At 50.1% G+C, this 236,075-nt stretch overlaps 75 protein-coding genes and 1 pseudogene across 76 annotated transcripts, besides 1 other annotated feature; 36 read left to right on the forward strand and 40 right to left on the reverse strand.

The window, feature by feature from the left end:
- Positions 1 to 14,411: 14,411 nt before the first annotated feature.
- NCS54_01107700 (Chitinase) lies at positions 14,412 to 17,246 on the forward strand (the record flags this gene model as incomplete). The annotated part of the gene is made up of 3 exons (XM_053156362.1): positions 14,412 to 15,048; positions 15,179 to 16,672; positions 16,723 to 17,246. 3 exons carry the CDS (start codon positions 14,412 to 14,414, stop codon positions 17,244 to 17,246), a joined length of 2,655 nt encoding a protein of 884 aa, XP_053012337.1.
- A 672-nt stretch (positions 17,247 to 17,918) lies between these two features.
- On the reverse strand, positions 17,919 to 18,414 carry NCS54_01107800 (Hypothetical protein; the record flags this gene model as incomplete). Its single annotated transcript, XM_053156363.1, has 2 exons — positions 17,919 to 17,933; positions 17,998 to 18,414. The coding sequence occupies 2 exons, from the start codon at positions 18,412 to 18,414 to the stop codon at positions 17,919 to 17,921; spliced, it is 432 nt and encodes a 143-aa protein (XP_053012338.1).
- A 1,073-nt stretch (positions 18,415 to 19,487) lies between these two features.
- Positions 19,488 to 21,514, forward strand: NCS54_01107900 (HET domain-containing protein; the record flags this gene model as incomplete). Its single annotated transcript, XM_053156364.1, has 3 exons — positions 19,488 to 19,841; positions 19,899 to 20,089; positions 20,143 to 21,514. 3 exons carry the CDS (start codon positions 19,488 to 19,490, stop codon positions 21,512 to 21,514), a joined length of 1,917 nt encoding a protein of 638 aa, XP_053012339.1.
- Positions 21,515 to 22,151: 637 nt separating this feature from the next.
- On the forward strand, positions 22,152 to 24,785 carry NCS54_01108000 (NB-ARC domain-containing protein; the record flags this gene model as incomplete). The annotated part of the gene is made up of 3 exons (XM_053156365.1): positions 22,152 to 22,582; positions 22,638 to 22,838; positions 22,892 to 24,785. The coding sequence occupies 3 exons, from the start codon at positions 22,152 to 22,154 to the stop codon at positions 24,783 to 24,785; spliced, it is 2,526 nt and encodes an 841-aa protein (XP_053012340.1).
- Positions 24,786 to 29,543: 4,758 nt separating this feature from the next.
- NCS54_01108100 (Hypothetical protein) lies at positions 29,544 to 30,330 on the reverse strand (the record flags this gene model as incomplete). Its single annotated transcript, XM_053156366.1, has 3 exons — positions 29,544 to 29,968; positions 30,018 to 30,089; positions 30,135 to 30,330. 3 exons carry the CDS (start codon positions 30,328 to 30,330, stop codon positions 29,544 to 29,546), a joined length of 693 nt encoding a protein of 230 aa, XP_053012341.1.
- Positions 30,331 to 31,563: 1,233 nt separating this feature from the next.
- Positions 31,564 to 32,265, reverse strand: NCS54_01108200 (Fe2OG dioxygenase domain-containing protein; the record flags this gene model as incomplete). Its single annotated transcript, XM_053156367.1, has 1 exon — positions 31,564 to 32,265. The coding sequence occupies one exon, from the start codon at positions 32,263 to 32,265 to the stop codon at positions 31,564 to 31,566; it is 702 nt and encodes a 233-aa protein (XP_053012342.1).
- A 655-nt stretch (positions 32,266 to 32,920) lies between these two features.
- On the reverse strand, positions 32,921 to 33,589 carry NCS54_01108300 (2EXR domain-containing protein; the record flags this gene model as incomplete). Its single annotated transcript, XM_053156368.1, has 1 exon — positions 32,921 to 33,589. One exon carries the CDS (start codon positions 33,587 to 33,589, stop codon positions 32,921 to 32,923), a length of 669 nt encoding a protein of 222 aa, XP_053012343.1.
- Positions 33,590 to 34,232: 643 nt separating this feature from the next.
- NCS54_01108400 (Hypothetical protein) lies at positions 34,233 to 34,613 on the reverse strand (the record flags this gene model as incomplete). The annotated part of the gene is made up of 1 exon (XM_053156369.1): positions 34,233 to 34,613. The coding sequence occupies one exon, from the start codon at positions 34,611 to 34,613 to the stop codon at positions 34,233 to 34,235; it is 381 nt and encodes a 126-aa protein (XP_053012344.1).
- Positions 34,614 to 35,247: 634 nt separating this feature from the next.
- NCS54_01108500 (Hypothetical protein) lies at positions 35,248 to 36,012 on the reverse strand (the record flags this gene model as incomplete). Its single annotated transcript, XM_053156370.1, has 1 exon — positions 35,248 to 36,012. The coding sequence occupies one exon, from the start codon at positions 36,010 to 36,012 to the stop codon at positions 35,248 to 35,250; it is 765 nt and encodes a 254-aa protein (XP_053012345.1).
- Positions 36,013 to 36,448: 436 nt separating this feature from the next.
- NCS54_01108600 (N-acetyltransferase domain-containing protein) lies at positions 36,449 to 37,009 on the reverse strand (the record flags this gene model as incomplete). The annotated part of the gene is made up of 1 exon (XM_053156371.1): positions 36,449 to 37,009. The coding sequence occupies one exon, from the start codon at positions 37,007 to 37,009 to the stop codon at positions 36,449 to 36,451; it is 561 nt and encodes a 186-aa protein (XP_053012346.1).
- Positions 37,010 to 37,443: 434 nt separating this feature from the next.
- Positions 37,444 to 39,498, reverse strand: NCS54_01108700 (Zn(2)-C6 fungal-type domain-containing protein; the record flags this gene model as incomplete). The annotated part of the gene is made up of 4 exons (XM_053156372.1): positions 37,444 to 37,636; positions 37,690 to 38,229; positions 38,280 to 38,366; positions 38,417 to 39,498. The coding sequence occupies 4 exons, from the start codon at positions 39,496 to 39,498 to the stop codon at positions 37,444 to 37,446; spliced, it is 1,902 nt and encodes a 633-aa protein (XP_053012347.1).
- Positions 39,499 to 41,703: 2,205 nt separating this feature from the next.
- On the reverse strand, positions 41,704 to 43,504 carry NCS54_01108800 (HET domain-containing protein; the record flags this gene model as incomplete). The annotated part of the gene is made up of 2 exons (XM_053156373.1): positions 41,704 to 41,706; positions 41,759 to 43,504. The coding sequence occupies 2 exons, from the start codon at positions 43,502 to 43,504 to the stop codon at positions 41,704 to 41,706; spliced, it is 1,749 nt and encodes a 582-aa protein (XP_053012348.1).
- Positions 43,505 to 44,424: 920 nt separating this feature from the next.
- On the reverse strand, positions 44,425 to 45,720 carry NCS54_01108900 (Hypothetical protein; the record flags this gene model as incomplete). Its single annotated transcript, XM_053156374.1, has 1 exon — positions 44,425 to 45,720. The coding sequence occupies one exon, from the start codon at positions 45,718 to 45,720 to the stop codon at positions 44,425 to 44,427; it is 1,296 nt and encodes a 431-aa protein (XP_053012349.1).
- Positions 45,721 to 46,440: 720 nt separating this feature from the next.
- NCS54_01109000 (Hypothetical protein) lies at positions 46,441 to 48,182 on the forward strand (the record flags this gene model as incomplete). Its single annotated transcript, XM_053156375.1, has 4 exons — positions 46,441 to 46,771; positions 46,828 to 47,339; positions 47,389 to 47,550; positions 47,607 to 48,182. The coding sequence occupies 4 exons, from the start codon at positions 46,441 to 46,443 to the stop codon at positions 48,180 to 48,182; spliced, it is 1,581 nt and encodes a 526-aa protein (XP_053012350.1).
- An 871-nt stretch (positions 48,183 to 49,053) lies between these two features.
- Positions 49,054 to 50,442, forward strand: NCS54_01109100 (Hypothetical protein; the record flags this gene model as incomplete). The annotated part of the gene is made up of 2 exons (XM_053156376.1): positions 49,054 to 49,204; positions 49,250 to 50,442. 2 exons carry the CDS (start codon positions 49,054 to 49,056, stop codon positions 50,440 to 50,442), a joined length of 1,344 nt encoding a protein of 447 aa, XP_053012351.1.
- A 545-nt stretch (positions 50,443 to 50,987) lies between these two features.
- On the forward strand, positions 50,988 to 52,313 carry NCS54_01109200 (Hypothetical protein; the record flags this gene model as incomplete). The annotated part of the gene is made up of 1 exon (XM_053156377.1): positions 50,988 to 52,313. The coding sequence occupies one exon, from the start codon at positions 50,988 to 50,990 to the stop codon at positions 52,311 to 52,313; it is 1,326 nt and encodes a 441-aa protein (XP_053012352.1).
- A 42-nt stretch (positions 52,314 to 52,355) lies between these two features.
- NCS54_01109300 (Zn(2)-C6 fungal-type domain-containing protein) lies at positions 52,356 to 54,697 on the reverse strand (the record flags this gene model as incomplete). The annotated part of the gene is made up of 4 exons (XM_053156378.1): positions 52,356 to 52,727; positions 52,775 to 53,037; positions 53,085 to 53,512; positions 53,568 to 54,697. The coding sequence occupies 4 exons, from the start codon at positions 54,695 to 54,697 to the stop codon at positions 52,356 to 52,358; spliced, it is 2,193 nt and encodes a 730-aa protein (XP_053012353.1).
- Positions 54,698 to 55,122: 425 nt separating this feature from the next.
- On the reverse strand, positions 55,123 to 57,034 carry NCS54_01109400 (FAD-binding PCMH-type domain-containing protein; the record flags this gene model as incomplete). Its single annotated transcript, XM_053156379.1, has 6 exons — positions 55,123 to 55,159; positions 55,208 to 55,281; positions 55,330 to 55,541; positions 55,588 to 55,817; positions 55,865 to 56,691; positions 56,777 to 57,034. The coding sequence occupies 6 exons, from the start codon at positions 57,032 to 57,034 to the stop codon at positions 55,123 to 55,125; spliced, it is 1,638 nt and encodes a 545-aa protein (XP_053012354.1).
- Positions 57,035 to 57,438: 404 nt separating this feature from the next.
- NCS54_01109500 (Hypothetical protein) lies at positions 57,439 to 60,923 on the forward strand (the record flags this gene model as incomplete). The annotated part of the gene is made up of 8 exons (XM_053156380.1): positions 57,439 to 57,609; positions 57,658 to 58,580; positions 58,628 to 58,825; positions 58,873 to 58,933; positions 59,183 to 59,213; positions 59,524 to 59,823; positions 59,874 to 59,927; positions 60,016 to 60,923. 8 exons carry the CDS (start codon positions 57,439 to 57,441, stop codon positions 60,921 to 60,923), a joined length of 2,646 nt encoding a protein of 881 aa, XP_053012355.1.
- A 318-nt stretch (positions 60,924 to 61,241) lies between these two features.
- NCS54_01109600 (Hypothetical protein) lies at positions 61,242 to 62,872 on the reverse strand (the record flags this gene model as incomplete). Its single annotated transcript, XM_053156381.1, has 4 exons — positions 62,231 to 62,872; positions 62,167 to 62,175; positions 61,890 to 62,096; positions 61,242 to 61,838 (listed from the first exon to the last, which is right to left on the reverse strand). The coding sequence occupies exons 1-4, from the start codon at positions 62,864 to 62,866 to the stop codon at positions 61,242 to 61,244; spliced, it is 1,449 nt and encodes a 482-aa protein (XP_053012356.1). The 5' UTR covers positions 62,867 to 62,872.
- Positions 62,873 to 63,060: 188 nt separating this feature from the next.
- On the reverse strand, positions 63,061 to 64,051 carry NCS54_01109700 (NAD(P)-bd-dom domain-containing protein; the record flags this gene model as incomplete). Its single annotated transcript, XM_053156382.1, has 2 exons — positions 63,647 to 64,051; positions 63,061 to 63,600 (listed from the first exon to the last, which is right to left on the reverse strand). The coding sequence occupies exons 1-2, from the start codon at positions 64,010 to 64,012 to the stop codon at positions 63,061 to 63,063; spliced, it is 906 nt and encodes a 301-aa protein (XP_053012357.1). The 5' UTR covers positions 64,013 to 64,051.
- A 640-nt stretch (positions 64,052 to 64,691) lies between these two features.
- Positions 64,692 to 66,646, reverse strand: NCS54_01109800 (MFS domain-containing protein; the record flags this gene model as incomplete). Its single annotated transcript, XM_053156383.1, has 4 exons — positions 64,692 to 64,849; positions 64,900 to 65,208; positions 65,255 to 65,901; positions 65,949 to 66,646. 4 exons carry the CDS (start codon positions 66,644 to 66,646, stop codon positions 64,692 to 64,694), a joined length of 1,812 nt encoding a protein of 603 aa, XP_053012358.1.
- A 1,965-nt stretch (positions 66,647 to 68,611) lies between these two features.
- On the forward strand, positions 68,612 to 69,816 carry NCS54_01109900 (GFO-IDH-MocA domain-containing protein; the record flags this gene model as incomplete). The annotated part of the gene is made up of 2 exons (XM_053156384.1): positions 68,612 to 69,206; positions 69,257 to 69,816. The coding sequence occupies 2 exons, from the start codon at positions 68,612 to 68,614 to the stop codon at positions 69,814 to 69,816; spliced, it is 1,155 nt and encodes a 384-aa protein (XP_053012359.1).
- A 280-nt stretch (positions 69,817 to 70,096) lies between these two features.
- On the reverse strand, positions 70,097 to 72,065 carry NCS54_01110000 (Fungal-trans domain-containing protein; the record flags this gene model as incomplete). Its single annotated transcript, XM_053156385.1, has 5 exons — positions 72,015 to 72,065; positions 71,849 to 71,958; positions 71,230 to 71,797; positions 70,388 to 71,181; positions 70,097 to 70,325 (listed from the first exon to the last, which is right to left on the reverse strand). Exons 1-5 carry the CDS (start codon positions 72,054 to 72,056, stop codon positions 70,097 to 70,099), a joined length of 1,743 nt encoding a protein of 580 aa, XP_053012360.1. The 5' UTR covers positions 72,057 to 72,065.
- Positions 72,066 to 72,971: 906 nt separating this feature from the next.
- NCS54_01110100 (Pyr-redox-2 domain-containing protein) lies at positions 72,972 to 74,315 on the reverse strand (the record flags this gene model as incomplete). Its single annotated transcript, XM_053156386.1, has 3 exons — positions 74,024 to 74,315; positions 73,162 to 73,977; positions 72,972 to 73,114 (listed from the first exon to the last, which is right to left on the reverse strand). Exons 1-3 carry the CDS (start codon positions 74,268 to 74,270, stop codon positions 72,972 to 72,974), a joined length of 1,206 nt encoding a protein of 401 aa, XP_053012361.1. The 5' UTR covers positions 74,271 to 74,315.
- A 2,611-nt stretch (positions 74,316 to 76,926) lies between these two features.
- Positions 76,927 to 78,592, reverse strand: NCS54_01110200 (Hypothetical protein; the record flags this gene model as incomplete). The annotated part of the gene is made up of 2 exons (XM_053156387.1): positions 76,927 to 77,527; positions 77,580 to 78,592. 2 exons carry the CDS (start codon positions 78,590 to 78,592, stop codon positions 76,927 to 76,929), a joined length of 1,614 nt encoding a protein of 537 aa, XP_053012362.1.
- Positions 78,593 to 79,640: 1,048 nt separating this feature from the next.
- NCS54_01110300 (Hypothetical protein) lies at positions 79,641 to 80,678 on the reverse strand (the record flags this gene model as incomplete). Its single annotated transcript, XM_053156388.1, has 1 exon — positions 79,641 to 80,678. One exon carries the CDS (start codon positions 80,676 to 80,678, stop codon positions 79,641 to 79,643), a length of 1,038 nt encoding a protein of 345 aa, XP_053012363.1.
- A 1,025-nt stretch (positions 80,679 to 81,703) lies between these two features.
- On the reverse strand, positions 81,704 to 84,186 carry NCS54_01110400 (Fungal-trans domain-containing protein; the record flags this gene model as incomplete). The annotated part of the gene is made up of 8 exons (XM_053156389.1): positions 81,704 to 82,203; positions 82,256 to 82,335; positions 82,402 to 82,433; positions 82,480 to 82,655; positions 82,708 to 82,981; positions 83,041 to 83,579; positions 83,631 to 83,935; positions 84,161 to 84,186. 8 exons carry the CDS (start codon positions 84,184 to 84,186, stop codon positions 81,704 to 81,706), a joined length of 1,932 nt encoding a protein of 643 aa, XP_053012364.1.
- A 1,183-nt stretch (positions 84,187 to 85,369) lies between these two features.
- On the reverse strand, positions 85,370 to 86,360 carry NCS54_01110500 (Opsin-1; the record flags this gene model as incomplete). The annotated part of the gene is made up of 3 exons (XM_053156390.1): positions 85,370 to 85,589; positions 85,635 to 86,244; positions 86,300 to 86,360. 3 exons carry the CDS (start codon positions 86,358 to 86,360, stop codon positions 85,370 to 85,372), a joined length of 891 nt encoding a protein of 296 aa, XP_053012365.1.
- Positions 86,361 to 88,716: 2,356 nt separating this feature from the next.
- NCS54_01110600 (Patatin-like phospholipase domain-containing protein) lies at positions 88,717 to 91,176 on the forward strand (the record flags this gene model as incomplete). The annotated part of the gene is made up of 2 exons (XM_053156391.1): positions 88,717 to 88,974; positions 89,023 to 91,176. The coding sequence occupies 2 exons, from the start codon at positions 88,717 to 88,719 to the stop codon at positions 91,174 to 91,176; spliced, it is 2,412 nt and encodes an 803-aa protein (XP_053012366.1).
- Positions 91,177 to 91,700: 524 nt separating this feature from the next.
- NCS54_01110700 (MFS domain-containing protein) lies at positions 91,701 to 93,040 on the reverse strand (the record flags this gene model as incomplete). Its single annotated transcript, XM_053156392.1, has 2 exons — positions 91,701 to 92,614; positions 92,662 to 93,040. The coding sequence occupies 2 exons, from the start codon at positions 93,038 to 93,040 to the stop codon at positions 91,701 to 91,703; spliced, it is 1,293 nt and encodes a 430-aa protein (XP_053012367.1).
- A 588-nt stretch (positions 93,041 to 93,628) lies between these two features.
- On the forward strand, positions 93,629 to 97,567 carry NCS54_01110800 (NACHT domain-containing protein; the record flags this gene model as incomplete). Its single annotated transcript, XM_053156393.1, has 5 exons — positions 93,629 to 93,738; positions 93,786 to 94,085; positions 94,134 to 94,952; positions 94,998 to 96,211; positions 96,264 to 97,567. The coding sequence occupies 5 exons, from the start codon at positions 93,629 to 93,631 to the stop codon at positions 97,565 to 97,567; spliced, it is 3,747 nt and encodes a 1,248-aa protein (XP_053012368.1).
- A 322-nt stretch (positions 97,568 to 97,889) lies between these two features.
- On the reverse strand, positions 97,890 to 99,388 carry NCS54_01110900 (annotated as a pseudogene). Its single transcript has 2 exons — positions 99,141 to 99,388; positions 97,890 to 99,042 (listed from the first exon to the last, which is right to left on the reverse strand).
- Positions 97,890 to 99,388: a sequence feature.
- A 2,436-nt stretch (positions 99,389 to 101,824) lies between these two features.
- NCS54_01111000 (Thioredoxin domain-containing protein) lies at positions 101,825 to 102,554 on the forward strand (the record flags this gene model as incomplete). The annotated part of the gene is made up of 2 exons (XM_053156394.1): positions 101,825 to 102,165; positions 102,215 to 102,554. 2 exons carry the CDS (start codon positions 101,825 to 101,827, stop codon positions 102,552 to 102,554), a joined length of 681 nt encoding a protein of 226 aa, XP_053012369.1.
- An 817-nt stretch (positions 102,555 to 103,371) lies between these two features.
- Positions 103,372 to 104,976, reverse strand: NCS54_01111100 (Hypothetical protein; the record flags this gene model as incomplete). The annotated part of the gene is made up of 1 exon (XM_053156395.1): positions 103,372 to 104,976. The coding sequence occupies one exon, from the start codon at positions 104,974 to 104,976 to the stop codon at positions 103,372 to 103,374; it is 1,605 nt and encodes a 534-aa protein (XP_053012370.1).
- Positions 104,977 to 105,395: 419 nt separating this feature from the next.
- Positions 105,396 to 107,148, forward strand: NCS54_01111200 (Hypothetical protein; the record flags this gene model as incomplete). Its single annotated transcript, XM_053156396.1, has 3 exons — positions 105,396 to 106,101; positions 106,150 to 106,367; positions 106,444 to 107,148. The coding sequence occupies 3 exons, from the start codon at positions 105,396 to 105,398 to the stop codon at positions 107,146 to 107,148; spliced, it is 1,629 nt and encodes a 542-aa protein (XP_053012371.1).
- A 2,751-nt stretch (positions 107,149 to 109,899) lies between these two features.
- On the forward strand, positions 109,900 to 113,085 carry NCS54_01111300 (Hypothetical protein; the record flags this gene model as incomplete). Its single annotated transcript, XM_053156397.1, has 1 exon — positions 109,900 to 113,085. The coding sequence occupies one exon, from the start codon at positions 109,900 to 109,902 to the stop codon at positions 113,083 to 113,085; it is 3,186 nt and encodes a 1,061-aa protein (XP_053012372.1).
- A 447-nt stretch (positions 113,086 to 113,532) lies between these two features.
- NCS54_01111400 (Hypothetical protein) lies at positions 113,533 to 115,525 on the reverse strand (the record flags this gene model as incomplete). Its single annotated transcript, XM_053156398.1, has 3 exons — positions 113,533 to 114,666; positions 114,718 to 115,472; positions 115,519 to 115,525. 3 exons carry the CDS (start codon positions 115,523 to 115,525, stop codon positions 113,533 to 113,535), a joined length of 1,896 nt encoding a protein of 631 aa, XP_053012373.1.
- An 842-nt stretch (positions 115,526 to 116,367) lies between these two features.
- On the forward strand, positions 116,368 to 118,050 carry NCS54_01111500 (Hypothetical protein; the record flags this gene model as incomplete). The annotated part of the gene is made up of 2 exons (XM_053156399.1): positions 116,368 to 116,631; positions 116,680 to 118,050. The coding sequence occupies exons 1-2, from the start codon at positions 116,413 to 116,415 to the stop codon at positions 118,048 to 118,050; spliced, it is 1,590 nt and encodes a 529-aa protein (XP_053012374.1). The 5' UTR covers positions 116,368 to 116,412.
- Positions 118,051 to 118,211: 161 nt separating this feature from the next.
- Positions 118,212 to 119,589, forward strand: NCS54_01111600 (Hypothetical protein; the record flags this gene model as incomplete). Its single annotated transcript, XM_053156400.1, has 2 exons — positions 118,212 to 118,540; positions 118,587 to 119,589. The coding sequence occupies exons 1-2, from the start codon at positions 118,296 to 118,298 to the stop codon at positions 119,587 to 119,589; spliced, it is 1,248 nt and encodes a 415-aa protein (XP_053012375.1). The 5' UTR covers positions 118,212 to 118,295.
- Positions 119,590 to 120,557: 968 nt separating this feature from the next.
- Positions 120,558 to 121,475, forward strand: NCS54_01111700 (Peptidase-S15 domain-containing protein; the record flags this gene model as incomplete). Its single annotated transcript, XM_053156401.1, has 1 exon — positions 120,558 to 121,475. One exon carries the CDS (start codon positions 120,558 to 120,560, stop codon positions 121,473 to 121,475), a length of 918 nt encoding a protein of 305 aa, XP_053012376.1.
- A 506-nt stretch (positions 121,476 to 121,981) lies between these two features.
- NCS54_01111800 (Hypothetical protein) lies at positions 121,982 to 123,689 on the reverse strand (the record flags this gene model as incomplete). The annotated part of the gene is made up of 5 exons (XM_053156402.1): positions 121,982 to 122,185; positions 122,235 to 123,073; positions 123,122 to 123,255; positions 123,302 to 123,493; positions 123,541 to 123,689. The coding sequence occupies 5 exons, from the start codon at positions 123,687 to 123,689 to the stop codon at positions 121,982 to 121,984; spliced, it is 1,518 nt and encodes a 505-aa protein (XP_053012377.1).
- Positions 123,690 to 124,676: 987 nt separating this feature from the next.
- On the forward strand, positions 124,677 to 126,546 carry NCS54_01111900 (Non-reducing end alpha-L-arabinofuranosidase; the record flags this gene model as incomplete). Its single annotated transcript, XM_053156403.1, has 8 exons — positions 124,677 to 124,783; positions 124,845 to 125,039; positions 125,092 to 125,204; positions 125,253 to 125,267; positions 125,316 to 125,404; positions 125,453 to 125,750; positions 125,797 to 125,962; positions 126,009 to 126,546. 8 exons carry the CDS (start codon positions 124,677 to 124,679, stop codon positions 126,544 to 126,546), a joined length of 1,521 nt encoding a protein of 506 aa, XP_053012378.1.
- Positions 126,547 to 126,965: 419 nt separating this feature from the next.
- On the reverse strand, positions 126,966 to 128,546 carry NCS54_01112000 (Hypothetical protein; the record flags this gene model as incomplete). Its single annotated transcript, XM_053156404.1, has 1 exon — positions 126,966 to 128,546. The coding sequence occupies exon 1, from the start codon at positions 128,532 to 128,534 to the stop codon at positions 126,966 to 126,968; it is 1,569 nt and encodes a 522-aa protein (XP_053012379.1). The 5' UTR covers positions 128,535 to 128,546.
- Positions 128,547 to 132,967: 4,421 nt separating this feature from the next.
- Positions 132,968 to 134,029, forward strand: NCS54_01112100 (Myb-like domain-containing protein; the record flags this gene model as incomplete). Its single annotated transcript, XM_053156405.1, has 2 exons — positions 132,968 to 133,489; positions 133,538 to 134,029. 2 exons carry the CDS (start codon positions 132,968 to 132,970, stop codon positions 134,027 to 134,029), a joined length of 1,014 nt encoding a protein of 337 aa, XP_053012380.1.
- Positions 134,030 to 134,818: 789 nt separating this feature from the next.
- On the reverse strand, positions 134,819 to 136,351 carry NCS54_01112200 (Protoheme IX farnesyltransferase, mitochondrial; the record flags this gene model as incomplete). Its single annotated transcript, XM_053156406.1, has 1 exon — positions 134,819 to 136,351. The coding sequence occupies one exon, from the start codon at positions 136,349 to 136,351 to the stop codon at positions 134,819 to 134,821; it is 1,533 nt and encodes a 510-aa protein (XP_053012381.1).
- An 898-nt stretch (positions 136,352 to 137,249) lies between these two features.
- On the forward strand, positions 137,250 to 138,512 carry NCS54_01112300 (Transaldolase; the record flags this gene model as incomplete). The annotated part of the gene is made up of 6 exons (XM_053156407.1): positions 137,250 to 137,316; positions 137,378 to 137,421; positions 137,467 to 137,619; positions 137,664 to 137,772; positions 137,825 to 138,056; positions 138,101 to 138,512. The coding sequence occupies 6 exons, from the start codon at positions 137,250 to 137,252 to the stop codon at positions 138,510 to 138,512; spliced, it is 1,017 nt and encodes a 338-aa protein (XP_053012382.1).
- Positions 138,513 to 139,614: 1,102 nt separating this feature from the next.
- NCS54_01112400 (Hypothetical protein) lies at positions 139,615 to 146,204 on the forward strand (the record flags this gene model as incomplete). Its single annotated transcript, XM_053156408.1, has 3 exons — positions 139,615 to 140,113; positions 140,164 to 145,965; positions 146,020 to 146,204. 3 exons carry the CDS (start codon positions 139,615 to 139,617, stop codon positions 146,202 to 146,204), a joined length of 6,486 nt encoding a protein of 2,161 aa, XP_053012383.1.
- Positions 146,205 to 146,719: 515 nt separating this feature from the next.
- NCS54_01112500 (DNA mismatch repair protein) lies at positions 146,720 to 150,503 on the reverse strand (the record flags this gene model as incomplete). The annotated part of the gene is made up of 5 exons (XM_053156409.1): positions 146,720 to 147,394; positions 147,444 to 149,848; positions 149,897 to 150,047; positions 150,097 to 150,150; positions 150,198 to 150,503. 5 exons carry the CDS (start codon positions 150,501 to 150,503, stop codon positions 146,720 to 146,722), a joined length of 3,591 nt encoding a protein of 1,196 aa, XP_053012384.1.
- Positions 150,504 to 154,021: 3,518 nt separating this feature from the next.
- NCS54_01112600 (Hypothetical protein) lies at positions 154,022 to 156,952 on the forward strand (the record flags this gene model as incomplete). The annotated part of the gene is made up of 1 exon (XM_053156410.1): positions 154,022 to 156,952. One exon carries the CDS (start codon positions 154,022 to 154,024, stop codon positions 156,950 to 156,952), a length of 2,931 nt encoding a protein of 976 aa, XP_053012385.1.
- A 267-nt stretch (positions 156,953 to 157,219) lies between these two features.
- NCS54_01112700 (Hypothetical protein) lies at positions 157,220 to 157,643 on the reverse strand (the record flags this gene model as incomplete). Its single annotated transcript, XM_053156411.1, has 3 exons — positions 157,220 to 157,399; positions 157,449 to 157,551; positions 157,600 to 157,643. The coding sequence occupies 3 exons, from the start codon at positions 157,641 to 157,643 to the stop codon at positions 157,220 to 157,222; spliced, it is 327 nt and encodes a 108-aa protein (XP_053012386.1).
- Positions 157,644 to 158,507: 864 nt separating this feature from the next.
- On the forward strand, positions 158,508 to 159,341 carry NCS54_01112800 (Hypothetical protein; the record flags this gene model as incomplete). Its single annotated transcript, XM_053156412.1, has 1 exon — positions 158,508 to 159,341. Exon 1 carries the CDS (start codon positions 158,649 to 158,651, stop codon positions 159,339 to 159,341), a length of 693 nt encoding a protein of 230 aa, XP_053012387.1. The 5' UTR covers positions 158,508 to 158,648.
- A 2,245-nt stretch (positions 159,342 to 161,586) lies between these two features.
- On the reverse strand, positions 161,587 to 162,399 carry NCS54_01112900 (Hypothetical protein; the record flags this gene model as incomplete). Its single annotated transcript, XM_053156413.1, has 3 exons — positions 161,587 to 161,895; positions 161,943 to 162,129; positions 162,179 to 162,399. 3 exons carry the CDS (start codon positions 162,397 to 162,399, stop codon positions 161,587 to 161,589), a joined length of 717 nt encoding a protein of 238 aa, XP_053012388.1.
- Positions 162,400 to 164,840: 2,441 nt separating this feature from the next.
- NCS54_01113000 (Glycoside hydrolase family 28) lies at positions 164,841 to 166,383 on the forward strand (the record flags this gene model as incomplete). Its single annotated transcript, XM_053156414.1, has 4 exons — positions 164,841 to 165,230; positions 165,278 to 165,509; positions 165,559 to 165,759; positions 165,812 to 166,383. The coding sequence occupies 4 exons, from the start codon at positions 164,841 to 164,843 to the stop codon at positions 166,381 to 166,383; spliced, it is 1,395 nt and encodes a 464-aa protein (XP_053012389.1).
- A 225-nt stretch (positions 166,384 to 166,608) lies between these two features.
- On the forward strand, positions 166,609 to 167,371 carry NCS54_01113100 (Hypothetical protein; the record flags this gene model as incomplete). The annotated part of the gene is made up of 2 exons (XM_053156415.1): positions 166,609 to 166,715; positions 166,831 to 167,371. 2 exons carry the CDS (start codon positions 166,609 to 166,611, stop codon positions 167,369 to 167,371), a joined length of 648 nt encoding a protein of 215 aa, XP_053012390.1.
- Positions 167,372 to 167,964: 593 nt separating this feature from the next.
- On the forward strand, positions 167,965 to 168,861 carry NCS54_01113200 (Methyltransf-25 domain-containing protein; the record flags this gene model as incomplete). The annotated part of the gene is made up of 1 exon (XM_053156416.1): positions 167,965 to 168,861. One exon carries the CDS (start codon positions 167,965 to 167,967, stop codon positions 168,859 to 168,861), a length of 897 nt encoding a protein of 298 aa, XP_053012391.1.
- A 3,568-nt stretch (positions 168,862 to 172,429) lies between these two features.
- NCS54_01113300 (Alcohol oxidase 1) lies at positions 172,430 to 174,968 on the forward strand (the record flags this gene model as incomplete). Its single annotated transcript, XM_053156417.1, has 9 exons — positions 172,430 to 172,527; positions 172,578 to 172,749; positions 172,876 to 172,957; positions 173,014 to 173,155; positions 173,207 to 173,332; positions 173,386 to 173,804; positions 173,886 to 174,108; positions 174,158 to 174,374; positions 174,420 to 174,968. 9 exons carry the CDS (start codon positions 172,430 to 172,432, stop codon positions 174,966 to 174,968), a joined length of 2,028 nt encoding a protein of 675 aa, XP_053012392.1.
- Positions 174,969 to 177,601: 2,633 nt separating this feature from the next.
- Positions 177,602 to 179,206, reverse strand: NCS54_01113400 (Amidohydro-3 domain-containing protein; the record flags this gene model as incomplete). Its single annotated transcript, XM_053156418.1, has 1 exon — positions 177,602 to 179,206. The coding sequence occupies one exon, from the start codon at positions 179,204 to 179,206 to the stop codon at positions 177,602 to 177,604; it is 1,605 nt and encodes a 534-aa protein (XP_053012393.1).
- A 1,114-nt stretch (positions 179,207 to 180,320) lies between these two features.
- On the forward strand, positions 180,321 to 181,818 carry NCS54_01113500 (Hypothetical protein; the record flags this gene model as incomplete). The annotated part of the gene is made up of 3 exons (XM_053156419.1): positions 180,321 to 181,095; positions 181,150 to 181,712; positions 181,762 to 181,818. The coding sequence occupies 3 exons, from the start codon at positions 180,321 to 180,323 to the stop codon at positions 181,816 to 181,818; spliced, it is 1,395 nt and encodes a 464-aa protein (XP_053012394.1).
- Positions 181,819 to 185,543: 3,725 nt separating this feature from the next.
- Positions 185,544 to 188,127, reverse strand: NCS54_01113600 (Hypothetical protein; the record flags this gene model as incomplete). The annotated part of the gene is made up of 2 exons (XM_053156420.1): positions 185,544 to 187,942; positions 187,998 to 188,127. The coding sequence occupies 2 exons, from the start codon at positions 188,125 to 188,127 to the stop codon at positions 185,544 to 185,546; spliced, it is 2,529 nt and encodes an 842-aa protein (XP_053012395.1).
- Positions 188,128 to 188,753: 626 nt separating this feature from the next.
- On the reverse strand, positions 188,754 to 190,157 carry NCS54_01113700 (Beta-lactamase domain-containing protein; the record flags this gene model as incomplete). Its single annotated transcript, XM_053156421.1, has 3 exons — positions 189,576 to 190,157; positions 189,223 to 189,520; positions 188,754 to 189,169 (listed from the first exon to the last, which is right to left on the reverse strand). Exons 1-3 carry the CDS (start codon positions 190,098 to 190,100, stop codon positions 188,754 to 188,756), a joined length of 1,239 nt encoding a protein of 412 aa, XP_053012396.1. The 5' UTR covers positions 190,101 to 190,157.
- Positions 190,158 to 190,723: 566 nt separating this feature from the next.
- Positions 190,724 to 192,796, forward strand: NCS54_01113800 (Hypothetical protein; the record flags this gene model as incomplete). Its single annotated transcript, XM_053156422.1, has 5 exons — positions 190,724 to 190,907; positions 190,999 to 191,083; positions 191,219 to 192,230; positions 192,280 to 192,295; positions 192,348 to 192,796. Exons 1-5 carry the CDS (start codon positions 190,790 to 190,792, stop codon positions 192,794 to 192,796), a joined length of 1,680 nt encoding a protein of 559 aa, XP_053012397.1. The 5' UTR covers positions 190,724 to 190,789.
- A 1,259-nt stretch (positions 192,797 to 194,055) lies between these two features.
- NCS54_01113900 (Hypothetical protein) lies at positions 194,056 to 195,047 on the forward strand (the record flags this gene model as incomplete). Its single annotated transcript, XM_053156423.1, has 2 exons — positions 194,056 to 194,625; positions 194,673 to 195,047. 2 exons carry the CDS (start codon positions 194,056 to 194,058, stop codon positions 195,045 to 195,047), a joined length of 945 nt encoding a protein of 314 aa, XP_053012398.1.
- A 775-nt stretch (positions 195,048 to 195,822) lies between these two features.
- On the forward strand, positions 195,823 to 197,874 carry NCS54_01114000 (Amidase domain-containing protein; the record flags this gene model as incomplete). The annotated part of the gene is made up of 1 exon (XM_053156424.1): positions 195,823 to 197,874. The coding sequence occupies one exon, from the start codon at positions 195,823 to 195,825 to the stop codon at positions 197,872 to 197,874; it is 2,052 nt and encodes a 683-aa protein (XP_053012399.1).
- Positions 197,875 to 198,477: 603 nt separating this feature from the next.
- Positions 198,478 to 200,156, forward strand: NCS54_01114100 (Zn(2)-C6 fungal-type domain-containing protein; the record flags this gene model as incomplete). Its single annotated transcript, XM_053156425.1, has 4 exons — positions 198,478 to 198,952; positions 199,002 to 199,225; positions 199,274 to 199,702; positions 199,749 to 200,156. The coding sequence occupies exons 1-4, from the start codon at positions 198,487 to 198,489 to the stop codon at positions 200,154 to 200,156; spliced, it is 1,527 nt and encodes a 508-aa protein (XP_053012400.1). The 5' UTR covers positions 198,478 to 198,486.
- A 985-nt stretch (positions 200,157 to 201,141) lies between these two features.
- On the forward strand, positions 201,142 to 202,851 carry NCS54_01114200 (Hypothetical protein; the record flags this gene model as incomplete). The annotated part of the gene is made up of 3 exons (XM_053156426.1): positions 201,142 to 202,251; positions 202,300 to 202,676; positions 202,722 to 202,851. 3 exons carry the CDS (start codon positions 201,142 to 201,144, stop codon positions 202,849 to 202,851), a joined length of 1,617 nt encoding a protein of 538 aa, XP_053012401.1.
- A 2,013-nt stretch (positions 202,852 to 204,864) lies between these two features.
- NCS54_01114300 (Hypothetical protein) lies at positions 204,865 to 206,748 on the forward strand (the record flags this gene model as incomplete). The annotated part of the gene is made up of 1 exon (XM_053156427.1): positions 204,865 to 206,748. One exon carries the CDS (start codon positions 204,865 to 204,867, stop codon positions 206,746 to 206,748), a length of 1,884 nt encoding a protein of 627 aa, XP_053012402.1.
- A 593-nt stretch (positions 206,749 to 207,341) lies between these two features.
- On the reverse strand, positions 207,342 to 207,840 carry NCS54_01114400 (Hypothetical protein; the record flags this gene model as incomplete). Its single annotated transcript, XM_053156428.1, has 2 exons — positions 207,342 to 207,415; positions 207,465 to 207,840. The coding sequence occupies 2 exons, from the start codon at positions 207,838 to 207,840 to the stop codon at positions 207,342 to 207,344; spliced, it is 450 nt and encodes a 149-aa protein (XP_053012403.1).
- Positions 207,841 to 208,257: 417 nt separating this feature from the next.
- Positions 208,258 to 211,536, reverse strand: NCS54_01114500 (Transcription elongation factor SPT5; the record flags this gene model as incomplete). The annotated part of the gene is made up of 3 exons (XM_053156429.1): positions 208,258 to 208,868; positions 208,918 to 211,159; positions 211,228 to 211,536. The coding sequence occupies 3 exons, from the start codon at positions 211,534 to 211,536 to the stop codon at positions 208,258 to 208,260; spliced, it is 3,162 nt and encodes a 1,053-aa protein (XP_053012404.1).
- A 1,363-nt stretch (positions 211,537 to 212,899) lies between these two features.
- NCS54_01114600 (Hypothetical protein) lies at positions 212,900 to 214,949 on the reverse strand (the record flags this gene model as incomplete). The annotated part of the gene is made up of 3 exons (XM_053156430.1): positions 212,900 to 213,378; positions 213,428 to 214,019; positions 214,071 to 214,949. The coding sequence occupies 3 exons, from the start codon at positions 214,947 to 214,949 to the stop codon at positions 212,900 to 212,902; spliced, it is 1,950 nt and encodes a 649-aa protein (XP_053012405.1).
- A 1,394-nt stretch (positions 214,950 to 216,343) lies between these two features.
- NCS54_01114700 (Hypothetical protein) lies at positions 216,344 to 218,284 on the forward strand (the record flags this gene model as incomplete). Its single annotated transcript, XM_053156431.1, has 1 exon — positions 216,344 to 218,284. The coding sequence occupies exon 1, from the start codon at positions 216,383 to 216,385 to the stop codon at positions 218,282 to 218,284; it is 1,902 nt and encodes a 633-aa protein (XP_053012406.1). The 5' UTR covers positions 216,344 to 216,382.
- A 463-nt stretch (positions 218,285 to 218,747) lies between these two features.
- On the reverse strand, positions 218,748 to 219,306 carry NCS54_01114800 (Hypothetical protein; the record flags this gene model as incomplete). Its single annotated transcript, XM_053156432.1, has 4 exons — positions 218,748 to 218,886; positions 218,971 to 219,013; positions 219,104 to 219,179; positions 219,301 to 219,306. The coding sequence occupies 4 exons, from the start codon at positions 219,304 to 219,306 to the stop codon at positions 218,748 to 218,750; spliced, it is 264 nt and encodes an 87-aa protein (XP_053012407.1).
- Positions 219,307 to 222,961: 3,655 nt separating this feature from the next.
- On the forward strand, positions 222,962 to 224,633 carry NCS54_01114900 (Pyruvate kinase; the record flags this gene model as incomplete). Its single annotated transcript, XM_053156433.1, has 2 exons — positions 222,962 to 223,416; positions 223,463 to 224,633. 2 exons carry the CDS (start codon positions 222,962 to 222,964, stop codon positions 224,631 to 224,633), a joined length of 1,626 nt encoding a protein of 541 aa, XP_053012408.1.
- Positions 224,634 to 226,458: 1,825 nt separating this feature from the next.
- Positions 226,459 to 228,429, reverse strand: NCS54_01115000 (MFS domain-containing protein; the record flags this gene model as incomplete). The annotated part of the gene is made up of 4 exons (XM_053156434.1): positions 226,459 to 226,707; positions 226,762 to 227,642; positions 227,690 to 227,872; positions 227,925 to 228,429. The coding sequence occupies 4 exons, from the start codon at positions 228,427 to 228,429 to the stop codon at positions 226,459 to 226,461; spliced, it is 1,818 nt and encodes a 605-aa protein (XP_053012409.1).
- Positions 228,430 to 229,977: 1,548 nt separating this feature from the next.
- Positions 229,978 to 231,767, forward strand: NCS54_01115100 (Beta-lactamase domain-containing protein; the record flags this gene model as incomplete). Its single annotated transcript, XM_053156435.1, has 3 exons — positions 229,978 to 230,208; positions 230,264 to 231,228; positions 231,299 to 231,767. The coding sequence occupies 3 exons, from the start codon at positions 229,978 to 229,980 to the stop codon at positions 231,765 to 231,767; spliced, it is 1,665 nt and encodes a 554-aa protein (XP_053012410.1).
- A 20-nt stretch (positions 231,768 to 231,787) lies between these two features.
- Positions 231,788 to 232,765, reverse strand: NCS54_01115200 (Zn(2)-C6 fungal-type domain-containing protein; the record flags this gene model as incomplete). Its single annotated transcript, XM_053156436.1, has 1 exon — positions 231,788 to 232,765. One exon carries the CDS (start codon positions 232,763 to 232,765, stop codon positions 231,788 to 231,790), a length of 978 nt encoding a protein of 325 aa, XP_053012411.1.
- Positions 232,766 to 236,075: the final 3,310 nt, after the last annotated feature.

Here is a 236,075-nt window from a genome sequence, read left to right on the forward strand (position 1 = left end):
AAGGATTTTTATTTTAATAAATCTTAGGGCTAATTTAAGATACTTAAACTTCTAGTTTTTTATAAATATTTTAATTCGTAGCCTATTATGGGTGCTTTTTGCGCCCTTGCGAAGCTTGCGAACTTCCTCGCCAAGGTCATCTTGGTCGTATTGGAAGGCATGCCGATAGGCATTGGCCGCGCTGCTTTGATCGCTTGGTTGAAGGTCTCTGCGGAAAGCAGCCATCGCGATCGTTGATGTGTTGTTGATCAGTTGACTGGTTGGTTGACTGGTTGGTTGTGGTTGAACCTCCTCTCAAGAGGATAACGGAAGCGTGATCCCTCAAGATTTTGACCTCTTCGAGTGGTCGAGAATTGCAAGGGCGATCGGAAGGTTGGCGTTGGAGGGGAGAGCTGCTCCGTGAAGGGGATTTTAACCTCTTTAGTTGGTCAAGATGCAAGCTGTTCATTATGAACAGAGCTGGCTTCAGCGCATCATTGAAGCTATCGATGATTGCGTGGATAAACCTTATTGATTTGAGCCTATTGAGACCTCTGGCTTTGGGTATAGAGCCTTTATTGTTGAAATTACTGAGATATTAATTGTGATACTTTGATCCCCATTTTGGGTGGCATAAAGTCAAATAATAATAATAAATATTTTAATATATTATCCCTAATAATATACCTATAGCTTATACCTTATATTATAATATTTAAATTAAGATTTTAAAGTATAATATTAATAGTCTCTTATTAGCTTATATACTTAGCTAAGTATCTCTAAGCGCTTAGTAATACCTTAGATATTTATTTTTACCTCTAAGGGGATATATTTAATATACCTTAGGTAATACCTATATAATACCTTATTAGGAGAGACCTTAATTATTAAATACTAGCTATTATTATATATAAAGGTAGCTTCTAAGAGTTATATTACCTAATAAGTAGGCTTATCTCTTATATATACTCTTAAGTATTTCTCTAGGGTTTAATATATTTACTTTATTTATTTATTTATTTATAAATAATAAGTAATTAATAATTAATAAAGTATTACCCTTTTTTTTATTAAATCTACTTAGAATTTATTAATAATAAGTTTATTTCTATTACTTATAATACCTTTAGGTATATTAAAGTAGCTTTTTATATACTTATATAATAATACTATTAGGCCTATAGCCTTAAGCTTCTTTATAGTTAAAATAAATATTATATATTTTATTATATAGTATATAATAATTAATATAATATTATAGCTCTTATTATTATTATATATACTTTTTAGTAAGCTAATTATAAAATTAAGGCTAATTTCTTAAAATAGATATAATAAGAGTAATAATAATTAGAGTTTACTATATAGCTTATGCCTCGGTATATAAATACCTTAGCATATTAGGCAGCTCTTAATATACTTATAGATATTATCTATTATGCCTAGCTAATAGAATTTCCTCTTTATTAAGTCTAAGGTCTTTTAAGTGCCTATATATCTTACTCTTAGATTATTATAATATTAGCAAAGTATCTCTAACCTTAAGGCTCCTTACTCTAGGATAACTAACTAATCTTTATATTATAATAATCTAGGTCTATTAATAGTATAGCCCTTATATTCGCTAGCAGTCCTATATACCTTATCTTTTAGTTCTCTATATTATTAATTAATTATAATAGTTATTATTAGTTATAATTAAACCTCCTCTTACGAGGATAATAAAGGCATAATCTTTTAAGATTTTAACCTCTTTAAGTAGTTAAGAATTGTAATTAAAAGGTTAATATTAGAGGGGAGAGCTATTATATAAAGAGGATTTTAACCTCTTTAGTTAATTAAGATATAAGCTATTTATTATAAATAGAGCTAGCTTTAGCGCATTATTAAAGCTATTAATAATTATATAAATAAACCTTATTAATTTAAGCCTATTAAGACCTTTAGCTTTAGGTATAAAGCCTTTATTATTAAAACTATTAAGATATAAACTAAGATATTTTAATTCTTATTTTAGGTAATATAAAGTAATATAATAATAATAATATAAAATTATTTTATTAATAATTAAAATTAAAAGTTTTTAAAAAATAAATAAAAAATTAAATTAATATTAAAAAAATATAAAAAATTATATTATAAAAAAAGATATTAATAAATAAAATGAATTAATTAAATATTAATATATTAATAATAATTAAATTATTAAAATATAATAATTAAAAATATAAATATAATTAAAGATTTAATAATATAATATTTATAATAAAAATATTATAAATATCTTAATTAATTAAAATTATTAAATATACTTTTTTATAAAGATTTTAATTATTATTTAATAAGTTTTTATATTATAATTAAATTTATTATAAATATTATAATATTTATTTATATTAATTTTTTTTAATTATAATTTTTTAATAATTTAAATATTTTTTATATATTAATATTTATTTAATTAATTAAAAAAGTTTTTTATTATTATTATTTTTTTTATAATTAAGGTTTTTTTATTTATTAATATTACTTAAATATTTTATTTATTTTATAAAAATTTATATTTTTAATAATTAATATAATAATTTAATATATAATTATTTTTATTTTTTTTTAAAAGATTTTAAGATTTTAAAAATTAATTTTAATAAATTATTTTAGTATTTTTAAATTTATTTTATAAAATATTTTAATTAAAATTTAATTTTAAATATAATTTTTAAAAGTTTTAAATTTTAAAAAATTAAAAATTTAATATATTTTTAATAAATATTTAAATTTATAATTATATATTAAGCTATAAAATTATAATTTTTAAATTAAAAAAAATTAAAATTATTATTTTAAAAGCTTTTTTAATATTTTTTTTATTATAATAATTTTATATATAATATAAAAAAATAAAATAAATTAATTTTTTAAAATATATAATATAAAATATTTAATTAAATATATTATTTTAATATTATATATATATTTTAATATATTAAAATATTTTATATTAAAAAATTAAAATATATATAATAAATAAAATAATATATAAAATTAAATAATTTTTTATATAATATTTTTTAAATTTAATAAATTTATAATTTTTATAATTATTAAAAATAAAAAATAATAAAAATTAATTAATTAATTAATTAAAATATTTAATATATTTAAAATTAATTATATAATTAATTTAATTATTTTAAATTCTTATAATTATTTAATTATTTAAAAAATTATTTATTTAATATTAATTAATAAAATAATATAATATATATTAATAATAAATAATTAAATTATTTTAATTTTTATTTTAATTATTTAAATAATTATAATTTATATTTAATTTTTAAATTATATTAATTTTAATTTTTAATATTTTATTAAGCTTATAATAATTATTTTATTTGTAATTATATTTATAAATATATTAATTTTATTAAAATTATAAATATTATTTAATTAAATATTATATTTTATAATTATATTTATTATAAACTTAAATTAATAATAAATAATAATTAAATCTATATATTTAGTTTTTTAATAATTATATTTAATATAAAAATATATTTTAAGCTTTAAGTATTATTTAATAAAATTAAAAGCTAAATATATATTAATTAATAATATATTATAATTAATAAATACTTAATTAATTATTTTTTTATATTATTCAATTAATAAAAAAATATTTATAAGTTTAAATTAAAAAAAAAAAAAAAACTTATTTTTTTAAATTAAATAATTAATATAATTTTTAAATAATATTATATTTAAATTAAATTATATATTATTAATAATATAAAATTTAATAATAAATCTTATAAATAAATATAATTTATTAAAGGCTTAATTATAAGTTATTTTATATAGCTTAAAAAATAAAAAGAATTTTAGTTTTAATAAAACTTTATAATATATTAAATAATTAAAATATTAATTAAGAAATATTTATTATATTTAATTAATTATAATATTTACTTATTATATATATTAATTAATTTTAATTAATTAAATAATTAATAATATTTTTATAAATTTTTATATTAAAAAAATTAAGATATTTATTATATTTAATTAATTATTATACTTAGGTAATATATATCTTAGCTTATAAAAAAAAAGTAATTAAATATATAAGTTTTATATTATTTTATTATTTAATCTAGGTACTTAATATAAAGTATAAAGCATTTATTTTAAGTTTAATTTATTAAGATAAATTAAATCTTTTAAGTATTAATTTACTTAAGAAAAATTTCTTAAGCTTATTAAAGTTATTTTTACTTTTAATCTTAAATATAAAGGTTTTATTTTTTTTTATAAAGTTAATTAATAATACTATTATATTTCTAAATAGTTTAAGAAACCTTTAGTAATAATTAATAAATCTAAGATAAACTTATACTTATTTAATATTAATTAATTCCTTTTAATCTTTAATTATTAAAGCCTTTTTAAGCTTAATTTTATAGCTATAACTTCTTAGGTTATATAAAGCTAAGTAAGTAAAATAATTATATTATACTAAAGCTTACTAAAACTAATATAATTAAAGCTATTGTAAAATATAAAGGATTCTTTTAAATTACCTTACTAAGAGGGTTAAGATATGTAAACCTATTATTATATAGGGTTTAAATAAAGCTATATAATAATTATTTTCCCTCTCTAAGCTAGATATCTTAGCTAGAAACAAGTCTATATTAAAACTCTTTTAATAATACTAAATAGCTAATAATTATTAATAATAATAGCTTTATTTTTTATTAGTAATAAAATATATTTCTTTTATTTATTTTAGTAATAAAACTATAATTTATTATTATTGTTATAATATTTTCCTTTATTATTAAAAAATAATATATATTAAAACAAATTCTTTTTTTATATCCTTTAAATATATTTCTTTCTTTATAGCCTTTATTTTCTTAAAGTATTTCCTTATTAATACCTTAATTATTCCTTTTTTATTTTTTAATAAAATATTAAGTAATAAGAAAACTAGTTATATTATTTACCCTTCTTTAATAAAAACTAATTATTAATATATAAAATATTTTAATTTAGTAATTCAAGTTAAGACTATTATTATTAATTCTTTTAATCTCTCTTAAATCCCCTTTTAATATATCTTAATTACCTATAGGTATATTAATATTATTTTCTTTATTATATTAAATATAAGAAGAATAATAATACTTATTTTATATATATGTATCTCTTAATATTATAGTTTATTAATATTACCTTAATAATTATTTAGCTAACTTTTAAAAAAGCCTTTTTATTATTTTTAAAAGTAATTTCTATTAGCTATATTATATATTATCTTATATTAATTCTACCTATATTATACCTATTAACCCTAATATTTATAATAATAATATTATTATTAAGTAATATATTTTTAATATGATTACCTTTTAGTATTTTATTAATAATATTAATTAATTTTATTAAGCCCTTTATACTCTTAAGATTACTTATTATTTAATATATAAAATTATTAAATAAATAAATCTATATAAATAAATTCCTTATATATTATATATTTAATATAATTTCTTAATATTTTTATAAATCTTAGATAATTATTATAATATATAAGAATATTATAATTAATTATTAGAATTATTTAATTAATATATTTTATCTCCCTAAGATAAATATAATATATTTATATCTTTTTTATAGCTTTTATATAGTTTTATTAATATTTCCTTAAGATAAAGATATATAATTTACTTAGCGCTATACTTAGGTTTTAGCTATTTATTTCTTTAATATTAGGTATAATATATAAGTAATTATTTAACTTATATTTTATTAAGAGATTAAGGCTATTATTAACCTTAATAATAAAAAAAATAAAATTTATAATATATTTAACTCCTAGTAATTTAATTAGATTACTTATTATATTTATATATTATATTTATTATTTTTATATCTTAAAACTCTATTTAGAATTATATTAATAAACTTTTTATTAAACCTTAACTCTATATACTAATTATAACTTTATCCCTATCTCATAGCTTATTTATTAAGAAGCTTATAAGTTATCTTTCTCGCTTACTAGCTTACTATCTAGACCCACTCTAAGCAGTAGAGAAGTTCTTATAATTATATCTCTTCTTATTATAACTAGCTTAGGAATACTATATCCTAGGCCTATAATCTATTATGATTAATTTGCATTGCTAGGCGCTTAAGCTTTTTTTCCTATGCCTTAATAAAATGCCTCTCGGCGATATTATTAAAGGCTTATTCTCTAACAAGCAAGAGGTAGCCAAAGATAACTAAATTAACCCTCTAGAGGTCTAATAAGGGCCTAGAGACTACTAAGAGCCTCTTTAGGTCTAGTAGCCTTAATAAGCTATTATCTTTAAGGTATTATAATGCCTTTTAAAGACTTAACCCTAATAGGGTTAATAAATTATAAGAGTACTATATTATATTGCAATACTATAGCGCTAATACGCTAGTATTATTAAGTAGGAAAATATATCTTATATCTAATATACTTAGTTAGTACTTATACTAATTTTAGATAGAAAGTAGGCTATTTTTATTATTATAATAAAAAAAGGTTTATTAAGGCAAAGTATTAAGCGTAGAAGTATCTATAGAGCTTATTTAATATTAACTCTTGCGTTAAAAGGCATTAGGCATAATAGCTTAATTATATATAAAACTATATTTCTCTAATTAGGTTACCTTAATCTACCTTTAGGTATGCTATGAGGTTAAGTTACTTTTTAATAATATACTTAACTTAGCCCTTTCTTACTAAGCGTAATATTACTAAAATATATATAATTTAATATCTTTATTTTTTTAAGCTATTATTTTAATATAAGTTTCTTAGTATGTTAATATATAAGTATAATTATATAATAAATTAATTTATTTTTAAGTTAATAATTTAACTAAGTTTTTAAATACTTATAGTAATTATTACTTATTAATTTTCTTAATATAGTTTTTCTTATAATTACTTTATATTTATTTTCTTTTTAAGTTAATAATTAAAGAAGGTATTTATTTATACTTCTATTATAGCTTAAGCCTATATACTATTATTAAGTTAAAGTAATTCTACTTAGCTTTACTATTTACTAAGGTATTTAATTATTTTCTCTTAAGTTATACTTTTAGGTCTAGGTATTATTACCTTTATATTTTATTTATAAAATAAATGCCTTTTAGGATAATATATTTCTATATTTATCTACTTATTACTATATATTAAATAAAGTATTTAGTTTTTTAATATTACTATAATATAGCTAAGGTAGTTATATTTATACTTACTATTTATATAGGCTTTATAGTTATAGCTATCTTTTAAGCTATCTCACTATTCTTAATAGCCTTTTTTTATTATTTTTATTATATTAAGCTATATTACTTAGTTTTCCTTATATTTCTTAAATAATTTATTTTTATTAGTTCTTAAGTTTGTAGGTTTTTTATTTTCTTAAATAATATAATAAAGCTTTATAAAGTATTATATTTTAATAACTTTAATAAAATTATATTAATATAATACCTAGTAACCTTTAGCCTTACATTATAAGTAGGGTTTATTATTAAGTTAATAGGATATTATAGCTAGAAAATAATTTTATTTTTATTTCTTTTTTTTATATTTTTTATATTAATAGTATTAATATAATATCTAGAAAATATTACTATATTCCTTATATATTAGCTATATTTATATATTATCTTATATATTAAAAGGCGCTTTAAGATATCTAAGGTTCTTAGCTAATTCCTTATAATAAGCTTAGATATATATTTCCTATTTATATAATATTTTCATATATCTTTATACTATTTAGATATATTATTCTTATAGGCTATTTTAGTATTAATTATTATTTTTAGTATAAAATTAAAACTATTTTTCTTTTTCTTATAATTTCTTATTATTCATTTTAATCTTTACTATTATGCTTATGCTTTTTATAATTTTTTTTATAGCTTCTAGGCTTTGCATTTAAGCTTAGCTTAATTAGTATTAGTATTATTTTTCTTAGTACTTTAATCTAAGTATTATAGCTTATTATAGTATTTTTATTTTTATTTTTTATATTTATTTTTATAATTTTATATATATTCTAAGTAATATTATAAATAAATTAAATAAGTATACTTAGGGGGTTATTTTATTAGGAATCCCTCTTTTAGACCTTTATAGGAAATTAAAGTTATAAGTTATTATATTTTATAAGCTAGTTCTTATAATTAAAGCCCTTTATTATAGCTTTTTAAATATATATATATATTTCTATTATTTATAGTAGTTAAGATAGGGCTAGTCTTATTTTTAGTTATTTATCAGTATATCTAAGTATAGTAGTAATTTACTATTATATAGTAATTATTTTCTCTTCCTTATAGTTTAATTCTGATAAGGGACTCTATGCGCCTAAGTTAATAAGGTATAATTAATAAGTCTTTAGAGATTTAATTAGTTTATAAAGTTATGCTTTTATAATATTATTAATTAATATACTTATGTTTTACTTATTTTTCTATTAAGTAAATAGCTTAATAAGGCATAATAACTTCTCCTAATTAAAACTTAGTCTTATTATACTCTTATTATATTATCCTAAGTATCTTAGGTATATAAATAGCTATTTATAATTTATTGTTTTAACTAGTAGTATTTAATTATTTCTTACCTTTTAAACGCAGCTATTATAGATTTAAGTAGTAATATCTTTCCTTAATATCTTATTATTTCTTTTTATATTTATAAATTTTATACCTTTTTTTAAAATAGTAATAATACTTAATATTTTTTTGTCCTTATTAAATAGCTCTAAGCTCTATTAGTCCTCTTTATATATAATATAAGGTATTATTTTACCTTTTCTTACCTTAGTTAATATTAAAATAAAGGTTATTAGCTTTATTATTATAAAATACCTTATTTCTAAGAAGGTCTCTTATAAATAAAGTTCTAGAAAAATAAGCTTATAAGATATTAGCCTAGGATTTTACTACCCTATACCTTAGCTTATGCGCCTTCTTATAGTGCGCTCACCTAAGCAATAGCTGCTTAGATAAGCAAGATATAAGGGAGTGTTAATATTACCCTTTCTGTGTTCATTTCCCTTTTAGGAAGGTCACGTGACTTCGGACTTAGGGCTTTATTATAAGCCCGATAAAGCCGTTAAAACCTGTCTCTTGCTATAGGGTATTTCCTATCCGGTTTTAAATATCCTAGTTTAAAACCCTATAGGTTTTACTATCTATTATACCATAACTCGGCTTCTAGTTATCCGTTATTAGTAAGACTAATAGGGTTTTAAAGCCCGGGATTAGAGCTATCCGGCAGTATAACCTTTATCTAAATCGGGCTAATAGATTCCGAGCAATTTGCTATATAAGCTATATACCTTCTCTTAGAAATAGCTCCTTAGATCGTTAACTAATTCAGATAATAAGAACACCAATCAGAAGCTAGTCTTCTCTACTTTAACCCTATTATCTATTTGACCTACTTTTATTACTCTATGATTCCTTACCTAGCTAATCAGCTTTTTATACGAACTAATTCCACTGCCTATTTACCTCCTATCTCTATTACCTACCCTATAGTCTTTAAAGTCTATATTTCCTTAATTTTTCAGTCTTTTACAATTATTACTAAACTTAGAGTTTTAGAGCTTTTTTTAAGAGAATTATTAATTATTAATCTTTATAGCCCTATTAATATAATTAATTAAGTTATTAGGTTGATTCTCATTATAGAGTTTAGCCTATATCTTTTTTTAAGTTTATTAAAAATAAAGGATATTAGGAGTTTTTAATCTTAGTTAAGTTTTAGTATTAGTTATAAATACTTTATTTTATACTTTAAGGCTAATTAAGTCTACCTAAGTATTTTAATTTCCCTCTTAGCTTAATATATATAATTAATAAATAAACTAAGTAAGTAAGTAAACTACCTTCCCTTACCCTTATAAATAGAAATTATAATAAAACCCTTATAAATTATTTAATTAATTAAAACTATTTATTATATTTTTTCTTAGATATCCTAATTATTACTTAATAAGTCCTTATATTATAACTAAGCTAATTATAAATATTATAATATTAAACTTTTAATTATATTATTTTTCTTTAATTATTAGATTTTAATAATTTAATTATTATTATTATTAATATTTATTTAATTAATAATTTTTTTTTATTATTATTTCTTTTTTTTATAATTTAGTTTTTTTTACCCTTTAATATTAACTTAATATCTTATTTATCTCTTAAAAGTTTTTAATTTTAGCCCTTAATAATATAATCTTATATATATTTCTCTTTATTACCTTTATAAGAGACTTTATAGGCTCTATAATTAACTCTAAGGAGCTATTATAATATCTTTTACTTTATTTTTTAAGGTATTTAAACTAAGATCTAGCCTTAAGTATAATCTTTAAGATCTTTAAAACCTAAAAAATAAAAGATTTAATGCCTTTCTTACTAAATATTAAAATCTATAATTATATATTAAGATTTAAGATTATAGCTTTTAGGTTAAAAGAAATAAAATTATTTTTTTTAAAAATCCTTTTAATATTTCTTTTTATTATAATAACTTTATATCTAATATAAAAAGCTAAAAAAAACTTAGTTTTTAATATATAAATTATAAAATATTTAATTAGATATTTTGTTTTTTAATTATAAGTATATTTTAAGATATTAAAATACTTAATATTAAGGAATTAAAATAAATAAAAGAAATAAAATAATATATAAAGTTAAATAATTTTTTTTTATAGTATTTCTTAAATTTAATAAATTAATAACTTTTATAATTATTAATAATTAAAAAAAATAATTATTATTATTTAATTAATTAAGTATATAATAATTAAAATATTTAAGCTATTTAAGACTAATATTATTATTTATTTAATTATTTTAAGTTATTATAATAGCTTAATTACCTAAGAAATTATTATTTTAATTTTAATTAATAAAATAATATTAGCTTATATTAATAATAAATAATTAAATTACTTAGCTTTTTATATTTATTAAGTAAATAATTATAATTTATTCTTAGTTTTTAAGTTATATTAATTTTAGCTTTAAATACCTTTTTAAACCTAGAATAATTATTTTATTTATAATTATATTTATAAAAAAGCTAATTTTATTAAAATTATATATATTATTTAATTAAATATTATACTTTATAATTATATTTCTTATAATTTAAAAATAATTATAAATAATTATTATCTTTTTATATTTAACTCTCTAGTTATTATATTTTTAAAAAAATATATCTTAAGCTCTTAATATTACTTAATAAAGTTTAAAGCCTAATATATATTACTTACTAGTATAGCATAATTAATAAGTAATTAATTAATTATCTTTTTTATATAATAAAGCTAAGAAGGAAATCCTTATAAATCTAAATTAAAAATAAATAAGGCTTTATTGCTCTAGATTAAATAATTAATATACTTTTTAAATAGTATTATATTAAGATTAGATACCTTACTATTAGTAATATAATATTATTTAATTAACCTTATATATATTTATAATATATTAAAGGCTAAGTCTTAGGTTATTTTAAAGGGCCTAAAAGGTAAGAAGTATTTTAGCCTTATAATTAGATTATAATATATTAGGTAATTAAGAATTAATTAATTAAAAAGGATATAAGTTAAGCGATTTTTAGTTTACTTACTTACCTAGTTTACTTATTTATTATATATATTATGCCTTTTTATTAATAATATTAAAAGCCTATTATAATATTATTTTAAAAGCTTTATAGTTTAAATACAAATTATTAGTTTATAGTAAAAGTTTAATAAATAAAAGTATAAGGTACTCTTTTATAAATAGTTTAAATTATATAATAATATAGTTCTTAAGCCTTTATATAATATAATATATATAGCTAATTATATTAGTAAACTATAATAGGTAGTAGGTTATAAAAGCATATAATTATATAAGAAATATAAGTAATTTATATATAATCTTATTAAATATCTTTAATAAATTTAACTTTAAGATTTCTCTTATATCTTTACCTCTTATAATAGTAATAATTATATTATTAATATTATAAATATTATTTAAATATTATTTATTTTAAGTATATTAGGTTTTATTTATTTTTTTAATAAGTTTATAGAGTTTATTTATTTTAATACTTATAATAATAATTTAGGCTTAGAGCTATTTAATTTCTTTATTATTATAGCAATTTTATATTATTTATATCTTTATCTTAATTAGCTAAGGTAGGTTTAATAAGTATTAATAAACAATTTATAATTAAAGCCTATTAGTAGTTATTTATAGGAATTACCTAAGCAATTATTATATTTTAATATTATTTAAGATAATATAAGTAATACTCTAAATAAGAACTATTAATATATAATAATTATATATATTCCTAAGTAATAAACTAATTATACTATGTTTATATTAATAAATAAACTAATTATATTATTTTAAATAAGAAAGTATTATTATATTTAATAATATACTTAAAGGTATTAAGTATAATTAAGTTATATTAATAACTAAGGTAGCTATTATTTAAAAATATATAAAATATATATTTTATATACTTATATAAATTAACTAGTTTAATTGTAAACGAGAATGCTATTATTTTTAGCTCGCATCAGTCCTAGACTAATATCGTTCTAGTATAGCGTCGGTCTAGCGCCTAATAGGTGCGCTAGGTCTAAGGATTTATAGAGACCACGTAACGTAGCCGCGGGGGTCGTAACAAAATGGATCCTAAATATCCACTCTCATTCAAACAGAAATTGGTTTGAAAACGATGCATGTGAAGATGGCATGGATTTAGGAAGCAAGATCCTTGACAACCCTGTTGCGCAAACAAGATAGAGTTTGGACCAATTCTGCTCGGCAGACCTCGTAGTGGCTGAAAAGCTCCGTCGAACGATCCGTTTGGCTAGTGACATCATGGCGAATTCAAGGCAGATTACCCCCACTGATCAACTTGATCAACAGCGGCTAATGGTGATCAGCTTTGCCAAACCTGCTTCCCAGACATTCCACATCATGAGTTTCCACATCATGAATGCCATGAATAATTTCTCACTGCTCAAAATTCCTCTTCTTCCTCTGTTGCTCTAGGGTATCCCAACGTTGTTGCGTCCTTAACGCCGAACCGACGATAGATTGCTGCGGGTCAGTGCTCGGGCCCGATCCGACCCTGACGGGTATGCCAAGTCCGAACTGCTGGAAAGGGCCTAGTCTCAAATAAGGGTAAATCTTTCGGTCTGATGACTCAGTTTCAAGGGAAACCGGCCCGTCGGAGTGATTTCGTCTCGAGGGGCTTGTCCAGAGGCGAGACGGGTTGTAACAGGCCTTATCAATCTTCCGAGACAAGACGGAACGACAAGATCGGCTCGAACCAACCAGATCTACGGTATCAATATTGGGGACTACATTCCAGAGACCCTGACCAACAAATATCTGCTGAAACCTTGACAAACAACGGCACCCATCTCACTGTTAGCACCACTTGACATCTGCCACCCAGTCTTCCAAAGCCAGTCAGCAGAGAGGCACCATCTCTAATGTTACCGAGCTGCCGGCCGCTTCTTGTTCAAGCTAGTCAGGGGGTTGTCAACGCTCGCTAAGCCAATCCCTGCGCAGCTCCTGTCTCGCAGCACGCCACAAAAGAACCTGTTCCTGGGCCAGACCACTTTATTTCCAGGGAGGACAGAAATCTCTGTTAGCGAGCCACGCAGATCCCACGTGGAGACACTAACACTTCACTTTAGCCCTGTCGAAAATCTCACCCTCCCGCACCAGGCCCGATTCTGTTCTAGACCAGATTGAATGGCGACGCTTGAGCCAATGAGGAAATCGCCGGACCAGCTTCGAAGGATTCAGCGGCCGACCTGCTGGCCTGCTCCTGACCTCTCATTGCCTCTCTCAAAAAGCACAGAGCGTCGCATTCTGGCGAGTCGGGACCGCTCTATCCCCTCGGCTGCGCTCTTCCGAACAGAACCCTTCACTCACTGTCCCGTGGTCATTGGAGGGAAATGGAACCAAGAGATTGGGGTAATGCAAGGTTGGGACCAGCCCTACAGCGAACAAGAGCGCTAGACAAGGGTAAAGACACCGCTGAGCCACTGTGGGCGCATCTTTCCAGCCCTCTGCCATCCCACGACGAACACATGCCAGGCACACTCCTTGAGACAGTCTTAGCCTAGAACTGGCGCCGAGATTGAAAAGCCACTGCCTGGGGATGGTCGACGCCATACATAAGATGACGGGTAACTAGCTCGTCCCTCCATTCTCACCCCATCCCTCACACTCCCTTTTTTCCCACCACCTGTCGCTCATTATCGCCTTTGGAAACAAAGGCCTTCTGTCTTTCCAAGATGGGTTCTAGAACTCATTCTCCGTCACTCTTTTCTTTTCTTTTTCTCACATTCCTTTCCCCTCTTGCGACTCTCGCCGCCGACACCGACGCCAACCCGGGCGACGTGAACCCCGTGCCTCCGATCCAGGAAATCAAGACCGAGGATCCCATCGCCAGCCCGCTCAAGGAGGGCTGCCCCCGAGAATGCAGCGCTGCGGGTTCCGACCCCGTCAACTGGACGCAGCTCCACAGTCTGGATGAGCTGTCTGGGTGTGACCAGCCCATGCTGTTTGCCCTCAATGTTCAGAACCCTTACAGCGAGTCTGCGACGCTGTACACTTGTGTCACCACTTCTGGATCTACGCCAACTCGTCGGGATGAGATTAGCCGCGTAGAGGCCCGAGCTGCCGAGAGCTCTGTCTCCCTGGCTAGCAACTGCGGTGCTGAGAAGGGTACCGTCAAGACGACTGCTTCTTCTGGTCGAACTGGAACTCTTCGATCTGGTGATGCCGCGGCTGCTTCTGACCTTCTTGCTAACTACCTCGACAACGGCGCTTCTTGCGGAACTACTATTCTCTTTGCCAAGTCTGGTTCTTCTGTTGTTGGATTGTATGTCGGTGCTGAGGTGCAGAAGTCGAGCGCTTCCAGCCTTATCCGTTCAGCCAGGTCAGTCATCTCATCGCATTTCTTGAATGAACCTCAACTAACTTTGATGCAGTGCGTATATCCCAAACTCACCATCATAGAATTACCATGCTCGGGAACGATCACTAACAGCATCTACAGAGGCTAGCTTCCAGAAGGGTACCCAGGCCTTCCAAGTCTGCGACGCCAACGACAAGCGAGCCGAGACCGTCGGCCTCTTCGCCGTCGATTCTGTCGAAGACCTCGAAGACGCCCAAGCCGCCGTCAAGACTTGGTCCAACGGAAAATGCGTCTCCATCTCCCAGGCCACCTCGCAGAGCGTCAACCTCGGCGTCCTGACCGTCGGCCAAGTCAAGACACGAAGCCTCCAGCTGCGATCCCGTCTCTTTGGCCTCGACCACATGCTCGCCCCCCGAGCTGACTGCAAGGCCATCCAGGTCGTTTCCGGCGACAGCTGTGCTTCTCTGGCTACCAAGTGCAAGGTTACCACCGCCAACTTCAACAAGTACAACCCTGCCAAGAACTTTTGCTCTACCCTTGCTCCCAAGCAGTGGGTTTGCTGCAGTGCTGGTACTCTCCCTGACAAGACTCCTCAGCCCAACAAGGACGGAAGCTGCTACACCTACAACATCAAGTCTGGGGATTCTTGCTACTCCATCTCCCAGGCCTTTGGCATCACCCAGCAGCGCATCCTCGACAACAATAAGAACACCTGGGGCTTTGCTGGCTGTGACCGTCTTCAGCTCGGTCAGCCCATCTGTCTCAGTGCTGGCAAGAACCCCATGCCCCTTGCCATCGCCGGCGCTGTCTGCGGTCCTCAGAAGCCTGGATCCAAGCTTCCCACCACTGCCAAGACTGGTTGGGATCTCACTGGCATGAACCCTTGCCCCCTTAACGCCTGCTGCTCTGGCTACGGCTTCTGCGGTATCACCGCCGAGTTCTGCACCAACACGACTGCCAAGGGTGGCTCTCCTGGTACCTCCACGCCTAACACTCCTGGCTGCGTTTCCAACTGCGGTACCAAGATTGTTGGAAACACCAAGAAGCCGGCCAAGTTCCTCAACGTCGGATACTTCCAGGGTTACAACCTCGGCCGCAAGTGCCTGAACATGGACGTTGGCAACTTGACTGCTCTCAAGACTCCTTACACTCACATGCACTTTGCCTTTGCCGGTCTCACCCCCCAGTTCTCCGTCCTCCTCCAGCCCGCCGTTCGGGAGCAGTTCCTCAAGTTCAAGGAGGTCAAGGGCTCCTGGAAGAAGATTCTCTCCTTCGGAGGATGGGCTGATTCCACTGATGCCTCTACCTTCCAGCTGTACCGCGATGCCATTAAGCCCGCCAACCGTGAGAAGTTTGCCACCAACGTCATCAACGTTCTCAACGGCCACAAGCTCGACGGTGTCGACTTTGACTGGGAGTACCCCGGCTCTGCTGGTTCTACCGGTTCAGCTACTGACACTGCCAACTACGTCGATTTCCTGGCCCTCATGCGAAAGAAGCTCGGCACCAGTGGCAAGTCCATGTCTGTTGCTCTCCCTGCCGCCTACTGGTACCTCAAGCCTTTCCCTGTCGCCAAGATCGCTCCCCTCGTCGACTACATGGTCTACATGACCTATGATCTCCACGGTCAATGGGGTAAGTCTCTTCCACTCTCGATATCAGATGACATGCTAACGGCAACCTAGACTACGGCAACCAATACGTCAGCCCCGGCTGCCCCAAGGGAAACTGCCTCCGCTCCCACGTCAACAAGACCGAGACCCTCGACGCCCTCGCCATGATCACCAAGGCCGGAGTCGACCCCGCCAAGGTCATCATCGGAATCTCCAGCTACGGCCGCAGCTTCAGAATGACCGATCCCAAATGTACCGGCCCTCAGTGCACCTTTACCGGAAGCTTCAGCGTCTCCAACGCCGAGCCCGGTGAGTGCACCAACTCTCCCGGCTACCTCGCCAACGCCGAAATCCGCAAGATCATCTACGACTTCAAGTACAAGAAGGCTGGAGTAACCGCCAAGAGCTGGTACGACGCGGCCTCGGACTCCGATATTCTCACATTCGGCACTAAAGGAAAGGGCATGACGGACTGGGTTGCATACATGAGTGAAGCCACAAAGGCTAAGCGTACAACCTGGGCCCAGAGCTTGAACTTTGGAGGTGTCGTCGAGTGGGCTGTTGACCTGGAGGTCTGGTTCTCGCCCAAGCCTTGAAAAGATGATGTGGTTTTGGGGTTTCTTTAATCTTGCCTGTAGCTATATATGAATCCCACATAGTACCACATTTTGCCAATTTCACGTTGTAGCGATTCATTTTTGGTACATAAGCCATTGGTTTCTGCCTTTTTTGAGTACCTGACTACCTGTCCAGAGGCGATGCCCCGAAGATTTGATAATTGTCAACTAACTTTAAGAAGACCAGGTGATGGCTTTGTGAACATCAAGGGACGATTTTATGAAGACGCAGAGATGAATTTAGCTTGTCGGCTAGCTATCTTTTGAGAGGCGCTGGTGATATTCTTTGGTTATTGACAACACACATTGGCAGAGAGGCGAGATTGCACTGCTGGCGGCCATCAAAGGCTGGGTGCTGGATTGTAATACAGCAAGTGACAAATGGTCTACTTCCAGGACATCATCCTCAGGCCGACGAGTTGTGCCTTTTCACTTGTCTGCGCATCATCACAAAGGGAAGAAGTTTGCCTTGTGCGAGCCTCTCATTCCTGGATAACTAAAGAAACTAACGAGACCTCTGGCTAATAAGCCAGGTTTATTGCACACGTTGTAACCCCAAACACACCAGTCAACCCACACTGCCCAGTCCAGGTGGACAATTCCATGACACCGCTTGACGGCAACAGTCTCCTTCATCGCCTGTCCTCGTGATCAAGAAAGCTTGGTCTAGCAAGAAATTGTCAATTGTTATTGCTCTGCATCGGGGAATGGATACCTGGATGGTTCTTACACGGAGGAGGCTTATCCCATCTTTGATAATGTCGACCCAGCCGTTCACAAAGTTGAATTTCAGTTTCCCTCCATATTCGACTCTCGTCCCGTTGGGGTAGATAATGACAGTGCGACCTTCCGTTTCAAAGGAGAATGAGCCGAACAATCGCGGGCTGAGATGATTTCGATCAGGACGCTCTGGCAGAGGACCATGGTCTGCTCGTGGAGCGACTTCGGACCCTCGTGGGGCAACATCGGATCGTGGGGCAAGGTCAGCTCGAGGAGCATCCTCAGCCCGATGAGCGAGTTTAGCCGGTGCATTGGGCTCGGCTCGACGGTGAAGAGGGCCTGCTTTCATCCAGTCATAGCTGGGGAATGCCAGAGCCATACAGCTGACGATGAGCGTAAAAGAAACAATGGCCTGGAAGAAACGCATTGTTGCAAGTAGGGAAAGTAGAATATGATGTTGGGTTGTTAAGTTAAGGGGAGAAAGTAGAGCAGGAAAGTTTGAGTAGGAAAGGTTGAGCTGAGAATGTTGTGTGAAGTGCTTGATAGAGAGGAAGGGTGATGCATAGGTTCTTATACTTAGAGTCAGTCCCCTCTTCTCGCATGTGGTATATGTTCGTCTGCTCCTCCCTGCATGTTGAACCTTTTTTGAATCGTACCTCGCTACAATTCTTACTCTACCTAGCTGGTATAATTCAAAGGCTTCGAGACATTTATTCCTTGATATTCCAGTTACATTCAGCCCCAAGCCATGATATCAAGTTGAAGAGCAGCTGGACAATTACATTGCTTGTGGCGCCAACGGAAAACGTAACACTTTGTCAGCCATGCAATGCCAAGATATCTTGTGGGGAATGTTGAGCAAGCCCTCAAGCCCAGCTGAAAGCAATGATCATCCGATCTTTTTGAAATAGGATGTGTGGCTGAGATGTTAAAAGCCGCTATGCAAGGAGATATCCCGTAAGAACAGCTGTGGCAAATTCTCCAGAAAGCTTGGCAGTATCTATGAGTATCTCTCATGCCCTCTTGGTATCCATTCTTTTTTTTCGAATCCTCACCAGGACAACTAGAATCGCCTGGCCACCCTATCTCTGTCTCTATAGCTTGCGGCTTTATGTTCGTTTGTGTCGATAGTGTATCCTTAAGTACCTACCTACTCTAAATTCTTGGTAACTATGATGAAAGGACTATCGTAGAAGCAGCTAACACTCTAACAAACGGATATTAAGTCTCCTAAAGGAATTCTAGCAGCTGGAATAACTCTAAAGCCTTACAGAGCCACTTCCCTATTCTGGCTAACGGCATATGCGACACACTGCAGGGATCAACAACTTTGCACTTGGCGCCAGACCGACTTTTCAGCCCGTACCCCTTCAGCCTCTACCTGACAGCCGCACTTAAAGCCTCAACAAGGGTCTGCTCCCAATAGACTTATCTTTTGAAACTCTCCTTGCCGTTGTCTTGGATCACATCCCCGAGACATTCATGGCTTGAACAGCCGGAATGACCCCTCAACTACCGAAATGCGACGTCTGTCTCGACCTCGACAAGGAGCTCTTGGAACGTAAGCTCCACGGAGAAGCCTATTCCTGCTATCTTGAGGAGATCATTGCATCCTTGGAAAAGTGTCAAACATGCAGCCTCCTGCTTAAGGCTGTCCGGCACTCTTTCCCGGAGGTTTTTGCCAAGCCGGCCTTCTTCCAGCTCTATTTCTCTCATTTTGGCGGACAAGGCTATCAATGGTCCAATGATGTTTTCGGTCTGAGCATTTCACCAAGAGAGTTCCCTGACACAGAAGATGATCCGCTGGAGATGATTCCCGGTGGCTGGAAACCGCGAGTTCTTCACATCTGTTCCGTGCAAGGTGGCTCTTAAATGGCTCAGCGTCTGTTCGACTGTGCTGACAAGAGTTAGACAAACCCAATCCCTGGCCATTATTTGGCAGAGGTTCTGTTATCTCCTCCGACCGCCAAGCTTTGGCTGCGCAAGCGAAGGGATGGATCCATGATTGCGAGAAGAATCATCCTGACTGCCGTAGGGTCCAGACCAGTCTCCCCAAACGGGTCGTTCAAATGGTACCTGGGCCGGGGGCTGGCGCTTGTACAGTGCGCCTTCACGAGCCGTCCCAGGATACTCAAGGCGTATATGCCTGTCTCAGCCATTGCTGGGGCAAGCATCAGATCATCACCACGACGAGAGGCAACTTCAGCCAACACCAGGACGAAATCCCGTGGGACGATCTGTCAACCACTTTTCGAGATGCCATCGAGTTTTGTCTGTGTTTAGGACTGGAGTTTATCTGGATTGACTCACTATGCATCGTGCAGGACGACACCGAAGACTGGGAACAGGAAGCCGTCAAGATGGCGACGTATTATACAAACGCGCATGTGACTCTGGCAGCAACGGCGGCTCCTGACGGAACTGTTGGGCTATTCCCTGAACCCCATGTCGAGGACCAGCCTCTGGTGTTGGAAGGTACAAATGAACGAGGAGAACCGTACCACCTCGTTGCTCGAACCTCCATCAACCACGTCTTTGAAGATGAGCAGGTTGCAATTGCCGAGTTCCCGCTGATGACCCGAGGATGGGTTTACCAAGAGCACATTTTATCCCGCCGCTTCCTTCACTTTGGAAGGAGGGAGCTCATGTGGGAGTGTCACTCTGCTACACATTGCCAATGTGGCGTCATACCCAGCCAGCCGCGGTCTGACTACACGACAAACCAGGTGCTTAGCGTTGCCAAGTCTGGCCTGGATATAACAGACAAGAAGTCTAGACGGAGAATGTGGTATGATAATGTTGAGGCAATCATGAACCTAAACTTTACATACTTTAAGGATAGACTTCCTGCTGCTGCGGGTGTGGCAAAGCGACTGGCGAAGGGAGCCACGGGCAGATACTTGGCAGGTTTATGGGAAGATTGTCTCATTGCGGATCTTTGCTGGTCGATCCTCGAGAATGGGGGAAGGTCGGATGAACTGAAAGGTTTCCCATCCTGGTCCTGGGGATCTGTATCTGGGGGGCTGGCAACACTCTGGTGTCAGTCTGACCTTGATGATGACAACGTGAAGCCAGTAGCCACGGTCCTTGAGATCAGCTGCGAGCCCAACCCTCCGTCATTCCTGGGTCATCTGGACCGAGCCATACTTGTTATTGAAAGCCGCGTTGTCACCGTAACGATGTCTTCGGTCGATATGAAAGGCAGAAGAGTGCGAGAATTACAGTTCAAGAACGCCAAGTTGTACGGAGAGCTGGGTGGGAGCTGGACCTTCCATCCAGATGTCCAGAACTGGGAAATGGATGGCGCAGAGGTGGAAGTGGTTATTGTAGAGATGATGAGAGAAATGGTGGATGAAAAGGTCAAGTCGGCCACTTTTGTGATTTTGCAACCCGATAAAGACTTGTCTCGACGCGTTGGGCTCCTGAGGGCTCAGGTGAGGAGGAGAAGAGGGGCGCCTGATCAAGGCTTGACGTTTCTGGATCACTTTTTGAGCGAGGCTACAACAGCGACGGTAAATATTTGTTAAGTAGTTATTTGGGACTAAAAGAGATGTTTTAAAATATACATGGGATCACTTGTGACGTTGTGATGTATTCGATGAACCCTCCTACGTAATTACGGAATACAAAAGATACTAGGATATACCCCGATAATGCCTAATACTCGAGATTGCTATTTTGGCGGCCGTTTGGTACTGTATCTTTGTCGGTACCTCAGGGGAGGATAATCTAATGCTTTGTAGGTACCTTAAGGGAGGATCACCTAATGCTTTTCTTTGAGCTGTGTGTGAACATCATCACCACCATTGACCTAACATAAACCCGGGCATCACTACATACCCACCACCACATCCGCCTTGCGCGTATTATTCCATTTTATCCCGTTCATTAAAAGAGACTCCAATGATAGCCAAAGCGCTTATCTCAATGCTTGCTCATCTTGCCCACACCCACTTCTGTAGCTGCATCTTACCCCTCCATTTTCTCCCACACAAGGCAGACACCCACAGTTGCAGCCTGGCGAGTATGCCTCGGGCGGCATTGTCAGGTGATGAAACCGACAGCTGAAGAATCAGGCTCTAGAGATCCCCCGCATCATGATAATTCTCTCTCGGATTTATTTCCCTCTTACTGTCACACCAGTGTCAAGTCAATCTAATCACCATGGCCGAAGAAGCCGGACTAGCCGCGAACATCGCCGTCCTCATCAAGCTCTCTGGGGAAGTCACCACTCTATGCATTGAGTACTCTGCTGCAGACACAAATAACCCCGAAATCTCCAAGCTACAGTCGCGCGTAGTGGGGCTTGGCACGGCACTCGGAGCCACCCAGAAGTTTGTCGAAAGCCGCGATGGCCAAAAGCTTACTGTATCCCAGGAAACCCTGGACGTCATTGATACCTGCAACAAGAAGCTCTCCAGTATAAAGAAGGCGTTGGAGGAGAACAAGGAGGGGAACAAGGAGGGAAACTTGTATCGGCGATGGAGCACGCGTACATTGAAGTGGCCGTGGAAGAGAGCCCAGCTTGACAAAATCATCTCACAACTGGATCGTTACGAGCAGGTCATCACTCTCGCCTTGGAACCCGGTAAAACGTAAGTTTGAGATGTCCCACTAGAGGAAGAGAATGGCTAATGAATGTGCTCCAAGCGGAATACTCGGCAACATTATTCGTGGACTCGACAACGTCTCCCACCAGCATCTGGACATCGCATCTCGCATTGGCTGCTTCAGTGTCCCATTTCTGTCTAACCCAGACTTTATAAATCGACCTGAGATTCTCAAGTGGATGAAGGAACAGCATGATAGCCATGCTGGGCGCATTGCATTAGTCGGCAAAGACGGGCTTGGGTACGAGATATCGAACCCATCACGTTGCACTTGGACTGACTGCCACAATACAGAAAATCACAGATGGCACTCCACTTCGCCGAAAAAATGCACGACAAGGACCACAAATGTAGCGTCTTTTGGATAGACGGGAGCTCCAAACCAATGTTTGAACACTCGTTCCAATCCCTCGCAGACACGCTCCAACTCCCTGGACGCCACAATCCCAAAGCCAACTGCCTCGTGCTCGTTAGTGACTGGCTCAATAAGGAAGAAGCTGGGCCATGGGTTATGATCCTGGACAATGTCGAGGACAACGTCTTTTCTTCCAAATACGATGACACTCAGATTGCAGCGCTCCTCCCACGACGGCGCACCGGTTGTCTCATCGCCACCACGCGCAGCCAAGCTGTTGCCGAGGGCCTCATCATACTCCCCAAGGCCATCTACGAGATTGACGCAATGAGCGACGCCCAAGCCATGCGTCTCTTCCGAGGCAAGATAAATCGGGCCCGACTTGAAGACAGCTACGATGCTAATTCAGCTCGGAAACTGGTTCGAGCTTTGGATCACTGCCCACTCGCAATTTCCATTGCCGCCGGCTTCATTATTCATTGTGCACCCGACATGACGACTGAAAGCTATCTGGATCAATTCTCGACAGTTGGCCAGCAAAAAAATAGTCTGCTGAACAAGGAAGGGGGCCAACTTGCACTAAACGAGACTGTCCCAGCTCCTGTTGTTGCAGCATGGGAAATCACGTTTAGACGAATGGAACAGAGAGAGTCATCTGTGGCGAGGCTACTCTCTTTGATGAGTATTTTCAATCCTCAAGAGATCCCTACCTTGGGGTTGCAGCGCTACATGTTCGACGTTGATTGGAAGGTCCGTCGCCAGCTAAGCAAAGATCTGAGGACCCTCTGCGCGTTGGCTCTCGTGTCAGATTCAGCCTCGGGAGATACTTATCAGATGCACCCTCTGATCCAAACTTGCACACGCGCTTGGTTGACTCAGTCTGGAAAGATGGAGTACTGGAAGCGGCGTTTCTTAAGCGACCTGGCCACCCAGTTTCCGAGTGTCCCAGGTGGTGGGAACCGATCTACTTGCCAAGCACTTCTTCCTCATGTTGAACGACTGTTTGATGAGGAACCTGACGACAACAGTCTCAACGACTGGGTAATCTTGCTGAGACGCTGCGCATTGTATTTCAGAGACACCCAGAGAGGTGAAACAGCAATCGAGTTGTCTAAAAAGGCACTGGCAAAAGCCGAGGCCGTCTGGGGCAGAGTAGACGTCAAGACCCAAAGCTTGATCGACCACACGGCTCTATTCTTGGGCCACGAGCGTCGATTCCAGGAAGAAGAAGCTCTCTTGGCCGAGCTTGTTGAGATCAGAACTCGGACCCTTGGCGAGGAGCACACCAACACCCTCGCCGCGATGGACCTCCTGGCAGACTCATACTGCAAGCAGGAGCGTTTCAAAGAAGCGGAGGAACTTTTTCTGTCCGTTATCGAGAAACAAAAGAGGACTCTGGGAGAGGATCATCACGGTACGCTCACCACCATGAGGCGGCTTGCGGGCCTCTACCGAAAGAACGGCAGGAAGGAGGAAGGTCTCAAACTCTTTACCCTACTAGAAAAGGCCAACAGAGATTCAAAGAAAGACAGCCAATACGACACAGACGCAGTCAACCTGGCAATAGCACACATGGACTTTCAGCAGTACACAGAAGCAGAGGAGTTGTTGAAACCAGCAGTGGAGAGACTAACAAGGACCCGGGGACATAATGAAGGAATTACCCTGTGGGCAACGTCTGTTCTCGCAGGGGTGTATAAGCGGCAGAAGCGCTACAAGGAGGCGATTGCTCTCGCGCAGTGGTGTCTTCCCTTGCTGGAACAAGTCTGTGGTCAGGATCACCATCGCACGGTGTACACGCGGAGTCTATTGGCGTCTCTGAGGAAAGCATAGCGGTGAAGATGGTCGGATTAGATTGATAATTTTGCATGTCTCTATTTTCAGTGAGAGATGTGCTGGGAGACGTTCTCGTGTAGATGAAGTGAATGTTTGATACGCGAATTTGAGCCTGTATTCCTTGCAAAGATCTAGAGAAGTACTTGGACAGTCTGGAACAAATTTCTTTAAGCTTGGACATATTTCCCCTTTCTAGGCATGTTTTTATATGGCGGCTTAATTTCCGCTCCTAGCTGACTACCTATGCTCATCCACAGGCACGATATACAGAGCTTAACGGCAATTTAGTCCTATGATATCTTCTCTAGCCTCTTTTCGAGAGGACGAGAGGTCTGCCGTGCCACAAAGTCAACGAAAAAACGCCTGCTGACCGCTGAGGCTATGTGGTAGATATGCAGTGCATTATGATATTGAGAAGGGGCCGACACCGCTAGATGCAGAGCTGGTATGGCCATTAGTCCCGGCCAGTCCTCAAAACCCAGGTCGAACTCCATATCCCTCGTTTCTGAAGCTGCAATCGTGTCATTCCAGGTACGTGGCGCCGGGTTTGGTTGTGCTGATAGAGGCTCAAACTCGCCTCCATATCGAGACACATCGGTGGATGTGCCTTCCATGTCAAATCCGACAATGGGAGACTTGGCTTGGCATGAATCTGTGAGCTGACGCATGCTAAAGTTAGTGGGCCTCCTGCTTGCATCAACCTTCCATGGGGCGACCATCCTATCATGACCTAGTTGCCTTTGGTCTCTGTCAATCATGGGTGCCCCCAACTTCCCCAGGCTTGGCACACCTCCGCAAGCCCGCGACCTGGTTAACATCCCGACGATATGAAATGCTCGCTATCTGGCTGCACTTATCTACACATGAGGATCGGATAGTCGACGTTGTGTGTATATAAGCCTTGGCCAGTCCTCGTTCCAGTTTTTCTCATCAGTACCCCCTCAATCTCGGTAGACACCTCTGCCATTCCCAGTTTTCTTCCCTCACTTCTTCTACAAGATCATCTTCAACTCAAGCCGAGCCAATGACTTCCAAAGAGACCAACACGGGAGGCGACAATGTCATTCAGCCCGTGACGAGTGCGCAAGCCGCTACCAACGACGATGGCATCGACAAGGCCAAGGCGGATGCCTCTGGTGCCAATGATGCAGCAGCTCACTTTCTGGCAACCGTTGGTCCGTTCCCTGCAATGACCCCAGAGCAAGAGAAGAAGCTGGTCCGCAAAATTGATCGTTGGATGATTCCCTTGGTACGTTGTCAATACTCTACGATCATCTCATCGGTAGATGACGTTCTTAGCCTTGCGCTTGGGGTGAAGCTCGCGAACAGTCCACTCGGCAGTGGTCTTCTCGCCGTTGTAGTAGTTGAGTGTGACGATGTACTTGCCGGGCTCTTAGATGGCGAGCTTGCGGTAGGCCTTGGAGGCGACGTTGACAATGGTGGGCTTGTCCTCGTCCTCGGCAAAGAGGTCCTCGTACCACGAAAAGTCCCAGGTCTCGACCTTGGGCTCCTCGATGTTGAAGGCCTTTGCAAAGTCCTTGGGCTTGCCGCCGTCAACTGCGACAACTGTTGCAAACCCACGGTGATAGCACCAGCGTCGATCAGGTTCTGGATTGCTGTAGCTGTCTGGTTGGCTGGTGGATATAGGCCGTACCATGCTCGGTTGCCATTGGACCTCTTGACGCCGGCGAGAGCAAAGATGTCCTTGACTCCGACTCGGACATCTGCTAAAGGCTTCTCTTTGTTGGGCGTGAAGTACAGTCGAGAAGGGACGCCAATAGTAATCGAAGCTGAAGCCGGAATCTGGGTTGAAAGTGTCTGAAATCGCCCGTCTGGCCGCTGAAGGAGAGACTGCGTGAATGCTCCTGCAAAGTCTTCGTATAGGCGGAATGCCTGATGCAAAGTTCCCGTCGCTGTGTGAAGGAATTATGGCCCTGATGGAACGCCAGTGCTCTGCCGAGGCAATATAGTGGATGAGATATTCAGATAACTCTCCTGCGAGCTGTCTGACATATTAAATCTCCGAGAAGGATAGCTTCGAGCAACCCTGGTTGCCACACATCATCTCGGCAGCTCCAGCTCGCGAACAGGCTGTGCAAACTACTCTCTGAGAACCCCTGGGCACTGTGAGTGCAGTTCTCAAAGAGAGTATTTGGTCGAGGGACCTACGTTGGAAAAGAGGGCTGCTAATAAGAAGACGGCGTTGGAAAGTTTCATGACGCTGGCAAGGCTTCAGCCGGTATGAGACGAAGAAGTCAGCGTTAGAGAGTAAAGCGACAAAGGAATGCCTAGCCAGACAAAGAATTTAATACTAATGTGAGCCGATCCAGGCAGCAGTCATGGCTGGAATATCCGAGGCCTCAGCACCCACTGCGTTACAAGGCATATTCGACTCCACAGCATGATGCTGTTGGGTGTGTGGGTGAGTGCCCTCATATCCAGAAGTGCCTCTAGTTTATGCAGTTGGTTCTTAATCAGGTCTCTCTATCAGGTCATTTACCCATATTGGCTGTTGGTCCCAAGAAGGAAGGACCACAGTTTACAGGGGTAGTAGACAGCACCGGGGCTTCCCGCGCCAACAGAGACTGTCCATTGGCTTGATCTCGGGATGACGGCCAAGCAACCCCTTCGAAATAGGACACATGCGGTGTTCTCTAGCAGTTGCTATAGCACTTTACATCATGATGGTAAGCTCCCATGCATGCATGGGGGCTGCTTCATAACCAGCTCCGTGCGAGCCAGTTAGAACAGAGTCTCGGCTATGTGTACCGATCACTCATGTCTCACATCAACAGCGGGCCGGGTCTTTGTCGTCCGACCAGACTGTGGTCTAGACCCGGGTGTGCATGACCCTGTTACCTAACGGGGCTAGCAACCGAGCCAGGTTGGTGATACGAGCATCCTTTCGGGGATAAAAGAGCTTGGCAGAATTTCCAGAGCGTGTCGCCTAACTCTTAGCTAATGTGAGTTACAGTGCTGCCAACTAAATTGAACATTTTAATCATTAGACCGCTAAAGTGACCTCGTTGTATGGCAGTATTTACCAAGGGTCTAAGGGTCTCGTCTCGTGACCAGAGGCCGGCCAGTCTCACAGGGGGACGACGAAGCCCAACCGTATCTGCTGACGTCATTACATCTTCACGTGAACAGATACCTCTTAAATAGCCCGCCAGTTGTGCATAAGTGTCGGGTCAAGCTTCCCACAGAAAACCTCGGCCTTTTGGGCATCATACCAGCTTCAACCACCAACGCCGCGAGGAAGCCTCCATCAGCTTACACAACTGACACCGCCACCAGTGGTACACAAGGCAATGGGATTATTTGATTTCATCCTCTCGCTACTTCCGAGCGTGCCATTTCTGCCGCCAGCACCTCCAGCTGATACTAGCAAGGAACCGAATCGCCCCTTAAACCGGTTTCTAGGAGCAAGGAACCATCAACATGATTCGGTTGTCAATGGGTCTCCATCGTTCCAGAAAGAAGCCAGAAAATGAATGAATGAATCGCCTTCTGTTTGCTTGCAAGGCTGTCCCTCAACTGAGGCTCGGCCAGGGGCGGGCTACGCGCATAGGTAAAACATGACTTTTGCAAGACTGGTACATAACTAACATGGCCGGGAGGTTGTAATAGGCCCTTAACCATATGAGGGTACTGCCACCGCAATCACAACAGTATGCTGCATAGAAGCGTACTTGAGGGCGGAGCATACCTATGTCTGATGCGAAAAGGCACTGGTCTAGGTTATGCGTCATCCAGCCATAGATCTAGCTCACTTAGGCTACCACTTCTCACATATTTGCCCATCTCAGTGTCGTGATTAAGACAATGCACTATTGGCTTTGCAGTGGCCTGCTAGCTAATTCATCGCCTCCGTATTCCGACTCCGAGGTACATGCCAGAACAAAACCTCGACATCAGGCTCATTCATGTTTCTGACCAATCCATCCAACTGCTTAAAAAGCTCCCAGTTCTTCATCGGCGTTCCCTTGCATGTTCAGTAGCCGTTGTTCTCCCCATTGTGACGAAGGATCTTTGCAAACTGCTGATCCGTTCCTGGTGCGGAGGTGGGAATATGAGCGCCTTTATGGTAGTCTCTGGGGTTCCTCCTCGATTGTTATAATGTGACCATCACTAGAGCCATAACCAGTGCTGAGTTGACCTAGCCGTTAAAGAGCTTAGCGATCTCAAAACTTAAGGTATTTGGGCCTAACCCCGGAGACCCTGACCTGCTTCGGTAAGCAGGCCTCTACTGAGCCCATAGCTTAGACCACACAATGTAGTTATGCGCCTTTGGGCCGGCGGGGGATCATGGCCGTACATTCTCTCATCCAAAGTGTGGGCGAAACCGAGAGTCGACGGGTACGGCTAGATCATCCGGACCCAACGTCCTCTCAGCTAACCACCAAGGCCTTTGATAGGCGTGTGTTTCAATCCCTTTCTGGAAATAGTCAATCTTAGAATGACAAATTGGTTCCTGACCAAGGGGGTCACTTAGCATGAGTCAAGACTGGGGTTATCGGCCACTACAGCGCAAGGCCGACAAGCACCACACCCCCCTGTTCCAACGTCCACTGCCGGCCGTTACGGCAGAAACGCCGGCCCAAGCTAGGGAGATGATCAAGCCATGAAACTGCGATTCGATGTGAGTCTATAATGCAAATTTAAAATCTATAGGTACTATATACAAAAGGGTCCCCAACACCCCTCCGGGCAAGCCAACTACCCCATCCCTTATTATATATCGAGAATCGAAACTTAAAGAGCAAACAGAGCGGCAGCAGCAACGACAAGGGCAGCCGCAGCAGTACCAGGCAGACCATTCTTTCCACCGAGGTTCTCATCATCAGCAGAGGTAGCAGCCGGCGCAGCAGAAGCCGTAGTGCAGGCGCTCTCGGACTCTGCAGCGGGGATGGTGTCTCGACGGCCGGGGACAGTGACGTTGAAGCAGGGCACACGGGAGCTGACCTCGTCGGCCTCGGCGTAGATGATGTCGGCGCAGGCGTAAAAGGTCTCGTTCTTGGCTGTGTTCCAGGTGGCTTGGTACTGGAACTGTATTGTGGCCTTGTCGCCGACCTTCTTGCCCTTGGGGTCGGGGATGTTGAAGCATGTGTGGCCGGGTTCGAGGAAAGCGATGGAAGTGTCTTGGACAAGGGCCGTGAAGTCGTCGTCTGACTTGGGGTCTAGATAGGGTTAGAGGCTGTCCAAGATACACGACATAAGGGGACGTACCATCCTCAAAGGAGATGCTAATCTTGGTATCGTAAAAGGTATGCTGAGCAACAAAGGCAAGGTGACCTTCCTCTGTGACGTGTTAGTCCTGTCCAACACTAACAAAAGACGACTTACCAAGAGGGAACTTGGTCCTCTTTCCGACAGCGGCAGCCGAACCGCAAGGGGCCTTTCGGTCCCCATCAGCCTTCCACTCTCTGTCATTCGGCCACATGAAAGCAGCGGGGCCCATTCCGTCACTAAAGGTCTGCGCGAATGCGGGTGCGGCTGCCAAGAACCCGAGGGTCAGGATGGAGGTTAGCGTGGGAGCCATGGTGATGTTTAGTGAGGTTGATTGTAAACAAAAGACCACTGATTTGAAGATGAGCTAGAATAGACTAAACCTCAAGTGAATAACAGCGTTGTAAAAATGTAACAGAAGCCAAGGCGAACGTCTCTGCTGATATACTCTGACTGGCGTTCCCAGAGGGGAAGATCGTAATGGGGGGCACACACACACACTACATCTCCCACGAGCGCAAGGGTGTGTGCACTGGAATGATGTGACCAGGGATAAAAAGAACTACACAATACAATGGGGTTCGTGCCGTGCAACCGAGAAGCAAGTGGAACCAGCGAACCTATTTGTCGCGTTGTCTAGACTGCAGCTGAACCCCCGAGCAGCCGGCGTGCGAGTAAGAAGTGAGAGATTGAAAAGATGCCCGCGTTCAGCTCGAGGGTGGGGGTTGAGGTTTCTTGGAGAGGAGCACTGATCTTATCTGATCATCAGAGTGGAAATCGGATCATCATCAGCCAACGAGGAGGCTTTGGCGTTTTTCTGGACCGCGCAGATCGCTCGGGTGGTCCCATGCAAAAAATAACGAGCTTTCTCTTCGCTTGCGAGTCTCGTGAATTCCCATTTGGGTTATTCTTAATAGCGAGACGACACCCCAGCACGTCAAGCGAGTTTGCCGAAGCGTGGATTGTTTTCACTCCACGTTTTATTCGCTGGGGCTGTTGGGGATGTGTGCATCGTCTAGTCTTGGCTTTGGAGAAGCTGGAGAGGTCAACACGCAGTTTATCATTGGGGATATCCTTATTGGAGAGTCTGGATTGTGGAAGTCTGGAGGCTGTCATCGGCTCGGTTGACGTACCATGACAGAAAGTCCGTGCCGCTCTCCAACAGATCGTCCAGACTTTACTTGAGGCATACTTGCTGTTGGCTCTATTGCCAAGGGCCTTCTGTGGGCTGTGCATCATCTGCATTGGGCTCACACAACGGTCCCTGCGGTGTCATGTCCGCGTCGTCTACCCTATCATTCTATTTTTCATTGATCTTGTTATCTCGATGGAACCTCCTTGGTTCTTTATCTTCATAGTCCCTGTATTAACTGTAGTCTATTACTTAACTGCAATCTTTGAAACATGTGATTATCTTCTCAGTTCGCCTTCAAGTGAGATCCTCAACACTAACTTTACTCGTGCTATGTTCAAAGATGGGAAAAGAGCCCACAGGGAGTCAATACGCTTAACCATCGATCTTGAGCCAACGGGATAGATCCCAAGGTCAACTCGCCAACCCTATATGACCTGTAGTCTTTTCATTCTTCTTTGCATCCTCCTCATATTGCTTCCACCGATATTCCCTCTCCACGCCCTTTCGTCTTTGCGCCGTATCGCATAGCTTCTCATTCCCACACTCGCACTCTCCACCCTCGCGTAGCCAGCGATATGTAAGACTCCAACGATCCTTTCTTGGTCTCACTGTTCCATCCGGTAGGGTATCCGTCTTGCGAGACTTGATGCCGTGTGTCCAGTGAAGTCTCGAATCCCCGCTCATCTGGATCATGCTCCGGGGTAGCAAATCCACCTCTGTCTTTTCGCCTGTTTCCTTGTCAAGAAACTGCATGAAAAGTGGTGAGCCTAGGGAAAGCGCATATAGTTGGTCAAAAGCACCGTGGGTGTCGACATGAGGCGGTATCCCAGTACCAGGTGCGTAATGCTGAAGGCAGACCTGGTCCGGCGGGCGACCTTCCGTGATGGGCAGCAGAGGGACGAGCCAGTCTGGGAACGGCTTGAAAGGGATATCCTCATCGATTCCAAACGTCTTGTAGCTAAAGGTATACCCCCAGTGTAGTGATAGACGCCCTGAGCGTGCAGGCCAGTCCAGCTCGTGCTGAAAGAGGTTGACAAGTTTGGCTTCGTGTTCTGGCGTGATGAAATCTTTTTGCATCAAGATGCCAGAGGGCTTAATAGGAAGATTCTCCATGTTTCGTAGGTCGTATCGAAAAGGGCATCATATCCGGGTGCAAAGTTATGGGAGACCTGGCCTGAATCAAGGTTCAACATCGTATGAGTTGCACATTGAAATGGGGCAAAATGAGAAATGGGCCGAGTTTTCCTATCACGTGATCCACCCGCTGGTTGAGGTTGTAAGTGAACCGACTTTACGCTTCGTAACTTCAGCGACCTACCTACGTACCTACAAGAAATCTATGGAAGATATGATAGACAAAGCTCAGGCCAATACTCAGACATGTTGACTTTCGTGAGATAGCGGCCGGGCCGTTGACCCTTTGTGGTTACCCTGTCAAAGACCTAAGGGCCTTGGTAGGGAGTTCGAGGATCCTTGCTGACTGGAGGCAAAGGGCCAAGGCACTCAATGGGGAAGAGCCAAAACCCCATTACTGGTTGAGGTACCTGGTTTGCATCTTGGCAAGTCTCGTCGATGGCGCTTGATAGCCATTCAGGCTGACACACTTTGTTCCGGGGACGACGCAATCGTTCCTTCTACTGCTTATCCTCCTCCTGAATGTATCTCACAGCATCGTTTCAATTGTTGATTTGCGCTCTTTTATTCTTGTACGTAGCCATGAATTGGTATTTGATATTTTGCTGCGCGTCCAGTGCGGCAACTAGCTAACTTATTTATGAATTTTGACCTGGGGGTTAAATGAGCTAATGAATACCTGTCTAAGCTCTGCCTGAATAGGTCTGCGATCGGGTCGCCGATGGAAAATAGGGGTTGCGGGCATGATGGGTCGGTAGAAGAGTGGTTTGAGTCTCGGGATAGTGTCGTTTGTGCCGGGAAAGCGCACACGTCGAAATTCGGCGCTGTATTCCTGCATGAACGGGAACATGATGCGCTGAAGCCGGGATACCACCTCGCGCAGGCGATTGTTTTTCTTCTCGTGGGTATACATGGGCCTAACTCTGTGGTCGAATAGAGCCATATTGCGAAGCCCTACATGTCTCGGGTCGTGAACCCAGATGTCATGGGCAAACTTGACGAAATACTCAAAGCCCGAAATCGTCAAGATATCCAGTTCGGGGTTGAAGTACAGAGTGCCATTCTCTTGCGCATGGTCCCCGCATTGGTAGGTGCAGGGAAGCTGGACCCGATAGAAGCGGGATGCGCAGGACCGGGCTTCTGTGTTGACACGGAATAGCTTGCTGATGATTGGGCGCTGCGATAAAACGATAACGTAGTCGTTGGAAGTTGGTCCCTCTACCCAAGGGTCCCAGGGACGGTACCAATAACTCGTGAGGTCGGCTTCAAGGAGGGACAAGATCGATAAAGATAAGACGCTCATGGGAAAGTGCTTGTTCCCAGATCGCGTACCGAACGTCCAACGGAAATTTAGGAAAGAGGTGAAATTCACCCTTTGCCTCTGGCTTTGGGTTTAATAGTTGCAAGTCTGGGGCGGCGTTCTCCATGGCGATGTTCTCCATGACGAGAGAAGTGGGATTAACGACGACGGCAGCAATAACAGTAGCGGGACTTAAGAAGATGCGGCCGGCTTCATGCTTGGGTCGGTAACAACACGATCGACTTTTACGTGTGACTCACTACCGAGATGCTGTGAAACCTTGTGCGACGTCATCCACAGTGAACGTTTGCATGCATAGCCCGCGCGTGAGCCCGATTAGTGAGTTTATTACTCGTCTTCTACTGCAGGCAGCGAAAAGACTACAAATAGGACGCTGTGTTAATTGGGATATGATGTTAAGATGTGTTGATACTGTGTTCTTTAGTTATAGTGGAAGCCCGGCCCTTGATGGGATAACTGCACCGATAGATAGAGTTTATGGCTCTTCTCATCAAAGGCAAACACAAAGTGTCAGACACGCCAGTAAACAAGCAGATTTTAACACTTTTGCATTCAAAACACATTGGAAGCGATACTGCACAACAAGAGAGGTGCTTCGTCATTGCTCGTGGTTCGGGTCGAGAACTCAGTGAGGCAGAGCAGCCACTACGTCCAGCCCCATCCTGGCCTTCTTTGGTAACTCCAAAACCTTCATCGTCGCCCTCGCCGGCCTATGCTCCCCAAGATATTCAGCCGAAACCTTATTAAAAGCCTCAAAGTCGTCAAAGTCGGTCAGGTAGACGTTCTGCTTGATGATGCGGTCGAGCGTGGTGCCAGATTCTTGAAGGATGATCTTGAGGTTCTCAAAGATGCGTCGAAGCTGAGTTTCAGCATCTCCTTCGATAAGCTTGTTTGTATCCGGGTCGAGAGGAATACAGGCTGTGGTAAAAACGAAGTCCCCGTGGACGACGGCATGGGCATAGGGGCCGATGGTGCGAGGGGCGCGGTCGGGGCAGATTGTCTTCATGACTGCGGCTTCGAAGACGTAGGTTTGAGTTTTGAATTAAAGGTAAGAGGGTGACTCTTTCAAAGGATTGAGGTGACTATTGTCTGCAATGATAAGTCCGCGAGAGAACATCGAGATGACTCCTTGGGCTTTTATCTTGGTCGAGAGCCCGCCGGGCCGAGACAATCGGCGGGCCGAGATGCCCATCTTGAGCCAAGCAGTCATGCATTCTGATCCGTCTTAGTGGGTATGTAGGCTTTAACGAAACGATGCTTCAATTGAGTCTGCGGGTTTATCAGTGATGCATATTGTTCGCCATGCTTCTAGGGAGTAGGCATTTGACACCAGCCGGGCTCTGTGACCTGTTCCCAGATTATCTGATAAAATGTTCATGAGTATGTGATAAATTATCGATAGGAGCCTAAGAGTAATAGAAATAGATCCAAGGTTGAATAAATTCTTATGAAGTGTCTTCTAAGCGCTTCTCTAATCATTATACTAATATAATATACGAATTTGTCCCCAGACGATGGGCTCAGGCCTGCATCCGCTAAGAGGATCTGGACGCTGCAAAACATTCTTTTGTATATGGGCATTCCTCTTGAACTTGGTATCATTATTCTAAATTGCTACTGCCCCAAAACCGTCAACCAATTCATTTCTGAGCCTGCCTATCCTTGATTTCACCACGCTCCCTAACCACCTTTGCAATATCATCTCCCCTCTCCGACTGCAAACTCTCAAAGCCGTTGATAACTCCTTCCCTGTCGCCCTTGCCCATCTCCTGGCTCATCTTGAACTTGCCCTCCAGTCGATCGACTTCAATCTCGATGCCAATAATGTTTCGCTTGAGCAGATCGATGAATCTCTCGGGGGCGTCGGTGACTTTCCACTCCGAAGGTCTATCTCCACCGGTATATCCCATTTCATTGGTCTCCGCATGATGGCTCAAGTCAGAAATAGCCTTTCCGAGGAATGAAGACGTCTCATCGTTGTTCTCAAAGTAGATGCGCGCCTTTCCATACGCTTGCGCAGCGGCATAGTTCCAAGTAGGCACGACTTTTCCAGTCGCAGGCTTCGTCTCCTTATAAAACTTAGGCGTAACATAATGATGAGCAGGCCTAGTGAAAATAACGAGGACCTCATCTTCGAGAAAATTGTTGGCGCCAGGGTTGGAGGTGCAAGCTTCCATCATGGCTTTGCTCTGGGGGTTTTGTCGAGCGAGGTGCCCTCGCAACCGCCCAAGCTCGGTTTCGCTTGATTCATCTTGGACGTCGAGGATGAATGGAATATGGCTGCTTTGGAGGAAGGGGTATGTAGGGGATCTGATGCCTGTCGTGAGCATGCCCAGTGGGTTCTCGTGGATGAGGCGTCGAAGGACGCGGAGATCAGTCTCCGCGTGGGCAGCTCGAATGTACATGATGGAAGATGGGCTAGTATTCTAGGAACAATTGATCGTGAAGAAGATACTCTCAACGATGGATAAGTTGATGAGCAGGTTCAGCAGGGTAAAAATGAGAATCTGGGGTAATCGCAAGGCGCAATGCACGTCTTAAAGTCAGCGGCGGGACAAGCGGACCGCCCCATATGACGACAGACCGGGCCGGTGTGGGAGGCTCTCGGCGCGGCAAATCAACGACTCAGTCATTCTAAGCAGAGCCTAGGACGAATCGAGAGAACGGCATTGGCCAGTGGTAGCGCTATCACCCTGTTTGCATATTTCGGAGCCGGCAAAAGACTCCGAAGTCGCCAGTTATCGACGGAGAACTTGTCCGAAGGATATGGATCTCGTAACGTCAGTAATCTATCGTCTAATAAAGCTCCCTAACTACCCAAACGCCATCCCGAAATGACCCTTATAAAGCCTTAAGCATGATATTATCCGTCTGAACCACCGTCCCAATAACAAAGTCATGATCCCCCACTTGAGTGTATCCCCATTTTTCGTATGCCTTGATTGCTCTCCAGTTCTCTTCCCAGACCCCAAGCCAGATGTTCTTAAAGCCTTGTTCTCGTGCCATGTTCTCGATTGCTCTCTCCAGGGAGCGCCCAACTCCTTTTCCGTGTGCTAAAGGGTGGACGTAGATGCGCTGAAGTTCGACTGTATTCTTAACACGTTGGACGCAAGGTTCAGTACTTCCCCGCGTGAGGTACGCAAAGCCAAGGATGTTATTATTCGCATCGGTCGCGACTATCACATCCTTGTCATGGTCGTTTATATCCTTCGTAATAGCCGATGAAGTGTAAGATTCCTCGAGAAAAGCTTCTAATTCGTGTGGCTCGACCGAGTGGCCAAAAGTCACTGTGAAGACGTGGGCCCCGAGTTCTGCAATGCGACCAGCATCCTTGGCGCTTGCTGGGCGGACTCTGACGGGCTTGTTGCTTGCTGCGACGGACTGCGATTCTTTTACCGCCATTGGATCCATGGGTTTGATTCGACTAACGTAATATGACTCTAGCGTTTCGCTTGGGTCGGTGAAAGTAAAGATGATGTTACGTGTTGGGGAGGTAATGGTGTCGTATGATCTTTCAGAGGGTTCACGTAAGAAATTTGTTATGTCAGTTTCCTCTGACATCCCTTGATATTTAAAAGCTGGCTCCGAATGGACCTCCTTGTGGATTCTCTCTGAGAATTATTATCGGCAGAATCTTGAAGGTTCCACGGCATTCCCGGTTGTCGACGTGAAGGCGTGTTTTAGCGTGCGCCCTAATGTCAAACATGGGAGAGTGCCCACCTGTGAGATCGACATTTGATGACAACGTTGGACCAATGTTCAAGAGAAACGTTATCAAGGGTATTTTTTTTTACAAAAGATATCACTATAGTAGTTACTATATGACTGCCCATCGTTCATCCCGTATCGATGCATTTAGCTCTCAGCGCACGCAAGATGACAACCATCTGCTCAATGCTCGATCCCGGAAACGCCCATCTCTCACAGATCCGTATCCCCTTATCTTGTAGTTGATTAAGGTCTGGTACTCTAAGAGGTTCGAGTTTGGAAAAGGCGGCGAATGATAGCAGCAATACAACCGCCATTGTTCTGGGGTCCTAGTTAGCATTTGAGTATCGCTTCAAGGAACGTACTTCACTTACCCATGTAGCAAGTTCTCCAGTGAAGCTGTAGGGGCGCGGACAGCATGCTCCACGGCATTCAAGTATCCCCGGCAATGGAACAAACATCTTTCAGCATTCTCGAGTAAAGTCGCACTTGGAGATGCATCGGGTGCCAATGCGCAAACCTGATACAGAAAGGGTCTAAAAATGATATCCCCTGTGGTATGGTAGCGTATCGTAACCATGGTGTCATCCACCCCAGATGGAGGACTATCCAAGTTCGGCCGTATGCTATGAGGGAGGAGATGATACCAACCTCCTAGTTGGTGATTCAACTCGTTCGCCAGATTAGGAAGACTTTCATCTGCCGAGTGTTCATCGGCCCCATCACCCCCAGTACCCGGTTCAGCACCAGCATACAGCACGTAGTGAATCCGGTTGAGTAGGCGGCGTGATGAAAGGTCCGCGAGCCAGCGGTGCATGTAAGGCTCGGATGGACCGTCAGACCAGGGATAGGGCAGTTTGTCTACAATCTTCTCAATACCGCTGCGTGGAAGATGGTGCTCGGCAAGAATATCGCTACGGGTAGTTAGCACGTCACACACAACTCTCCTCAGCAAGTAACGTACCATTCAAGGACGAGAATCGCCCAAAAGACCCTGAGAATTGACTGATCTTGTGATCCGCCCTGGCCATCACGGAGCAACTTCTCAGAGCTTATCCCAGAAGTTAGCAATCGTCAATATCACCAAATAATTTGACTCACCGGATCCAGTAATGCTGCACATCCGTAGATGCCATATGAACCAGCCTCCAAGCGAGTAGAGGCCTGGATATATAACTATAGTAAAGCGCCGCCAGGTACAGCGCCTGCGGCAGGATGGGATTGCCACCAAACGAGCACAGAGACTCGGCCAATAGGAGTCGAACGGCAGGAGTAAAATACTGAATACCAGGGTGCCACGAAGGCTCCGACAGGTTCGGTGTTGCAGCGGCTACAGCTCCAAGAGCCAGCACGACCAAGACCAAAGCAGAGGCAAGATCGGGACGTAAGCCATCATCAATAGTCCGGTTGTACAAGTCGTGAAATGCCCTCTGGTCAAGGATAGGATGAAAGTGATGCACTAATCGAAAGAAGTTCTGTATCAGGATATCCGTCTCATCAGGTTGTAACGTGGGCAAGTTTATCTGGTTGGTCGGTACTGGAATGAGCTGCAGGCCGTCGGGGATAGGTCGACGAAGTTCAATATGAAGAAACAGGTCAGCGGGATAGTGGCCTAGCAACGCCTTGGCGGGTGCTGAGCGAAGGAGGTTTCCTGTAGTGGACGAATGGGATAAGGGTATGTCCATAGTGGTGTTGAAGACATTATTGTTGGCAAAGTGAGAAAGCGAGGCGGTTCCAGGTCTGTCGGTCGTCGAAGGGACCGAGGCAGCTGCATTTTCGGGACTGATGGCTTCTCCATGTCGTGGTAAGGTGTAAGGAGTAGAGACAGGGCTCCTATCCCTTCGCACTGCTATTGCATGGCGAAAGGTAGACTCGAGCGTCTCGAGCCGACTGAAGATTTCATCGACTCGGTCTACCTCGACGGCTATTCGTCTGCCAGCTGCAGTCAGAAAATGGGGTGATTGGTGTAGACAGATTCGGATGCGCATACTTGTTGCTCTCACTCTCATCCCGGTATTCGCACTCAGAGTTGTTTGCCTCTTCGCAGAGAGAACAAACCGGCTGCCTGCCATCACATTTTCTCTTTCTAGCGGTGAAAAGTCAATCATCAGCAGAGTCCATCGCTCAAAAGAGTAGCAAACAACAGCAAACGCGCAGTCTCTGACAGAGTCTACGGCGACCATCATCTTCGTGTAACCTACCTCTTCCTACAGTAATTACAAGCCTTGGCGGCACGCTTCCGCTTCGCAGAATCCATGTCTGAGAGGGTAGGAATGAGTCTGCGGAGGAGGGCGGAAGATGGCGGAGGTTGGCGGCTTTTTTCTCCGCCCGGACACAAGTGGCCACATGTCGCGCCCTCCGGATCCACTTTTGACAATAGGGCACGGAGAAACTGAGTCACCGGCCCGGGCTTGACCTTGGACCTCCGGCATGGTATCACCGAGGGTGCTCCAGGCAGAGTGCGGATGCGGAGGAGATTCCGAGGTTCTATGGGAACGTGGGGGGAGTAATGATGCTCTTCAGGGTGCAGATGGCATGCTGTGTAAGATGCATAGCCATTGGTTGATCTGTATTGAGCAATGGACGTAAGCTACCGGGTAGAACATGCGAGAAGATAGGAATGGATTGGGAATGATGAAGTGGGAAATCTATTTTTCGACATTCATAATAACATATAGTTCTTTAATCAATTTACTGCATGTTATCCAGAATCTATTCTAACAGATGTAGCACAACGGAGACCGACACCCCGACTTCGAAGCGCGAAGGGGCTCAGGCCATTCTCGTGAAGGTGTTCTTCTAAGATAATGTTTAGTTAGCTTACTGTATGATATACTTTGATTCGATGCTGTAGCAAAACCGCCATGCACTAAGTGGGTTTGTACAAAAACTCCGTCTAGAGATGCGAATGCTCCTCTTTTTTCCAACACCCAAAAAAAGATGGGGATGATGAGGTCTCGGAAATAGCTGCTTCTACACCGTCGCATCGGGTTATATACGCTCATGCTGCTAGTATTGGGCCCTGAAAGCCGCAGATCGGTGGGTCAGCGTTGAAACCTGGGTTTGATGTACGACTCTCTTTCTAACCCAGCCCCTTCTCCCGCTTATTACTGACTTTAGCATCAATGGGGAAAGTGCCGAGTCTGTTCGAAAGTGCCCGTGGTGCTGGTGCTTGAATCGACTAATAGAATCTCCGTGAGAGTGTCAGTGGTAGCCGCCCCCCTCTTACATCTCACAACGTGGCTCTTCGTTGACTGCGAAGCCAAGCCAGAAAATGGTCTTCCAGAATCATGTTGAACTAAGCCATAACTTTCAAGCTTCAAGGGTAAGTATCCCCAACCTGTTCATCAGGATTTCTTTTCTGCCAGTTACTCTAGCAACAACCTCTCACAACATCTTCAGGTCTTGGTCGACACAATGGTGGCTGTGCCAAACACGTTCAACAATGTGGAGCCAATCAAGAGGTATCCTTCATCCAGGCTGTCCATCCTAATTGTGGGCGGCGGCATTGCAGGTCTCGGCATAGCAATTGAGGGATGCCGAAAGGGTCACGACGTTCGTGTCATCGACCGCCGGCCTAATTTCGAAGACTACGGTACGACCGCCCTTTCTTCTCTCTTCTCACACAATATGATGAGCGAAGCTTCTGATAGGCGATATCATTGGAATTGGTGATTCAGTTTTGAACACCATGAAGAATTGGCCCGGCTTCCTTGACGCCTGCTACGAATCACTATTCCCCAGGGAGTACCATGCGTACAAATTCGACAGTGGCTTCATTGGCAAGCTGGGCGAAGGCCTGGGCATGTGTCCATTCCTCTTTCATTCACTACTCCATCAGTATACCATGCACCTCGGCATTCCCATCCGCTACGCTGCCAAGGCAGTTGACTATTTTGAGACCGATGACCACGCCGGTGTTGTTGGGACCCCATTCGAGAACATGAACACGCCTCCTGGTCACATATTCAAGCTGTGGACTGTCAGTGAGCTTTTGGGCCTTGTCGAGCGTGGGGAAAAGATTGTCGACGACGGGGACTGGTCTTGATTTGTTCCCCATTTGGAGTGATTCCGTTTGTGTCCTAGATAATCATGTTTGCGGCTTCACGATTTGAGATAGATGGCTTGGCCTTAATAGATAGAACTAGAATCGATAGATGGTTTTTATAAATTATTATAGACCCTCTTCATTCTTACGGCTTAGAGGCATAATTACTCTTATATCATTAAATTATATTGCTAGACCAAGACTATCTCTTCAACCCTCTGCAGATCATGTATTATCCCTTTTTTATCCACATCATCATCTGAATCGAAGTAAATGCATCCAATCCTACGAAACTCCTTCCGCTCAGCCCTTGCTCGTTTCTCTGGGCTTACAAGCGAGACTACTAGCGCCCTGTAAGATATATCATCTTTACACCTGAACTCGGATAGAAATACTGCCAATATCTCATTCTGTTGAACCCAGGAGCGTGTCTCAGCGGCGTGACGTCCAAGTCCATCGAAATCCACAACCGATTCATATCGGTCACCGTGGGGCGTGCATAGCCTTAGAAACCGTTGTCTCCTGCTCCGGACATGCTCATCAGTGTCTGGCAGCTCACTTTGCTCCAGTTTCACCACGGGAGCTCGCAGGCTGATCCAACCCTCCACAACTTCGCCGAGCGGGTTTTGAATAGTCTTGGGCGTCACACTGTAGCCAGTAACAACTGCAATGTCAGCCCAGGGGCCGGCCGTGTTGTGAACTGAATGCCTGTCGAATGAAGCTGGGCTCCACGTTGGAGCAATGTATCCTTTGTCTCCTGGCAGAGGCCGTTCATCTGGAAAAGCGATACCTTCTTGCATTCGGTTAAAAGGGCTCCAGCCCAGCCCTTTGACCAAAGCGTCGCTCCAGAGGCCTGCGACGTATTCGACATCCTGAGGGTTATCCGATGGCTTGTCTCGCGCCGCATCAGCGCTCAACTTGCCCTTGATCTGAGCTGCTAACCCTGAAAGAGCCGGGAACCAATCCGTTTTGACCGTGAGTTGTCGTGTAGTAAACTCTTCCAGGATGAGGTCCCACATTCGGTGAATGTTGGAAACCGGGGACAGGTCAAACAATGTTTTATCACCCCCCAGGTCTAAAGAATTCCAACTGTCCAAGATTTTGATGCCATCTTCAGATAGAAAGTGGCAATTGCATTCAAAGAAGAGTTGCTCAGTCGTAAAATGCAACACGCGATGGGAAAGGAGACGTTCTTGCATGACCCAGGCCCGGTATGATAGAGGCTGACCCATCAACGCGAGTAAAACGCGCTTCTTGAATGCCTCCCACGGGGGGAACTCAAAGGCGCACGCAGGTACACTAGTTTCCTTCGGTCTTGTGGCACTGGCTGAGCCGGTGTTGTCAGGGGTAAATTTCAATGGTATAGGCACATGCCTTCGTTCCCGCCTTTGCAACAGCCCATGCGCAGACCCTGGCGCACCGTCCGCGGAGATGGTTAAGAATGCTCCGGCATAGACTCGCTGCATAGCAGCAGCCTCTCTGGCCCAGTCATCAGGATCATCTTGGCAAATGCAGAGAGAGTCGATCCAGAGGAAGCGTATGCCAAGATGGCGTGTGACGTTGATTGCATCTTGGAAAGTCTGGGGGAGCTCCTGTACGATGATAGTGTCCAAGCGACTAGGGAGTGTTGCATGTGTAGTTTTCACATGATGCGAGGTATCAACTCCCCAACAGTGACTGAGGGTCACATAGGAATCGGATCTCGTCGTGCCTTTCGTCTCCCACAGGCGGATTTTGCTTGGGTCATCAAAAGCTTCCAGGTCAAGAATTCGTGAGGGAAGTGGGCTTTGAAGCGGGTGGCAGCCGCCGTGGTTTGACACACAGTCGTGTATCCAGCCAGCAGCCACGTTCAGGGTTCTCTTAGACCCAGCATCGGGATCAACTCGAGCCCCACGAACTCGTCCAGTAACCGATGCTCCGCGGTCCCATAAATTGGAAATCGAATACATTGACTCTTCAGGTTCGACGCAGAACCCAAAAACATCAATCATGTAGAGGTACTCCTCGTTCTTGCTAATTGCAAGGACCACGAAGCCATCCGCCTCATCATCACGTTGGACAAGTCTGAGGGTCCACTCGGCGGGAAGAGCATGGCCTAGGTGATCAATCCACCAGGCCCTATTGTAGGCATTCTGCTCCATGTGTTTAAAATCCTGGATGAACTTTTTAATCTTTTGCAAGATGACTCTGCAAAGCGGGCAGTTCTCTGCTGAAAGCGAGAGTGAATCAAGGCTGGAATGATGGAGCAACCCAACTTGGTCAATAGCGGGTACATCATCGCGGCTGGCGCGAACAAATGGTATAGCGCAAGGATGGAGGGAGCCAGCGTCAGACCCTTGTAGTATCGGCAGCTGTGTTGGGACTACCAGGGCTGGGAGGCATAGAGAGCATATGGTCATGGCAGCGCGTTAAAGAAAAAGTTGAAGGGACATAATCTCAGCCTGGTGAGATGTCAATTTTTGTTGGCAGTAGAAATTGTTAATAAGCAATCTACGCGATAACATTGGTGTTTGGTGGTTCTTCTGCTGGCGGCTATTGCTATTGTCGGATTGGATCCTGCAGGTAGCTCGCAACGTGCTGAGGCGGGCCCGGGAGGTCGCAATAGCCTCAGAAAACACAACACAATATAAGTCGTCTACAAGAACACAGAATTGGGGGCCAATGTAGGATATGTAAGGATTTATCTAGTCAATCATCCGCAGATTCGATAAATTGGTTAGAAGATAAGGCTCAAGATTAAGGCGAGCCTTTTTATTCCCAGGATTGATGAGGATTCTTTGTTCTCTATGAAGATATAATTATACTCAGGCTTGACGCGCTACTAAGAAGCAAACTCAATAAACTATTTCATCACTTGCCAAGTCTACCATTAGACCTTTAGTACTTCATACTAGAGGACCATTGTAACCCTGTTATTGAGCCTTTGACTCGTCAGGATATTCATACTGGGATAGATGTAGCATTCAACCTTTGGATTACTATGCTTTTTGTATATACCTTGACTATCTATGGAATTTTCTATGTACAAGAATGGAAAGCCGTACAATAGTCGGGATTATACCTAAACCTGAACGGTGGCGCCGGTAACCTCAAGGGTGTAGTCCAGACCCTTGGAGACCTCGTCGCTCAGGTTGAAGCCATCGTAGAGAATAGGCTCAGCCGGAGCATTAGCCACAACAACGCTGACCTGCTCACCAGTCTTGACGGGAACAGTAGCAGCGCCGTTGGTGAGGGTAACGTAGGACGACTCACCGCCCTCACGGTAGACAACGACGGTGGCGACAAACTCGGCATCAGAGGTCACCTTGACCTGGACCTCGCTGCCAGAGACGGTCAAGGGAATGATGTTGGCGCCCATGTATCGGGGCTGACGGTCAGCCTTGGGCTTGTAGCCGTTTCCGGAAGCCTCGACGTTGGCAAAGTTGATAGTCTCGCGCTGGTTGAAGAAGACCTCCTGAGCAGAGGGGTGGCCGATGTCGACGTAGGCCATGCGGGCCCAGTAGCGGCCGACAATGTCTCCAACAGTGGCGTTCTGGGAGACGCGGGCAAGAGTGTGGAGGGGAGTCTCGTTGCTGCTCTCCTGGTACTGGACCATAAGCTGTCGCAGCGTGTCCTGGCCGAGGCCGGCAAAGTCATCCGGGTTGTTGGTGAGGTAGGTGAAGAAAGGCCAGGCCTGGTAGTAGTTACCAGTGTTGACGGATCCGTCGACAATGACCTGGTGAGAGTCACCGAGGACCTTGTTCAGCTCAATCTCAGTGGCGGAAGTCTCCTGGTTGTGCTTGGATCGTGCATCGGCGCAAATGTCGGAGGTCTTGTAGGTATCAGCAACCCAGTTAGCGAGGGTCTCCCACCAAGCGCCAGTTCGGCCCTGATCGACCCAGGTGCGCTGGTGGTAGTGAAGGCCGTGGCCATATTCGTGAACGGTGACGCCAGGAACAGCCAGATACTCGTTAACAACCTCGAGCCAGGCCAGCCCGGTCTCGTAGTCGGAGTGCATCACACCAGCAGCGTTATCGAGAGTACCAACAGAGTAAATGTTGGTCTTGTAGTGCTCTCCAGTACCCTCAACATCGTTAAAAGACAGACCGGGAGAACGCCACTTGAGGGTTCCAACAAAGCAGTCGTACGCTCCCTCCAGCATGTCAATAGCCTGGCTAACATCGTTGGCGTTTCCACCGTAAACGCGGAAGTGAGCGGAATCCTTGAAACTGCTGCCACCAGGGCCAACGTTGGGGTTCGCCGTGTAAGTCGCGGGTGCCGCCTGGGCATCAGCAGTTGGGGTAGCGGCCTGAGGAGCAGCATGGCTGCCCGCAGCGAGAAGGCCGAGAGCGGCAGTCTTTAGGTTGATGAAACCCATTTTGAACGAACGGCAGTTTTAAAAAAGAAGGTTAAAAATAAGGTAAAGAATGGAAGTGAATTCAAGGCGCTTAATCGGCCAACCACTACACCGGCACCATAGTCTTCTTTATATTCCCCTATCCCGATAAAACATCCGACGGGAGTTTACTCAGGTTCCAGAAGTCAATTGGTGGACTATCCAACCCGCCTGCCATAGTTTCGTCAAAACGTTTCAGAACCAGGGATCAGTGGGCAGAATGACAGAAGCGAGTCCCTGCACTGTGAATACGAAAAGGCGACGAGTGAGCGTGAGACAGATGGGTCCAAACAACGGGGGGCTTTAAATTGCAAAGGGGAAATGTTACCGTTTCAGTGATGGGCGCATTCCCACGAACGGGGGTCGCAAGGGCGAATTAAAAGACCGTGACATATGCAGGCCAAGCTCCAACTTCAAAAAGAGGAAGCCATCGCGAGATTGATTGAGAAAAACACAACCAACAACTGTGGCTGATCTTGTCTCAATTTGAGACTACCTTGGGAAAAAGATCAGTGTTTTGCTTCCCCCTGTGGCGTTTTCTGACGTAAGCTCCGACGATTAGCCGCCATGGGGGTCACGCAATCTGGCTTCCGCATTTTGCGCCGTCTCAAGACCAAACCAACGGACCTCCTTATTCCCACGATTTGCTGATCTCGCGCGATAACGAAGCCTTTCACTCATTTGACGCAACGTGACGCGAAGATGCCTTCTCACCAGGTCGACGACATCAGAGACCACCAGCCTCTGCTGGCCGAGGACCGCGATGAGAGTCGCGAGGGGTCCGCCGAGTACCCGCCCACTGATCGACACGCGCAGGCGCAGGGGTCATTCACGCGGAATCTCGGAGCCGTCGAGGCCTTTGGCATTGTCGTGAGCATCGTCATCGGCAGCGGCGTATTCACGTCGCCCGGCTCAATTGACACAAATGTCCCGTCACCGGGCATCGCCCTCATGATCTGGCTCGTCGGCGGTGGTCTTGCCTGGACCGGAGCCACGACTTTCGCCGAGCTCGGAACCGCCATTCCCGGAGAAGGTTTGAAGCTGACACATTAGTGGATGAGATTTGTTTTGGTTCTAACGACATGTCAGGTGGTGTTCAGCCTTACCTTCAGTACATCTTTGGTCCAGTGTTTGGTTTCCTTGCAGCATGGACCTGGATTGTTGCTATTATGCCGGCGACTCTCGCCATTCTTAGCATCGCCTTTGCTGAGAGCGCCTTCTCAGCTGCTGGTGTCACAGATGCCTCCGGCACCGTGGAGCACAAGCTGCTGTCTATCATGGTCCTCGTCGGCATGAGCGTGGCCAACTCAATTAGCACCAAGGCCAGCACGCGTCTCAACAACTTCTTTGTCGCCACCAAGTTCTTTAGCATTCTGGTCGTTGTTGTCGCCGCCATGGCTGTCATTGGCATCCATCTCGCCCAGCCCAACCGAGAGATTGGTGGAGAGGAGTGGTTCAGCCAGTCTTGGTTTTCTTGGCGCAAGACGCTGAACCCCGATGGCACCGAGACGGATTGGACGCAGCTGAGCCAGTGGGAGATTTTTGGTCATTACTCGGCTGCTCTGTATGCTGCTCTCTGGGCTTATTCCGGCTGGGACAAGGTGAGTTATCTGATCACTGGTATGGAGTTGTCACGTTGACGAATTTTAGGCCATCTATGTCACCTCTGAGCTCTCACAGCCTGCCAAGCAGCTGCCTCTGGCTATCAACACATCGATCCCCACGGCCATTGTGTGCTTCTTTTTCGCCAACGCTGGATACTACATCCTTCTTCCCTGGAAGGTTGTTTCCACCACTGACAGCGTGGCAGTGGTATGTTGAAATCTTGAGATCTGCTTGAACAAGCTGACTGATATTTTTGTGTGTAGACCGCCATCACACTGCTCTTGGGCCGTGGCTTTGGCATCTTGATGGCTATCCTCGTCTGCCTGGTCATTGCTGGCTCTCTCCTCGGCAACTCATTCGTCGCCAGCCGCATGACGGTTGCTGCAGCCAAGAAGGACTGGATCCCCGACTACTTTACCATCGTTGGTCGAGTTGGCTTCACTGTCGACTCAAACACAAACAACCGTTCGCGAGATGGTCAGGCCAAGACCTCCGATGCGCCCATCAACGCCGTCATTCTCTCGGCCCTCCTTGGAACCATGTACATCCTATTTGGCGACTTCCGCGCCCTTCTGACCCTGAACGGTCTCGCCGAGTTTTCCTTCTTCTTCCTCACGGTTCTTGGCGCCATCATCCTCCGCTACCGCGAGCCAAAGCTCCACCGTCCTTACAAGACGTACTCGTTCAACCCTATCCTGTTTGTTCTCGTAAGCGGGTTTGTCATTGTAAGGGGAGCTCTGTTTGCGCCCCAGCAGGCCCTTGTCATTATTGTCGTTTGGGCGCTTGGCCTCATCTTGTACAAGGGCAAGCAGATGATCTGGGAGAGGACATCTAGGTAATTACATGGCGCCGCGTCTGCAGCGAGACAGATTTGGTTTAACGTCACCTGGCAAGACGCCGCGGATATCCAGTTATGGCATGAGTGAAAGATGACTCACCGCACACTTCGATTCTTAAGGGACGGTATTGGCCAGCCTCTATACATTTTTCATGCATGTTTCAACTCACACGAGAACGGACGCAAGGCTTGTTTCCCTGGTTACACGGTTGATATTTCTTTTTTTCTTTATCAGATTTGCAAGATAGAGATGTGTCATGTACAAAAAGTAATGGGGCCCAGTGGTGTTTTTCGACCTCATGTATACGCCAGATATACATTCAGCGAATAATAAAATGACCAGCATTTTTCGTTTGAAACTGCCGTTCAAGCGAGCTCACAGTTAGGCTGATGACGTGACTGCTAGCTTGCTGCGTGGTTTTAACCGGTGCTTTATATCCAGCGTTATCAACCAGTCTAAAAACTCGTTTGTAGTCCGCTTGAGGCACTTCTAACCGGAGATGATACGGCATTATCAGGATAATATGTGCCGTGGCCAAGACTTTGAAGAAACGGCGCTATCGCTTGAGGCTCACGCAATGGTGGTCGAAATGGCATCATCAACCCCGACCACCGATTGGCAGCCAGACAAATAGTTCCCAACCGACCATTTCTAAGAACGGCAATTCTCGTCGGATACATGGATCCTAGAAGATACGCATGCTCTTAACCCCCACAGATGGTTGATGTGCTCGGTCATGATAGTGATGACTCGGCCGGTTTGCGGGGGCGGGATGAAGGGTCTTTAGCGAGGTGTATCAGCTAGATGATCAGCATAAGTTGGGGCTTTTCCCTCTGCAGGAGATTCGATATTCTTTGCAGCTGCAAGAAAAATGTCGAGTCCACCTGTTAGGAAATGGTACCATTGGTACTCGCCGACTGATTCTCCGGAGGAAAGAAAACTCATTTTGAAACTTGATCTACTACTTGTTCCTTATGCTTTTGCTATCTATTGGGTGAAATATGTCGACCAGACAAACATCAGTGAGTTAACTCCTCCCCGGCGTTGAACCCGTACTGACAATTCAGACAATGCCTACGTCTCTGGCATGGCCGAAGAACTGGGCTTCACTGGAAACCAGCTAGTTCAGTTTCAGACAATCTTTGTCGTCGGCAACGTCGTCGGCCTTCTTCCCTTCATCTACCTCTTTCCCCGCGTCCCCATGCACTATCTAGTCCCCAGTCTTGACCTCGGCTGGGGAATTTTTACTCTGTTGCAATATCGAGCACATAGCTACGCAGAGATCATGGCATATCGCTTCATGGTATCCATCTTTGAGGCTTCATACTTCCCCGGTGTTCACTTTGTGCTGGGCTCTTGGTATCGAAGTGATGAGATTGGTCGACGAGGAGGCACCTTCTATATCGGTCTTACGCTTGGTACCATGACTGCTAGTCTTCTTCAAGGAGCTGCGACTCAATATCTCGATGGCGTCAATGGTCTTCCAGGTTGGCGCTGGGCGTTCATCATCAACGCAATCATCACGCTCCCTCTGGCATTCGTGGGCTACTTTATCTGGCCCGGAACACCAGACAAACCCAATCGTCTCGTCATGAAAAAGTCTGAAATCGCCCTCGCCAAGGAGAGACTGGAACGAGCAGGCTCTAAAGTCCAAAGCACACCATTTTCCTGGACTTTGCTCCGTTGTATCTTTACAAGCTGGCAGTTCTACCTCTTGGTTATCTGGGACATCTTCTTCTTCAACACCAGCGCCAACAGTGCTGCGTTTCTACTCTGGATCAAGAGTCTCAACCGGTACAGCACGACGAGACTCAACCAACTGGGAGCCATCAGTCCTGGTCTCGGCATCTTTTTCGTGCTGTTCATCAACTTTAGCGCCGATCTCTGGATTGGAAGACCAGCAGCTATCACGTTGGCTTCAGCCATCAACTTTACCGGACTCGTCATCCTCGCAATCTGGAATGTTCCCGAGGCTGCAAAGTGGTTTGCCTTTAGCGTTGGATACTCTGCTGTTGCGGTGTCTTCTGTGCTGTACGGATGGGCGAATACTATCCTGAGACACAACAACGAGCAAAGAGCACTGACTCTAATTCTAATGACGGCGATTGCTACTTCAACAAACGCATGGATCCCGCTGCTGGTGTATCCTACGGTTGAGGCGCCTCGTTTCCCAAAGGGATATGTATACTCGGCGGTTATGGTTGTTGGTCTGGTCACTATGACGCAGGTCATTCGCATCGTCTTTGGAAGTCATGGGTAAGTCTTGAGTACAACTGATGTTTTGAAGTTTTCTAACATCGGTGTAGTGAAAAGTCACGTCCGCCTATCGAAGAGCCGACTTTTATTAGCGAGGATGATTCGAGCCACTCTCACGATACACCGGTGGACGGTAATGAGGCTCAGAAGGGACTACAAACGAGAACGATCTCCGTCTGATATAAAACATGCCAAACGTGGCTCTGTGGGGAGGTAAAGACCGTAGGAGAGGCCCGAGTCACTATCAGTTAGCCAGCATCGATTGCAACTTGCTCCATCTTCAAGTTACTTGACGCACTCAAAATTCCCCCGACTCTGGACGGAAATAGCTACAAATGGACACCGGATTGATAATCTCGGACAGGATATGTAAGCATCCCGTTTCGTTCCCCGCAGAAGCCGATGTCGTGATCGAGCCCGGTATCTAGCGTCATCTTCAACTACCGCGCGTCTTATCTGCATGTATAAAGGACAGGTGCTTCAAAACATAAGTGACGTCTACTTTACATTGTCATTAAACAAGATTCAAATCTCCAATAAAAATTCACAATGAGTCAAAAGCAACTGCACCTGACGGCCTTTATGCGGCCGGTGAGCCTGCACACAGGAGCTTGGCGATATCCAGGCTCTTATCCAGACGCCAACTTCAACCTCGCCCATCTCAAATCTTTCATCAAGACACTTGAAGAAGCCAAATTCGACGCCTTCTTCATGGCCGATCACCTTGCCGTTCTTAACATGCCAACCGAAGCCCTCAAGCGCAGCCACACAGTCACTTCGTTCGAGCCCTTTACGCTTCTCTCGGCACTCTCGGTAGTCACGGAAAAGATCGGACTCGCGGCTACTGCATCTACCACATATGACGAACCTTATCATATTGCTCGTCGTTTTGCATCTTTAGATCATCTTAGCAACGGCCGTGCCGCGTGGAACATTGTCACAACCGGCAACCCCGAGTCATCCAAGAACTTTGGCTCCGATGAGCATCTCGAGCACAGCGAGCGATACAAGAGAGCCAGAGAGTTCTACGACGTCGTGACTGGTCTCTGGGACAGTTTCGCCGATGATGCTTTTATCCGAGATCGCAAGAGTGGCATCTTCTTTGACCCTGAGAAGCTCCACGTTCTGAACCACAAGGGTGATAACCTCCAAGTGAGAGGTCCCCTCAACATTGCGCGCCCGGTTCAAGGATGGCCCGTTATCGTGCAGGCCGGACAGTCAGAGCCTGGAAAGCAACTCGCCGCTGAAACGGCAGAGGCTGTCTTTTGCTCGCCTCGGGATATCAAGGCAGCCAAGGAGCTGTACGCCGACATCAAGGGACGTGCCAAGGCTGCTGGACGAAACCCAGATCACTTGAAGATTCTTCCAGCTGCTCTAATTATTATTGGAGATACTGTGGAGGAAGCCAAGGCGAAGCGTCTTGAGCTAGACAGTCTTGTGCACTACGACAGCGCCATCGCCTCACTCTCTGTTGCGCTCGGCACTGACGCATCCGGGTTCGATCCCGATGGTCCTCTACCATTAGATATCCCAGAGACCAACGCAAGCAAGACAGGCCGCGCCGGAGTCATAAAGCTTGCTGAAGAGGAGGGACTTACTGTTAGACAGCTGGCAGGGAGGTATGGAGGCTATTCTGGCCTTGCCTTTGTAGGCACGCCCGAGAGTGTTGCGGATGAGTTGGGCCAGTGGCTTCATGAAGATGCAGCAGATGGATTCACCGTCACATTCCCTTTCTTGCCTCAAGGACTGGAAGACGTTGCGCACAGGCTCGTGCCTGAGTTACAGAAGCGTGGGTTGTTCCGCAAGGATTATGAGGGGACTACACTGAGGGAGCATCTTGGTCTTCCTAGACCAGAAAACCGGTTCTTCCAGTAGTCAAGATAGTCTGTCTAATGATCATTCTGTTTGAATGACTTCTTATGGAAACCTAGCAAACCCATTCCTCCCCGAAAAAGAGTCCCACCACGTAAAAGGGTCAGAAACTACATCGATGTTGAGCGGAATATCCCAGATGCCGACATCCTCAAACATGGAAGCAAACGGTCCTTCAATGTTACCTTCACCCTGGGAAGTTACTCCGTTTATTTCAGGACCTTGCTGGGCTCTCTCAGGTACAGCGCTTCGAGGAGGGGGCAGTGAGGCCTGGAGTATAATTCCGAGAAATTTGGAGAAACGCATGGCCATGTGTGAATCGTCTGGGGAGCCTTGGCGGATGCCGTCGATGACGGATCGAAGGAGATGGATGTTTGGATGTGAGAGTGGAATATGCTGCTCTTTGGCAATAGTCGCCTATTAACTCGTTAGCCATGGTTCTGCTCATGCCCAAACCTGTATACCTTTAGCAGATGTAGACTCGCAGCTACGATAAAAAGCCAACACCGGACAGGCAAGTAAGTAATCAGTTTTCCCGGCTCAAGCACATCAACAATGACAGCTAAAAGGGAGTAGCTCGCCTGTGCCGCTTGATCAGAAAACTCGGACAGCGCATTAGCCACCGTTCTCGAAGATGATGGCAAAGCCTGTGCAGCTGGAGCGAAGCAGTACATGGTGATGTAGTGAAACTCCATGTCTAAGCATGCACTCAGAAAGGTATTGGAATCTTGGCACCGTTAGTAAGGCTAACGACAAGACTTTGAACACACTTACCGTAGTGGTGGTGATACTGCCTCTTCCAGCGACTCAAAGATCTTCTCAAATGCTCAAGAGTAGGAACCAAGTTCAAGCTTGACAACGTCGTCCCCGTTTTCTTAAGCGAGTGTAGAAACTCTCTCCCCTTGCGAGCCTCAACAGCAAGCTCAAGATAACCCTCCCACAGAGTACTATCAGATAAAGAATCTGCAAATGTCGTAGAGAACCGATCTTTGACGACTTGTCTCGACTTCTCCGGGAGCAAGGGCTCGAGACCAAGGCGAGTGGCTAGGCTTTCGTCCGCGAGGTAGATGAAGACGCAGACGAGGCGGCTCCATTCTTGTCGAATGGCTTCTGACTCTGAAGAGGACGTTGATGGCGTGTGGGACTCGTTTTCGAAGCAGCAGCCTTCGTGTGCTAGTGCGATTGCATTTGACAATAGGATCCTAGAAGTTAGTTAGCTACAGTAGCACAACTAGATGGTGTGAGTCATGTTCTCACCACGACATCTTGTTGCTGCGGTACGCTGGAGACACAATATTCAACTTCTCCATCAAAGAAGTCATACCATAGCGACGCTGGCCCGTCAGTGAATCACCAGGATGTTCCCTAAACCCCGTCATGGAATCATCCACAAAGTTGATAGCTTCCCCATCACCCTCAGTAAAGTCCATAGGATTGTTGATAGCCTTGACATGCCAGTCAATAAGCAGGATCATGGACGAAATAGCCCCGAGAGACCGTGTAATCGTCGATCCCCACATGACAGACTGCAAGAACCGCTGGAGAAACTTCCAAACCTGCCAGTGTATCCTCTCGGATCTGATCTCGCCGTGCGAGCCAGACAGGGGAACGTATCGCGACGCAATCGTGACAAGACACGTGAGTAACAGAGGTTCCTCCACGGCCAGCTGCACGTATGATGTTCTGTTGCGATAGTAAGAAGGAACAACAGGTTTTAGTGGCCAGAGTCTCTCAAAGAAAAAGTCCAAATACTCGATAACTTCTTGTTGTGAGATGACACCCTTTCGAATCAGGACAAAGCCAGACCATGCGCTTGCTATTCTTCTCGCTTCGGCTGACGGACCGTAAACGCTCGAAGGCATAGCCGGTGAGATCTGACTCTCATGTGCCGGTGTATCTGATGGGTTATAGCCCTGGCTCCCCGTTGCAGCAAAGGTCAAAAGATCCAACGCGTCCGCAGTGTTGTGGATGTGCGTGGAGACAAGTCTTGATCTTGCATCTAGAGCAGTCGTAGCCGGGCTCTCGAGCGTATTCGTATCCATCGCATGCCGTGTCTGTGGTGTATTTCCCGTTTCGAAAGGTTGAAATTCCACCGTGTCGGAGCCCTGAGGTCCAGGTTCATCCTCTCGTAGGCGACGCACATCTCTCTCGGTTGGAGATGCCTTTCTCTTAGTGCTCCTCGTCGCACGAAACTCACAAACCTGATTATCCGCGACACATCTCTTGCATCGCGCCTCTCCCTGTAGAGGCTCACAACGCGACTTGCGCTTCCTACAGCGCTCGCAAGACAAGTACGCTCGTCTATGTTTAGACGCAGGGGGTGAATTCGTCTGGTTGACAGGAAGGAATCCGATCTGTGAGGTCCCGCTGGGATCTTGCTCCGCCATTGTAGAGAAGCCGAATCGTGGAGGTTGGAGCCGTCGGATGTCGCTGCGGTTCGGCTCAAGACTTCGGCTACAGATATCCGACAATGGCTCGTTTTATTTCCCCACACGTTCGGCTCTGATGATCGGTGATTGGCTCTTGGCAAAGGACAGGGATATGAAGGATGTGTAAAGCAGGATATGAGGCCGTATTACCTCGGTACCTGTTGAAAGGGATATTCGCCTATGACATGGTGAGTTATTGTGGTCTGCAAGATGCTTTTTCTTCTTGTCATTAATTACTTCACAAAAAGAGGCCACCGACCACAGTAGCAAAAGACAGGTTGCGTAAACATCACGGCATCAAATCGACCCTCAGAAGAGATATCTTTCTTATGTCTATTCATAAACATACTAAATCTAATAAAAATCTCCTTCTATTGCCGTCCTCACTTGTCAAACACCTTGCCTGGGTTAAGAAGCCAACTAAGACATGTCAGTACCGATTCAAAGTGAAATATGTGACAAACTTACTGCGGATCCAACGTCTCCTTGAGTGCTCTCATAACCCCAATCGTCGCCGGACCAAGCTCCTTCTGCAGACAATGCTAGACAACATTAGCCAAGTAGAGAAAGATACCGAGAGTGATATTTACCTTCTTCCCGAGTCCGATTCCATGCTCACCAGATACTGTGCCTTCCATCTCCAGGGCACTCACCATCATCGAATCGACACAATCCGAGACTGCCTTTCGCTGTTTCTCCACATCTGGGTTGTACATTACCACCTGGTGAAAGTTTCCATCTCCGACGTGCCCGAGGACACTGTTGTACAAACCCAGCTTGCTCGCTCTCTCCTTGGAGATTTCTAATGCCCATTAGCTTCTGAACCCACCTTTAGTTAGTTATCTTACCGATCAACTCTGCCATTCGGGACAGAGGCACCGCAACATCAGTCGACCAGATCTGAGTTCCTTCAGGTCGAACAGCGAGGTTTGCCCAGAGAGCTTGCTTTCTCGCAGACCAGAGAGACTCCATCTGATCCTCCGTGTTGGCTGATTCGAATGCGTGGCAGCCATTGGACTTGGTGATATCTTGAGCCAACCGTATGTTATCCTCCACGGCCTTTTGTGACCCAGAAAACCTATCATTCTTAGCAAACGAATCGACTCCAACACAGTCAATACTTACTTGAGGAACAATGTAGGCCTCTCTTCCCACATTCTACCTCCAGCTCCTCCACTCTTGTTAATAACCTTCATCTGCACATCATCCATCAACTCAAGAGCAGCAAGTGGCACACCCCTCCTCATCATCTTGAAAGCAGCATCGGCCGCCCCCTTGACCGTAGAAAATGTAGCAATAGCAACACTAAAGCTCTCCGGAATGATAGCCAACTTCAACGTCGCCTCGGTAATAATACCAAGAGTTCCCTCGGAACCTGTAAAGAGACCAGTCAGGTTGTACCCAGCTGACGTTTTTCGAGGACGATGTCGCGTCTTGATGATAGATCCATCTGCTAGAACCACTGTGAGGTTGACAACGTAGTCCTTCATGGTGCCGTATCGCATCGCGTTGGTACCGCTGCAGTTTGTCGCTATCATTCCTCCAACCAACGCAGTCGGACTAGGATCAAGCGGTAGAAACAGCCCCGAATGCTTAATCTCGTCATTCAAGTTTGTCCAGTTGACTCCAGCTTGTACCACAACGTCCATATCCTCAGGGTGAAAAGCAACAATGTTGTTCATGCCCGAAAGATCCAGGCAGACGCCAGAATATGGAGAGCTAAAGTTTCCTTCGACACTCGATCCCGCGCCGTACGGAACCATCGGAACCTTGTATTTCGTGCAGATTTTGGCGATACTTGAGACTTCTTCGGTCGAATTGGGTCGGACGATGGCTACTGGGCGGACATCTGTGTTGGAGGTGGACCACTCGGAGTAGCCGTGCTCGTCGAGATCGTGAGAGTCAACGCTGACGGCGTCGTTGCCTAGAATACTTCGAATCTCGTCGACCGCCTGGAACAAATGGTAAGCACATGTTTAAACGACTGGTTTGGTACGGACGTGCCTTCATCATTGTCGCATGGTCAGCATATTTTACCGGAGCCACGGTTTGCTTGAAATCCTTATCCTTCCATTTTGGAGCTGGTTCTGCAGCTGATGATTGGAAGAAGCCATAGGATACAACAGATGCAGTTAATAGGCCTCCAACAATAGCTCCAGCCACTGCGTAGCCCAGAGGCCGGTGTTGGCTGTTACTCTGCGACGTGGAAGACCAGCGTGTCCCAAGGGAACATCTTCCCCTCATTGAGACCAATTGAGGCCTTCGCGCGGCTAAACTCAATCTCAGAGGCCTCATCTTGATGGCTGACGCAAGTTGACGCAATCTCAACATATCCAGAGGAGAAAATCCCCTTGCACATCAAAAACCAAGGTCCAGATAACAATGTCTCGGCTCCCGAGGCACATCCGTCGGATATTCCCAAACTGGAAAGGCCTCCGCATTCCCCGCCCGGATCGGATACAAGTGGAGCCACGTCGGTCTCGGGGTCCCGGATGGACCTCAGCTGGGTGAATCAATCGTCCGATGATTGGGTCGTACACCGGTGAAAGAATTGCTTCGCTTAGATGGTCACAGGGATGGGGGAGGAGTCTGGGGTAAGGTCTGGGGTAGATGAAAAATTCGTTTACTTAAAAAGCCCACGCTTCTCCCTATGACTCTGTGATCTTTCCCCAGTATTATGCACCTTTTGCTGGTTCGTCATGACTTCACATTACGAGAAAGAAGATCCCTCGACTAGTCTGGGTGAAAAGCCCAGTGCCGTCGAGGGAGATCATGTCATCGGATCCTCGCTCGATGGAGACATGATCGAGCTGGACGAGGCGACCAACAAACGTCTCCTACGAAAGATTGACTGGCGGCTAATGCCCGTGGTACGACAGCCCCTAGTTCCATCCAGTACTCCTTTCTAATATTGCTAGCTTTGTTTCACCTACGCCCTACAATACTACGACAAGGCCATCCTCAGCCAAGCCGCCATCTTTGGACTCCGAGATGACCTTAACCTCAACACGGGTCTCAAATACTCCTGGGTATCCCTGATCTTTTACTTTGGCTACATCGTCGGTACATATCCCATCTCGTTCCTTGCCCAACGTTTCCCGAGCCGGATAGTCTGCACGGGGATCTGCATCGCCTGGTCTTTTGTCATTCTCTGCACCCCAGCGTGTACCTCCTACGCCGGTCTCCTCGTGAATCGATTCTTCCTGGGACTCATCGAGGCTGGTGTCTCTCCGATATTTATGCTTGTTGTTGGACTGTGGTACACCCACGCTGAACAAGTCTCCCGCTCTAGTTGGTGGTACTCATTCAGTGGTGGCTCCCTTCTAGTCTCGCCTCTCATCAACTATGGCCTGGGCCACATCAAAGGCGGTTCTCTCAACTCATGGCAGTACATGTACATCATCGCCGGCATCGCTACCCTTCTCTGGGGTGTTGCCCTGTGGTGGGTATTCCCGGACAGTCCCCAAGACGCCAAGGGCTTCACCGAAACGGAACGTCGTCTCCTACTCGAACGTGTCCGAGGAAACAACGCCGGCTCCGAAAACAGACAGTTCAAGCCATACCAGTTTAAGGAAGCCCTTTTCGACTACCAGCTATGGGGTATCATAATTCTGTCCATCGTCTCATGCACAGGCTCTGGAGCAGTGACCACCTTTGGAACCATCGTGTTCAAAGACATGGGCTTCGACGTCTTTACCTCGCTACTCCTCAACTTGCCCATCGGTGCCATGGCTTTTATCTGCGTTCTCGGATCGGGCTACATTGGACAAAAGGTTCCCAACTCGCGTTTGTACGTGGTTGCGGGTGCCTGTGCGCCTGTAATTCTCGGCTGTGCTCTGCTGTAAGTTGCGCGACCCTAGATGTGTTGTCCTTTGCTAAGTTACTCAGATGGAAACTGCCTGACACCGCACTGGCCGGGCGAATTGTGGGATTCTACCTTATCAGCTTCTTTTCGTCCGCTTGGGTCCAATGCATTGGTCTGGGCACATCCAACGTCGCCGGCCACACCAAAAAGGCCGTCTACGCCGCTGGTACATTCATCGGATACTCTCTCGGAAACATCGTGGGACCGTTGATGTTTGATGCGTAAGTATCCTGGTGCCTCCGTCTCTCCAGTGGCTGACATGTCTTAGCAAATACGCCCCCCGATACGATGAAAGCTTTATTGGCATCATGATCTGCTTTGCCATCTGTGTGGGTGTATCTCTTGCACTTCGCGTGATGCTCGCACGGGAAAATAGTAGCCGTGACAGGCAATACGGCCAACCTGAACTGAGCCATGGATTGGAGGATATGACTGATAGGGAGAACAAGTCATTCAGATATAATCTGTGATGGGTGAATATTCAAGACAGACAAGAACCTCGATTCTTGAATAAAGTACATACCCATACATGCTAACTTGTGGAATTAACACGAAGCAAACTCGCTAAGGTGCTCCAGCTGATATCCGCCCAAGTCGTCTGTAGTCTTGGTGAGTTGTGGGGCGGAACGACGACTTCCGGATGGCATGTCTTTTAGTTCACCACTCGGCGCCCTCTAATGACAGCTCTTGAACAAGTCCGACACTGCCAAGGGAGTCTACTATAGCATGAAGGCTCTCTTTCATTTACTAAGCGACGGTCGTATTCGGATGCCTTGTTTGGTGGTCATGGCATTTGTAATCTCAACGGCCTCCACTCGAGTATACGCCTCAGGCGTATACTGCGAATAAATACACGAAAATTTTGGCAGAGATAAGAAAATAGACCAAACATCAATTACAAACTAACATCAGAGGAAAGCCATGATACAGCAAAAGAGCAATGTCCCACCCCCTGAGGGCGTCACAGTGCCTCACCACGACCCATCCTCCATCACCATCACCGATGACGATCAAGACTACCCAGAAGGCGGTACTCGAGCATGGCTCGTAGTCATAGGCGCCTGGTGCGCCATGATACCCTCAATGGGTCTCCTCAACACCCTAGCAGTGCTGCAGGCCTGGGTCTTGGAGAATGAGCTGTCTCACCTCCCAGAGTCTACCGTAGGATGGATCTTTGGATGTTATGGCTTCTTTTTGTATTTCTGTGGTGCTCAAGTCGGTAGGTGACTCAACTTCAGGACAATCTACTCCAAATGCTGACTATCATAGGTCCAATCATCGATGCCCACGACATCAAGTTTGTTATCATCCCTGGCTCCATCGGTATGGTAGCTTCGATGATTTTCGTCAGTTTATCAACAGGCAAGGCACACACCGCCTCACAACATCTTCCCCTTGCTAACCTTTGCAGAATTCTATCAGTTCCTCCTTTCCTTCGGTGTTCTCGGCGGCATGTCTGCCTCCCTCCTCTTTAATCCTAGTCTCGCAGCAGTAGGACACTGGTTCTACAAACGCCGTGCCTTTGCCACTGGCTTGGCATGTACCGCAGGAGGTATAGGAGGAGTAGCTTTCCCGCTAGTCATCTTATATCTCAGCCCAAAGATCGGGTTCCCTTGGGCGATCCGAGTCATCGCCCTGATCAACGCCGTGTCAGGGATTGTGGCATGCTGTCTTCTCCGCAAACGACTACCACCGAACAAAAAGGCAGGCGCATCGATCGACCTGAAAGCACTGTCAGACCTGAAGTACGCGGCAACAACCGTGGCCATCTTTCTAATCGAGTTTGCCGTGTTTATACCCTACTCGTACATCTCGGCGTACGCCCTTCATTATGGGTTCGATTCACAGAATGCATACATGCTAAACACCCTGCTTAACGTGGGCGCTGTTCCCGGCCGCGCCTTGCCGGGGTACGTGGCAGACCGTTTCGGCACGTTCAACACCATGTGTATAACGGCTTTCATATGCGCAGCCTTTATCCTGACACTGTGGCTAACTGCCGACGGCGAAGAAGTCAGAACAACATCCTTCACCATCCTCTTCGGCTTCTGGTCCGGAGCAGCCATCAGCCTCACGCCAGTCTGCGTCAGCCAGGTCTGCAAGATCGAAGACTACGGAAAAAGGAACGGAACAGCTTTTTTCATCGCCAGCTTCGGCGCTTTGACGGGGATACCTATAGCAGGGGCCATATTGGAAGCCAACAATGGTTCGTATTGGGGGCTCATAGTTTTTGCGGGGGTTCTGTACACGGCGGCGTTTGCAGCCTTTGTCTTTGCCAGAGGTGTTGCTGGAGGGTGGAACTTGAGGACTGTATTCTAGACAGGGTAGACGGCCAATACATGGGGAGCGGATGGTTTGAGATCATTCATTATCTCTATATGTACACTATTTTACACTTTGGGGCATACTTGCACATTTTCAATTCGTCAGGAGACTCTGACGTCAAGTCCTTGAAGACTTCCGAGTCCTTGGACTCTCTGGACTCCTCGGCAGACTCTGACACCATCCCCTTGCCTCCAGGTCCTTAAGGGCTTCTGCATCCTTGGAGGCTGCTGAATCCTCGAATGCGCTCAAGTACTTGAGCTGTTTCGACTCCTCGAAAGACTCCGACGTTGATTCCTTAGTACCTGCTAGGACTTATGACCATTTGAAGATCTTCTTGAAAAACTCTGCAGCCTTGGAGGTATTCGGAGTCCTTGACTCTTTCGACTCCTCAGTAGACTTTGGCACCGTGTCCTTGGAAGCCTCTGCCTCCTCGGCTTCTAGTTTTTTAGAGATTTCCAGATCTTCGGGGGCTTCTGCGTATCTGGAGTCTTCCTTGCTGGCGTCGAACTCGGCTTCAAGCTCGCCAGTAGCCCTAAGGGCGTCGTCGATGGCAGATTCCACCGCAGTCTCCTTGAGAGGAATATCCTTAAGACGTCTACTCTTCATCTGCACCTTCATCTCAAGGTCGGTAAGTCGGTCCATCCACTCGTCGATTTCCTTATCCGCAGCCTCCCGGTTCAGCGGCTGCCTCTTGAAGATGCGGTTCAGATCCCTGACCTGGTTAGGCTTCAAGGTCGTCTTCTTTCCCTCTATGTGGTCGTAGATGCCGATCTCCTCGGTCAATCTGGCGGCGGTTCTGTAGTGGTACTCGGAGAGGATGATAGCCTCGAGAATAAAGTGATCCGAGTCTGGTTCAGGAGGCTTGGTGATCTTGTGAAAGACACTCACACGGTCGGGGAATGTGACAGGCTTGAAAATGGTAAGCAGGGTCCAGTTTGGTTGATCAGGTGGAACACATACAAATTTGAACCAAGTCTTGATGCTTCGCAGAACGAGGCCCGTTGACTGGGGTGTCATCAACTGGAGGTACTCTTGTACTTCTTCTGCGGTATTATCCTTGCGGTATTCCGATAATCCACGGATCCAGTTGATACGGGAAGCCTCGGCGTACTTGTTGTACATGACGTTGTTGACATGGCCTGTTTCATGGTTAGACAGATCATGGTTCTGACGAGGGAAACCTACCCTATTATTTATCGTTAGTCGGCCTTGTCCTTGCAGAGGGCAGGTCACTCACCATGTTATCCTACCACTCTCGCATTAGCATTCTATCAACACAGACAAAAAACAGATAGACTCACCATATCACCCCAAGCCACCTCTTGTTTCGTCAATCCAGCCACACCTTCTTTAGGCGTCAGAAAGCCCTCGCTCGAAGCAAAGACCCGCGACCAGTTCTGCTTGACAGAGGCATTCACCCTCCCAATATCCCTCCATAATGAACGGGGTATGTCCTTCTTGGTGCGTTGCCTCTCCTGCAGCGCTTGTATGCGCCTGTTTATGATGTGTATCCATTTTGGCCCATGACGGCTGTTGTATGGTCCCTTCTCCTTCTGTTTCGGTTGATCGATCGGCTGTGTTTTCTGGGACCTTCCCTTGAACTTTTCCTTGAACTCGTCCTTGGGTTCTTCCTCGGCTGGCTGGTCTTTGGCTCGCTCGTTTTTGTTCAACTGGTTCTCGTTTGATGGTGTGTCCACGGGCACTGTATCGAACGGCGGTTTCTTCACCAGCTGTGTCTCGGTCGCTTCCGTCTCGGTCGTTTTCGTTTCGGTCTCTTTCGCATCGGTCGGCTCCTTCACCTCCCCCGCCACTCTTCGGGTTTTGAACAAATCCCAAAACGAAAGCGATCGCGCATAAGCCGGTATCGGTCGGGCAAGTATCGTCGTCGCTATCGCTTGGCGACGCAGGGCGACGCGCGCGACCCTGGTTATTATCATGGTCGTCGAGGGTGCATGTTTCTTGAAGGATCAAGAATTTGGTGTACGAGTCGCGATGCGAGGTCCGATAAGGAATGCTTATCGGCTTATCGTTGGCGGGGTGCGTCACTCGGGGCAGGATGGAATTGGCCAATGAAATAATTCCTTTTAAATGCTCAATTTCGTCTGTCTGTCTTACACTCTCGACAATACAATTACTTCAGTGCTGCTTGAATGGCCTCAATCAGCTCCGTCTTGCCTCTAACAATGTCAACTTCACCCTGCTTAGTCACATCCTTCTCTGCTATCCCACCAGGCAAGAAGCACGTGGCCATCTCAACCCACTCATTGATGATCTGAGGAGGAAAGATTTTTCCGTAAAACGCTGGCAGATCCTGCTTCTCGACAGCCGTTACCTCAACGTCCTTGTCCAGAACTTGCGAGAATGCATCTCTGACATCCAGTGGTGTGTAAGGTTGGGGTCCGTGAAGCTCCAAGATGTAAGGCTTAGCGGGTGGGGTCGACTCCTTGACCAGTTCTGAAGCCAGAGCTTGGCCAATATCTTTGACAGCGACCATGCCGACTTTAAAGTCCAAGGGCGTGATGGTGGAGTAGAAGAAGGGGTGTGGTGCCTTGAGAGTCTCTAGAGACATTGTCCAGTTCTCCATGAAATACGTGCATCGAACAAAGATGATCTCGGGAACATTCGTGTCCTTAAAGACTTGCTCGGCAGTATGATTTGTCTTCAGTTCGCCCTGTGGAGGTAAGCCAAGATTGTGAATGACGACGATTTACACCTACTGTTCCCTCAGAAAACTCAGCCCCCACGCTCGAGAGCAACACGAGCCTCTTCACGGTACCAGCCTTCTCGACAGCATCACGGACATTCTTGGAGACGTTTGTAGCGTGAGCAACGATGTCACGACCGTCATACACTGGAGGAGTAATGGCAAGAACAGCATCCGATCCAGAAAAGTCTAGTGACGAAGCATCCGAAACATCCGCCTCGACGGCCGTGAAGTTGTCGTGTGACGTAAACTCGTCAGGTGCCTTTTTCACGTTCCGGTAGAGAGCCTTGATGTTGATGGACTGGTTCTCAGACGAGAGAAGTGACCGAACTATTGCAGCACCTGTCTTGGTGCTAGCGGGAGCAATGGTAACCTGCATTATGTCGTTCAAACGTGTTGTACAGAGCGTTGAGGTGCATGAAGGAGTAAGAATGGTTGCCAAGATTCACGCTCGTAAAGAGCCACAAGTGGAGGCCAACACGTGGTATTCACGTGCTGCTCGAACGAAAATTCCCCAGTTGAGAATACCCAGTTACTCCTTTCTTTTATTTAAAGCTTTTGAAGTCATATCATATACCATATGCGGGTTTTGTGTGTGTCAACGGCGGGTTGGTGATGGGAGGTTGACTGATCCAATGACGTCACAGTAGCTCCGCGTCAACCTCCATCTAGACCCATAGTCGTCCGATGGTGCTTCAGAGATAGCGGCTGCTGCAATTCAAGTATTTATTATTCTTTTCTTGCAGTGGCCGGTGCACTCGGCATCTACATCTAAGTCAAGAGACAAGAACTCTCATCTACGTTTAAGGAGAATCTACGATTTGGAATCACACGGTTGACTGTTTCAAGGACACCGTAGAACGACTGTTGATTTCACGATATTTATACGTTTTACAAAGATATATGTACAATCGTCCAGGCTCCATCAATATGCAGTCTAAAAAATGTGGCTATGCTTAGGCACCAAAACACCACGGCTGCCAGCCGACGCCTTTCACAATGCAAACGAGCGTAATATACAGTTCAGAAGTGATACTAGACAGACTCTCTCTTTGCCTTTACCTCCTGACATTGTGGACACTGTTGGCCCGGCTGGCCGAAGGGGTACCACGGGGCGTGTGGCGAGGAGTAACACGACTCTCACCAAAGAAGCGATGCGAGTTACTATACTGACGGGGGTATACGGGACGCTCAACATCCGCAGACGCAGCCGAGCCTAAAATATCGTTAGCCGTGTTCCTCAAATTTCATTCAGTAAAAACTTACTCCTCCGTCGATTGTCATAGGCGATGCTTCCACGACGACCCTCAGCCTGCACTTCCTGTCGCTCATCCGCCAACCGCTGAGCAAACGGCGATCTCTTTCGCAGGGCTGGACCCTTCCAGTAGATGACGTACACGGCAACTACAAGAACAAACGAAATGCAAAAGAGGATTGTCGAGGCGTATTCGAGGTTCTTGCCGGATGACTTTCCAATGTTTTGGAAGAAGGGCGTGGCGGGGACTGTCAAGACACCAGCGAGGAAATCTCGAGCCCAGCCGTTACCACCGGTTGCGGAAGCAGAGTAGGGTCCGTCTTTTAGAATTAGTACAAGTTTCATCGACAAGTTGAGGATACTCACAAGCGCAAATCATGTAGTCGATGGTGGCCATGTAGATGGAGTAGTTCGCAATTCCCACAATCGCAGCAAAAATCATAGATCCAACCCAATGAATAGGAGGCCCCTGGATAGTCCAGGCGAATCCAATCAGGCCAATTGGCAGACAGGGAGCAGTGTAAAGCAAGAACCACAGACGAGACTCGTACTGAGCCCTCTCATCATGCGGCTTCTCCTTTCGCTCCTTGACATTCTTCCAGATGGCAGGGATGAAAGCAAGCCAAGCAATCAGGTATCCAATGCCAATGGGGATAAACGAGAGACCAACTGCAATGGTCGAAAAGTCCCACTGCGCATAAACCAGAGCAAAAGACTGGATAAACATAAAGATGAGGGCATCAGAGAAGCCGGAGAGTAGAGAAAGTACCAGCACGATGGGCTCGGTGAGGAACATCTTGAAGGGGCGGGTCCAGGTGATGAGAATCTCCTTGGCTGAGAAGCGGTCTCGGAAGGGAACAAGCTCGTCGGGACCCCAGATGTTGGCGTTGGTCTCCTTTCTGCGCTTCTTGGCGATGCGGTTCATGAGGATGGTGCTTCGGGTCTCGGGGACGGTGAAGAAGTGGACGATTTGGACGAAGCCTCCCAGGATGAGCTGGATCCAGATGGACCACCTACAACTATGTTAGATGTGATTGCGAAGGTAGACATTGCAACTTACCTCCAGTCGAGAAACTGTTCCGTAAAACCACCAACAATAGGACCAAGCACTGATCCACCAACAGAAGAAAACACCACGTACGCGACAGCGTACTGCTGATTATCCGCCTCCCACATGTCAGCAATCATACCCAGCGTCACAGAACCACCAGCAGACGACAAGCCGCCAAGCGCCCGGCCAACCATGATGGAAGCAAAGTTGGGCGCAAGGGCAACGGGCAGCTGCCAGATGTTGACGAGAAACAGTGATGCCTGCATGATTGGCCAGCGACCAAACTCTTCCGACCAAGGAGCCCAGAGCTCACAGCCAAAAGCATAAAGGACGAGAAAGATCATGGCTCCACAGCGGGCTCCTTGAGCGCTAACGCCAAACTCCTCCGAAATACCAGGAATGGCATTAGAGTACAGCGAAGTGTTGAAGTTCATCGAGACCTGAACCCAAAAGATGACGGTGAGGATGTACCACTTCTTCCACTTGGGGAATGAGTAACCCAGCTCTTCGTAACAGTCATCCTCTGTGATCTCGTACTTGTCGTAGGTGCCCATCTTCTCGAGGCCGCCGCCGCTGGCGTTGTGGACGGTGCGCTCATCACCGCTGGAAGGGCTGTGGTCTGTTGATCCTTCTAGACGTGAGTTGGCAATGTGCAGGTCATCTTGATTGATGACCTGCGGGGGGTCATTTGAAAAATGGGTTGGCATTGTGATGATGACAAGACCGAGGTCATTGAGGCTGTCCACGAGAATTGCATTACGTCTACGGGGTATCTTTCTCTTATAACAAACTGAGCGATCACCACGGCAGCTCCGACCAACAAGACAAAACCCACATTGACATCACAGCACGTTAGCAACGTCCCGGTTTCCATGGAAGCAAACCCAGACACATGCCCATTCCAGGTGGTGTCGTGGGGACGTCTGTGTGGAGAAGGTCGAGCCGTTCTATCCGACGGATATCCCGATGCGAACAGCAAGAGTCAAGTCTGGGGGGGTAAGGTTGTTGGATGCGGTTATTTCATTGTGCAGACGCTGGGACAGCCGGGGGAGGTAAATCATGCTGATCTTTTTCCATTTGCCTCATCTTACCTTCAGGATTCTCATGGCTAACCTACAAGCTGAAGCCCCGAACTGACTCGGCCGACAAAACCGGACCGACTGTTCACTGATAATCGCATCTTGTAAAATGACGTCTCAGTCCACAAAAGGAGGCAATAAAACCCTTTTTTTACAAAAACTCGAACAACCACGAGACGTTGACCTCTAGGCAGCACAATTCTTGATCTCCACAGGGTCTCCACAATAGAAGCCTTTGAAGTTCTGCTCGCCCAGTTTATTCCCTGGTTAGTCTGGCGGGAGTAGGATCTATTGCGTCACAGGCGGGTACTTTTACACTTGCGGCTCAGGATCGACAAGCTCGGTCCGTCATATCTCCCGGCACGTTCGGCCAAGAAGGAGCTGAAAGCTGGGCAATTCTTGGCTAGACAGAGCCTCTTCGCTTGGCATGGAGTTGGAGAGAGAGAGAGAGAGAATCCAATCCGCCAGTGAACCCCGTCTGTAAGTAAGCAGACCCCGTCTCAACTCTGTAGTAAGCATATCACCCATTTCTCCACCCCAAAGCGACCGGCCGAGAATCATCCAAACGAGAAATGGGGCACTCCGCAGAGCCTCCACGAGATGATCACGGTATCAAAATGCAGATGCCTAAATGCGATATATCCCGCAGAGACAGTTGGTGTCAGGAAATCTGTCGCCGGAGATTTCTCGCGATTGGTCTGGGCCTCTGGGGTAAGTGGATGGCATGGGGGATCAGCCGATTTTTGGTGTTGAACGGAACGTTTCATCTGGGTGCCGCATGGACGTTGGAAACGGTAGAATTTATTATCAATGCCTCGGCTACTTTACGAATTCGAATGAGTTTAAAGTAACTAAACCCTGTCTTTTGTTCAAACCAGCGTCACCCAATTCGTGAAGCCAGCTCTTGTCAGAAAGTCACCACTAGCCCAAAAAGCATGGCGCGCCACTTTGGTTCGTAGTACTTCTCTTATCGCAGCCTATTGCCAATTCAACAGCTCTACCTAATCCTCATTAATGCCACTATAAAGACTCGTATGTAGCAAAGTTCCGTTAAGATATTTCTGTAACCGTAATTAAACATTGTCTTTTTTTTTATTATAACCCTTTTTTCTAAGATATCTTATAAGGTTATTAGGGCTAATTAGCTAATTATATATTTCTTTAATAAAGCGTTTATTATTATAATTATTTTTATCTATAATATATTAAGGATTGATATTATGTTTATTATTAAAATAAATTAATTTATATAATGTTTTATTTAGAAATTCTTTATTTAAAGAACTAAGCGCACCCCTTATATCCTCTCATTATTACGGCGCTAAGTGGGGCGAGGTATGACTTCGAGGTCCTTGCCGACTTCAGGGATATACCCATTGTATGAAGCCCAGAAACAGACAACGTGCTTACCCTTCACCTAACAATACCCAATTTGGTGCAGATATCTCACTGTAAGCAACCTGACAAATCCATGATTAGAAATCAGGATGGCATCATCCATCTTACATCTTAGCATCACATCTGAAGATAAAAGAAACCTCCATTCTTGAACCTGTCAACTGTAAATACTCAACAAGCTTCAAGAATATCAAAATGGCCCCCATTCGCACTGCCCTCGTCGGCCTCTCCGCCTCTGCCAAAACCTCCTGGGCCGCTGTCGCCCATCTGCCATACCTCCTCTCCCCGCGTGGCAAGTCCAAGTATCAGATCGTGGCTCTTTGCAATAGCAGTGTAGAAGCTGCTCGCAATGCTATTCAGCACTTTGAACTACCTGCAGAGACAAAGGCATATGGCGACCCCGAGTCTCTTGCTGCCGATGATGAGATTGATCTAGTGGTTGTCATTACACGCGTCGACGTTCATCATTCAACTGCCTTACCTAGTGTCAAAGCTGGAAAGGCTGTCTACGCGGAGTGGCCTCTAGCGCAAGATGACGAGCATGCTAGAGAACTTGCTACTCTCGCCAAAGAAAGCGGTAGTCGTACTATCGTCGGCCTTCAAGGTCGTGTTGCGCCGCCTATTGTCAAGATCCACGAGCTTCTACGGCAAGGCCGCATTGGAAAGGTTCTTAGCAGTGAACTTCGTGCATCTGGAGGCACCCATGACCGTGAGGTATTGCCATCTATATTGGATTACTTTACTCGGCGGGCTGTGGGCGGCAACATTTATACCGTCGGACTTGGTCACCGTAAGTTAATGCTTGCCCGAAAGAGCGAAACACTACTAACACTAGACTAGTCTTTGACCAAGTCCAATACATCTTGGGCGACATTGGCAACTTCAAGAGCCGCCTCCACCTCCAACGTCCCAACGTCAAAGTCCTTGACCTAGCAACAAACAAAATCATCAACACAGTCAAGTCAGAAGTCCCAGACCTAATCTTTGCGACCGGCACTCTCAAAGAATCAGAGATCTCCCAAGAGGGCGCAAGTGTCCTCATCCGCTTCCGTCGAGGCCAGCCCTTCCCAGGAGAGGCCCCCCTCGTCTTTACCATCAACGGTGAAAAGGGAGAGATTAGACTCAAGGCCGAGGGTGGAACGTTCTTGAATGCCAATAGCTACGATCCACCAGTAACTATTGAAGTTGATGACTTTGAGACCGGCAAGGTTGAGGAGATTGCTTGGCAGTGGCAGGAATGGCAGGAAGAGCTCCCCCTTATTAGCCGTAACGTTGCTACTGTCTACGAGAGGTTTGCAGAGGGTAATAGGAAGGGACTGGTCTCTTTTGACGACGCTCTTTTCCGCCATGAGCAGTTGAATGGGCTATTGAGAGAATGGGACTCGGACGGCTCAAAGTAGTTCTCAGGGCCGATGAATCAATCATCCTGACTCCAAGTATCACGAGGTTGACATCTTGATGAGGTAATTTCAACATTATTTTTATTGGATTTATGATCTAGCAACTATGAACAAATCCTTTATTGAATTCCATTATCAAGAAAAGTACATATAACAAGCACACACGCCCTTGACCAATACCTCTTCCAGATTCCAACAAATGTGAGTCACTATGCCCGTATAGACCATCCATGTAAATAAGAAAGATCAAAAACAATACTCAACAACTATCACGTAAACATTAACCGTTTAGACTCCTTACATACTCAACCAGCCCAGAAATCTCTTCCTCTATCTTTTGGATGTACACCTTCCCGTGAACAAGCCTGTTAGACATGGGCATCCGCTCGATCAAGCTGGCCGTGGAGCAGAGGAGCTGCAGGTCAGACTTTGCATCCGGCCCTGACGGGTTGGCCACGATGTTTACGAATAAGGTCCGGAGGGCGACGATGGGGTAGTGAATGCACATCCTGCAAGCTCAATGGTTACTTTTTATGCAATTCCAAGCAGCCCAGACATCTTTAGGACTCACCAGAACATTTCCTTTGCAAGACGGTCTAGCACCGTCTCCAGATACAGCAGAGTCGAGCGACTAGCCTCCAGCGCCAACGCGATACTAGACTGAACGCTACTACTCCACGCATGCTCAAAACTATCCGAGCCCTTGGAGAATTGATATCTCGCGTTAGCTTGATGTATAGTAATAAAAAGGTGGTGGTACTCTAAATGCAGAGTAGTCGCATGATGCCGCACCCAAGACGGTAGGTCAATCTCAGGAGGCGAGATGTGCCTCTTGTCAGCGATCAAGAACGTCGGTCTCAGCTTGGTAGGGACAGACATCCTCCAGGCTTCCAGCTCACCGTCGAGCTCCCGTACCGCCCACAAGAGCTCCGCCTCGGACCTCTGCCGTGCCTCGGTCGAGTACAGGAGTTGCCAGACCTTGGATTTGAGGATGCTGAGCTGGATATTTCCCACAAGACAAGGCGGCAAGACTCCGTATGGCAGCAGAGGCATGCTTCCGTCCTTGAGTTCCGGGATGGCATATCCCTTGGAGGCGATGCAGTCATCTGGGAGTGTTAGGTCGCAGATGTCATCGGGTAGAAGAGGTTCCATGCCGGTTCGCATGATGACCTGCTTGTCGGTAATGTAGCTGTACCAGAACAATGTGCGCAGCTCTCGATTCTCGCGCTGGTTGCAAGTCATGTTCGCAACTCCTGCTCTATCAAGCCTCATGGTATGGCTTCCAAGCTCCTTGACGAGACGACAGGCAGTTTGATGTCTCTTGATAGCACCTGCGATCTGACCGGTAAAGGCACATTGAAGCCGCTTGATAAACATCAGCCGTCACGTCCTATGGATATGCGCAAGACCTACCAGCAAAGAGGCAGTCTGAAGATTCAAGAGGCTAGCCTCTTCATTCGTGAACTCCAACAGCGCCAATGCCTGAGACGCACATTTCATTCCGTGGTCGTGCGAGAGAGACAGGGCGTGATGGTCGAGAAAGCTCAGAACAGAAATGAGGGCCAAGACGCATCCCTGGGCCTGAGCTCGTTGAGACGCTTGGGTGGCTTCTTCGGAGGAGTATGCAAGCTCAAGGGTATCCTGGAAGAGAACTGGGTCGATGAGGGGGAGGACATATCGTACAGAAGACTCAGAGTATGCCTGTAGAATCTGCCAGGCTGTCTCTCTATCCAGGCAATCCAGGTCGTTGAGCTGCAAAAGATGGCTTCCAGTCAAAGGCATTGACGATTCTAAGAGATCATCGGGTTTGAAAAAATTCTGGGCAAAGATACCATAGTGACCCGGTCGTGGTCCCTGTACCGAAGGTGAGGAAGAAGTACTAGAGTTGACATGGTCCATCATGACTCGGTCCAGAACAAAGTCGATAGGTTGCAGCTGGCTCGACAGACTGCGCTCTACCGCAAAGACGCTGTTCTCTATCCTAAACATACATAAGTCAGGGACGTCCAACACCTGTCACACATCGTCCTACCTAGGTTTTGGGCGTCTCTTTCTAGCCCTCGCCCTATTGAATGTGCAGATGAGCTGATGATGCCTACACCAGTCGCAAGCAACATCTCGATCTGAGCGATCGCAGGAGATCTACAAATAATGAGCATAGCTAGGGGGGGGGACGAGCACGCCACAGAGAAACCGACCTTCTTGGAGTAACACAAGTCACAAGCCCGTTTGGGAGGCATGTTGGCGACCAGTCCTTACGTTCCCACGGAATAGGCCAGGTCACCAAGAGCTCGTAAGGAAGGAGTCCAAACTTGAATCCGGACAGTGGTGAGCGCTATGCCAGGGGTGTACCCATGTTGCCGATCTGATGACTCAGCGGAGAATGTGCAAGTTGGGAATAGCCTCCACAGGCTAGACCCATCGCTCGGAGGGCGGATGCTACAGGGACTGCCGAAGGGGGTGATATGACAGCTGGTAATAGTATATATCATGACGACAAAGTGCCACCAATCGCCGGTACAACGTGTGATCATGATATATCATTTTCCATATTTTGCTTTAGAATCCGTCCGCTCTTGCACGCTTTGACGTGCTTCTCTCACCACTTGATGGCTTGTTCTTCTCTAATATCATCGCTATGCAAAGAGAAAGATCAAGTTCTCGGCGAGTGGTTAAGTTAGTTCCAAGGTTGACAAAGAAGCTTGGCCCTGTCGTATCAGAACGGTGTCAAGCAGGGATCGCAAAGCCATGCATTCCTGAATGCAGGAATACCCTACTCTGTAGCAATGAGATAGCAGGTCTTAATGAGTACATTTAAAGCATTGGCGTATTGATCTCTACCGTGGCCTCACAAGTGCGCACTTTGACCCGTGTGGCAATAGTGGGCTGAGACTGAGAACTGCACCGACTAAGACTTCTTGTAGATACCTAGGTAGGTACGGCATTCAAAGAACGTCACTTGATGCATATTGCATGGATGCTTAGCAAGGCGTGTATATAAAGCGTTTATGCCACGTTTGTGAATTATCAACTGAATACCTGAGTTTGAGCTACCATAGAACTATACCAACAGTCAACCGCCCTCAGAGCCTAGCCAAGTAAGCAGACTATCCTCAGTCCAATGTTATAGGTATTCATGTTCGCGTTCCAACTCATTACTGATCAAACTCTCCAGCATACAGCATATCTCCTCGCTTGCCGTTCATGGTCTCCCAGACATCGCGTGCCTGCAGGTGAGTGTCACGCTTGGCAGGCTCTCCAGCAAGCTCCTCGGCTTGGTCCTCCCTCTCAAGTTTGACTGCATCATCATTAGCACACGCACAGTTGCACACAAAGGTTACTCACCGTGCAGGAACACGGCTGTCCGCTTGCCACTGAAGAGGGCATGTGGCACGTTCGTGACGTTATCCGAGTTAGCATCGCCAACAGCGTAGATACCGGGAATGTTTGTGACAAGGCCCGCAGACTGGTTAGCAGCCAGACGACCACCATAAAGTTGGACTCCTGCCTTCTCTCCAACGTCGGATCGCTGCTCGTCGGGGAAGCTGGCCAGGAACGCAGCTCGACCAACAGGCTCTCCCTTGTCAAACTTGACGTTAAACCAGTCATTCTCAGGAACACTGGGAAGGCTGGGGTCCGCATGCTCGTTGGCTCCCTCGGCAACCCTCTCAATCTCGGTGATGGTGCGGTTGTCGACTGTGACGTTGTGGATGGTGAGGTAGGCCTCCCACTTAGGAAGATCCTTGGCGGCCAGGACACGGGAGTCGCGAGTGTCGGTTCCGTTGACAAAGGCAACAATGTCAGTGTTCAGGGTCAGCATCTCACGGACCATGCCAGCAACCTTGTCCAGAGGGCCGAGGAGTCCGAGTGGCTGATCGGCGTGCTCGTGGCCGTCGCACCAAGGACACCAGAAGATACCCTTGCCCCAAGCCTCTTCGACGCCAGGTGTCTCAGGGAGGATGTCGCGAAGTCCAGTAGCGAGGACAATCTTGCGTGCGGTCACGGTCTTCTTCTGCTTGTTGCCGTAGTCGACGGTGACAGAGAACCAGGTGTTCTCGTCGCGAGCCTTGATGTCGATGACGGTTCCATTTTCCATCTTGACAGTGTCATAGTAAGACAGCTGCTTGCGAGCGGCCCAACGGTAGTACGCAGGTGTGACACCTGGGATCTGTTAGTGTGACACAGCGGGAGACACGATAATACTCACCATCGAAGCCAGGAACGTCGTGCATGTGTCGAGTAGGAGCATTTCTATACTCCCCCGAGTCTATGAGGAGAACATTTCGACGCACACGAGCAAGGCCACTCAAGGCAGCGAGGCCGGCGGGACCACCTCCCACGATGATGGCATCGTATTGGGTCTGAGGCACGAGAGGGACATCCCCTCGAGCAATGGCAGCAGCATTACCGAGAGAGACGAGCGCCGAAGCGACGAGAGTGGAAAGGAACCGCATTTTCAGACCTGAAGATGGAGAGAAGAGGGTGAAGAGCAAATGAGGTGACGAGATGGAAGATGCTGCGATGGGCGCCTGCCTTTATACCAGACTCACTCCGCTCCCTCGGCAGCAAGGATGCATCACGACTGCCGCTACTAACGATAGCTACATTGTGATCGCTTGACACAAGCCGAGAGCTATTTCTCTCAAAAAAGAGACGAACCAAAATGATTCGCCAATTCTGGTTCCAATGTCGATCATGGTCCAAAGCTATCCTCTCGCCTGCAGCTTGTACCATCAGCTGGGCAGTGGGCCATCTGAGACACGGAAGCCTTCAGCTCTCCATCTTCCAGCAGCTCTAACCATTCACAGCTTCTTCTGTGTCAACCACAGGCTCGGACCGTCCTGGTAGCTCCCGTCTCCCCGCAGGCTTTGAGGCCCTTTTGTCTGCAAGCCGCTCTTTGCGGTTGAGCTGATTCTCCCGAGGCGCCGCCGTGCCAAGGAAATCTGTCGAGCAGGGATGTTCGGGATCTACGGCGGGCCAAGAGCTGAAGGTTGAAGCTAGTTTCCGTGCGTGCATGAGGAAAAATCAAGAGGTTGGGAGGTGACTCTTCGTCTTGAGTGGCTGCTTCCATCGAGATTTCGATTCAATGTTGAGGCCAAACACCAGCTGAAGAAACCAAGGGCGTTTCTGTCAAACCCATTCTCAAGCCACGCGTCATGAATGTTGTTCTCATTCTGATCGGCAGCCAAGCTCATCAAGAACCGGGTAGCGAGATGAATGCAGGACATGGTCCAAGACATGGTCAAGGGAGAATAAACTTGGACGCTTTGTAGACCATCAATAAAGCTCTCGCACCACCTCTAGGATGATCCCAGTCATCAGCGGAGTCAAAGTGCGGGCATTCCCGTGCCACCATCACCGCCTTGTCAAATCCACCAGCTCTCCACTTGGGACAGATCTGCTGACTGGTCCCGGCCGAAAATCAGCTTCAATTTCGACGTCGCCGCATGGAGATACCATGTAGGAGATTTTTAGCTGAAGCATTTGAGCCTCTTAAGCGTGAAGTAGATATCCCGCGAGACACGACAGCTAAGACTTCATCTGCGGGTAGACGTTGACAGGCAGGTCACATTATTCAACTTGCGTAGACTAATTCAAGAGCCTACTAGAAACAATTTAACTTGATGACGACCGTCTCTTTATCCTCGGGGCCTCTAGGCGTGACCAGGGAGAGGCAGACTCTGCCTAATCCCTCTCATCTCGGTATTCTTCTTATCTTACTTGACCTTTGTTAGGTCACAGGTTACATCAGCACCCAATAGTATATTGCAAACTTTCTTTCTAGCCAACGACACTTGTCAGTCCGTACTTTGCTATCCAACATCTTGCCTAGGGCCAACACAGCCTCAAGGACGAAAGCCAAGATATCTGGTCATCGGTGATCAGGATGGTAGTCTCTTTTACTTCCAGTAGTCTTCATTAGATGCCTATTTGGTCAGGATGACTCTTTGATACTGACTTGCTCAGCGTGAATATCGCTCAAGGGAAATGTCGTTGCTGGATTAGGCCTCGATAGGCCGCAGGTTTTGTTTATGCTTCATCACTTGCAGGCTCGAATGGCAAACAAAGCATGCATCGAGGCCACTGAATGATGCCATTTCATTCACGTCTAGGTACCTATGCTAATGTCAATCTCAACACCAACACCAACTGAGAAAGCTCAAAACCTGGTTGTAATGAACAAACAGGTTGGCCATTGTAGACCCTCCCTTGTGCATCAAACCAGTCCCTGCAAAGGGTTTTTTTGAGCATTGTTTCATGGTTTCTTTGTATTCATTGTACGTGCCTAATCATTCAACACCGTCGATCCACAACCAATAACAACAAACAACATGTTATGTGTTCGGTTGGGCTCTCTTTGTTGCGCCGAATCGTTCTACGGGCCGTTGAGCCCTGTTCTTCAGCATCTTCCTCCTCCTCACGCGTCTCAGCATTTTGCCAGCTACTTAAAACCCCGTCGGCCCCAAGCCTCCTCAGCAAAAGCACACACTAAACCAATCATCGCCTCTTCGTCAGACAAGATGTGCCAGCTTACCTACTCCGACCTCATCTACACTGGCTGCGGCCACACCGTGGCAAGAGAGCCAGTCCTCATCTCCTGCGCACAACAAGGAAAGCCAGGTCATGCTGCCTGCAAGAGTTACTTGGCTTCCAAGAGGACGCCTGGAAACTGTGGGAGACCTGAGTGCAAGGGCAAGTGATCTGACGATCAACATGAAAGCTGATCATCTTTGGTAAGATGACCCCGAACGCATTCTTCTTCTATTTTCACAATGCAAACAATGGTTCCTTCAGGTATCTAATAGTTCAATCTGCAGCTGCGTTGCATACAGCATTCATTCGCTCAATGCCGCTCATTCAACGGGGAGCTCAAGCACGCCTCAATACACCTCAGATAACAAAAGCCACTGGTACTAGGAAGGGTATTTGAGCTGTCTTTTATATCATTATATATAAATGGATAATCCTAGTCTATTTCCACACCAAGAAGCCTGCCTTGAATGTGCCCATATGTCTATCATTCTACTTTCGCTTGCTGCATATATGTCATGAAACCAATAACTTTTGATGTCCCCAATGTCTCATTATACCCGTGACCCAATAAGTTCGTCATTCTGTTGCCTGTTCAGTTGCATTCTCCCGTTCCCTCGCAGCCTTCTCATCCGCAGTAAGATCCGCCTTGGCCGACTCCATCTTGACAGTGATAAAGATGAGCAAAGCAGCAACCGCAAGTGCTGCGCCAGCCCAGAATCCAATCTGATATTGACTCCTCTGGCTCACGTTCTCTTCGCCTTCGACGTCCTTCTTGGCAGAAATGGCCATCTCTCCAACGCCCAGCCAGAATGCCATGCCGAGGTAGAGCAGGCTTGTGATCAAGGCTCCAGCAACTGCCTGAAGATGGCTGGGGAGGGATGTTGTAATGAAAATGTTGGTGACGTTGAATGCTATATCCACGCCGATTGTGCTGAGTACCATGGCAGGGAAGACAAAGGCCCAATAGAGAAAGCTGTTTGACTTTCCACTATCAGGAATGAGGGCGAATAATATGCAGCATCCGAGGAATCCAAATCCAGAAATCAACAGCAAAAGTCGTCCGCTGAGAATGTGAAGAACAAACCCTCCAACGACGGCTAGGATAAATCCACCTGCAGCCAAGGGGATGAACCACGCTGCTGTCAGCAACGGGGAGATGCCCAACACTTCTTCGATACTAGATAAATGTCAGTCTAGGGGATCGGGTAGCCATGGACAGGGTAACGTACTAGAAGCTGGCGTAAAAGAGAAATAAACCGAAGGATCCGTAGGAAAAGAATAAAGCAATGATCAATCGAGTCATGTACTTGGTCTTGAACACTTCGGCCGGCAAAAGAGGCTGACTAGCCTTCCAGCCCTCGATGTAAAAGGCCAAAGCAAGAAACAAGACACCAATGATCAGGGTGATGTAGATGTAAGGCGTCCGCCAACCTTGAGGAGCGTTTCCACCATCCGTCAACGCGTACACAACCAGCGCCAGTCCAGGAACGATGGTGCAAGCTCCCAACCAATCCATTCCAAGATCTGGTTGTGTATCACCTTGGCTCTTGGGAATTGTCAAAAGACCGGCGAGAAAGATACCAGCGCAGAAGCAAGCGCCGATGAAAAAGTACCATTTCCAGCCTAGGACTTGGGCAGCGAGGGCACCAAAGAAGATGCCCGAATAAAATCCAATGCAGGAAAAGGCTCCAAACATTCCAAATACCAAATTCTTTCGAGGTCCTGGGCGATAGATGCGCGCCATGATAGCAACGCTCGATGGTAGGAAGGCGGAGGATCCTAGGCCCTGCATGGCTCGGCAGGCGATGAGCATGGTTGGGTTCTGGCTGAACCCAGCGATCAATGACCAAACCAACAACCATACGTGGCCTCCCAAGAAGATTAATCGTCCACCGTGAATCTCGGATAGTCGCGCAAAAGGTAGAAGGAGAGCCGCCGTGGTCAAGTTGATGACAGCCGCAGGCCAAGTCCGAGCCGACTCTGGAATATCCAACGAGTTCGCAAGAGAAGGAAGCGCAATGTTGAACCCGCTGACAAAGTACTCGCTAACCATCATAGACCCAACAACAGCAAAGACGAAACCTATCTCGGCGTACCAGCTGTGAAAGCACGCCGGACGCTCTCGTCCCAACCTCTCAATCTCCTTCTGATCAAACAGGAGCGAAGGTTCCTGCGAAGATCCATTGCGCTCTTGGTCGAGGACCCCGTCGGCGGTGCAATCCTTTTCGTTTGTGGAAACCATATGGAGTGTCGGTAAGTGTACGTGAAAGTGTGCGGCCGATGGAAGGGTCGAAGAAAGGCGACTCGTTTCTTATAAGCGACGTTGGGTTTTGGAGTGTGGGTCTGGTGAAAGGATTGTTAATCGGGTCCGCTGTGTTTAGCTCGCAGAAAACAGTCACAGAGGAAGCGGAGATGGTGATGATGTTATTGATCGATTATACGAGTTGAAGTGTCTGGTTTGTAAGCTCAAGGTCTAGCACCGGCACTAGACAAAGAGGCAGATCCTCCTTCTTAAGACTGCATCTTTAACGGACAGACGGACATATCTCAAGACCGAGCATGATCCTCCAAAGCAAAATCTCGGTCTCTACACCTCCGTCGTCTATCACCAGAAAGGGCATTAACGTCGCAAGCGAGGATTTCGGACTTTCGGACCGGACAAAACTAGACCGAAAGCGGAGCTTCACAGCGAGTTGGCGAATAAGCATAGATAAGCCGGCTTGACTTGCCTATCTGAGGAGTAGTGTCAACTCCATCTCAGATGCAGGCGGGTGGGGAAGATGGGACGAACTGTTGGTCAAGATTTGCATCGATTGCATCTTTCTGCAAGATTTAACCAGATTTTAACCAGGTGCCAGGTTATGGGAGTTGATTGGGAGTTGGGTTTGAGGCAGACAAAGCAATCTACGATTACAAACCAAATCCTTGTTAATAGAAGAGTCTTACTCGTGTTCAAGGCAGCCAAGAAGATGCAGGGATCAATACCACCTCTCAGAAGGTGCCTCGAGTCGAACTCTTTACAGCTACCCTAAAGACGAAGAGGATCGTGGAGTGGAACGAGTCTAGGTGGAGATGCTCGTTAATATCCGTAGTTCGGTAGAAACTTCTACAGTATGTCTTTTCTCGTCCTTTTTTGCTTGAATGGCGCTTTGGAAGTGAACCCGTTGAATGCAAACAGTGGTGACTAAATTGAGGAGCTACATGACGCCATGATAGCATCCCAACGTGGCAAAGAGATCAGCAATGAAGGAGCTTTCGTGGGGTGGAAAGTAAACCTATTCTTATATTGCCTATCGGAGAAGAAACCCAGGATAGATGTCTTCTGAAGGATCAATATAGAAACTCATCCTCCCACACAACTTCGCCTCACCTGTCACTCGTGGAATACATGCAGGAAATCCCTCCACGGGCGACTTCTCCTCTGACAAGACTTCAGCCTGGAACTGCGATGCGATGATCGACCGGTGCAGCAGCTTCGCCTTTCCGGTTGCCACTCTCCCCTGCGCAAATAAGACTGCAAGTCGAGCACATGATCCAGAGCCGCAGGGCGATCGGTCGATTTGGCCGTCTGCAAACACTGTAACGTTCCGCTGTCGCACGATTCCTTCCTCGTCGCCCTCTTCGTTGAAAAAGATGACTCCGTAGCAGTCGTATGTTCCGTAATGAGCTCGAGTTCCTAGTGACGCCTTGATTTCTCTCCCAATCTTGATAAACTCGTTGACGTTCTTTGGCTCAACCTTGAGACCAAGCTGGTCCGCATCCAAGGTAGCATAGACAGCTCCGCCAAATGCCAAATCGACATTAACCTCAGTCCCTCGCGAGGGCACGGCGGCGGGTAACGACTTGGCCAACTGATAGCTAGTCACGTTGATAAAGTCGGCACCAACAGCCTTGCCATCGACCATGTTCATGCTAGCCACCACTCGACCGGATGGAACATCAATTACAACGTCGACCTTGGCCTCTACAGACTCTGGGACTTTGACGATACCATTTGCGACAGCCCAATATCCAAGCGCAATCGTTCCATGACCACAAGCCGTGGAGAAGCCATCTTTATGCCAAAACAGCACTCCAAAAGCAGCTCCAGCATCATCAGGCGGCGTGATAAAGCCGCCATACATATCGGCGTGACCGCGAGGTTCGTGACATAACGACTGACGAAGCTGATCGAGTGGATGCTGAGGATCTGCTATGATATCGAAACGACGCTGGGCAACGGTCGAAGACTCGGGAAGGTAGCCGTTCGGAAGCGTTTTAACGACACGGAAAGGTTCACCGGCGGTATGCCAGTCTTCAGTTTCGATCCAGAAGGGAGATGAAGCCATGGTCGGTTGCGAAGGACGTTTCGGCTTGCTGTGAGGGGGTGAACAATGGACAAGGATGTGAATGGAGGTTGGTTGGGTATCTTTTCTAGATGATTTCCTCGGCGGTCCAACCGGCTGAACGGGAGATCACCATCACCTGAATGGCTCGAGAATCCGTTCTTTCTGTTCAAGATCCATTCATTCGACGCTTTACTCCGTCCCCCGCATTGTTGTAATTGATACGACCTCTGCATGGCGTCGACCCAGAGCTCAGGAAGTCGGTGAGTGGATACATCGGCATGTGGATTCCGACGTCTTGCAGACACTTATTGCAGACAATGAAGTGGAACTTACAGATCCGGTCGAGGCTCGTATGGGTTCAGATTGAACGCGCAAGGCTGTGTGAGAGTTTCCAGGGCATTCCCGGGTACATAAAGAGTCGAGTTGAAGACAAGAGACTACCAACTGTGTACAAACCCCAGCTGGATCTACAAGTGTCTCTAACACTATACATATTTTCCTGGTAGAGAATGCATCTTTTTCATATTGAAACGCACAAATGGCTTATGAATCAAGACCTAGAGAGCCAATAATTCTTGACTTCCTGAATCCCGCGTCCAACATATCATCTCACTACCTATTTCTCATCGGCACCACTTCCGTGGGATGATTTCCGTGAGACGCTCTCCATGCCATAATTCCGTTCCAGAACTTCCGTGCCAACTTCCGCCCTACCTCACAGCTTGCAGGCAATGCTTCAAAAACCAGCCCATCAAAAAATAGGGGACGGTCCGGGACCCGGCCGGTATCCCGGCATCGGTATGTGGGGCCGACTTTCGGGCCGGGGTCCCATCACCGGCAACAAGTCGCGATCCCAGCTGATAAGGAAGTGATAAAATCTCATTGTTTTTGCCAAGAGGACACATCTCAGGACTAGATCCAGTCCAATCCGGATTGCCTCGAGTCAAGACCGGGTCAGTCAGATGTCACAGCACCGCTATTGACCATGACTTCTGCACTGATACCATTATCTCTTGCTGCTCCTATCACGATCCAGTATCACTATTTGTCTCGACCTGGCCATGCTCCCCCAGAGCCACACCACCCTCGGGTGTAATCATGAAATCCTCCATGTTGAGTCCCTCAGCCAACTGCATAATCTCCTCGGGCGACAATATATACCCTCCATGAGAGCCCAGCAGTCCCCAAGGGGAAGTCTCATCCACATACGCAACGTCTGCCGTTGCTGTTTGATCAGGTATATCCATTCCCCGCCTCAGTATGGGCTCTTCCTGGAATTGCAACGGTGAAGGGTTCGTCTTGGATCCGGAGTCAAGGTACGATGTCATGATCTGCTCCAAGCGTTGTAGCTCTCGTTTTCGAAGTGGTGTTGCTGGACTGCCTTTTGCAATCATTGTGTCGAATATTCCGTGTGCAGTGGCAAGCCAGGATTGGTCTGGCACGAAACCTGGTGATACTGCGTCGATAACGTAGAGGAGAAAGGCTGATGAGAAGACCGTCTCCATTTGAAACGGCAGAAAGGAGTCTGGGTATTAGGGGTCAGATCAGTCCATCGAATGGGAAGATTGACTTCTTACCTAGAAGATTCTCATCTCCGAGTGCTCGCAACGTCTTTAGAATGTTCAAGGCTGAATGAACACACGACTGCAGCAACGAACTAATGGGACCATCAGGTATGGTTCGGTCTCCATCACTCCCAGTCAATCGTCTTTGCAAGACACACATGACCAAAGGTCGAGTTGTTAAAACAACACACTGGCCTCATTAGCGTCGAATATGGTATGAAAGAGGTGCTACTTGCGTGATGATACGAAAGAATCAACCTTGTGGCGATCTTTGAAGAGCGAATGTTTGTTTTCTGAAGCCTCGTCTCGAGAAACGCGGTGATGTCTCTCGAGACGTCTGCAAGGCTGTGTAGCACCGATTGCGTATCATTGAGTAGAGTCCCGTCAAAGTTTCTGTCAACTCCATAAACGCCTAGATGCCATCAATAAAGATTTCCACAAACACAGGAATACTGGTTCCGTACCGTTCATTATTGTTGCTGTTAGACGAGACATGCGAATCTGCAGCGTGAGGGCATCGGCCCTTAGAGAACCGTCGATATCGGAGGGCAGCTTTGTCGTGATGTCTTCATCTCTGATGGAACTCGGGGCTCCGACCAAAGGGCCGTATTCTCGATCAATGATGTACGAGATCCAAAAAATCGTGTTGCAGCGTTTCGAGTGCTGCTCGCCAACATCTTCTGGTGGCATGTGTCTATGCCATCCTTCAATGATTGCGAGACGCAATCCTTGCCCAATCTACTCAGTATTAGATCATCACACTTGACTAAAAAAGGAGGCCGAACTGCTGTACTCACAACCTGAAATGCCATCAGTCGCAAGTCAACCGCTTGGAGGTACAAAGCCGCTAGACAATGAGCTTGTACCACCGCCAACGATTCCTTGTCCTTGTCTAGCGGAATGAGACTTGGTATCAACGATAACCCTCGTGAAGCATATTTGATGCCCGGAACGCCCTTGTTTGAGCCAGTGTTTAAAAAGGCTTCACCAAATGCCAGCACTAGCAAAAACTGTGAATACCAGAACCTCGACCGATAAGCCTCTCCTGCAGGATCTTGGTAGAAGCGCTCGACCTGCTCACGGAAGGACTCATGGTCGATGATTTCGTAGAGCGATCCGAGATGGTACTGAACCGTGGACAATAGATAGAGCGCATACTCGCATGATGGAAGCCCCGAAACGTCTGGCTGATCATACAACCCGACAGGACTCCAGGTCAGATTGATGGTCTCGAGGTCCCAGGGGTAAACTGGAGGTTCCGGCTTGGGCATGCAGCTCCCGATGATGGCGAGGACACGCCTGCAAAAGGCCCAAGACGACGTTGGTCCCATATACCCTATCGACGTAATTAATTAGAGTAAATCTCAAAAAGAAACTGCCTCCTTACAGAATTTGCCGTGAGGATCACGGGCAAATACTTCTCCGTTGTCGACAAGCGGGTTGCGATTGAACTCGGGGGAGTCCAATGCAGGGTCAACTTGGCAGGGGACCTGAGTGCTGCTCCCAGCCGTATCTGAATGGCCCTGGGTGTGTGATGAGCGCTCTGTTGGGCTCAGAATCGCCGGGTCGACACCGCTGAGTTGTTCCGACGGAATGGTTGACCGCGGCGGTGTCACGGCCGGCTGCTGTGGCTGAAGACTCTGTTCTTGAAGATTTTGTTCTTGTACCCGGGCTTCCAGCGACTGAAGATAGCTACAGCCAATGTTAGCTAGGCCCAAACGAAGAGTGAGTCAGCCTGCTTCCCTTATCGGGACGGTTGTCCGCAGGTCTTCAGGCCTGAAGTAGCATTCGTGCCTCTTCCTTTGACACCGTGCACATGGAGCCGAGCCTGAGCATCGAACCTTCATGTCACGGCATCGAGCGCATCTATAACAACAGTCAGTCGAGGGAACAGTATCTCCGTGATAGGTCACTGACGCGCGCAAACATCGCCGGCGGTTCATCGCTTCCGGATTGCTGAAGCTGTGTGGAACGAGGCAGTATAGGAGACTGGTAGCTATCAAGGCAGAGCGATAATGAAGAAGGAGGCCGGTTTGTGTCAAGACGGACCGATCGCAAGGCCAAGATCAGAAGCTAGACCATTTTCTGGGCTTGAATGCTGACGTAACCCAGACAGGCAAACCTTCGAGGTGTTGACTTGAGCTCACAATCATCCACAAATGGTGGCAGCTGTTTTCTTTATATTGCTTGGCCTGGCTTTAGTAACTGTACAAGTTTATTCAAAGGTCGACATGACCACTCTATCTCAGAAGGTAATTTTGCAATCGAGGCCGACAGAACATGGTGTACCCAGTGGATGCTGTGACGGGGCCTGTACAAGACCATCAACCTGTAAATTAACGAAGAGTAATTGGAAGAGGTAATTATATAAGATGGCAAGAGAATTTATTGGCAGGCAAGGCTGTGCCCATCCGAATATACTGCAACCGGGCCTCCAGCAAGAAACGGCCCCGTACCTCCGGGAGTCGGAGATGCTGAGCCGGCCGGTCCGGGCCCACTTCGGTATGCTCGGTACCAAGAGGAGACGGGCTCATTCCCTCACAAAATACGAGGATTAACACTTCTTTATACGACAATATGATCCTAAGGAATCATTCCGAAGCAATGACAGACTCATCTATTGTCTGTTGCAATGCTGGAGGGTAACGGTGAGCGATCCCACTGGATGCGTGCGAGTGGCATTGTCAATTCAAGACAGCAGAATAGGGGTATCAATTCATCAATCCCTGGCTCATGTTCTCATTGATAGAACAGGTAACAAGACTGAGATAACACTCCAATTTCTCCTTCCGACGATTTTCCATTAAAGCGCATTCCCTACCACTCGATGACTTGATTCTCCATCTTCAAACTCTGAGACCATAACCTTGCCAACCCGTTCAAAACCACTTGACGCCATCGCGGCGTGTCATGTAGCGCAGTTCGCATCCTTGTATACCTTGCACTGCTCCGACGCCATTTTACCCTGTCATAGACACTTTCCACCACCAATTACCACCCGCTCATTGTCGCGCGTCATTCCAGACGCAGGACTCTTGCCCAGGCACCATGTTGACGATGGCACCCAAATAACCAATTCGCCCAATGTGATCGGAAAGGCTATTTTCCAGTTCTTGTTCGAGGCGATTACGCGCCCTCCTCGTCATCGCCAATGCGAATCGCTCCCTCGGTACCAGCTCCATGAGCCCAGTAGCCACCAACCTCGGGGGTCGTCTCGCGGTTCTGACGAGCAGCCGTAATTAGCCAAAGGCCAAGGATGGCCTTGGCAAGAACATCGAGGACGGCGTAGATGATGATCTCGGTGCCGACCTTGACCCTCCAAGCGCCGCCAGCAGCACCCCAGACCCTGTAGTCGTTAGCATGCAACACAGCATTTAAGGAAATCACTTACACAACGTAGATGGTCCAGAGAATGAGGGCAAAAGTGGCGAGGGAGCCAAACAGTCGAGAAACCTTGGTACCACGAGCTCGAGAAGCTCTAGCACCATGGATAGAGACATGCCAGATGGTGAAGAGATAGGCAATGCAACTGATGGCGTACCATCCCCATTTCTGAGCAGTATGCGCATGTCCAATAGCAGCAAAAAGACCCGTGAGCATCATGATAACATTCGCCACAATAGCCATGACGGTATGTGCTCCATCAACACCAGCCAGCAGACAAAGCTCGAGAACCAGGATAGGAGTCGTGATGGCCCAGTCCACAAAGCGAGCCCAGTAGACCTGACGGCACACGTCGTGGAACGTATCGGGAACGTGCTTGTGGTGATCTCGAACACTGACGCAGTTAAAGGTGGATGCGTGCCCGGAGGCCATGGCAAAGTAGGCGAGCGCGGAGACGATGGTGGTCAGGGTGGTGAGGAAGTAGAAGATGCGACGCTGGACGGCGACGTTCCACGAGAGGAGGGCGAAGACGGCGGAAGCCACCACCATCATGAAGAAGAGAACCCATAGAGCGCGGATTCCATTGTGCCCGGCTGTCTCGTAATGAGTCGGCTCAGCTGGGAATTGTTAGTGTGAAGCCATTTAAGTGAAGCCATTCGCTCTAGAACATACGAATGACGGTCGGGATCGGCCCAACGGGCTTGGTCTTGATGGCCTCAATCACAGAATCCATTATATCGTTTTCGAATCGCCTCTGAATATTCAAGTTGTCAAGAGCTCAAAGACTACAGAACAAAACTCCCCAAGGCGAAGCGGGCAAACAGGCATTTAAGAGGCAAAACGCAGCATGCCGGTCCTCTTCGCCTCCTGTAAGCAAACAAACGTCATCCATGACATGTAGATTGGTAAACGACGTTGCAGAAAAGCAGGTATTGATGCGGGGGAGCAGCAGGATCGCGACGTGTCTGGGCGGGCTTCGCGTGTGTACGGCGTCACCATAACGTAATCTGGTAGGACAAGGTGATGTTTCGAGTTGTTGCTTTTTCGGAGCTGATGCACGTGTTTCGTCAGGTGACGTTGATGGATGTTATAATTGTAATTGTAAGTGTGCTCTGGAGATGATAATTTGTGTAAGCTTGGGATAATGGTGTAGTCCTTCCACATGATTGTCAGTAGCTGTGTGGTGTTAGCTGACCGAAGCCATGGCGGGAATGGCTTCACGATGCCCTCACTGCCCTCGCGGCAGAGGCGCCACAAACGAGCAACCGATGGAACGTTCAAGAAAATTTTGTCCTGCATATTTTGCAGATCCATCGTTTCAAGAAAATACCCTAACGCAAAAAGCTTGGAAGAGTGCCGGCAGCCAGGAACTCATTGCAACATGGACAGTCCTGACTCTGAGGGTTTGGTTCAGCCTCAAACAGGGAAGCTACTGCAGCTGCTATGCCTTTTTGAAGATAACTTGGCACCTTGGGCCTTGAGGCATGAACACTACTTTTTTAGTCGTGAATGGCTGCCCTCTCCTCTGCCCCGGAGTGTCCGAACTCGCAAGCTTGTGAGGATCTTCAGAAGCTTATCGCCCACCCTACGAGGACCTTGGTCCAGAGGTATGCCTAGTTTAGACAGCAGCTCATCGGTATGGAACATGGTTCTTCCACGGGTTGTCGTCAGTGTGTTCACTGCCTTGTGCAGATCTTTGGCTGCGAGGAATGGAATCTCGATCGCTCTTTGATCGTCTGTTCCGAAGCCGCCTGAGTCAATGTGCAGGTCAGACGAGTCAGCCCATGTCTCATGTCGGACGCAAGTCTCCCCTCTCTTCCGTGAAACAGGCAGATAAAAATACTGGCACTCGAAGCTCAGTCTAACAATGCAATACTGTACATAGCCCGCATTTAAAAAGAAACTTTCATCGTGGTAGATCACGTTGAAGCTTCACAGACCACGATGGAACCGTAGCCACCCGCTCACGTTTTCTCATCTCGCTTACACTTTTGACCTTTCCTCCCCTTCCTCCCCGCAAATTCCCCAGACTTTTTTCTCGTCTGAATCAGCTGCCGAGCATCGGCCCGCGTGAACTGCACAAAGGATGCAAAGAATTGCGGAGGATCCAATAGAAGAGGACTCACAGCCTTGTTGACATGTGAAATGCGGGATAATTGATTACGCTGTGGCGGGGATGAGGACCCGCTCAGGCCAGGTCAGCCCCAGTTGGAAAGCCACCCTAGAGATGCGGCCACGTGCCCCTGTAAGGGCTGCCACTCCTGTCTCCTTGATTGGTAGGCCGCCCTCCCTCCAGGCGGTGAGGATGTCCTGAATTGGGTGCGCTTCCAGTTTGCGGCTGGTCAGATGTCCGCTGAGGGCTGACGACGAAGGGCATTCCAGAGGCTGTGAGCTGAATATCTCGTGTTCAATGTTTGATGTGGTGTTGAGAAGAAAAAAGGAGAAACACATGCCCTGTATTTACAGAACGTTACAAGGCGTTTAGCGGCTGCCAACTGCTCTACAGCGGCTGCATGGCAGTTTTCCCCACATTCGACGATGGCGGGGAAAAGTGGATTCAATCTTTCGGAAAGTGGACATGGTCATGGGGACCTTCCCAAATTCAAGAAATTCCTCTCGTCCCTATTCGCACACCAAGATCCAATTTCATCATCACCAAGTCCATCCCCGAATATCATCACTCTCAGATCATCGCTTGTTCCCTGTATCTACCTGGAAGAAAAGCTACGAGCCGTCCTTACAAGCCACTGCCGTTATCTCCTTCTGTGCCGTGTCTCGGAGCCCCCTCCGCCAACCCCCACCACTTCCGCCAACTCACCGCACCTACAGTTCCGCTCGCTCTTCGACTTGTGACCCCCGGTTACTCCCATCTCTTGTCCTGTTTCAACAATAATCTCTCAGTTTCAATCACAAGACGCAAACACGCTCTATCCCTCCCTACGATCACGATCCTCAAATCTACAACGCTCGCGTTTGAACCTGTTCCAAACATCCTCCCCTGCCATGCTATAACGTCGCTTTCTCCGCCGCTACCGCTCCCTCCTCGCAGACGACCTTGTTCCCACGCTTGACCTGCGTGGGCATTTATCATGGCCGATCTGCTGCTCCAAACCCGTGCGGTTCCTACTCACTCGAAACCCAAGTCTCCCGTCAAGTCGAACACGAAAGCGAAGCGTCCACCGAGCGTGTCCTCGTCGGGTCCAGCGGTCGTCAGTACGATTCAAAAGGCCATCAAGCAGGCCAATGATACTTGGTTATGGTGCAAGGATGGTTTGACAGAAGACCAGCGCCAGAAGGTGCAACAGTTGGAAGAAAGGAAACATCATTTGGGTTTGCGCATGCAAAATGTGAGTTGCTGTCGCTTCTCCTGTCGCGTCACTTGCTAACAGACCCAGGCCGAGTCTCACGCGCAATGGGAGGCTGCCGCGAAGGAACTCGACGTTCTCGAAGGAAATGACGAGTGGAAACGAGACGCATCGTCGGGCGACTACAACCCCAAGTTGATCAAGGAGCGTCTACAAGCCCTCGACGAAGCCCGCACCAAATGCGACGTTCATACCATGATGCACCTGATTCGTACTGCCCTGTCTCGAGATCTTGGTGGCATGGATAATGTCGATCTCTACCGACACTCTTACTCGGGAACGAAGCACCTCATCGAGCGCTACGTCGAGTCCACAATACAGACAATTGAGGCTGTTGTCACGCAAAGTCGACTTGACCAGAGTGTTGAGTATCGCGACTTGCTTGAAGGCATACTCTTTGCTCGACAGAGCTTTGGCCGGAGCGCATTGCTCCTCTCAGGCGGTGGCACTTTTGGCATGTCCCATATTGGCGTGTTGAAGGCCCTGTTTGAGGCACAGCTTCTACCAAGGATCATTTCAGGTGCAAGCGCCGGAAGCATCGTTTGCGCCGCCATGTGCACGCGAACAGACGAGGAAATCCCTCAGTTGATCGAGGAGTTCCCCTACGGAGACCTTTCCGTATTCGAGAGTCCCGATGGAACAGACGGCGTTTGGAACAACTTGCGCCGTCTGCTTACCGAAGGAAGCTGGTCTGACATCAAGCACCTTACTAGAGTCATGAGAGGCTTGATGGGTGACATGACCTTTCAAGAGGCTTACAACCGAACACGCCGAATCCTCAATATTTGCGTCTCGACGGCCTCCATGTATGAGCTGCCGAGACTGCTCAACTACGTCACGGCTCCCAACGTCATGATCTGGTCCGCTGTCGCCGCGTCGTGTTCGGTTCCTCTGGTCTTCAACGCGTCGCCTCTTCTCGTCAAAGACCCCATCACGGGCGAGCATTTGCCATGGAATCCAACTCCACAGCGTTGGATTGATGGCTCGGTGGACAATGACTTGCCCATGACGCGTCTCTCGGAAATGTTCAACGTGAACCACTTTATCGTTTCCCAAGTGAATCCCCACGTCGTCCCCTTTCTTGCCAAGGATGACCACTTGTCCCCTCAAAGAAAGCCGGAACGCCCCCAGCAAGTCAATACCGACGAGTTTGACTGGATGTACACATTGACATCTCTAGCGAGGGACGAGGCGCTTCACCGACTTCACTTCCTTGCTGAACTCGGCATCATGCCCAACCTTGCCACCAAGTTTCGCAGTGTGCTCAGCCAGAAATACTCTGGTGACATCAACATTCTCCCCGAGATGAGCATCAACGACCTCCCACGCCTGATGCGAAACCCGTCGCCCGAGTTCATGATGCGAGCGTGTCTCGTGGGTGAGCGGGCGACTTGGCCCAAACTGAGCCGGATACGAGACCGATGTGCTATTGAGCTGGCCTTGGATCGCGCGGTGCATAGACTCCGGGCCAGAGTCATCTTTTCTGAGAGTCAGCGAGACCTGCGTCGCCTGAATGTCACTATGGGGAACATTCCCCTCAAGATCCCTCCCACAGCGCAGGCGGGACAGGCGGCGGCGGCGTCTGTCGAGACAAAGAACCAGAAGCGACATCGTCGGAAGTCTGGAAGCAGCCTCCTCGTGGCTCCCAGACGATGGTTACTGGTCGACGATGCCATCACCGATGACGAGACGGAACAAGAGGAGCGACTCGAGATGGAGTCCCGTCGAAGCCAAGTCGGGTCATCCCTTTCGCAGCGCAAGCCTCGTCTGAAGAGAGCATCTAGAAGCCAAGTTCACATTCACACCCGAGCTACACTCGCATCCTCGGTTCACGCCGAGGAAACCAACCCAGACTTTAACTTTTCGAAGCCCATAACTCCACCTTTGAAGGGGGTGGATGACGATACAGAGGTGGCAGTAGATGAAGAGCCAGAGGAAGCGACTCAAGAGCCCTGGTCTGCACCAGCATGGCAAACACGCACAAGCATTTCGCCGCCTGCTGAAGAAGCAGAGACAAGCGAAGCATATCATTCCAGCGACGCTCACAGGGATGACACCGACATTAGTGATCCTGAGCCATACGACGTACATCAAATCTCAAACACTCCAAACAAAGCCCTCAGCGTAGAGAGCCGAGGGCGATATGGCCCAGAGGAGAGGGCTGGCTGGATTCTCTGGGACTAGAGATACCAGGCGAGATATGCGAGAAGGGGTACAAGATGAGCATTTTGGCTTAGACGAGAGAGAGTACATCAAGACAAGAGGAGGGAGAGCCACCCTTTACATATCTTTCTTTCTTTCTTTTGTTTTGAATAGCATTTTTGAGAGCGAGCTGGAGTTGTTTTGGGATGAGCATTGTGGGATAATGGATGCATGGGAGGCGAGTAGTTGACAGTTATACCTCGAGTATTCAGATACGATATACCAATTATATTTTCAAGCGTACATGTCCGTCCTAGCCTTTAACTACCTATGTGACCAATGTATTGTCAAGCTGAAATATTCGTATTGTTGATTCAACCTCTTTGCTTCCCAGAGAAGGGGTGTTGAGTATAGTGGCGAAGGAAACAGTCGTGTTTGTATGTCATCTATCTCGTTATCTTCCAAATTCTACCTCATCGTGTATAACTCCATCTCGAAGATCTATATCCAAACCTTCTCACGGCCTCGTTCCAAATTATCTCTTGTCACAAGCCAAAAATCAACTCTCAGTAGATGGCCTTCAGAGTCCATCCCACGGCCAGAATCCTAGCAGCAAGATAACAACTCCAAGACACCGTATACGAAACACCAGAAAATATGATGACAGCCAACCATCCATCTCCGTTGCCAAGCCCGAGGAGAGCACCCCCTATAGGAATGCCCGTCAAGGTTCCAAAGCTCGCCGCCAGTAGAGCAGTTGACAGATATCGTCCATAATCTTTCGAATCGCAGAGCTGGCCTATGCAGACAGGGACCAAGCTGACGTTTCCGCCACTTGCAAAACCAAGGAGAAGTGTGAAGGCTATGAGCATGGGTTTTGAATCTCCCGCTGGTAGCCAGAGTGCAAGGACGCAGATGATACATGCTCCGACGGTGATAATGAGGACGTTGAATCTGCCGATCCGATCTGAGATGATTCCTGGAACAACTCTTCCAACGACACTGCCGGCATTGAGCAGCGCCGGGAGCATGTAGCTGTTGGTAGATGCGTGTCCGTGTTCTGTGGCATAAGACACGACATATGTCAAAGGAACCATGATCCCATACTCCATAAAGAATATTCCTGCGCAGCACAAAGATAGCCTCAGGTCTTTGAACAATCTAAAATCAGGCCACGCAGACTTGAACTGCTCGCTCGGTGGTAGCCGAGTTCTGATCAAAAGATTCGACGGTACGGCGAGTAAGAGCAGAATAAAGCCCAACATCCGCATGCTCCAGGCAAACCCAATGCTTGGCAGGGTAGCTTGAAAAAGCAGGGGGAAAATGATGCCGCCAATACCTCCCGCTGTGGATGCTACGCCAACTGCAAAGCCACGGCGTTTGTCGAACCAGTGGCCTATTACCGCGTATGCGGGAATGTTCATTAGAGAAGCCCCTATTCCGAAGAGCATGGAAAAGCAGAGGATGATCTGATAATATTCTAGACACCGGTAAGTCATAATTCTCAAGGAGTTGATAGGATTTTACCTGAACATAAGCTCAACAACATAAAACTAACAACCACCAAAACACTCCCCACAAAGATGAGCAGTCGGTGGCCGTGTTGATCAAATATAGGACCTGCCAACAAGCCCAGGAAGTAAATGTTGAAGAGATACAACGAAAAGATCCATGCCACAGTCGACGGCTCCTTATCTTTAAGCTGATTCTCCATAAAATACGACTCAAAAACAGCCGCAGTATTAATCACGCCAAAAACAGAGAGCATGATGCAGAAAGATCCAAAGACGACGCCCCAAGCTCTAAGACCTCCTTCGGGGTACGTGAGGACATCGTCATCAGGGCTCTCCGTCGTGTGGTTTTCGGTTTCCGACTTTTGGGTTGTCTCGGGGTTTTGTAACGCCATTTTGAAGCGTCGGTATATCGAATGAGCAGGAAAAGTTGAGCGGTGAATCCTTGCAGGTGGATGCGACGTCTTTATAAGGCGTTGAGTTGCATGGATTGGATGCATGGTCACTCATTCCTAATCGAGACATTGGACTATTTGCTGAATAAGGAAGTAGATCCAACGACAAATATCAATATAGAGCCAAGGCTCTGTAGAATTGTCCATCTAACCTCTACATTAAACAATTGCATATATTCACTTCTAAAGACATGCATTTATGCCTTGAAAGCCACTTATGGTTCTGTCACATTCCAAACAACACTGCCATCCTCGAAATCCAACCAACGGCCCTCAATATGTCGCTGGGGCGCCACGTCTGATGGAGTGGTTGCCAAGTCCCAGGGCGCTTTAACTCCGCCTCGCGAGGCTTTGTGATTCTGCCTGACATGAATTTCCCTCTTCTCCGGCCGAACTTCTCTCTTCTTTTGTTTCTGCTTTCCCCAAAAGCTCCTTGCTTGTTGACTCCTTCTATCCCAATATACCGCCAAAGAAACGCAGCTATCAGTGGCCTATGGCTACTCAGCAACGTGGGCCTCCCCATCCGTCATGAGTTTCGGATTCAGCGTTGGCGATTTCCTCGCCGCTGCGCAGCTAGCGCACAAGATCCGCAAGGACTTTAGCGGAGCACCGAGCAAGTTCAAGAGTCTTTCTGACGAGTGAGTCGCGCCTCTCTCCCAACTGGAACCGCATACTAACCTTTCAGGACCAAACTTTTGTCCATGGTGCTTCAAGATGTCGACGTTAAAGTCGATGAGTCAGTTTTCACCCCACAGCAGGGGAACAACCTCGAGCAGGCTATGGGCACATGTGAAGCCGTGCTTCATGACCTACAAGCTGTTTGTGACAAGTTCAGCGATTTGGACACCTCACAGGGCCGTCATCGCAAGTCTATCCGAAGGGTCTGGAAGCAGCTCAAATGGGAGCCTAACGAGGCTCGAGAGCTTCGTGAACGCATCAGTTCCAGTATCGCTATGCTTACCACATTGCTCGGCCAACTTTCTAGGTAAGATGCACAAGCATATTTTCTCTCGCTTGAGTCTTACCATTCCAGCGAGACAACTGTTGCCGTGAAGAAGGGCGTCGACCGTCTGAACCAGAATCAAGACCGCCAAGAACGACTTGCCATTCTCAACTGGCTGAGCTCTTTTGATCACACAGCCCAACAAAACGATATCTCAGCTCGAAAACAAACAGGCACTGGCGTTTGGCTTCTTGAGTCCCCGGACTTCACCTCTTGGAAGTCCACCAGGGGCGAAACCCTCTACTGTCCAGGCATCCCTGGCGCCGGAAAGACGATCCTCTCGTCCATCGTAGTTGAGGAGCTCACAAAGTGGTTCCGAGATGACTCTAACGTCTGCATCGCTCATGTTTACTTCAATTATCAGCAGCAAGAGAGCCAAACTGTTAATCAAGTCTTTGCCAACTTGCTAAGACAACTCGTGGCAGGTCAATCCGACATTCCAACAGCTGTTCGGGATGTATACAAGGGACATTTGCAAAGAGGCTCAAAGCCAAAATTTGAAGAGATTTCTGAGCTTCTGCACAGTTTCTCTGCTCTATACTCCAGAGTTTTCATCATTATAGACGCCCTCGATGAATGTCCCTCACGAGATGGCCGCCGGAACACCCTATTGTCGGAAATCATGAAGCTACAAACTGCCCTCTCGGCTAACATCTTGTGCACATCTCGGCCCATCCCCGAGATCGAATCGTGGTTCCCCAAAACCGTGTCCATCAACGTCCGGGCCAGCGAGCATGACGTTCGAAAGTACCTGGATGGGCAAATAGGGCGGCTCCCGGGTTTCGTGGCACGCAGCACCGAGCTACAAGAGCACGTCAAGACACAGATAGTACAGGTTGTTGACGGAATGTATGTGACCCGATACTCTCCTGGTGATGTTTCTAATTCTTCCAGGTTCCTCCTTGCTCATCTTCATCTCGAGTCTTTGATGTACAAGCGCACTGCCAAAGCCCTACGCACAGCCCTCGAAGGACTCCCACGAGGCTCAACTGCCTACGACGATACCTATGAGAGAACTATGAGACGAATTGAAACACAGTTTCCTGACCAGGTAGGCCTCGCCAAGGACGTGTTGCAATGGATCATCTGGGCGAAGACCCCTCTGTCAGTGTCAGAACTACAACATGCCCTGGGTGTGGAACCTGAGCAAGAACATCTGGACTTTGACAACCTCCCGGACCCTGATGATATGGTGACTGCCTGCGGCGGGCTAGTCACCGTTGATCAAGGAAGCGGCATCATCCGTCTCGTTCACTACACCACTCAAGAGTATTTTGAGCGCACCAGAAAGACCTGGTTTCCAGCTGCTGAAGAACAATTGGCCGAGGTTTGCCTCACATATCTCTCGTTTGAACCGTTCAGAAGAGAGCAATGCAAGACCTCTGGAGAGCACCAGAGGCGTCTTGAAGACTGGCCATTCTATCGATACGCTTGCAAATATTGGGGGCTCCATGCTAGCCAGGCATCGTCTGCGAGGATACTAGCCTTCTTCCAACTGAAAGAAGCCTTTTGGTCCTCGTTACAACCCTTGTTCCAGGACCAAACTGGTTCTATATACACAGAGCACGATCATAACGAGGAGCTATTCGAGTCAGTCAAGGAGCAGGTCACTGCGCTTCACATCGCCGCTCTTTTTGGTCTCGTTAGTATTGTGCGTGAGCTCGCCGATCCCGACACCGTCAACAAACAAACCGACCAGGGGTGGACGCCCCTTGCCTTTGCGGCAGAGCAGGGTCGTGATGAAGTCATACGACTGCTGCTGGTCGAATACGGAGCAAACGCAAACCTGAGTGATGAAGGGGGCACGTCCCCTTTGCACCGAGCTGTATCTCGCCATCGCACGAGTTCCTTCAAACTCTTGCTAGAAATTGGGAAGGCGAATATCCATTCGAGGGACCTTGCTGGCGAAACGCCTTTGTATCTTGCTATTCTAGAGGACCAGGTCGAAATCGTCGAATACTTGGTTGACAATCTAGAGACTTGGCTACAGCCTCCTGAAGACCCTGAGTTGCAACCCGGTCTCATCTTGCGCACTGCTGCGGCGTGTGGCCGTGTTGGTATTGTCAAGCTCCTCAGTACTCGACCACATCTTGATCTCGACGTCTCCGGTAAGTCTACAGCAGTCCCACCGAAGATCATTCAATCATTTTGACACTCTAGGTAACACAATACTTCGCTGGATCGGTGCTGAACAACGGCCACCACTGGTATGGGCTGCGCGGGATGGGCAATGCGAAGTCTGCAAGATACTTGTTGAAGCCGGGCGAGTCAATGCCAATGTCGTGGACTCTACCGGTCGAACCGCTCTGTCATATGCCATCGAAAGAAACTCGACCGAGATCATTGACATACTCTTGCAGGTCGATAACATTTACATCGGTTCAGTCGAACTAGGAGTCTATCGATCGCCCCTGTCTTTCGCAGTTGCACAAGGAAGTGAAGAGACAGTGAGCAAGCTATTTGCGACGAACCGACTGAATCCGAATGATGCACTCCTGGCAATGGCCGCTTCAGAAAACTGGCGAGGAGTTGCCAGCGTTCTCCTCGATGGCCCTCCCTTCGATACCAGTGCAAAATATCACCAAGACAAGGCTCCAATATCCCATGCTGCCGAGAAAGGAGACGAGAGCATCGTTGAAGCTCTCTCAAGGTACAACGCCAATCCTGGCTTGCGGGGCAGGAATCTACTAGGTTGCGCTGCCGAGAGAGGAGACACGAGAATTGTTGAAGCACTCTTAAGATTTAGCGCCAATATCAACTCGAAAGGCCTGGAGGAAAGGATACCCCCACTATCCCATGCTGCCGAGAAAGGAGACGCGAGAATCGTTGATGCGTTCATAAGATACAACACCAAGATTAACTCGAAAGACTTGTGGGACAGGACTCCGCTATCCTATGCCGCGGAGGGAGGCCACGAGGAAATCGTCGAGGCTCTTCTACGGATGCGCAACATTGAAGTTGATTCGAAATCTGAGAATGCCTCGGCATGTTTCGCGGGGTGTACGCCACTTGCATTTGCCGCCTACAAAAGCCATCCTCGAATCGTACAAAGACTACTCGACACTGGTCAAGTGAACCCTAACTCAAAGTCCAGCATTAGCTCACAGTCCCGGACTCCCTTGATATGGGCTATCGAAGGGTCTTGGTATAGTTATGGAGACGTCGAGAAGTATGAGGCTGTGGTAGACCTTCTTTTAAGAACAAGGCGAGTCGACGTCAACTCCAAGTGTGCAACGGGTCTCCCTAGTCTGCAGCACCAGGAAACAGAGGGTCAAACACCGCTCTTGATCGCCACGAGACGGAGCACCCCGCCAAAAATAGTCAAGTTGCTCCTTGAGAACGGGGCTGACCCCAACGCAACATCACATGACGGCTCAACACCATTGTCAAATGCTATCGAGAATGGATACAGTGCCATCGCCGACATATTACTTGAGTATGGCGCAAAACCTTTGGAGGAGTGAAGCTAGGGAAGAGGTCAGCCGTCATCAGGCTGGTTCAACGTACTGTTTGAGGGCACAAGGCAGACTGACCAGACTTGCTTAATATCATGTTTCGACTAGACTGGACGCTTCATAAGAGACCTCAACATTTATCCGTGACTCGCCAACTTCCTTAATAAAGGTGGAAATGACACCATTACGTAGGCACCCGAGCTGTCAATGCCAGAGGATTACATACGACTGCCGTCTTTTAACCACCACAGTACAGATGGAGTGTCAAACATGACTGTGATCTTGTCTTTATTAGTCTAGTCGCTCATAATTCTACATGTACAGAAAATGTTCATCGTCCTCCCCAGTTCATAAGCTGCGGGTGACAAGCATCCCACCCGTCAAAGTAAGGCTTCCTCTGCTCATCCCCAGCGCCTCCGCCACGAGCCAGGTACTCGAGCACCATATCAGCCCAGAGCCAGCTCGCGGGGCCCCTACCCGGGTGCGTCTTGTCCTTGTATAGCATCGACAGCGAAGTGATGATGCGACCCCACTCGAACACCTCGTGTCCGGCCTTTTCGGCGATGGCCCGAGAGAGTCGGTCCAGGTCGTAGATGGTGGCGTCTCCGGCATCGCTCACACGGTGGATCGTCATGGATCGGAACATGGTTGGGGACTTGGGGAACTCGAGGGCGATGCGGCCGACAAACTTCCTGAGACGGGCGGCGGTGAAACGGACTTCTTGCCAGACCAGTTGTCTCACCCGTGTTCCCATGGGGTAGACATCCTTCTCGTGGTTGGCCTCGCCGCTCTCCCAGAAGGCTCGCTGGTCCCAGAGACCGCTCTGCCAGAGGATAAGATCAGGGTATCCGTTGGGTCCACGAATCGTCTCGTTCATAGGTCCCCAGTACTGCTCCCAGCGGTCCTCAAAGGCGATAGCCTTCATGTCGGTCATCCACCACCAGTCAGGTCGGTAGGTGAAGGAGCCAGCGAAGTGCCAGTGAACAAATGTAAGGTTAAACTCGGGGATGGTGCAAGTGGCCGTCGTGTGCGGCGCCGGCTGTTGCATGCCTCGTCCGAGCTCCTTGCAGAAAAACTCCATCATGAATCGATCGACCGAGTCGCTAAAGAGCAGGATACGACGGCCCCAGAGCCAGCCCAACTCGCCCTCGTTCTTCATGGGAGCATAGTCCTCAACGCCGGCCGTTTTCATATACTGAGCAGCCTTTCGTCGGCGCTGGCTCTCGGCAACGACGGCGGGCATCCATTGTCGGGGTGTGGATGATAGGTCGAGGTATTCGGATTCCACCTCGGTGGCGTTGAAGACGATTTCGCCGGCGGCAGGGTACACGGCGTAATCAGGGTCCTCGGCGTCGAGGAGGTCATCGGTGTACGGGATCCATCGTGTCTTCTTGTACTGATCGGTGCCGTTTATATCAGCCGGGATATAGAGGTAGCCTGGTCGGCGATAAGGGTCCTCGCAGTTGTACACCTGTGTGGAGGGTCTGTGATGGTCAGCGCCGAGCCAAGATAATGCCAAGTCGTCACGACACGTGGGCATTGACGTCTGTGTAGCCAACAGAGTCATAGGGCAGCTGCATACTTGAAAGTCTTGTCCCAGTACTCGCCAGCCTTGCCGTGCGCATACTCTAACGGCGCCTTCAAAGAATCCGAGAAATAAGCAAACAAGACCAGCAAAAGAGAGACGCCGGCAGCAATAAGAATACAAGTAGTGACCGAAAAGCGCGGGGCGCGCGAAATGGAGGACAGCATCGTCAAGATGGCCAAAGGGAGCGTGATTCCGAGACAAGGGAGAAGAGGCAGGAACGGGATGTGGGAATAAGCGTACGCCTAAATAACAGCGACGGCCAGTGTTCCATCCGGGAAGGAAGATCCCTCCCTATTCCCCACTACCCCTATTTGCCGCCACTTTATTTGATCCAGACGCTTCAAGTGCGTTGCATTCGAACTCGACTTTGTCTGGCGTGCTGTGGCGTTCAATGGTGGCCTTTTGGCTCCGGATTCTCGAGCGCGTTTTCCCAGACGACAATTGCAGCGAGAATGTATCAGATACTTGGCAGAGGGTGTCTCTGACGGTTTCGGGTTGGTACCTGTTGACCTGGTCAATCAAGGGGACGCTCCACTGTGGGATGATGGGGGAGCTAACTGTGTCCGGACAGCCGACAAGCACTGATGCATTTGACCCACCACGATCCAGATACACCGTGAAAAGCGTCACCATTGCCGAAGCAAAAAATTGAAGCACCGCGATGGAAGAGATGTCGTTGAATTTCTCGTCGCAGAGGGGAAGGAGCGCGATCAAAAAGATTCCCAATCGGGTTAGACGCCACGCGACACGGGCCGTTGGCATAAGGCTGACCAGCGCAGCGAGGGCCAGAGCGCGATTTGGATATCAAAGCCGCGTCAGAATGCATCAGCACCACCACCAAAATGCTCAGAAAATCACCAAAAATGCTTCAAAACGCAAAAAATTATCCGGACAGCTGTGTTCGACCACGCCAGGATTCGAACCTGGAATCTCTAGAGGGATCGGATGTCCGAGAACCGAAATCTAGCGCCTTAGCCATTAGGCCACGCGGCCGGAGCTTGTTTGTTGAAGAAAGGCAGTCGTACGGCCCACCATGAGCCTGAGGCGGTCGGCACGTACAGGGAGGGTCCATCCACGACCGGAGAAGCCTCGATAATCGCCGTTTGTATGAACAGATGCGTGGTAAGGCTGAGATCGCTGAGTGTTGGGCGTGAGGTCTAACGGCTTCAAAAAGCTGGTACTGGCCTATTCTTGAGTATTCTTCCCAGGAGCTGGGTGCAATAGATTCTCCAAAATGCCTCTTCACTCCTCCAACACCGTCCCTGAAGGAGCCGCCTACGAACGTGCTATGAAAGCATCATGATGATTTGAGGGTACCACGATCCTGTTACAAATTGTTTCCATGCATTCAAATATGCTTCTTTTACTCCAAACTCCATACTGTAGACTACACGATGTCTCTCTTCATGCCTGGTTGACCTCAATTACCCTACAACAGTCAATTACACCGCCAGCTCTCAACCAGCCCCTCCATCCGGTCGGGCGGTAGGCCTCCAGCGACAGACCGGACTTGCTGGCGACGTGGGGATGAAAGTGGATGTCGGGCAGAGCTGCCTCTGTCAATCACACCTGAACGCGAAGCTACGGCGTAACGCGATGTGATGCGAGGTTTGTGTGATTAGGCTTGGCTGCCATGGTGTGCTGGGCCCGGCAGTTTTGCGGATGGCGTATCACCTTGATGTTGACGAAACAAGGGACCATCACCACTCCAAATGTAGTCAAGAATAGGATTTTGTCAAGGACGTTCAATGCTAAAAACTCACTCTGATCAAATAGTGGCTCTTACACCGCGTCTATCCTCACTGCCACGTCTCACTGCCGTATCTCTCAACCAACAAGAACCCGCCCCGACTTCCGAAGCCCATGGAAGCGCACAGATGTGCCCGGCCCATCGCGCTATGGCAGGCAGGTGAGTTCACGCCGCAGGCGGGAGGGATTGCGTCAGGAACGTCGCGATGGCAGCATTGCCGCTGGCGATGGCACAATTCTCGAGAGTGAACCAATCGAGACGTGTCCCCAGCACGCAATACCGAGCCTTGCCGTTCTGGGGCCAAGTGAGGGGCAGGTTGGCGGGTGGTGGAGGCTTGTGATGGTGGGGGAGAGATACGTTATGAGTGAGGGGTGTCTTGTTTATTTGGTTTGGCGGGGTGATGAAGGGGATGAGGGAGATGATGATGGACAAAAGATAGATGATGAGAGTGAGAATAGATAGTGGTAATTGAATTGCTATATTGTAGAGATCAAGCAAGCTTGCTGGTACCTGTGAGGGATCCTACACTTTATGAGGTAGATTAACTTCAGGTCAAAAAGGTTGCACGCCGAGCTTCAACAGCCCCAACGTCAATGTGCCAATTCACCTCGTGGCGCCCTCAATTGGACTCATCCGGCCTCTGGGCGAGGCTGGATCGTCGCTGGTTAGCATCCCCTTGGGCGTGCCACTAGCCGGCGAGCTTTCCAACAAGGTGTAGCAGCTTAGCAACCCACTCGAAAAAGGCTGAGCGAGTTGCGTGCGTATTCGGAATTCCTACCGGCCTGTCGTGCTTGCTCGGGAGAACACGTCTTGTCTATATAATACCCCTCCCCCTCCCTCATTCTTCCCTCCTTTCTTCCTTTTTGCTTCCCAAACAACTTTGATACCCTTTTTTTTACTCAAAACTTCTTCAACTTCATCTGCCAAAATGTCTGCTCCCGCTCCTCTTCGTCTGGGCTCCATCGCCCCCAACTTCCAGGCCGAGACCACCAAGGGCAAGATCGACTTCCACGAGTTCATCGGCGACAACTGGGTCATCCTCTTCTCCCACCCCGAGGATTACACTCCCGTGTGCACCACCGAGCTCGGCGCCATGGCCAAGCTTGCCCCCGAGTTCGCCAAGCGTGGTGTTAAGCCCATTGGTCTCTCTGCCAACACCATCGAGTCCCACGAGGGCTGGATCAAGGATATCTCCGAGGTCACTGGCGGCAACGTCGAGTTCCCCATCATTGGTGACAAGCAGCGCCAGGTTTCTCTGCTCTACGACATGTAAGCCGCCGCTTCTCGCAGAATGTACGTCTGCTAACTGACTTCCCAGGATCGACCAGCAGGATGCCACCAACGTCGATGAGAAGGGCATTGCCTTCACCATCCGATCCGTCTACTTCATCGACCCCAAGAAGACCATCCGCACCATCCTCTCCTACCCCGCCTCCACCGGCCGCAACGCCGCCGAGATCCTCCGCATCATCGACTCCCTCCAGACTGGCGACAAGTACCGCGTCACCACCCCCATCAACTGGGTCCCCGGTGAGGATGTTATTGTCCACCCCTCTGTCAAGAACGAGGAGGCCAAGACCCTCTTCCCCGAGTTCCGCATCGTCAAGCCTTACCTCCGATTCACCCCTCTGGCCAAGGAGAAGGTTATTTCCCAGTAAAGGAATCACCACTTAATACCCAAAATGATACCGAGCAGATGAGCAAGGGAGATTTGAATGGGCGCAGTACAACCGCTGTCATGATACCAGTGGACGGAACCACCAGGACTGGTCTCCTACTCTAGACTTGCCATTTGTGATAGCATAAAGATGAAGAATAAATGAAGAAATGACAAAAATTATTCCTATCTGTCTACGTGAAGTGATAAACAGTAACCGCCCAACTTCTGATCATAAGGCGCATCTAGAAGGCGGGGTTCGGGCCATCGGTCGCCGATGGCGGCCTCAAGTGGAGCAGTAGGTTCAAGAAGGTTGAAGGACCCTGCTAGTCGGCGAAGATCCCATGCCATGTGAACCCCGAAAACGTCATGTAAACGCCGATGCTGATGAAGCCAAGTGAGAAATATTCGCTCTCTCGGTCAGTCATTGAGGTGTTTTGAGAAGTGTACAGCGAGATTGGCTGACGATAGCCGTAGATTTCACTTGGGAGGCCGAGTTCCGGAGGCATGATGCTGCTGAAGTGGGTTCGTGATGCCGGGCTGACGTGAGGTCTAGCTGTGTGTCTAGCTACGATACCGGCAGCTTGAGCTAGCTGAAATCAGCCATGTTATTGGGCATTGGGTACATCGAAATTAGAAGATGAAGTTGCAATCAAGGTCTGAATAAGCCATTCATGTTCATTCTGTGTTGTTTCGTAACTTACATCATCATCAGTCATGTTGCATACCATCCAGCCGCCAACTACCCTATCCTCCTTGCAAATGAGCCTGGGTGTCACCCGATCCTCTGCCGTTCTGAAAAAGAGCGAAATACTTGCCTACTTCTTGTCAAAATAGAGTGACCTGGCAAGCCAACACCCAATTCCAACACCAACAACAGCATCATTCTTACACTTGAACACAACAGTCCAGTCACCAGGCGCTGGAGCATCCATTCCACGCGGACATGAGAGAATCCAGACATGACCGCCAATGTAACGCATCGGCTGTACTGGCCCCTCACCAAGAAATCCATCAAAAGCACCAAACATTACACCGCCCTGATCGTAACAGTGAAAGATCGAATCAATCTCGTCGCAGTAAAAGTCGCCTTGGTAAAAGGCGTTGTCCACGGGGGTGTCGCTCTGGGCTACACGTACAGCCCTGAGGGCCCTGTGATCCTTCAGGCGTTCGATGTGAAGTGTATCTAAAGTGAGAGTCGCAGTCATGTCGCGAGACACTCCACGAAAAGGCTCCGTGAGGGTGATAGATTCGGGATACCCGGCGTAGTAGATGCTGACCTTCCCCTTGACACTCGGCGACACCGTGATTGCCAGAAAGGTCCTGTCGTCAATAAAGGTACCGAACCAGTCAGGAGTCGGTGCGACAACAGGGAACTGAGGCTTTTGGAGGTTCAGGATACCTCTCAAAACATGCTCAGCAAGTGTTCCAGCCTCTGACTCGTGGTTGAGCATGGCCACGACAGAAAGTCGCTCTTTCGGCACCTGAAGACGTCGAGATCGGAACCCACGTAGTGCACCACCGTGACCGATAGTCTCTACTCCTTCGACATCGACATGAGAGAGACCGTAGCGATACACAGCTGGTGTACCATCACGATACTGTGACGGTTCAATCGCAGTCTGGTACCAGCTCGTCGGATCAGACAGGCTGCGATCCAGATATCCCTCGTAAGCAACCATGTCTGAGAGCGAAGCCACAATGCCAGCGTCACCATCCCACTCTATGCGGTTAACAGCAGGCGTATAGCCACGTTTCTCATCCCCCTCGTATCCAACACACGGCTCAGGCAGCTTTGACGTATCTGCGCACAGCCGTGCAGTCTTCATCTCAGCTGGACCAAAGACTCGCTCTCCCAGCAACACTTCGAACGACTCTCCACTCACTTTCTCAATGATTCGCGCCAAGATGTGGAAATTGGTGTTGGAGTAAGAATACTCTGTCCCTGGCTCAAAGTGGAAGCTCCTCAGTCGGTCCCTTGCCTGCGGGCCGTCTTTGTCAAGGTCGAACCGTCCCTCCGGCTTGGCACCCCAGAGCGTGGTCAATGCCCAGTAATCACGAATACCGGAGCGGTTATCGCACAGGTGCTCCAGGGTCAGTTTGCCGTCCTTGGTCATCTCTGGACGCAGCAGCCGCTTGAGCTCAGCCTCGAACTGCCCCCTGATGTCACCTTTGGACATGGAAGACGTCGGGTTACGCTCCAGGTCGAGCAGCACTGCGCATGTCATCTGCTTCGAGATGGAACAGATTGGCATCGGCGTGTCCGCCGTCATGGGGATCCTCCTGTCAAGGTCTGCGTACCCCCAAACGGTCTGCCCGAGGAGATGCCCATCCTTGACGACGGCGACGGCGCCTCCAGGTCCACGCAAGCGGGGAGGGATCGTCTTGAAGACGCTCTGGACAAGTTGCTCAGACACTGACATGGGTATAGATCACGTAGGGCTTCGCCGACGGGATGTGGGTATAAGTGCCGTGAAGGGCTGTAGTTGTTGGGTTTGAGTTTCGCTACCTTAACGGGCTGCATCACAACCCATGTCATAGAGCGGGCCAAGCCACAACTCGATGACTTTACAGGGTCCAACCGGAGTTAGCCTCACAACTGCCACCGTTCTCACCTCATGGCTACTCCACTTCTCGGCGGTTTTAATTATCTTATACCCAGTAGATTCTTCACATGCCGTTGTGGTACCTCCTGCCCTATTCGGACTATACCGAAGACGCTATAGGACCCTGCCTCGATATATCATGTATATAGATAACTACATCCCTTTGCGAAATCTCTCTGTTGACCATGCATCCCTCCTTTCGTTAATCTCCTACAGTTGCCATTCACTCATTCAACATGAAGATCTCTGCATCTTCGTCCATTCTTTTTGCAGTCAGCAATCTGCTGCTGCTCGCCCGTCATGCCGTTGCTGAAGAATCATGCGCGTGCTCTGTCCGCTACATTGTAGTGGAAATGCCCAGCCAAGTCCCTACTGTTGCCGCTGCGCAGATCGAGAGTGCCAAACCCTCCGAGACTGTCAAGATTCCCAAGGCTTCCGAGACTGTCACGACCACCATTCGCCCAGCAACTGCCACTGCTCAGCACAACACCACCGTCATCTTTACGCCAGTCCCCCACCCTGATGAGGATCACTCCAACCCCGAGAACTGTGTCCCCAAGAAGAAGGTCAAGCTGTCCTATGGCGCCCCCAAGGGAACCGTCCCTGGAGGAAACGTCCCCGGCAACAAGACCGCAGATGGCTCCATCAACATGAAGATCGACATGAACAAGCCTGCTGTTGCTCTCGACACCATCGGATCCATCACCAAGGTTCAATGCAGCGGCGACTCCATCACCGTCGAGTTTGGAAAGGGAGAAGGTTTCAAAAAGGCCAAGGAGTCTTGGGTCAAGTACAGCGACTTTACCATTATCACCAGTGGCTCAAGCGGCTGCGACTCTGGATCTCAGCGTACCTTTTTCTCAGTTGGAAACGTGTCTCCCGATGAGAAGAAGCAGACCATTACCTGCAGTGCCTCAAAGGCGGATATTTCAGAGGTGGCTGGTGAGTTGCACATATGAAAACTGTTGCAATATACTGACAAGTGCACAGACAGCTTTGAGATGGAGTTTTCTTCTATTCCCTCTACTACCCTCAAGAAGCGCCTCACGCTTGATCCTAGTGTCGCCTTGAGCTTCGGAGCTGGACTGCCAGAGGATACCATCCTATTCAAGGAAGACCCTTGGGTGACTGTCAAGGCCGACCAGGCCGAGTTTGCGTCTACTGTCACGTTCTCAGGATACCTCAAGTACAACTTCTGGGGATTCAAAGTGAGTTTCTGAATTTCATTGAACCAACCCTTGGATACATGCAAGCTCTTTGACATGCGGGTGCTGACCGGCTTAGCTCGAACATCTCTACTTTGACATTGACACCCAGTTCTCTGCCGACGTCGCCCTGAGCGCCGATGTCGCAGCTGCTTGGTCTCGCTCCATTCTCTACGACCCTGATTCTCTTACTTTCAACCTTATTGATGTTCCAGGAATTGTCTCTCTCGGCCCAGGTGTCGGCTTTGCTGTTGGCGTCGATATTGATGCCTCAGGTGCCGTTTCCGTGACCGCTGGTGCTGACATCTCTATCCCTGATGGAAACGTCCACCTCGACGTCCTTGACTCAGCCAAGAACTCTGCTACCGGCTGGGTTCCCCAGTACACTTCTTACGCCAACGTCAGCGAGAGCGTTGAAGTTGGACTCAACGCCAGCACCTCCGTGACTGTCCAACTGGCCGTCAAGGTCCTGGGAGGACTCATCGACCTCAGCAGCGGTCTCACAGCTACGCCCGCTTTGATCAACAAGTTTACCCTCGATTCTGAGCAGTCTGCCAGCGCTTCAACCAACGGAACAGCTACGCACGTTGGAGGCGCTTCTGGAGGAGTTGTCGGAGACTGTGATGTCACCTTCAAGTCCGACTTTGTCTTTGATCTCGTTGGATTTGCTACAAAGTGGTGGAGCGCCAACCTGTACCATGTCGAGCTGCCTATCACTGATGTCTGCTATGATTTCGACGCTCCCAAGGACACGCAGAGCAAGGTGGCTGGAACGGTTGTTTAATGACGGATAGTTGCTTCGGCTGGCTATATTTGCAAAGCCTGATGGATATTAGCCGGAACCGACCTCGGCTCATATCTGAATAGGCAGATACCAACCTACTTGAATAGAAGCCAACCAAGATTATTACACCCATAGAATTCCCGGGCCGACAACTGTCTATGCACGGAACTTCAGCTGTGATAGGCTTGCAGTTCGCTTAGAGGGTGACCGAACCGCATACTGATTGTAGTCAATATTCAGAAGCGAGTTTGTAAGCCGCGCGTCTCATCACACTGCACAATGCACCTATTGATGACCGCCAAGCACCATCTTTCTGAATCCGTTTCAAAAGAGGGTCTGGACCACGCGTTTCGGTCACATGCCGCGATGTTTCTGATTGTTGGTGACGGTTTCGGAACTGATCCTTGTTTTGGTTGTCGTTTGTGGTCTCGCGTATATGCGGGTTGGTTGTTTCTTGATTAGCTTGGAAAGGCTGCCGAGATGGATGCCCCGTGGGGTGTGAAACTGCCTTCTGATGTCTAGAATGGGAATTATAGTAGGAGTGGTTTTAGGATGTTTCGTTTCGTCTTACATGTTGATCTCTGGACTTCCGTAGAGGGGATCTCTTCTCACCGCTAACATTGATCCTTGACTATCCACACCTCCAACGAGCAGCATGTGAAACTACTTTAACGCAACCTCCAATATTCACGTCTTGCGTAGCATTGCCTTAGAATGCATGGGCAAAGTTGGGATGAATTTCGAGCAGCCAAGACGTCGTAGCGTATGCAGAGAAACGAGTCGAGCACTCGCTCCTGAAGCCAATATCCTTGCCTACCTATTTGTGATGCCAAGACAAACTCTACATCTATGAGAAACTCTAGACCCCAGTAGATGCAAAGCATAACAAGAGTCAAGCCGAAAGACACCCCTTTGAGCAGGTGGATGGGATCCAATGTGGATGTGGAGATAAGAGCATTTTAATTACGATACCCAATTCCATCAATATCCTCAAACACCTAGTTAATAAGATCTTCTAAACCTTCTCAGAATAGTTAGACACTTTTATTCTGAAACTTATCAAGCCTTTTATGATTAGAGACAAAACCATCCACTTCATCTTACGTCAGTACCTCCATAGCGGTTACCACCCATCACAAGACCAACCTAGCTGCAGGGACCCTTGTCACTAAAAAAGCAACACATTGCTTCCACTGGACTTCTAGGCGCTGTCACACTTTCTAGGGGGGTTGACAGCTAACGCGTTCGGTTTTCTTGGCGGTAAAACAGTGGACAGCGACTACGACTACGCCGCACCTTCCCACTGGAGGTTGTGCACTCTCATTGGTCGAATCATCCCGTCTGCCAGTGGTTGCCGCCTTACTCTGGAGCTCCTGCTGAGCGCTGATTGCACCATGCTCTCTGAAACAACCCGTCTCTCCTCCATCATTTTCCTCACCGAAAGATCAATACCGAGAAATCGTCATAATCGTCGATCCCAATCGCTGAAAAGCAACTTCTCTAGGTTCAGAATCTGACCGTCGCTGCCCCTGACTTTTTTCCGCGAACGGGATACTACGACTGCCCAAGGGATCCGCTCCACCGTTGGGACCGACCGAGACCCCCAGAGAAGCGCGCCACCAATCCCGGGTCCACGACGATCAACGCCCACAACAGCGCAGCTGCTGCCGCCAACACCATCTTCGTTGAATAGACAGAGACTTCGTCTCGTCTCGTCTCATCTCCTCGTCTGGCGCTAAAACCTCGCACCTGCAGCATCGCATCGCATCGCATCGAACCCTTCCCCCGAGGAGAAACTCCCCGTTTCCCACGCGGACTAGCGCTACAGCTCGACCCCCTGGAAACGAACCCCTCGGATCCCCTCCTTGACGTTCGTTCAGTGTCCGTGCGCGGGCTGCCAACGCACGCCCTGTCACTTCGTCTGGCTGGTGTCGGTGTCCATTTGTCCCCTTCATCACGACTTCAGACTGCCACTGTGACCCTGTTTTCGCTCGGACGCCTCTGAGTGGTTGTTGGATCGAGACTTTGTGCGCTGCACTAGCTGCAGTGCGCTCCAGTGCTCGGCTTCGGCTGTCCACTTCTCCCGTTTTGCCCAAACCTCCTGGACGTCGACAGATTCGATTCCGCGCCCGCGACCCTGACCGAAATTACCACCTGCAACCTCTTGACCGACTGCCCCGTATCGCGGCCTCTCGGGCATCTTGACGAACGGTACGTACGCCTTGCTTCCCCTGCTTCCGCTGCCTGGTCCTTGTCTTGTTCTCTCTGTCCCGCCGTGTCCCTGTCGTTCTTATCCTCGTTCGGTTGGCCGCCTGTCACATCTCGGTCCTGTCTCCAGACGGAGCCTCTTCCCCCGCGACCAGCAACCGCCACGGCCCCTTCCGTTCGCCTCCCTGAGTCCTCGTGTCTCTCGACTACGCCTCTTGTCCTTTTACGCTTCCGTCATCATCTCTTTGCCCTCGCCAACCCTGGCTCAAAGTCCCCATCTAGACCCATCTTGAGCGGTGACCTCCCTGGTCTCACCGGATCGCCCTCACGATCTCCAGCGCAACGTCTGTTAGGCTCACCCGTTCCCTTGGCTTCCATCCCTTCCCTGGCTTCCGTCTCGAGGGCAGCTGTCATTTTGCGAGTTCCTATTTGGTCAGCTACTCGCCCAGTGCTACCCTTTATCCCCGCGATTCTCTTTCCTTGTCTTTTGCCAGATCCATCATCTCATGTTTTGCTACTTGCGCCATCCACTCGCCAACCGACATGGCTGATTCCTCAGAACTAACAGTCCGGCAGGATCCTCCAGCCGTCGACGACTTTTCCCACTTTTCCGATTCAGACTCCGATGACGGACGACCGCCGCCGACGACCGCTCGATACACTCCCGATCTGCTCTCAGGCGTCTATCGAGGCATTCGCAAGCTACCCTCAGTCAAGCTCTCTCGCAGCCCTTCCCGCCTCAACCTAAAGAGTTCCTCGTCGAGTTTACACTCTGCGAGCTCGTCCACATCGAGCGTTCAGAAACCATCCGAGAGTTCGGCCATCCAGCATGTTCGAAATTTGAGCCTACAATATAGTCTTGCGAAGCCTCTACCCCGACCACCTCCCAATCGAGATTCTGCGTCGCCACTAGATTCCAACTCTCCCACAAACCTACCGAGCGTCCCTGAGGGTCAGGTCACGCCAAACTACCCTGATCCATCACCGGCGCAATCGCCAGTACCACCACCGCCACCAAAAGAACCCGTCATGGACAGCCGGACAAGCACTATGGATTCGAACTCTTCGGCGCCACCGCCGCACATGTACGGTGCAAATGAGGCCAACAACAGCATGAGCAGCGTGTCGAGCTCTTCCAGATACGAGGGACCTCAAGATCCCAACAATAATCTGAAGCCAGGGGCCACCGGGGCGGCCTCTACTGGACCATCACCAAATGTGACACAGGGTCGTTCAAACCCGGTTGGAGGACCGTCACAAGGTCCTTCCACACACCTCTCTGGCCTCATGTGCAATGTGCATCGAACGACAGGCCGAGAGCCCCATGCGCTAGTTGGAGCCACAACCACAATTTTGGGGGACAAGCTCTATGTTTTTGGAGGAAGGATTCTGTCTAGAAGCCGACCCGCCCCTTTAACATCAGACATGTACGAACTGGATCTTATTAGGCGACACTGGACGAAGCTGGAGACGACAGGCGATGTCCCCCCTCCTCGATACTTCCACTCCATGTGCGCGCTTGGAGATACCAAGATGGTCTGTTATGGAGGCATGTCGCCTGCCCCTAACCAACCCCCTGGCGGTGACCAGCCCGAAATCACCGTCATGTCTGATATTTACATTTACGACGTCACGACCAAAGTGTGGACATTTATCCCGACCCAGGACCCTCCTCAAGGCCGATACGCCCACTGTGCCTGTATACTCCCTTCATCCGCCACCTTTTCCTCGCACCGCGCACCTCTATCTGCCCTCCAGCATAACCCCTCATCCGGAAACCCCAACGAAGGTCGCATTGGTATCAACATTGACGGCACAGGTGGTGCTGAAATGGTGATTGTGGGTGGACAAGACGGTAGGAACAACTACATCGAGCAAATCAGCGTATTCAACTTACGAAGCCTGAAATGGACATCTACACAGCCTCTGGATAGGAGTTGGGGTGCATACAGAAGCGTGACGGCTCCATTGCCCCCTGCGGTGGCAGCCAAGCTCGGTCGACGACACTCGAATGGAGTCCAGCGCACAGAAGGAGGAATCAGCCAGGAGGCCCGAGAACCAGGATCGTCTATGCTCATTTACTGCAACTACAACTTTTTGGATGTCAAGCTGGAGCTGCAGATTCGCGCACCAGACGGAACTCTGACAGAGAGACCCATGTCGGGAACATACTCACCTCCCGGATTGCGGTTCCCGAACGGCGGAGTCATCGACACACACTTTGTGGTCAGCGGAACGTACCTCACCTCGTCCCGGCAGGAGTATGCTCTCTGGGCCCTGGATCTACGGACGCTCACGTGGAGCCGGATCGATGCTGGAGGAAGTGTGTTTAGCCAGGGCAGCTGGAATCGCGGAGTGCTTTGGAACCGACGAAACACGTTTGTGATTCTGGGCAACCGGAAGAGAAGCCTCGTCGATGACTATAATCACCGACGAATCAACTTTTCCAATGTGTGCATGGTTGAGCTGGAAGCTTTTGGGTTCTATGATAACCCACGCAAGACGAGCCCTCTGTCTGGTTTCATCTCTGCCAGTAGTCCTTATGCGGGCCCTGGACTCAGTCTCGCGCGCAAAGCTGGGTACACAGCGGGTGGAAGACATCACTCGAGGGCGAGCGAAGAGCTTGGCGAGAAGGCATTCACTCTACGAGAGCTGTCAGATATGGACATTCTGTGCATCGGGGGCGAGCGAATCCCTGTCAACTCGAGGATTGTGGGACGACGATGGGGACCCTACTTCGTGCAGCTACTGAGAGAGGGCACGGCAACTCAGGATGGAAGTGACGCCATGACTCTCCGGTCTGGTCTGGCGAGCAACCCCCTACGAGCGTCAGCCATCACCATCACGCCGAGTTCCAGGACAGCCGAGAGCTCCGGATCCATGAGTAGCACTATTGGATCATTGGGCTCAACTGGTATCCCAGCAAGCACAGCACCTTCAAGCATCTCTGCTGGGGCCATGGGTCACGAGGCCAACCCGACCAACATCAATGCCGCGCCTACGCCTCATTCGCTACCACCAAACTCACGACCGCGATGTCTTTACCTGCCACACACCTATCTCACGATCCAGGCCCTCCTTCACTTCCTCTACACGAGCTCCCTACCTCCGCCATCTTCTCCGCTCTGCACACCACAGATTCTCTGCTCGCTCCTGCAAATTGCGCGACCCTATCGTATCGATGGGCTTCTTGAGGCAGTCGTCGAACGACTTCATGCTCTGCTTGACAGCCGAAACGCAGCCGCCGTGTTCAACGCAACAGCAATGGCTGCCGGTGGAGGTCGTGGCATTGATGGATCGCTCAACCCCAACTTCTTTGTGGGAACTCTGGACCCTGTTGGCTCACCTACTGCTACATCCGACTTTTCCTTGGGACATGGAGCTAGCGACAGCTTTTCTTCAGATATCCAAGCGCGGACCGAAGGCCTTAGTCTCAATACGAATGTGCAACAGCCTAACCGTCCCCCAAGCGACGAACTGTCAGCGACGACAAGCCAGAGCGGTTCAGAGTGGAGCTCTTCAGAGATTGGCGGCAGCGAGCGGGAGAACTTTGTGTGGAGTGGCGAGCTTAGTAGCGTGATTGGGCTGCAGAAGCGAGGATTGCGAGGGCTGATGGAGGGCAGAAGGATGAGAGAGAGGACAGGGACGACTGGTGGAAGCGGCATGGGACCGGGGTACTCTGGCGGCCCAAGCCAGCCTCGAGTTGGGCTGGGAATAGCAGGATCATGAGGTGGTTGCTGGAGGTGAAATTGGCATCGCATCGGATGGGCAGGCAAGCAACATTAGCGAGGCATTAGCAAAATAAGTAAAACACTGGCATGGCATGTGTAACGTAACGAGTCACGGTCTATCTATGTAGAAGAAAGGAGGAGGGCGTTGAGTAGCAATGTACATGGAGCACTGCATGTATGGCATGGATGGACATATCATAACATATAAGATATCACGCGCTAACTAGACTAATGGACCTTGACTTGGGGGGATATAGAGTGCATGTGCCGTGCCGAGGCTGGGGAGATGTGAGGGGTGAGATATTGTCTAGGTTGGAGTGATATAGGAAACCAAACTAGCGTCGATTCAAATAGATGTGACGGGTCAGAGTGACGGTCCAAGGGAGAAGAGTAAACGAGATGAAATGAGTATGCACTATCATTATGGGTATCCTAGACTCTTAGACTACAACTTGACCTTGCCGCCCTCCATCTCTCTGAAATCCTTGTCTGTAAACGGCACATAGCTGTCCCCCTTAAGCCAATAAACCTCCCCCATGTCCTTTTGCGCAGGATCAACTCCCGCCTCGCGGAGAGCATGCTTCTGCTGCTTGTTTGTCCCCGTGATCTGCCCGCCTCCCATCTCTGTGACGATTCTGAGAAATAGGGGACGCGCAAACTTGGGGAGTGAGCTTTGAACGTGGGATGCTAGGCTTTGCATCGTTTCTTGCGTGGGTTCTGAGGAGAGGTATACTGCTGCACAGCCTGCTCGGCCGTCGTGGTGGGGGAGCGATACGCCATAGACGTTGGCTTCTTTGATGATGGGGTGTTGGCATACGATTTCGCTGACTTCGGCTGTGGACACGTTTTCGCCTTTCCAGCGGAACGTGTCGCCGATACGGTCGTGGAAGTAGATTCGTCCATCACTATCCCACCGAACAACGTCTCCAGTACGGAACCAAGCGTCGCCCTTGCTAAACACGTCTCGTAGAATCTTGGCTTCCGTAGCTGCCTTGTTACCGTAGTATCCCTGGAAGCGGGCATAAGGATCTTTGGAGGGTAGCTTGAAGAGCATCTCGCCTGGTTCGCCGGCGCGGACCTTGCGGCATCTCCCCGTCTTTGGATCGCGCTTGGGCATGTCAGTGTCCCAGTCGACTTCGACGAGGGTGACTGAGAAGCTCATAATCATGTTGTATATCCAACCATTCCGGCCGATAGCCCCAGCGGTGAGATCATTCTTGCTGAGATTAAAGGTCCCGAACGTGCCCTCAGTAGCAGCATAAAACTCGCAAATCCCCTCGATGCCAAACCTCTCTTTAAACTCGTTCCAGATGTCGGGCCTCAGACCGTTGCCAAACGCCACGCGCACATTGTGCTTCTTGTCGAGGCACTCGCCCGTCTCGGGGTCGTACTGGGGAGGCGCGGCGAGGAGGTAGCGGAGGGTTTCTCCGACGTACTGGATGGATGTTGCGCCGGATTCGCGGACTTCTTGCCAGAAGAGCTTTGTGGAGAATTTGCGGCCGAGGGCTTGGGTGCTGCCGCCGAGGAGGGTTGCGCAGAAGGAGAGGATGGCTGCTGAGGAATGGTAGAGGGGCATGGACTGGAGGTTAGTGTTAGTATGGAGTTGAAGACTGATATGGGGGAGACTCACGGTATACATGATATCGCCGGCTTCACGAGCCAGCAGTTTCTGCGCCATGGTGCCCGCAACAATCAACTTTCCCCAGGACACCACGGCAGCCTTGGGCATACCAGTGGTGCCAGAGGTATAAATGAGGATAGCCATATTGGACAGACTACTCTCGGATCGTTCGGAGTCTGGTGCCCTCACAGGCTCCGTAGCCAAGAGCTGAGCTTCCACCTCTGGGGTATACACGACGAAGCGCATCTCGCCCATGGCATCACGAACATCCTGTCCCACATTGTCGGCGACGATGGGGTCCACGATGCACAGCTTGCTCGTCGCGGCCTGGAGACAGTGCACCAACGACGCGCCAGAGAGGTTATAGTTGAGAAACGCAGGTTTCGCACCGATGCTCCAAAGACCAAGCCACAGCACAGCAAACGTATCCGAATTCTGAAAGTCGACAGCGACGATATCACCCTTTTTAACGCCCTGCTCCGTCTTGAGCCAGTGTCCACACCTCAGCGCTCTGTCGTAGACTTCCCCGTAGGACAAGCGCTTGCCCTCAAAGATGATGAACAGACGGTCGGCGGTTTTCGGATTCTTGGCGATGTTCTCGACGAGGTAGAAGAGGTTCAGACGGTCGACCCATTCGCGGTAGTACATGCGCGACGCGCCGGCGAGTACGCAGCGGAGGAGGCAGAGGTCGTACCAGGTGGAGGAGCGGGCGTTGAGGTATGCGATGGTGCCAGCTACGGCTGGAGCCGCGAGGGCGAGGGGGACTGAGGATTAGCATTGGGAGCTAGAGTAAGAGGGTATAGGGCTTACCAGGCATTGTAGAAGTTGTTGAGCGTGAATTGAGGCCTTCGGACCTGTCGGACCTGAAAGAAGAGAACGAGCTCCGTGTTGTTGACGTGGGTCGATGGGGTGATGGCGATAAGGAGATGTCAGTGACGACACTCTCTCCACAGCGGGAAGACAAGGGGCTTTAGTATTTATAGGGAGCTGAACTAAGTAGAAATCAAGAGGAGAGGGCCATCTTGTCTGCGTCAATGGTTTACAACGGCCAACACTCGCGATGAAATTACCCGATTCGTACACGACTTTGCCAGACCAGTACACAGCTTGCATGGCCAAGTCCTGCGGAGTGGTGATGATGCCTCGGCTCCGAGACACGGACGTTTGGGGGGATGCGTGTACGACATGTGAAGGGATTTAAACTGAGAAGGGCAAGAGTTGCGGGATGAGGGGAAATAGAAGAAGAATGATGATGATGACGATGATGACTTGGATGTTTTTGTTAGGGAGGTAGAGAGAGATCTGGTTGATGGGACGCTGCAGGTACAGTACGATAAGCGGCCTGCTAGAGCTGTTTGTAGATGTCGATGTTGTGGATATGGGCATGTCAGTTATCATTGAGAGGATACATGCACGAGGTACAGCTATCGCTCTTGCAGAGACTCTAGCCAATACTCCTGATGAATCTGGCAGCTTATTATAACAAATAGCATATCCAATCCCTCATTGTATCATCAACCCCAGAATCTTGTAGACTTCATCTAGTTACATCTCCACATCGGCGCTTACACATACCGAACCACCGTCCCCATCACGTGACATGGCGATGTCGTGTTCCAAGCTCCCTTACCAAAAGGACAATCACGATAAGAGCCAAGGTGCACAATTCCCCCGCGCCTCTATTCACAACCTCTGGACGGCATTATGGCGTCCCAAGAGGTTCAAGCGGTGCCGTCCGCCGAAAACCCCGGGCTCAACTTACCTCCTCCCGAGAAGCCCTCCGACATTACCAGGCGCACCCGCGTCGTTGTGTCGTTCTGGCTTATAGTACTGTGTCTTGGTCTTCCCATCTGGTGGAAGACTACTACCATTTACCGTGCCAATCTTCCCCTCGATGGAATGCTAGAATGGGCAGAAGGAAAGGTGAGATGATAAATGCCACAATATGCTTCATCAAGCTCACATCTCCAGGCCTGTCGTCCAGTGTTCCCCCTCCAGATCTCTGTCAAGGCCGATGCGCTCCAGGAGAATGACGCTCAGAACCTCGTGCGCCTGACGCAGCACGCTCTCGACGACCACAATGACTTTTCTGGTCATCACCTCCGACTCCAGCTTGCCCAGAAAGAGTCCTCCACCGACGACGATTCCCACGTTGCGTTGACGATCCAGCTCACACCCGGCGAGAGCAACTCGGCTTCTCTAGACTCCGACTCTGCCGTTCTCAACATCGCATACCCTCCTAATACCGTTCCTTCTTCTTCTTCTTCCTCTTCGACTCTTGCGACGTACATTGCCAACGAGCTTCAGTCGACGTTTGTAGAGGAGCAGTCCATCATCTCCTACCTCCTCTCTACATCTTCAGCCCCCGACGCCAAACCCCCAGGCCTAAGCCCCGAGACGGTCGACCAACTATCGAAGCGAACCACACGATCCCTGCGATATGCGCCGACGTATCACCTCACGTTTTCGCTCTTCACGGCCGGCGCCGTCCCGAACACGTGGGACATTGAGGCTGCGATCGAGGAGTACATGAAGCCCATGCTCGATATTCTAGGTCCTATTCACAATTTCACCATCGACACGCAGGTGCAGCTTTATGCGACACCTGGCGCGCAGTCGCAGGTTCTCAGCAAGGATGATCTGGCCTCCTTCATCAACGCTGCCGAGTGGCCTCTCTCGCCCTCCATCGGTGGAGCCCCAACCGTCAATTTTGTCATCTACGTGGGCGACCAAAAGATCGGCCTCGACTCAGAAGCAGGAACCTCGTCGCAGTCGTGGATGTTTCCACAGTGGGGAAGTGTGTATCTCCTTAAGCTTCCCGAGACGACGGCGCACGTGTCAGCCGAGACGCTGAAGCAGCCGATGTTGACGTTTAATGGCCATTTGTTGTCGCTGCTGGGCACGCCGCAGTCTGGATCTCTGCCGTTGAGGCTGTCTACACTATCGCGCATTCGTTCTGCGGATTTGCTGTTGCAGGCTTCTTCAACGCTTGGATCGCTGGCGCGGTTATCTCTTGCTCTTCCATCCATTGCTATTCCCCGCAGCGTCGCTGATGGTGTTGCATCAACCATGGAGCATCTACAGCAGGCTTGCTCCAATCTAGGCGACCCGTCTGGACTATTGCATGCAAGAATCGCCGAGGAGGAAGCTGAGCGAGCATTCTTTGAAAAGAGCATGGTCGGACAGCTGTACTTCCCAGACGAGCACAAGATTGCAGTCTATCTCCCCCTTCTGGGCCCCGTGGGGGTTCCACTGGTGATGGGGTTGGTCAACGAGCTGAGGGGATGGATCAAGAGGAGGAGACAGAGGGCAAAGGATGCAGGCGAGAAGAAGACGCAATGATTTATTTTACTATGTATGTATGTTAGAAATGTAGAATTATAGATACGAGCATTAATTGAAGTCAAGACCCTTGTCCTGGACTATTACGTAGCTATACCTATTTTCGCCTCGGCTGGACCACCCTTGGCGCCCCAGCTTTGACGTACTACATCTCCCGCTATCGAGATCCCCTCAGATCCAACCCAGACCCTACATCATCACTAACGGGGTCCCGACAGAGGCAAGATGTCACTGACACGCCCAGCATGCTCCCCGAACCGACCTTGACCCTGACGCTCCCCAGCATCCACGATGGCCTCACCCTCGACTGTCGCGTCTACCACCCTGTGTCGCTGTTGGCGAACCCTCGCGCTCCGCAGTGGCAGCGCCATGCCGCCGTCGTAGCGCATCCCTATGCCCCCTTGGGAGGATCCTACGATGATCCTGTGGTGGATATAGTTGCTGCTCAGCTCCTGCGTAAGGGATATCTAGTCGGCACTTTCAACTTTCGGTGCGTGTTTCCAGGGTCTGCATTGGTTCATGGCTAATTGTACCAGAGGCGCCAGTGGCTCAGCGGGCAAGACGAGCTGGACTTCGAAACCAGAACGTGACGACTATGCTACCTTTATAGCATTTATCCTACACTATGTTCACTTTCTCGATCCTTTTCGACCTCAATCCTCGGATAGTCTTGGCCCAAAGAGTCTAGCGCCCATCGACGTCAACGCAATGACGACTCGACAACGTCCTATCCTCCTCATGGGCGGCTACTCATACGGAGCAATGATAACAAGTCGATTACCTCCCCTCGACGCCCTCCTCCAACCCTTCGTCTCTCCCATAGCAGGCTCCGACGCCGCAGAAGTCCGCCTCCGAGCGGCACACCTAGCTGAGCAACAAAACATTGTCCTGGCAAGCGCCCGCGCTGCGATGAAAGAGCACGGCTCCATAAGAGGGAAGAGCAAGCGCGGCGTTAGGATCGGCGGCGACGAGGGTGGAAGTCCAAGACGGAGCCATGAAGGTGGGAGGAGGAGCTTCTCGCTGGACGAGGAGAGGTTTCGGCGTGGTGTTCACGATCTTATTGCAAAGGCTAAGTCAGGGAGACATGGGCAGAGGTTGTTTCACAGTCCGACGGATAGTCAGAGTAGTGCTGTTGCTCCTCCGCCAGGGGAGCATCTGCCTACCATCACGGACCTCATCATGCCGAAGCCAGCGTATTTCATGGTTTCCCCGCTTCAAGGTCTGGCCACACACCTGGCTACAATGTCCTTGATACCAACAGCGCTCGTCAAGAATCGGGATCCTCACGATGTGGCGGCCGAGGAGAAGCTCATCTGGAATCCTACACTGGCCGTCTACGGAGACACGGATGTGTTTGTGGCGGTACACAGATTACGAGCTTGGACAGCGAAGCTAGGTGACAGACCTGGGTCAGGATTTCGAGGACGTGAGATTACAACGGCAGGACATTTCTGGGTTGAGGAGGGTGTTTTGGATACCATGAAGGATGCTGTTGGGGGGTTTGCTGAGGAGTTGCTTGGGTCGGCGTCTGGGGCGTGATTTACTTGGGATTGGTCGTCAAGTTGAAGTCTTGGGGGGTAAGTGAGGGCATTGAGAATGAGGAGGGACACGGGGGAATGACCCACCCCTGGCCCGGGCCCGATTAATGGCTCCAGAGGGCTGGACTTATATATCTTACGAGTATACGATACGCAATATGACAGGCTCTTTCCTGTCCAGATCATGGGTCAGTTCCTCATAGATATCGCTGCCATCGAGTTGATGACTTCTTGTGCTTGGATTCAACATGCATACAGAGAAACAGCTTCGCCTATTACAACAGCCACAAAACACACGCCGTCCACAGTTCATTGTCTCGGGCATACTGTAACCGGTGTGTCTTTGCATTCACCGCTGGCCAGCGTGTGCTTGGAGCTAGCAGAGACCATGACGTGTATCAAGAGACAAGTCAACTTGCCGACAAAGAACTCTCGTAGTCAGACATCCAATAAGAAACAATCACTTTCGGACATGCCATTAATCATCCCGAAAACAACGGGCGATTCCCGAAGCTGAGTCCGAAAGCTGAACAGGCAGGACAAAGTGATATGTATGCCCACGGACTTATAACTCTCCTCCGGTCATCACCAGCTCAGCTCAAACCGATACTTCCATGCCAAAGTGGCCTGACACCTATCCAAGTTAAAGCCAGTGGCGTCTCCGCAGCCATTGGATTGGAGCCTCCGTCCCAGGGTTCGCGGAGTCGGAGGTTGCATTGCCTTTAGCCTCCACCCCGAAGATTGTCGGGGTCCGAAAGTCGATACCGAAAAGACGACACCAGAATCTTTTGACGGTGAGATTTAGATCGGGATCACTCCACATTTACATGGGATTGATCAAGATTATGGTATTGAGCTGAAGATATATAATGGGGAATGCCGTGAGGAGATGATGAATATGTAGACAATACAACAAACATCAGCATCAGCATCAGCATCAGCATCGCATCAGCATCAGCATCAGCCAACATGTCTGTAACTCCCAAGAACGTCTCCTTTTCCTCCCGCGGCCTCAAGATCGCTGCTCACCTCTACCTCCCCCCCTCCGACGCCCCCAACCGCAACGGAGCCGCCATCATCATCTGCCACCCCTGGACCTCCATCAAAGAACAATCACCCGCCAACTACGCCCGCGTCCTCGCACCCGCCGGCTTCATTTGTCTGACCTACGATGCCGCCTACCAGGGTGAATCAGAGGGAGAACCTCGGGACCTTGAGGATCCGTATCAGAGGGTTGAGGACATCAAGTGCGCGGTTACGTACCTCGTAAGCCTGAAGGAGGTGAACAACGACAAGATTGGAGTCTTTGGTATCTGTGCTTCTGGCGGCTACGCACCCTTCGCAGCACAGACAGATCTCCGTATTAAAGCCTGCGCAACAGCAGCAGCCGTGTGCGCCGGCACAATGGCTCGTCGAGGCTATGAAAAGGACTCTTCCAACATGGACGTCCTCCGCTCTCAACTCCAAGCCGCAGCCTCAGACCGCAACAGCGACGTTACAGGCGAGAAGGTGGAAATTGTCCACATGCTGCCGGAAAAGTATGAGGATCTGCCAGATGACTTTCCTGAGTCGTTCCGTGATCTGGCGAATTACTATCGCACGTCTCGAGGATATCACAAGCGTGCGACGAACACGTGTATTCCACGAAGTTGGGATATCATGGGGAACTTTGACGCGTTTGCGTTTATCGAAATGATCAGTCCAAGGCCGTTGCTCATGATTACGGGGACAAAGGCGGCGACCAAGTGGTATAGCGAAGATGCGGTTGCAAAGGCCAAGGAACCGAAGGAGCTGGTTGTGCTTGAGGGAATGACACATGCGGATTTGTATGACAAGGTTGATGAGGCGGGCGAGAAGTTGATTGAGTTTTTTGGAAATAGTCTTTAGGGGTAGTTAATATGATTTGAGTATCAGGGGCAAGTTTAACAAGTGCTTTGACATCTGACTGGTGGTTGATGTCATGACGGATGAAGGGTCAGGGGTATACCCGCTGGCTTATGTATGTCCTTAGCCGCACATCAGCCAAGGGGCAGTTGGGAGAGTCCGTGATTGGATGATGACAACTCGGGTATAACTGGGGAGCCGTTGTGATCGGTTTGATTGGGAGGGGTGTAGATATCACGGCGAGTGAAGGATCATGGGTGACAACTTGGGGGTGTGCATTAGGGGCCGGACTTGAGGGAACCATGTTGTTATGGCAACTTCAAGCATGTGCACATCAGGTTGGTTCTCTGCATTCCAGTCGTGCAATACTATTCACAGATATCACAGCAAGTACCCATGACAGCCTCAGGATGGAGTACACAGGCGCGTCTTCCAATTAACAGTCTACAACAAGCATGCTACACACACTTGATGCTATTAACTACATTGTGCCAGCTTCAACAGCCGCTTTAGTTGACATGAGCCAACTCCTGCTTCTGGGAAACCTCCTCGGCTCGCCTCTCGAGATCCTGACCGGCGGCGAACCTGGACTTGTCCATGGAGGGAACAAACAGAGGGGCCTCGGTAAAGAGGTAGCGCATCTCCTCCAGGGGTCGGTGGGCGGTCTCGGGGAGGACGGCCCAGAAGAAGAGGGCGTTGGTCATGTTGCAGACCTGGCTTGGTTAGCTTGGTTACAGAAATGCTGGTAAAGAGGGAACTTACAATGAAGACAATGTACCATCTCCAGCCAATGCCATCCTTCTCATCAAGAGCGACAGAGGTAGTCTGGCCAATCATGGTGTTGAAAGCAAACGACATCATGGTAGCGATAGACACACCCTTGGCACGAGTCTTCATATCAAAGATCTCAGCGGGGATAATCCACGACAAGGGACCGCATGTCGCGCTGAAGGAAAAGTTGTAGATCCAGGTGATAACGATGAAACCCCAGCCAGCAGCGCCACCACCACCCTCGGAACCAGGGGGGAACTTGGCGAGGAGGATGGTGGCGATGATGAAGGTGATTCCGTTGAAGAAGTTGCCTCCGATCAGGGGCCAGCGACGACCAGTGTTGTCGATGAGAAGCATGCAAGTGAACTGAGCGACCAGAGCGATGACAGAAGAAATCATCTGGTAGCGGAGAGTCTCGTCACCGGAAATACCAATCTTGGCAAAGATCTTGACAGAGTAGTACTGAATGCAGGAGACACCAGTCATCTGAACGGAAGCCTGCAGAGCAACAGCGAGGAAGAGACGGCGGAAGCAGGACTTGTCGGTAAAGAGCTCGAGGTAGCTCTTGGCGGCGGCCTCGTGCTCGATGGCGATGCGCTCCTGGATCTGCTCAAACTCGGCGCGAACCCAGGGGTCGTTGACGTTGCCCTGGGAGTGCAGGCGGGCGAGGGTCTTGAGACCCTCATCGACGTGACCCTTGTCGATGAGCCAACGGGGGGACTCGGGGAAGAAGAGAATCAGGGCAGCAAGGATGACGGCGGGGAGACACTGGAGGCCGAGGGCGATACGCCACTGGCGAGAGTCGTGGTCCTCGAAGCCGACGTATGTGCCTGGGGGTGTTAGTTGGAGTAGAGTAAGGCTGAGTTATGGGGATTTACCATAGCCGACAGCTGAAGCGATGAGAGCACCAACACCAAGCATAAACTGCTGAAGGGCAGTGACTCTACCACGGATATCAGGATGGCAAAGCTCTCCCTGGTAGACGGGAACGATCATGACAAGGAAGCCAACACTAGGCATGTTAGTGAAACACAGCAAATTAGACTAAGGAAACTTACCCAACACCGGCGAGACAGCGTCCAGAGTACAGATAGTCGATATGCGAGGCACCAGTCTGAAGACCACCACCGAGGATAAAGATGAGAGCACCAATCAGGATAGTATACTTGCGGCCGAATTTATCACCAGCAGGACCAGCAAACATGGCACCGAAAAAGGCACCTCCAGTAAAGACGGACACGACAGCACCACTACCAGAGTCAGAACAGACACTTAGAGAGAGGGTGGGTAAACTCACATCTTGTTTGGGTCGTTGCCAAACTGATTGATAAAGTTGCCAGAGGCAATCACCTCGGCAATGACACCCAAGTCATAGCCATAGAGCAGAGAGCCCAGTGAGGCAAAGACGGACACTGCAAACTGATACCACTTTGGAGGGAGAGCCATGATGAAGATCTTGGATTGGCAGTGGTTGACTGGAGAATCACAAAAAAAGAGAGGCGATCAACGGCTCTATTTAAACACATCGAGGTCGTATACGGGCAGGGTCAAAGGATCCCGACACAACGGGAGAACGGGGGACAGGGCTATTGTCCATCACACTCTGGCGCGACGGCACGAGAGCCCCGAACCTGCAATCTTGCAAAGATGCTCATCAACAGGCAATTCATTCCCTCTTGTTTTCCCCGCATGGGCCTTGGGGATACCTTTCTGCGGGTCCCCGGAGTGACTACCGTCTTTGGGATCGCCAATGTGGGTTGGCAGGGCCAGGCTGCTAGTGCGTTGTGGAGAGAGCGGAATGACAAGAGCCTCGGTGAGATCCCTTGTGACCTGAGTTAGCTGGATATTTTTGCTGTTAGCTGACTTGCTTTACAAGCGCTCAACTGACAGTGGCCGGAATGTGTCCCGACCAGTTGATGAGGCTTGGCTCTAGCAACATGCCGGTCTCGTAAACCGTGACATGGGAACTCGACGGGACTGGTGGAGTTTCCCCTGCTAGCTCCGGCGTAGCAATTACTCCCCCGGCCGAGGGAAAAGAAAAGCTCACGCCACCATGTGGTTGGACCGGGGCCCCGGCCACGTCTCGTGTCGTTGCGGGGGTGCTTTACTATGCCGATCGAAACCTAGAATGATCACAGGTGAAGCGCTCCAATCGCTGGGGTTCGCGTCAAGCGCACGAACCGGACGAGAGACGCGGTGAGAGGAGTCCCGTCGAAGCACCGAGGGAAGCGGTGGGACTGCACGATATGGCATGGAGAGAATGTGTCTGGCGTGAGATTTGAGTTGCATAAATTGAGTGTCTCTCGTGATTGAGCGTTAAGGAATCTAGAATCGACAACATCACAAGTGTGTGTGCATGTTGGAGAATCCCCGTGTGCTTGACCTTGTTGTGTATGCTTGAACTTGTGTGACCTTCTACAGTAGAACTCAATCATGGCCACCTTTACTCGCATCTCGGACGACGAACGTCCAACCATCACGGTCGACCCAACGGCCGTAATCTCCAAGATTGAAGACAACATCTATGGAGGATTCACAGAGTGAGCACATCCCCCCAATTTCATGGTTCCCCCTAGGGTTGTATTGACGTGCCGCGCCCAGACACATGGGCCGCTGCATCTACGGCGGCATCTACGACCCGGGAAACCCCCTGTCCGACGCCAACGGCTTCCGCACAGATGTCATCGAGGCCATGAAGGAGCTCAACGTTCCGGTTGTGCGGTATCCCGGTGGTAACTTTGTTGCTACGTACCACTGGCTTGATGGTGTTGGACCCAAGGAGAAGCGACCTGCTAGGTGAGTTTGCACTTAATATTTGCTGTTTGGGGAGAGTATTAATGAGGTGTAGACCTGAGCTTGCTTGGATCGGCACCGAGAGCAATGAATTTGGAACCGATGAGTTTCTCAAGTGGTGTGAGGTTGTTGGCACTGAGCCTTACTTTTGCCTCAACTTTGGAACCGGTAAGCATACTCATGTCAATAAGAGATACACTTGCTAACGTGTCACAGGAACTCTCGATGAAGGTCAGTAGATGAGGCATCTCAAGCACGCACTCTAACTAACATGCTAAGCCCTCGGCTGGGTTGAGTACTGCAACTCTGACCGAAACAGCTACTACGCCAACCTCCGCCGTCAAAATGGCCGCGAAAAGCCTTACAATGTACATCCCCCAAACCTTCACTTTACCCATCACTAACACCATCACCAGGTCAAGTACTGGGCCCTCGGAAACGAGATGTGGGGCCCCTGGCAAGTCGGCCAGATGACAAAGGAAGATTACGCAAAGCAGGCGTACCAATGGGCCAAGGCCATCAAGCTTCTCGACCCCAGCGTTGAGCTCATCCTCTGCGGTGAGACGGGCTACAGCACTTGGGACTCGTACGTCGTCAAGGAGTGCATCAAGTTTGATCTCCACGGACTGGGAGGTAGCACGACGGCGAGCTTGATCGACATGCACAGTATTCATGTGTATACTGCTAGCTCTGATCACTACAAGAACGCTACTGGTATGTTTGATGCTGAGAGTTAGTGAGGCATGGCTGACAGGTTTAGCTCCGAGATCTGCTGAGAGGGCTATTGAGATTACGGCTGGCCTGATTGATCTCGCCCGCATTGAGAACGGTGTTCCTCCTTCAGTCCGACGACAAAAGATTTGCTTTGATGAGTGGAACGTCTGGGATCCCGTCCGCGCTCCCGGAGAAGAGGGTGCTGAAGAGAAGTAAGTAAACCCTTATTTTCACTCGCCAACAATACTAACATCTCAGGTACAACCTCTCCGACGCCCTCGCCGTCAGCGTCTGGCTCAACGTCTTCATCCGTCAATCCAAGCACATGGGCATGGCCAACATCGCCCAATCCGTCAACGTCATCTCTCCCCTCATGACGACCAAGGACGGCATCCTCAAGCAGTCAACCTGGTGGCCTCTCCTGCTCTACAGCAAGTACATGCGTGGCTCCACCATCGCCGTCAACGTTCGCTCCGGCGAGTACGCAGGCGACACCCAGCCCGCCTGGATCCGCGGAGCCATCGAGACGCCTTGGTTGGACGTCTCTGCTGCTCTTGACAAGGATGGTACTGTCAACTTGGCTGTTGTCAACATCCACGAGGAAAAGGACTTTGAGACTGAGCTCAAGGGCCTTGTCAGCGGAGATGTTGAGGTGCACACCGTGAGCGGCGCAGATGTCAAGGTCGTCAACACAGCCGAGAAGGAAGAAGTCGGCATCAAGGAGACCAAGTGGGACGGCCAAGGAACCTTTACCTTCCCCAAGCACTCCCTCACTCTTCTTCGCTGGAAGCTGTAGAGGGGGCGTTGCTCCAGGACGCGGACACCTGAGCAGAGTTATCGCGGCCGGCATCCAAGCAACTTGGGGCGGTGGCGTAGTTGGGAGCGCGTCAGACTGAAGCTACAACTTCAATCAACATTCACATGAATTATCTGAAGGTCACCGGTTCGATCCCGGTTCACCCCATGAGGTTCTCTAGGACTCTTCTTTTTGCACTTGGTGGGTCTTTTTGGTGGGCTTGGTATGGGGGCATGGTTGGATACCTAGGTATAGAGATATTGATAGAAGTAACGACGTATATGAATTAGAGTCATGAAGTATCTTGGCCTCATCTTATTGTGCTATTCTCAGTGTCTGTCATGTCACGCCTGTCATTGCGTTGAGTCTCTCTCATCACTGCATTTTGCCCTTATTATTCTCCACCTCGCTTATTCCCACTAATCCTTCTTTTCACCATTCACCTCTGTCTTGGGTGTATCCTCAATGGCCTTTGGTGCGTCTTCAATAGCCTTGCTTTCTTCCTTCGCCTTGGCCGCGGCTTTATCCTGGGCAGCTCGCTCCTCTACCCATCCCTCCACAGCCTCGACAGCCCCATGAGGATCATCCTGGTGCGTGAGCAGGAACCCCTGAAGAGCCGCAGGGCTAAACGTCAACTCGGGAACCTTCTTTCCAAACTCGACAGCCAAAGAGTTCAAGTCTTCCGTCTCTGTCAGTGACATCCTCATCTCCTCCTCCGCCTCTTCAGCCTTGTCCTCGTACATTTGCGTGAACAGCTGTGTGGCCATGTGAGAAGTCGCCAGCCCGAACTTAACCGAGAAATCAACTCTTCCTGGGCGCAGGAGAGCTGGGTCAATGTTTTCAGTGTGGTTCGACGTCATGACGAGGACTCGTCCTTCCTGTGCTCCAACGCCGTCGATGACGTTGAGAAGCCCCGAGAGGGAGACGGGCTCCCGCTCCCGAACGCGCTTTGGCCCAGCAGGGGTTTTGGACTCGACCGAAATAACCTCTCGCTTGTGGGTGAGGTTTGTCGCGTCAATGTCCTCGAGCAGCACAAGACAAGTACGGGGCAGATCCCGGAATAGAGTCGCCAGAGTATCCTCGGAGAGAAGCGGCGAGTTCAGGCTGATCATGTAAATATCCAGACCCATTATCCCAGCAGCCGCAAGAGTCAGACTCGTCTTGCCGGTACCAGGGGGTCCGGAGAAGAGGTACCCCCGACGGTAGGGAATGCCCCTAGTGGCGTACCAGCGCTTCGTCCGGGGATCCAGGTACCGCTGGAGATCCTTGATGAGGCCTTCCTTGATGGACTCATCCAGTGCGATTGTCGACATGGGCCTCGTAGCCTTGGACATGTACTTGGACCAGGCGAGGTCATCGCCATAGACCTTGACTGCGCGGTAGATGCTGGTGCGTCCCCTCTGTTGTTGCAGGTGCTCCATCCGGGCGTTGTAGATGAGCCTCTTGAGCACTGTCGCGTCTGTTCCAAGACACGAGATGACAATCTTTTCGATGTGGCGACCAAAAGGTTGAGTGTTGTTCTCCTCCAACGACCTGGTAAAAGTCAAGAAACGGCCCCCGTAACGAAGAAAGTGTGTACCCATGGCGGGTGTCCAATGCAGCGGTCGAGCATTGTAAAGTGAGATGTTGGACCTCAAATCAGCGAGATTGTTGCTAGCAGGCTCAGCCAAGTCGGGATCACCGTCCTCCTCATCGTCATCTTCCGAGTTGATGCTGCTGCTAGCGAGAAGACGGTGGTTGTTCTTGGACAGGCTATGGGCGGCAACCCAGCGCATAACATAGGTGTAAATCTCATCGCTCGCACTGATCTCAACAGACGAGATGAGTCGAGTCTTGACGACGCCCTTGACAGCATCGTAGACGTACGGCGCGAGAAACATCAAGAAGGTGGCGTTGCGGACTGATGTGAAACCAGGGAACAGAGCATCCAGAGCGGCCAGCGCTGACCCTTGGCCGAGGATACTGCCAGCTGTGCTTGGGGACTCCATTTTGTGTGATGTAGGTGTCTGAGGTTGCTATGCATGGAAAAAAGTTTAGAAGGCCAAGCAGGCCAGTTATATATTCGTTTCAACGGCATGTTCATAGCCTTCGCTGCCTATCGTCCCACCTGCATCGCCATGTCCAGCTGGGGTTGCCAGAGGGTGGGGATATCAATGACAGAATACAGCAGACAGTGTCCTATCTGTTGAACGCTCACTATTTCTGTCAGCTTTGGGCTGTGCAATATCCAACCTATCAGACACGCACATTTTCTTGTCCCCTTTTGGCTGCGCAAGAGACTAAATCCTTCATGACGGGCGTGCATTAGAGACGCGAGGCTCACCAAACCAGAAAGGGTCCAAAATACCTGCCGATCCATCCGTGCAGAATGAAACCCCAGGTACCCGTGACTTTGAAACTGGATACAGAAGGCCAAAAGAGGCAACCTGCCAGACGCACCGCCTTGCTGCCTTAGCTTGACATCTCCACTTAAGAGTTCGTTCTCGTTCAAGGTCAGTATCCTTGCAGCCCTACAGGTTGCCTTGTTGAGAGAATATGGCTGAGGCGAACCATTTTGAATGGATGGGAGGCTTGGATCCCTGTCTTTAGAGGCTGTTCAATGCAGATACGCAGAAACGAAGCTTGCCACAGTGGGATCACGGGTTACAGCGCAGGTTGGGTGAAACCGGCTACCCTATATCAATAAGGGATCGGCCAGAAATGCAGCAATATGTCGCGACTCAAGGCGTTTCAAGACTTGATAAATCATTATTTGAAGCGTGAATTGCTACTTTATCTCACTGACAATGTTTAACCGACTGTCATAATCTCGGTTGTTATGCCATAGTCGGTTGAGTACGGATCGGCACTTGTTTGATGCTATCACCATCCTTGTTCAGTTGCCTTTTTACCCACCTGGCTTCAACTACGATCAGCTGCGAAAGCTAATTATTCCCGTAGCCAACGATAGCATTGTATCTGACCCATAGTAGCTGCTGCTGCCTAGATGAAAAAGGCGGTCATGCTATCACTTTCCCCTAGTTGCATTGACTCAACATGCTCTTGTCAGTGGGGTCCTGCTGTGTATCAGCTTCGGGCGCACCCGTAGCGGGAAATGAATCCTCTTTGGGCAAAACATCAAGGAACAATGCCCGAGCACCTATTCCTCACTTTAATTCTACACTCTAGATACACTTGAACCTATCCAGAACACACAAGACCGAACACCTCTAAGAATGTCTCGGCCGATTGTGGAACCCTCTCTCCAACAACCGTTGACGAGTGGCTTCTTGGCCGTCGATTTATGGCAATAGTGTCCGTCGCCAATGCCTAGCTCGACGCCACCCGGGAAGTTAAGATGGGACAGCGCAGACTTTGAAAGTAAAAGATGGGAGGAATTGGCGAGAGTCCTGTTGTCTCTTTTCGACTTTTGGACGTTGAAATGTCTTTCAAGAGGGTTGTCGGTTTTGGCTGCTGCCGCCGCTGATGCGCTTGTCTGCAGACCGGGCTCATCTGTCGTTTTGTCTTCTGCATTGACCACGAGCACATCTATTCTGGGGACCTTTTCAACAGCCATCCTCTCAACCGGCGAGGAGTCAATAGCTTCCACTACCACCGAAACCACAGCTTCTACCACAACCTCCATCACCATCTCGACATCCGAAGAGCCAACATCATCCACAACCTCCTACATGCTCGCCTCGTGCCCTACCCAAGGCCTGGTCTGCGGAATATCAGGCGGCTCGACGCCCAGACCTAGCATTAGGTTCACCACCTTCCAGGCACCGGCGTCGAGGACTGCAAGACGGGTTGCGCCGCGGCCGCAGACTGCGGCTTCTTCCTCATCAGTAATGGATCCAACACCTGCGTCCTGTTCAAGGTCCCTAGCGGACCGGCCGGCTTCGTGAGGTCCGAGACTGGAGGCTATATCGGCTACGATCGTGGGTGCTTCATCTGCCAAGGCTCGCCCCGATTATCGGGCCAGGAACTTGCAAGGACGTGGCATTGAAGTATGCGAGCCGCGCCTACAAGGACAACGTGCCCGGGTTGAGGACCTCAGAGTTGCGCTTGGTTGCGCTGTGATACTGAGACGTGTATCAACATTGAGCTTTAGCGCGGCTCGTGCTGATGAGATGAAGTAAGTGCGGTGATGTTCGGCATGATGGTGGACTTTGCGGATGGCTTATCAGATAAGCTCCTCCAGCAGTCCTGCCAAGCCGAGACAACCCCAGGCTTGGGCCTTTGTGTGTATATACAAACTTGAGCACATAATTACGTGTAGATGGATGGACATGCATAGAGTAATGATACCCAGGGTCAATTGAACCTCATCTTGCAAGCTCACCATCGTGTGATCCTCACGTGGATGATGAAGATGGGAACTGACCTCAGCAAGTTGACAAAACAACTGCCAAGCTTCTTCAAGATAATGTCATCAGTTATCGGACCGCCAGCCCTACTTCCCTCATGACATCTTCAAACAACCGCCCATCTTTGTCGTGGTAACCGGCTAGTACCCAAACGCCGGGCTCGGCAGATGACGTCCTTGCAAAGACAATGGCGCAAACGGTAGGCAGAAACAAGGCGTCTCCAAAAACGTCAATGTCTCACAAGAAATGATACTATACAAAGAAACTCACCAGACAAGTTTAAAGAAACATACAGGCTTGGAAACTTGTTCACCTGCTTGCTTCTCGTCTACCTGAAACGCCCCGTCTGCTTCACTACACGCTTTGCCGCTGTCAACACACCCCGGCCCGCGACCCTCCTCGGCGCTTGTCAACCAAGATGGAGAGCTTCTGAGTGGACAGGTACCTGTGCCGCAAATTGTTGCGGTAGGGGTACTTTGCAGGTCATGTCCAATCGTGGATTAGATTTGCTCTCAAAATAGATGAGCTAGTCTGTTTCGGGAGTCGCCAATGGTTTTTGAGTTAAACGCGCGCCTGGAAGGGCTGGCCAATTGGATAACCACGGGACCCCACAACCCACTCCCAGTGAACTCACTCTCTCTTCAACACCAAGGCATTGCATCTTCTTGTTATCGTTCCCTCTTGGGCAACCGTTTCTTCTTCGCCTAGAACGGTTGGGCGGCAAACCACAATCGTCGGCGAACTTTAAAAGAGATGCTCTGAATAGATCTGCAGGGGTTGTTTCGTTTCATCTTTTCACACAAGACCCCTGCTTGCTTCTTGTCCCTGCCGGCACCGATGATGCGCATTCTCGCCAGAACAAAAATACCCATGTTGTTTCTGCACAAGATACACTTCCCGTCGTTCGTGCAGCCTTTGGCGATCCCCGCGGGCATTCTACTCTGTGGTTCTTTTTTCGTCCCTTCTGGCTCCACGTTTGACTTTGGCACACCACTTCTCACCCGGAATCCCTGTAGCCCCCGTTTCATTTCCCCAGGCGCCCGATTGACTGTCAGTCCGCCACATCAGAGTTAGCGACCCATGCTGGACTGTCATGAACCGCTCTCGAACCTGCAAATTGGCTGGCTGTCAAGATCTAGAGCCTCTCTCTTAGTTGTCCTGTCAACATGTCACTAATGTACATGCCATCTGAACTAAACATGGCCAGACAGACAGACGGCTCGAACATGCTCCCGTCTCTTTCTCTGGTCTTCAACACCCCGCTTAAAACCTCTGGCGCTTGCTCAAACTCTTTCGTGCTACGGATGAATCCATATTCCAGCTCCGCTCTCCCCATCCTCAGCAGATTCACCCTAGCCGCCCTGCCAAACTCCCCCTCCCCCCTCCCCCCTCCACTCCCCCTCCTAACCGCCGAGCTCTAAACAGCCGCCGCCATGTCCCGACCAATATCCGTGACCTATTCATAGCATACTCTTAGCTCTAGACACAAGTGTGCCGTTTCATTGCCATCTGTCGTCCCTCTTTGCCCTGTTTCACTCACTGCCAGAGCCGCCCAGGGCTAGATTGGGTACATGGTATCTTTGCCTCAGCTTTCGGGCGAACGATCCACTCTGCGATGGCGTCGCGGGGGTGCTTAAAGCTTGCCTCATATCCGGCCTTCTCATGGCCTCTTTCTCCTCTCTCCTCAGACAACCTTTCCTTCGCTATACAGCATCATTCCTATTTTTTCTCCTTTCCTTTCCGTTCTTGGTTCATTCTCCTTTGGTCGATATTCCATCTGTCGCTTTCATCATCTGGGCTTCAAAACATTTCCTATTATTTCCTTGACTCTCTGAAACCCAATCGTTGATTTCCTTTTGGCATCTCAATCTTTATCGCTTCGGCCGATTACACACTTGAACCTCCGGGCCACCATCTTCAAGACCGGACCAAGCAGACCCAGGCCGGTTGACCCAGGCCTCACCCTCTCTCTTACGCTTAATCCGTAATCTCTTGTTACAACTGGATCCTTCATCAACTGGATCCTCTTCTCTTCTACCTATCTCTACATTTCTTTCTTCCTTTTCCTCATCATGCCGAAACACACTCGCGCTCCCAGCAACCCCCAGAACCGCTACAATCCTGGTCTTCCTGTTTCTCTTGCTCCTTCGCCTCTGTATAACCAGCACCGGATGACCATGCCATCCACATACTACAACATCCCTACCACTGCCACCTCCTCTATGGCCCTTCAGACCCAGGCCCAGCAGCCCACCTACGAGTCCTACACGAGCACAGCGCCGACTGTGTCGGTGCCCCCTCCGGTGCAGCACCGAGCAAGCTCGGGAGCATGGACTCCTCAGGATGATCAGCAGCTGCTCACGGCTCGGATGCAAGGACTCAACTGGGGCCAGATCCAGGCCAACTACTTTCCCACAAAGACCCCCAATGCTTGCCGCAAGCGTCACGAGCGGTTGATGGAGCGCAAGGGCGCTGATGACTGGGATAACCTGAAGCTCCAACGGCTGGCCAAGGAGTACATGGCCATGAGGAAGGAGATTTGGAGTGGACTCGCCGCTCGAACAGGCGAGAAGTGGAATGTTGTTGAGGCCAAGGTGAGCACTCAGTGTTTTTGGGTCTTTACAATACTAACATCCTTCCAGTGCATGTCTAATGGCCTCAAGAATCTTCAAAGCGCCGCCCGCGCCGCTGCTCGCCGCGACCGTCTCGAGTCCGGCGCTCTCTCAGGGTATGACGACGACAGCGGCATCTCCGGCATGGGCCTGACACCCGTTGACGAACTAGACGCATCCTATAGCAGCCCCGAGACAACCTCATCGGTCGTGCACTCGGTGCCCGCCTCGGCCACCGCCTCGTTCCACCAGCTGCAGTCGCAGGCCCAGATGGCGGCGCTCGGCAACGCCCAGTACGGCATGGCAGCCGCAGCCGCCGCCGCGTACGGAGGCGGCTACGGGGGACACGGGTACTCGTCGAGCGTGAGCTCCAGTGCCAGCGCCGGCCATGGGTATGCAGCTCATGCTGGGAATGGGCACAGTCAGGGTAACAGCCCGCAGCAGTATTTGACGACACAAAGACCTCAGAGCTCAGATATGGGCATTGGGAATCTCATCAACCGACCACGAGCCAATGTCTAATGACCACTTATCATGGCTATCACCCTTCTCCTTACTCTCTCTCATTCTTCGACTTTCACCATACACATCCTCATCTACTTCTTCTCTCTCACAAACAAACCCCATCTGTCGCCGTCCATTCTTTTCTTTGTCTGTTTCCAGCATTCATCATGTTGGCGGTTCCAGTCCTTTTTACTGCATGGCGAGCAGCAGCACGGGCGAGTTTTTGGTGTTTCTGGCGCTCCTGGGACAAACTATAACGACGATCACGCACGACTGGGTCATTTTGTCTACTTGTTTTTCTGTGTGTGTTTGGCGTTGGATATTTTCTGCATTAATGTTTTCTGTTTACTTTTTGTGTGCACCTTGCTTTGTTCAAAAACGGTGGTTCGAAAGAGGAGGGACGGGGGAATGCTTACGTTTTCCTTTGTACAACTAGAGATAGAGATACCATGACACGAAGCATGTCGGCTGATCTAGCAGCGCCTTGTCTTTACTGTTTTTTGAGACATGCGATATCGGGAATACAAGCTTTTTCTGCGTTCAACTGGGTTCGAATATGGTATTGTGACTATAGATACTCCAAGGTTGATCTTTCGGGATGGTTGATGGTTAGGCTTGCTCAGCATTAGATACTCTACAGACTAATGTCTTGAAATGTTATTAACATGATAGTCTACAGTGATGCATGATATGATGAGTAGCGTGTAAGAGACGGCATCACAAGAACCACGACTACAGCTCATGACATAGACCTCATTCCCACCATCACTCATACAATTGTTGGTACATTTACTCGCCCATCCTACATCACCGAGTAGGCTTCTCATCCTGTAACCTACTGCTTGTGTTCTCCACGGCCATGCTCACCATCTCATCCAACTCTTCCTCTTCCCACTCACCATCCTCCTCACCGAAAATGCTCCTCCATACCCTGCTCCACATACCCTTCTTGTGCAGCAGAGCAAGGATCATGACACCGGGAAGATGCCACACACTGGCCCAGAACAGACCTCGGGCGCTGCCCTTGTGGCCCTCGTACTTCCAGAAGCGCACGGCCTCTCGCACGAGCCAGGCATTGATGGGAAGACTGGTAACGGCAAAAGACCACTCTGTGACTCCTGCGGCGCAGAGCGATATGCAGAGGGGAATAAAGACGATACTGTATCGCAGAGCGACACGCCCGTTGCGGGCTGGGTTTGTCCATGCCAACATGCGAAGTCCAGCATTTTTGTACTCCTCACGGATGGGCCAGCTCAAGGCCATAAAGTGGGGGAACTGCCATGCAAAGAGCAACCCTGCCATGACCCAACCGCCAATGGACGAGCCGTCATTAGCAAACAGGAGCTCCCTCCAGGAGCCGTCCTTGGTAGCAGTCTCGCCAGCAGCAGCAGCCCAACCCATCAGAGGAGGAATACCTCCAACAACGGCGCCGACCCAGGTGTTGAAGGCTGTGACAGCCTTGAGAGGTGTATACATGCCGGCATAAATGACGATATTGGCGAAACCGAGTCCAGACACAGTGGGGTTGACACCAACATAGAGGGCACCCGTTCCAATGATACCAGACAGGACTCCGAAAATAATGGCGCTTCGCGTTGAGATGAGGCCTCGGACAAGTGGACGGTTGCGAGTTCGGGTCATCTTGGCATCGGTCTTGGACTCGTACAGCATGTTGAAGGTATTCGCGCTAGCGGAGCAAAGAGCAGTGCCGGTCGTGAGGAATAATAATGTGAGTGGGCTCAGACTCGGCGTCTCGGTTGTGCTCGGGGAAAGCATCTCGGGGACGGGATATAGCGCATATGTAGCCATTGCGGTAAGAACAACGAGCATCGTCAATCGGGGTTTCGAGAGGGAGAGGAAGGTAGAAATGTGCCGTGGGAGCGAGTCGGTGGGGTGTGAAGCGGCATGGCTTGTAAGAAGAGACGAGGCATCTGGAGGAAGAGGGGTTTCTCCTCGAGCGGTGGCAGCAGCAGCAGCTTTTTCGCGGCGTTGAGCTTGTCGTCGTCGGTGAGGGGCAAGCTCCGGTTCGGATTGGGAGGAATTGGAGGCATTTGAGGTAGTTGACGATACTGTCGAATTGGGTGTTACGGATGCCGAGGCAGAGGTAGAGTAGATGCCATTGGCACGGCGGAGGATGACGAAATCGAGGCAATTGGATCGGTCAAAGAGCCTGTTGGATAGGAAAAACGGCGCACACTTGGACGAGGTGGAAGCGACCATTCTAGGCGCAGGAAAGGCGGCGGCGGCAGACATCCATCGTCGCGATGGGCCGGTCCTCGGAGCCTTGAGGAGCAGGGACTGGAGCTCCGCGGCGGGGACGAGGCATCGTGGTGGTCGCATGATCGCCGGGCGATGGGTTCATGGCCGTCGTCGACGAGACTCAATCCATAACCGACTCGCGGAGCCGAAGAGGTTCGATTGAGTAGAGTAAGCCGGTCGTGGATTGGATGGATGGTTCGACTCTGATGGCAGATTTCTTGGTGGGTTGACCCAATCAGGAAGTGTCTGGGGAAAAGGAAGTGAAACGTGACCAGTCACGTGGGTACCCGCACTTGTTACCTGACGCCCCCACGTTGTTGTCTCTTCCACGCCCTGCACACCATCTTCTTATCATGTTCTTTCTCTGCAGATTGATTCCGGCTAAATGCAATGATTGCAGCAGAGGACCCATCCTGCCGTCTCACAGCTGCAGCAGCTGCCATCGGCAAGTGCCGGGGTGGTTCTCCAGACCTTGAGGATCGTGGCCCAGGTTGAGTGGTTCTCTGGGTCTCAAGACCCAACCTCCATACAACGACCCACGCATTCCACCACATGATCGACTCTCTGCATCGACATTGGCGAAGGACACTAGCGGAGCTTCGAAAAACGGAAGCCTAGAATGGGTCTGGAATAGCTCTCTCGCACCCATCAGGCTCCGCGCATATAGGCGTCGTGCTTCTGATGGCAGTCGCAGCCGCACCGTCAGGGCAATGGAGACGAGAACGACGCCTTTGAACCTTTTGGGAAGCCAAGCCGAGCGAATCACCGATTGACTTTCGGCTCAAGGTTGTCAGATGTCCTCCTAGATCAACAAGGTGGGGTGTGTGTCGACATCAGAATGGGTCACCGAATGCGGCTCACCTGTCTCGAAACGTTCAAATATCTTCGCCTTTGGATGCTTAAACGTGACTAGCATACTCTCAAGAATACATTGCGATTAATTTCGAGCTTTAATTGTTCCAGCGCCGTCCTTTTGACAATGCCGGCTCTCCTCGATGCTCTTCGGCAGACCAGCCAGGTCGACTGCGACACTCTTGACAGTGACGGTACGGACTACTCGGAGATGCTATATTCTTACGGCATTGAGAAATTGACTTGTAAATCCAGTTGCTCGGGAGCTGGGCCCTTTCGTGGATTGCACTTCTAACCAGGTTGGTCACCCCGTGTGTGTACTGTGTGGTGCTGACAAGTCTAAGGCCATTGCCTTCTTTGAGGTTTCTCGGCCACTCGCTGGCCAATCCCTATTGCACCATGAGTCTTTGATCGCAGAGGCAATTCGAGATGCACGGGAGGCTCTTAAAGGGCTGCAAGGTACCGCGGCCTTTGAAGAGTTCGTGGTTGAGATTCTGGTATGAGGGCTTCTCGCAAGATGAAGATGTTCTAACATGAAAAGATGGTCAAACTGCAACTATTAACACTGCCCAACTTGACGGGTTACGTACACATCCAGACGAACCCCAGGCTGTCATACTCAACAGCTGGAACAATTGACAACGCCTTCAGTGAACTCTTATTCTCAACCTGGTCTCACCCTCTTCGCTAACATGTTCTCAGGAATCATCGACATCTTCAAGGCTCTGGCACCCGACTTTGACACAAAGAGGGTGTGCATTAAAATTCCCTCCACATGGGAGGGCCTCAAAGCCTGTCGGAGTCTTGAGATGAAAGGCATCGCAACTCTTGCGACCACCATGTTTTGCATGGAGCAAGCAGCGTTGGCCGCTGAGGCACAATGCACCTACATTGCCCCCTACGTGAATGAACTCAAGGTTCACTTTGAAGAGGGGTATGTCTCCCTTTGACATGCCTGTTCCCTGCTGACAATCATAGGTACGTGGACCAAAACAAAGCCTTCGACTTTTGCCGAGAGGCACAAGCATACTACATTAGCCACTCTTTCCGCACCCAGGTCCTCGCTGCTTCACTCACTTCTCTCGACGAAGTGATGCAGCTTGCAGGCATCCAGCATGTCACCATCTCGCCTAACCTGCTCCGCGGACTGGCTTCCACCGACCTGTCAAGCTGGAATGGGACCCTGGGAGAGTACTTTGCCCAAGGACCTGCGAACAAGAGCTGGGAGACGAAAGATTACGGTGCTCTTGTCAAAGATGAAAGCGCATGGAGGCTCGCCTTTACCAGAAGTGGTTTCGGTTCAAGCGAAGGAAAGATCATCCAGGCCATCAATTACTTTGCCGACTTTCAAGAGAAACTGGAGGAACTGGTGAAGCAACATACTGGATAACGACGGGTGCCGACCGATGATTGTCAATAACCCAGTCGCAGCGGCCCGTTAACGGGAGTTCACAGCGGTCGACAAAGGCCGGCAATCAGCAATTGACTGACAATACTTCAAATCAACCATTTCATTCAACTTCTCAATCACTGCCTTCTCCGTGAATGCGCGATCGCAATTCGACTGATCAGAAGACCCATTCTCGAGGACAAAGAGATTACAGAGGATGTTGGGACCTGAATTGATCCCTGCAGGGTGCTCAACTGGAACCTTCGATATCCTTTGTTCGGCATCAAGGCTGGCGGATGCCTTCCCCTCTTTTGGCTTCCACCAAGAGCGTGATAGCCAACAAAGAAAGACAGACAACTTGCAACTGAAGGGAGGCTGGGATGTAGCTAGGACGTGCACTCCCTTGGACCATTGCTAATTTTACACCGTTGCAGGCTTTATTGAGATCCTCTTCCGGATCGGTCACTTGAAAGGGTGGGCACACAGACGTTGGTAGCCAACTTGGCGGTCATCCTCGAGTTCTGTCAACCAGAGTGAATGAAGCTGTCGCAACAATTCGTGACTGTATGAAACCTTCTCTCAGCTTTCACTTTTGACTGGAGCTATAAGGTATAGTACTTCAACTGGACGTTGACACAGGAGAAGAAACCGCGATTAGTACAGTAACTGCGCCAACCTCAAAGACCGGCAATGCCGATGCCTTTCATAGACCACCCTTTCAGTCCTCAAAGAAATCACCCTTTCTTTGTTCGCGACACCAGACCCAGGCCTCGAGAGCATGTGCCAGGTTACCCTCCCCAAGAACAATGGTATTGCCAGGGGCTGGTGTTCCCTGCAGCCTGAGTTGGCTGCTTGGGATAATTCACCATGGAAGCAGAGCTCGTCTGTCATTTAACCCTCCATCAGCCTTGGCCATTATTCACGCATTCCCTCCAATCTTATGTCTTCACTCTCTTTGCCGTCCCTTATAGACTTCTCCTCCCCAACTTGACCTCTTCTGTGTTCGTTCTCTCCCTTTTCTTCGCATTGTACCATAGACCGCCCGACTACTTGATCCGTCTCTACACACCTCCCCTCTTCCATTTGTCGTTGTGATCTGGTGATGGAGGACATACCGCTATCGGCCGCCTTTGGCACAGGCGAGCCGACTCCCTATGTGTCGCCTGAAAGTGCTGCCAAGCGCGTCAACCCTACCATCACGCCTCAAGATCGCGACTGGAGAAGGATGCTCTACACCTTTACCGAGCTGCACAAGTCCGACAAAACTCTCCAGAAGATTCTGTCGGAACACTTTACCTACCACGAAACCCGCATGCTGCTAGCCTCGGACCGTGCCGACATCAAGACCCTTCAGGATGCCAACACGGAGCGGTACAACACCTTGCTTGAGGGGCGCTTTCGCGGCGTCGAGAGAGATTTGGTGTCCAAGCTCACCATGATGTATTTTGGTCTGCCCGTTGAGCCCTTGACCTCTCTTTTGGAGGAGCTGGTCAATGAGTTTGGGCTTAATCAACCAAATGTCCCGATGTACAATGTTCAGCCCCCGCTGCATTTCCTCTCTGCCCACCAGGCTCGCAACTGGGGAAAGGATAACTTGCGAGGTAAGCCGATGAGTCTACGGTCTGGCATGTATTCAGCTAACAGCGTATAGGTCAGGAAGCTCCTTGCTGGCCAATGCCCATCCCGATGGGTGATGCGCTCACCCACCAAGACAGACCTGTCCCGAAGAACACATCTATTTCTCAGAATGAGCCAGTTATGGGTCTTCGAGGAGGCGATGGTGATGACAACGGTGACAGCGACAGCGATGATGGCAATGATGCCATAGGCTATATTTCCCCTGACAGGGTGTTCCCCTTTACTGTCAAGCGCGACTACTGGCCCCAATTCGAAACTGTAGCTCTTCCAAAGGACGAATGGATCTACCTATATGGCTACACCGGTTGCATCCCTTTTGTCCCCCGTAAGTGGCGGTCATACGCGAAAGCCCTTCGACAGATTCTTCAATTGAACCACGACTCTCCTTATTTCCACCCCAAAGATCCTGAAGGCCCCATCGACTACATTCTGGTTCACTTTGACCGAAAGACCAAAAAGGCGACGACGATAGACGATGAACTGTACCTGACCGAGGATAGCCCTGCCATGAAGTATCTCTTGGAGCACTTCACTGGCGATACTACCAGCGGCCATGAGGATTGCTGCGCCTTCTTTGCGACGTATGCAGGGGAACGTCCGCCACACCCTCGTCACTGGGAGCCTCATCCGGAGCAGTTTGAAGCGGACTTGGCCAAGATTGGTCATTATGTGTTTGACGCCAAGAGCGGCCCCGGAAAGAATGCCATCAGCTATGCCTATATAGCCTTCCCCAAGACCAAGACGGAAACCTTCACTATCGATAAGTTTGGCTGCAACCAGTTCAATGCCAACTTTCGGATGGTAATTGATGTCCTGCTCGGTAAGCCTCGCAGCCTCGAACCCAAACATGGACTGCTTCGCCTTGTGGACAGGAACAAGCCGGACACGGAGATCTTGCCGCCTATTGTGTTTGATGCTATGGGCCAGATGCAGTGGGTTTGGGAGATGCTCCATCCTCTGAACAACCCAGGTGCCGACTGGATGGTGGACTGGATGGGTATGGGCGTCTACGGCATGACGGCTGTCATTGTGCCCAACTACTACCCAGACCCTCATCCTCATCTACTATCGAGCCAAGTTTGGACTGGGATGAGCCCCTTTGAAGATGCCTTCGAAGTTATACAAGATGCTGTCACCGAGGCCTTCAACAAGGAGACGATTGCCAGAATGGACTCGATCGTTGTGAAGGGGAAGATGAACAGCTTCGAGATTCCGACCAACCGCCCATATCTCCTTGAGGAGCGACTACAGCTCGGAAAAGAGCTTCAAGGCATGATTGCTGATGAATGCTTGCTGATTCTTCCGGTCTGGAGAGCTGGGGAGAGCAAGTTGTTCCCAGCCTGGCCCGACACATCCGACGTATACACCGACTTTCCGCCCCTGAACTCTCGCCTGGGCACTTTGTTCAAGCTGATCGACTCTCTGTGCAGTGCCACAAATCACAGAACAGACTGGCGCCGTGCCAAAGATGTCATCCTCCTAAAGTCCTTGCCCCCTTGGGACGCCCTCAAGACACCCAAGACGGAATCTCCAGCCTTTCTCCTCACCACTGAAACGACCCAGGATGAGTGGTGCGCGATCCGAAGTGCAATCACATCCTGCGATGTCTCGGTGTCATTTCTAAAGGCTTCTGAGGCGGACTGGTGGCGGAGCATCGCCAAGAGCAACATCTGGGGTGTGCGACCATATTTCAGTGACGACAACTCCCTCTCTTGGTTCTGGACTACACACGCATGGACTAACATCAACGCTCTCACGATCAAAAAGGTCGACGGCAGTAAATCGTTACCGATCCCCCGTCAGCTCGAGCAAGAGGCCAAATCTGCCGCTGAAGAACTTCCTTTCGCCAAGGAGTCCAAAGCTGGCGTCGACGGCCGGAAGGGCACGGTTAAGGCCAAAGCCAAAGAGAGAGTGTCTGCGTTTAGTTCGCGAAGGCATTTCGGGACGAGTCCTATCCTTGATCGTCCGAAGTCGCCTTATATATCTCCTGGTGGATTGGCTCTCCCTGTGCCTGAGCCTCAAGAGGGGTCGGGGAAGCAGACGGCACAACCTGAAAGCTCCTCGGGACCTGTCAAGCGGTTTCCAGGGCACCAAGCCAAACGTCCAGTGTCTCGTCATGGGCCTCCTCTGCAAAGCTCTGCAAGGCGACTGCCTGAGCCTCCAGTCAAACCAACAGGCCAGAGCAAGCGTGACACTCCTGGTCTACCCAGCTCTACAAAGAAACAGCCCGAGCATCAGGCCAAGCCTAGAGGCCAGATCCAGCGCGCTGTACCTGCTCCCCAATCCAAGCTTCAGCTTCCCTCATTCCTCTCAAGGGAGTCAAACCCAAGGCGACAGAGGCAGCCGCAGCCGCAGCCGCAGTCACAGTCACAACGAGAGCGAGAGCGTCCTGAGTGGCTCCGCACGCCGGGAGATAATAGGCGACCGATCTTTATAGAGAGTGAAGAACAAGAGACAACCCAGAGTTCCGAAGACCCTTTGCAGGAAGAGCAGACCGAAAGCCCGGATCAAGGTAGACTCCCTCCTGATGCTGACCTCTGGGGAGAAGATGATGAGCCCATGAGGGATGTGGAAGACGATGCCCAAGAGGAAGCCGAAGAGGAAGGCGAGCCTAGCAATCAACAAGACAGGCGTCCTCGGGTCGAGTTCGCATCCGGCTCTGAATACGGCGATGACGTTGTATCTGTTACTTCGGGGCCATCAGACGCACCTGTCGCCTTCCATGAGCGTACTTCGCGCTTTAAACCCATGGAGCCCATAGACAAGGACGACAGAGCCAGAACGTGGGCTGAACAACCTGGCATTTTTGAAGGCTGGGACCCCAAGGCATGGCCATCCTGCAACGATCTGGGCATTCCCATCACGGCGGCACCGACAGAAAAGGTCTTTCGAACGAGCGACAACGTCCCGATGATGACCAAGGCCGTACTCACGCCAAGCGAGCAGGCTGAGCTGCAGAGCAGCTTTTTCGGTGTCCGCAACATTGCCTTGAAGCGCGCCATGCAGTGTCCGTTCCAGGGCTGTGACTTTTCTCACCGTCTCGATGAGCCAGAGGCCATTGAGCAGCACGCCAAGCTCGTCCACCAGGCGAAGAAGTGTATGTGGTGTGCTGAGCCTTTGTTTGAGTGGTGGTCTCCAGAGCAGAGGATGGCTCATCTGCGCAAGAACCATCAGGTTAAACTCATCAGGGCGTTGGGTATGAAGCCGCCTGCTGGGGACAAGACCAAGACGTTCTCTTCATCGTTTGCTTCTGGCTCTCGCTGGCAGCAACCTACCGACAGCCAAGCAACCAGTTCAGGTGGTCTGTTTAACAGGGTCCCTAGATCACAACGGCAGCAGGTGTTTCCTCAGTTTGGGAACCAGAGCGCTCCCAGAGCCCCCATGGCCGACATGACAGGTACTGCGCCTCTCCAAGGTGGAAACGCCCAGCTGTTTGCTTCAAGCACCTCGCGAGGCGCTATCCCTGACAGAATCCTGCAACTGTCTTCAGAGCTTCTGTCTCTTGTCTGTGGAGGTAGTATCTTGCAGCCCATTGGCGTTGCTCCCGATCGAGTTGTGCGGATCATCTCGGAGCTCCATGGTCTGGTTGGAGGGGTGAATACCCAGCGACCTCAAGCAGGAACCACGGCACCACCTCAGCGTGCTGCTGCTGGGTCAACTCAGATGGTATCTCGAGACGTCGTGGAAAAGATTCTCGATGAGGTCATTGCCAAGTTTGCGTCCAAGGAGGAGGCTCAAGACAAGATACATCCCATGAAGGAGCTGTTCCCGGCAATGCATCCCTCCGCTTATGACCCCGTCGAGCAACAGAAGCTGTTTGACAAGTATACCCCAGCTCGAAAACTCCAACCTCCCCGGCAACTCATATATCCCCTCCCCTGGTATGACTATCCTGGCCCCCTTGTCCACGATGATCCTCCCATGACGTGCCCTCTTCCCGATTGCTTTGCCAACAACTTTGAGTACCTGCAATCTCGTCAGATATGGGATCACTTTGTGAAGAAGCATCCCGATGGCACACTAGATCGCTGCCCTCTCTGCCATCTGCCGTTCGTCTACACCATAGACGACAAGGAGACTGGCAAGAAGGTCAAACAGCATCATCCAGAGGAGGAGTGCATCAAGCACTTTGACTGTCACATCTGGGAGCTCTGGGATAGCTTGATGCCCAAAGGAAAGTATGCCACATACGACTTTGTGGTGGATTTACCGCCGCCGGGTCCTTATGAGGACTTGGATGCTGATGAGGAGATGATGGCCCTTTTAGCTGCTCGCTCAAAGGATGCTGCTCGTCGGAAGGGTGGTGAAAAGACCAGTCGCCCTGGAGGAGCTTCTGTTCGCCCTCAGGAAGAGCGCCGAGAAGACACTGCTCAAGAGGAGCAAGCAGCCGATACTTCTGGAAAAGATCCCCGATGTCCCTTCTTTGAGAAGTGTGGTGCCGTCATTGACTCAATGACGGATGAACAATTCCGCCGTCACATACGCGTCTGCCATCCAAAGGAGGTCCAGATGGTCGACTTTGACTCTGAAGATGGGGAAGAAACAGAGGAGGAGGCTCCAGGTCCCCGTACTCGGACACCAGCGCCTACTCCTAGGCCTGCGATTCAACCGGAGGTCGCGGAGGTCACAGAGGCTACAGAGGCTGAGGGCGCCCAAACTGATGAGTCAAACCGTCCCTCTTCCTCGACCGTACAGTCTGGGACGTCGAAGTCCAAGAAGAGGAAGCGCAACATGAAGCCTCGCAACCAGGCCATGAGTCAAGGATTAGAGGACGAACTTTCTGGCCTTGCCAGCGATACCCCCTCCCGCACCTCCCGAATCCGCACTCGCGAGAAGCTGGTCCCCATTGACCTTCAACCTCTTGAGGAGACTGATGCTTACGCCCCGGCAGCGAGTGAGTCTAGAAGCTCAGCAACCCAAGGCAGAGAGCGTCCTTCCAAGAAGCCCCGGAGAGAGCGCCAACCCGGCGACGATGATGGCGAGTATGAAGACGATGGTGCCTCTACAGATGATGAGCCTGAAGAAGAGTCTCAAGCTCCTAAGCGCCCACGACGAGCTCCATCTCCAGACTGGGTCAAGAGACTAGGCCCTGGAAGCCCCGACTTTGAGCCATCTGACGACATGTACTGCTCAAAGTGTCTTCGCAAGGCTCCCAAGAGCGGAAACAAGAGTCCAAGCCGTTCCCCCCTCGGCCGCGAGAAGGAGCTCGAGTGCCACTCGGACCTCAACCGATGCTGTAGGATCCGTAACGGCGAGGGCGTACCCGAGAACCTCCCCAACCGCAGCGGCTGGATTCGCGCCGCTGACCTGCCCGCTAAGCTCGGCCAGATCAAGTCGCAGTTCACATCAAAGTATCCTGCTTATGTTCGCACCATCTATCCGACCAAGCCGTCTGATAACAACGCGTCTGTGTGGCGATCTGATCCCAACAACGAGGACAATGAGCTTTTCTGGAACATTCCCTGGCCGCCTTACGAGGGTCGGCCTCCGTTCCCTGGGTCATGGGAGGATCCAGGCATTCCCGCAGAGGAGAGGGGACGTAAGAAGCGTCGCGATTCGTGGCAGGGAAGACAAGAGGATGATCCTCTGTATAGGTACCAGAGCGATGAGGACTCGGATGACGACCTGAAGCCGGATGAGGATGATATTGCTGAGTTGCAGGAGGAGGCGAGCAATGATAATAGCAGTGCTGCTAGTGGACTCAAGAGGCGACGGACTGGTGAAGCTGTCAACACGCCTGCCGGGTCTGGAGTCGACACTGGAGCTGAAGAAGATGATGGACCTGCGACGAAGAAGGCCAAGAAGACTCCGGGTAGTAAGTTCCTCCCACAATCATGCATGTCAAGTGATATCCTAACACGATATCTAGCAAAGCCAAAGCCAAAGCCAAAGGCCAAGAGGGCCAAGAAACCTCGCGGCAAAGCGGCCAGCAGCCAGCCCAGCCGAGCGTCGAGTAGAGTTCGACAGAAGAAGTCTGGTGGTGCAAAGTCTAAGGGGCAGGCGCCGCGGGCTTCCCAGGGCGTGTCAGAGGATGCTTCTGGTGCCGGAGAGTAGATGTTGGATGACAGATGATGGGAGTGGAATAGGAAAGGAGTTTGGGATTGGGTATGATTGATATGATTTTTGAATACGTAAGGGGTGGCAAGGCTTTTGGCGGTAAAGAATCAGGAGAGATGGATGGTGTTTTGTATTTCCTTCGTCTTTTTGGAGTTGCCGCTTTGCCTTGCTTGTTACTAGAGACTCGGGGCTATTGCTGATATTTGACTTGGCATGATGCCGAGCTGTCCGTCCACACATTATCCATCACAATGGTCTCTACGAATCGCGATGTCTGACACGAGAATGAGAATACAATTCCATGTGAATCTTGCCATTAATCGGACACTGCCATCTAAACGCCTATATCCCAGGCACTCTATCAGAGCGACGTCACTCAGCCTTGCATCTACAGACGCCCAACACGCCTGCTATATTCCCATTTACCTCACCCTGTGGAACTCTTGTTCCATCCATTCCATGTCCATCCATGTCCTCGGATTTGCCCATTAATCACATCATGTAAATCCCTCCTACAACGCCTCGATAGCCTTCAAAAGAACATCCACACCCCCTTCTCCCATCTCGCCCTTGTCGCCCAGCAACGAGCCCACATCACTAAGGATACCCAATGGGATGTAGCATCCCGTCTTTGCTTTGTCCAGGCTGTCCTTGAGTCGGCTGGTGTGCTCCCACTCCTTGGCAGCCACTTCAGCTCTATCAATGACTCTTGATGAGATGCCACACATGGCAGCGCAGTGCATACCGAAGCTGCCCTCGGCAACACCATCCTCCAGCTTGTACAGGAACGTGACACGTCGTTCCTCGTCATCAACATGAATCTGCATTCTTCGTGCTCGAATCTCGGGGTGATTCTCAAACTCGGTCGCCAGCGAGTGGTAGTGGGTGGCAAAGAAGCCGACACAGCCAATATGAGTAGCAACGTGGTGAAGAACAGCCTGGGCAACAGCAACACCATCATACGAACTGGTTCCACGGCCGAGTTCATCCAGAATGACCAACGAGCGAGGAGTAGCTTCGGAAAGGATCTTCTTTGTCTCGGACAGCTCAACAAAGAAGGTTGACTGGGCAGCAAAAATGTTGTCGTTGGCTCCAAGACGCGACATGATTCGATCGACAGGTGTCAAGCGGGCAGACTTGGCTGGCACGAAACATCCAATCTGGGCCATAATGACTGCAATGCAGGACTAGATATCGTTAGTACCATGTCGGAGTATCATCGAGAATGGAACTTACCATGCGAAGGACAGTAGACTTGCCAGCGGCGTTGGCACCTGTCAGCAGGTTGATGTTGGCTTGCTCGCCGCCGAGCTTGATGTCGTTGGGAATAAAGTCGTCTACCGTGTTCATCATGCAAGGGTGTCGAAGCTCCTGGAAGTCGACGGTGCTTCGTTCCTGGTCGACAAGCTGTGGGCGACAGCTGGGATGGCCGAGCGATGCTGAAGCCTTGGCCAAGCTGACCAGGCAGTCCAGCTGCGAGATGATCTTGATGGCCTGCAGCCACGTCTCGTAGTCGACATCGAACTTCTTGAAGAACCGAGAAGCGACGTCGCGTACAAGTTGCGAGTGTGTCTCCTCAGCTTCTTGCAACTCCCGGACGAGCTGGGACAGCTGGGGGAAGTAGTAGCGCTTGACGTCCTTGGTGGCCGACATTTGGCGCCAGTTGGATGGAACCTTGACACTCTTTGGTGCCTCCAGCTGGTAGATCTCCTTACCAACGTCCCTGTAGTTGAGGAGCTTGCACTTGAACTCCTTCTTCTTTTCAGCGAGCAGCTCGTCCAGCTGCTGCTTGATCTCTTCAATCCGATCCGCACTCTCGTCGAAGTCTTCCTCGATACCACGCTCGGGAATGAGAAGCTTGTCATCGCGAGCCTTGCGACGGTCAAATGCCGTCCTCCAGAAGCTGAGGGGCTCTTCAAGGTTCGGCATCGAAGAGATGAGGCGGTCAACAAGGCCATTGCCGCCCTTGAAAGCTCCAAGAAGGCTCATGGTGTACTCTATCTGCTCAAAGCCTTCCAGAACTTTCACGAAATCCTCGGGTTTGCACGCGCCGGCATGGATGCGTGAGATGAGTCGCTCCAAATCGGGCATCTTGACGAGCTGCGAAGCAAAATCTTCTCGAACACCCTGGTCAGCGTTGAGCATCTCGACGGCATCCAGACGCTCGTTGATCCGGTCGATATTGCAGAGAGGGTGGGCAACCCACGACCGGAAGAGGCGCTTTCCAAAGGGTGTGATGCACTTGTTAAGCAGGCTGAACAGGGTACCTTCGGCGCCACCATTGACCGAGTTGGAAAACACTTCCAGGTTGATGAGCGTCTGTCCATCAAGGACCAGAGTTCCGTTCTTCTGGATTGGGTTGTAACGCTCAAAGTTGCCCTGCGAGAGCAGAGGCCTCTCCAGCTTGAGAAAGCGCAAATACGAGACCAGTGCTCCGACGGCTGACATGACAATGTCATCGTCTCGGAACTGTTGGAGAGCCTCGGGCCAAACCTCATCATCAATGTCTTCAACCTTGAAGTACTTTCCGCAACCAAGCTCGCGACGGGTCGTGTCTGCATCCCAGAACTCGGTGTCAGGCTTGAGGTGTGTCCAGATGGTTGTCGGGCTGGTGTTGTTCTTGAGGATACGCAGTGCCTTGGTTGAGAGTTTCGACTTTTCCAGAAGTAGCTCTCGAGGACCAGTTTGAGCGATCAGAGTCTCAAACTTGGTCAGATCAACATCGTCCACAAAGCTGGACAGGTAGAATCGACCAGTAGCAGTGTCGGCAAAGGCGATGCCAAAGGCAGGGAGGTCGTCCACCACGGATTCCTTGATGGCCACGCAGTATGAAGCCATGTCGTCTTGCAGCATGCCGCCATCGACGAGGGTTCCAGCAGTCAAGACACAAGCCAGCTCACGCGTGATGACCTTGTCTGCTTTCTTGCCACTCTTGTCTTGTCGCTCACGCATCTCTTTGCCCAGGTTGGTCTCCATCTGATCGACACGAGCCACCTTGTACTGTTTGGCGATGAACTGGTTGACCCAGTAGTCGAGGGAGCTCTCTGGGACTCCGACCATGCGCATGTTGACGCGATCCGTCATCTTAAAGTCAAACTCCTGATGTCCCACAGTGGCATCATTCTCGTAGAGTTCGTAAAACTTGCCTTTCTTGAAAAAGACAATGGTATCCCACAGGTTCTGCTTGATCTCCCAGTACTGGGTCTCGAAAGGCGAGAACTTCTTCCAGGCAGCAGGAGGAATGTAAATGGTTCTCTTGTCGTACTCGGGGTTGTCAGGTGTACGCTTCTCCTTGTCCATGATCTTAGCAAGCCAAGGATATCGCTGCTCGGGCTCCTTGACATAGGCCTTCTCCTTGTACTTGGGATCCTTTGCGGCCCGCTCTGCTGGCTTCATAACGGGGTGCTTCTCGGACGACTTTGGGTCGTAGTTCCATTGAGATGCTGTGGAACCCTCTGGGATGTCTTCCATCATCTCGTCATCCTCGAGGATACTATCCTTGATATCGATATCGGGTGCGGGGACGGGTGATGACATGTTGGATCGTTTTCGTGGAGCAGCTGGCTTGGAGGATCGCTTCCGCTTCTTGGGTCGAGATACATCTTCGTCCGAGTCGGATGCGATAAAGTCATCCATAGTGTCTATGATGGTGAGTCTTGTGTCGAAAGGCGACTGAGAGTAGCACATACCAGTATCCTCTGCTTGCTCAACATCCTCCTCATCGTAGTCATCTTCATCCTTGACGGATGGGCGTGCTCTTGATCGCCGGCGGGCACTAGAAGCGCCAAACGTGAAGGGCTCGTCATCGGAGGACTCGGCGTAGCTAACGACCTTTTTGACCTGGGTGGGTTAGCGGAGAGGAGAGGAGAGAGGGGGCGAGAGATAGTACCTTGCGAGTAGGGCTGCTTGGGAGAGCGTCGTTGTTCATTGTGGACTTGGGTTTCTTGACTGTTCAGCAGCTGTGGTGGCGATGATGAGGAGCTGGCGTACCTTGACTGTTGACTCGTTCTCTTGTGAACTCGGGGGTTCGATAGCGTCACTGCTAGGGACGGGAGTCGATAGCTTGGTGGAGGTCTTGGGAGTTGACTTGGGGAGAGAGTTGGCCTTGGTGGTTTCTCGGAGGCACAACGATTGCTTGTTGGCGGGAGTGTTCTTGCTGAGGGGCGATGATGCCGGGGCGGGGCTCGAGGGCGGAGCTTTTTGGAAAAAGGAGACAATAGAACGCTGTTTGGCCGAGGATGAGGGTACAGCTGGCTTAGTCGCCCTGGAGGGCGTTTTGGCCGTCGTTGGAGCCATGGCGAACGGACGAGGCAGCACCTAGGAACGGGGGATCGTGAATATTGTAGCAGGTGTCCGCAGCCGTGAATCACGGGACGACGTCGTAGATTGAGACGGGATGAAGTTGAAACCGTCGAGGACACGCAATTGGTATCAACAACAGGAGAAACAAGAGTTGGTGATGGTTGAAGATGGTGGATCACAGACTCGACATGGTTGATCCTTTGTCGCCTGCCCTTCCGAAATGGAAATTGGCAGTCGCGTCGCGGGAAGGTCAAAGCGCGTGCGGGCGCGTCCCGTCAGGCAAGTTCTCGCGTAAAGCACCTGCCTCTGGCGCTGGGGAAACAACGCTACTGCCGGCATGGACCCACTCTTCGGTACTTCAAGATCATTTCCCCGTGAGGCACTGCGACATCACCCAGGGCATCCATCATGGGTTCATTATCTTCACCTCGATTGAGAGCATCGTAAGCTGGTGATTCAGTGAGATGCCGACTACGGTATTGCAAATTCCGCCTGTGACAGATAATTCCGGCCTGTGAGAAATTCAGTATTCCCGATCACTTATACCTGATTGGCCCAACAGTTCTTCATATCGTACTCGTGCCCAGTCGTCCTCATGTTTGTCCTCGCCCCCTTACCATCCCTAAACGTTCGGTGAGCCTTGAAGAGTTCTTTCAACTTCAGCAACACCTTGAACTTTCATCTTCTGATAAACTCGTCCCGGTCGCCGTCATGTCCTCCTTTGGGCGCCCCCACACTCAAACTTATCGGCCGCCAGGTGCACCACTTGCGGGGGGCTGAGGCAGGGTTGCTGTACCTTGTTGGCGAGGCTGTCCTCTGGTGAGATGGCCACCGTGCCGACGATCTTTCCCCCTCGCTCTTTTCCCTGGAGGGTTCAGCGATGGCTTTGTCCTTCTTTTGCCTTTCTTCTTTGCCTCGATGGTCCTTATTGCCGCCTCGGGTGCCGTGAGAAAGGAGACGGAGCGACTGTTCGTCCAGTTTTTTGGTGAAGGTTGTCCCGGAATGAAACCCTGGGGCATTTCTCTTCTCATCAGAGTCCCGCAGCTGCGCCTCTTGGCCGAGATCGCGCTCCTCGATCCTACCAGACAGTGCGTCTTCGCGATTTTGGTAGTCTTCTTGGCAGTCTTGTTCCTCCTCGCTGTCTCCGAATGGCATCCTCCCTGCCACCGGGAGTCTCGATTTAAAGTCGCGCCTTCACTAGTGGATAGAGGGCTCGCTAGAGAGTTCATTCATATCTCCAAACAACATGTTCTCATCTTCGATCTTCTGGCTCAGTTAACCCATCAAGGGCCGGGCTTCAACTATAACAAAGAACACATTGTCAACACATCATAGCATCATATCCCAATGCTAGCACAGTGGCCATTTTTAACCTTCTACTGCCTGCAGTAGAAGGTTCTCATCTTCTTTAGAACTATGGCTGCTACTATCCGACTGCTCCTCGTCACCACGAGCGGTCTGTGGCATTGTTGCCCTCAGACTCAGCAAGCTTGATTCCTCTCGGGTGAGCGATGGCAGTCCGCAGGCCGCTATAGCACGCCTGCGCGACGGATTCAATCCGAAAGCACCTAAGATCAAAGTAGTTTGAGATCACCTACATGATGTCAGTAGTATAGCTAAGGGACGATTCAAAGGAACCCTCAATCTGAGAACTTGGCTGCAGAAATATCAGCATACCGCATGAAAAAAAAAAAACGAGTTGGCATCAGGATGCTGTCGCATCCCTTGGGCAATGAGACTCTGGATCTGGAGAGATACCAAGGTCCTCCGAACGAACAAGCTTATCCGCGTCTTTCCAGAGGATGTCCACGCCCTTGAAGCTGACCTTGCGATATTATTGATACCATTCATCAACATGCTTGGCCATTCACAACCAAAGACTCATTGAGCCCCTATATCCCTCAAGCATATGGGATACTGAGACTTGCGAGGAATCATCAATGCCAAGGGACTCCTTGAGAACACCGAGATCGATATCAAGTCACCAAAGCTCGCAGCAGTTCTTCGAGACATATTCAACGGTACCAAGGCGTTGATGTTGGGGAAGTCGGACGAGCCGCCTGTAGGCAAGAACACGCGGCTATGCATACACAGTCGAGGTCTTGTTTCCATAACCAAGACCTTACCGACTTAGATCTCACTAGACACCCTATTACTAGCCTGGGATGAAATCGAGCAACCGCATGGAGGACATCGACGATGCATTCATGAGTGGATAGAGGATCCGAATCTTAGCTAGGCACTACCTTCCCCAAGCCGACGCTTACTAACACAATACGTCAGGCTGTCTTCACTTTCAATTCGAGTACAGGGACCTTGAATCACCCACCATGGCCAGCATATGGAAGAACTTCCTTGGAAAAGAACTCTCGAGCCCTAGTGGGCGTAATAACCAGACAGATCTTGAGCAACTGACCAAGGAGTACACACCAAGTAGACGGGAGGGAAGTAGTTTCCTGTTGAGTGTGGGCCTTTGAATCTAATCCATGTTGACAGACCTTGTTGTATTGGGATCAAAAATGCCGCGTCCTGCGCCAAAGCGATCGGCCGAGCTCGAAGCCAGCAGTTGTCTCTCAAACTCGTAAGGGATACCATCGAAAAGCTTGACTACGCACTGGAGGCAAGACGTACCGAATCTTGATCTAGCATCAAAAGGAAGTCGCGGAGGTATCGGTGCCGGCGGCTAGGATCAGAACAGGGGAAAGGGTGAGGAGGAGGAGGAGGGCAACGCCGATGAGGTAGTGGTAGATAGCTAGGAATACGAGGTTTTTCACCAATCAATATCGCTTACGATGAGTGAAGCTCACAAAATACTCGTTGATCTCTTGTTGGGTCATCTCCTAGCGACACATGAGAAGTGCCACAAAGTACAAGGCCTCCAAGGGGACGGGCAGGCAGGGTCGTCAAGTACACCCCTGAGAGTTGAATCCCCCAATCAACAACTATGCCAGTCATATCATTGTTGGATCAAATCAAGGCACTAGAACATCCCAAGAAGTCCATTTCTAATGTTAACTTGTTATCACCTATTCCGAGGCTCCGGCGTCGATACCAAGGTGAGGTCAGGGGAGGTGGTGTAAGTCGAGGCCGACCCGCTTTTCCCAACGTCTTCTATGAACGTCATGTCGTGGTCCTCTTGTTTAAAACAACTTCCTATCGTCTAATAAATGACTTTTAGCCCAAATTTGAGGCCTTTTATGACCATTTCAACGAATTATAACTCCAAGTTATAGGAGGAAGCCATTATGACGTCCTGGCTGGGTTCAGGCAGACGCCCACCCTGTCAGACCCTCATATCATTGGCTGGCTCGAGGCTTGCCCTCCCAACACAGACTGTGGCCTGAGGACGCTAGTTCTCATCGAGCACTCCCTGATATAAATTGCTCCTCCTCCTCCATCCTTCTCCCCTCCTTTTCTTCTCCCTCTTCTTTTCTTTCATCACATACATCTCACCATCGGGAGATAACCCATCAACCCCCTATCAAGACTATACATACTCTTACATACACATCATGGTTTCTTCAGGCAGTGTCTTCTCTGCCACTCTACAGGAGATCACCAACACCAAGCTCGACGAACTCTCCAAGAGACGTTCCCGCTTCGAGGAGGCAAAGTCTTCCATACTTGCCTCCATCCAGGTCGAGGATGATGCCGTCAAGCGTGTCATCACCTTGAGTGATGGCGTGAAGAAGTGCTTCGACATCAAGCTCGACAAGGCTGGCAAGGTCATGACCGAGCAGACGGGGCACGGAGCACTAGAGGTTGAGCTCAAGAATCTCGATCGCTTCCTCGACCAGGCGAAATGTGACCCGTCAGTCTCCTCAAAGATGTTGGATGCCTGGCAGCAGTCCCTCATTCGTCACTTGGACATGCAGTCCCTTCAATTCCAGTACGCTGCTTTGTACGCACAGCTTGTCACTGAGTGGCTGTCAGGTGATAAGGAAGAGGAGGGTGCTGCTGGTGATGACGTTGAGATGGGTGAACCCTTTGAGGATGTTGGTAGCGCCGCCAAATTGGAGTCTAGGATGAAATGGGAGGGCGTGGCGTTTGAGGCAGCTGATGTTGACGAGACTGCACTGAAGCAGTATCTGGACCACCTTTTTGGCGCTGACAACAAACACAGAAAAGACGTTGCCAGTGCCTTGAAGAAACTCCGCAGGGCTGTGTATGCGTTTGAGGCGAAGCTGTCGACCCCCAACCAGTTCGGCGTGCAGACCTTGGGATGGGTCATTAGAGGACTCCTATCGTCTGACCTTCTCTCCGACGAAAAGCGAGAGGTTCTCAGAGACTTTCAAGGCAATCACGTCATCCTCAAGGAGATTGCAGATGTCCTTGATATGCGCATCAGCGCCCTCGGTTCATGGAACTGGAGCTCTGACGCAGTTCCCCTCGAGATGAGACGAAAGATCAGTGGCATCTACAATGTCCACCTTCAAGAGGACCTTCTCAACGCCATGTTCCTCCAGTACATTGGTGTCAAGTGGAGTGTCTTCTTCAAAGATACCTTTCAGGACTTTCGTCGCTGCGAGAATGCCTGGAAGTCTACGCGTGCTGATATCCCCAAGATCGACAAACGCCGGCTTGGTTACTACCTCGGACCGCTGTCGGATTCTCCCTCGCTGCAGTCTGCCAGGACCAAGATTTACAACTCCAAATTCTTCATGACCCAGCTCATGGACAACGTTCAGCAGGGTACGGATGTTGCAGAGGGTGAAGAGGAGGCAGAGTACGAGAGTTTTTCGGCTGTCAGTCTCAAGAGAAAGATGGCTGCGAGGGCCACAACGGGAGCCAAGCGACACCGACAGTTGGCGAGCAAAGCTTGTCGCAAGTCGGCGCCTTCGACTGGCGGAGTGCGGATGCCTTCAGACAGCGAGGACGACGATGATGATGATGATGACGATGATGACAGTTTCGATGATGATGAGGATGATGAGGACGACGAGTCAGTAGGAGAGAGAAACCCAATGACTCTCAAGCAAGATCTGTTGCACCTACTGTCGACGGAAATCAACATCAACACGCAGCTCTACGGTGAACTGACGGCCTTTCACTCTGTCTTTGACAACTGGAACTCCCTCCTCCCGCACCAGACTGTGTACACCATCCTCAAGTACTTTGGCGTCTCTGAGAAGTGGCTGGGTTTCTTCAAGAGATTCCTTGAAGCTCCTCTGAAGTTTGTCGATGACGAGAATGCGACTCCACGCCAGCGACGTCGAGGAGCACCGACCTCACACGTGCTCAGCGATGTCTTTGGAGAGACGGTTTTGTTCTGTCTTGACTTTGCTGTCAACCAGTCCACTTCTGGAAACAGACTCTGGAGGGTCAAGGACGATGTTTGGTTCTGGACCCACGACCACAAGTTGGCCGTCAAGACGTGGGAAGTCTTGGATGAGTTCAAGACCATCACCGGCACAGAGATCAACCATGCAAAGAGCGGTACCATCAGAGTTGCCAAGGACCGCGATATGACCCTCGCCATTGACGAATCCCTCCCCGAAGGCGAGATTCGCTGGGGCTTCCTCCGTCTCTCGCCACAGACAGGGAGATTCGAGATTGACCAGAAGATGGTGGACGCGCACATTGATGAGCTTCACAAGCAGCTTCACGATAAGCGCAAGAGTATCCTCGCCTTCATTCAGACTTGGAACTCGTACGCTGCGACGTTTTTCACGTCAAACTTTGGCAAGGCGGCTAATTGCTTTGGTCGAGAGCATGTGGACAACATGCTCTCTACGCATGAGCGGATTCAGAGACAAGTCTTTTCCAAGCTTTCTGGAGGCGGTGAGGAAAAGGTGTCCAGCGTTGCTGAGTATCTGAAGAGGGAGATGAGCCGACGCTTTGGCATCGAGAACATCCCTGACGGGTTTCTTTACTTCCCCGTCGACCTCGGAGGTCTGGACCTACAGTCTCCTTTCGTTTCGCTGCTTCAGATCCGTGAACAGGTGTACAGGTCCCCCTTGGAGCCCATCATCGCCTTTGAAGAAGCAGAAGTCGAGTCCTACAAACGCGCCGAAAAAGCCTTCCTCAACGGAAGCATCAACAACGAGCGCTACTCCCTCGACGACCCAGACTGGAAGCCCAAGTCAGAACACGACCAAGAAAATTTCATGCCATTCGAAGAGTACATTCGCTACAGAGAGGATTTCGAGTTCAACCACTACCGCAGGAGCAAGAAGCTGCGCAACGTGTTCCGTCGGCTGATGACGCGTCCCCAGGAGAAGAGCATCGACAAAGACGACGGAAAGGTGTGCTTGGCTCTTGATAATGTAAGCGGCATGTCCAAGATTCGCAGCTGGCACAGTATGGAGCCGTATTGGAGGTGGGTGGCCATGGTGTACGGGCCAGAGATTGTTGACCGCTTTGGGGAGTTGAATATTGTTGATTCGGGACTTTTGCCGATGGGCATGGTCAGTGTGTTCAGGAACAAGCGTGTCAAGTGGTAGACACTTTGTCTAACACTTGATCAATCAGGATATCGATATTTTTGGACGTTCTTACAACTTGGATTTGTTGTTCATGTTTACGCAAAGGCTGGTCCTATCACGGATTTTCTTTCATAGTTTCTATCAGATTGTGCAATAAATTGAAATATTTATACATGCCCATGCCGCCTCAAGCAGCACCCTCCTCTTACCACCCCCTCTTCAACTTGAGAACCAATTATCAAGATGCACCGCTCTTAACAGTATCCTCAACATCGGTCAAGACGCTTAGCATCGGCCACGGACATCTTTAGGGTCAGCGTAGCAGGTTCCAACGCCATCAGCGCACTGGAAGCCGCTCTGGGCAATCTTCCTGCAGGCGGCCTCCCACTCCTTGCCGGCGATCTTGTCCTCGGCGGTGATCTGGGTGCATCGTCCAGAGGGAGTGTTGTAGGAGGCACCACCCCACTAAAGGTACATTAGCTAGATTTTGTATGAGTGAAAGATGCTGGCGTACCTCGTACTTGGAGTCGTTGTAGTCAGAGCAAGCGTTGGTGGTGATGCGCCAGTTGTAGCTGTCGCCGTTGTGGCAGGTGCACGAGTCGTGCAGGTCGGCCGCACTACAGAAGTCAGTGTTTGGTTCTTGTAAGTGATGGAGTCTTGCTTACGCCAGAGTGAGGAAGAGGAAAACGCTAAGAGTCTTGGCCAGCATCTTGAATGAAGAGTATCTTGTGTTGATGAACTGAGAGCAACGGGTGATAGTCTAAACGAGTGACTGATAACGAATGAATGAATGAATGAGAGTTGGTAGTTGTAAGCACAAGATTAATGAGTGTCTTGGAGAGTTAACTCAACAAGCAGAAGACGAAGACCTTATATCACTCCAAATGCCTCCTTCTCTTTTCTCTCATCACTATCAGTCCTATAATACAAGCTATTAACGCCAAGACCACCCCAATCTTGAACTTGCTAAGCCCACGCGCCTGAAACACCATGATGACGCACGCATCAATGAAGTCTAGATGAATACGAACCGCTGAAACTAGACAATCGACGAATACAGCAACGGACTTTAACGGACTTTTCCGAGACCGTCACATTGTTCTCTAATCTGGAAACTCGCATCCCACATTCACATTAATCATCTGATCTTAGCCCCGACGGCGATTCCGGTCATAGCCATCGTCGCATAAACCCGTTCGCAGGGGTCTAAACTTTAAATCGACCTTTTGAACCATCGCATCCTTGTCGATTTGAAACCCGGAGAAGTTTTGTCCGTGTGGGACAGAGCATCTCGGTGACGGAATGCAGAAAGATGACTGGTCGCCTTGCTGGGCAGAGTGTTACAAGACGTTGACATTGTAAATGGGGTTCCGTCATCCCTTTCATCCCCGAACTGCTACCGGAACTCTATCTTTGAGTTTGCATGGGAGGGTTTGCATGCGGCGGTGACTATCAACGGGGGGGCCGATGCCTCCGACAGATTGGTGGCTTAGATGTCTATTGTTGGACATGATCGTGTTGTCGTGAATGATAAAAGGAACTGGGACACCGGCGTCTGAAGTTGAGTTGACACAACGCTCACAACCCACTCACACTCTTTAAGCTTCGTTCTTTTACTACGCTCGTTGACGTGCAATTCATACACATTCACTCTTTGATCAGAGACATTGTCTTCCATTACATTCTTTATCTACATTACCCAACAACCACCAAAATGCTTCCCTCTGTTGCCCTCACCCTTCTCGGCCTCCTCTCGGCCTCCAACGCCGCTGCCACCAAGCGAAGCCTCTCTCCTGATGAGGTTATCGTCCTCGGCCACGATGGCTCCTCGCAGGTCATGAAGGCTGCCGAGTTTAACGCTCTCGAGAACAAGCCTGTCGCCCCCGCTCCCGTCAAGGGCTCCTCCAAGCTCCGCCGCCGTGGCTGCGAGAAGTCCAGCGAGGTTCAGGTCACTTCTGACAAGGAGTTCCTCAACTGGGACATTGCCATCTCGCCCGTCGTCAGCAGCACTGGCGGCAAGGCTTCCGTCACTGTGTCTTCCGGCTACTCCCTGTCCAACTCCATCTCTGTCGGCTCGTCCTTCTCCGTCAGCGCCCTCGAGGGCATCCTCGGAATGTCGCTTTCCGTCGACTACTCCGAGAGCTGGAGCACCAGCCAGGACCAGTCTCTCACCTTTGAGGTCCCCGCTGGCCAGCACGGTGTCATTGTCAGCCAGCCCTACGTGCGCCGCGTTGAGGGCAACTACCTCGACGGATGCACCGATGACTGGAAGAAGACCGGCTTTGTCTCTGATACCTATGAGAGCCAGAGCTACGGCAACCTTCAGTGGGTCAAGGGCCTCATCCGACTTTGCAACAGCACCGAGTACCCTATCCCCTACTGCAACGGTGAGGGTAGCCACAAGTAAGCGGCTGTGCGAGTAACGCTACGGGTTGGAGAGTTGGGGGTTTGAAATTATGCAGAGTTGTGCGGGTGGGATCTTAATACTAGATGTATTATACAGTGTGCAGTTGAATGGAGGTGGACTTGCGATTTTCGTTTTGTGGGTTGCGATAGCATGAACATTCAATAATGGAATTAGAACGGTTCCATAGAAACAATAGGATTTATTCCACATTTCCCGTTTCTTGCGGTGCTGAAAAAGAGACCATATAGTTGTGAAGCGTAATACTGAGAGGTTTCCTCGGCCAAGGTCTAGTGTCTCACCGCCTTGATATCCCAACTCGACCGACGAACAAGGCGCAGGCAAGTTTACATGTCCGACAGGTACACAAGGAAAAAAATAGAATATATGTGCTTTGAATTGGGAATAAGGACTTCAAAGGGGCAAAAAAGAACAGCATTTGCGTCATCCGGAATTCGAATCCGAGCCTCAACTTCTCTCTAATGGAAGAGTTGAATCCTAACCCCTAGACCAATGACGCTGCTTGTTACGCATATGATTGTGTGATTACCACGCCAAGGAATAGTGATTCATAAAGAGAAAAAGTAAGAGGGAGGTTACTATTAGCGGTTGAAGATAGGAAATAATACACCATCCAGTCAAGAAAAACCACCTACCCTATTTCAAGCTTAGAAACTTAGCAGCTCAGTTCTCAGCCTGATATTCTCCCTGCTAACCTATACATTTACGAATTGCCTATATATCGGATCTCGGGTTGTTCAACTCATCAATTACTGCCGTACATGGTGCAGGGTATTCATAGTCTACTCACGAGTCTACAAGCTGTCTGGGCGACCACAACAGATAGCTCCGAGAGTCCAGGCGTTACCTCGGCTGTACTGCTACAAGGCGCTCAGAAGGCACATGCACACACGTTGTACTATGATTTGCTGCCGGCTTTGCCCCAGGACTACCTGTCCTGGACCAAGCAACAATTTCTCCACAACCGGGGTTTCCTTGAGACCAGGGGGTTATTTATATCAAGAGTGCAAATGCTATCCTGTATTTAGGCAAACTAAGCGCAAAATTATGCCCAGGCCATCTGTGGTTAGCAGCTATGAGAATGGCTCGTGCCCTTTGTGACACCATCCGTGTTGGTCAGGGCGCCCTCGTTAATCGCCCCATCAACATCGCCCTTGCAAATCGTGGGGTTGTCAGCATCATACCTGGCATGACATGCTTCAATGACCTTGAGTACTAGCGACTCCTCTTGCCTATTGTTGACTTTGACCCAGGCGTAGTTGCCAATGGGCTGCTCGGCCACGCCGTACAGTCCAGTTATCGTGAGCCTTACCAGAGAACTTAAAGAACGGGTTGTTGCAGCGCACCCAGTTTCCTAGGTTTTTTTTTTTTTTTTGGCCAGTCCAGCAATGGGCCGTCGGTGACGTATCTAAACTATTCACCGCTAAAAGTCTATATCATCTCGAGCCTCTGAAGTTCATCACTGTCACTTTGCAAGCTTTGAGTTTTGGGAGAATCGAGATGCATATAGGGGCTCACGGTCGAGTTCATACCCAGTGAAGCACGCTGGGCTTGGGCGGTGGTGGCAAGATCATAGCATTTGGTTCTCTTCCAATGATCATGGTGATGATCCCAAGATCCCATAACTAGCTTACGTGGATGACAGGTTCATCCTAAGTGCCATTGCCATCCATGCAAGTGTCTGCACTCTGAAGATTAGATTTGTAGCAAGACCGTTGGGAACCTTGTCCGGCTGGTAGCTAACTAATGATGTTCCCACTTTGAAGCTTCCACAAGGCCAAACTAAAGTTGAACAGTCAAGAAATAACTATCTGATGCCCAACGGCCGCATCATGCTCTTCTTTCGCGACGCTGAAGCTCGAACGACGCTTAGATCCGAATTCATGAATACAAGTTCGTACGAGTATCCGCACCTGGAGCATCCGCAGGTGACTATCTGCTTCATTGAGGAGGGTCCGTGGGAAATGACCAGCGAGAGCAGCTCTGATGCCATTGCAAGCGGAGCCATGGACATTATAGCTCAGCACAGGGTTAATCCCAAGCTCTAGATTACGCACATTTCTTCCGTTCATATGTCAAGAGTACTGTTATTATTTATTATGGAATCGTAAAACGATGTTGTTACTCGTAGGTGTTGTCCTGTAAGGGAGGATGAGGTCGGTGCAGCGCCAGCTTATGGTGAGCCGCGAGGTTTGCGTGGCATACTAGCCATGATGAATCAAGTCCACTAGTTCACAGACGACTCGGTCTTCTTCCGTAGCTCCAAGAGCTCTCTCCCTCGTCTCACGATTCGAGCGTTGAGGAGAAGCGGCTCTTCTCCCTGGCCATCAAGTGCAAGATACATCATGAAAGCGCCCAACTCTTCAATGTGGACGGACCAATTCTCACCCATAACTGTCCCCAGAGATGTCACAATACCGAGAAATCCGCTGCCAAACATGGTCTTGGGAACTACACCTCCGGGCTTGAGAACGAAAGCCTTCCATACATCAGGATGGCTCTTGGCAAGTTCGAGGGTTTTGGTTTCAAGCTGTCCCTAAACTGCTGTTAGATGATGGAAATTAACCATGGATATGGTCATACCTTGATCTTTCGCGGCTCGTTTCCCCACCAGAGTTTTGTCTCTTGGTCTTGACGGACAAATTTGCCACTCAATTGGACATAGTTGAACTGGCGGCCGGTGGGCTTCAATACCCGCACCATGGCTTCTTGGAACGCAAATGGGTACTCCAAGTCGGCTTTAACATCACCGCTATATGATCCCATGGCCCTGTAATGTGTTAGTGGACATGCCCCTCAGGCGATCCATGACGACATACCAAATCATACCATCGGCGTCCGCGTGGGCAAGCAATAGGTCCTCCGGCCATTTTGAAAAATCCTTGACTATCACGGATTTGAGTTTTGGGTTGTTTGATACGTCGGAGGGAAGTTCTCGGCGAACAAAAGCGACGACACTCGAAACCTGAGGGTTGGCGAGGCATTGAAGCAGGGCTTCGCCTCCAATCATGCCACTGGCGCCGACAATTAGGACCTTCATGGTGAACAATGGAACGGCGGTGAATCTGAAGTGAATGAGGCAATAATTCAAGACAAATCTACGTATTTATATACAATTGCCAAGAATCAGGAGATAATTGAAGGTGCGGAGTTTTGAGGAGTTGTTGGCGGACTTTTAAACAACTCCACTGTCCCGGGCGGGAAGGCGATCGCCCAGAGTAAGCCATAGTAAGCCATCGCAAGCCACCGAGGTCATGATCGGCGATATCGCCTCTACAGCACAGCGATTTTCACTGAAGATATTGCCACATATGAACTTGAAACAAAGGATTTCGGAGATAGGCATTGTTCACAAAAATCCTTTGGCAGTGGCGTCCTGTAGATGATGACCATTGCTATTAACTGATATTGGCATGTATGAATGGTTGTTGCTCCTGCTTGGACTAGACAACCTTCATGTTAGCGCCTTTCCGTTTCCCAATCATCCCTCCCAAAGGACAACTAGATTAACAGAGGAAAACTTGAAGAGGATAGTTATAAATTCGATATTAGCAACTTGAAGGACTTAGAGGCTCTCGGAATGGGGGTGCCTCAGGCGGGTACCGTACCCCCAGTCGCAGTCCCACTCGTCCACTTGGCCAATGATCACCATGATCGTCCACTTGATCGTCCCCACCCACACAGACTTGGAACCATGCCAACACTCACGGCTCAACTTTACAATCTCAATCACTTTTCCCAGCATCCGAACAATCCCATGGCACCTAGGTATATAAACCTCAATTTGAGGAGCAGTTATCGCCAGTGGCGTAACGGGTTAGCCGTTCGTCCCGTGCTGTTGGGGGACACCAAACTCAAGGCGCTAGGGAACTACGGGGCCCTAGGCTTGTGGTGAGCCCATCTAATCCGTTGGGCTGCGGTTCGAACCCCAGCATTGTTTCTTTGTTTCTTTCTCTCTGACTCTTTTTTTTATCTATTTTTAAAAGGTTTGGCTGGGTATTCAGATTGACAGAAAACCAAGCCGACATATCCTTTCGCTGTTGAAGAAAAAATAGTATGCTGCTCTTTCAGGTTGGGCACCCGGACGCATTTCACGTTACATCCTGCGTTTCCTTTAAACCCATTTAACTATGGGAATAAGCATAGCCTTAAGGGATCGACAGGTGCCGATCGAGTAAGAAGGAACTTTATCGCCTTGTTGCGCTCTTTCCGAGACTGCGGTCAGGACCCCAGGAGGGCTTGCTACTACTGTACAAGGGCCTCGTCCCTGCGCTTCAGCAGAAGTTGTTACACGCACCATTGACGGCTCACTCAGTGTTTGGACACGAAGTGCTCATTTTCGTACATGGCTTCGCCGTCCAGTGTTCCTGGGGGCTCAGATCAGGATCGGAAGCCATCAGCTCCCCCGATTCGGGGATCTCCTGCATCTTTCGCTCGGGCACCCTAATGCGTGGTGGTTTTGCGTTTCATCACTGCACATCAGAGAGCCCTGTTGGGTACTTAGATGAATATCGGAGAATGGAATTGCTGCTCCTTCCTCACAAAGACAGAAAGCGTCAGGCATAACACTTAGCATAGAAGATGATTTTCAAATGACTTTTTGACATTAATAAATTCCATGCTACATGAAGCAAATTCCACAATCTTATAATTTGACATGTTACACCTATTTGAACTATCGGTACTTGGTTTCAGTGACGGAAAGTTGTTATTGAGCAAGTTTGTTGCTTCTTTTGAACATCATCAGCGAACTGAGTTTATCTCAGCGACGACCCGATGCAGGGCAAGGCCTCCAAACACACGAGAGAACTGTTACTCTCTAGCTAGAGGCATCTAAAAATAATTCCCATAAAACCCAGCCGACTCATCTAATGCTCGTTGCTTCCCTTTTCCGTCGAGTTTACTCCCAACTTGCATCTTACAAGCTTCATTACCTCTTTCAACATTCATCTTCAATTATGAGTTCAGGGTAAGAACAGCCCTTCTAAAATGAGAAATAACCACTTACAAAGGACAAATGGCTGAAACGCAGTCCCTTGCTCCACGGCAACTTTGTGCCGACCAAGTTGGGGGCGGGGGATCTACTCTGGAGAAATGCCTCCACGGGATCTCAGCCGCGGAAAAATTCCAGTCCACCAATCAAAAGTTTGGACTAGAACAAGCTTAAGCCACTTTAGCTAGAATCTATCTACTTGCCGCACAGCGATGACAGTCTACGAACCTTGCATCGTGGAGTCGAGCATGACTAACCCCATGTTTGCATCGACAGATGTAATTTAGACTGATGAGTTGACCTGGGGAACATGTGTTCATGGACCGGATGGGGTGTATGCTTTGGGGGTGTAGCTCCGAGAGAGACTGTGCGATGATTTCATATAAATTGAGTGTCAAGTCGAGCTGTTTTTTCAAGCTTCATCACCAGATCTTTCTCATCTGTCTTGGCTATACAGCTCCTTGAAATAGTCAAACTGTCCCTTCATCATGAAGCTGTCAATCTTTGTTTCCGCCCTTTCCCTCGTCACGAGTGCACTCGCAGGAGCTGTTGAGCTTCCCGCTGGTGTTCCTCGAAGCGTGGATGAGTTTCGTGAGAAACATCAATACACGCCGCCAGCCAAGCGCAGTCACCGCAAGGTGTTTACCATCAGGGCCTCCAAGAACGATCATGATGATGTTTCGTCTGAGTTCTACAAGGGCTTGAAGAGGGCGAACAAGGGAGGTACACTCCACTTGACCAAGGGACATACATATGTCATTGGCAAGCCTCTTGACTTGACCTGGCTGGATAATGTCCATGTTCATCTTGATGGAGAGATCAAGTTTACCAATGATACTGGGTACTGGCAGAAGAACTCCTTCACTCATCCCTTCCAGGTATGTCATCTCCAAAGAGACTCGCGTGCACGACTAACTTTCAAAAGAACTCGATCATGTTCTGGAAGTGGGGAGGCAAGAACATCAAGATCTACGGTAACGGAGTGTTGAACGGAAACGGTCAACGCTGGTGGAACGAGTTTGCCGGTAAAGAGATTCTGGACAAGACGAACCAGTACCTTCGTCCCATTCTCTTCTACGCCGAGAACGCCACTGGTCTGGACATTCAGGGAATCCACTTCAAGGATTCGCCCTGCTGGACCAACTTTGTCGTTACTTGTGAGTAATTTTGCCTTCAACGAGAAAAATCAAGCTTACACATCATCAGCAAAGGACATCTCTTTCAAGGATGTTATCTGCACGGCTCACTCCAACAACGCCACGTCTCTTCCCAAGAACACCGACTTTTTTGATTCTTTGAATGTCGAGCATCTGACGGTTGAGCGTGCCTGGGTTGATATCGGTGATGACTGCTTCTCACCCAAGAGCAATGCTTCGGATGTCTATGTCAACACCATGTACTGCAACGGTATGTCACCCCCCCTAGATTTTGATAATTCTCCAGTACTAACAAGCTGCAGGCACCCATGGACAGTCCATTGGATCTCTTGGTCAGTACAAGGGCGAAAAGTCCTTTGTCAAGGATGTCGTCATCGAGAACGTCTGGATGCTCAACGGCCAACACGGAGCCCGTCTCAAGACCTGGGCCGGCCCTGATGTTGGTTACGGTTTCATCGACAACGTCACTTTCCGAAACTTCTGGGGTGGCAACAACGAGTACACTGCCTTCATCGACTCTTGCTACTTCAACATTGACGAGGCAACATGTGCCAAGTACCCCTCGCAGATGAACATCACCAACATCCTCTTCGAGAACTTTACCGGTTACTCATCCGGCAAGTACGGCGATGCCATCGCGAGGTTGACATGCAGCAGCAACCCCAACGCCGTGTGCGAGAACATCAAGTTCAAGAACTTTGACATCAAGACGCCTTGCGGCGGAAAGCCTGTTGTCATCTGCGATGGTGTTTCAGACATTGGCATGGACTGTGTGAGTGCGACCAGCAAGGAAGCCAAGGCGGCATTGGCGAACAAGTGCACTGCCCCTGCGGCTTCTGTGAGTCCATTCAAGGTCCGAAAGTTTCATGAGTAAAGGAGGTTGAATGTCTCATGATTTGCTGGGGAAACGAGTGGTTGCATTGCTGGAGCGAGATGATAGGAACGCGCAGCATACCACATAGTACAGCTGCCTAATTCAGTGCAAAAAGAAATAAAACTTGAATAATAAAATTGAAAAGCCCTTTTAACCAAGTTGAGATGTATTTTCTTCCTCTTTTTCTTTGCTTCTCAACAAAATGAGGGTTCAGCCCCTCGCGTAATGTCAACACGCTTAAACGTTGTCGCGTCACCACCCCCCCCCCCCAAAATCCCCAAGGGCGACAAGGAAGCCTACTTTAAGAGCAGCGAGCGTGACTGGGACGACAAGTACGAAGCCAAGATCGGAACGGCGACTAAAATCATCAAATTTTGATCCGAATTTATCTTGAAGAGCGAGTCCCCCTCCTTGTACGACACCACATGGCTGACGTTTCTTCTCAAGTCGCCATGTCGACGACATCTTGGCCCTTGGACCTGATGTCTGCGGAAGCCTTTGGCGATTCATTTTTGAATACAAAGACGTCCGCTACGACGCAAAGAACAGCGCCAAACTGACAACTCAGGTCGTCGTCCGTCTAGCAAAGGCATGCCCCAAGCTCCGGAGGATCGAGCTCCAAGCTGCAACTGAAGTCGGCGAGGATGCCCTCCTCGCTTTGTTCGAGAACTGTCCTGCCCTGACGTACCTTGAGCTCAGCGGCATTTCCCTTGGGAACGACATCACCGGAACGTCTCTTGATGCCCTACGGGAGAACCCGGAGTGGGCGCCTAAGCTGAAGACGCTCATCCTCCGTGAAAAGGATGACAAGAAGGAGTTCATGAGGGCCATGCGCGCTTTGGGCAAGGAGATACGGGCCATGACAGTCACCCTGGTCAGTCGACATGAAGAAAAGAAGTGGGGAGATTGGGAGTTGGTGACGACGAAGCAAAACTACAAGAAGGGGCGCAAGCACGGCGACGTCTACGACGACGACCACTTCTGGTAGGCCATGTCTCGACGTGGCAGGACGAGGCAGGCCCTCTGTCAAAGTACCATCCCTTGCGCGGGCGTGACGGGATAGGTTTATTGTGTTTCGAGGCATTCTATAAATGCCGCCAGTGTGTTCAGATACCCCATTGTGTTAGCTGATATTGTGTCCGGTGCCCTCTTTTGAAAACAAGGCATCACTATAAATATATAAATAAGCAGCAATGATCCGTTCCATGATGATGTTAAAGTGCGTGAAAACCAGGTTAATCCGCGCGAAGTCGAGATTGGCTGCGTTGATCGTACGTGTTTTGGACAGTCCAAGAATCAATCATGGCATTTCAATATTCAGAGTCCTTTGTTCTGCCAAGATGGCCGTGATTCTTTGTCTTGAGACTTGCCAAGCTTATGTTTTTTTCTTTTTTGGTGCTGACGCGTGTCCCCTCTAGTTTCAACCTCTTCTTTACCATAAGCAGCAATTTCCGACCTCCTCGAAAGTTTCTTTCTACCTCTTGCAGCCACTTGGAAGATCTTGATCTCGCCTTTAAAAGAACAACCACAGAATTTCCTCACCACCTCATCTACGCTATCCCGACCCTTCCGTAGCCCATCATGCCTGGCGACTCGGACCCATTAATCAACGACAACACCAAACTCCAGGCCTACTATGCCTCCCTCGAGTCTAGAATCGGCTACAAGGTGTTCCTTGGTGACACGCGTCACTTTGGTTATTATCCTAGCGACAAAAGCTGGCCTTTCCCCATCGGTCGCTCGCTGAGGGCCATGGAGACAAAGATGGGCGAACTGCTGAACCTTCCCCCAGGCGCCAATGTGCTTGACGCCGGCTGCGGCGTCGGACACGTAGCTCTTCATCTTGCAAAAGAATTCAAGTACCGCGTCAAGGCTGTTGATGTTGTTGAGCACCACGTTGCCAAGGCGAAGCGCAACTTTGCCCGATCCGGGCTATCCGAAGGACAAATCTCGGCGAGTCGGATGGACTACCACCACCTCGAAACCCTAGACGACGATTCTTTTGACGGAGTCTACACTATGGAGACTCTTGTGCACGCTACGGATCCTAAGGCTGTTCTCGCGGGTTTCTTTCGCATTCTACGCCCAGGTGGCCATGTTGCTCATTTCGAGTATGACCACGAGTTCGTCTCTGACTCAACCGAGGATATGGCCCAGTCAATGAAGAAAATCAATGACTATTCCGCCATGCCAACAAATGACATCTCGCATCCCGGTGTCTTCAAAGAGATGCTCGAGGAGGCAGGTTTTACCGACGTCACGGTTCGAGACTACTCAAAGAACATTGTCCCCATGACGCGGCTGTTCTATCTGGTCGCCTATGTCCCTTGGCTCCTCGTTACCTTTTTCCACTTGGAGAAGCATTTCATCAACACGGTGGCTGGTGTCGAGTCGTATCGAGGACGTGATCGTTGGCATTATGTTGCTATTACGGCTAAGAAACCAGGGGAACCTATCGAGGAGCCCAAGACGAGGTAAAGGGCGCATGGGTTGGGATGTTATATTGTCCTAAATCTTGATTGACGACGTTTAGAGGTGACGGCCAATGGTTTCGCAGCCTCAAAACTCCGCAACTGTAGGGTACATGGTCGATATAGAGACGCGATCTGTCTTAAACCTCAATAGAATAGTGGCTCGAAACTTGTGTCCCGTAGGATTGACAAAGCCTATAACACTGTCTCAATGCTTTAAATTTAGTTGCCATATTATTATTTCTGCTGTTTTAGATAGACTATGTGTTTTGTTGTCCATGTTAACATACCCTGTTCGGAACTACGGAGATGACGGTACATCTCGGAATATCAATTCGTGCCACAGAGAAGCCTAACCCCCGAAAGTTGACCGGCACATCTGGTTAGTTCATAGAAATTCATTAAAAATGCTGAAACAGCCAACAGGAAGGATTCAGAATGAAGTCCAATGTCTTGTGATCGTTGATCCCAGTGTTCGAGCATACACTCTTACCCTGGAATCCAGACATCACAGCTGTTTTGGTCAGTAGCAAGTAATAAAAAGGAGAAGGAACGTCTAGAACGTGATATGCATGTCCTACTGACCTCTTCAACCCCGCAGATCTAGATTGAAAACATGGGTTGGCATTGTGATCCTTCACGTTTAGTACGCCGCTCCATAGGGGGAGCGGGGACTTATCAGAACAACTTGGCAATTTACCATTCTATTGAGACTCCCCACGGGAAACCATAATTCTTGTTTATTTCTATTTACCTGTGTTCGTAATCTTAGAGCACTGGAGAGTATCGACAGTTTGGTAAGAATCTTGAACGGTCTTTGCTCAGTACAGTCTTCATATACAAACTTGGGAAGGACCCTTCTAACGGGAAGTTGTATTGACTATTACGGCGAGGTAGGCGTAGAGCGAGCCTGATCAGTATTCGCTCACTCTTTCGGGAAAGGCTGCACAGTGGAGAACACAATTTGTATGCAGTGCCGCAGATAGCGCCAGAATGCATGTTCAGCGAATGGCTTATGTGGAAGACCAACAGCTGCTCAACCTAACGTCCTGAAGTCCGCGGAGACCAAGAAGAACAGCTGAACTTTTCGGTGTTTCGCAATCTCAACAATATACTCGATGCAACCATTCCCAAACCAAACCAGGAAACTCCGTAATTTGTCCATCTCCTCTGCCCTGAGTTGATATCCACAACCATTGAGACAAAGGAAGCTTGGCGGCCTGCAGATCACCATGTTTGTTGATTCATGTCACCGGACCCCCAATTACTCGCTACTCTGCATGTCGGACATCAACCAAGTGCCACCAAATGAAATTGGCCAGTTGCCTCGAGGGATATGCAGGTCCGGGGCCCATGAGCACATGGCAAAGCTCGATGGCGCCGCCTCCGACGTAGCTGAGAACTGACTAGCAAGACTCCAATGAAGCGCCAACCAGAGACCAGCTAACGGTAGTCGTGAATAGTTACAGCTGTCCTTGATTTCATGACTAATGCCACATGGATATCTTCTCGTAGCGTACACACGAGCCAGCTGCGGGGGGATGTGCTACCTAAATCCCCCTTAGTTGCGTCGAGGCTTGCGGGGAAGCGTTGGACCAATACGGAGTAGTAGAAGAAGCTGATGAAGAGTACCTCGGCAGACGTGGCATTCAGCTTCAGATGGGAGTATCTCTTATCCATAGCAACTAGGATCCAACTCCACAAGTCTCACCGCAGCTCAATGCACTCGTACTCAGCCGCCTGATCCGCCCTCACACCTGAGAGCTGCGGCGACGGCTCCGCACGAGGTGCGGGCTAACAGCAACCGGCCGGCAAGGATGGACCTTCGGACATGTCAAGGCCGGGGAGTAGCGCTTACTTCCCCAGAAATACGCTGGGGGAATCGACGTTAACTTAGTGCAACACGTGGCAGCCAATCTTTTTTGCGGGGTAGCTTGTTCCCCCGTTGTCGAGGAAAGAAAAAAAATATTGACGGAAAAGGGGGACGGAAATGTAATTGCTATGAGGGAAACTGAAACAGAGACGCAGGGCACGAAAACGGGCCATGTACGAATTGCCTCGGATTATCGTTGCCGCTTACGTCCCCATCAGAGACCCAACTCCCTGATGTCTTTGTTCTGCGGCGAGTTCCGCATACAGATCTGCGCGCGTTGGACGCATGGCACACAGTATTGAGGCTGGCTTGGACGGCTTAGCGCCCGCAGCACCCGTTGGGCACGTTTCCAGACCTCCCGTGATACCCCAGACTGCGAGTCATTGTACGTACGGTCGTCGTCGTACTACCGTCGCTAGCCAGACGAGAGACAAAGACAGCAGCCGCCAGACTGTCACATCGGGCTCCTACCTGCGGCCGGAATGCTCGGCCTCGTTAACCCGGCAGAACAGGACAAGCTATTTTCAGGAGCTATACTTTTTGAACCTACCCCGCCTTGGACAGGCAAATCCCAGTCTTGTGCATATGCAGTATCACTCGAGTCTGGACTCTTGGTCTGCTCCTCCGGGGCACAGCCTCTGCGCTTGCTCGGTTCGTCATCCTCTCGTAAGACCACCTCTGTGTCCCAGATCAAGAGCATAGCCTGCCTGAATTGCCGAGAATCTGGCAAGAGAGATCGGTAAAGCTCTCCCCGCATTCTGGGGTACATGGGATATGTGGAACCTTGTGGGGGACCGGGGGAGGTTATTCGCCCGGGGACAGACTGGGGATAGGACCCATGGGCGTCCTTGGCGTGTGTGACCCCGCGGGGGACGTCGTAATCTGATGGGCTAGAAGAGGCTTGTTATTTCTCCTTGGCTTGACGTGAGTGGTGGGATTGCAGCTATGAGCACCGGGGGGCTCGGGGAGATGGGACTTCCTGATCCAGCTTGCCAGGCGTGGGATGGTGCGGAGACGGTTTGCCCAGGACGGCTTGCGTGGGTCAATTGTGACAGGTCGAGTCATGATATAGGAGTGCGGATATCGATATGCGAGACTGAGCAAAACAGAGTGAGCAATTGGCTCAGGGGAAGAGAGGAGAAGCTCTGGAAGAGAAGGAATGAGCTCTGAGTGAGAAAGCAGGAGCTCAAGAACAGAGTGCGAGCTTGGTCTTGACACGATAACACCCTCAGACGCTTCCCTAGACAGGGTCAAGCCTTGGAACGCCCGCTCAACATGGCACACAAGCTCGTCCGGCAGATCACTCCCTTACCCACGAATGCAGCCAAGCCAACCTGTTGGTCCAACCACACCCTGAAGAGACACACTTGGCCAGTGCTCCAGGAGCTGATGGGATAATGAAACCATACTCCCTCCCCAGATGACCCGTGGCGATGCGTCTTCGATTGGTGCCCGCATCGGAACCATATGCGAAGATGAGCGCTTGGATATCTCCTTTCAGACATGATTGCGCATCTAGACTTGACTTGCGGAGGTCTCTCGGCATCTCAAGTCCTGTTCTGATCGTCTTCGACGTAAACTCGGCATCGTATTACCTTTGAGGGGATCTATAAAGGAGCTGGTGGACGTTCATCTCCAGTCATACTTCACTCTCAGCAAGAAACTTCTCAAACAATTGTCTCTGATCTGAATAAGCACCAACATGGCCGCATCGTACACGAACAGCGTCGGCACCCTGCCCGATGAGTTCGACATCATCGTGTGCGGTGGTGGCAGCTGCGGATGTGTAGTCGCGGGGCGGTAAGGAGAAACACTTCTGATATTGGGGACACGCAATTGACCGGTGATAGACTTGCCAACCTTGACCATAACCTCAAGGTTTTGCTCATTGAGGCTGGAGAGAGCAACTTGAACAACCCTTGGGTCTTCCGTCCTGGAATCTACCCCCGGAACATGAAGTTGGACTCCAAGACTGCTTCTTTCTATGAGTCTCGTCCTTCAAAGTGGCTGGCTGGTCGCAAGGTAAGCGCAACAACTTGATTGTCACTGTGTTAGCGCCATTGGCTTGCTCTGCTTGCTCTGCTTGCTCAATGGCGGTGTTTGAATTCACCGCCGCAACCAAGATGAACACGTTTCTAACTGAATTAGGCCGTTGTGCCATGTGCTCACATCCTCGGTGGTGGTTCATCAATCAACTTTATGATGTACACCCGTGCCAGTGCATCTGATTGTACGTTCAAAGTCGGAGCAGGCAATTTCCAGGTCCCGTGGCTGACTCTACGGTAGATGATGACTTCCAGGCCGAGGGCTGGACCACTGAGGAACTCCTTCCTCTCATGAGGAAGCATGAGACCTACCAGCGAGCTTCTCAGAACCGTGAGATTCACGGAACTGAGGGTCCCATCAAGGTTTCTTTTGGAAACTACACGTGAGTTGCCCCTTTTGCTTGTCGAGTCCCCAGAAGCTGAACAAAGGCCAGATACCCCATCAAGGATGACTTCCTCCGGGCTGCCGAGTCCCAGGGAATCCCTACCGTGGATGATCTCCAGGATCTCACTACTGGCCACGGTGCGGAGCACTGGCTCAAGTGGATCAACAGAGACACGTAAGAAATATAGATACGTGCAACATGACTCCATCCAACTAACACGACATCAGGGGCCGTCGATCCGACAGCGCTCACGCCTACGTCCATGCCACCCGCGCCGTCCACAGCAACCTGTACCTGGCCTGCAACACCAAGGTCGACAAGGTCATCATTGAGAACGGCCGTGCCGTTGGTGTCCAGACCGTCCCCACCAAGCCCCTGCACCCAGGCCAGCTCCAGACCCGAACCTTCCGTGCCCGCAAGCAGATCGTCGTCTCTGGCGGAACCCTCTCCTCGCCTCTGATCCTCCAGCGCTCTGGTATCGGTGACCCCAAGAAGCTCCGCGCCGCTGGTGTCAAGCCCATCGTCGACCTTCCTGGTGTGGGACTCAACTTCCAGGACCACTACCTCACCTTCTCAGTGTACAGGGCTAAGCCTGAGACTGAGAGTTTCGACGACTTTGTCAGGGGTGATCCTGACGTTCAGAAGAGTACGTCACACTCCAGCCCCTTATCACTGCCCCCTTTGATCACTATATCGTCGAGTTACCAAGACTAACACGCGTTTTCAGAGGTCTTTGATGAGTGGCACCTCAAGGGAACTGGCCCTCTTGCCACCAACGGCATTGAAGCCGGTGTCAAGATCCGTCCCACACAGGAGGAGCTTAGGGACTTTGAGCGCTGGCCCACCCCCCACTTCACCGACGGATGGAAGTCCTACTTCCAGAACAAGCCTGACAAGCCCGTCATGCACTACAGTGTCATTGCCGGCTGGTTCGGTGACCACATGCTCATGTAAGTTCATCTCATCTTCCAAGACTTGATCACCTGCTAACCATCTCAGGCCCCCTGGCAAGTTCTTCACCATGTTCCACTTCCTCGAGTACCCCTTCTCTCGTGGATTCACCCACATCAAGTCTGCCGATCCCTATGAGACTCCCGACTTTGATGCTGGTTTCATGAACGATGAGCGTGATATGGCACCCATGGTCTGGGGCTACATCAAGTCTCGTGAGACAGCCCGACGCATGGATGCCTATGCCGGTGAAGTCGAGAACATGGTAAGTTGATTAATTCTTGTAAGGATTCTCTGCTCACCAGAATAGCACCCATTCTTCAGCTACGACAGCCCCGCTCGTGCTCACGACCTTGACCTTGCTACCACCAAGCAATACGCCCTCCCCGGCAACCTTACCGCCGGTATTGGCCATGGAAGCTGGTCTTCTCCTCTCCCCGAGTGCGACAGGAAGCCCGGTGCCCAGATCCTGAACTCCAACAAGGCTCACATCCGCGAGGAGCTCAAGTACAGCAAGGAAGACATCGAGGCCGTCGAGGAGTGGGTCAAGCGCCACGTCGAGTCCACCTGGCACTGCCTCGGAACCTGCTCCATGGCACCCAAGGAGGGCAACAGCATCGTCAAGCACGGCGTGCTCGACGAGAGACTCAACGTCCACGGCGTCAAGGGTCTCAAGGTTGCCGATCTCTCCATCTGCCCCGACAACGTCGGCTGCAACACCTACTCGACTGCCCTTCTCATCGGTGAGAAGGCTGCCATGCTCGTGGCTGAGGATCTCGGCTACTCTGGCGATGCTCTCAACATGACCGTGCCCACATATAATGCCCCCGGAGAGCTTGCCGTTCGATATCGTCTTTAAGTGCTGAGCGCAAAGGAACTGAAACTTGTTTGAGATTGTATCACTTTAGCCAAACGCAATGAAATGATTTGAGAGCGGTCTATGTATGGAAATTGATTGATGTGTGTTATTGTCGTGGTTTCCAAAACAGGTAATCCGGGGTTGCCACGGGATGGGATGGTAACAACGGTGCGGGTGGCTTGACCTATTTCAGGACACAGAATGTTGAGGAAGGAACGACATTACGATGATTTGGGATCAACCAAAATGCAAACATGGATTCAGAATGCTACCTATGAGCTGATAATTCAAAGGAAACATGAACACTCACGGGACGATGGTCCTTGAAGCTGTGAAAGGCAGAGAAATCTGGTGTAACAAGAAAAAATACTCCTGGCTAAGGTACGCCAGGTAACACGATGGTGATGCAACAAAGATTAACAATACCGAGAGAAAAAAGAGAAAAAATTATTCACGAGTTGCTACTCGTGTGGCGTCTCTCCCGCCGGGAATTGAACCCGGGTCTCAAGCGTGACAAGCTTGCATACTGACCACTATACTACGGAAGACGTGTGGCTGTGATCAACCACTGTAGTGAGAGTTCGATGGTGGGGAGTTTGAATTAGTGTATTATATCCATAGCGCGATTTAGGACGATGCGGACTACTCTCAAGGCGAAGACCTAACATAGCCGAGCTGAAGGACTTGGAACAGTTTCGAACTGAAGGGTGCTCACGCGAATATCGTCTAGTCATTTATGAAAAGTTCAATGGCGACACTATCAAGGTAGCAGTGAGAAACCGATCTCCCGATGCTGAAATACACGTATCGCGTCCTTGAAGGTCAGCTCCAAAAGCATTACTAACATCTTAATGCATATGATTCCTTTGTGCGTGTGTGTGTGTAGACGGCTTTTTTCTGCCTCTCATATACACGTGTCCAAACAGGAAGCACCGACAGCCATGGGATCACTAAAATGTTAGTTCTTAGTCCTTACAAGGGATACAAGTGATAACATCCAAGGGCAAGGACTGGGGTGACCTTTGGATTTAGGTGTGAAATACACACATATGGGAGACATTACTAGAACTATTTTGTGGGTATGGGACATTCCCAAATTATCATGGATGGGGTGGACCAAATTACCCTTTCGATTCAGCTCAATGGTGGATACATACTTGGTCTAGGAAGCTTGTCGCTGGATGTCTGGTCTGTGTGCAGTGGGCAGTCACTGAGACACCTAGGCAGAATACTCAGAAGCCTATGAGAGAGTGGAAAGGACGACGCCTCGCGCTGAAACATCATGGCCGAAGGTCTTCCTTGAGCTGAACCTGCGAAGTTGCCCGCGACAAGTATCGTTCGTGGAGCAAAAAGGGTGCTGTATTTTTCCTGTCTGGACTCCCGTTCCATCGTCCCCGCGCTGTCACCTGCATACCTCTTCAGACGAGACCCTCGCGTATCTCGCTCTCTTCGATGACGGACAGCTCGGGAAAGCCTACATGGCCATGAGCCGGCGCCACCGAGTCAACGAACGCCAGAGCAACGGCAAGGCGAAGAAGCCATCACCGTGGCCGAGGCCTCAACATCAAGGTGAGTAGACGTGCTGGTGATAGAAGCTCATATACCTACGGCAGTAATCTCCACAGGGCCTAGAGGTAGTGGGGAGGAGAGTGACGGCTATCCGGCAGAGATTTGGTTCAGTCGAGGGTTTGCTAGTGATTGTTGAGGGAAGATTCCCCCATTGGGGTTGGGCTCGGTGAGGTCGTCCGCGTATGCGACTCGTGGTCTGTTGGTGGGAGAGCCAGCAGTACCAGAGGGCACGACTCCATCTAGCTTGAGCGCTGGACCTCGTGCTAACGACGTTGATGGAGATCAAGTTCAGGTTCATGGACTGAGCGGGCCTGCCGGGTACCTATGCTCTCGAATCCAACGGGATACCTGCGGGCGACACTGAAGCACGGAATATTACTTGACAGTGCATGACCATCTGTCTTGTTAGAAGATTTGGTGATGATTGTGGTTTTTAAGGGTAGCTGATTGTTCAAGGCTTGTGTTCCTAATCCTAGTGAGATCATCGCTAACGCAGGCGTGAGCAGAGACAACCGCAGCCGCAGCAGAAGCAGCAGGGACGGGCACGTCCTTGGCTAGGAAGTGAAGCAGGCTGGAAATGTCGGCCGTCATCCCCAGGGCTGTGGTGAGTTGGGCGAGGGCGCGGTGAACATACCTAAGCAAACGACACTAATGAAGTGCCAGAGTCCACAACAGCGAGCAACAGACAATAACATCGAGCTGCTGAGGGCTCGCAAAATAGAAAATCATGAATTCATATGTCTCGGTTATCAGTTTAATGTTGCCCAAGCTCAGCATGTTTACTTATCTCGTCAACGCATAAGTTTGCATGGCCTTCAAAGTTGGCCAAGCGGATGTTCTACGGACCAGAGTTGGGGCGAAAAGAGGGCTTAATGAAAGCACTAAGCTGATAAAAGGGCAGCTGTGACTACCTGTGGTTAGAATTTCCCTTTTATAGCATTCGAGAGGGCTTGTTTAACTTGTATTGGCCTTAAGTCCTTGATCCTCCACACATTGGCAAGGCAAAGCACATCAACCACATGAGACCCATTTGAACCAGAAACTTTTCATTCCTTCTCACAAAATTATCCAAAAACTTTTCTCCCGCTATAATAGGTCTCCTTAACCTTACCCTGCAACAAATCCTCCCTATTCCACTCCATATCAACAACAATAAAATCCGCCAACTTGCCCACCTCCAAGCTCCCCGTCCGATCCTCCAAAAACACACTCCGCGCCGCTCCCTCGGAAGCAGCCACAAACGTCTCACAGAGACCTAACCGAAAGTGCTCATGTATCACGGTTTGGCAAGCTGGGTCCTTGGAGGACTTTCGGTTGATGGCGACTTGGAAGTTGTGAAGGGGTGAGTAGGGGGATGTTGGGCTGTCTGTTCCAATGGCCATGAGGGCACCACCGTCTGCGAATTCTCTGTACGCAAACGCTCGTTCGTATCGTTCTTCTCCTAACAGTCGAGGCCACTCGACGAGGGCGGTGGGATCTGCGTGGATAGGCTGGATTGAAGCTGTCAACCCGAGCTTTCCAAGTCTCTTTGCGTCTTCGGGAGAAGTAAGCTCCAGATGTTCGATTCGATGCCGTCGACCAGGGGTAGCGTGCTTCTCGAGGGCATCGATGGCCATTTTGACTGCTCCGTCTCCAATAGCGTGAAGCGCGATTTGTAGTCCACCAGCATCAGCTTCCTTGACGACTGGTTCCAAATGCTCAGGCTCCCAAATAGGTGGCGGTTTGTCTGCGGTACAGTATGGCTCTGACAGGTACGCAGTGCAAGCATCAACGATTCCATCTGTAATAACCTTGATTCCAACGAGACGGACATCGGGGCTTGTTGTTGAGTTGTATATCCGGCTCAGTTCGATCGCTCGCTGTACTTGCTTGGAGTTCTGTTCGAGATCGGCCGTCGGCTTGATTAACCAATACGCTGACACGCGAAGTGAAAGATCTGGCTGGGCTTTGTATAAGGTGATGAGGGCATCCCAAGCATCTTCATCCATGGCCATTTCCACAGCTCCAGTGTAACCTGCGGCATTGTACTCTTGCACAGCCGCGCGGATAGCCTCGATGCGCTCCTCCTTGGGAGAAGAGCTAGCTTGGAAGGGCCAGATGATGGACATCATAGCGCCTTCGTCCAAGAGGCCAGAAGGCTTTCCATCAGCATTCCGATGAATCTTGCCTCCAGCAGGATCAGGCATATCCGCCACATTGAGCTGTTCAAGCGCAGAAGTATTGCACCAACATGAGTGAAGAGAACCAGCGTCGATAAATATAGGTCTCGGATCGATATCGTCAAGCATCGCGGCCGTTACTCCATCAGGAGTCATCCAATTCCTCCATCCTTTGCACAGAATAGTCGGGGTATCAGGGTTGGCGACAGCATAATCTCGAATAACGGATCGAATATCGTCGAGGGTCTTGCAATGGCTCAGATCGACTTTTCGTAGGGATTGACCAAGTAGCAAAAGATGCATGTGTCCGTCGATGAAGCTGGGAAGCACAATCTTCTGCTCAAGATCGCGAATCTCTGCGTCTTCGACATGTCCGATCTCCTCTCGAGTTCCGACAGCGGCGATCTTGTCCCTTCGCACAAGCATGCAGTCCGAGAACTGGGCCGTGCCATTGAGGCCTGCCCCAGCACTGGTCAAGATGCGACCATTGACGAACAAGGTGGTTGACATTGCTGATGTGATGATAGAATGAAAAAGAGTGAATCAAGGATCAAGATATCCAAACAGAATGAAAAACCACATTATGCCCAGACTGATAAGCAAACCACACGATAACCTCGGATCTCAATGCCTCGTAAAAGCGAGTCATTCTTCCCGACATGCACCACACGCGCATAACCCGCTTCGAACTTCCCTCCCAGTCAATTCCCACCTTCCTTCCCAGGAGAGTTCCCCACTCATGAAATCCTTTCCTCGGCAGCTGGTCATCATGCGGCCCACGTCCTACCATACAGATCCCAGTTATGAGTGGGAATCGTATAAACTGCGCCAGGGCGTGTTTTCTCGCTCCATCATCGGTTTGTCACTGAAACCCCAAGTGACCCCAACCTTTTTTTCCCCGCTCGAGAGAAGCGTGTTGGTGACGTGGGAAGGATGTGACGGAGGGTCTCTCTCCGCACGAGGAAATTGGAGTTGGAGAATGCGTTCGTCGTTGACATTAGCTGCATGCCAGGCCGTTGCAAGAAGAAATACATGGGCGACATACATGAACCGTTACAATCAACATGATACAGACTTCAGCTAATGGCATGTCACCGTCCAAACCTTCTTCCAAAACATCACCACCTGTCAAGGCCACGCCCTACAAGCCCGAAAAAAACCCACTTAGCGCTTCTGACTCGCCAAAACTCCAGCAATCGGTAAACACAGGCTTAAACCCCATCGCCCTCGCCGGGTTCCTCCACGCTCGGTTGGGCCATAATCCACTACGGTTACCGGGACAGGCCAACCATGTCCACACTCCAGTTTGTCAAAGCGTGATGTTCTCGAAACATTCAAGTCTCGTTCTCTCCGAAACTCCGACTAACCCCTATCACCCCAGAAGAACCTCATCCATGCTTGGGGTGACTGTTCCCCATAGGTAAGCTTCACGGAGACACCCCGGTCCCCATGGGGAACTGGTCCTTGGCTGGTTGGAGATATAACTTTGCTCGTTCCCCGTGGAGTTCTAGTTCATTCTTCTCCATCCTCGTCCTCCTTCTTTGCTTCTTCAGTCCTTCTAGACCTTTCTCCTCCATCTTCATTGTTTCCAAGACATACACTGGTGATTAGGCCAACCGCAATCATGGGCCAAGACCAGATCTCCATGGCCGAAAAGACTGGCGATGAGATCCAGCGACAGGCCTCGTTCGACGAGGTCCCAAGCCAGTATCTTCAGACCGACCTTGAGAAAGAAAAGACCATCCAGGGCGATGCCCACTTCCACCGTCTTGGCTGGAAGAGGTTGACAGTCGTCCTCATCGTCCAGGCCATCGCCCTCGGCAGTCTGAGTCTCCCAGGAGCCTTTGCCACCCTGGGCATGGTCCCAGGAACCATTGCCTGCGTTGGAGTAGGCCTTATTGCCATGTATGCCAGCTACATGGTTGGCCTTACCAAGCTCAAGTACCCTCACATCGATCACTATGTCGATGCTGGTCGGCTCTTGTTCGGAGGCTTTGGCGATAAGATCTTTGCCGTCATCTTTGTGGGCCTGATGGTTCTCGCTACCGGCTCCCACTGTCTCACGGGCACGATTGCTTTCGTCAAGATCACCGGGGCGACCAATGTCTGCTCTCTGGTGTTCGGCGCCGTTTCTGCCATTATTCTTTTGGTTCTGGCTATTCCTCCCAGTTTCACCGAGATTGCCATCCTAGGATATGTCGACTTTGCCTCCATCATTATTGCCATTGGCATCACCATTATTGCCACGGGTGTTCAGAGATCAGAGACTCCTGGAGGCATGTCTTCGTCTGATTGGTCGGCATGGCCTCAGGACGACCTTTCTTTCACTCAAGCCATGGTCGCCATCTCCAACATTGTCTTTTCGTATGCCTTTGCAGCTGCTCAGTTCAGTTTCATGAGTAGGTTTCAGGTACTTGAATAAGGAGTAATCTTGCTAATCCAATCTTCAACAGGTGAAATGCATACTCCGGCCGATTTTACCAAGTCCATCGTTACTCTCGGATGCACCGAAATCGTCCTCTATACCATCACTGGCGCAGTCATCTACGCCTTCGTTGGCCAGAGTGTGCAGTCCCCAGCTTTGCTGTCCGCAAGCCCTCTGGTGTCTAAGATCGCTTTCGGTATTGCCCTCCCTGTCATCTACATCTCAGGCTCGATCAACGCTACGGTTGCCTGCCGCTTCATCCACGGAAGAATGTATAAAGACTCGATTACGCGATACATCAATACTCCCAAGGGTTGGATCTCTTGGATTGCTGTGGTTTCGTTCATCACTATCCTGTCTTGGATCATCGCAGAGGCCATCCCCTTCTTCTCGGAGCTGCTTTCCATCTGCGCATCTCTCTTTATTTCCGGCTTTTCCTTCTGGATCCCTCCTATCCTCTGGTTCCGTCTCCTCAAGGAGGGCAACTGGTACGATAGACACAATCTTAAGCGGGCCATCCCAAACTTGATCGTCTTTGTTGTGGGATTCTTCATCTTTATTGCCGGAACTTACTCTAGCTTCGACCAGATCGTGAGTTTATCTACCCAACATTAAGCCACTGAAGCTAATAATAGTCCAGGTTGCCAAGTTCAACAAGGGAGATATCGGAAGACCCTTTTCCTGCAACGTCGCTTAGTTGACGTGTTTGGATTTGAGATTCTCAGTTGTTAGCATGGAAGCTGGGGATCGAGCGTTGTACATAGAACTTCATCCTGGTTGGAACATCCCCTGCAAGAGTCTTCGTCATCCAGGAAATAGAACTATTTGTGTTGAACTGCCTGTTTTTCCGATCCATTTTTCAGATGGCATAAACCAATTGTCCTTTGAGACGGTATTGGACAACAGCTGACATGATGTAATATCCCAACTACGGTCCCTGGTCGTTGGAATTAACACCAATCGAGCCATGATAATGGTCCAAATTCTTACACACCCTAGTAATATTGAACTAAAGGCATGAAAACTCCGTATTGTGGCATTAATTTATGGCATGGCAATGTAGCCTTGACAGCATTTTGAGCTGATAGATCCCTCTCACCCCGCAAACCCCTGGGCATGACCTGGCCTCCGCACTCGTCAACAGCCTCCTATTGGATTTAGCGACTAGATCCAAGCGCAAAACAAGACTTCAGTGTTCCCAAGTAGTGTCTCGGCCCGACATATGCTTCATAGCTGCCCATTAGTCTGTCATAAAAACAGTAAAGCACCAGCTGGCCCACGGCTCCCCCGAAGAAACCATACCGTGCCACTGACTGGTCTCATTTCTTCTAGCACAGCAGACTTTTCAAAAGTATTTGCCACCTCAGTGCGAGTAGTCATCCCATCAAAGGCTGGGGCCAAGATGACTTCCTTGTCTGAGGCAGATCTTGTCACAGTAACCCACTGATCCCACTCGCTAATCACGCTCCCCGCCACTGATTATCTGTCTGTATCTTCTGCAGCTGCCTCATGAGGTTGTTCGTGTTGGGTAATTGCCAGAGACTTATGAAGGGATACATGACAGTGAGCTGACGCAAAGTATCATCCCCAGACGGGACTGCCGTTGGTAACAGGGTGTTGTAATGGGCATCCAGATAACCTCATCGACCAACAGGAGACATTACCGATCCTAGTGAAGGCGAAAAAATCGCCAAGGGAAGACCTTGAACTAAGGGTCCCAGCAGGGTTATGGGGAGATGATGGAGACAGCCTTCTTGAAACCTAGCAAGTCCCCCGATTTCCGAGATGTCCGATTCGAGGTCCTCCAAAGTGAGCTCAACGAGGATCACGCTAGGGCCAATGGCATCTAGAATCCCCAATCTGTTGCGTAATTCGGACTGGGCCTGGACTGGGCATCTCCGGGTCGGCTGGGAGTGGCAATGATGAAGGGACGGGCATCAGCTCCACACGCAATCAGGACACCGTCTTCGGAGAGTGTGGCTTTCCACACTCTGTCTCCCCATCTCGGTGACGCCACGGCGGCTGTTGAGGGAAGAGGCAGTTATGGAGACTCAAACCGGAAGAGTTGGGTCCAGGGGGTGACACTCGCTGGAAGACTAGGCCGACCCTGAGGTCCTCTGTCCCATCACTCCAAGATGGAGAGTCTGGGCCAAAGCTCATACGGATCCGCTCTTAGTCCAACTGATAGGGTCCGAAATCTTTCTTGGTTGTCTCGAGTCCTACCTCCATCGTATTTGTCCACCAGTCTTGCTGGGTCGCGGTCATGAGTTGCCCCTGACACGCGATCAGAGCCATTCGGGCGTGTCTAGCAGCAAGACAATGTCAAGAATCGTAACAGAGAGTTGCTTTCATTTATACTTCCTTTTGCTTGAAAATGATAATTGACAATTTCCAAGACTTGATAGAGACAATTGTGAATCTGTTTGCGAGTCTACAGCATCGGCGCTTCGAGCTTCCCTCCCCGGAGGTTGTTGGCGTATCTCGGCTTAAGCCAAATCTCGGCTCACGGCGGCTCGAACATCCTTCCTGGGCATCATCTTCCCCAGACCTCCTATCTCAGTCCTTGGCTCAAGAAACTCAATCTGAACTGAATCCCGCAGGGTCCGGAGGGGCTATCTTGAATCGAATTTGTCAGAGGGTGTATAAAGCATGGCATCACCCACCCTCGTAAATCCAGGGAAGCGATTCCCGCTACTTGGGCGTCAATGCATCGGAAGGGCCGAATGATTATGGGATGCACAAGTGACAAGACGGGCGTCATGTCGTGCGACAGTGTTTGATAGTGACAACTAGAACAAATAAATCTGTTATCGACCTGGCTCTGGGTACTTGTGAGCTGATTTACAAGCTCCCTTGTGTGTAACACAGCATTGTTTCCCCCAGCGGCCTTGGGCCTGTATCTTGGGGATTTGCCACGGTCTATCGGTATTATCGCCCAACATCTTCTAAGGCAGACATGATTCTCGATGATCCATGGTCCGTCGTTTCCATGCAGACGGAAAAGCCGAGAGGCTCAACACAACTCCTAGAAAGCGATCAGGCCCATGGACAAGAACGCCGGTCTCCCATCAAGCCCAGGACGTCCGTCAAGTGCTGCGCCTTTTGATGGTCTAGAACACACTGGATCCTAGATAACTCCTTCTCGGGGACACCGGTCAGTGGAGTCCCCAACCGTGGCAGGCCTCGAAGTTGTGCAACACTCTAATGCTTCCGCCGCCAACCGGCATTAGAGGCGACTTCTCCGTGGAGTTTGACATGAAGCAGCCATTGTTCCATGCTAAAAAGTGCGAGCCAGGCGACGAAGCCACAGATTTCAGCAATACTCAACGCAGCGGACGTCACCATTGTTGCTGCGCCTGGATTCTCGAAGTGACGATGACCGGCAAAACGAGACTTATAAGGAGGTTCAATCTTTACTCTACCAACCAAAAAAACAACACAAAACACTTGACGCCTGGTCAGGTGGTTAACTCTTCCTCTTCCACTTCCTTGAAAAAACCCAAATCCGCAAACTTAATAAATCACCTGACTGGGCGTCACCCAAAAGGGACCTCTCTTTTTGTCTTTTTAAACCCCAAGAGTCTCTCAAAGCCATATAAGCAAGGTTACTCTTTAATCCCCCATCCAAAAACACAAAAAATACACGACGCCTGGTCAGGTGGTTAACTCTCTAAAATCCTCTCCTAAAAAAAAACCTAAAATCTCTCTCAAAATCCGCAAACCTGATAAAAAAAATTCATCACCTGACCGGGCGTCCCCCAAAAAGGGCTACTCTTTTTGTCTTTTTGAGGCTCTGTAGACTCGAGAGATAGCCATATAAGCAAGGTTACCCTTACTCTCCCATCCTAAAAGCACAAAGTGCTCAGCGCCTGGTCAAGTGGTCAAAATCTCCTTAAAATCCGCTCCTAAAAAAAAACAAACCACTCTCTTTAATCCGCAAACCTAAATCCACCTCTGACCAGGCGCTATATAAAAAACAAACCATCCATCTAAAAACCAATCTTTTTGATGCTTGTAAATTTTGCAAGATTAATGTGTCGTGATGGAAAGAGTCGTGGCGGCCTAGAGTTGAGAAGTCATCTCAGCCAACCCATGACCCTCCACAGCCACCAGGCCTTGAACAGATGCACACGGGTGAGAAGACACGAATACGGCAATCATATAATACCCAGGTTTCGTAGTAAATGATTAAATTCTTGTTTTCAGAAGACAGTCTTAGTAGGAGTCAAGCACTCGCATCTGTCGTCACAAGGTCCTCGTAATATAACATCAAATTCGCTTCAAAAATCCAACAACTCCAAATTACCTAAACAACCAGTCTTGATTCAGCCAACGCCACATCAAGACCCCCAACCGCCCACGCAAAAAAAACAGATCATTATTGCCTTGATCCTATTATAAACCCCAAAAACTCCAATAAAATTACACCTTTAGCTTATGAATCGCCAAAGACAACCTATCCGCCACCCTCCTCGCCATATCCGACTTCTTACCCAACAACCACAACCCCTTTGTGCACTCATCCGCCCGGGCAAGACTCTCCTGGAAGCTCCCCCTCGTCGTGAGTCCAAACTCGAGGAAGTCGTTGGCTTCGCTGATGAGGAGGACCGCGGCCTTGGAGAAGGCGCGGATGAGGATGATGGTCCACGGTTCGGTGAGGATGGTGGCTTCGTTTACGGCGTCGTGGAAGTGTGAGAGCGAGGGTGATATCATGCCTGTTGTGCCTCTGTCCGGGGTGGAGACTTTTGCTAGGTCTGATAGCTCTCTTGCGCTGGCTTCTCGTATCCTTGAAACCATCTTGCTTCCAAGACGGCCATAAGATACAGAAGCAACGCCCAGCTCGTTCTCGTCCACGTACTCGATCAGATCAGCTAGCATGAGAGCAGCCAAATGCCAGTGACATGATATACAAACGAACCAACTCTGGATACGTCCTGGTACAGCCTCGTAGTCGTGTAGCAGTTCCTTGAAGAAGGCCCCGTGTGTGAGGTTCCAGTATCTGAAGACGGATATCGAGTTGCGGATGATCTGCTCGACCTTTTCTCCCCTGCCTCCCTTTCGGAGAATGTTTTGCAGGTATGAGACGTGTCGGTAGAGTAGGACCTTGACAGGTGCTGATTTTGTGACAGCTTCCGCCGCAGCTTCGTATGTGCAAGGCCAGTGAACCATGCGATATGGTTGCTCGAGGCTGTCCTGGATAAATAGAGGGACATTCCACTGTCCATCTGGTCCTTCAGGATGTTGCCGAGCATCGTCATGTTGACTCTCAGCGTCAGAAACGACCACCGGCCGCTCGTTCATCGACGATGACACGGTGTCAAACATTATACTTAACCAAAACAACAAGCCAACAGTCCCCCGATCTTCTGGGCTCATGACGGAAAGAGAGTCGCTAGCTTTCTTCCCACGACGGAACCCATCCAGGCCTCTTCTCGTGGAGTCAAACTGGAACTTTAACGCATGCATCTTTCGAGCTGCTCGTTCCATCATGACCGGTGCACCATCGCGAGCAATGATGTCGCCTAGCTCAGCCATCATCGAGTCCGCATCGAACCTCCTCTCCTGACCAAGCAAAAAGTCGAATCCGTCAGTCGCAGAGGTCGAATCGTCATCGCGACCCCATGGTTTCTGCGTCAGACCAAAGACCAGTTCCGCACAGGCTACTCGGTATGACTCGACGTCGGCGACATCCTGCAGAGCCTTTTGCGCCTGCTCCCAAAAGTGCTTCTGGATATTCCGATCAAACTCTTCCGAGATCTCGTCGAGAAAGTCTTCTGGTCGGTCATCTTCGAAGGGATCGCCAAGGGGGTGATAGCGTTCTCGTTGACGACGACTCCCTTGAGCCCACTGGGTCGCAAAGGCCATGATGGCAAGGTGGAGAGCCCTCGTGGCCGCTTGGTCCTCGGATCGGGTCAACTGTATCAGCTTAGCAGACTGGGCCACTCGGTCAAGTCTCTGTGTTCGGATATAGATTCTGTTCGTCCATGAAGCACCCCATTCAGAGTGTGGACTCGTGTTGGAGCCAGGTCTATATGGACACGTCACTTCTGTCAGCCAGCAGCTAAGGTTGTGCTCCAACACGTCGTGATAGATCTTCAACAGGTTGGTAGAGATGAACTGAGTGTTGGACCGCGCCATCATTGACTGGTCTATAGAGAAGGGGGATAGAGAGCCGGTCTGGTGCGATGACCAGCTCCGTGACGTGCGACGGCGTTTTTGCCTTTGCCGACTCTTGTCACTTCCAAGTCGACTAGATCCGGAGCGAGAAGAGCGGCTGGGAGGAGGAATCGGTTCAATTTGCTGCGAGGCAGAAAGGGAATCGTCGAATTGGACTTCAGGTGGCGCTTGCGAACAGATGCTCTCCGGTCCAACGGATAAATGATGACTCAAGTTGTCAGCCAAGTAATCCGACGACGACGACGTGGCTTCCTCAAACGCCGACATGTTAAAGTCATGGCCAGGTACGTTACTCTCTGGCGGCACGGAACCAAACGGCAGGGCACCGAGAGACCCTTCGGGGAACGATAGATCGAGGTTCGGCAGTTCCTGACTGAACAGACCCTGCGGTGGGCCCTGAGACGGCCCCGGTTGACAAGCCGGAATGCTGAAGCTGGCAGTATCAGTTATCGCAGGCTGAACCTCGACATCCTTGCTGCTGCTCTGCCTCCGCTTCCCCGGTATGATGCACTCCAAGCTCGAGTCCTCACGGGCGGCGGCAGCCAGAGCGGCGGTGATCTGGACCTGGGACCAGGCCCAGTTCATGGTGCATTGCTTCTTGGTCTTTGTGCAGTACGAGCAAGGCTGAAGCTCAGCTTCCGAGGCTGAGGGATTTAGTAACGGACAATGGGAGCACCGGGGGAGGGCGGGGGAACCCACCAGGCCTCTTGCCCAGGACGATGGTCCCGTTAGAGAAGCTGTCGTGATCAGGGAGCTCGAGAGGAGGGGCGTCGCAGGCCCTTTTAGACCTCCTGCACTGGTCGCATGCGAGCTTTGTCTGGCGCTTCATGACGCGTTACCGTGAGCGCGACGGACTCGCGACAGGTATATATGTCGATAGAGGTAGGACAGGACAAGGAAGAGGAAGAGGGCATCAGCCAATAAAAGCACGCGATATGATTTTATCTCTCTTTTCTCAGCATTTCCAAGCAGAAACAAGATTGCGGAAGAAGGCCGAAAAAAGCTGGGGACAATCTGCGAGTTGAGGGCGGGGGGAAAAACCCGAAACCGAGAAGCCCCTTATATTTTGTGGAGCAACAAGCTCCGCTTCTCCGGGGTTCGTCTCCACCTGGATGGCATCTTCCCCGCGTTTTCTCTACTGCGTGATGGATGGGTGATACGTCAGAGGGAGGGCGGAGGTTGTTCTTTTGGAAGGATGCATTGTGAAGGAGGAGAGCCGTCGAAACTTTCTTCCCCAAAGAGACGCACTCATTGGATCTACAGGGCAAGGGTTCTGACGGGCCCCTGTTCTCCGACGCTGCCGAATTAATCCACGTGTCCTCGAGCCTGACATATCTTGAGTCTTGTCTCGAACTGGAAAGGCAAGCCTTGAATTCATCCGAACGTTTAAGCGAGGTTACTCTAGTGAAGCACGTCCTATTCTCGTGCCCTGATCATATCTCGAGGGTATGGTATCTACTTGATCGCCTTGTAAATCTCAGCCTCAACCTCGGCCCAGAGCCCAAGAACCTTGGCATCCGCAAAGGGCAGAATCTGACTGCAAACCATGCCCGCAACGCCATTCTCCCTATCGCACCACCACCAGAGATTTGCCAGACCAGCCCAGTGCACCGTGCCCTTTGATCTCCCCGTACCTCCGCCGTTGGACATCATAAAGGTCAAACCCCAGCCCTGCGGAGGGTTCCCCGACACGGGGTACAGCTCGGGGATCGGGTTGGTGAGATCCGGCTTGGCCGCTGGGATGAACTGCCGAGATGCGTTGGGGAACTTTTCAATCTGGTTGCGGAACATTTCATCCACCGTCTCCTTTTGAAGGATCTTGGCCCCTGTTCGAGGGCATGTTCCATTGTTGAGCAGCACCGCCAGAACCTCTGCCGTAAATAGTCAATAACCCGAGTCACTTATCACCAAGGGAAAAACTCACTGCAATACTCCTGTGGTTGCGCAAACATGCCTGCTCCTCCGCTGTTAAACAAGGCACCCGTTTCAGACTTGTTGTCCGGGTCCACAACCAGTGGCAGCCTCAAGAGATGATCTCTTGGCCGAAGCTTCCCGTCGGGATCCCTCGCGTGCATGTAGGCCAGTCTAGATCGCATATCCTTGCCGGGGAGCATCGACATGTTCTTGATGCCCAGGGGCTGAAACACGTGCTTCTGGAGATAGTCGTTGAGCGACAGCCCACTGACTCGCTCCAGGGCCAAGCCCGCCCAATCGATGCCCACCTGGAGATGATCAGTATTTTATGCAGTGAGATCGGTTCATGCAAGGGCCACTTACACCATATTCCCAGCCTTCTCCCGGTTGGAACACCAGAGGCATCTTGATGTCTTCAAGACGACCCGAAAACTCATCAAACCCAGCAGGAAGAGTCCAATCCCTCAACCTCTCATTGAAGAAGGTATACGCACATCCAGACGTATGCGTCAACAACATGCGAAGAGTAATAGCCCTCTTCTTCTCCTCCAACTTGCCATCCTTGTTCAAAACCTTGAGCTCCTTGAGCTCAGGCACAATCTTCTCCGTCTGCTCCCCATCATCGAGCTTGAGCAACCCCTGCTCGACCAGCTGCATGACGGCAACGCCAGTCAGCATCTTTGTGCAGGATGCAATCCAAAACACATTGTCAAGCGTCATGGGTTCCTGGGAGGCGACTCCTCTCTTCCCCGCCGCGTGGGCAAACAGCTCCTCGCCGCTTCTGCTAACCACGACGACAGACGTGCCGGGGATACCTGCAGTTTGATCTGCGCAGGCCCCGTCCACGATGCCTCGTAGCTTGGTGACGACGTTTGAATCGAGGGGCATATTGGAGGAATTGATATGTGTCTGAGCAAAAAAGAGGATACGAATACTAGCGAATACTTGCCACAATAGCACATGCACCTCAGTCTCTACTCTGCTATTTATCCTCTCCCCCTCACAAACTCCACAACCTTGTCATGTGCTCGGACACACACATGTCTCATTTCGAGCCCAACGCCAACGACGATCCCCTTGCCCCGGCAAGCGGACCCGCCTCCGCAGCTGAAATGCGGTTTCACCACCTACCTAAACTGAGGGGTAGCTATTCAGGACGCGGCGCCGCTCCCGGGGTGGATGACGATCCTAGCTCGGCAGATGAGCTTTCCCCACGCCAAGGAAACCGGGGAGAACGCGGGGAGGGGTTTAGATACGGGCTGAATCGGGAGTTGTAGTGTTGCACTGCGTTGCAGCAAGACGCAATGCATCCTCATGAATGTGACCAAGTTGCGGCGGACGGGAGCCCGATCTGTTGCAGGACCTTCCGCAATCTTCTGTGCGTACAGATGAGGACAAGGTTTCTTTGAGTGTTTGATGCGGCGTTGCGAGTCATAGAACAGAAACTGTTAAATAGGACGTCTTGATCCTCCTCAAGTTCATGTATCATCACTCTCAACTCATTCAAACATTCCAGTACCAACTTTCAGCATCTTTCTACTCCTTTTTTAACTCCTCTTCACATCACAGTCTCCAAAATGGGCGAAAACGTTCCTATCCGATCCAACGAGTTCAACACCAAGTTGACTGCCTACTCGACTACACAGCATGGCAAGGATATCGACGTTGATGCACTCATTGTAGGAGCTGGCTTTGGTAAGTCACTTTCCATCATTACACCTTATTTTATGATTACAATTCTCTTCTCGATTTCGCCATGGAATTACGCAAATGCTGACATCAACAGCCGGCATCTTCATGCTCAAGACTCTTCGCGACCGTGGACACAAGGCCGTCATCTTTGAGGCCGGCAACGACCTCGGAGGCACCTGGTAAGTACCCACGCCGGTCAAGCAAAAACAGGCTCCTTGCATACATGTCCTATGGGGCCGAGTGGCCTTGTGATCCCCCACCTGCATACTTTGCCCCTCATATCCGAGTACATCTCCACTAACACGAGTGTCAAGGCGCTGGAACTGCTATCCCGGAGCAGGTGTGGATTCCGAGGTCCCAGAGTACCAGTTCAGCTTCCCAGAGACTTGGAAGACCTGGAACTGGTCGAGCAACTATCCCACCTATGATGAGCTCCGCGCATACTTTGACCACGTCGACAAGGTCCTCGACATCAAGAAGGACTGCTCCTTCAACACTGTCGTCGTCGGCGCAGAGTTTGACACAAACACCGGTCGGTGGAGCGTCAAGACCGAAGATGGCCGCACCGCAAAGGCAAAATACCTCATCCTTGGAACCGGCTTCGCCGCCAAGCGCTATGTCCCAGACTGGCCCGGTATGGATAAGTTCAAGGGCATCATTCATCACTCGTCCTTCTGGCCCGACTATGAAGTCGACGTCAAGAACAAGCGCTGCGCCATCATTGGCACTGGAGCTTCTGGTGTGCAGATAACCCAAGCCTGGGGTCCTGTCGCCGGCGAAGTCAAGGTCTTCCAGCGAACTCCCAACCTGGCTGTGCCCATGCGTCGAAGGAAGCTCACCGTCGAAGAGCAAGAGCGTGAGAAGAAGTGGTACCCCGAGCTTTTCAAGTTCCGTGAGACCAGCTTCGCCGGGTTCCACTACGACTGGTACGAGAAGAACACATTCGACGATACCCCCGAGGAGCGAGACGCCTTTTACGAAAAGGTCTGGGCCGACGGTGGCTTCCGCTACTGGGTCGCCCTATACAAGGACAACCTCTTCAACCCAGAAGCCAACAAGGAGTCGTACAACTTCTGGCTCAAGAAGACACGCGCCCGCATCGGTGACCCCCGAAAGAGGGATCTCCTGGCTCCTGTCGAGATGCCTCACTACTTTGGCATCAAGCGCCCTTGTCTCGAGTACAACTACTACGAGCAGTTTAACCGACCCAACGTGGATGTTGTGGATATCAAGAACAACGCCATCAAGGAGTTTACCGAGACTGGTATCACTCTTGCTGATGGTACTCACCACGAGTTTGACGTGATTGCTGTTGCCACAGGATTTGTAAGTTTCTTCAATCTAGATGTGTTGAATAGTTACTAACAAGATACAGGATGTCGTCACTGGAGGTTTGTCACATGAAATGTCAATCATCGCCCGAGCCGAGCTAACTTCTCACAGTCATGACCCAACTCGGCCTCAAGAGCACCCACGGCACCAAACTCCAAGAAGAATGGGTAAAGGGCGCCAAGACGTACCTCGGCGTGACAACCAGCGGCTACCCCAACATGTTCCACATCTACGGCGTCCACGGCCCAACCCTCCTCTCCAACGGTCCCTCGACCGTCGAAGTCCAAGGCCGCTGGATCGCCGACTGCATCGCCAAGATGGAGAACAACGGCATCAAGTACATCAACCCCAAGCAGGAGGCTGCCGACAAGTGGAAGGAGCATGTGGTTGAGCTGAACAACAGGAGCTTGTTCCCGACTACCAGGAGCACTTACATGGGTGGATCTATTCCTGACAAGGTGTACGAGCCTGTTTGTTACTCTGGAGGCATTCCGACTTACAAGGTTGAGATTCGGGAGGCTTTGGATTCTATGAAGGGGTTTGATGTTGTCAAGGCCTAAGTGAACAAACGAAAGCAATTAGTTATCCTTGGTAGTTCTGTTTACATGCTGAAAGTCTGTTATCAGTTCGATTTATTCTGTGCGATTTGGAATATGTGTCCATGGAAAATCAGCCTAGTTCAGAATTTCCAGAGTCTAAGGCAGAAAGAATTTGGAGATTTCTTCCTTCTTTGGGGCTCGCTTTTGGAACGCCATCATCGGCCATTGGTTGCTAGGGAGGTAAGCTTAAATCGACCGTCGGCTACCCAGGTAGAGTGACGTAGCTGACGGCAGCCACGGACACTTTCTAATCTTAAAGTACCAATAATAGCTTTAACTACATATTCAAACACATCAACACACTTCAAAGGCCTCAAGCTAGGTCCTTGACAGCGGGGCTAGGATTACCGGTATGGAAGGCAGAGGCATTTGCTGCAGAGAGCTGAAGAGTGAGATGTCAGATCCGACAGAAAAAGGATGTCAATACCGCCAATCACAGGAAGAGCCCAAGATACTTCAAGTAGATTCAAACAATTTCGCATTTCAACAGCACGAATAATCATGAAGCTGTTAACAACCCGAGATCGGTACTGAGAGAAGCTCCATCTCGTTGATGGTGCAAACTCTGCTTTCCAGCCCACGCAGACCTCACAGCAAGGGACAATTTTCAATACCGTAGTGGTATTGCGAAAACCACGACCACTAAAATCTCTATAGATTACCTTCGACGGCAAGACCACGGTTCTCAAGTCGTGACATGCAGAGTTGCCCTAACCCGAGAAGTACGATCATGTAGACGCTGGTAGACAAATTCCAATTCCGAGAATGAGTACCAAAATTGATGTGCCTCGATGTATTACGTCTCACTGACGATCAGTATGTTGTGCATGAATGCCAAGTGGTAATGCTCGGAAGTAGAATTCGCCCGAAGTCAGCCTTGTCGAAGCAGCTGCTAAATCCAGTAAAGCCAGCAGCACAAATAAATCCATTTTGTTCCACCTCGAGTTCTAAGATCGACACCTTTACAACGTTAGCCGCACCAACATGCCGCTATAAAACGCCTCGCGGCCCAATCCAATTTCCCGCGCTGCTCAGCCGCAGCGCCTGTGCTACCTACGGTCCCCGATTGGGTAAGCTTCCAGCGGGGAGCTGAGCCTCCGTATTCTCGTATTTCGCATTCCTCGTGTGATAACACTCACATCTCGATATTTAAGATCCCCATCGGCCAAGCCTGCCTTCCTTGGCATCAACTCTAATTCCACAACATCAAATCAACAACCATGGCCGATACAGAAACACACGCCCTCAACGATGCGCAGGAGCCACTCAAGACGCTCCAGCTCTATCGCAGAGCTGCACTCGGCAAGAAACATCTCTTTGCAACCTCAACCGCCGACGCAGCAGAATACTTCATCGTCAACCCCGTCCCGCAAAAGCACCACGACGCATGGCGCCCCATCTTGTACAAAGGCGACAACCCAAAGTACACATCTAGCAAAGCCATAGCCCGCGCACGTCGTACAAGCATGTGGAATTCATTCCGTCTGCAGGTCGGCGACGGCGTGCACGAGATCATGGAGAATAAGAGGAGGAAAAAAGAAAAGAGGGAGTATAGGATCGGGCAAAAGTTTAGAAAGTGGTTCTGCTTGGGGCCTACGCCGCCGAAGAAGGAACTTGAGGAGGAGCAGGAGGTTGAGGGTCTTGTTTTTCCTTTTGAGATGAAGAGGAGTGGGTTCCTAAGTAGGACTCTCAAGTGGGAGTTGGGTGGGCAGGAGTATAGATGGACTGGAACGAGGAGGTTTAGAAATGGGAGGACCAAGAACTGGAAGGGCATAAGCCATGACTTCAAGGTATGCTCTCCGAGTCGACACAGGGATCAACACTAACATCTCCTCAGCTTGTCAGTTCTGACGGAACCGTCATTGCCACACTTGAAAAGGACCGCTGGGCCACATTCAGACGCTCAGAAAGGACGGGACAACCACCAAACAAGAAGAAGGCATTGCTCGGGGCGCTCCGAATCTACTCATTACCAGAGTGCAACACTGAAGATCTCCAACTCCCAGCCGAATACGAAGCTGCAATGAACGGCGAGGCATCGAAAAAGAAGAAGAAAGAAACCGCCAAGTTGAACCCAAAGGGCCCTCACTCTGGCAACCTCACAGAAGAGATGATTGTGTTTACTTGCTGGATCGCGGTAGAGGGAGAGCATCGGCTTCGATACAAGATTTTGGACTTGCTCGAGGAGATTGCCGAGTATTTCAAGGAATGAGAAGGGTAAGAACAGCATGGATTACAGGCTCAGAGCTAGGGGTTAAAAGGAATGGGAGAAGGACAGGAAGGAGTTTCGGGGTAACAGTCGAGCACGGCACATTTTCTTTTGTATAGTCTTGGCGATAACCACCAACCATAATCTCATTTGTTTAGGCCATTTGTATTCCTTTTAAGCATATTTCTCAGGTAAATGATTGGATTTCATATACATTCAGGATCAATCCCATGTCGATACTTTTATCACACTGCCAACGTTCAGAACAACCGATGAGATCTTGCGCTTCAACTTAAAAGAACCTATCTGTCGAGAGTTAATAAATTCCTCAGAACCTATTGAATATTCATTGCATTTCATGTCGTCTACTGCTCGCACGTACACACAATTGCCCTCGTTGGCAGTATTCTCTGTATAGGGTAGCGCTTCGACCTTCCACCCCAACCTCCGCCTCGACTTTCCATCCCTGTACTCTTTCGCAACACCGCGATACTGATACCACGCAACTGCCTATATCGCATCGTCAAAACAATGCACATGACACGATCCCCCAAATGTCGGCCTCTTTTACGTATCATTTATCTATAGAAACCTGGGAATTCCCACGTTGAATGTGGCCGCCGGCGCGCCGGCCAAGATGGGGGCGAGTGCCTCCAGTCAGGGATAAATACCCTCGACAACCATCGACAACTTGATCAGCATTCCAGACTCAGAACCATCACTGGCGATATCCTCACACCTCCTCATCTATTAATTTACTCCTCTAGTGAGTCAAGCCATGGCCATATCCCGCATCAACCTGGTTGACGCCAACATCGCCGACCTGAGAAAGGCCCTCGACTCAGGAGCCATCACCAGCGTCGAACTCGTCTCCCTCTACCTCCACAGAATCGGCTACTATGACTGCCGCGGCCCCTCCTTCAACTCAGTTTGCGTCCTTAACCGCAATGTCTTCCAAGAAGCCCAAGAGTCAGACAACTATCGGGCTTCCCATCCTCCTCGTCCGCTCGAGGGCATTCCTTACACCGTCAAGGATAGCTTCAAGGTCAAGGGCATGACCGTGGCTGCTGGTTCGCCTGCTTTTGCGGATCTTATTGCTTCCGAAGATGCTGCCATTGTCAAGTCCCTCCGTGAGGCTGGAGCTATCCTCATTGGCATGACCAACATGCCACCCATGGCCGACGGCGGCTCTCAACGCGGTGTCTACGGAAGAGCAGAAAGCCCCTACAACCTCACCTACATGGCCACCGCATTTGCATCTGGGTCATCCAACGGCTGTGGAGCATCAACAACAGCGAGTTTCGCCGCATTCGGACTCGCCGGGGAGACCGTCTCATCAGGCCGAGCCCCTGCGTCCAACAACTCTCTGGTTGGCTACTCACCGAGCTGGGGTGTCCTGCCCAATAGGGGACAGTGGCCTCTCTATCCTACCTGCGATGTTATTGTACCTCACACACGGTCGATGCGAGATCTCTTTGATGTTCTCAATGTTGCTGTGGCCGATGATGCCGAGTCAGCAAAAGGAGTCGACTTTTGGCGGAATCAGACATACGTTCATGTCCCAAAGCCCTCAGAAGTCCGTCCAACTGATTACCACGCCCTCGAAGATATAACCTCCCTTCAAGGAAAGAGAATCGCCGTCCCAAAATGTTTCCTCGATATTGAAGGCTACGAACCAACATCTTTCTGCTCAGATTCAGTCCTGAACCTCTGGAAAATAACATGCGCCAACCTCGAGGCCCTCGGAGCCACAATCGTCGAAACAGATTTCCCCATCCTTGAACAATACACGAAGAAGGATTTTCCCGGCCAGAGTTCCAACGTGCCCGGCATGTCCAAGGAGTGGGTGAGCATTGAAAGATGTCAGATGATCGCCACAGCCTGGGACGATTTCCTCCGAGAAAACAACGACGCCAAGATTCCAAACCTTCCCGCTGCAGACCCCGACAAGATCCATCCCCTCGTCGCGCCGATGGACGATCCAACCTTGCACACCGAGTCCCAAAACCAAGTACGATACGTCGACATGATCGAAGCGGTTCGCGAACGAAACGGAACTTTGTATACACTCCCCGAGTGTGAAGAAGCCGCCAAGGCTCTCGACGCGATGCGAAAGACTTTATATGAGGAGTGGATGGATTCCAACGGGTATGACCTCGTGGCTTTCCCAACCAATGGCGACGTGGCGTATGCAGATGCAGACGAGACGTTTGAGTCCATGACGGATGCTCTTCGTCCTGGTGTTTTGTACTCTAACGGAGGAAGAGCATTCAAGCATCTCGGCATCCCCTGCATCACTGTACCAATGGGCAAGATGGTAGACAAGGGCATGCCCGTTGGTGTCACCTTTTGTTCCAAGGCCTGGCAGGACCAAGATCTTCTCAGATATGCTTTTTCGTATGAGACTAGATCTCGGAGCAGAGTCACGCCCCCATTGGCACCTCCTCTGGCTACAGACGAGATTTCTATCTCCCCCTCAATTCAGGAGATATTCAAAAATATCGTACCAGTCTTGACCATCGCCTCCACAACCACTCAAAAAGACGAAGACAAGTCGAACCAAATCCGCACTGTCGAAATCAACGGGACTCTCGAGACAAACAACCCCAACGTCCAAGTGACATCCGTAACAGCCTTTGTCAACGGTCAACCCTCTGACGCCATCACCGTTCAAGGTAGTAACTGGACTTTCAAGGACAGACTTACGAGGCCAAAAAGAGCGGAACGGTTCCCGACGACGAGAACTGTGCCCAAGGATCAGTTCATGGTTGTAGTAGTTGCCAAGGGGTCTAATGGACGATGTGCGGCGGAACTGGTGGTGATTGATTAAGCGTTGAGAGTTTCTTAGACGGAGTAGATTGTATACTATTGATTGTTTTATAATTCCAAACTCTATAAATACTTGGAGGCTACCATTGCGACGGAGGTCTCTGTTGGTCAACACAGCAGACTTGTTATCAGCACTCATCCACCTCGTCTTGAGGATCGCATAAATGCTACCCACAGCCATGCCTTTAAACAACGACGATTCATCCATCAATCCGGTTCCCTCTTCCTCATTGACATCAATGGAGGATACCGTAGTCTTAAAGGCTTATGAGTTTCAACCCCCCAGATGGACAGCAGATAAGAAAAGCAACGATGCAACTGAATGTTGAAATTACGTGTCAAACAAGCATAAATTATAATCCCTTTACTTTCATATCAACTACCCCCACGTACTACAAAGTTAAACATGATGACTAGGATCAGGTGGTTTGTCCGAGTCAGTGACATCCCAGCCACCCAATACCATCCCCTATCTTTGACCTCGGGCCATCGCGAGTCAAAACCTCCTTAACTAGGTTCACCTAGGCCAAGACGTCAAAAGCTCCACATCCCCCACAAATCCATTTCCCACCTTGAACCTCCCATTTCCCACCTTGCAATCCTCTCAGACACAATGACACGGGGACGCAGGGGCTGCTGGACATGTCGCATCCGTCATAGAAAATGCGACGAGCAAGTCCCCGACTGCAAAGAGTGCACCGACAGACACATCGAATGCCACGGCTACGACCTCGACGCGCCGGAGTGGATGGCCGATGAGGCCCTCCTGCAGGAAGAACTACAACGCATCAAAGCCGCCGTCAAGGAGAACTTTCGGCGCGTCAAGAGGGTCCAGAATAGGCGGCTCGCCCAGGCGACCGCTCAGGCTGCGCAGGCTTCGAGGGCGGGTGCTGCTGCTAGGCTCAAGGATGATGCTGTTGTCGCTTCTACTTCCGACTCGCAGGCGAGGAACACGACGTTTAGAGAGGCGCAGTATCTTGTTCATTACTTGGATTACATATTTCCTATCCAGTATACATTCTATGTTGATGCACCTGAAGAAGGAGGGCGAGGATGGTTATTCTTTCTCCTCGAGCGAAGTATGCATCTCTCTTCAAACCAACCCAACTTGTACTAACATATCGAAAGGTGCTCCTCTACGCAATGCTGCTCTTACACTATCTGCATTCCATCAACATATCTCCTCACCATACCGAACAGAAAACCAAGAAGATGAACTCCTCAACTATCACACAAAAGCCCTACAAGAACTTCGACAAATAATAGGTCGTCGAGAAGTAGGCGGATTCGCCGACAGCCGCGAAGAATGGCTCGAGTTTCTAGCAGGCGGCATGTTTCTAATAAGTTTCGAGGTACACCTCCCACTCTCCAACCTTTCTCACCCCGTACTGATATTCCAGGTCTTCCAAGGAGGCACAAGCAACTGGGAACCACACTTCAACGCCCTCGTAACGGTCGCCAACGGCCTAAAACCCTCCGAATTCGACTTTTGCCCACCAGACCCCTCGAGCCCAGACTTTGACTTTCTTCGGGGCATGAACACGGCGCAAAAGTTTCTCCTGGCGAATCTCCTCTGGATCGACGTCCTCGCTCCGGTCTCTACGGGTGCATCGCCGAAGTTGCCGTACCGCGAGTGGCTCGATGCTGGCAAGATTGACATATCGAGAGTCATGGGGTGTCAGAACTCTATTATGATTGCGATTGGGGACTTGGTGGCTGTTGATTCAAAGGCTGGTTCGATGAGCACCGAGACCTTGCAGGAAAGCATCCTCGAGCTCGAGAAGCAAATATTTGACGGAATGGAAGCAACTCTGGAAGTTGAATCAGTGGTAGGTCCATCACTGTCTCAAACTATCAAAAACTAACGAATATCAGACAAAGCAGTCAACGTCAGTAACACGTTCGGTAACCCACCTCTTCGCAACCTCAGCCCTCGTCCAATTATACACCCTAGCATCAGAATATGGCCTAACAGCACCCGATCCGCACCAAGCGGTTTTGCGAGTAATCGAAGTCCTGGAGCAGATGCCCGCCAACATCTCACTACGCGGGACGCCGTGGCCTCTTTGCGTAGCTGGATCGATGGCGCTTCCTCCACAGCAACAGTATTTCGACGATCTGCTCAAGGGGCTGCTTAGTAGGTCAGAAGCTGGGTTTACAAATTGCGGCACGGTGTATCGGATTGTTAAGCATGCTTGGAAGCAGAGGGAACAGTATCCGGATAAGCTTTGGAGTGCGAGGCACGCTATGGCAGATATGGGAGTTTGTGCTATTCTGATATGAATAACAAGTCTCGAGGTGGAAGCAAAGAAAGGTACGGCGTCACGGTCTTGATGGTAGTGTATTATTAATAGGCAGCGTGTTTTGGGGGGCTTTGAAGAGTTCACGTCTGGTTTGAAAGCTTAGGACAGACAGTAGCCAGATAGCACCAGCGTGGGAGACAACAAATTTGTCTAATGAAGGGAATATCGTTTCTCAAAGCATTATGATGCGTGTCACGGCCTCATTTGATGCAAATAGTCTCTACCAGATGACTTCAGTGAAGAAGGATTTCACGGGTTGGAAATATTCCATTTGGTAATAGTAGACTACTTATTGGCAAAGCCATAGCTATCCAATACGTATCATGAAATAAATTAGCAATCAGCCTAAAATTTTGTGAGCATGTGAAAGTCGTCAACAAGGGTGCTAGAGTGGGATATCATCCTGCGGTGTTCGGCGTTGATCTTATCACGTCTTACCCTACAGACACGCGTTATTGGGGAATTATTAATAGCTTTCTTCCTCAACGTTGCGTCAGGGACTTTTTGATTTGACGTTTAATATGGGAAGTATGATGTCATTCTTCGATATGGGGGCCAATCTCTCAATACCACTCCTATCTCGGTTGTTTGAGTAGCAACGGTGATATCTGCAAGCTGACGCAACTGTGAACAAGCAAGGAGCAGTACAGCACCACAACTCTCTCAAATCAAAGAAAACCACGTAAATAATGAATAAAGTTCACTTCTTTCTTATACTTCAAGCCATCAAGTTTCACAATCATCTGAAACACAGCTTACGACACGTGTTGATGCTAGACCCCCCAAGCGATCGCGTCATCCTCATCACGCCTGACGAACAACACCATCACAGCCCATCACACGCCAAGGAACATCCGGATGTCTCGCAGCTTATCAACCATGACCTCGATCACGTCTTCACCCATACCTCTTATAAACCCATGCCTCCCAAGGCTTGGTAAAGAGGGATCATCATCGCAAATGTCATGACGCGAAACGCTCCTCAAAAGCAGCCGCTGCTGCAGCGACCGTCAAGTCAAGATTCATATGGCTCTGTTGACAAGACACCCACGTCACCTCCGAGCTCCGTAGACGAAGGCGAAATCGCCGTTGGAGCTGTTGAACCCTCGCGCTCCGTCGAAGACGACGTCCTCCCCGAGACGTCCCCGATCGGTCGGACCCTCTCGTGGCAGAGCGCCTACATCCTCGTCATCTCGCGCGTCGTCGGGAGCGGCATCTTTGCGACTCCAGGGACAATAGTTCAATCCGTCGGAAGCCCTGGTTTATCTCTGCTTCTATGGGTCGTTGGGGCTGCCATCGGCGCGTGCGGGTTGGCAGTATCCCTCGAGTACGGATGCATGCTTCCGAGATCTGGAGGCGACAAGGTCTTTATCGAGTTTACATATCGACGACCACGATTACTCGCATCCACATTATTCGCTATATACGCCGTGCTACTTGGCTTCACGGCCAGTAACTGTATCATCTTTGCACAATACACGCTCTTCGCCTTTGGCATCAACAAAGACGATGACTTCTGGAGCAAAACCCTCGCCGTCGGGCTTTTGACAGCCGTGACCATAATCCACGGAGTAGTCCCCAAGACGGGAATCAGAATCCAAAACTTCCTCGGCTGGATAAAGATCGCCATCATTCTGTTCATGATCCTCTCGGGCTTCTACGTCGTCCTCTTCCGCCCCAACATCGACGCTGTGCCCAAGGGTCAACTCGCATGGGAGCACCTGTGGGATGATAGCAGCTGGAACTGGGGCGTCATCGCGACTTCGCTCTTCAAAGTCTTTTACTCATACGCTGGTCTTGATAATGTGACCAATGTGATGAACGAGGTCAAGAACCCCGTGCGGACCTTGAGGTCTGTCGCGCTGACGGCCCTGGCGACGGCGTGCGGCATGTATCTCCTTATTAATGTCGCGTACTTCCTTGTGGTACCCATCGAGGACATTAGAGGCAGCGGTGAACTCGTCGCAGCGCTCTTCTTTGAGAAGCTCTTTGGAGAGAGCTTTGGTCGCAAGGTTCTTCCTATGGCGGTTGCTTCATCTGCCATTGGCAACGTCCTCGTGGTAGCATTCGCCATGGTACTGTAGCCCTACCAATCCCCTCAGACAGAGACTAACAACCCCCAGGCCCGAATCAAGCAAGAAATTGCCCGACAAGGCTTCCTCCCCTACTCATCCCTCCTCTCCTCCTCGCGCCCCTTCAACTCCCCCCTAGGCGGGTTCCTAATCCACTACATCCCCTCTTTCTTAGTAATGGTGCTCCCGACGGGCGACATCTACTCCCTGGTGCTCGAGATCGACGGGTACGCCGGGCAGATGATCGCGCTGGCGGTGGCCATCGGCCTCGTCAAGCTCCGGGTGGAGAGGCCGGACCTGAAGCGTCCGTTCAGGGCGTGGTTGCCGGCCGTGTTTCTAAGGATAGCGCTGAGCTGTGCGTTGTTGGCTGCGCCGTTCTTCCGGCCTCCGGATGAGACGGCGACGTATGCGGTTGTGGGATTGAGCATGTAAGTCACTGGCCTCTTTGTGAAGGTCAATGCTAACAGTTACAGATTCGCTTTGGGTGTTGTATACTGGTACATGTGGACAATCGCCATTCCTCGCTGGCGAGGAACCAAGCTGGAGGAGGAAACCCACGTCCTAGAAGATGGGACCACCATCACCAAGCTAAGATATCAGTAGACGGCCTTCTGTCGGTCGCATCCGTAGAACACAGCCGATAGAAACAAATGGCATCTCAGGTCACCGTACACTGCCGTCTTACCGTGAACCGGTCCTTGGCACAGCCTCTAACAAAACAGCCAGCTCATATTAGCGTAGGGGAGCCCAAACGAACAGGGGGGCCATCCCAGCTCGTGTTTCTCTGCCCAGATCTGGCAGCGCTTATCATTGTTGATCCGCTCTCGACTCTTCAAGACTGCCCCATCTTGACTCACGCTGAAACTCGTGCGCCCCCCTTATCTGCCGGCAGTCTTTCGGTTTGATTTGCTTCTTTCAAAGAGTCTCCACAGGAACAAACGTTGAACGGGGCAGCACATGTAAGAATCCGTGCTTTGTGAGCTCAGCTGGGCAGAACCGTAGAGAGGAACCACATCCTTGCCAGGGCAGAGCAGGGCAAGGCAGACTCGGCTCATTCGATGACCCGTGCTAACAAACAAATCTTGCAAACATTTTGCGGGCCCTCGGTAGAAACATCAATATCACCTCTCTTAAGAGATCAAAAACATGGGGAAAAGCATATTTCGGCCGAGTATCTTTTAAGAATGCACATCGTCATTCCTTTCCCCAGCTTGACACTGCAAGTCCTCATTAGTCTCGATAAAGACACTCGATAGACCCGATTGATGATGACTCTGACAGGAGACAGTCTCGCGCCGTTTAGCAAGCCACAGCCCAAAAAAAAGCCTCCTGGCGCCGACATGATTTAAAATTACACAGAGCGTCTTTAGGCTGTCCCCACTTGGAACTTGTTTGGCCAAGAATTGGTAGGGCAGAGACAAACAGGTTCCGCGGGAGATGGGCAGATGAACCTTGTTTTTCTAGAAAGAGACCGGTTCTTTGCTTTCGCTATTCTCCGAGAATTGTCGGTCGTCGGCCATCGCGGTCTACGGTAGGCGAGGTCTGTTAGTGCTGCGCAGTGCAAGCTGTGATGCTGTAAATACGCGCCCACTCCAAGAAGTGGTGGAGATTCGTGGCGTTGGCCTACTCGCCTCACAAGAGGTTGTATCAGCTTGTCAGGAGAAGAGAGGAAGAAGAAAGAAAGGAGCCAGACTGCTTACACAAACTGGTAACTCGTAACCATCGTCTTTCACAGATAACAGCCACAAAAACGACTTCTTCTACAACATCTCCATCTTCATCCAGCCTTGCGTTTCAGACTCCGGTATGTCTCTCCCTACTCAGCCCCAACAGGGCCAACACCAACATCCCCTCTTTCTCCGTCTCCCTCTTCCTTCAATTTCACGGTACCGCGCCGTCGGTCCCGACGTTGACAACAAAAACCTTCTCGCCCCCAGTTCGACCTCTCCCGTTAACCGACCCCTGACTAACTAAGTGGGGAGGGCCCACGCTTACAGGGATCACCAACCAGGGTTTGACCAGCTTCCTAACCGCCACCCAGCTGAACTATCGATTCTTCCTATTAGGGAGGCGTCGATAGCCTCAGCGCGTCTGCAGCTGAACTTGGCCCCCCTGACTGCTGTGCTCGTTCCTGGCTAGACCCCTCCCGAACTAGGACGACATGCTGGGTTGCGAGCTTTCCGCGCGCCGGACCCTCGCCGTCCAACCAGTGCATCTCGCCCTGACCTCATCACCGCTTCTAGTCGGAGAGACGGCGTCTTCTTTTTTTGTTGGCGCTCAACTTCTGGGCCCATCCGCCCGCGGGCTAGTTCCACCGTTTGACCATGAGCCCGGAAGAGTCTCTCTCTTGACGCTAGCGGGACCGGATGGTCCGATCGGTTAATTTCACCCAGTGGTGATGGCAACCTCGGGACTGAGTGGTATATATCCCGTCAGAAGCCTGGCAGCCTTCACAGAGTTTCTTTTCTCACTTCAGCGGTATCATTCTTTTCTTCCGTTGTTGCTGTTGTCGTTTGTTAGACAGTTCACTCGCTCATTATCACCAACCGGATCTGTTTCCCCAGTTCCTACTACAATCGTTTCTTTTAACTTAGTCTAATCTCTATTCACACAACAATGCCTTCTGCCAAGGTCTTCACGGCCGTCCTGGCCGCGCTGGCCGTTCCCCTGGCCAGCGCCTCGCCTTGCCGTCCCAAGGTCACCACCAGCCTGACTGCCTCCAGCACCGAGTCTGCTTCTTCCACTGAGTCTGCCAGCACCAGCGGCACCGGCAAGGGCACCGACACCACTGCCACCAGCACCACTGCCTCCGAGACTGGCAGCACCACCATCTCCGTCTCTACCACCGAGACTCAGTCCAGCGAGACCCAGTCCAGCAGCACCGTCTCTGCTTCGGCCTCGACCACCTCCTCCGGAGCCTGCACCTACTACACTCCCCTGGAGCCCCAACCCGAGGACTGCGGAAACCCGGGTTTCGCCGATAACACTGAAGGCAAGATCATCCCCGGCGACAACACCGCCTACAGCGTCAAGGACTGCGGTAACCTGTGCGGCAAGACCATCGGCTGTGTCTCTTTCTCCTTCAACGACTATGCTGTCGACACCACCCCTTGCACACTGTACACCGTCTCCCGCACGGATCTTGGCTTCTACGGTTCTGAGGACTCTGGTTCCCAGAAGTACTACGACCTCGAGAACTGCTTCGGCTGCGGCCACGAGACTGCCTCGTCCACCACCGGCTCCAGCAGCACTGAGTCTGCTTCTCAGTCTAGCACCGAGACTGTCTCTACCACGGCTACTGCTACCGCCACCTCCTCCACCGAGACCGTCTCTTCTTCCACTGAGACTGCCTCTTCCTCCACCGAGTCTGCTTCCTCTTCCACGGGAACTGCCTCCTCTTCTACCGAGACTGCTTCTTCGTCCACTGAGTCGGCTTCTTCCACTGAGACCGCCTCTTCCTCGACTGAGTCTGCTTCTTCTTCTACCGAGTCTGCCTCGTCCTCCACCGAGACCGCCTCCAGCTCTACTGAGACTGCCTCTACCACCGGAACCACCACGGCCTCTACTGAGTCCGCCACTGGAACCACCACTGCTTCCTCGACCGAGTCTACCACCGCCTCTTCCACTGAGAGCACCACTGCCTCGTCCACCGAGTCTACCACTGGAACCACCACCGCTTCCTCGACTGAGTCCACCACTGCTTCCTCGACTGAGAGCACCACCGCCTCGTCCACTGAGTCTTCCACCGTGTCCACCACCTTCTCCTCCTCCACCATCGGCACCACCTCGACAACCGCTGCCCCTAGCACCACCACCTCCGAGACCTGCACCTACTTCACCCCCATCGTCCCCGCCCCCCAGGGCTGCGGTGTCCACGGCACCGTCGACTCCGACTGCGACAAGCACTGGCTCGGCGTCGCCTTCGAGGCCGAGTCCGCGGCCAAGTGTGGCATCGAGTGTCTCGCCAAGCCCGGCTGCAAGTCCTACAGCTTCGCCACCTTCGGCAGCCAGTGCCAGCTCTACGACGCTCCCCTCAGCGAGCTCAAGTTCAAACCCTGCAACTACGAGACTCCCAAGTACTACGACATTGAGAAGTGCTACGGCTGTGCCCCTGAGCCTGCCACCACCACCACCGCCGCTACTACCACTTCTGAGGCTCCCAGCAGCACCTCTGCCGTCTGCCCCAAGTACACTGCCTCCTTCAGCCAGTGTGAGCGAGACTCCAACTGCGGAACCCGCGGCTACGTCAAGAACGGCGTCGTCATCGGCAACGGCGACAACGACAACCTCGGAGCCTGTGCCAAGACCTGTATCGAGTCGAGCACCACCTGCGAGTTCTTCATGTTCACCAAGAAGCAGAACGGCAGGCCGGCCAAGTGTATCCTGTACTCCGGCGGCAAGGTCAAGGAGAACAACTACCTGGTCGACTTCTTCTACGAGCCCAAGTGCTTCAGCTGCAAGTGGCCCAAGAAGAACAAGAAGAACGGCCCTGGCCACTAAGCGTCCTAGTCCGGGCCTTCTCGTGAGGTTGCGGCGGCTTGTACAAACGACTGCTTCACGAGTGTAACTATTTCACCTTCTAGGACATGTTGCGTGTTGATTGAAGCGGAGGAAAACGGAGTGCACATATATGTACCGTACCTAATTTCTAAATCGTCCATTTCCAGACATGAACATATACCCTTTGTATGACTATACTTGCTATAAAACTTCCCTTCTTCTGTGCTCCAAGAGTTGTTCCTCCTGTCGTGATAATAGCCATGGCTTGACTAGCCACCGTTTTCACCAATCTCTAGCCGGCCGGAAGCGGCGTCTTGGTTATGCCCGTCAAGCTGAGCCTGGGAAATTGGAACTGCCATGTCTTCCTCCGTCCCCTTATCCAGTGGCGTCTCACTTTCTGCCTCTGGTGCCGTCTTGGCGTTTGTCAAACGGATAAGACGGGTTACATTGTAGATTGACACCTCTTGCCATATCGTGTGCTCAGACTCTGATTGAGTGAACCGAAGCTCATCGGGCATCCGTGTCCACGCGTCTCAATGTCTGAGCGGCCGACTTCGTTCTCATACGTCACGATCCTCCTGCCTCAGAGACATTCAACGCGGCTCTGGCATCCCCCCCAACGCGGCTGGTTGCTTTGGCATCTCCTTCTGCTTATTCCCTCTAACCACTGCTCAAAAGTCAGCTTCCATCACTCATCCAAACCTAGACAAACTCACATCGGTCAAACAAGTAGTAGCTCGTCACCAGCAAGATCGGCAGTGCAATTATGGACGCCGTCCACTTCCTCGCCGCCGAATTGTACCGCTTCTTATACTCCTTCTCCTTTTCGGCCTTGTTTATGCCTTGGAGCGACTGGTCCTTTGCCAACTTGGCCTCTTGCAGCCGCTTGACGCGCTGGATAGTCTCATTGTCCGGTGAGCGCCGGCGAGAGGCATACGACCGTGTGACAGTCGTTGACAAGAGGCGTCGGGGTGTCGAGGGCGATTGAAGTTGGTGCTGGAGGCGTTGTTGGAGAGGGCATTCGGTACTGATCGCGCAAGCTCGAGGGAGGCGTTCCAAGAGCTGTCTTCGAGGCGCTTGAAGTAACGACATGATGTATTTAGAGTAAGAAAGAGATCTTGGACGTAATTGGTCAATGCGACGCTGTTGGAGTCGCTTCAATTGCTGTTGAAGACGTCAAGTACAGTGGGTGATGGTGGAAAAGATGGCCACCCTCAGTAACTTGTCTTATCGATAAGCCGGAAATCCTCGGGTCAAAGGCTGCGTCACATCAAGTATCTACACAGGCATCACACCATGAATTATCCAGATACAACGACAATATGTATTAATCAAGCCAGGATATGACCTTGCGCTTAAACGGTAAATAGTCAAGACGGTCATTTTCACTGCAAGCTCGCAGCTTTACTAAAAATGTGGTAATTGAGCCTAATTATACAATCACACTTCTCTCTTCACCGAAACGCCTTTTGCATCCTTCCTTGCACCCTATCCCTCAAGTCGCCTCAATCAGTCATCGTCGGTGTATCGAGGACCAGAAGCTGCGGGAGTCTCTGGTGCTCCATAGGCTGCAGGCGTAGGAGCACCGTAGTAGCCACTTGCAGCCGGCGTGGGAGCTCCAGCTGCGGGAGTTGGGGCCGAGTCTGCTCCCCATCCGCCCTGCCAGCCTCCGGGAGTAGGTGCGTTGACTGCAGGTGTGGGAGCCGAGTAGGCGCCGGGCGTGGGAGCGTTCATCGCGCCAGGAGTTGGTGCCCCGAGAGCTGCTCCGGGTGTAGGAGCATCATAGGCTGATCCAGATGCGCCAGGTGTGTAGCCCCATGAGTCGTTGCCGCTGGCTCCTGGGGTTGGTGCCGACACTCCCCAAGCAGGAGTCTTGGAGCCTGATCCCCAGCTGTCTCCTCCACCGTAAGCTGGAGTGCGTGATCCAGCACCAAAGGCATCTCCATGAGCAGGAGTTCTGCCTCCAGCCTGCCAGGCAGGTGTGCGCGAGCCAGAGCCGTAGGCAGTTCGGCTACCATCATAAGGGTTGACCGTTCGAGAGCCATCGGCCCAAGCGGGTGTGCGCGCTCCGGACATGTCGTGAGCCTTCCAGGCCGGTGTTCGGCCACCTGCTGCGGGTGCTATTGCGAGTTAGCATCAAGAAACATTGTTCCAAACAACAGAACTTACTTCGGGATCCCCAGGCAGGCACCCGATCCGAGCCGCCAGAAGCCATGGGCGTGCGAGAACCTCCCTGCCATCCTGGCACTCTGTCACCACCTCGTCCAGCGCCTCCTGAGTAGCCTCCACGGCCTCGGCCACCGATCTCAATTGTGGCTCCTGTAGTCTTGTTCTTGAAGCTCAGGCAGTCTTTCGGAACTGTGATCGTCTTGCTCTTCGTATGCAGCTCAACACGAGCATGTGTGTCTGTCGTGTCCTTGACAATACCCAGTAGACCCTTGTAGGCGCCCTTCTTGATAATAACAGTCTGGTCAATCGCCTTGTCGCGGCCAAAGGATTTAGCAGGCTGAACGGGCTTGTTCTCGTTGCCGTTCTTGTGGAGCTTGAGCGCTGGGTTCATGGCGTTCAAGTCAGGGCCTGATGATCCGCCACTGACTCGGCCACCCTTGGCTGCAATGGTGTTAACCATGCTAGCCTTGGTGACAAAGACACCCGCATTCTCCTTGCTATCGTTGGTGTGCAAGAACACATAAGAGCGGTGGATGTGGATGATCTTGCCCTGACGCTGTTGACCCGTGTACTCCTTGACGACATCCTCAAATCGAATCTCGGAGCCGTTTCGGTCGGCAGCCACAGCGTTCTTTCGCTTCGGAAGCTTGTTGGCGATTTGCGATGGCATCACCTGACGGGTGTCTCCGAACTGATCGAGAACAACGAGCGACTCACGGTCGACCTTGACAACACAACCCACAGTGGTAGGATCCAGCTGGACAAGGTCGTGAAGAGAGTACTGGCCGAGAGAACCCTGTCCGCCAATGTCACTGGCTTCGCGAAGATCCTTGCTGAAGACGGTGATCTCAGCGTTGGTCTGATCCGACAGCAGAGTCACACGGTCATCCTGGATCTTGACAACCATTCCGACCTCATCTCGGAACTTGCTACCACCAATGACCTTGACATGGTCACCGACTCTGAAACGCTTGCGCAGAGCCCTGATGGGAACGTCAATCTCCTGGCCCACGAGGTCACCCTCCGTGACCGTGATGGACACGACGTCAGTCTGAACTCTCATCGCCTTACCCACCACACCCTTCTGTTCACCCGTGTAGACCTCAACGATGTCGCCGGGCAGATATGTAGCTCGAGCTCCACTATCCTTCAAGCTAGCTGCCAAGGCCTTCAGGTCAAGGTTCTCAGTGCCATCCTCGGCGTTGGAGGCGAATCGTGTCACTTCCTCAAGAGATGGCTCGACTCCGGCCACGGTAAGCTGCTGAATCTTGATATCCTTGACTTGGAAACCATTCTCGAATTCGTCACCCATGTATTGCCAAGTGTTGGTGGTGGGGTTTCCCTGGATGTGTCGCGGGTGTCTCTTTCGAGCCTCGATCTCGCTGAACAGTCTCTGCGGAGGTCGAGGACCTGCGCTGGCGCCAAAGGGTCGCTTACGTTTGCCATCTGCAGTAACTCCTGCGAAGGCATCGTCGCGCATACCATAGTCCAGTCTGGGAATGAAACGAACACGAGCCTCCAGACCATTCTCAGTAACGTCGATGACTTGCGCCAAATCTCCGCTGTGCTTCATAGGCCTCTTGAGGCGGACCCAAGCGCCAGGGGCCAGAGTAGGAGTCTTTTGAACCCGGAAGAGCTCAGGCATATCCTTGATCTCGACCAGAACCATCTTGGAGTGGGGATACACATTAAGCATACTGTCCAGCGCTCTCATGATGTCGGTCTGGCGTAGCGCCTCAACGTAGATGAAGCCCTTCATCACCGATTCGGTGCCACCGCGCTCAAAAGCAGCAGTGATGGCGAGCTCATCCTTGGTACCAGCTCGCTCCTCAATGCGCTTCATGATGGAAAATACAACCTCTCGCTCTTTGCCTTCCTTACATCGGACGGCCCAGATGCTGGGGTCATCAACACTGGGGAGGAGGAGTCGCTTCGGGACGATGGTAGCGTCTCGGAAGCCCTTGCCCGAGCGTCGGTTACCGTATCGCTGTCGCAGGATTTCTGCCTGCTTCTCAGCATCCATGCTCGATTCCATATCTCGGCGTCGATCGAGCTCGCGATGTCGTCGGTCGTCATTGATTCCACCAGATCCAGGCATGTCGTCGGGATGCTCGTTGGCGATAAAGTCTCCTATCTCCTCGCCAAGGACTTCGTCGTCCTCTCCTTCATCCTCGTCGTCGACTTCGGCTTCGATATCGAAGAAATTGGCGCCTCTCTCCTTGCGGCGCTTCCGACGATGCCCCTGAGCGGACAATTAGTATGGCTCTGGGGAGATACCAGACCACCCGCTGGCGCAAAGGACAGACTCACCTGCTGGACATCCTCGTCTTCGTCATCTTCCTCCTCCTCCTCATCCTCGTCATCATCATCATCGCGGCGTCTTCCATCGTCATCTTCTTCTTCCTCTTCCTCTTCATCGTCGTCAACATGTCGCGATCTCGCGGGTCGCTCGTCCTCATCATCGTCATCATCGCGATGCGCAGGGCTGCTGTCACGAGCTCGCGATCTCGATTGTTGATCATCACCATCTTGCTCCTCATCAGACATGTCAGCTGGCGCGGGATTGAAATCCTCCTCATCCTCCGAGTCGTCGAAGCGCGAAGGGTCGTGGGAAGACATCGTGGCGAGGAGGCCGCGACACGTAGCGCGTCGGGGATCGGTTTGGGGGGTTTGCTCGAGGAATATGAAAGGAGGAAGAAAAGAGAATTAAGAGGCGACGATGAGAAAGAAAGAAAAGAGAAGCGCTTTGATGGATGACAAAGAACCTCGAGCGATGAGAGGTCTAAGATTCAAGGTTTCCAGAGCTTGATGCTGAACGGCAAAATCCCGGCCGTTGTGCAGGCAAGTCAGGCGCTGCACAAGTCGCATAACGCGTTATGTGACACGTGCTAATTTGATCCGAACACTGTAATACACACTGTACATACATCACGGCCAACCATCAAGGACTCACTAGGTAGTGTTATGGCATTTAGAAGTCAGGTCTTCGCTGAAATTGGTAATATTCTTATGCTTATGGTATAACTTCACTGTGCCTGTTGGTCGAGGTCCCATCCTGAATGAGCGAAGTCGGGCAAAAGGAGCACCTCTCGACGACAAACTTGTGATACTACCAGCTTGACTGCGATTAAAGTGGCTCGAAAACAATACACTAATCATTCAAAGAAGACAGACGCTTCATTGCAGTGGCGATAAACTGTTCTGCAACCTCAGAAGCGCATCTCGGGTGGCGGATGTTTGTTGAGACAGCAGGAGGCAAGACTTGGGCCTGAGTGATGGTCTAGGAAAACAGAGGGTTCACAACGTATATAAAGTTAAATTAGGCAAGTCACTGGTAAACACATATGTGGTTGGTGAGATGTACCTCAAGATAGGCACCATCTCACAACGCAAACCCCTATCATACAGAGCATCCCCTCCTCTACCCCTTTTCCTTTGTCCATCGACAGTCTGTAGTGCATGTTGAATCAAGTCTATATCACCACCCGCATCTTCGTTCCAAGTTTCTCCCCTTGGGCGCATCTCTTCATGTCCTCTATATACCCTCATCGGTTGGAAGCCCCGTCTCTGCTGGCGTATCCATGACCCGCCATTGGAACTGAAGCTTTCAGGCCGTAAGGTGTCGTCTGCTGTGTCGTGACTTTGCCAAACTCATACATCGCTTGGTAATCACGGCATGTGCGACCCGAGTCCGTTGAAAGATCGCCAATGTCCATGATACACCTTTCATGTTGTTTTCATCAACCACTAACCTGACCCAAACCAACCCGCCACCGCGCCGTCCACGTTTTGATCCAGCAATCCGGCTATGTCGCAGATGCTCCGGAAACTTCAAACCCTTCGAAAAACTCCAGGCTTTGCATAATGCATGTACCATACCCTAACCAACCTCATTCTACATGAATCAATCATCAGTCCTCAGAGTAGAGCCCGGGCTCTACCCCATGCATAACAAATGGCACCGCCAGCCCATTACAGGTCTTCACATGACTCGAGTTCCCCAGATGCCACGTCCAGCACTCACTCCAAGCCACTCGCCGCACTCCGAGTTGGGCAGATGTGGTACCCAGCCGAGATTTCCAACCTCGTAATCGCATTGCCAGCTGGCCACAGGGCTTCTAGGGTTATCCTGTTGAGGCGCGCCGTTCATAGGCTGAGATCCATGGTTGTTGGAGTTGAGGAGATCCCAAAGGAGAACCTGACAGTCGTCACCTCCAGAAGCAAGCATACCCCGTCGTAGAGGCGACCATTCGATGCAGTTGATAGCTCCACCGTGGCCGCGGAGTTCGAGCAGGGCCTGGCCTGGCTGTCTCACGTCCAAGATGCGAATCGTGTTGGAGTCTTGAGCAAACGTGGCGAGGAGATGAGTGTCGTGTGGTGAGGTGGCAAGTCGTAGCAGAGGTGGAGGGTTCGCCATTGTCTGCTGGGCCAGCGTTGGGCTGATTCGACCGCCGTTGGGGTCTAGATATCTGTCAGTAGATGTACCAATATTCAAGTCAAGGCAACCCACCTCTCTCCTCCTTGCCGGTGGGCTCGTAGATAATGGTCGAGTGCTCCAAGCTTCGCAAGTCAAACATGCGAACACTTCCATCCTGACCACAGCTAACAAATACGTCTACGCTCTTAGCGCAGAACCGCACATCGTAGACCTCCTTATCGTGGGCAATGAGTTGAGTCTTTGCGGTGAGCGAGGGAATATCCCAGATAGTACATGTCGTATCTATGCTAGACGTAATAATGAGACTTGGGGAGACGGTGTTCCAATCGAGTGACGTGAGTGGTGCGGTGTGGTCTGGAGTCTTTGAGTTGGATAGCAGAGCAAGCGGCGTCAACTTGGTGACAGCATTGTCACGTCGGCCAATCGTGTTGCTAGGAGTCGAAGGGTTCTCGTTGGGCAGAGACCATAGACGCAGGTGGTCGCCCGAAGTCGCAAGCAGGTCAGTAGACTGCTTCTGAGAAGAGGGCGGCTCCCACAGCAATCGGGTCACGGGGTAAGAGTGGGTGGCTTCGGCCACTTTGGTGAAGTCGAGGCTATACTTGGATGTGCCTGGCGTGTAGACGTCCTGGGGAGTTTGAATGATGTGACTATCGAGGATTTGGATCTGGAAATGTCAGCAGGTGGGTGAAGATGCGTTGGCATGTCATCAACGCACAAAGTTGTGGCCATCCTCAAGATAGCTCCCCACGGCCAGCTTGCCGGCACCGTTGCCCTGAGGTGGCCATTTGCACCAGTCAAAGGCATAAATAGCCCAAGGAGCCAGGTAATTGCTCGTTCCAGGTTGCGCGCCGGCTGGGTCGTATCCTCCTATGTTAGCTGGAGCGCCATCAGACATGCTCGAGTCGGCTCGAGGACGAATGTCGGCTAGACCAAGCGGGGTGTTGGAGATGGTGCGCTGAGAACCGGGAGCATTGTACTTGGAGGGGTCGAGCGGCGACATGAGGTGGGAGGAAGAGGCGCCGCCAGGCGTCGTAGGAGTATAGGCGTGGTAGTTCGAGGAGCCGTCGTAGGCAGCGGCTGGGCTCGACCGAGAGTAGCTATGGGACATGCTCAGCGGGGGCTTGCTGGGAGTGGCGGCAGTCGCGCTGGCGTAGTCGTGGGGCTGTTGGCCGTGCTGAGACTGGTGATGCAGTGACTGCTGGGAGTGGTGAGAGTGCTGCTGGTGTTGCGGCGGCGGCTGGTGAGAGAGAGATGAGGCAGGAGAGGCCTGCTGCATCGGCGAAGCCAAGTTGGGCGAGGCTGGGGCACCGCGAGCGGACAGGCCACCGGCGGGTTGGAGGACGTTGGGCACCGAGGACGCGGAAACGGGAGCGGACTGGTACTGGGGGTTGGCAGGCGACTCTTGGAGCTTGATCTGGGGCGCGAATTCGTAGTCTTGTGGCGACATGGAGATTGGAGCACCGGTCTGGCTCAAGCCCGGCATGTGCAGTTCGTCTTGCTGAGACTGAGAGCCAGAACCAGAACCAGACATGTACGAAGAGGAGCCCACCTGCGTCTGACGCAGTGAAGGGGGGAACTGCTGTGATTGGCTCATGGCGACTGAGGTGTTCTAACTTCTGGCTGGGGGCCCTTTTGGCCAAAGAAGCTCGGTGGGCTGGCGCCAGAGACCGGAACAGATGGTGGAACAGTGGCTGACGAGAGGAAAAGAGTTTAAAAAAAGAAGCGCGCAGACGACAACGGGAGATGCAAGTCGGGAACTGGACTGGAGTCAGTCAGAGTGGGTTAACAGAATCTCCCTCGGCCGTTAGCTGCTGAAGATGCGAGGGTCTCGCTCGGCAGTTGATGGCTTGCAGTCGTCCGTCCCATCCGGGTGCCAGGCGCCTGTTGCTCGCAGGAACAGAGGAAACGAACCCTCGGCCTTGGGTGTATTATTGGGCGCGCATCAGAGACAAGAGAGGGTTGAAGAAGGGGAAAGGAATGGGTTGCGAACGATGCTCAGCGGGGAGTTTGGAGAAGTGCGGGTGCGGGCGGCGGAGACAGTTCCGTTTGAGTCGATCGGGCGAGGCTACCAAATAGCGCCCAGGCAGAGGTGAAGGACGCGGATACGAGTGTTTAATGAATGGTTCGCACCAAGAAACAGCCGAGTTCTCGAAACCGAGGGCAAACAGATGCGCCTCGCGAGAAGATGTTTGCTGCAAGTTGACGGCCAGGCGACAGTTGGTGGTGGTGGAAATGAAAACCAATCTTGCCCGGTTTAGCAGTCCTACCTGCCCAAGGATGCGCCTTCCACTTCCAACGTTACCACCTCCCTGATATGATATGCGCCGGAAGATTGAAACGGCAGCAAGGAAAGGCGACCAAGGGTCATGTATTATGATTAACTGTTGGGCATGCTTATCAACGGTAGATATCGTGTCTTGGATTGCTCATCGCTCGTGCTGACAGCCCTAACCTTTCACATCTATTCTGTAAGTTCTCTGATAAGGCACGCCATAAGGACTAGAGGAGCATATGATAGAATCTGCCTGCACGCAACGCCTTTAGCTAAGGTTCTTCTGACATGCTGATAGGCAGGTGTCACGGAAAGCCTACAGAGCTCACCTTCACTTTAATCACATGGAGGGCAGGTGAAACCCCCGTGACGCGGCTGGAGGTCCCCACTCCCCGCGCCTGTGGATCGCAGGAGCTCCCAAACGGGGAATCATGGCAGGTGCACCCCAGGCGGGCACATGCCAACCCTGGAAGCTTTCAATTCTCAGTTTCAGATCTCCTTGTGACCTTATCCAACCCACCATATGCCATTCACGACAGCGGATTCTACTTCAGCAACTGGCCTTTTCGGAATCGCGACACTTGGTGCAACAAATCTCACGGATTGTAGCTGGCAGCGCTCGACCGATCCGGTGTGAGACAGCTCTTACCCGACTCTGAGCGCATGTAGGCGACCATCTTGCCCTTTGCGACGCTGGTCCCTTCTACTCTCCTCACCGCATACCAACTCTCGCGACCGAATTACCCCTCCTCAATATGCCGTCACCGTCTATTCTCGACCGCATCTCGAGTCCTCGCCAGGGGCTCTCCAGCTTATCGATACGCAGCCCTCCTGTGCGCGAAGTCAGCGAGTATGACTTGGATGACCTTGAACCGCGAGCCGAAGACCCTATCCTCGACCAAAGGCCCCCAGGCCCCAGGCTTCGAAAGCCACTTCAAGCTACTTCCACTGCGTCAACTCGACAATCCTCTTCTCCACCTTCGCGCGATGGTAAACGTCGCTACTCCGACTCTCCCTCCCGAACGAGACCGAAGCCACTCTACGCCGGACCACCACCTCCAATTACTACGTCGGGTCTGATCCACCAGCGTTCTTCTCAACAACCAATTCCTTCGAACCAAAGTGACAGCGTGTGGGGATATGGATTGCTCTCACCAACCCGGTTCGGGCTCGGCACCAGTTTGCTGGACCAGAAGCCGCCGGAGAGCCACCCTCGTCGCGATTCAATATGGCGGAGTATGCAGCGAAGAGAGAAAGCTATCGAGCGCGAGATTCAAGAGCTTCTGGACCTACAAGCCTCGGGGCTAATTGCTGGTAGCGGGAATGGTTCTGAAAGGGACTTTGAACGGGACAGCGATACTGGCGAAAGCACATTTTACTCTACAGCCACCTCCAAGTCACAAATGGTCAACTCTTTGCACATTCCGACAAGATCGACGCGAGAAGGAAACGTCATTCCGGTGCGACAACCTCCTCCGAAAAAGCCGAGAGGATTGAAGTCAGCTCGAACCGGCCTTCACCAGTCCATGCATGCATTATTTCAACTAAAGGCAGAAGAGGACGCCCATCTCGATACGGCTCTGGCGCAAAGAAAGGATGCTCTCACCTACCTCGACAAGATCAGCACAAGGAGAGATGAGATTTATGCCGAACTCGACACGCTTGAGAACAACGAGGAAGAACCCCTTGGTCGAGAGTTGCGCGAGCTTGGCGCAGAGCGTGAGGCTTTGGATCAAGATATCCGCCTCCTCGAAGAGAAACTGGTCGGGATGCGAAATCGTCGTCGATGGGTACGAGAAAAGATGGAGGATGTGAAGAACCGAAGAGAGGCAGGCTTGAGCGGATACCGAGCTGCTGGACGAGATGTGGACATGGAAGTACGAGCGCTGATGCAACGACCACCTATTACTCCCTTGGATATCGACGCTCTTGGACCCAGCGCAAAGTCGCAGTCAAGAGAAGACGTCGAATCACTGCGAGGAACAGAATTTCTACAACTGAGACCGGAGCGCCGTACAGCCGAGATGGCCAGGACGTGGTGGCAAGGAGAGATTGGGATCCTTGAACGTCGCAAAGCCCAGATATCGAAAGATCGCCAGGCTCTCGACGAGGGATCTCGGGTTTGGACCGAAGTGACCGGCATCGTCGCTGAGTTTGAAGCTGGACTCCGGGAGCTAATAAAGACTGGACCAGTCGACGATTCTGATGAATCTCAGCAGACGAAAATGCAGAATCATCTGGCAAAGATGGACTCTGTCGTCGAAGCCCTGGAGGAGCGGCTGGGTGTAGCTGAGCAGAAGGGTTGGAACCTTCTCATCTGTGCTATCGGCGCCGAGTTGGAGGCCTTCTTAGAGGCTAGAGCACTCCTCAAGGACTCACTTGGTGTCTCGGATGAACCTCCAGTCACGGAAGAGTCGTCCGATGTCAACGCATCAAGAGAGGAATCCGAGGAACCAAGCCAGGAGAACCATGACGAGAGTCACGACGAGAGCGATAATGAAGTGCCGGCCGACTTGTTGGTATCGAGATTCGAGGATCACGACCATGATCCCCCGGACAGTCCTCAGCAGCAGAGCGTGGTGCTCAGACGGGATAATTCTGAAAACAGTGACGTTCCGCCGGCATTTCTGGCAGACCCTCAACAGAAGGTGGACTAGGGAAGAGGAGTGTTTACGTTTTAATATGAATCATGACAGTATACGGACTTGAATAGATATCAGACTACAAGGGTTGAGGCGTGTATTGTCCCCGAGATTGACCTCAAGCAGAGAGCAGTTGGACAAAGGAGCAGGAGTTTTTCTCATGAATTCGGTATCATTGATCCAATGTTCGCATTCCTAATCATATATACCCGAACGCCGCTATCAAGATCTGGTGCGTCGTGAAGAGCCGAGGTTCGTGCGTTGTCATGGTGGTAGGTAACGTAAGACTTGTCCCGCCTCTTCCAAGTGCCCGTGGCAGAGTCGTCGGTGCATGTGCGCAACGTATTGGCGCCCAGAAAACGTACGTAAATCATCAATCGGTTCCCAAGGTTTGGCCGTGATCGTGCTCGAGTCGGAGGGGGTTCATGGTATCGAGCCAAGTAAGCGGTGAACCCACAGACTCTCGTCAATGTCTAGCTCATCGAGTTCGCTCAAAGAAGCCGCTGGAACCGGCAATGGCGACAGACTGATCCATGACCCATTCACCAACTCCCAGGTACTTGGTGATCCAGCCGGAAACCTCCTTGTTCTCGCCGGCGACCTTGTCCGTCTTGAAACTGTATCCAAACGATTCGTGTTAGAGCGTTGTTTTCCCATAGGCGGTGTAATCTCGAAAAGGGGAAGAGAGCGCAGAGACTCACGTCAAACCGGTCGATCGCTTCATTCCAGCGAGGAAAGCCGAGACTATGGCGCATGAGTTAATGGTCTGTTATGCAAAAGAGGCCGGGCAATGCGCGGAGCGAGCAACCTCGGCACGGGGGTTGGATAACTCACTGAGAACGGCGTCGAAGGCATAGTGCGTCAACCGTCCGACCTTTGACCAGAGTCCCAAAGTCAGCAGGTCGAGGAGCTGCAAGAGAAAAAAGTCTTTAGACGTGCCAGGCCAGAGAGCGACAGCGGCATCAGACAAGAGCGGGAGCTCGGGGGGAGAGAGGCAGGCTTCAATGTCGGGAAGCGGGGGAAGTACATACCACCATGATGGGCAGCTTCTATTGAGATGTGTAGGGCGCGGTTTGAGTGGATTGACGTTGAATGGCCCTAGCGTAGGTCCAGAATCGTTTCCCGTAGTTCGATATGAATCGCAAATAGATACAAGGCTGGTCGTTCAAGGTGATAGACAGTTGATGGAGTCGCTAGTTCATCATGCGACAACGCCAGCTGGGGAACGGGAGTCTGGGGTGGGTCCCCGGCTCACCGGCGCCGAAAGCTCCGGGGAACGTTGGCTGGACGACCTCCATTGGACCCAAGCACGCACTCTCAGCTGGCACCGTCAAGTTTCACGTGTCGACGGAGACTCAAGATCTGACCGTCCCAAATCGCTGGGTCTCGTGACATGTGACATGGTGATAAAGATAACGACGACCTCAGTTGAAAGAGGAAGAAATCACCGGGGTTGAGCCGATGGAATATAGCTAGGCCAAGAATGGGTAGAGGTTCTGCTGGAGTCGGTCTTTGGTGGCGCACATTATAAATGAGGCATCACCATCGCCCAGGACAAGCCTCAGGGCGGAAGTTCCAGATTAGGAACTAAGACGGCGAGCCTCTGAGTGGTCTGGGCTGGACCGGCCATGATGGGTCTCATAAACGATGCAGCACACGTTTCCATCTGCAGCTATTCAGCCGCTAGTATCGTAGTCGCCGTCGAGGGTCCCCTCAGCGACTCAAGTTTCTCGCATTCGGCCTTACTCGAACCGAGCCCAGAGAAAAAAAAAACCGAGTCCAGACGATGGAGGGGTCCAAGGGTCCCAAAAGCACCGCCGAGCTCTCCGTTTTGTCTAGAGCACGAGATGGAGGAGGGGGAGGGGGCAAAGCAAAAGCAAAATCCCTCATGATGGACCCCCGCGTGGGCCAGACTTCTTGTTACATGTTCGCTTCCTTCCCCCCCAACGGGTGATATCTACCGATATCTGGAGATGGAGTCGGTCAGAATGCCGTTACTCAATGCGATGAGCTGTGTCTGAAACCTCATTCGCGCCTCTTGGGTGAGGGGCTGCTTGTAAGTGGGTTCCCGCCGGCGTCTTTTTTCTGTTGAAAGACAGGTCGGTCAGCAAAAAGCCATCGAGGGATGGATGCCATGCCAAGCGTCTTGATCGATTTGTCAAGAGATGGGGGCTTGTTCGTTTCGAGCTTGGAAAGGCATTCTCCGGCAGCGTGGAATTGTCTCCGCGGTCAAGAGTCTCTCCGCATCGACATGATTGTAGTTGCGGTTTGAACCCTAACAGCTTGTCTTGAGTTGAGTGTGATGACAGGAACCAGGAACTCATGACAGCACTGTAAACTGTCCCGCGTTTGATAGGCCCAGCTGACAGTATCATGGGCCCGTTGTCTCTCCTTGCGCGTCATAGACATGTGCTCTCTTAAACTCCAATGGTTGAGCCGAGTCGTCACCTGTGTCTCAACTCCAACCGCCTTCTAGGTTGAGGTAGGGAATGGCCCTGCAGCTATCTCCTTGCCAAGAGACGCCTCCAACCCTTACCTGTATGCAATAGTCACACAAACCCCGACTCCAATCGTATCAGCAACCTCAGCAACATGCCGCCCAAATAGCTGACTGATTGGGTCCCCTTGTCAGCCAGAGCCCAATCAACGCCTCGCCGGCCGTTGTTGAGGCGTTAGGTAGAGTGACAAAACAAGGTCAAGGTCAGTGCCCTTGAATCTAATCGAATGAGGGGAGAGGCAGCTCATTCGCTGGTGCTGGGCGCGTCTTTACGTTGGCACCATCAAGTACCCTGCCCGTGGGAGGGAGGAAAAAGTGACTCAACGGTTTTGTACGTGTACAAAGAGGATACAGTCAGCGACGAGCCGGGGATGACAGCTAGAGCGCTGAATATTGGAACATGGGCATCGTGATGCTGAAGCAATGGCCGAATATTGCTTTTCATTTTTATAGCTTCGTTTTTTCTTCTTTTCCCGCAGGGTAGGTACGATGCATCTCCAGCCCACTTGCCTGTGTGGGACAAAGCAGTTCGCGAGCGAGGGAAGGAGCTAATGTACTGTCGGCTGCTGCAGTAGCGGGCGGAGCACTTTGCCCCGAGAGGCCACTGTAACGATGGTAAAAGCCACCTAACGCAGCGGCGGGGATTGGTGGGGGAGGCAGCTACCCAGGAGGGCAAGGCAAGCAGCTCCAGGTAGCGCCTTGCTGCGACCTCCAACGACGACATGAACCATGACTGAGAGGCAAACACGCTGGCCATGGGTGTCTCTGAAATTCTCGAGCCTCGAGAAAGATGCGAGATTCTGTAGAGATGGCTAAATTAACGAAATCGAAATCTAGATCTATGATACAGGCCCCTTGAGCTTCTCATCTGGCATCTGACACGGAAAGCGGGGTGCAAGGAAGCTCCCCATAATTTTTGAACCAGATCGCCAGAATGCAAGAAAAAAATAAGAAAAATAGCTCCCCCATCTCACCAAAAACTACACCACAGAGAAAAAATGAGGCGGACTGGGAATTCTCCGTACCTCTTGGGCATGTACTCCGTAGCGCTACATCGCTCGTGGTTCCTTCCCGGCCTGGTGGCAGTGCCTTACCTGCCCATGGTAAGGTGAGGTACGTATGTTTTGTTGTCCGGGGAGGAAGGAGCAAAGAAAGGTGGTGGCCTCGTTAGGTTTTTTTCCCTTCTTTTATTTTATCTCATCACCACCATCACCACACACCAACTTTACTTCTCCTCTTTCCTTTCTTCTTCTTCATCCTCCCTCCGGTTCTTCTCCCTCTGCCGCCTGCAGCCTTATCCTCTCGCCTCCACTCCTCCCCCTTTTTATTGTCTCGATCTTCGCAAGCTTCCTCGTCCGTCATCGAACGTCCTGAAATAACACCAGGGAGAACGCACGTTCCTCTTTCTCTCTGACCACCTCATCTTCTTTGATTACTATCGTACGGTGCTACACTCGTACAACGAAGCCCAAAGACTTCTGTAAGTCGACCTCCTGCACATGAATGGAGACGACCGCGGTGGCTTGGGCCCAGGGGAACGAGGGATCCAGTCTGGCAACAGATGGCGATAGCAGGCAGTGGCAATATCTGGCTCAACAGCATCGCATCGCATAGCATATCGTGCTCTGCCAGGGCATGGTCCTCTTTTGCGATTCGAAATCACACCAGATTGTCGAAATCCGTCTCGCCTCGTCTCTAGGCCCGATTATTCGACGGCCCGACATCTGTTTGACCCGGCCCATCAGCTCAGCTTGCTGAGCCATGTTGTCTCTCTGCCCCAGCCAAGCCAGTCCAGTCCAGCCCTTTTGCGTCGCGCCGATTGCTCTGCCCACCAACAAATGCCACACGCCCCATCGCAATCGCCCATCCCACCACGTCACTTCACGTCAGATCCATGCTCGCCGCCCCAGCGTCCGCCCCTTGTCCTTGCCCACAGCTCAGGACATCTGTGTGGTGCACTGCAAGTGCCCGCATAACGACCTGATGTCTCCCTGGGCTGGTCGCAGCGTTTGCTACAGGTGTCTTGTTTGACCGACAGACATATAACGTTTGCTCTGTCCGATTGCATCTGTCTTGCTTCTTTCCTGAATCCTCATCCTTCACTTCCACCACCTGAGCTACCCCGCCGATAGCTCCTCCACCACCCACCAATTTACCCTTGATAGTCGGTTTTGTAGCTAACCCCTCCTTTCACCATGGCTCAGAGACCTTCGCACAAGCGCGCCCAGAGCATCATGGCCGCCACCGCTCAGGACCACCTCGAATTCGGAGGCAAGATCTCGTGGCTTGCCTCCCTCAACACCGCCTACCGACCTCAGCGCAACTACCGCCGCTCCTCCATCATCTGCACCATTGGCCCCAAGACCAACTCGGTCGAGGCCATCAACAACCTCCGTGATGCCGGTCTTAACGTCGTCCGCATGAACTTTTCCCACGGATCGTACGAGTACCACAAGTCGGTCATCGAGCATGCCCGCGAGTCCGAGAAGACTCACGAGGGTCGCAACGTCGCTATTGCTCTTGATACCAAGGGTCCCGAGATCCGAACGGGAAACACCCCCAACGATGAGGATATCCCCATATCTGTTGGTCATATCATGAACATTACCACCGACGATGCCTACGCCACCTCCTCCGATGCCGAGAACATGTTAGTCTAACGCTTTGCGCATGCCTATTCTTGCTGACCTCTTTAGGTACGTCGACTACAAGAACATCACCAAGGTCATTGAGCCTGGCCGTGTCATCTACGTCGACGACGGTGTCCTCGCTTTTGATGTTCTCAGCATTGAGGATGAGCAGACCATCCGGGTCCAAGCCCGAAACAACGGCGCCATCTGCTCCAAGAAGGGTGTCAACCTTCCCAACACCGATGTCGACCTGCCCGCTCTTTCCGAGAAGGACAAGGCCGATCTCCGATTTGGTGTCGAGAACGGTGTTGACATGGTCTTTGCCTCGTTCATCCGCCGCGCCCAGGACATCCGAGATATCCGTGAGGTTCTCGGTGACGAGGGCAAGAACATCCAGATCATCTCCAAGATTGAGAACCGACAGGGACTTAACAACTTCAAGGAGATTCTCGAGGAGACTGACGGTGTCATGGTTGCCCGTGGTGACCTTGGTATCGAGATTCCCGCCGCCGAGGTGTTTGCTGCCCAGAAGAAGCTCATCGCCATGTGCAACCTTGCTGGCAAGCCCGTCATCTGCGCTACCCAGATGCTCGAGTCCATGATCAAGAACCCCCGTCCCACTCGTGCCGAGATCAGCGATGTCGGTAACGCCATCACTGACGGAGCCGACTGTGTCATGCTTTCCGGCGAGACGGCCAAGGGTAACTACCCCTCCGAGGCCGTCAAGGAGATGCACGAGGCTTGTCTCAAGGCTGAGAACACCATCCCTTACGTCTCCCACTTCGAGGAGCTGTGCACTCTGGTCAAGCGACCCGTCAGCACCGTCGAGTCCTGCGCCATGGCTGCTGTCCGTGCCTCTCTGGATCTTGGTGCTGGTGGTATCATCGTCCTGTCGACCTCCGGAGAGTCGGCCCGCATGCTGTCCAAGTACCGACCCGTGTGCCCCATCTTCATGGTGACGCGAACCCCCACAACCTCTCGATTTGCGCATCTGTACCGTGGCGTGTACCCCTTCCTGTTCCCCGAGGCCAAGCCTGACTTCTCGGAGGTCAACTGGCAGGAGGATGTGGATCGCCGCATCAAGTGGGCCGTCAACAACGCCCTGGAGCTCAAGGTCCTGACCCCCGGCGACACCGTCGTGGTTGTTCAGGGCTGGAAGGGTGGTATGGGTAACACCAACACCCTGCGCATTGTCAAGGCCGACCCCGAGCACCTTGGCATTGGCCAGCTCAACTAAGAGCAACGTCTTGTGGCTGAGGCCTTGAGACCGGAGTGGGGAGTGATTTAATGCACATAAGTAATGATAGACAGGGTAACGGTTGTTTCCAGGGTTTAGGGTATCGGAATTTCGAGTTCTGAACAATCAAAGGAATAAAGCAGGGCAAGACCCCATTGAGCATAAGTCTGTGCCTCCAGTGACTGTCATGTCGTTTATCTTCTTGATACTAACTTGTCCAATTCCCATCAACTCTGACAAGGCGGTGATCGAGTCGTCGTCAGCAATGCTTCGTATACGCATCGTGAAGGATCATGCAGGGAGATGGACAAAGCGCCAGCCGCGCGGAAGAGGCAGGTAGCATATATGATATGACAAAAGAAGTTGCTTTGGCTGAAGGCAACGGATAAAGTTCATGCATCCTCGCCGTCAGCCCAACGCCAACCAGCCAACAACGTGGGCATATGCAGCCAAGGATTAGCTATGATATGATACCCGAGGGAGAGGCAAGCAGAAAGCCACGATGCAAGGCGGCCAAGGGATCTTTGCATGGACACTTCAAACCCCTGGACGATACGATACGATACATGAGATCATGATGCGGCCCTGGTCCGTGTGCTAGGGCTCTAAAGCGTGGGCTGATTTCACGTCAGGGGAAAAAGAGTGATAGCCTAGAGGTGGCATGATGTTTGTAGGAAAACTGTCTCGGGTCATTGCTAGTGAGGCCTCGTTTGGAAAGGGCATGTCGTTGGACTGGGACTCGAGTTTGAGCCTTTGTTCTAGAAGCGGGTGTATCCGCTGGGCTTGGCATGAGGCGAAAGAAAGTCATGATGAGGGTTTGGGTCTGTGCTTTGAGGGATAGTTTTTGTATCAGGCCATTTTCAGGGTTGTCGAGGAGATGTGTTGAGGGTTTGGTGTTTGGGTGAGGGTATTCTGAGTTCTTTCCATTTGCATCAACGTGTGCAGGTGAGGTGTTGATCGAGAATCGATACAGGAACGTTGGAACTACTTGCTAAAACAAAGGGAGGCTCCTTGTTCCTAGATGAATGTTCACTCGCAGGTGGAGGTTACTCAAGTCCTCTCACATATGAGCAAGCCGAATGAACAAGGGCGAAAGGGCCAAGTACAGAAATAGATACAGAGGTAGAAGACACGACTTTACTGAACTCCATGTTCTTGTGTTGTAAGACTATGTATGAATATCCTTTGTAGTCACGAATATTTAAATCTCTAGACATCAGACTCATATTGCCTCCTCACCAAATAGGCAAACAAGTCTGCACCCAACTCCTCTCTCACAGACTCACCGAAAACCTTGAGCCCAAACCACCAACAGTTATGTGTTGGATTCCTACCATCAAGTTTGACGGCTGCGGCCACGAAGAGCCCCGTCCCAAATCGCAGATCTCTGCTGAAGACAGGGTTTGGCTGCACGAAGAGGACGGGCAGCTCTACAGACGATGCCCCGAGGCTGCGAGAACCGGCGTCATCTGCGAGGATGTTGAACCGTATCTTGCGCTGACTGTTAACAGAAAGGGCAACTGTGGTAAGTGCAGGGATTAGAAGGAGAGTAAGTAGGCTTGCACGTTTAGAATGTGCGAGTCGGGGTGGGTGAGTGAGTAGGTAGTAGAGTAGGCGTAGACGTAGACAAAGGAGGCATTGGGGGCGTTGAATAGACTTGTTTGTTTGTTTGCATTCACATCATGAAACTAATGCGTGATATAAATGCATTAAGTATGAGTTAGCCAGCCCTTTTTATCTATCTAAATCCTAAGTATCCCCATATAACTTTTAAGTATTATGTATCAATATGCCTCCCATCAGAAACGCCATAACAAAAACCCACCTACAGATCCTTGAGCTCAAACTTCTTCCTCAGATGCTCACCATACTTGATAAACAACCAAGGTGCAGGAATAAGCGCAGCAGCGATGAAGCCTAGGAGGCTGTTTCCCCAGCCCATGCCCAGCTTGTCAAACATGGGTAGACCGGCGAGAGGCAATACACCGCCGGCGATGGAACGCATTACGGCGTTGGCGGCGAGTGCTGAGGCTGCGTAGACGGTGAAGCTGTCGACGAGATACATTTGGAGGGTCTATACGTGTAATTAGTCACCGTCAGGGGGGCACTATGAGAGTTGGGGACTTACCATAAAGATAATAAGGTTTCCAACACCCATCACAGCAGTGCCAATAATAGGCGCAATCCAATGAACCTTGTACTCTGCAGTCCACCCATAAATAAACAACCCCGCTGGCAAAAAGATGGCTCCAGCCCTCAGAGGAGGGAGTCGGTACTCTGGCTTCATAACCACAGGCTGCTGCTCCGTAGGCCCCGTCTCCTCGTCACTGCTGGTCTGCGCCTTGGCTGCCATCTTCTTCATGTTCCTGTCACTCGAGATGGAAAAGTAGAGGACGCCAATCATGGATCCGATTCCGAGGCCGAGGAATGTGAGGCCGGAGTTGATGGTGTTGAAGTGGTAGATGCGCATAAACAAGGGAGTGAGACTTGTAAACATGAGGTACAAGTATGCGTATGAAAGACCGACGTAGAGACCGCAGATGATGCAGATGGGCGAGAAGAGGAGCATCTTGAAGGGTCGGAGGATGCCGCGCTTGAAGTAGTCAGCGGGACTCAGGCCAGCGTCGAGTTTCGACCGGAGTCTATCGTTGCCAGTTTCTTTTCGAAGACGTCGGGCCTTGTGCTCGAGGATAACAGGTGCATATGTCTCGACGGCGAAGATGAAGAAGACGACGGTGATGGTTCCTGATATGATAGTGATGATCCAAAAGACCCAACGCCAGCCGAGTGAATCAGTGACGACACCGCCGATGATGGGTCCGATGATGGGACCGAGAAGAGGTCCGATTGAGAAACTGGCCATGGCTGTACCACGCTTCTCCTGAACAATCATGTCGGCGATGGAACCTCCTCCATTAGCCATTGGACACGATCCAAATACACCGCTCAAGAATCGAAACGCGATGAGAGCGCCTAGACTCGGAGCTTTTGCGCAGGCAATAACAAAGACTATACAATGTTATTAATTAGCTCCCCAGTGAAGCAAGTAAACTCACCAATAAAGCCAACGTTGCCAATGTGGTAGACAATAACACGTCCATACAGCTCCGAAAGGGGAGCAAAGACCATAGGACCAGCAGCGAAACCGAGGACATAAACCGAAACACAAAAAGATGCTAGTTCGGAGGATTTGCTTCCAAACTCGAGCATGAGTTCAGGAACACCAGGTGCAAACATGGCTACAGATGTTTAGCTATCTCGAACGGTCAGTTAGGGGATGAGATGACTTACACGAAGCCAACGGCGTGACAAACGTCAAAGAACTGACGAGAGCACAGTTTAGAACCTTTCTCCACGTGGGGAAGTTGTACGGGTTCTGAGGATCCTTGTCGCCCTCCCACCAAACAATATCACTCTCACTCTCCTCACTATCACCACTCTCCTCCCCACTCTCCCCATCCTCATCATTCCCCTCTTCCTTATTCCTCCTCTCCTGCAAATCATCAAGAACTTTTCTATTCTCCGCCGCAGCAGCGCTGCTGGCCCTTCTAGCACGTCTGCTGCTTGCGATGCTGGCTCTTCGCTTGCGCTCGTCGGCTTGGGTGGGCACGAAACCCATGCTGCTGGGGATATCGGCGTCGTGGCCTTCGTCTACGGCCTCGCGTGTTTTTTCTTCTAGTGTTGGTTCGCGTCTTAGTTCGTAGGATGTCGTCTTGTGTGCGGACTCTATAGGAGCCATGCTGGCTTCGGCAGCCATGTTGTAAGTCTTGACTCGATAGTTAGATCCAGGTATCATAATCCCAAGCATATAATTATCTTCTCCAGAGGTGCTAAGTTGCCATTGGGACTGAAGTCATCCGCATTTCCGCTTTGGGCAATTCCTCGGCTCGACATGGTGGAGATCAAGATGTACGTACCTGCGCCTTTCACGCTTGAATCCCTCAATTAGATCTAACAAATGAATTCTTTGAATAATATTCGCTACTTTCAATCGTCGCGTAAAGAGTACGTCTCGATCGTATCAACTCGTGTCCACAGAGGTGGTGTGACAGTGTATAAAAGAGGAGAAGCAGCCCCGAACAGATACTCGATCAGATGAGATTCTGCACGGAATGACCCAAACTCGCAGAGCGGAACGAAAGATCTTGTCCCTCGGCTTCGGCTTCTTGGACAGAGACGGAAGTAATGTTCAAATCGGGTGTGGTGACCGGTTAAAAGTAGATCGCTTGACTTATACCCCAGACTTGCCAATACCAAGAGGGGGGATCAAGTACATTATATAAGGAAGCGGTCAGGAAAAGGAAGGTCAACAGAGAGAGAGGCGAAAATGTGAATAATGATAACAGGCATCGTCCATTCATCTTATTCCCCTTGGTAGGCCCATCTGATGTGACGGGACCCCCAAAAACAACGAGAGGGGGACCCGGGTATTTCGAGGCCCGTTGGACCAGGATGGCCTCCTTCCGATGTCCTCGGGACCAGAAGAAAGGTCCAGTTTCGGGCTCTCGCTCTCGGGGCCATCGCAAACTCCGCCGACTTGCGCAGAAGAGCATCTCGTTATCGTTCAAAACGAAGGACCCCTGGACGGGAGAAGCACCCGGGCTCCATTGATTTGGTCGTCTCCCGTTCAAGTTCACGCCACCTCGTGCGAACCCTTGACGAGTTCTCGGCCGATCAACGTCTCATCACCGTAAAATATTCCGCTGGACCACCCCCGGAAGTCGGCACGCCCTCCGTCTTCCCCACAGAAGTGAAAATGGGTGGTGCTTGGCTTGGTAAGCTGAAGCGTGAGAGAGACTCGCTATGAGACGGGTCCGAGATGAAAAGAGCCCAGCTGTAATCATGTTAAGCTTACCCTTCCAAGTGGAGGCACAGGTGGTCCCCTTTGTTGTCATCTCGGTTGCGTGACAAAAAGTCTCCCAACCCAACATCAAACAGAACAGCTATATCCGTCTCCCGGAGTTAGGCATCTTGTCGGACTTGATCCATGTCGTAAACAAATCTTTTCTGGACATAATACGTACAGTTTTTCTCTTTGGGGCAACTGTCATGGATTTTCTCCCTGGCTCCGCATCTGTCGCCTTGTTAGTGGAGAATTCACCACCCGTAGCCAAGACCCATAGCGAGACCAAGGATCTGATAAACAAGGAGACGTGATTTTAGGCCAAGATCAATGCCTCCCTTGGCTTCAGAGACCCTCGGAAAAAAGTTGGCGTCCGGCAAATGCAGTCGCCGATCGTCGCATTTTCCCATCGTGAACCATCCTCTCGGGACCATTAGAAAATCAAGCCACAGATCAACATCCAGTGTCAAAAGACCCGACACCCTAGTCTAGATCCCAGCCATGAGGCTGTTCTTAGCGCTGCATGTCGCGTGTCTGGCGGATTTGGTGTCTTCTCAGCAGATCCCGCTCAATGAACAGCTGGCGTCGCACTCTGAGTCAACAGACCACGACAGCAATGACGTTCCAATTGCTGATGCTGCCTTTGAGCAGTATATCCGGGACAAGATGACCCGATGGCATGCACCTGGTCTTGCCATGGCTATCCTCGATGGGAACAAGACGTGGACGAGGGTGAGTAACAACTCGGGTGTATCATTCATTCATAACCAACTGACGTCGTCAACAGGGGTTCGGATATGCTTCGCTAGGTCATGAGCCTGTCACACCCTCAACTCTCTTCTACTGCGGCAGCATGACAAAGTCCTTGACTGCTGCCGCCCTGTCACTCCTTGTAGACCAGTCCCAAGACTATGCCGACATCCAATGGTCCACGCCCGTATCTAACCTCCTCCGCGAAGACTTTGTTCTTTCGGATGACTGGGCCACCAGCCACATCACTGTCGCCGATGTGCTCTGCCATAGAACTGGGTATCCGAGGCACGACTATGCTGGCCCGTTCCTCAACTCGTCCGTAAACATGGTCCACTCGTTCCGCCATCTGCCAATGGCTGGAGAGCCGCGCGAACAGTGGAGGTACAGCAACTTGATGTACGGCACCATGGGCTACCTGGTTGAGACGCTCACGGGCTCTTCTCTTGCTGACTTCTTCCGAGATCGGCTGTGGCTTCCCATGGGGATGCGCAACACCTACTTGCATCCCGATGATGCACTGGCCAGCGATAGCACTCTGGCAGTCCCATATTACTGGAACAACGACACAGAGACATATAGCGAGATCCCATGGAGAGATGAACAAAACATCGCCGGTGCAGGAATGGCCATCTCTTCCGTTCTCGATTGGTCTCGATATCTACAGCACATGATCGACGAGACCGGCCCCATCTCCAAAGCCGGCCATCACGTCCTCAAACTTCCACACATGGTTGTCGAAGAAAGCGAGCGGCTCTTCACGGGCCCTGTCTACTATGGCTTCGGTTGGTTTGGAAGTGTCTTCCAGGATGAGCCAGTTTGGTGGCATTCCGGTCTTGTCAACAGCATGATGTCCATAATGCTCATGATTCCGAGCAAGAAGTTCGGGCTCGTCATCATGCTGAACAGTGAAAACGCCCCTGTACTCGACTCCATCATTGCCAAGACTCTATACGACTTTTTCCATGTAGAGGAGGGAAAGCGGCAAAACCTGGAAGCAAAGTAAGCACCTTATTTTCTCTTATCGAGCCACAAGGTCCTTTATCGTACCAGAAGCTGACAGTATCTCCAGCTGGAACCAGACGTATGCAGAGTGGGAGGAGCGCCTTGGCAACTGCTCGAATAGGTTGTACCCTTCTCTGCCGTCCCCTCCTATTCGGGCCCCGCTGCCACCGGGGAGGTTTGCTGGTGAATATCATCACCCAGGCTATGGCCCAATCTCCGTCTCCATTAGTTGCGACAAATGGGATGCCCCCTCTGACTCTCCTGTACCTCCTTCCACCACCAAGGACGGATGCAGGCTGATGGCGTTCAAGACGGACAACTTTGGTAAACAAGTCTCATATCAACTGGAGCACAAGTCGGGAGACTATTGGGTGGGCTGGCTCTTTAATGATGACTTTGCGAGTGTAAGACGGCCGAGGGAATGCTATCGAGCTCAATTCCGGGTGGACGAGACAGGACGTTCATATAGTTTTGGTCTCGACATTCGGATGGAAGGCGAAGATGTACCCTTGATCTGGTTTGAGAGGCAGAGGTAGAGATTGCTTGATGATTCACCTCATCGGATAAAACCAAGCTTGGTGAGATGGTCTCTTAATTCGTGGAGGTCGGCTAGTGTAGTTGAAGAATGCTCCTTTAGACATTCGCATTGCAGACCAAGTATCTTGGCCTCTCTTGACTCGTTGCCTGCAACAGATGCGACCAGGTCACTGAGCTGTTGGGCTCTTGCTGCGAGCGTTGACTGAAGCTCAATTATCATGGCCGTCATCATTGAAGCGGCAGAGGCTTTTGGTGCCACAAAGGATCCGATTCGGATCTCGGGGATGTCGAAGCTGGGTTCATGGTCGTCGGGCAACATCGCGGTCACTTTCGCACATAGGTGAGCGTGATCGATGATGCTATCAAAGATTGCCAGGAGCTTCAGATGGCAGGCGAGGAGAAGATTAAGGGTAGACTGGTCAAATGGTAGTTGAGGTCTAGTCCGTAGAAATCCATGTACCCTGTGCATGCAATCTGGGATATTGCAAGCGTCTTGCTCTGGTTGGAGTCGCTCAAGCACCTCGGGATATAACGCCGAAAGCTTCTGAGCCCTCTGTAGTAAATTATCAAGAGTGGTCTGAAGGTTGAACTTTGCAGTCAAGCTCTGGGGAATCTCTTTAAGCTGATGTGTCGAAACGTGATGTTGTACAAGGCTGGGAAAGTCTTGTTGTAGTCGGTCCAGTGAGACCATGAGGTCGGCCAACTGTGACACTGGACTGGGAGGTGTTGGGTCTGCTTCATCGCTCACGGGAGGAGTAACTGTGTGAGGATTCAGGCCAACATTGCCCAGAGGATCAAACGTCTGGCTGTCGAACTCAAGCATAGGAGACCAGTCAAAGGCGGTATTGTCGGGCTGGCGGAGTGATCGAGCAGGAGGGCTAAAGATACAAGAGACGCCAGCCTTGACACAGCGGCCACAAACTACAGAGCCCGGTATCTTTGTGCATCGTAGCTTTTTGTTATGGCAGCGATCACACGCTGAACGAAGGTCGGCCATGGTTGAGTTTACGATAGTATAGGAGAAGACGTCAAGTAGGTTGGAGCCTTGTGTACAGGTTCGAAGGCGGTCGTCTTAAGGCCACAAGATCGGTCGGAGAAGCCTCGTAATCTAGTCCTAATTAGGAAGGCCACATTGTAGCCTGCAAAGGAAGGTCGCAATAGCCTCAAGAACAACACAAGCAATGCGCACATAGAAGTGATGCACAAGCGTAATCGTGCCTTCCAACAAATCTAGGTTACATTTAAACATAGGCCTAATCTCTTTTCTGGTCGTCCTTACACTCCCCGTTACATAATTTCTCTGCAAATAAGGCCATCAGGGCAGCTTTTATGCTGTCGATCAAGGCGTCATGGTGATCAAACCTCAGTGGATGCGTTGGGAAGAAGATGCTGAACAGGAACTCGAGAGCACATACCACCCCCTTCGGAAGGTCAAGATTATGCCGAAAAAGGTAGGGAAGCCGAATAACGTGGTCATCCGGAGGTAGAACTCCTTGGACACCAGCTTGCGAGAGTAAGTGTCTCAACGCAATGACATCCGCGTGGTTTTTATGCCAGACTACGATGTAGTCTTGAGACGTGATGCCGCTCTCTTTAATGATGGTCGACGCTCGGATAGGATCAACTCGTTCTCCTGACAAGGTTTCCTTGTTGTATTGCCAATAATCTCGAGTCCCAAATTTGAGGAGATTGAGGCAAAAATCTTGGGTTTCGGCTTCTTGGGAATGCTTCTCGTCATTGGCAACCGGAGGATTGTCAATGTTAACATTGAACATGATCTGATTGCTCTCACTATGCATCAAATCGATGTCGACGGCGGCAGCTTATTCGACCACAGGCGGTTTCCTTGAGAGATGCCCTTCGAGATCTAGAGCGAAAAACCTTGGTGCGCCGGGCAGCCGGCGTCTGTTCAGGAAAAGCCTAAAATTTGATGATTGGTCTAATTTCCAAACCCCAGTTCCCTGGAGTCTCTGCAAAACGAGGCTTTGATGCTCTGGTTTGAAGACCCTGCTGTGGGATGACAACGTCTGAGATACGAGGTGAACTGAACAGTAGAGCGCTCGATATACCCGGGGATAAGAGCAATCTTGGTTTGTACAGATCGTCTCGGTGTCATCGTCGTCTGCCAGAACTCCATAGGATCGGAATAGCTCGTACAGTGCAAATTCCTTAGCACATTTAATGCAGCGGATATCAAAGTCCATGACTAGCCCTGCTCGGTTTGACTTGACTTTTGCTGTAGTCCATTCTAAGCGGGCGTCCCGTGGGCATCGCTCTGTAACCCACACCAAGGAAGGGCGGGGACCGAGACACATGCGGCCCCAGTTCGTGAAAGCAGTTTCACCTCCAGACGAGAGCCCTGGATCTTAGATGTTAGCGGGTTGCAAGTGTCACTGTATTGAAACTTGCCTTTCTCAACTTGCTCAAGGTTGTATGACAATATTTGAGCTTGTGTCTCTTCCGATATGTCTGTCGTCCTCGAAATTGCATCCTCAGCTAGAGCAGCAGCTTGTTGTTTCAACCTCTTATGCCATATGTTGGTCGTTTTGCCGGACTCTTTTGTATCGATAGTTTGGGGTGCATTATCTCGGATGTGGCCGTTGTCAACTTTGCGGGCCAACAGTTGGACGATGTATTCCCGGATCTCTTGAGGTGTCCGTTGCCAGTGTTCTTTAGCATCAAGTCGAGCTGGAGGAGGTCCCGGGGGGTTGACGTCTTCTCTTTTCTTGTGCTCCTCCATATGGAGTTGCACGCACCTGTGGGTCATGGGGATCTCGCCGACGTTCGCTCGACAATTCGGTACAGAGCAAATGAAGAATGGGCCGGTGTGGCGCTGTAGATGAGCCGCAGCCAAAGATGCATCTTTGTAGAATTTATTGCAGTAAGGACAGCCAAACCCTCCTGCTGCCTGGGTAGGAAAATACTGCAATGCTGTTGTCCCCAGTGTCTCAAAGTCAACAGTTCCGTTTGCCTTGAGCGGGATCCTTTCAAGTGCGAAAATCAGATCAGGAATTACGCGGGGCTCAGCGTGGTATTGCAGCTGCTGTTGGAGTTGACTGGCCGAGATGGTATCAGGCGCAATGAATCCGATCAATCTCTGTCCCTAACTGAGACATGCAGCGGATTGGACGCCAGGATGGTTGCGCAATAATGGCTGGACTTCGATTGTGAGGTTGGCCTGACGGCCTCGGTGCCACGCGAACATGTTGCCATCTTGTAAGCTTGCACTGCTGTGCTTCCTTTTTTTCGGCGACTTCGTGCTAGCAGGTGATGCCGCACCTGCTATAAGTGTATCGGCGGCCTGCTCGACCAGTATCAGTGGTGGTGCTGAAGGCTGCGACACTTGCACTGGTACTGAAGGCCTGGGGGTAGTGACTGAGCATGCGGGCGACAATGGGATCGGGGTGTTGACGGGTTGCGCTGCATCTCCTTGGACGATTGAATCTGGCGTTTCCATGTTCGTGATGATAGCAGCGGCGTGATTAAAACGAGGATTCTCCCGGAGTTTATCGAATAAATCGACAATTGATCTAGTGCTGAGCCCTGTGGACTCTGCGATCAAGGTTTTGCCTGCCTCGGGGAGGTAGCCATACTCTTTAACAGTAGCGAAGAAATGCTTGAGAGTCTTGGCCGCATCGACGCTGTACCCTGACATGAACTCTTGAGGGTTTTCCAACAGCGTGCGTTCCAACGCAAGTCTCGCGTCCTTCCGTCGAGGGGCGAACCAGTTGTTGATTTGTAACTTTGTAAAGCCCGTTTGCTCTGTGATAACGCTTGTTTCCTCCGTCGTTTGCCAGAGACGGCCGTTGTGAGCAACAATCCAGGCTTGAAGGGCGCTTCCAAGTTTCGAGTTTCGAGAATTCCGCGGTTTGCTGTATTCAGAAGGCGGGTCCCGGGTAAATTTGCTTCTGTGACATGGATGCTTTCTTTTGTGAGTGAATGGGCTTGCAAGGGAGAGGCTGGCAGGTTTCTGGAACGACGGGAAAGAACTGCTGAGTCAGCCTACCAGGCCGGTGCTTCCCCACGGAGGCTTATAGGCTAATTTTTCGCACAAGAAGAGAAGATGTAAGTTTCTGCAGTTCGAGTGTTCGAATCCCACATCTAACAACTTCGCAGTAGCATGGCCCCTGCACTAAGGATGACACGCTCTTCAAAGAGAAGCTACCAATTTTTTTTGCCATGTTTTTCTCTTTGCACGTATGCTTCCTATTCTAAGGCAATGAGCTGTAATTCTTTTTCTGTTCTTCTTTTTTTTTATAACAGAATTCGGCTTGATGGAGGCCATATTCCAGGACTGCAGCGGCAAA

Source organism: Fusarium falciforme, chromosome 9, assembly GCF_026873545.1.
Source record: "Fusarium falciforme chromosome 9, complete sequence".
NCBI classification, from domain to species: domain Eukaryota; kingdom Fungi; phylum Ascomycota; class Sordariomycetes; order Hypocreales; family Nectriaceae; genus Fusarium; species Fusarium falciforme.